This window comes from Aedes aegypti, chromosome 2 (assembly GCF_002204515.2).
Source record: "Aedes aegypti strain LVP_AGWG chromosome 2, AaegL5.0 Primary Assembly, whole genome shotgun sequence".
NCBI lineage: Eukaryota > Metazoa > Arthropoda > Insecta > Diptera > Culicidae > Aedes > Aedes aegypti.
In genome coordinates, this window is record NC_035108.1 from 416,809,387 (window position 1) to 417,059,050 (window position 249,664).

The 249,664-nt window shown below is 39.4% G+C and overlaps 1 protein-coding gene across 5 annotated transcripts; it reads right to left on the minus strand.

The window, feature by feature from the left end:
- Positions 1-67,916: 67,916 nt before the first annotated feature.
- On the minus strand, positions 67,917-238,151 carry LOC5572773 (tensin-3). 5 transcript variants are annotated; one of them, XM_021847404.1, is made up of 5 exons: positions 237,775-238,150; positions 155,979-156,006; positions 92,791-93,029; positions 79,211-79,750; positions 67,917-69,044 (listed from the first exon to the last, which is right to left on the minus strand). In XM_021847404.1, the coding sequence occupies exons 3-5, from the start codon at positions 92,881-92,883 to the stop codon at positions 68,853-68,855; spliced, it is 825 nt and encodes a 274-aa protein (XP_021703096.1). In that variant the 5' UTR covers positions 92,884-93,029; positions 155,979-156,006; positions 237,775-238,150; the 3' UTR covers positions 67,917-68,852. The 5 variants fall into 5 exon arrangements, with proteins under 5 accessions (XP_021703096.1, XP_021703098.1, XP_021703097.1 ...); XM_021847406.1 differs by lacking the exon at positions 155,979-156,006 and having other exon boundaries at positions 237,775-238,151; XM_021847405.1 differs by lacking the exons at positions 155,979-156,006; positions 237,775-238,150 and adding an exon at positions 100,904-101,169.
- Positions 238,152-249,664: the final 11,513 nt, after the last annotated feature.

A 249,664-nucleotide genomic window follows, 5' to 3' on the forward strand; every position in this document is an offset into this window, starting at 1 on the left:
TTCTGCACACAGTGTAGAGGGCTGGCCCAACTGCTGCTGGAAGGACGACATCCCGGTCAACCAGTCAGTGATTTTCGATAGCGATCGATATAGATTCGTTTTGAACCGTTAGTGATCGCCATCGTTGGTCTAAGATCTATAAAGAATTATGAAGACTAGTTGGTCGGGATATTCCTAACTCGCTCGTAACTTGGAACTCTTTCTTGGCGACTTCCAGCTTGTCCGGTGCTAGCCGACGGCACTTGCTGGCTGTTGGCGGCCCTCTTGTTTGAATGTGGTGTCATGGTTAATCGTCGTTTTTAAACTTGTCGGAAACGTGACGTCACGGAACTCATTGAGAAGACATGTTAGTAAGCTCAGAGTGATTATTGTATTTGCAACTGTTAATTTAGATAGTTAAGCTTAGGGTCGGTTATTGTATGTAACTTTATAGATAAGCAGAAGTAAAGCACGAACGCGAAGTAATGACCTTCCATCCCATCTTCAAGTGCTCCCCACAAGCACACACTGAAATGAATTTTATTGTAGAAACTACTGAATCCATGGTAAAATTAAGAACTGCACCAACGATTTTCAACCGACTACATTAATCTGTTAACTCTACCGAAACATAGTCAACATCACTACACAAGAAAATATATTCTGTTTATTTAACCACAGTTGTAGTATTTATGACCAGAAATATTCTAGATTTGACAAGTTTGGCATTATACTTTTGACCACACTGTGTTGTACGGTGGGTGTCACGGATCGAAATACAATGCTGTGTAGTCATAGTTCCTATGGACATAGTCACATTTACTGCACTGCTCAGTGATTTTCACCAGATTATAGTAAACATAACAGATTTTTGTAGTCGGTTGAAATTTGTTGGTGCAGTTCTTAAATCTACCATGGATTTGTTTGCGTGCAACACTTCATTCTGGCACTTTTGGACGTCCATGTTGTAACTTGTTCACACAAGAAATTTGCCTCGACCGAGTTGGCAGAACGCGCCCTTACCCATTTCTGAACCATAGGACAGAACCAATAACGAATAAGATTATTTCCGCAAATTCAAACAAAATTTTCGTTAGATTGACAGAAAGAAAAACAATGAAATTTTACGGTTCGTCAAGGCATGCTGAGGATATATTTCCAAGTTTCAGTTCAGTGCTGATAGTCAGCATCTGCCAAATATTTTATAGCATATTGTTTTTATGGCGAGCATGAAAAGCTGGATACTAAAAAAACGCACAGATGCGAGTGCTACTTATTTAGTGTTATCGTTTCCATAACAATTGTATTGGAGAAATGTATAGATGGAGAAAGGTCTTCAACGTCGTCTTCAACTTCGTTCGCTTTCAAGTATATATTAGAGTGTATTGCCTCTCTACAGTAATCAATCGTCACATTGATTAAAATATGTATAAAAAGTAAGTTATGTGAAGAAAAATCTAAAAAAATAAAACATTGTATTTGTAAAAAAAGTTTCACTTGAATGCAAAAACTTCCAAAATCGGTGGTTGCCAACGCCATGAAAATTCAGATTTTCCGATAAAATCAAATATGGCAGCCCAAAATTGTTATTTCTGTTAATGAAGCTCATATGTTTTTTCTTTACAAGAATATGTTATTGAAAAGTAGTTGTCTAAGAAATTTTTGAGTTATGACAGTTTCAGTGACCCAAGATTTGTCTGAAATGGAAGGATCCTACAAAACAGTTTCAATCATAACTACGGAGGAGTTCCTCAATTCAATCATCCGAATGCAGTTTCTTTACTTACTCGACAGGAACATTCGAACGAGCTTAAATTTGAACATTTTGAAAGACCAAGTGTAAATAGTGAGCCGGTCTCAGCGAGCAATATTACTCACATACAAAAATGGTTAATTAGCGAAGAAGGTTCTCGATTGATACTGTGGAAGTGCTCGTAAGAACACTAAGCTGAGAAGCAGGCTCAGTCGCAGTTAGATCGTAACGAACACAAAAAACGCGATTAAAGTGTGTTCTATGTTGATTTGCTCTCTAATGTAGCATAATGAATATCTTAGGAAATCGCAATTTTCCCAATCTCGAGCAAGATAACAGATTTCCTATTACAACTAAAACTTTCTCACGAGAAGAATCTTGCCAACATTTTAGTGACAAGAATGATACCACCTAACCAAACAAGCCCCACCTCATCTCAAGCCTTCATTTTAATTGAATTGTCCGTCAGTTATAACCCCGGTCGAACTCCCTTTCCCATTAAAATCAAAACAAACATTCCATCCATTGATACCTTACTCCCTTCCGCATTGCCATCGCCGTTATCACCATCGTCATAGATGTTTGTCGAAAAGAAAAATTACATCCAATGTGCAATGACCCATGGAAGCAATTGGACACCAAGGCAGCAACAGCAGAGACCAAGTAGGTAACCAGTTCACCTCCCAAAGTCAGAGCCAATGCCATGCACGGAAGCACCACATAACCGAGGCTAGGAATACACTCCCGTGCAAAAGTTTGCGGTCACACCATTAATAACATATAAAAGGATTGTGCCCATGTCTCTGTGATAACACGTCTAATTGAAACCTAAATTTAAATTCAATGCGTGAAACTAAGAAAATTGATTTGCTGAAAATATCAGCACAGTAAATTTGGCACGGCAGTGTATTCACTCGGGCAGTCCTAAGGAAACCGAGCGGTACTGTTTCACCTGCTGCCGAGAAAATTCAGGAGGGTGAACCCGAGCAAATGGGGCGAAGTGGCCTCTTCAGTTTAATTGAATGGCTTTTTCGTGTTCCGGATGAAATTCCTCCAGCTTCGGTAAGAGGTTTTGTCAACATGCTTTCCGTCAAGTTTTATTTGAGCTCTCCAGGATCTGGTCCGGACTTTGTTCCCAATATGATTAATGGAAACTGTGACTCGGTCTGTAAAAGAATGGAAATATTGACTCGGTAGGTACCTACTGCTATTGTCATTGGGTCTGCCTGCAATAAGTGAAATTGTCTTGCAATTTGGTATAAAATTTTCTGTTAGTTTTCGTCTACCGTAGTATGATTGACATCGATTCCATTTCCATCAAAATGATGAATGTATCGTCGACTACGATGGATGTTTTCTGAAGCGAGAGCTGAAGAGCTCTTGAAGCAATCTGGGGTGTGTATTGTTTGAAAGTATCTCTATGCTTTCTATAGCTCCATGTCATATGGTATTCATATTCGTTTCACATTGCTCATCGTGTAAAAGCAGTAGATGTCAAACTGTGCCCCAGTAGAATCGATAAAAACAAAATGAGACTGAAAATTGTAACGGTGAACCGGGGTAATATTAATGCACTGTGTTTACCATACGCAATGTTGAATACTTTTGACGTTGGATAACATCCTTCGGCAACATATGGGGGTACAATTACAAAAAACGAAATTTGAGCATGTCCATCGATCAAAACGTGGTCGATTTGCGATTCTGTCTGCTGAGGTGATCTCCAGGTGTACCGGTACGGGAGGCTGTGCTGGAAATAGGTGCTACGAATGGCCATGTTCTTGGAGGCGGCAAAATCTATCAGTCGTAGGCCGTTCTCGTTCGTCAGCCGGTGGGCGCTGAACTCTCCAATCGTCGGTCTGAACTCCTCCTCCTGGCCAACCTGAGCGTTCAAATCTCCTATGATGATCTTGACGTCGTGGCTTGGGCAGCGGTCGTATCAGTGCTTCCGGAGTGTGGGCTATGCACGTTGATTATGCTGAAATTAAAGAATCGGCCTTTTATTCTTAACTTGCACATTCGTTCATTGATCGGCTACCACCCGATCACGGGCCTTTGCATATCACCCATCACTATGAAAGCTGTTCCCAGCTCGCGTGTGTTGCCGCAACTCTGGTAGATGGTATGATTACCTCTAAACGTTCGCACCAGTGTTGCCACAAGTACAGATTTATCTGGAAAGGTACAGATTTTCGAATAGTTTTTGGTACAGATTCTGTACGGTACAGATTACAGATTTTCACCGAAAAGTACATGTATGTTGTGTGTGGTATAGATTTTGAGTACAGATTTTCAGAATCTCTGGTACAGATAAAAAAGATTTTTGAGCCTACAGTACAGATATTAATGTGGCAACACTGGTTCGTACCAATGCTTTCTTGTTTACCGCCGAGTATTGTTCGCAGCACTTTACGCTCAAAAACTCCAAACGCTTTCCGGTCGACCTCTTTTAACGTCCAGGATTCATGGCCGTGTAGAGCAACCGGAAGGATAAAAGTCTTATATAGCGCGAATTTTGTTTTCGTCTGCAGGCTACGGGACTTAAGCACGTTATAGGGTCGTCTATTTCACATGTCGTTGTTTCAGGAGGTAACTGAGGGGAAAGTGCTTCACTAGAAAATGTCTCAAAGCTAATATAATACACTAAAGTTTTTTTTTACACGATTCCCCGTGCCGTGCAAAAAAAAATCCGCGCAAAAAAAACCGTGCTAATTCCGGAATTTGTGTAAAAATAAACCGTGTTAATTCAGGAATCCGTGGAAAAAGTACCGTGTTAATTATGAAATATGTGTAAATAAGAGAAAAAGCCGTGTTAATTCCGATACCCGTGTAAATAGGTAAAAAAATATGTGATAATTCCGAATTCCGTGCAAAAAAGTACCGTGTAAATTCCGAAAGGCGTGTAAAAAAACCGTGCACAAAAAAACCGTGTAAAAAAAACTTTAGTGTACATTATACTTGCCAGGACGAACGCACTCCCGGCCACTGTGTCTGAACCCTTGCTGCACATCAGCTGGTCTATTGATTTGAGGCGAGAACGCAACGTCAGCTGAATCCAGTGTTTCCGGGGCCGGTGTGGAGTCAAATTTGGGGGCCCTTCTAAATAGGGGTAGGGAAAGTGTACCAGTTATGCCTACAGTGGTTCCCTATTTGGCCATTTGTGAATTTTCGAATACTTTCACATTTTGAATACATTTGAATGTTTTAACATCAAGAGATATATGATGTCTGAAAACTTAAACACACAAAATTTAAAAACAATTAAATTATCACGTATGGCGAAATAGAGAACCATTATGTCCATAACTGGTACACCTACCCTATGTGCCAATTGACTGTTCAATTAATCGAAATAATAATATACTCTTAATCAACATTAATATTTGGAATTGAAAATAACGTATTTCGTGTTCATCTATTGTTGAAATCGTTTTTAATTTTTGTTTAGTAGTCAAAATGTCAATTAATGGAGAGTTATACAACCACTTCATGGCTGATAGCGTTTAAGTGTTCAAAAGAGGAACTTTAGAGGTCTCATGCCAGAAAAATAAAACCAAGATGAGACTGAACAGGAACCACATTTCGATTAGGATTCCTCAATCAATCCGACCAAACAACTCTCAAAGCGTTTTTCTGAATGGTTGTGTGGTGTTTATTGATTTTCTCTAGAAATTTCATCAGAATTCAATTAAGATGTTTGACAAAAGTTTGCTTCAACTATTGATTCGAAGATTACAGACTTTACAGACTTCGCAAGGAATTCCTCCAGAATTTTCGTTCGAAGTACCTTGAAAAACTCAACTACTCAGAACTTTTTCCAATGATACACAATGATTTTTTTCCATAGATTCCTTGAAAAATTTCACAAATTAGTCCTCAATGTTTTGTTACATGATTTCCTTAGACTTTTTCCCAAGGAAATTTCTCAGATTTTTATTGGAGGGGAAACTAGATACATTTATAAACAAAATCATGAAGATATCACTGATGATATATATATAATATGATAAATTCCTACAAGAGAGAAGTCTTTCAAAGATCTCTGGATCTCTTCTGGACTTTGAAGAAAGTCTTGGATTCGGTCTTCAGAGTGGATTAGTCTTCAGAGAGACTAATAATGAAATAATTGGAAAATTACCCAACCAAAATATGCTAGACGAAAATCTCGAGTGGAACTGTGAGGAGCTACAGGAATAATTTCTGTAGAATTTTGTAGTTTTAAACACTACACAAATTTTCAAATTTAAGAATCCAAGTAGAATTTACTTCAAAAATAAGATAATATAGAAATCTTTTAAAGTAATCATTTTCTATGGAGAAGAGCAATCCTTAGTGGAAATTTATGAGAATCCTTGGAAGAATTAATGGAGCAACTCCTGAGATAATCAGTGTGGTAATTATTTAAATTAATAATCGTTATTTTCGTGGTAAAAATCTGGAGAAAAAATTACAAGTATTTCTAAAAGAATTTTCGTTATAATTCAGTTTTTGGACTACTAATGGATTTTCTGGAGCAAATTTTGAAGGAATTCCTCTAAGCATATCCTAAGAAATCATTTAAGATATTTCAAGACAAATTCCTGGGAGAATTGCTAGAGGAATCTTAATAAGAATTCTTGGGGTATCCATGGAGAAATATTTTATGTATACCTGAATACAGCTCCAAATGATTCTCTAGAAGAATTCCTGAAGATAAAAATCAACTGGGGTGGCCCATTTCGCATAAAGATGTTTCGCATAAGGACGCTTTTCGCATAAAGCAGTTTCATACAAGAACAGGTAGAATTTTAAGAAGGCATATACTGCCCATAAACGCATTTCAGTCCCTTGTTTGCTGTATTTCCTATTCACATGGGACAATTATGCGTTTATGGGCAGTATAATTCTGGTTATGTGAAATGTCCATTATGCCAAACGCCTGTATGCGAAACGTCATTATGCGAAATATCCCACACCCAAAATCAACGAACCAAAGGAAGGGGTAATATCTGGATCCTAAAGAATTTACATCAAGATTCATTAAATTACGAATATGGAACTATAAACTTCAGTTAGATAAGATGATTTGCGTAGAAAAGAGACTTTATACACCTTTCTTCACCTTTGTTCGCGTAATCGAAATATGCTTTGGTAGGTGCTGTTTCGACGGAAAACGAACTGTATCCGGATTTCGGAACTTGAACTGAACGCGACACTGAATTTGAGAAGTTAAACGACACTTTATTGGAAAGGACAAACTGGCACTGTATAACCGAATTCAATTTATTGGTTCTTCAAACGCGGTCGCAAGAGAACGATACAGGTCTACGCACACGGTCGATTGGGAGATAACTATCCGGGTGATGACTTACATTCTATCGCGTGTGCCTATATCTGATCTGTTCGGGTTGATGAGAGAACGACTGATACTGAGAGCGGGTTGAATCTAACTCTTTTTTGTGGAACGTATGTTATGTGGTTCGTTAGGGTGTCACAATTCAAATTGGTTCAAACATACCGCCCACCTTGGAATCTCACCGATTTCAACAAATCTGACCTTACATCTTAATCAAATTTCAACAAATCTAAGCCTAATCTTAATTCTTAACTGGTTTGCTCAATAATGAAATAATCTGATGACGATGCTGACTACTAGTTGCTTCTGTTCGCTAACTATACTGATGTTGAACGAAAATTCTGCTACGGATACTCGACGACTGCTGACGAATACTGACTTGATGACTACTGCTGCTTCCAAGTTCCAACTGATGAACGGTTGTACGAATTTGGCACTTGAGGGCTGGACATGACTGATCACCACGGTTGTGGTAGCTTCAGATGAAAGGAATCGCTGGACGGTTGTCCCACAGACGGATCGATGGTAGTTCCATGGCCAAATGCCATGGGCCAAATGATGATGGGAAAGCTATCCTGAAAGATGAGAGGGTGCTTTTTCATCTATATAACCCAAACATAAATAGACTTCCCTGGAGCGGAGGCCTCCTGGCCTCCGCGGGCGCCGAAGCACCAACGATGTCCCGGATCCATGATCGAGCGTCGATACGCTGACGATGTCCAGGTGATGAAGATAACGGATGATGGAATCCATGTTAATGGTAGATGAGGGATGGTGGAGTCCACGGCCACAGGCAATCGAACGGAATCTATCTGTAAGATGAGAGGGTGCTTTTTCACCTATATAACCCAAGCATAAAATGACTTGCCTGGAGCGGAGGCCTCCTGGCCTCCGCGGGTGCCAAAGCACCGACGATGTCCCGGTCGCACGACGAAAACATTGGTGGAGCTTCAGTAGGATGGACAATGACGATGAATTCTACGTTGACGAACTAATGCTGGCTGTCGACGACGGATCTGGAGGTGCCATGGATTCTCCTTCACCATGAACGCATCTTTTCAACGCCTCTTCCTACCTTGGCAAATGGAAATTTGCGACATAATCGGGAACATTTCATAATGACGGACAGGACGCCACCGTGGACTTCACACATGCAAAACGATACAGAAGTAGCTGATCACTCATGGACCAACTGATGACTGATGAACAAACTGAATGGTTAGACCTCAAGTGGTTTTCCGGAATACTGGTACTTGGAAAGCGTTGGCAGTGGTTCGAAATTGCAGTACAGAGTCGTCGAAAAGAGTGTAGATTAAATCTGCTCAGCAGAATCTGAATTGTCGCGTATCGGAAGGACACAGATCTTGGAAATTGCCCTTTGATATTCGCCATCTTGAGCTCTGACAGTAACAACGCGTATGTTACCATCTGACCCAGCGTGGATCTGAATGACACGACCAAGTTTCCATTTTAAAGGTGGAAGCTTGTCTTCTTTGAGTAGGACGAGAGTCCCAACAGAGATATTGTCCCTTTTACGGGTCCATTTAGTCCGGTTATGGAGATCGGACAGATACTGAGTGGACCATTTGGTCCAAATCTGCTGAACGTAGTCTTGCGCTTGTTGCCACATTGAAAGTCGATTTCGCTGGAGGTCTGCCAACGACGGCTCGGGAACGGCTGTTAATGGTCGCTGAACCAAGAAGTGACCTGGGGTTAACGCTTCGAAGTCTGCAGGATCGTTGCTAACTGGCGTAAGTGGTCGCGAGTTGAGAATCGCTTCGATTTGTAGCAAAACTGTGATCATCTCGTCGTACTGGAGCACTCGATCGCCGATGGTACGCTTGAAATGACCCTTGAAGGACTTCACTGCGGCCTCCCACAGGCCACCGAAGTTGGGAGATCTTGCCGGAATGAAGCGAAACTCTACGCCATCCTCGATCGTTTCTCGGACGACTGAATCCTGGAACGTTTGTTCGATGAACAGCTGTCGTAACTCATCCAGTTTACGCTTGGCTCCCACGAAATTTGTGGCGTTGTCGCACATGACGAGAACTGGTTTTCCTCTGCGAGCCACGAATCTTTTGAAGGCAGCAAGGAACGCTTCGCTAGTTAAATCGCTAGCCAGCTCAAAATGAACGGCCTTCGTGACAGGCAGACAAAAATGGCGACGAAATGTTTTGTGGCAGTAGCACGACGAACGGGATACTTTATCAGGAACGGTCCACAATAATCCACTCCTACTCTTAGGAATGGAGGTACAGGAGAAACTCGTTCCGAGGGAAGGTCGGCCATTAGTTGATCTAAGACCTTTGGCCGGCTTCGAAAGCATTGAACGCATTGGTGCATGACGGAATTGGACAGACTTCTGATGCGAGTAATCCAAAACCGCTCGCGTACGGTGGATACAAGCAACTGCAGTCCAGAATGGAAATGTTTGCAATGGTAGTAGTGTATGACCAATCTTGCCATCGGATGATGGTGGCTCAAAATCATCGGATGTTTCCGACTGACTGACACTGGCGCCTTTGCTAATCGACCACCTACACACATGATACCATTGATGAGAACTGGATTCAATGTACTTATCGAAGATGACGGGCTGACAGAATTATTTTTGTTCAAAGCAGCTACTTCAGCAGGGAAAGCTTCACGTTGCGCCGACGTTGTTCGACGGTCATTTATGTGCTGTGCGTTATGCACAAATCGGCGAATTCCAGCAACTAATCTGACCAAACTGAACAACGATGAACGGAGACTGAATATTTCACTGACTGATTGAGCTGTCGCTGGAAGCGCAACGACCTTTTTCTCCTCCAAGACTGCAGGATCGATTTCAACTTCTGGCGCTTTCGATGGCCAAAAGCTTGAATTTTGACTAAGCCACAACGGTCCCTCGAACCATAACTTTTCGTACTGCAGCTGTGCCGGTGTCATTCCTCGCGAGATAATATCGGCAGGATTTTCTTCTCCGGCTACGTGGTTCCAAGGACATCCTTTTGTGGCGTGCTGGATCTCCGATACACGATTTGCAACGAATATCTGCCACCGTGATGGCAGTGATGAAAGCCAGTACATAACGATCGTGGAATCGGTCCAGAAATAGGCTGTGTGCTGAATTGCAGTGCTGGCAACGAACTTTTCATAAAGATGACTGAGTAGCAATGCGCCAGACAATTCCAACCGGGGAGTGGTCTGAACCCTTTTCTTCCGCTTCAGATCTTCTAGTGGTGCGACTTTGGATTTGGCTGTGATGAGACGCACTTCCACTGAACCGCTGAAAGTGGTGCTGCGGAGGTAGAGGCACGCTCCATACGCTTTATTTGAAGCATCACAGAAGCCATGAACTTGAACGGAAGCTAGATCCGTACTGAACGCCACCCACCGAGGAATCGCAAACGACGAAAGGGCGGAAAGATTTCTCCTATATTCAATCCAGGAACTCTGGAACGCTTCGGGCAACGGTTCATCCCAGTCGCATTTTTGCTTCCACAGCTCTTGCACGAACATTTTTGCTACCACGACAACTGGTCCCACCAGGCCTAGAGGATCGAACAAACGAGCTGTGTCTGCAAGCACAATCCGCTTGGTGATGATCGCATCTGATTCCCATACAGGTGAACGGAAGAGAAAACAGTCTGAAGTGGTATCCCAGAGCAATCCCAGTGTCTTCACAGGAGTATTTGCTGAATCGAGCTCTAAGGCCGGCCGACTGTCGACGAGATTCGATGGTAACTGATCAAGAAGCTCACTGGAGTTGGAATTCCATTTTCGTAAATTGAACCCACCGGAAGAGGTAAGCTCGATCATTTCGTTCGTCAACTGAGTAGCGGCTTCAACGTTATCAGCTCCGGTTAGCATATCGTCGACATAAAAGTCTTCTTTCAATACCTTCGCTGCCTCGGGATACTTCTCGGACTCCAGCTCAGCCAGTCTTTGCAGACACTTGGTGGCCAAGTACGGTGCACAAGCTGTGCCGTACGTAACTGTTGACAACTGGTAGGTGCGAATGGGTTCGTTTGGAGAATTCCTCCATAGAATGCATTGGAGTCGTTGATCTGACGGATAAACCAGAATCATCCGATACATTTTTTCTACGTCTGCAACGATGGCTATTCGGTGGAGACGAAATCGCAGTTGAATCGCCAGGAGATCATCCTGCACGACTGGTCCAACCATCAGAGCATCGTTTAACGAGACTCCCGTTGAGGTTTTACAGGACGCGTCGAACACAACACGGAGTTTTGTGGTGGTACTGTCTGGCTTTAGTACTGCGTGGTGCGGAAGGTAGTAGATGGCAAAATCTGGATCATTGGAGTCAACTTGCTTCATATGTCCAAGCTGCTCATATTCGTGGATGAACTGGTGGTATTGAGCCTTCAACTCGGGGTGGGCTTCTAGTCGTCGTTCCAAGGCTAAGAAACGTTTAGTGGCAATTGTTTCACATTCTCCAAGCTGCTGCATGACGAATTCCTTTTTAGGCAACGACACTACGAATCCGCCATTGCTGTCCCGAGTTGTTGTCTCGTCGTAGATGGTTTCACAGGTTGATTCTTCTACCGACTGGATGCTGGATGATTTACAGGATTCTAGATCCCAGAAACGTGCTAACTGATCGTGAATATCTGATAGCGTACACGAAAACGAAACTGCTTGCGACGGACCCGCAGGTTGAGTTGGAACACGCCCTGAGACGATCCAACCGAAGACAGTGTTTTGAAGTGTTGGTCCCTCATCGCAGATTTTGCTTCGTCCATCGGTAAGAAAATCATAGAAATATTCGGCACCAATGATGATGTCGATCTGCCCAGGCTCGTAGAAGTGTGGATCGGCCAACGTCATGTTGAAAGGTGGTTTCCATTGACCGATGCTAACTCTTTGGACCGGCAGTATAGCGATTAACTCCGGTAGAACGTAGAACGACATGTCCTCGTCATAGGACGAAATATCGCTGAACCGGGGAAGGACACGAGCATTTACTCGTTTACGGGATACCGAATTCGAACCACCGATTCCTTGAACAGATAAGTTATCGGGGAAGCCACGAAACTTCAGCTTCTGACTGAAATTGGTGCTCATAAAGCAGAATTGCGAGCACGAATCTAGCAGGGCTCTGGCTAGTCGTGTCGCTCCGTACTGGTCTTTAATACAGACCACAGCGGTGGAGAGAAGGATATCTCCAATACGGTTACTGACTGATAGAGAAACTGAGTTCTGGCTTGTGCATGTCTGATTTGTGGTGGATAGTGGTTGAGTTTTGGGCGAGAGTGTGACAGGGAGAGCACTTGTGGAGGGTGTAATGGTCTGGTTTTGTGTAGGTTGGCTATTGTGTGATTGTGTCTGGTGTTGCTGCTGGTTTGGCGATGGAGGTTTCTTCTGCGGCGGGACGGAGGATTTGACAGGTGGGGTTGACTGTTGGTTGGATTCAATGTGCAACAGGGAATGGTGTTTTTGCTGGCAGTGATGGCAGCAGCCCTTGGTGCACGATTTCGTTTGATGCCCAGAGGAAAAACAGTTTAGGCATAATTTATTCCGTCGAGCCAAATCTATCCGTTCGGAAACCTTCATCTTCAGGAACTTAAAACAACGAAATGCAGTGTGAAAAGATTCTCCACAGAAAATGCACTTATTCCACGACTGAACTGCAGAGTTACTCACACTTACTTTAAGCCGTTTCTCCTGGACAGGAATTATTTTGCTCGGTGCAACTGACTGAAGTACAGAACAATGCTCACGAAGGAACTGGATGAGGTTCGCATACGTAGGAACTGCATTCGACTTATGGTGAGCCTCCCATTGTCTGAGGGTGGCTGAATCTAACCGTGAACAGATCATGTACACCAGTATGGTGCTCCAATTTGCCGTATTCTCTCCTATCTTATCCAGCATCAACAGATTCTTTTCGAAATCGCCGATGAGTTTGCTCAGCGACTCGTAGCTCTCCTTCTTCATCACTTCAACGGAAAATAGAGAATCCAAATGGGCCTTCACGATTAATTTCCTGTTCTCATACCTCCGCTCTAATGTTACCCAGGCCACGTCGTAGTTTGCTTCGGTCAACTCCACAGAGTTTATTTCTTGGAGAGCCTCTCCGGTTAATGACGATCGCAAATAAGTAAACTTGTCCATAGCTGACAACTGTGCGTTGTTGTGTATCAGACTACGGAACGTATCACGGAAGGTAACCCATTCTCTCAGGTGTCCACTGAAGGTTGGCAATCGGATTTCAGGTAGCTTGACTCTTGAAAGCGCTGGTGCAACTTGCTGCAAGGGTTGACCAACAGGAACTGCGGCAACGGAAGTCGGATTGGGTAGCAATCGAGTGAGCGCCGCCTTAATCTTATAGTAGGCGTTCTCGAACCTCAAAACGATTTTCACATTTTCGTCTTCCCGCTTCTGCATCATACTAGCAATGCGAGTCTTACGTTGCTCCTTGGACTCCTTCTTTTCGGGGTCTTCTTCGTCATCGGGGAACACATCATCAGTCAGCAACTCGATCTTCCGACGGACAGCATGGAATTCTTGAAAAATCTCCTCTAATCTCTGCAGTCGGATCGCCACTTGGTCAACTTGGTCAGGATTGTAATGATCGACGAAATACTGCATCCCTTCCAACGTCTTCCGAACGTTCCGGTCCTGCTTCTCTAACTCACGAAGATCGTTAGTCATGATCACTGATTACTGATGGTTCACCACTGCACTGAATAATGTAATGATTAAACACTCCACTGCCACTGATAATTTACCACTTCCACTGTGCACTGATTTTACTGAAACACCCACAATCGACTCGACGTCCCGCGCGACCTCGCGAAATAGCAGACAGACGACGATAATTCTTGACAGCAGCGAGCGAACAAACCAAAGCAGACAACAACCAACTGAAGAAAAATGCCATCAATTCCAAGACCAATCGTTCCACCCAGGGGATATTTGCATTAAATGCAGGGGCTCAATCCCAAAAGAATCAATGTCGCATATAATTTAATCAATTTTATTGCCACTCAATTACCACATAGTATTCGGTAGCATATCATGCAAGCCACCACAAACCCACACAGATCATGCAAATAATACTTCCCCGGTTAGCAGTCTGGATCTATTGTTGCCGTCCGCAGTAGGTATCTCGATCGCACAGCCAATGGAGAAAGATGAACGATGAACGTGCTCCAACAGCCCAACGCAATGCGGACCTTGTATAGGCAAAACTGGAACAATTGCCTATCTGCTGGATGACACTGTTGTATTCCAATCTGCAAACTGATGTCGTCGTCACACTGAAACTGGAACGCTTGGGTTCACTGCTCTTCGCATGCAGGTCACTGAACCTCGTTTTCACACACACTGGACCCTCTTCAGCAGGTCAAAGTTCAGTCCGTAGTGTCCATAGTTCAACCATCTATTGTTCACTGGTTTTCGGTCACTTTCACGCACTAAGTCCCCGAAATCCGGTTCGAAGGACCAAAAATGTTTCGACGGAAAACGAACTGTATCCGGATTTCGGAACTTGAACTGAACGCGACACTGAATTTGAGAAGTTAAACGACACTTTATTGGAAAGGACAAACTGGCACTGTATAACCGAATTCAATTTATTGGTTCTTCAAACGCGGTCGCAAGAGAACGATACAGGTCTACGCACACGGTCGATTGGGAGATAACTATCCGGGTGATGACTTACATTCTATCGCGTGTGCCTATATCTGATCTGTTCGGGTTGATGAGAGAACGACTGATACTGAGAGCGGGTTGAATCTAACTCTTTTTTGTGGAACGTATGTTATGTGGTTCGTTAGGGTGTCACAATTCAAATTGGTTCAAACAGGTGCTTTTCAAGAATATATAAAATATTTTGTACAAATATTATTTTGGATTTGGTTCAGGATATGGCTCATTATAAAATGTTTCCAGACCAGTTCAGGCACAAGTTATAGAGGGCCCCCTGATATTCGATGATTAACAGAACAATGTATTTTTGAATCCAAAACCACCATTTTCTGTTTAAAAGTGCTGTTCTATAGTGTTGAAATAAACGCTGCCTTTAGTGATAAAGGCAGATTATTTAGGGGCCCCTACATATTACCAATTCAGGGCCCCTCCAAACCTGATTTTCCTTACTCGGCTAAATTTTAATTTGTGAAATATTCAATTTCCAATGCTATGAAAAATTTTCACCATGATCTCGGGGCCCCTAAGAATCCGGGGCCTGGTGCGAACCGCACCCACCGCAACCCCCAAGCTACGCTACTGGCTGAATCCGTAGCATCCTCGAATTCTTCATCCTCGTTGCTACAAATATCGTCGTTATCAGTTTGTAGTATCAGTACCGTTAAGTCACCAGTCACCGAGTTGTGTTTGATCCTTCGACCTTGACGCTTGCTTCTGCGGCTGCGAGCAATGAGGGCAGGATCAAACATGTCGCGCATAGGTCGAGTAAAGTGAAAAAGTGCCGCGTTCGATTAGTTCTTTTTGATCTTTCGACGTTGACGCTTGCTCCTGGGAAAGCCCGAGCAGTCGTCAGTTGTTTTCCCTCTCGGGTCACGTGCCTATTCCCAGACAACCAAAATGTACTTATAACCAAATCACCTGGAGGCTCTATATGTGCAAAATTTCACTTATAAGATGTTGCGAAACGGCCTTCTACGTACAAATGTGGAGGCGATATGCGTGCATATATTATGTGATGAATAATAACATTCAATGCGAGTGTATAAATATTCTATCGAACTGACCTGCCATATTATGCGACTTAACTTATGATAACAAATGATGATTTGACAGCTGTTACGGATTAATTCGACTTACTTTGTACGTGTGTACGGGACGAAACAAAATGTACAAATGAACTCAGAGAAGAAGTGTTTTATGTGAGGAAACTCATCAATCTGACGAGTTTATCGTTTATCCACGGTGTTTAGCGAGTTTGATGTAATTAGTGTGAATAAACGAGTTGTAACGTGAACTTTCATGAGATTTCTGGTTGTCTGGGTTTTCTCTGAGTGCTTTTATACAGCCGAGCAAACGAGTGAAGCTGAAAGTGGATTGTTGCTGCTCAGTCAAGGATGACGGATCAATTGGTGAGACTATATCTAATCTATAAAATATGTATGACTGCACCTTTAATCGTTACAACGGTGAGACGTAAATATTCATTTTTCAAAACTCCTTTATTTTACCTTTATTTTTGTAATTAAAAAAAAATTTGAATGGCTCGACACTACAAGTGTAGACTTGCGAAAGGTTCACTTTATTCAACAAACTTTGAAAGGTTCGTCACCTCAAGTGTCAGCATAATTTTTCTCTACATAGATATTGTTCATATCAAATGAAAATATTATATTTACATATAAGCATTATATCTCACAAATCATTATTTATCATGATCTAATCGCTTATCAAAGTGAATCCTGTGACCCAACGATCCTCCCCATTAACAAACATCCCTCCCAGTGACCTTTGTGGAGATGCAGAGGCAAAAACGTTCTCCAAATAGCAACGGTTACACACTAACATTACTTCCCCCAATCCCACCTGACTGCAAGGACGTGGCCGGCGCCGTTATTGACGTCAAATAAGTGAACTCGTGCATTGGTCCGTAGATTACAGCGGGTATTCGCTGGTTGGATCACGACTGCCTTCCAGTTAGCGAATTCGACTCGTTAGTTGGAACGACTGACAGCTGGTGAAAATGCTGCAGACTCACTCATTGGGAGAGCAAAACGTCACGATTCGCACATATACATACACATTTGTTCCATATATGGAGACTTCAATGCGACGGTGCTCAGACGTCAAAGTCAGTTTGACATCTACTCTTGACATTCGAGTGCTTTTTAGTTGGAATATTTGCCAACCAGCGAACATCCATCCATCGAGTCATTCCATGTAGCAGACCCCCAACGAGCGAATCCCCACTGTAGTTGCCAGCTCGGGAATTTTCAGCACGTCAGAAACATTCACTCGTCCGTGTTTTGTTTCCATCGCAACCACTCCCTTAGCGGCCGCCTTCATGTTGCTATGGACCAATGCACGAGTTCACTATCTGACTTTTGAGTGGTGCCGTGTTATTTACGTGACCATGGCAACGAGTGAATTCGGCACCGCTCAAACGTCAAATTAGTGTACTCGTGCATAGGTCCATGGACCTATGCACGAGTTCACTATTTGACGTTTGAGCGGTGCCGTGTTATTTACGTGACCATGACAACGAGTGAATTCGGCACCGCTCAAATGTCACATTAGTGAATTCGTGCATCGGTCCATGGACCAATGCACGAGTTCACTAATTTGAAGTTTAAGCGGTGCCAAATTCATTCGTTGCCATGGCCACATAAATAACACGGCACCGCTTGAACGTCAAAATAATGAACTCGTGCATTGATCCATTGTTTGCCGTTCCTACGTCGTGGTCCATGGCAACCACGTTGGCAAATGGTTGATCGGAACGGGCCATGTGGCTAGTAGCACCGGAATCAAAATACCACTCGTTGGACTTCACGTCACCGATGCTTCACAGTCCAGACCGTAGTTGTAACTCTCCAGACTAAGGCAGATCGTGGCCAAGACTTGCAGTTTCACGACCATAGGAACGCCTTCACGGTTTCCGTCCTCGGCAGACCAGCTTCCTTCGCGGATCGGAACATCAGCATCGCAAACGCCCACGTGGAATAATTTTCCCTTCCTTTCAGTTTCTTGATGGCTGGCAGCGCCACGGAATTCCTGCTGACTCGAACGCTTCCCGCTTCAGTCGTGAAGGTTCCGCCGGTGGCCGCTCCACCCTCTTGCTGGCTGCAATTTCTTCTTCTGGGCATTTTCGGTAAAGAAATCTTGAAATTTTCAGGTTAGGGAAATTAATTTCTGACAGTCGCTTATATAGGGCACGGATTACTGTGATATGACCGACTACTGTGATTTACAATACTAGCAAATTTTTGGTTTATCTAATTAATGTCGCTCGCAATAATCACGATTTACACAAATTTCGTAGTTTGTCTAATTTTGCGTTGAGTTTATTTCTTTGTGTAAAAAAAAACCTTCAAGAATTGTTCCTAAGAACTCACGATGAATATCCCATTGTACACGGGTAAAAATGCGGCACTCTAAAACGGGAGAAAGAGTCATGATTTCGGGAGGAAGGTGTGTTTTCATGTTATGAAAATACACCATGACCAAAAGTCATGAAATCATGAAGCATTTTACCGTAACGCCGGCTGTACGTTACGTTTTCAATTTTTAGCGAAGAAAAATGTCAATTTAAATCCTCAAATCATGAAGCATGTATGCTGGAACCATGAATAAAATTCATGGAAACATAAGCACTATTCATGAATTTAGTCATCTGTCATTTATGATTCCTATTTTTGATGCGAAAAGTGGCAATTTCGGTCATGAAATCATGAAGCAGGATCTGATATCATGAACACAGTTCATGAAAACATGGGCACTTTTCATGTATTTAGATGCCTATCATTTATGATTTCGATTTTGGTGCTGAAAAGTGGAAAATTGAGTCATGAAATCATGACGCAGGATCCCTGAATCATGAACTCATTTCATGAAAACAGGCATTAAACGTCAATGAAGATCCCAGATTATAGTTGCCATTTGTAAACAAATAAAATGAAGATTAAAATAGTTACGGTTTTTGTGCCGGTAGTTTCGTAATAAACCGTGAAAACATTCCAAAAACGTCAACATAACGAGTGCCACATCTTCCGCAGCAACACATACATTCGTTGGTTAAGTTTGTACGCAAAATTTTGTTTCGAGGATCGAGTGATCCCTGGGCTCACAAAATGCTGGTGGATTACATGAGTAATGGAACACTTTTTAACGACGCGGATGCTGAAAGTGGAACTGGAACATTCGGCCACTGAAGGACTTTTGTGAGCTGCTCTGTTATGAGATGTGAGGAATGTATCACTTCCAAGCAGTTAAAATCGCCGACAAGCTTGTCAAGCAAAATCTTTGCTCGAAGTCAAACATTACCCGGTTCTGCATAGTCAGAAAGAAGTAAGTACATTTTGGAACAATGTGGGAACTCACGGCAATTTCGCCAAGAACGTCATCGATATGATGACATGGTTCCGAAGAACTTAAACTAGTTCAAAAACAAAACTTTTTTCATAATTTCACTAGAAAACATCACCGATCGCCATGAGACACGTTGACTAAGGTAAAGAAAATGACAGTTAGATGTAACGCCCTGAGCATAATAGTCACGATTTCATGACTTTAAGTCATGATATCATGAAATATAAAATTTTATGAATTCATGACTTTTTGTTCATGATTCCGGCAACGGATTTTTTTTCCGTGTAATTCTCGCAAAAAGGTTTCAGGTTTCAGGTATCGGTAATCGGGAAGGTTTCAGGCAGGTACGAAAATACTCAATCTACCCTCGCCTATATTGATACTTGCTAGGTGGAATATTCGTTGATTTTTATTTGTTTTTATTCTCACCTTGACAACACAATTCTCCTCCCTTATCATGGTTTTGCTGCATGACCATTTTGCTAGTTTCTCCTCCAAGCACTGTTCATTCACCTCTGGTTTGAACCACTATCTGAAAAATTCTCTCAAAATCATAAACAACTTATTCATTCCTTGTTGAGCTACCTTGCGAGACAGTCGATAGTTCTCGTGTGTCCGGGTTCACACCCGTTTTTCCCGAATATTTGGTTGTTCGAGGCTTAGTGCCAAGTGTGTGTATTGCAGTGAAGAGCTTTAGTTCGGCTTGGAAGCGGAACACTTTCGGCGAAGCCATTTTGTTGCCGTTAAATCGAGTTTTGCGCAAAATTGTTGAACGTTTTCGCATCGTCGAAAGCAGCCCGCACCCCGTCCCGTGTGCTACCTGTGTGCAGTGCAGTGTGATCATCGGCTATGGATCGATGCACAAGTTCACTATCTGAAGTTTGAGCGGTGCCTTGTTATTTATGTGACCATGGCAACGAGTGAATTCGGCACCGCACAAACGTCAAATAGTGAACTCCTGCATCGGTCCATAGTGTGTGTATGGACCAATGTACGAGTTCACTAATTCAACGTTTGAGCGGTGCCGAATTCACTCGTTGCCATGGTCACGTAAATAACACGGCACCGCTCAAACGTCATATAGTGAACTCGTGCATCGGTCCATAGCGTAAGAGCAGAGAGAGAGAGAGACCAATCACACATCCACAAGTACCAGCGAGCGGCCTGTTCTTTTCGGATCACGTGTACCGTCGATGACAGCCCGTACCTCGTCCCGTGTGCTACCTGAGTGCAACGCAGTGACCATCCTCTGTAGTGAGCGACAGCGGAGACGCGCCAGCAAACGGTCGTCCGCCATTTGCTACCCTTCCCAAGCGTAGACGCCCATCGGTTACAGCATCATCGACGTCGCCTGTGGTTAGAGTAAAAGATAAGTACCTTTCGTTGTTCTTCTCCTCTTCACGTCTCTTTTGATTAGTTTTTACTGCGTGTGAAAGTTTTCCCTCTTCCATTTCCCCTTGGTATGTGTGTTTTTTTCAGTTTGATTCAATTTCTATTTCTGTGACTAGTGTTAGTTTAAGTTATCCGTGCGCCCTTTGCGGTGTTAAGCTACCGCAATGGGTGTAGATGATGATGGCGGGGGAACGTCGTATCCCCTCACTGAGTCTTCGTATGTGTTGAACCAACAAAACACAAACTCCTCTATGCCCAATCCATGTGTGTCCCCTCAATCTGATGTGTCTCAAATGGACACCAATAATCTATCATCTCCGACGTCCCCCCGCCTCAAGGCCTACCCGCCCGATTCTGGTGGGCCTTTTGTTGTTTTCTTTCGATCCAAAGGCAAACGGTTGAACACTATTCAGATCAGTAAGGATCTGACTAAGCGATTTTCTCCGTTGTCGCCATTGACACAGTGGGTTCTGGTAAGCTGCGCGTCACCGTCAGTGACCGTAAACATGCCAATGAGATTGTGGCCTGTGACCTCTTTACTCGGGAGTATCAAACTTATCTGCCAAGCCATCGAGTTGAGATTGCGGGAGTGGTCACCGAAGGCAGTATGACATGCGAAGAATTGATGCAGGGATGTGGTCGCTTCAAAAACCCTTCTCTCCAATCTGTCCCCATACTGGAATGCAAGCAATTGCATTCCGTATCCCTGGTGGAAGAAAAGAAGATCTATTCACATTCAGACTCCTTCTGTGTGACCTTTTCCGGATCTGCTTTGCCGAATTTTCTTGTAATCGGCAAACTTCGTTTACCTGTGCGGCTGTACGTACCGAAGGTAATGAATTGCACCAATTGCAAGCAGCTGGGCCATACTGCCCAGTATTGCTGCAATAAACCTCGCTGTGCTTCTTGCGGGGCAGTCTTCAAAAAATTCCTTGCCAAGAGCTGCTGAGATTTAAAATCACCAGAGCAAGATTTGACTCGCGCGCATTGTTGGTTCAAATCCAGGCATGCAATGAATCATACCACGTGTATGGGAGGATTGAATCCCAGGATCAGGGTTGGGAAAAATCTTGAAATTCACTCTACAGTAGCCAAGCAAAGCCAATCACAGTCAGCGAAGCCTGTGAAACTCACGCCCATCGCTGCTGTAGGCAAAAAGCCTTGAAAATAGCAAAACACCCGTTGCTAAGGGCAACCCAGAATTACTGTAGAAAAATGTTCTATTTCCCGCTGCATTTCCCGCATTTGGAGCCTTCAATGACACTCATGATTTAGAAAATTCGTGCACCCAACATAGGCTACTTGATGAGATTTACGTTTTTGGAACTACTGTACTGGAGAGCCACGTGATTATCGCGAAAATTCAAGCCTACTACTATTACCATTCCCAGCACTGCCCAGGATTCAATCCTTGATCAATTGTTTGATGGTAAAATAAATCGAGTCAGCATTGATATTTCTGGCAACTCTGTCTGAAAATTTCTGACTGACAGGACGTTTGGGATGAGTCTATGGACCAATGCACGAGTTCAGTCGTTGACGTTTGAGCGGTGCCATGTTATTTACGTTACCATGGTAGCTAGTGAATACGGCACCGCTCAAATGACAAATTAGTGAACTCGTGCAAAGGTCCATTGTAAATTTATGACAGCCTTTGAAACTACTGTGTTGTAATGAGTTTCCATTAAGACGGGCTTCCATGCTTTCAATAATAGAATATTAATAATATGCTACCAGAATGTTAGAACTGACTTCCGCAAGAGCCTGCATGAATTTACCGAACATAGTGCTGTGACGGACAAATGTTTTACTTCATACACTTTACCAAGGCTGGTAATGACCGCCAGTAGGGCCAAACAGTAGGGTGGTTTGATACAACTCTAGGATAATCCTGACGTCCGATATAATTTTATTGCTGTCCTTACTATTGCGTTAAGGGACGAATGACCTTCGGGTTAAAGTCCCTCTCAAACAACAACAACAACATTACTATGGACCAATGCACGAGTTCACTATTTGACGTTTGAGCGGTGCCGTGTTATTTACGTGACCATGGAAACCAGTGAATTCGGCACCGCTCAAACGTCAAATAGTGAACACGTGCATAGGTCCATGGACCTTTGCACGAGTTCACTAATTTGACGTTTGAGCGGTGCCGAATTCACTCGTTGCCATGGTCCCGTAAATAACACGGCACCGCTCAAACGTCAAATAGTGAACTCGTGCATCGGTCCATTGCGCCTCCCGTTCCATAGGTTTGGTTCATCCGAATCCCCATGGATCAATGCACGAGTTCACGAATTTGACGTTTGAGCGGTGCCGAATTCACTTGTTGCCATGGTCACGTAAATAACACGGCACCGCTCAAACGTCAGATACTGAACTCGTACATCGGTCCATTGAAACGACGAATATTTATATTGGACACGAGGAACATTTAGTATTATTTCATTCAGGGAGCATGTTGTATTCTTGTATTCAATTGATCTCCTGTGAGCTTAATGACAGTGATTCAATCCTGAGATTGAATCCTGGCCAGGGATTGAATCCTGAGAAAATTGAGAGAATCTCTCACGTATCGCTCTCTGTAACTATCATAACATGCTGCACATTATGAGAGACTGTTTATCGTATACTGCTACAAGTTTGATCAGATTGGGGGGATAGTAGTGCATGATAAAACCCCTCTAAACATGCTCCAAGCCTGGGGGACACTGTTGTTATTGGAAGTTTGTGGATTGTTTATCGTGCCAGTAAAGAAAAACACCTATCCCCAACGGTAAACAAGCGAGAAAAATTGATTTTATCATCGCTCTCTCGTTGGGGCTCTCGCTCGCTGCTTCCATTTATCAGACTTACTTGTTACACCTTGCGATACAATGACGATCGTGGACCGCAACAGATGGGATGTTTTTCTTTGCTTGCTTTGATCGTGCTTCATTCTCAAATGAGAGCGAATTCTGCAACGCCTGATCCTGGCACAAATCCCGCACGCTGAGATTGAAAAATTCAGGATTCAAAACGATTCCGCTTATTGAGATGGATTCAAAGCATGCTTGTTCAAATCTTGGAGCAGAAGGATGATCTTAGAACTTCTAAGTTAGAAGACTGTTGCGGGGAGAGACATGTGGATGGTGCATGTAGTATACCGCCAAAATGCGTTTATTGCAACGAAAGTCCACCACATGCCCTCGAAAACTGCCCGACGTACGTACGCCGGCAGCAATATCAGCGACGATCTTTAGAGCAGCGCTCTCGGCGGAGTTTTGCCGAGATGTTGAAAAAGGTTGCTCCGTCTGCTGAATCACAAAATATCTACTCTTCTCTGTCTCTTGATGATCAGGGCTCCGACTCTGAGGTTGTTGAAGGAATTTCCTTCGTTTTCAAGGGTTCATCGAGGAAGCGTGTGAGACTCCAGAGACCCACAAAAAAGCCTCGGAATCTGCCTAGCAGTGATGACCCACCAGCCATGAAAAATACTAAGCCTGTCGCGAAAGTCTCAAAGCTTTCACCTCCTGGATTCAAACTCCAAGAGGAAAGAGACTTTCCGCCGCTACCGGGAAAATCTAAAATCCCAAATATCCCAAAATTTCAGACTGCTCAGCCAAAAGAAAGTTCGCATTCGAAGCCCCTAGGACAACCTCAAGGCGCTCCTATGTTTACGCTTTCTGGCATCGTGGATATCATCCTTAACTTCTTCAATGCTTCCGACCCAGTGAAGAACATTGTCAAAGGATTGCTTCCATGCGTGACTCCTCTTTTGAAGCAGCTGGCTTCTAGAATGCCCCTCCTTGCAACGATCATATATTTTGATGGATAAATTATCCACAGAGGTCGAAGATATGATTTCTGTTCTACACTGGAACTGTCGTAGTATTATGCCTAAATTAGATAGTTTTAAATTTTTAGTTAGTAATTTACAGTGTGATGTTTTTGCATTATCAGAAACATGGCTAACACCTGATGTGACCCTTCCTTTCCATGATTTTAATATTATTCGCCTGGATCGATCCGACTCATATGGAGGAGTGCTTTTGGGGATCAAAAAGCAACACTCGTTCTACAGAGTCGATCTGCCGCCGATGTCAGGCATTGAAGTCGTTGCATGTCAGGTGACTATCCGAGGCAAAAGCCTCAGTGTCGCCTCCATATATCTTCCTCCGAGATCTGCGATATCTCGCAGAGATCTCTCTCATATCTGCTCAGTTATGCCTGAACCACGATTGTTCATTGGGGATTTCAACTCCCACGGAACAGGCTGGGGGGAACTGTATGACGACCACAGATCAACGTTGATATATGACCTCTGCGACGACTTCAATATGACAATTCTCAACACTGGGGAAGTTACACGAGTGGCACCTCCAGCTCAAGATGGAAGTCCTAGGGATAGTCGTTTAGACCTCTCAAAATGTTCAAGCTCGTTATCGCTGGATTGTTCATGGAGGGTAATCCAGGATCCCCATGGTAGCGATCACTTGCCGATCATAGTTACAATTTCCAATGGAACACAACAGTCTCCATCCATCGATCTCGCCTACGACCTCACGAAACACATTGACTGGGGAAAGTACGCGGAAACGATCATTGATGGAGAACAAGCGGTAGAAGTACTTCCTCCGTTGGAAGAGTATCGATTTTTATCCGAGTTGATTCTCAACAGCGCTCTTCAAGCACAACGCCGTCCTGTGCCAGGTCCGTCGGTTCGTAAGAAGCCTCCAAATCCGTGGTGGGATGACGAGTGTAAGGAACTCTATCGCGAGAAATCCGCCGCGTTTAAATACTTTCGGAAACATGGTTCAATTGACAACTATGAGCGCTATTCTTCACTTGAACGCAAGTTTAAAAGCTTGGTCAAAGCGAAGAAAAGCGGTTATTGGCGTCATTTTGTGGAAGGATTATCACGTCAGACCTCGTTGAGAACGCTTTGGACCGTCGGAAGAAGAATGCGTAATACATCGTCGGTTTATGAAGATCGAGAGAGCTCTCCTCGGTGGATTATCGATTTCGCTAAGAAAGTTTGTCCGGATTCCGTTCCTGTTGACCGCGTGCGACGAGATATTCTGGTGGATAGGGACGCCATGGATAGACCATTTTTGATGGTTGAATTCTCATTTGCTCTCCTTCCATGTAACAATTCCGCTCCAGGAATGGATCGAATCAAGTTCAATTTGCTTAAGGGTCTACCTGACGTCGCAAAGAGGCGCCTATTGAACTTGTTCAATCACTTTCTGGAGTGTAACATTGTTCCGGATGACTGGAGGCAGGTGAGAGTAATAGCCATCCAAAAACCAGGGAAACCCGCGTCGAACTATAATTCGTACCGTCCAATTGCGATGTTGTCGTGTATTCGCAAGTTGTTAGAGAAGATGATTCTCTTTCGACTGGATAAATGGGTTGAATCGAATGGCATACTGTCAGATACGCAGTTTGGTTTTCGCAGAGCCAAAGGAACGAACGACTGTCTTGCGCTGCTTTCTTCAGAAATTCAACTTGCCTTTGCCCAAAAGGAACAGATGGTTTCAGTGTTTTAGGATATTAAGGGTGCTTTTGACTCAGTTTGTGTTGATGTTCTTTCAGACAAACTCCACGCAAGTGGCCTTTCATCAATTTTGAACAATTTTTTGTACAATTTGTTGTCCGAGAAGCATATGAGTTTTACTCATGGCAACTTGTCAGTTTCACGAATTAGCTACATGGGTCTACCACAGGGCTCATGTCTGAGTCCCCTTCTTTATAATTTTTATGTGAGAGACATTGATGACTGTCTCATGGAAAATTGCTCGTTAAGACAGCTTGCAGACGACTGTGTTGTTTCTATCACAGGACCAACAGCAGCCGAACTACAAGGACCCTAACAAGATACTCTGGACAATTTGTCTACTTGGGCCTTAAAGCTGGGTATCGAATTCTCTGCGGAGAAAACTGAGATGGTTGTCTTTTCGAAGAAACACAAACCTGCCAAGTTTCCGCTTACACTCATGGGTAAGACAATCATTCATAGCTTGTCTTCTAAATATCTCGGGGTCTGGTTCGACGCCAAATGCACCTGGGGGAAACATATTGTGTATCTGACACAGAAATGCCAAAAACGAATCAACTTCATGCGAACTATAACCGGAACATGGTGGGGAGCCCATCCGGAAGATCTGATCAAGCTGTACCAAACGACCATCTTGTCGGTCTTGGAGTACGGTAGCTTTTGTTTTCAATCCGCGGCGAAAACACATATGCTGAAGATACAGCGAATTCAGTACCGTTGTCTTCGCATCGCGCTAGGTTGCATGAACTCGACTCACACAATGAGTTTAGAGGTACTTGCAGGAGTACAGCCCCTGACAGATCGTTTCGCGGAGTTAACACTCAGGTTCCTCATCCGTTGTGAGGTTCTCAATCCATTGGTTATTGAAAACTACGAAAAGCTGCTTGAACATAACCCTCAAACTCGTTTCATGAGTGTGTACTACTGGTACAAGACGCTGGAGGTTAGCCCATCTTCGGTTGACACCAATCGTGATAACTTCCTAGACTTCGACTGTTCCTCTGTAGTATTTGATTTGTCCATGAAGCAAGATATCCATGGTATTCCAGATCACTTTCGTTCAAAGTTTATCCCTCCCATGTTTGCAAGTAAATTCGGGCATGTCAGCGAGAACCGGCAGTTCTTCACTGATGGGTCAAAAATGGATGATATCACTGGTTTCGGTGTTTACAACGTTTTTCATAGCGCCTTCTTCATGCTTCAAAAGCCATGTTCTGTATATGTTGCTGAGCTAGCAGCTATACATTACGCCTTAGAGTACATCAGTTCTCTCCCACCCGAGCACTTCTTCATTTTTTCCGACAGTCTAAGCTCTCTGGAGGCTGTTCGGTCAATGAAGCCGGTGAAGCACTCAGCGTACTTCCAGAATAAAATACGCCAAGCATTGAGTGCTTTGTCAAATCGCTCTTACACTATTACCCTAGCTTGGGTCCCTTCCCATTGCTCCATTCCGGGCAATGGGAAAGCGGATTCTTTGGCTAAGGTAGGCGCTAAAGAAGGCGATGTTTACGAGCGTCAAATCGCCTTCGAAGAATTTTTTGCATTGGCCCGTCGGGAGACCTTGATCAGCTGACAACAGAAATGGAGAGACGGAGAAATGGGTAGATGGCAGCATTCCATATTTCCACAGGTGTCGAAAAAGCCATGGTTTAAGGGGTTGGGCATGAGCCGTGATTTCATTCGTGTCATGTGTCGGCTTATGTCCAATCACTATTCGTTAAGCGCGCATACCCACCGTATTGGGCTCTCAGAAAGCAATCTCTGTGTTTGCGGCGTGGCTTACCAGGATATCGAACATGTTGTGTGCGGATGCAGTGAACATCGTGGCATCAGATCTGAACTGACTGAAACTCTCCGGATCCGAGGAAAACAGCAGAAACCTGTCTATCTGTTTTTGAAGCGTATCAATGTCCGAGTTTAATTGTCGTTCGTTCCCTGTCTTTCTTTTTCCCCTTCCTTCAAATTGTCCTCTTCTCGTCGTGTCTCCCATAAATCGTTTTTGTTTAGATTTGTTACAGATCTGGACATCCTGTCCCTTCAAGCTTCATTAGCAAAGTAGTCTAAGTAGCTTAAGATATCCCGAAAAATCCTTTCCTTTCCTGATGTACAAATGTATTCCCTAACCTTAAAACTTCCCCAAACTAACATAGTTTTCAAAATAAATACAAATTTCAAAATGTATATAATGTAAACAAAAAGAAAAGATTTCGGCTCTGTTATGCCATACGGCGCCCGAGCCTGCCAAATAAACGAGATAAGTTAAAAAAAATAAATAAACAACTTATTCCTCCATTTCTGTTCTTACATACAGGGGATAGGCAAAATGATTGAGATAGGCAAAATTTTGCCCAAATTCAAATGCTTATAACTTTATAAAAAAATGATGAAATTGGATGCATCTGGAAGCAGTCGACGGCAAATTTGGTCCAGTTTTAGGAACTTCCTTGGCCATGCATATTGGCCACTGGACACCGGAGATGTTCCGGATTTTCTGAGGTCATGTCCAAATGTCATTTTTTCTGTCGCTTGTATTTTTGTGTGGTGTAAAGTTAGATAGATGTTTGCAATTTTCCTAGAAACTAGAACTAATAGGAAGTTGAATGCCACCGGACGCATTAAGATTGGTTGGAAATCTTCAGAAATATGACCATTTCCGTAAAACTGGTTCCGGAAAGCATGGTCAGTCATGTTTGTATTTCCAATGATGTAAATATTATCCGGAGCTATATCCAAGCGGACACCAACCTTAAAAATGATGTTTCCTGCAGCGTATTCAAAACCATTAGATGCACAGACCACTCTATTTTTTTTTCCCCTCATCTGTAGAGCCTTTTAACCACTGCTTCCATTATTTAGGAATATTGTGGTATGACCCATATTTTATTTGGTGCTCATCAAATATCCTTTCACAATTGAGATGTGATAGACATTGGTTGATGTGTCACACTGTCCCAACTGGGCACAACTCGTTTTATAAAGTCTATTACCCTATTAGGACTACCTTGCCAAATTTCCAAGGGCTCTAATAACCCTTTTCCAAATGTTAACGTTCTTTGATTAAGCAATGCTCCGCAGTTGCAGAGTAAATGCTCAGCAGTTTCGTCTTCAGCTTGACAAAAACGACACTCAGAGGATTGTATTTTTCCTATATTTTTAAGATGATACCTACTTGGGCAGTGACCGGTCATCAGGCCAGTTATTACCCTAAGATTTCCTTTATTAAGATTCAGTATAGCCCGGGCTTTAGCTAGACTGGGTTTTATGAATCTTTTCGCTTGCTTGGATGTATCCGTGGCGTTCCAATTGGATTCTACCATGGACATTTCCTAATTTTTCAGTTTCATCCTGAGAGTGCACTCAGGAATACCACAGAACGGTTCAGGGCCGACAAAGCTCGAAGCTGCACCCTGTCTTGCTAGATTGTCGGCGATTTCATTCCCCTCAATTCCACAATGGCCGGGCACCCAGTACAATGTAACTTCGTTCCTACTGGCCAATTGCTTCAAAGAAAGAATGCATTCCCACACTAACTTTGATCTACATGTGAATGCCTTTAGAGCATTCAAAGCTGCTTGACTGTCTGAGAAAATACAGATCTTTGCAAACCTATAGTTTCTTTTGAGACAAACATTTGTACAGTCAATGATGGCTTGTATTTCAGCTTGGAACACAGTGGGACTGCGCCCCATAGCGATTACCTTGCTGATACCAGGGCCGAAAACTCCAGCTCCGGTATTGTCGCCCATCTTTGATCCGTCGGTATAAAACACAATAGAACCTGCACGTAAACTTGGCCCACCAGAATCCCAAGTATAGCGGCTTGGTTTAACCACTTTAAAGGGAACATCATAGTTGGTCTTCGTTGTCATCCAATCTTCTATTGTTTTGTTATCTGAATTCAAATTGAATTCCTTGATGATTTTCATGTGACCAATCAAATCACCATCTAGTATTTTATTATAACGAATAAACTGCAAGGCATTTTTTGCAGCTTGCAGTTTAATGAATTGATGCAAAGGCAGTATATTAAGAAGGGCATCCAAGGCAACCGATGGTGTACTTTTCATTGCCCCTGTCATTGATATACAAGCAAGTCTCTGCAACTTAGCCAGCTTCTTCTGAGCGGTTACCTCATTTGTCTTGGGCCACCATACCAGTGAAGCATAACTAATTTTTGGTCGGACTATTGCTGAATAAATCCAGTTTACCATATTAGGTCGCAGTCCCCAAGTTTTTCCTAGGGCTTTATTGCAGACCCATAGGGCATTAGTACCCTTACTTATGACCTTGCTCAGATGAGAGTTCCAGTTCAATTTCTTATCCAAAGTAACACCAAGGTGTTTAACTTCTTCCGAAAATTGAATTTGAACTCCATTCAAAGAAGGCTGTATAAGCTTTACCTTTTTCCTTCTGGTAAAAGGCACGATAGTAGTTTTTGAAGGGTTTACGTTTAACCCCTCTTTCCTACACCATTTGAGAGTAATGTTTAACGCAGTTTGCAACCGATCGGAAATCGTGTTATCAAACTTTCCACGAACTAAGATGGCCACATCGTCGGCATATCCTATTACCTCAAAACCTTGATCTATTAAATTTCTAAGGAGTTCGTCTACTACAAGAGACCACAGTAAGGGCGATAACACTCCTCCTTGAGGACATCCCTTCGTAGATCTTATAGATATTTGCGCACCTCCTAGATCAGCAGAAATTGTGCGACCCTTGAGCATGGTCATAACCCATTCGATAACACTTTTATCCAAGCCCCTTGCTTCCATGGCTGAACTCATAGAGCTATAGGATGCATTATCGAATGCTCCTTCAATATCGAGAAAAGCAACCACGGCTATTTCTTTGGCTTCAAGAGATTTCTCGATTTTATTTACCAGCGACTGCAGCGCCGTAATGGTAGATTTACCTGATTGATACGCAAATTGGTATTTACAAAGAGGCATTTCTATTAAACTTGTTGACTTGATGAAGTCATCAATTATTTTTTCCATTGTCTTTAAAAGAACAGAGGAAAGGCTTATAGGTCTAAAGGCTTTGGGAGTTGTTTTATCCTTTCTTCCAGCTTTTGGAATGAAGACAACTCGAACCTTTTGCCACGCTTTTGGAATATATGAAAGCGCAACACTTGCTTTGAATATTTCGGTTAAGAGCGGACAAAGCGTCTCTTTTCCTTGTTGCAGTAAGGCTGGGAAAATATCATCTTTCCCGGCAGATTTGAAAGGCTGAAAAGAACTCAATGCCCATTCGACCCTCGAAGGCGTGAAGATTTCACAAGCTTTCTGATAGGCATTTATCGACCATACATGTCTTGCCTCATCTGAGACCTGTTCTTCATCCGAATATGGGATCGATTCAGGGAAATGAGTTCTCATCATTACTTCCAGTGTTTCAGAAGAGTCAACAGTATAACTGCCGTCTTCTTTTTTAAGGCAACCTAGACCATTTGAATGGTCTTTTGAAAGGACTTTGTGCAGCCTTGCAGCTGCAGGAGCGTTGTTGATGGTTTCACATACCCGTCTCCAGTCCTTACGTTTGGCGTGCCTTAGTTCTCTGTTGTATTCTGTTAGGGCTTTTTTGTATTCAACCCAATCTAAAGTGATCTTTGCTCTATTGAACAACCGCCTGGATTTCTTCCTCAATCATGCCAGCTTGTCATTCCACCAAGGCACATCCCTGTTAGATGACCTTTGTTGAATAGGACAGCTAGCATGATAAGATGAGACCATTTGGTCAATGATCCCATCAGAGGCATTTTCCAGTTGTGAAACAGTCGTGAACTGTTCACCGTTATACGAATTCTTATTCGTTAAATGAAAACGATAGAGATCCCAATTGGTTTTCTTCGGGTTTCTATAGCTTTCTGTTATTTCCGATCCAGCTTTAAAATCGAACCGGATTTGTTTATGATCTGACAATGATTCTTCATCAGAAACATGCCAGTTCACAATCTTCTCCGATAACAAGTCGCTACAGATCGTGAGATCAAGAACCTCTTGTCGGATAGAGTTTACAAAAGTAGGAGAATCACCTCTATTACATATGTCTATGTTGTTAGACGACATGTAGTTTAAAAGATCTTCTCCTCTTTTATTAATATCGGTGCTGCTCCAAATTGTATGATGGGCATTTGCATCGCACCCTATTATAAATTGGGCATTAATTTTCTTACAGTAGTTGACAAAATGAACGACAGAGCATGGAGGCACATCTTCAACATCTCCAGGAAAGTAAGCAGAAGCAATACATACCTCCGTTTTCCCACGGATAGTTGGCACCTCTACTTTGATCGCAACAATGTCTCTACGGATAAATTCTGTGATTGGGACAAATTTTGTGTCCCTATTTACAAGAATAGCCGTCCGTGGTTTGGACTGAGTTTCGTCGTACAAAACTCTACAACTGCTCGAAGGGCAACCAAGTACCCTTCCATTATTTACCCAGGGCTCTTGAATTAGTCCCACATTGATATTTTCCTTGGTGAACCTTCTGCTGAGCACTGCTGATGCGCCCTTTGCATGATGAAGGTTCACCTGGATAATTTTGATTCGATTCATATTACATTAACATGCTCCCACTCGTATCAAGCCTCTGATTTGAGGCTAAATATGAGTAGCCGATTATTTCGGAGAAGTACAAGGTCAACTGCGCCATTGCTCCGGGTAGCACAGTAAGGGCATAATACTGTGGAGGGTGCCCTGGTACTCCACAGGCACCGTTCACGGTTAGGTTTCTTTTGACCCCCCTAACCATTCATTCCTAGGCACGGTATGCTTTTAGCCGCATGACACCATGAATTAGGGGCCACCTGTATGATGGACTTATACCACCGGAACAGGCAATCCGTAGTGTTATTTCTGGCCTTGTTGCAATCGGCTACCGACACTACACGGCTATCTAGGCTATTCGAATATAGAAGCTGATATTGAGGATCAACTTCCATTGAGGCCGAATAGCCGCCAGACCACTCTATAGAAGGTTCCAGGTGCCCTGGGGGAAGTGGTCAATTAGGAACATATCCGGAACCATATCAATATGGGCATCAAACTTCATTATTTTCAAAGGTTATGCTTTCCGAAGCATTTCCAGCATTACCGGCTGCCATAACCACTTTATAGTAGGTTCCAGGTGCCCCGGGGGATGTGGCCAATTCGGAACGTAAACGGTGGTGCTGGAAATGCTTCGGAAAGCATAACCTTTGAAAATCATGAAGTTTGATCCCCATATTGATATGGTTCCAGATATGTTCCTGATTGACCACTTCCCCCAGGGCACCTGGAACCTTCTATAGAGTGGTCTGTGCATCTAATGGTTCTGAATACGCTGCAGGAAACATCATTTTTAAGGTTGATGTCCACTTGGATATAGCTCCGGATAATATATTTACATGATTGGAAATACAAACATGACTGGCCATGCTTTCCGGAACCAGTTTTACGGAAATGGTCATATTTCTGAAGATTTTCAACCAATCTTAATGCGTCCGGTGGCATTCAACTTCCTATTAGTTCTAGTTTCTAGGAAAATTGCAAACATCTATCTAACTTTACACCGCACAAAAATACAAGCGACAGAAAAAATGACATTTGGACATGACCTCAGAAAATCCGGAACATCTCCGGTGTCCAGTGGCCAATATGCATGGCCAAGGAAGTTCCTAAAACTGGACCAAATTTTCCGTCGACTGCTTCCAGATGCATCCAATTTCATTCATTTTTCATAAAGTTATAAGCATTTGAATTTGGGCAAAATTTTGCCTATCTCAATCATTTTGCCTATCCCCTGTATATTCTAAAAGATGAGTGCTTCCTTAGGTCTGGGTTCATACTCACTTGTACTTTTTCTCATTGATGTTTTCGGAGTTCCTCTCGAAAGCTTTATATGGCGGTGCTTCTTGATGGACGAGTAGAGTTGCTATCGATATCTGCACAACAAAGTAAACACGGAGAAGCGGAAACGAAGCGAAACATCCGGCATCCATCGAAATGCGGCCACAACGACGAGATGTGCTGCCATGGGTGATATTTTCCATCTTTTCCGTGCCATCTCATACACAGGACTTCTTCGATATCCTGGTGGGCGACGGAGCGTACATTGCCACCGAGGAAATTGGATCTGACCGTGGTAGGGGAACATGGCTCAATACGCTTCTTTTTCTTGACATTACGTCTTCACTGCGACAGAGGCTGCTTCTCAGCTTGTGTTCAATAAGCACTTCCACACTCATTAACTGAGAGCTTTCTTTGTCAAAGTTGCCATTTTACGCAGTCGTATATCGTGAGGCAGGTGCAATTATACTCTATGCTCAGGGAAGTCAAGAAAATTTACATTACGAAAAGACCGAGCGGGATTCAAACCCAGACACTTTCAGTATGGCTTTGCTTTGTAGCCGCAGACTCTAACCACTCGGCTAAGGAGGGCCCCATAATCCAATTAGTACACCTAGCTTATAAGAAATTAATGGAATGATACTAATAAAGAAGTTTAAAAATAACAAACTCATGGAGCAGCTTGGCTATTGACACTTTGTGCTGCAACTATGCAACCCATTTGAATCACTCCCATTTTTAAACCCACTGTTCGACATTATTTAAAACCTTAGAAAGGCTCCAACTTGGGAATTGCTAGCTTGGAATTAATGTATACTTACGGTTAGCGCTGTGCATGGTCATAAAAATCTTACTGCGACACAGCGACGCAAATCCTTAGAGGTGCAATATGGTCCATTTCACCCTAAATCGAATTGCTAAGCTTAGTCTATCTCAGGAATGTATCGAGAAAGCTGTATCTGCGGAGTGTGAATTCAAGGATTTTCCTCCTACTGAGCGAAGAATGCATGCTGAAACGTATTCATTTGAAATCTCGACAAACAAGCTTCGCTTTCCGGTGAAGCCCAGGAGGGCCAGTGAATGCCAGCAATAACTTACTTCCAATATGGCAATATATTAAAAATGCCTGCATCGATTCACATTCAGGGAACTACTATCGATGCCGCCGAAGGTACTATGTATAGGCTGCTTATTGCTATTCGACTGTCTGTTTACGGAATGCTCTCACAAGTAAGATGATTGCTGAATGCCGACAGTTAGTGTGGACTTGTAAGCAATGCCGGTTATTTCCGATTGAACCAAAGCCCGGAGCCTTCGTACTGGAGCAGAAAACATAGACTGAGCAATACCGGTTTGAATAGAGAAGCAATCCGTTGACTGCAATGTAATGTACGGTGGAAATAGAATGGACAAGAGTGCAGATGTGCCGACGTGGGTGGGAGTATCGAATGACGATAAGATCTTGGAAAATTGCTTCACACAAAAGCCGATTGGTTTGACCCAACGACAAGGAAAAAGGAGAACAAGTGTATTTGTTGCGGAAAAAAGGATGATTAAAAAATGCCAATCAATTCAAAGATATGTAAATAAATTGAAATGAGCAGCTTTGCTTTGAAGTGTCAGTTTAACTTTGAGGATTAAGTTGTTCTCACACTAAACATTGATATAATTATTAATTTGATTGAATTGAACCGCTTCATATTGTTACTAGCGGAAAGGAATTTCAACTTCATAGTTCAAATTTCATGCTGGATACATATCATTTTCATCACGTGGTATAGCGGCATTCTTCTGCGTTATGGAAATAAGCCGGCCCTTAAGAAAAACCACCCTTCATTATATCGCATTGTGTATCTCAGCAGATTTCTTTTCGCCAAAACAAACTTTTCTTCGCAATAATAGCACTGCAACATGAAACCAAGGAATAATTAAAACTAACGAAACGAAAGTATTAATTACAGCTCCGGTAAGAACGAGAACCAAAACGCTGAAACAACATTAACCCAAAACGCAAAAGCAAGTTTCACCAACAAAGAATTTTGTTTACCAACTTTTCGTCAAGCACCAGAAATAAGAGTTGGTTAGTTGGTAGACTGAGCAGAACAAAGAAAATGAACATAACTTTTTCGCTGAGAGATTTGACTGAGTTTGGCTCTAAGGATTTCCTCAAACTGCTGCGGGAAGGTGAAATGAAATGGTAATTTGCCATTACGGTGAGGTACTGCGATAAGTGAAATAAAAAATTCTAAAAATTTACTGTAAGATAAATCGGTTTCTTGGTCAGAGCACTAACTGGTCACTGCATCACTACCAACTCAACTATCGCAAGGCAAATATTGAGCGTGTTGACTCATTTGTATGTGGTATGATATGTAACTACCCAGTTTTCACGCAACTGCGATTTCAAATACCATAGAATGGGGTAACTTTGTTAATGCGGGTAACTTTGATAGTGCGAGACCCACAACATACTAAACGCAATATCAAAGTTCCTGTTAATCAGTTAAGCAAAACGAATGCAAAAGTACAGAGTTATTATGACACTTCACGTCAAAGCTATTTTCGTTGGAATCATGTAAACTTGAGAATTTATATGCAAATATTAAAAATTTATAAGATTTTAGCATTTTTCAATCACTATTTGATGAAGCCATAATGAGTTCGTCACTTATCCTTGACAGCCTAGTTGTAGTAGAACATGAATTCGGTCTCAAATCTCTTAGCGAATACCATTTTTACAAACTGGGACCATTTTTGTTATCGAAGTCAGAAATTTCCATATAGCGTCAAATGCCTAGAGGTATGCAATGCCCTATAAATGTTCCGTAATTCGTTCTATTTTGTTTGATTTATACTCCATTATCAAAGTTACACCAAAACAGAAAACCGACTTTCGATTCTATGAAAAATTATACATCCATTCAGAATAAATCTTTTGGCAATCTATCAACTGCAATCGATAGTAAGGATACCAATACTTGTTTTTAAAATGTGAATTATAATTCTTTGAAACAACATGCATAAATATTCAAGTTTTCATCGAAAAAACTATCAAAAGTAACCCCGTTTTACGGTACTTGGTAAACAATAGTAAAGTTTAACTGATTTCAGAAGCCTAAATCTTCTAGGCCATTATCTTATTCACAATTCACAAGCAGCAGCTAGGGTGCGATATATTTTTCAAAAGTCCTCAAAACCAAAAATGCATGTGCTCTTCTGAATTCAAATCACATAAAAAGAGGAAGCCCAAAATTTGAGCCAAAAACATAAAGATTTAGAAATGGCTCAATCGTTTTGAAGGTGAATTTTCAAGTTATTAAAAATGACCCTCTAAGAAGTTTACACACCTTTGATATTTTTCAACCAATTTTGAAACTTTTAGCATAAATGTTCTTAAAATTAAATTTATGAAAACTGTGCAGAACATCAAATTTGAATAAAATCAAAATTGGTCTTAGTTAAAAGTTGTGTATTCAAATTTTTTCCTCGTTTCACTAAAAAAAAAACATCTTTATTTGACCATAACTTCATGAGTACTCAACCGATTCCAAATCTTTCAACATGCTATTGAAGATAATTTAGTTGTTTCCAAACTGTGTGCTCACTGCATTTCACTCAAAATTGAACAAAAACTGCACAAAAACAAAATTTTTTATCAGGAAATGGCTGTGTTTTCAAATTTTTGCAAGTTAAACGTTTTCTTTAAAGCTGAAACTGGTTTCTCTAATTTGTTTACTCTTTAGATAGTCCTTCGCAACAATTTCTAGATAATTTTGTAAGGAATTTTCCATCTGTTGGAATTTTTGCATCTGTTAAAAAATATATATAATGGATTCAACTCGAATTTAAAACAAGATGCTTTATAAACTTAAGTTATATAGAGAAAAAGCAACTTCCGACTAAAATACATAAATAATCAAAAAAACATTGATTTTTCATTAAAAAAAATCATGTTTATGAGTTTTGCTGTATTAGGGTCGGTGATCCAGTAGTAGTGTTTGTCGCAATAATAGTGGTAGTGCGGTTTTGAGGGTGTTGTAAGCCATTTTTATTTTTATATGTTTTTTTTCTGCCCTAATTAAAATAATAGCAATGTGTATGAACAAAATTTGGAAATTAGTAAGGAAAGAGCAGAAAACAAATGAAACCTTAACTTTTTTGCTCTTTTGCGTTCCTATAATAGTGAGTTTGAATGGGAAATCAATGTTAACCACTATTATAGGAACAGACGTTAGCAAACACCACTATTACTGGAACATGTTCTAGTAATGGAGGAAATGCTTTTTTTGAATATTCAATGATTTTATATTTTTCGTGAAAAAGTATAGAAAACCTTTCGAATGACGTATTCAGATACAAAAAAAAACTGGTTTCGTTATTTTTTGGCGATGTTTTATTCCTCAACCCGTTACTATTGCATCTATCACTGGTACAGAAGCCCTATTAAGTCAAAATCATTTTAAGTGGAATGTGTTGAGTACAAAGTTTGAAAAAAACTGAATTTACTTCAAAAGCATGTAGTAATATTTGGATTTGGTTGAGTTTGGGTACTAATAAAAAGGCACATAAGTTGAAAAATCATTCTATATGATATTAATATAATGATAAATGACTCCATTTTCAAACTACAGTCGACTCTCCACATCTCGATGTTCTACATGTCGATATATCTCCCTATGTCGATGATTGCTTCGGTCCCTTCATTCTGCATACGATTTCTCTCTCCATATCTCGATATCCTCCTTATCTCGATATCTCCATATCTCGATGTAATCTTGTTGATTCTTTGTTCCCAATTTTCTCTCTATATGTCGATATGAACATTATCAAAGGTTACTAGACCAGATTTAAGCAATTCAGAACAATTTGGAAACCCGAAATGAAGTTTGTTTGTTTATTATTTTCCTACTAACGGAGTGATTTTCAATCTAGTGTTCATTAAATGAATGTTCTTTGTCTCGATCTCTCCCTATCTCGATGGTCCCTTCGATATCGAGATGTGGAGAGGCGACTGTATTAACTATCTGGGCTCAAGTGCCGCATAACTTGACGGAACCAAATCACATGTTGATAAAATAGAATTCTGATTATGCCTGGTCAATCAGAGTAAAGAATGTTTAATGGAATATGAGGAATCTATTTCAAGACTTTTTTTCCATCTTTTGTTTGCAGAGGACCCGTTGTGTGCTGTGGTTATGGATTATTGGCTCTCTTCGTGCTCATGCGTTTTGAAGCACATGCACTGTAGAAGATGTCGTCATTTAACCGCTCTTTATTAATGGCACCCTAATTATAGTTCTTAGCATTTTGGTGTCTTCTAGAAAGTTGTTAAGCAAGCAAATGCGTTTCTTTTGATGTATTCAGCATTTTGATATATCCCCCTAAAAGTGAGATAGAAAGATATACTTTCTGATAATATAATTTTAAATGTGGTTATAGAAACTTTTATATAAAGTTCAAATGAATAACTTAGCAAAATACGGCATTGCGATAAGTTTCGAAACAAACAAACTATTGCAGTATATGTAGTATATTTGGGCTTATTCCACATTTTTGTAACATTTCCTTTCCTTTCCTTCACCAACAGATAATAGAATAGACTGGGAGAAGAGGATGAACTTTTCATTTGAATACTTGTCAATTTTCATACAAGATCTACTTTTTCCCAGCGATAAGTTCATTCTAAGTCAATCACTTCTCCTAGTCCAGTGATTTCCTACCTTTTCAGAGTTGTGACCCCCTTTGAGATTCTATAAACGTTCCACGATCCCTAGAAAGAAAAGACTTTCTGTTTTTAAATGAAATTTTGGTATCTCAAAATAAAAGATTTGCCTAAATAACACGTACTTGGTGGTTGGTGTTCAGTTTTGCTACGGGAGCAAATATCCCTATTAATCCCATTTTATTTGGATGCTTTTCTAAATCGAACGGATAAACTTAAAATTATAGCAAATTATCTAAAATGATGAGCACTTTTTCCGTTAAGAAAAAACATTTCGAAAATGTATGTGATATATGGAGAAAATTTTGAATAAATATGTTTCAGTCAAAAACCATGAATGCAAACATTAACCTTTCACTTGCCACGTAAAATTTTTGTAACGTGCGTTGTACTTTGTTTGTACCATTGGTTTTTAAAGTTTCGCATGAAATAGCTCGCGTTCTTGAATAAAAATAGAAAAACTATTCTCGACAAACTTGAGGAGGAGATCAAACGCAGAAATGCGATCATTCAATTTCAGAATTCCGTCACCAGAAAGCTTTAAAGAACACGAAAATTTTGTTTTGATATTTCGCAGGAGCACACCTGCAGATCAGAACCTATCAACGCACTAATATTGACTCTGGCCACTATGATGATAAGTTCGTACTTACATTACAGTACTGAAGTGTTTGGAACATTTTTCAAAATTTCTCCGTAGTAAATTCCATATGAACCTACATTGTCTTTGAGTCACCTTTAAATCACCATCTAGAAAGCTGAAAATTTCACAGCACACTATTTTTATAATAAGGATGATAAGGAAGATATGGGAGATTGGATTTTCGAATATTTTTAAAAATTGAATCGCCCTAATGCACCTACTAGTTTAAGCCTATACTTAATATAAAGATGTACAGTTACATTTCCATGGGTTGATATTTCATAACTCGATATCATCTCAATGAAACGGACGAACTGAATTTCATGTCTTCATGATGGCCTTTTAAAACAGTTTTCTGAAAGTTTTCGTTCCATCCCAGTAAACACAAATTCAAATGTGAAGGCAATATACGTGCATGCACCATAAGGCTACATGCAAGATGTACGTATATCGCCTCCACATTTGCACTCTTATATCACTCTTATATATGTGTTTACTGGGATGACTCGCTATAAGTCAATGTTCCCTTCAAAATTGGTTCATGGAGTTGTTGATTAGAGCTTTAGGATATTTGGTCAAATGTCGTTTAGCCGAATGACATTTGGTCGAAAGTACATTTGGTCGAGGGGACATTTGGTCGAAAATCTATAGAGCACGACAAATGATATTTGGTTGACCAAACGAGATTCAGTCGATAGTTTATTATAAATTATTGTTGAAAGATTATTTGATAAAACAGTCAATGTAATATAAACTTTATGACATTTGATCAGAAGTGTATCTCAATCATCAACTGTTGTTAGATAAAAAAAATAATTATGTTATTGTATTTTAAAACTTCAAACATCAATTTGTTATTGATTTGAAGTTATGCAAATATCTCAGATTTCAACGATTATTTTAGTGAACTTTGTTAAAGTAGTTTTTTTTTGCAAACTGACTGATATATTTAGCTCTAGTGAGTTAATTATTCTTTTAAAATATCATCGTTCTTTGAAAAACCTTATTTATGAACCAAACAAACACAACAATATTTTGAATTTATTATTCTGTCAAAATGTCATTGTTACTCGTAATTAACTGATCTTCATCAGATGGAAGTATTCCGAGAAAATAATAGTGATTTTTATTCATTCCGGGTTATAAAGCTTATGGCCAGGGGTAAGATTATGGACAGTGCAAATCAAACTCAAAATTATTGGAGAGCTAAGCTATTGAGAAAACCTTGATGTGAATACTATACATTGCGCTACTTATGGTAAATCGGTTTACTGTGACTTTTAGCTAAGTAACATCCCTTATGTAAATATAAGGCTTTACCGATATTGTTGATGATTGCAGCTGAATAAAACCCTTTCCGGTGGTAGCTTTGAAAGGTTAGGATGAGGGACTAGGAAATAGTAGGATGGAAAACAACCAAACACTTATTCTGCATATTGGGTGACGTAAGACGAGTTGACTGAGGTTACAAAAATTGCTTGCTACCATTTGATATCTGCTTGTCTAGACCAGCATAACATGGTTGAAAAAAAAACAACATTAAACGTCAAAACGAAATGGATAATAAATATGCTAGGTGAGTATTGCATTTACTGCTTTCAATTATTCAATTACTCAGAGTGTTAGTGACAAAATGCTACTTTCGACAATAATCCGACTGAACTTTGTGTTTATCCTACCTATATCCAATTTGACAAAATGTCAGTTCTACCAAATGTCATTTGCTTTTCGACTAAATGTCCATTCGACGAAATGTTCGTTTGACCAAACGTACTTTCGACGAAATATCACTCGACTAAATGTCATTCGACCAAATGTCATACATAGATCCAGATTGACGTTTGGTCAAATGTTATTTAGTCGAAAGTACATTTAATCGAAGGAACATTTGGTCGAATGGACATTTGGTCGGAAACCTTTAGAACATTTCGCCGGATGACATTTGGTCGAATGACGTTTGGTCGAAAGTTTATTCTTAATGGTTTAATGTAAGATCATTTTATAAAAAAATATATGTCTGAAATCTAACTTTTGGCTTAAACTGTAAAACATTAAATCAGTATTTTGTTTGAGTAAACAGGCACAAATTTTCCTAATGGCGGGGCACGTGCCTCTGAAAATATGCAAAAATCAGGATTTCGATGGTTTAAATGAACTTTTGAAAAGTAGTTTTTCACACATTCACTGTAATATTTATCTTAAATTTATTCATTATTCTTTACAAAAAATGTTATTCCTAGAATAGTTGCTCGACAAGTCTTTTAATCACTCAACGATGTGAATATAATGATTTGTTGAATTTAATATTCTTTTGAAATGTCATCGTTCTTTGTGATGAACTGGTGATCTGCATCTGATGGAACCATACGGAGAAAGTATTCCGAGAATTGGATCTTATGGACGTTGGCACAATTTTGGAATGCTGAAAATATACTTGATACGACAGAAAAAAATTGTCAAAGTGAATATTAAGTGTCAGCAACAGGATACATTTCTCTATTTATGGTTAGTTGGATTCATTTGTTAAGCAAATATATGGCTTTGTTGACGGTGTTGATGATGATGATAATGATGATGATGCCTCCACATGGTTACGATGAGAGCACTGGATAATAGGAAAACCACTAGTTGAACTCTAACACTTCATTTTAACAAAAAATAAAGATCACAAGTAAGTCGAGCACTTGACACTGAAGTAGTCTCTAAGTCGCGGACAAATAGGCCTATAATATAGGTCCAGATAAGCTACACATTAAAAATTAAAGATATTTGCTCGCCATACTAGTGATTTTTAGTGTTTGATTTTTTCTGTTGCAAAAGTGAAGTAAAGTGGTAGAGTTCAATTAATGGTTATCTTGAACATATTCTAATAATCCCTCCATACATATAAAATAGTTTAGTGACTGGAAAATAGTTTGATCTTAAACAACTTAGTCAGATGATGTAATTATTATGTATATAGGGTAAGGTAAGACGAGTTGACTGAGGTGACAAAACTTGGTTTGTCAATTTAAGATCAGCTCGTCTCGACTCGCAGAACAAGCTTCGAACGTTATATTAGCGACAAAGTGCTACTCTCGACAATAATTGGACTAAACTCTGTTTCCATGCTATATTGATTCGAGCAAATGTCCTAACGATGAAATGTCGGTTCGATAAATGTCATAAGCTTTTTTTTGCAATAACCCGTTTCCAACCCAATTTCCATTCGACGAAATGTCCGTTTGACCAAATGAACTTTCGACTAAACGTCATTCGACGAAATGTCACTCGACCATATGTCATAGATTCATCATTGTTAATCCTGATATGCTTTAGGACATTTTCTTCGAAAGATATTTGGTTGAATGGCGTTTGGTCGAATGACATTTGGTCGAAAGTACATTTAGTCGAAAGAATATTTGGTCGAATACCTTTAAAAGTTTTCGTCAATTGATATTTGTTCCAATGTTCCAATATAATAATGATACCCAATACTAAACACGAGTAATGAAAAAGTGAAAATCAATTCAAATATTTTTCGAACTCAGCGACTTTATTCCACTAATAATATCTAACGCTTTACAATCAACATGCTCAGGATAATAAAGCAATATACTGATCCTTGCTTATCCCGTTGGTCTTCTGCTGTTCAAACAGCCAGTCGATACCGACGCTCGGAGGAGACATGATTGGCTAAGGAATGTCCTGTTCCATTCTTGTGCCCGAAAGTCAATTAAATTCCAATACTTACTTCGATGTTATCCAGCTTTCTGTTAGAAGAATTTTGTGGTTGGAATTTTATGGATTTGTCAGCGCGTATGGGAGAGGAAAAGACCGCATTTATAGCAGAAAATAAAGCATTGGAAAGTAAACATGTCAAATAATGCTTTGGATATGAGAAGGAATTTTACGATTGGATTTCATTCGTTTCCTGTCAGTTTGGAGCAGATCATGGCTTAGCGATGACATAGACGCTTTTTGTTTAATTTACTCTTTAACGCAAGACCCACTTGGAATCAACATGAACTCAACCTTGCATCACCACAAAGACACTGTGGGATCACTAAGTGAGATTTCTCATCTAGATAAACCCCGGAAACATTTGTACCCTCAAACCAATTTTCCTTGCACCAAAGAGAGAGTGCTAGAAATAAAAAATGCACAAGCCTTGCAGCTAACTTCATCACTTCTGACATCCGGTTCCTTCTCGTTCTCCACAAGGGATGTGAATGGGGACAAGCAGAAAAATTTCTCGCCTCTTTCTTCCAAGCTGAAACCAAAGAACATTTTCCGACACTTTTCGCTCCCCGGGCTGCAGCAAGCGGGCGGTGGTGGCATCTGTTGACTACGAATACGACTATATACTTTGATGAAGTGGAAACCTCTGTCTATGACGACGATGACGCCGATGCTGCCGGGGGAAAATGTTGTCAACACTTTGCAGTTTGAAAGTGTATTTTCTTGCTCACTTTTTGACGTAGGACTACGTCTTTGTTTTCTATATTGGGGTGCACTTTAAAAGTACGGAAAATGAGACATGTAACGAAATTAGGGGAGATTTTGAACGTTAATAACTCAGTTGTTTATGAACCAATTATTACGATTTTAGTATCATTCGATCAGAAATGTATCTACGCATCGTTAGTAATATATCCGATAAGTGAATTTTGTTGTTAAACTATTGAAAATTTGATAAATGTTGACCCCTTTCTTATCCAACCAATCACGTTCGAGCACTTTTCGACGGTGTCGCTTCCCACTATAAAAGCAAATGGGTCCCTGCTTCTTCCCTCAGTCTTCTTTTTGCGGTCGGACTGTGAACACGGTCGGGCGAGTCATTCTCGCTTTGCTTTTGCACCCGCGTCACAGTCCAATTTGTGTCGTCGGAAGAGGAAGACGCAAGATTGATTTGCGGCGGTGATGACGATGGCTTGGGCGCTTCACCGAGCGGCAAACTACTGCCGCTCGGAGAAGCGTCCAAGCCATCGTCATCGCCGCTGCAAATTTATCCGCGCTCCCAGATTTCGACTCGTGATCGGTGGTCCAGAAGCAAGCCCGTTAGGAACCAGAAGCCAGAAGCCCCCAGAGTTGCTGATCCGAGGAGATGCTGCTAATCGAGCGTCGGACTGGTGAAATCGCTCAAGCTTTCAAGAGTGAGCATCGTTTCCTGATTTCGACTTGTGCCCGGGGATCCAATACCCGTTGCTGTTGTGCGCCATCCACGTCACGAACCATTCAGCTGGTTCGTCGTATAAGCAAATTCCCCGTTTGACCATGGCAATCAACTGATAACATCCCGTAGTGCTATTTATCTGTAACCGAATCGAGACTAAGAAAGCCATCGGCCCTTGTCAGGGCCATAATATTTGTGGAAAAGAGTTGAAGGAATAATATTTCCAACCTTATTACATCTTATATTCCTCAATCAATCTCGCAGCTTCGTACAAAATTTAATTTGTTATGAATAATTGATAGCACGTCAATTTGAGACTATTCGTGGACGCTGCTGCAGTGCCGTCGGGGTGAGTGCTCAAAATTTCATAACGATTGTAAACTAGAGTGGAATTTCCGACAGTGTCTTTGATTTGCCATATTTTATGAGAACACTTCGATTACGAAAATGATCACATGTAACAAAATTGCAACATGTTTAGAATGCTTTTGAAAAGAAATTCCCATTGAACAATTTTCATAATTTTGGCACCATGGATCAGAAATTTACCTTCATATTAAAGAAAACTATTGATTATCAATAGCGAACTATTGAATATTTAGTAATTGTCAATCCTTTCATTCATGTTCGACCAATTTCTCACGCATTATCATTTTTCGCAATTATCAAGTAATTCTAAGTCCAACTCATTATTGGCACATATGCATTTCCCAGATTGGTCGATTAGAAAGAGAAGAGCGCGAAGGGGAGGAGCATAATCTGCTAATCTAAGGGTATATAGCATGCTCCCTTCGTTGGATTCGGTTTCATTCCGTTTCGACTTCCGAGCTGGCAAGAGCTGCTACGATCCTGCGCAGCGACGTCCGCACCTGCTGATTGAAGCTAGCGATCCAGCGTCTGGTGATCGGTGGAAATCGCTCAAGATTTCAAGAGTGAGCATCGTTTCCAGATTTCGCCTTGTGCCCGGTGATCCACTACCCGTTGCTGTTGTGCGCCATCCACGGACCATGGAAATCAACTGATCAATCCCGCAGTGCTATTTATCTGTGACCGCATCGAGGCTAAGAAAGCCATCGGCCCTTGTCAGAGCCATCAAATTTGTGGAAAAGAGTTGAAAGAATAATATTTCCGACCTTGTTACATCTTATATTCCTCAATCAATCTCACAATTTCGTACAAAATTTAATTTGTCATGAATAATTGATGGCACGACAATTTGAGACTATTCGTGGACGCTGCTGCAGTGCCGTCGGGGTGAGTGCTCAACATTTCACAACGAATTTAAACTAGAGTGGCACATCCAACAGTGTCTTTGATTTGCCATATTTTATGGGAGCACTTCGATTATGAAAATTATCACATGTAACAAAATTGCGACATGTTTAGAATGGTTGTGAACAGAAATTTTGATAGAACAATTTTCATCATTTTGGCACGCATTAATCAGAAATTCACCTTCATACTTAAGAAAACTATTGATTATCAATAGCTAACTATAGAATATTTAGTAAATGTCAACCCTTTCAACAATTCATGTTCGATCAATTTCTCACGCATTATCATTTTCCGCAATTTTCAAGTAATTTTTAGCCCAACACATTATTGGCACATACCCATTTTCCAGATTGGTCGATTAGAAAGAGAAGAGCACGAAGGGGAGGAGCATAATCTGCTAATCTAAGGGTATATAGCATGCTTCCTTCGTTGGATTCGGTTTCATTCCGTTTCGACTTCCGAGCTGGCAAGAGCTGCTACGATCCTGCGCAGCGACGTCCGCACCTGCTGATTTGAAGCTAGCGATCCAGCGTCGGGTGATCGGTGAAAATCGCTCAAGATTTCGCCTTGTGCCCGGTGATCCACTACCCGTTGCTGTTGTGCGCCATCCACGGACCATGGAAATCAACTGATCAATCCCGCAGTGCTATTTATCTGTGACCGCATCGAGGCTAAGAAAGCCATCGGCCCTTGTCAGGGCCATCAAATTTGTGGAAAAGAGTTGAAAGAATAATATTTCCGACCTTGTTACATCTTATATTCCTCAATCAATCTCACAATTTCGTACAAAATTTAATTTGTCATGAATAATTGATGGCACGACAATTTGAGACTATTCGTGGACGCTGCTGCAGTGCCGTCGGGGTGAGTGCTCAACATTTCACAACGAATTTAAACTAGAGTGGCACATCCAACAGTGTCTTTGATTTGCCATATTTTATGGGAGCACTTCGATTATGAAAATTATCACATGTAACAAAATTGCGACATGTTTAGAATGGTTGTGAACAGAAATTTTGATAGAACAATTTTCATCATTTTGGCACGCATTAATCAGAAATTCACCTTCATACTTAAGAAAACTATTGATTATCAATAGCTAACTATAGAATATTTAGTAAATGTCAACCCTTTCAACAATTCATGTTTGATCAATTTCTCACGCATTATCATTTTCCGCAATTTTCAAGTAATTCTTAGCCCAACACATTATTGGCACATACCCATTTTCCGGATTGGTCGATTAGAAAGAGAAGAGCACGAAAGGGAGGAGCATAATCTGCTAATCTAAGGGTATATAGCATGCTTCCTTCGTTGGATTCGGTTTCATTCCGTTTAGACTTCCGAGCTGGCAAGAGCTGCTACGATCCTGCGCAGCGACGTCCGCACCTGCTGATTGAAGCTAGCGATCCAGCGTCTGGTGATCGGTGGAAATCGCTCAAGATTTCAAGAGTGAGCATCGTTTCCAGATTTCGCCTTGTGCCCGGTGATCCACTACCCGTTGCTGTTGTGCGCCATCCACGGACCATGGAAATCAACTGATCAATCCCGCAGTGCTATTTATCTGTGACCGCATCGAGGCTAAGAAAGCCATCGGCCCTTGTCAGGGCCATCAAATTTGTGGAAAAGAGTTGAAAGAATAATATTTCCGACCTTGTTACATCTTATATTCCTCAATCAATCTCACAATTTCGTACAAAATTTAATTTGTCATGAATAATTGATGGCACGACAATTTGAGACTATTCGTGGACGCTGCTGCAGTGCCGTCGGGGTGAGTGCTCAACATTTCACAATGAATTTAAACTAGAGTGGCACATCCAACAGTGTCTTTGATTTGCCATATTTTATGGGAGCACTTCGATTATGAAAATTATCACATGTAACAAAATTGCGACATGTTTAGAATGGTTTTGAACAGAAATTCTGATTGAACAATTTTCATAATTTTGGTACCCATGGATCAAAAATTTACCTTCATATTAAAGAAAACTATTGATTATCAATAGCTAACTATAGAATATTTAGTAAATGGCAAGCATTCCAACTATTCATGTTCGATCAATTTCTCATGATAATGCATGAATAACGTTTCCAGATTTCGACTTAAGCCCGGCGATCCACAGCCCGTTGCTGTTGTGCGCCATCCAAGCCACGAAACATCCAGCTGGTTCGTCGCATAAGCAAATAGCTTGCTCAAATTTATATATTTGCGTTGGGGATTCCCCGTTTGACAATCAACTGATAACATATTGCATTAATATTCATCTGTGACAGCATCGAAGCTAAGAAAGCCATCGGCCCTTTTCAGGCCACCAAAATGTGCGTAAAAGAGTTATAGTAAGATTTCCACTTTATTTATTTCTAACATCTTATATGCCAAGCAAAGAATATTACTTCTCTTAAGCTTACGAAGGGGGCCTTCCAAGAAGACATCATATATTAACAGAGGTATATTTTCTACTATATCGCGTTTTAAATTATTCTAAATGGAGAATCGTTCATCTTCATTGATAAACATGACGAACAATAGATCAAATTGCAATGTTAAACAGCACGCTCCAGAATACGAAATCATCTAGCAAGAGAGGGAGCTTACACTGCTTCTGATTGGTGCCTAATGCACAACCAATCGTCACCGGCGGGGAACCGCCTTTTCCCCTTACTGGTTTGTGATTGGTCGTTAAGTGATTGGTTCCAGTTATAAAAGCAGCTCACATAGCCTGCCGTGCCTCATTCTATCGTGATCAGCGCTCCGAACAATATTTGAAGAAAATGGCTCGAGCGAAATCGAAGAGCGGATTTGCTCCTTGCAACTGCAAGCAGCAAATTGCCGCTCTTTTGGTTTCGTTCATAAACGATAAGGAAACGCCACCGAAGCTTCAGTTGAAGAAGCATCCGCCGAAGAAGCTTCAGTTGAAGAAGCATCCGCCGAAGAAACATCCGCCGAAGAAGCATCGACAACCACCACTGCAACAACTTTTCAAGGACCGGAAAATCCAGATCAATCGTGGTGAACTATTGGTCACTTTCCGTGTTCCGCTCACTCCTGCTCGTGTATATTATATGAACCAGGTGATTGAACGATAAAACGGCTCTTTTCAGAGCCACCAAACAAAACGGCTCTTTTCAGAGCCACCAAACAAAACGGCTCTTTTCAGAGCCACCAATTAATATCAAGAGAGTTCTTAGGATAATTTTCATGTAAAAGCCCTTGGACCCACCAAACAAAACGGCTCTTTACAGAGCCACCAAATAAAACGGTTCTTTTCAGAGCCACCAATTAATATCAAGAGAGTTATTAGGATAATTGTTCATGTAAAAGCCCTTTGACCCACCAATCAAAACGGTTCTTTTCAGAGCCACCAATTAATATCAGAGTTATTTGTGTTATATTCCCTAATTTGTTTACCACATACTTGCTATAATCTCTTAATTCATCTCATAGCATCATACAATAATTGATTTATTACGAATAATTGACAATACGGCAATTTGAGGATGTTTCCGAGGACGCTGCTGCAGTGCCGTCGGGATGCAATAACAGCATAATGTTCATCTTGTACATCCCTTACCCAGACATCAGTTTCATACAGCCTATTTCCCAGATAAGAAAACGAAGAATTTGAAAGGAGGAGCATCACCTGCTATTCTAAGGGTATAAAGCATCCCTCCTTCGCTGAATTCGGTTTCATTCTGTTTTCGCTTTCGAGCTGGTAAGAGCTCCTCCAAACCGGCTCAGCTCCTCGCTACCAGAGGCAAGCTACGAGATGGCTGAAGAACATCGACCAAAGCCGCTTGTTGAAGCGCACATCGTCATCCGCACCGCAAATCTCATCGGGCGAGGAGGATTGCAACCAGTGCGCCGTCAAAGTGTGTCCGTGTTACGCAAATTCAACAATTCAATCGGCCCTTTTCAGAGCCAACAAATGTGTTTTAAAGAGTTGATTGTGTAATATTCCCAAATTTGTTCGAGATGGCTGAAGAAAATCGACCAAAGCCGCTTGTTGAAGCGCACATCGTCATCCGCACCGCAAATCTCATCGGGCGAGGAGGATTGCAACCAGTGCGCCGTCAAAGTGTGTCCGTGTTACGCAAATTCAACAATTCAATCGGCCCTGTTCAGAGCCAACAAATGTGTTTTAAAGAGTTGATTGTGTAATATTCCCAAATTTGTTCGAGATGGCTGAAGAAAATCGACCAAAGCCGCTTGTTGAAGCGCACATCGTCATCCGCACCGCAAATCTCATCGGGCGAGGAGGATTGCAACCAGTGCGCCGTCAAAGTGTGTCCGTGTTACGCAAATTCAACAATTCAATCGGCCCTTTTCAGAGCCAACAAATGTGTTTTAAAGAGTTGATTGTGTAATATTCCCAAATTTGTTCGAGATGGCTGAAGAAAATCGACCAAAGCCGCTTGTTGAAGCGCACATCGTCATCCGCACCGCAAATCTCATCGGGCGAGGAGGATTGCAACCAGTGCGCCGTCAAAGTGTGTCCGTGTTACGCAAATTCAACAATTCAATCGGCCCTGTTCAGAGCCAACAAATGTGTTTTAAAGAGTTGATTGTGTAATATTCCCAAATTTGTTCGAGATGGCTGAAGAAAATCGACCAAAGCCGCTTGTTGAAGCGCACATCGTCATCCGCACCGCAAATCTCATCGGGCGAGGAGGATTGCAACCAGTGCGCCGTCAAAGTGTGTCCGTGTTACGCAAATTCAACAATTCAATCGGCCCTTTTCAGAGCCAACAAATGTGTTTTAAAGAGTTGATTGTGTAATATTCCCAAATTTGTTCGAGATGGCTGAAGAAAATCGACCAAAGCCGCTTGTTGAAGCGCACATCGTCATCCGCACCGCAAATCTCATCGGGCGAGGAGGATTGCAACCAGTGCGCCGTCAAAGTGTGTCCGTGTTACGCAAATTCAACAATTCAATCGGCCCTTTTCAGAGCCAACAAATGTGTTTTAAAGAGTTGATTGTGTAATATTCCCTAATTTGTTCGAGATGGCTGAAGAAAATCGACCAAAGCCGCTTGTTGAAGCGCACATCGTCATCCGCACCGCAAATCTCATCGGGCGAGGAGGATTGCAACCAGTGCGCCGTCAAAGTGTGTCCGTGTTACGCAAATTCAACAATTCAATCGGCCCTGTTCAGAGCCAACAAATGTGTTTTAAAGAGTTGATTGTGTAATATTCCCTAATTTGTTCGATATGGCTGAAGAAAATCGACCAAAGCCGCTTGTTGAAGCGCACATCGTCATCCGCACCGCAAATCTCATCGGGGGAGGAGGATTGCAACCAGTGCGCCGTCAAAGTGTGTCCGTGTTACGCAAATTCAACAATTCAATCGGCCCTTTTCAGAGCCAACAAATGTGTTTTAAAGAGTTGATTGTGTAATATTCCCTAATTTGTTCGAGATGGCTGAAGAAAATCGACCAAAGCCGCTTGTTGAAGCGCACATCGTCATCAGCACCGCAAATCTCATCGGGCGAGAAGGACGCAACCAGTGCGCCGTCAAAATCAAACTCATCATCTGTGGTGCAGTCAAGAATCAAGCCTGTTAGGTACCATTACCACTATTATTAGGCAAATCAAGCGTCCGGCTAGTGAAATTGCTCAAGATTTCAAACTTGAGCTACATTTTAAGATTTCGACTTCAGCCGTGTGGTCCAATATCTGTTGCTGATGTGTGCCATCCACACGACGAAACATTCAGCTGGTTCGTCGTATAAGCAGAGAACTTGTTCATTGCATTGCATTGAGGATTTTTCGTTTAACCATGGCAATCAACTGATAACATGCTGTAGTGCCATTTATCTATGACAGCATTCGTGCTAACAAAGCCTTTGGCTCTTTTTAGGGCCACCACATGTGCGTAATATAGTAATATAGCGTAATATAGCGCGGAGTAATATTTCCGACTTAATTTATTACATTGCCAAGCAATGTATAATATTTCTCTCAAACCATAAGAACTACAAAGCGATGACTGGATCTACTACTGAATCACTACTGTTCTTTCCAATGCTACTGTATATTTCAGAGGAGGTTATTAATATAATTTCAAAATGATCATACATCCTGAAGTGAAATTTCACATTTTCATAGATAAATATGACGAATGATTAATATTTACGAAAGTTTCGAGCACTGAAAACAGTATGAAGTCAAAACGAGCAACACAATGACATCAAATTCAGTTACATAAACCATCGTGGTCCTACGTCACCAGTTCGTACAACCCCATAGGGATGTACCCTTATAGTTTTTCCTCCTTGGCACAGTGTACAGACATGCACCGGAAAAAAGGACTTGAAAGAGTACTTTGCCTTGCGTGCATCTGTCGTCGAATATGCTTGAGCCACCTGGCTCCCATCCATCTGGAGAACCCCCCGCCCTCCTTTCGCATTGCACCCGGAATGATTCTTTCGGGCAATTTTCCATCCCGCTCTTCTGACTCCTCGGTAGAGATGGAAAGTTTCGTTTACAACTTTGAGTAGTGTTTTAATGCTGTTTTTTGTTTCTGCGAGGACTGTTTTGTTTTTTATTTTTAAGAGCACCCATGGAGAAAGCGTTCATCTCTCGATGGATAAGTTATAAGCGAGTTCAGGGATCATATTTTTCTGGTTCACTCTCTGGTGCTTATCCAAGTTGTAAGTAGTTTCGTAGTTTCTTTTTTTTTTCTGATGCTGAATGAGAGAACACAAGTTTTCGAACACAATGTTATGCGCTGCCAAGCAAGAGAAATTTCGAAGCAGGATGCATTTCGATGATGAGGACGACAACGTTGAAATGCTCTACTTGAAAGTTGTACTGCTCCAAAGTTTTCGATGCTGTGCACTAAAGGAAACGGATCGTAATGAAAGGCTCGATTCAAAGTTTTGTAAATAGCTGATGATGACGGGTTACTTGAACGAACTGCGTTGACATACATTGAGTTCGGCAAGTTTTGGATTTTATTTTCAAATAGAGTCGACTCCCTATAACTCGATTTTCTATACCTCAATATTTTACAAAACTCGATGGATTTTAACTCTATGTCTCCATTTGTCAATGTAGTGAATAATATTAATTACTCTCCATAACTCAATATCTAATTCAATATATTTTTTATTGACAGACTATGTTTTGCAATGAACTTCGAAAAACAACGGACATTGGTGCCTTGATTAGGATTTGTGCCGCGGGAAATGATTATGGACACCATCTTGCCGCCATCGTTTGTGCGCCGCGTTGGAGTGAGAATATAATGACAAACATTGAGTTCCGTGAGTGACCTCGCTTTCTATCTACGATCATCGACTCTACGAAGAGGTCAGAAACCTTAACGATATTCGTTTTTCGGCTGTAATATTACGTTACTTACTTTACTTTTGCTGGCTCTACGTCCTTTAAGACATAACCTGCGCCACAATCAAACGACAACCAACTCGGTCCATGGCTGCTAACCTCCAATTTCTAGATCGCTCCACACTTCCAAGATCCTGCTCCACTTGGTCAAACCACCTAGCTCGTTGCGCTCCCCTTCGTCTTGTACCGGCCGGATTTGAGTTGAACACCATTTTTGCGGGATTTTTGTCCAGAAATTCTCACAACGTGTCCCGCCCATCGTACCCTTCCAGCTTTGGCGACTTTCTGGATACTGGGTTCACCGTAGAGTTGCGCAAGCTCGTGGTTCATTCTTCTCCTCCATACGCCGTTCTCACATACTCCGCAGAAGATCGTCCTAAGCACACGTCGTTCAAAAACTCCTAGCGCTTACAGGTCCTCTTGGAGCATTGTCCACGTCTCATGCCCGTAGAGGACTACCGGTCTTATCAGCGTCTTGTACATGGTACACTTAGTACGGAAGTGAAGTTTACCAGATCGCAAGGTCTTGTGGAGTCCGTAGTAAGCATGACTTCCGGCAATGATACGTCTTCGAATTTCTCTGCTGCAGTTGTTATCCGACGTTATAAATGATCCGAGGTAGACAAATTCGTCCACCATCTCGAATTCATCCCCGTCGATCGTCCCGCATCTGCCAATGCGAAGTCTATAGCGCTCGGTTCCTCCAGCCAGCAGATATTTCGTCTTCGACGTATTTACCTTCAATCCAACCCGATACGCTTCACGTTTCAGCCTGGTATACTGTTCAGAAACCACCTGGAACGTTCTTCCGACAATGTCCACGTCGTCAGCGAACCAGATGAACTGACTGGATTTATTGAAGATCGTGCCCCGCATGTTAAAGCCCGCTCGTTTCATAACACCTGTTAGCGCAATATTGAACAGGAGGCAGGAAAGACAATCGCCTTGTCGAAGTCCTTTTCGTGTTTCAAACGAGTCCGATAATGCACCCGATATCTTGACACAGCACAGTACGCTATCCATCGTTGCTTTGATCAGTCTAGTCAGTTTCTTGGGAAAACCATTCTTGTCCATAATCTTCCATAGCTTTTCGCGGTATCATAGGCCGCTTTGAAATCGATGAATAGTTGGTGCGTAGGGACTTGATATTCGCGACACTTTTGGAGGATCTGCCGCAACATAAAGACTGTCATCAATCACCCGTCCACAAAACCGGCTTGATAACTTCCCACAAATCTGTTTGCCAGTGACGATAAACGGCGGAAGATGATCTGCATTTTATAGGCTGCGTTAAGAATGGTGATCGCTCGATAGTTCTCACATTTTAAATTGTCACTCTTTTTGTATATTATTCCCTCCTTCTACTCCTCCGGTAGCTGTTCTGTATCCCGAATCCGGGCCCATTTTAATAAGTTCCGCTCCAATACCATCCTTTCCAGCTGCTTTGTTGTTCTTGAGCTGTTTAATAGCATCCTTAACTTTGCCTATTGTGGGAGTTAGCACGTCTCTCTCATCCGCCGTACTGATGAAGCCATTCCTCCTGCTGTCTTGATCTTCCTCATCTGCGCCGTTTAGGTGTTCATCGTAGTGCTGCTTCCACCTTTCAATCAAGTCATGTTCGTCCGTCAAGATACCTCCATCCTTATCCCGGCACATTTCGGCTCGTGGTACAAAGCGGGATGCATTGAGTTTCTTGTAGAACTTACGTGTTTCTTGAGAACGATACAGCCGCTCCATCTCTTCGCACTCCAACTCTTCCAGGCAGCGCTTTTTATCCCGGAATAGATGGGTTTGCTCTCCTTACTTCTGTTTGTATCGTTCCACGTTTTGACGGGTGCCTTGCTGTAGCATCATCGCCCGCGCTGCATTCTTCTCGTTCAAAACCGTCTGACACTCCTCGTCGAACCAAGGTGCAAGCGTACAATTGCCAAAGATATATTTGCAAGAATTTAAAGGGGATTTTGACGTTTTACGACACTTTCAAATCGCTGATCCATAGCAATGGTGATCTCAGTGTGATACACTACTTGCGAGCGTCACTAAAGGGAGACGCGTTCAAGGTTTTCGATGCTTCTCCTGGGCTGCTTTGACCAAACGTTATTCGAACGTACATCTGCAGAAGAAACACCACGCAAATGCACTTCTGCAATATCCAAAATTGAAGAAGATGCCCGCAAATAGGATTCATGACGTCATCGAATACAAATATTTTGGATCAATTGGATCAATTAAGGACGATTCTATTCAGAAGGATTGGAAAGAATAAGTGTAGAAGAAACCGGATTCCACTTTCCGGCACGTAATGGAGTTCCTGGAGAGTCAAACCCGGATTCTGGATGCTGTGGTGGTCGATCAACGTACTGATGTTCAACATATTCAACCTACAGCTCCTGGTACGTCCTTCAAGAAGTTCATTCCAAAGCTAACGGTGAATACAGCGTCGGATAGTTCGTCGATGAAGTGCGTATCCTGCAACGGGCCACACTATATCACCAACTGTCCGGCTTTTGCAAAGCTGGCTCTGGATAAGCGGTTCCAGATCGTCAATTCTAAGAAGCTGTGCAGTAACTGTATCCGCTGTGATCACTACAGTCGTGATTGCAAGTCATCGTACAGTTGCCGTACGTGCAACAAGAAGCACCACAGTCTACTCCATCCTGGCGTGTCAGCAACTGCCAGGCGCTCAGGACTCAGCACAATCGCAAGCGGGCGGTTCTGGTGTTTCAGCGGCTACGGAAGTTCCTCGGCAGGCAGTACAGAGTTCTGTCACTACCATCTACGCGGCAAAGGTCCTATTTTTCTATCTACAGTTCTCGTAACGGTGAAGAATCGCAACGTGCGATTACATACGGCGATTTTGCTTCTGGATAGCGGGTCACAGGCGAAGATCACTTCGGAAAAGCTGTGTCAGATTTCAATTATTGTTTCTTGGCCCTCGAAAAGGTGACAGAAGATCAGCCGGCAACACCAATCGATGCATAGAATCTACCCTCGAATATGGTGGGATGTAGTATATTTACGAGTTCCTGTTGTTGAATGACGGTCGATTTCAAATACAACGCATGGGTGATGGACTTCCACTCTTCGTCAATACCGTTTTCGGATGGATCGCTGTTGGTAAAGCAGATCAGGGCAAACTCAATCCAGTTCCTTGCTGCCACGTGACGGGTGACAGAGAAAATCGAGCGTTTTTGGAAGATCGAGAAATTACAAGATGTACCCCGTCAAACCCAGGAAGAGCAGGACTGCGAACAATATTTTCGAAATACATTTTTTCGTAACTCAACGGGGTAGTGCGTCTGCCGAAGCGAATGGGTTTCGAGCGGATGATCGGTGAATCGAAGGATATGGCATTGCAGAGTTGTACAATTGGAACGGCGGCTGGACAAGGACGGAAAGTTACGGAAGGAATACAATGAAGCAATGAGGGCATATTTGGACCTGAACCACATGGAGATTGAAGGACGATAAGCGTTTCGTTTGCTATTTGCCTAACCATCCGGTCATAATAGAGGCGAGTTCGGCGACAAGGATTTGGCCGGTATTCGATGGATCGGCCAAGATGACATCTAACCATGCCTTGAACGAGGCGCTGATGGTAGGATAGGTCCTACAAGATCCACTTTTCGATCTGGCTCTACGCTTTTGAAAATATTCCGTCGCTCTTGTTGGTGACTTCGAAAAATTGTACCTGAAGGTGAAGGTACACCCTGATGACACTCCTCTACACCGAAATCTATGGAAATTCCGGTCACGTTCGGCTTGGCTTCATCCTCGTTTCAGGCAACTTGGTGTTTGCATCAATTAGCAGAAGACGAAAGTGATCAGCATCTTTGAGCGAAAGCGGCGCTCACAAACGACTTCTACGTCGACGATTACATCGGTAGCGCGAATTACGAGGAAGAAGCTCTTGCATTATGGCAGGAATTTGAGCAGTTGATGCCTAAAGAAGGTTTCCGACTGCGCAAATGCAAAACGTGTATTGGAATGACTGGCTGTGGAAGATTTGGGAGCGCAGTCAACGCTGAACTTCGACCAGGAACAGGTGAAGATGCTTTGGATTCATTGGCAGCCAGTACCGGATTTGTTGGGCATCGACGTTTCGAATCTCACTGAAAACGGGCAGAGGACTAGGCGAAAGGTGTACTCCGTCATCGCTCAACTGTGGGATCCCAGCGGCATTACGGCTCCATTAATCTCTTAGGCCAAAATACGCATGCAGGTGTTATGGTTAGCTGTACAAGGTTGGGATCATCCATTGTGCAAGTAACTATCAGATCAGTAGACAAAGCTCTACGAACAACTACCGCAAACATCAAGGTGGAACGACGTGCTTTCACCAATCATCCCATGTTGGTCCAGCTCCACGTCTTTCCAGATGCTTCCGAGACTGCTTACGGGGCGTGTATCTAAGCCAGATCTATCGATCAATCTGGGCAAATCAAAGTCAAACTCTTGGCAACCAAATCTCGACCTGCCGCGTTGAAGAAGACGACTCTTGCGAAATTGGAACTATGCGATGCCCACATTGCTGCAAAATTCTACCGTGCAATTATCAAAGCGTTGAAATCGAAGAATACCGAGACCTGGTTTTGGTCAGATTCAACGGCTGTGCTGGCTGAAGCTGCCTCCATATGTCTGGCCTACATTCGTCGCTAATCGAGTTGCGCACATTCAGGAACACACAAAGGAACATCGATGGAATCATGCGAAGGGGACCGAAAATCACGCCGATCTTCCGTCAAGAGAAGTAATGCCGAAGGACCTCATCGATATGTGTAACATCAAACGCCCCTCGGCTCAAAAATTATCACAGGACATGGGAGAACAATAAGCTGTTGGGAGACAATGGAAAATGTCATACTGACTTTGGATGAATAGGAGTTAGATTAAAATTAAATCTTGAGTTCTTGATCAAGTTATAGTTATTCGCTGTATCTCAAATCTTATACTTACCACGCTATTCACAAGCTCAGAGGAATTGCGCAGCTTGTACGCAACCCGACGAAGTGTGCGACATGGTATCTTGCGACAAGTGCAAACTTTGGTACCACTTCTCTTGCGTGCAAGTCGATGCTACCGTCAAACATCGGAGATGGTACTGTGTGACGTGTAAACCCCTTTTTCGAATGAACCCGAACTGTTATGATGAACAACAACAATCAAAAGACAATTCAAATCCGATCGATGCAGTTAAAAATGAAGATAAAGAACCTCGAGTAAAAGCTACCAAAACAATAACCGGAAAGCAAACCGGAGCCACGGCCAAAGCTTCTAGTCAACGAGATTTGGCCCTCAGGCCAGGCACGAGAATCACCAGGTCTAAGGCGGGAAGTAAAGATACCAAGGTGTCGAAGAAGACTGCAGCTGATCGTAGCGTTAGTTCCAGCGTAAGAGCCCAGTTAGCACTAGAGCTGGAGGTTTTAGAGGAAAACCAACGAGTCGAAGAAGAGGAATTAGCAAATGACCGAGAAATAATGGTACAACAATTACAACAGGAGCAGGTAATGCGACAGGAGGAACTTGATATGGAAGCGCGCAAGCTTGCGGAGGAGAAGGCGTTTATTCAACGTAAACTTGAAGAGGAGAGAGAGTTTCGGAATCGGCAACTGGCGCTAAAACGACATTCCATAGAAGAGAAGGCCAAACTTATTCGACAGATGTCGGAGTGTAGCAGCAGGACAGTGAATCCGCATCCGAAGAAAAAGTGTCGGAATGGTTACTACGAGTTGATCAGCAGACAGAGGGAGTTCTACAATCATCCACGTCAGTGAACAAAACAGGTACCGTTCTACAACATAAATCTTACGATAACACTGCAAAAAAACAGTTAGGTGCGAAGCAAATAGTAGATAAGCAGTTAGGTTTCTCGCTTGCTGACATGTCCGAGTCAAATCCGGTACCATATTTCGATAGGTTGAATGTTGGCGAAAATAAGAAAAGCTATGCAAACATTTCTCCAGGCAATGCTATGCAAAACGTAACTAGGCATGTCCCGGGGTCTAAAGGGGGGATCAGAAATCAAACTAACGATCGATTAGAGTCAGCCTCTGTAATAATAAATCATCCACAAACACGGGGGGTATTTGGGCTCCAATCACGAGAGGGGTATACCGACCAAAATGTTAGACCGTCTGGACAAGAAGAGTTCAACAGCAGTGGTCAACGAGTTCCTGAGTTTGTTCATGGCAACGCGACAAGTGATGGGAAAAGATCTCCCATTGTTTTCCGGCAACCCAGAAGAGTGGCCGATCTGGATCAGTAATTTTCAACGGTCGACAGCAACGTGTGGCTTCTCTCTGGATGAAAATCTGATTCGCTTACAGCGTAGTTTGAGAGGCGCAGCTTTAGACGCAGTCCGCAGTCGATTGCTTTGCCCGTCAAGCGTTCCTCATGTTATTAAAATGTTGGAGATGCGTTATGGTCGTCCGGAGACATTGATCAGTGTTATGACGGAGCGCATTAAGCATTTACCTCCTCTGAGGATGAACGATCTGGACAGCATCATCGAGTTTGGATTAGCGGTAGATAACCTGGTAGAACATTTGAGAAATGCAGGGCAGCAAGCGCATTTATCAAATCCACCCCTTTTACACGATTTGGTCATCAAGTTACCTGTAGACTATCGTCTGAAATGGTCAGCATATAAGAGTTCAACGTACAACGCGGATCTAGGAGTTTTCGGTCGCTTCATGTCGAGCTTGTTGAATTAGCGTATGAGGTGGCGGACGAGTTTCCAACTCACCGGAACGATAAAGTGCAGAAGCCAAAAGCGAAAGAACGTATGTTTGTGCAGACTCACGCAGAGTACAACGATTCAAAATCGAAACCTGTACCCGCTGAAAAAGCAAGTAGGAAGCCTTGTCCTATTTGCAAATTGGATGGACACAAAACACCAGATTGCATCAGGTTCAAAGGGATGAGCATCGACAATCGATGGAAGGTGGTAGATCAGCAGGGATTATGCAGGACGTGCCTTAACCAACACGGGAAGTGGCCTTGCAGAACCTGGAAAGGATGTGGAATCAGTGAATGCACTTCGAGACATCACACTTTGTTGCACTCCTTCAATCCCACAGTACGTGCTGCTGTTTCCACGAGTCATTTAAGTGGATCGCTAGAGAACCGTGGCCCAATGTTTAGGATCTTACCAGTGACGTTGTTTGGTGAAAAGTGTCAAGTGAACATCTACGCTTTCGTCGACGAAGGATCCGAGATAACGCTTCTCGAAGATTCAATTGCGGAGCAGTTAGGACTATCGGGTCAGAATGAAGCTTTAAATCTACAATGGAGGACAGGAGATATAAAGCGTAACGAGTCGAATTCACGCCGAGTCAATGCAGAAGTTGCGGGCTTTGGGTTTTCTAAGAAATTCAAGTTGATCAATGCCCGCACAGTGAGCGGTTTATCGCTACCAGCTCAAACGATGAAATACCAGCCGTTGGCCAATATCTACCCTCATTTGCAAGGGTTACCTCTACAAGACTACGAGCAAGCTTCTCCAAAGCTCTTGATAGGTTTTGACAACCTGAAACTTACCGTTCCCCTGAAAATCCGCGAAGGAGGCTGGAAAGAACCAATCGCTGCAAAATGCCGCCTTGGGTGGAGCCTCTACGGAGGTGGTTCTTCGACATCGAAGGCGGTAGTATGTGGGTTTCACGTTGGAGGATGGACCAATTCAGAGCAGGAGCTAACTCAGTTAGTACGCGGCTATATCACGCTAGATAATGTAGTCGTGTCGCGCCCGTTCACACCGCTGGAATCGGACGACGAGAAACGAGCTAGAATGTTGCTGGAGTCTACTACTCAAAGAGTCGAAGGAGGCTTCGAAACGGGATTGCTGTGGAGAAGGAATAACATTAGATTTCCGGAGAGCTTCGGAATGGCATACAACCGTTTGCGTTCCCTGGAGAGAAAATTTGATAAAACACCAGGTCTTTTCGAAAGAGTTCGTCAGCAGATTCAGGAATACGAACTGAAGGGGTATGCGCATAAGGCAACCGTGGAAGAGTTGTCTGGTACCAGCCCTGGGCGGTATTGGTATTTACCCTTGGGGATTGTTATAAATCCGAAAAAGCCCAACAAATTAAGAATGATTTGGGACGCAGCTGCTACTGTTGATGGAATATCTCTAAATTCAGAATTGTTGAAAGGACCAGATTTTTTGGCAAGCCTTCCGACAGTTATTGGTAAATTTAGGCTATATCAATACGCTCTAGCCGGAGACATAAAAGAAATGTTTCATCGCTTTTCCATTCGTCCTGAAGACCGGCAGTATCTCAGGTTTCTATTCAGAGACCATCCCAGCCAAGAACCAGTGGTTTATGTTATGGATGTAGCCATTTTCGGAGAAACTTGTTCTCCCAGTTGTGCTCAGTACATAAAGAATCTGAATGCTGCAGAATTCGAGTCGGACTTTCCAAGAGCAGTGAACGCCATTATGTAGACGACTATTTGGACAGTTTGGAACACAAGAAGAAGCCATCAAGGTCGGTAGTGAAGTGAAACAGATTCATGCAGCCGGAGGTTTTGAAATCCGAAATTTTCTATCCAACGATCCGGTCATTGCGATGAAGGTCGGTAATAAGTCGCCAGCTGAAGAGAAAGGTATGTGCTGAGTCAGTATTAGGTATGCGGTGGATACCTAACAACGATGTCTTTACCTACACCGTGTCCTTGCGAGATAATTTGAAGCACGTTTTGAAGGAGTCACACATCCGGGAGAGTCTTGATGCAAGATATTTGGGCCGCAGGCATCGATTGGGATAATCAAATCAACGAAAGAATGAGGTGTCAGTGGAGAAGGTGGATCGAACTCGTTCCACAGTTGACCGATCTACAAGTGCCACGGTGCTATTTTCCGAATGCGATTGAGCAAACGTACTCCTCCTTACAAGTCCATGTATTTGTAGATGCCAGCAAATCTGCATATGCGTGTACTGTGTACTTCCGGGTTGAAACGGCAGAAGGTCCGTTAGTGAGTTTGGTAGCTGCCCGAGCGAAAGTAGCACCCCTAAAAATGTTGACTATTCCAAGATTAGAACTCCAAGCGGCTGTATTAGGCGCTCGGCTTCTCGACAGTGTAATCACAATGCACAATCTTCCAGTTCAAAAACGAGTACTCTGGTCAGATTCAAGCACTGTACTTGCATGGATACGGTCGGATCAACGTAGATATCACCAATATGATGAATTTCGAGTTGGAGAAATTTTAACAACGACTGACGTCAACGAATGGAGGAAAATTGATTCTGCCTTAAATGTAGCAGACGATGGCCTTTTATGGATGAATGGGGAGTAGTACAGAAACGCAATCGGCATGAGAATGCTGAATGCATTCAGCATGGCACCAAATACTAGAGTTTTCAATCCCGGGAACATTTCCCGGGAATTGAGATTTCCCGGGATTCCCGTTTCCCGGAAAATGATTTTCTGTTTCCCGGGATTCCCGTATTTTCCGGGATTTCTGTAGTTCCCACCAGTACCAGGACCGGTATAATGAGGAGACCATCAGTGAAACTGGCATTGCTTGATGTTTTGGATGAACGTAAACCAACTGTTAGGGAAGGTTTACGGGCGGGGGAGTGTAACATCAAACGCCCCTCGGCTCAAAAATTACCACAGGACATGGGAGAACAATAAGCTGTTGGGAGACAATGGAAAATGTCATACCGTAAAACGGGGTAACTTTGATAATGCGGGTAACTTTGATAGTGCGTAACCCACCACATACTAAATGAAATATCATAACTTCTGTTAATCAGTTAAGCAAAACGAATGCAAAACTAAAGAATATTAGTATGACACTTCATGTAAGAGCGGTTTTCATTTGAATCAAGAACATTTTAGGCTTTTTATACGAATTTAAAAAATTTACACAATTTTAGCATTTTCAAAACGCTTGCAAACAATCTGTTCTACGATCACTATTTGATGTAGTTTTGAATAGTTGGCCACTTATCTTTGATAGCCTAGTTATCATAGAACTTGAATACGGTCTCAAATCTCTTAGCGAAAAGCATATTCACAAACTGGGACCATTTTTGTAAACTGAGTCAGAAATTTACATATAACGTTAAACGCCTAGAGGTATGTAATGCCCTACAAATGTTCGTTATTCATTCAATTTTGTTCGAATCATACTCCATTATCAAAGTTACCCCAAAACAGAAAACCAACTTTCGATTATATGAAAAATTATATATCCATTCAAAATGAATCTATTGCCAATTTATCGACTGTAATCGATAGCTAGGATGCCAGTACTTGTTTTAAAAATATAAATTGTAAATCTTTGAAACAGCATGCAAAAATATTCAAGTTTTCTTCGAAAAAACTATCAAAGTTACCCCGTTTTACGGTACTGACTTTTGATGAATAGGAGTTAGATTATATACGAATTCGATCGTTAAAACCATAGCCTAAATCTTGAGTTCTTGATCAAGTTATAGTTATTCGCTGTATCTCAAATCTTATATTTACCACGCTATGTAAGTAAATTTGGAAGATTAAAATGAATTTATCTAATTATTTACCTAACTTCTCTAAACAGTATCAAGCAGTATAAATTGTATCGGCCTTAAATCTAAAGAACTACTACGATTGTAACTGAAAAATTTGTAAGTATTATGATTGTAAACTAAAAATCAAATGAATTGAAATCTATTAAAATTTTCAGCTATAGCTGATCTCAACAAACGAATCGTATTTCTTGTGGGACTGCTAAGAAAGTTCAGCTAAAATATGCAGAATTGGTTTCACGGTCCACACTGGTGATCGCTGCTTGACCAACACTGGAACAATGAGCAGCACTTAGCGTACGAGGCACCAGCAGTGGAACTCTTGGAGAAGAAGAAATGCGTTCTAGTAGCAACAGAATCAATTCAACTCCATCCACTTCTCAAACTACTGGAAACTCCTGCGGATTACAGCGTATTGCCTCAAGTTCATCCGAAATTGTAAGCATCGCGGATTGCCCCCAGCAACCCCGGATCTGACTGTCGCAGATTTACAAGAAGCCAAATACGCAAATGCCATTTGGCCGAATGCCGTTGGGCCGAAATTGAAAACAATAGTGAATAGTGAGTTAAAAGACCAGTTTATTCTTCAAGAAGGATACATCCAGTGCTGGGACTGGTAATAGTAGTAGGCTTGAATTTCACGAAAATCACGTGGCACTTCCCACTACAGTAGTTCAAAAACGTGAATCTCATCAAGTAGCCTATGTTGGGTGCATGGATGGGCCAATGCACGAGTTCATCATTTGACGTTTGAGCGGTGCCGTCAAATTGGTGAACTCGTGCATCGGTCCATTTTCAAAATCATCAATTTCGTTGAAGGCTCTAAATGCGGGAAATGCAGCGGGAAATAGAACATATTTTACAGTAATTTTGGGTTGCCCTTAGCAACGGGTGTTTTGCTATTTTCAAGGCTTTTTGCCTACAGCAGCGATAGGCGTGAGATTCACTGGCTTCGCTGATTGTGATTTGTTTTGTTTGACTACTGTATAGTGAATTTCAAGATATTTCCCAACCCTGGATAATTCATTATTGATTTACAAATAATTAGCTCTTTAGTATCAGTTCAAAAAACAGCCAATGCTGAAAGAAGAACATCATAAATGTAACCAATTATTTACTTCTCTGCTAGCGGTAATAGCAGCCGGCAAAAGTTTTCGAATCGCATTTGTAGTCAGTTTTTGCTAGTAACTGAAACGATTTACGTCCTTCTGCAGGATTATTTTGATTAAATTAAGTAAATTATTCCATAGTTCTAGTAGCCATACGTTTTGGCTTCTTCTTTTCAAAACGGGGAAACTGTGAGCTTCTTTGACTTGAGTGTTCGTCGAGTCGTTCAGATTTCTGCTATACGCAAGCAACGGTGTTTGTTGCAACATTAATCTTGGATAAGAATGACATCACACCTAAGTTAACCCTTGTGCTTAAAAACATGATTTAAATACGACTCTATATGAAAGTATTACAAGCCTAAATTCTATTTGAAAAAAACATTTCTCTTGAAAGGACAGCCTATGATCAAAAGAAGGAAAAATCTCTAATGTAAATTTAAGCAAGTGTAATGCAGATAATCGTTATATCAATATAACAAGAAAGAACTGACGATGACGTAAAAACTTAAATGCCCAAATAAGCTAAATTATTGCCAATAGTAATGACACCAGTATAACTAGCTTGTCTCTAGAAGAGGAAAAAAAATTGATGAAATCATTCAAAAACACTTTAAATTCTAGCACACTGTTGGTGACCCAGAGATGAACCAACCAGCTTTGGGATGTGATTTCACAAGGACAACCTAAATTAACGAATCGATTTATTCATTCTCTTCAAGCACTTGTATAGCGACCAACATGACGTCTCGCCACATCATAAAAATCAACAAATTAAAAGGCCACACTTATGAATCTTACAGATCAGCGTTGATGCAATTTGATTTTTTTTTGTTCGTAATTCGGCCAAACGGCATTTGTCCGAACTGCATTCGGTCAAATGGCCGGACACCGTCTCAAACACATGATTTAGTATCAACCAGTGAATCAACTGTCACCCAACACGCAGCAACAAAGACATTGTCACCTCCTATTCTTGTTGCAACAATTTTATTCCGCAACATGAGTTTATCACCACTTGAACCGAATATGACTAAGATCGATCACCACGCGCTCAGAGATTTGCTAGGCTTTGCATTGCAATTTTCGAGAACTTTCTTCGTGTTGGTGAACATTGACACATTATCAAACAGCATCCATAAAACAAATTTTGTTTTGTGTTTGAAATAACGGATTAATCGCCAGTTGAAAAGGTTGCTACAATATTGCTCTCTGTGATTGTCATGACAATTTTGCTTTTGATTGTGTCCTTATCCGCATCAGTTGCGACAAACGGTTGTGAGCGAGCTTGATTTTTTGTTTGTTTTTCGTCTATTTTGATGATAATTTGATTCACTGGTATCAACATTAGCAATTAGTAATTCGAACAAATTCGTAGGTGGTACTATCCTAGACTGTCGTATGGGGGGATCACCAGTACATCCAATACGAATGACAGAGATTTTGGATCGGCCCTCTGACTCTAACACAAGATTGACGCATCATACAACAGTTGAGAACTGGCCTGGCTCCGTCCTTGCGATAGCTGAGGAATGGGAAGGGATTATTAGTGGAACGGAAAGTTGAATGTTGTTAATGGGGTTATGCCATGGGCTACGCTCAGACTTTTATGTACGGACCGGGCTGGGATTGAATTCATGATCCCTTGTTTAGTGAGCAGAGTCGGTAGCCATCAGATCACCGACCTTGTCCTTTCCTGTCTTAAGCGCATGATTTGAACAGTTTTTGCATCTTCCGCTTGAGCCGACAAGAAGTGATACCAAAATGATAAGAAAAGTATAAGAATCAATTGTCTTTTTTATGATTGAATAAACCAAATATTTATTTTAGACAACATATATAGTGTTTTACAAACAAAAAGTTAAGAAGTGCCTATATCGATAGGAATTTTATGAAGTGTCATGCAGTAGTCGATAAGCCTTCCCGACGCACTTAATGCTCTGGAGAGCACGATCTGAGAACCACAGCGTCTTGAACAATGAAATTAAAATGTTCCCAAATCGTTTCTAGATTAGTGCATTTCTTTTGCTCTGCTTTCCAACATAAAAAGTCATCATCTCAACAAACAGCAATTCGATTCGAACCTTGTTTTCCAGAATGCAATCAAATTTCCATTAACTCCATATCAATTGCAATTCACATTTCGAATACACAAGTACCGATACTTACCATTTTCAATCGTTGTCGTAATTGCATCTTCTAGAAACTCCACCCATACCTTGTATATTTCAACAGTAAAAGCCCCGAGCTCCAAATGAAACATGGCAAGAGTCGCAACTGAGTTTAACTTCAAAAGTCATTTATTTCCGATTTCTAGTTTCGATAACACCACTAAGTGACCAGTGCAGGTACGAACCTTTTACAACTGTGTCCCCTTTAGGTAATGACTAGCCAATTTCCTGTGTAAAGTAATTTTCCTTTCAGACGTGTGTACATGTATATAACGCTATATCACAATATCAAACGGTTACAGATGTATGCTATAGTATTTTTCTTTCCTATCCACCCAGTATAAGGTATTGATTTTTGATTGTGAATTTGCGCTGTGCGGGGAATGATGACTTTCTGACAGCGATTCCTATCACCCTAGCAAGCTTTAGCCATCGGAAGTGGCACCCCGCGACAGCTACTTCATGTAAAATTAATGCAACACCCCCGCTGTGCGCGAGAACAACCACAGCGGGACGAGATTGAAAAATAGATGATCAAAACCTTTGAGAGGCAATTTATCTCATAGGTGTCTTTGAGACATTGTTCTGAAATAGCTCATTGAGTTCCAATCTCTTTTATATAAACAAATTCTTTGGCTGGTGTAATTTACCAGACAAAAATTGTATTTTCTATTTGTCTTATTATTATGTCATCTTGATTGGATAATGATGTTTCCAATTTTAAGATGATGTCCAGTATTGGGTGCTGTCCGTTACTAAAATGCCTCTTAGGGGTTTTGACCGTCTATTTCCGGATTCGTCCCACTGTGCGCCGTGTCTCGCAGTGTGGCGCTAGCACAAGAAGGGCTATTTACAAACTCATCAAAAAGTTTACCTGTCGTCTGGTAAAACATTCACTTTTAGCTGCTGCTTCCCATCGCTGTCATCACCATCAACATATCGCATCGCGACAACGGCGAAAGCAGCGTCAGTGAACCAAACTATCCTCCTCTCTCACTTCCCATTCAAGCTCAGCGGCATCTCTGATGGCAGGTGACAAACTATCATAGGTCCAGATCAGAGAACAGCTTGGAGAACTCGTGCAGGGTGCTGTAGCTGTCGTAGTCGTCGACGCGTTTGCATTTGATTGGGATGTTTTGGGGCCGGGGCAGCGACAGCGGAACCGGAAGCATTTCCGGCATCACCGAGTGGTGCGTTATCAGCGCTCGTAGCGACGAGAATTCCTTTGTAAAGCCCTGCAATGACGAACGAAAATGGTTTCACTATAGGTACCGTAAAACGGGGTAACTTTGATAATGCGGGTAACTTTGATAGTGCGAGACCCCCAACATAGTAAACGAAATATCGAAGTTTCTGTCAATCAGTTGAGGAAAACGAATGCAAAAGTAAAGAGTATTAGTATGACACTTCATGTCAAAGTTATTTTCGTTGAAATCAAGTGCATTTGAGGATTTTTATGCAAATATTAAAAATTTACAAGATTTTAGCATTTTTGCAACGCTCACAAACAATCTGTTCTACGACCACTATTTGATAAAGTCATAATGAGTTCGTCACTTACCCATGACAGCCTAGTTATAGTAGAACATGAATTCGGTCTCAAATCTCTTAGCGAAAACCATTTTTACAAACTGGGACCATTTTTGTAATCTAAGTCAGAAATTTCCATATAGCGTTAAACGTCTAGAGGTATGCAACGCCCTATAAATGTTCCGTGATTCATTCAATCTTGTTCGATTTATACTCCATTATCAAAGTTACCCCAAAACAGAAAACCGACTTTCGATTATATGAAAAATTATATATCCATTCAGAATAAATCTTTTGACAATCTATCAAGAGCAGTCGATAGCTAGGATGTCAGTACTTGTTTTAAAAATATAAAATATAATTCTTTGATACAGAATGCATAAATATTGAAGTTTTCTTCGAAAACACTATCAAAGTTACCCCGTTTTACGGTACCTACAACTTAAACCGAGAAGGTGTAGCGTGCTAAACAGAAATATGCGAAAATAATGACAGCCTGATTTATCGAGCGGGAAAATGTGAAACATTTTCCCTCTCATAGTCATGGCATAAGATGCAAGAAAAAGGACTTTTGAACCGACATGCATATTAGGGTGGATAAAAAGTCGATGTTCGAAAAGTCATGGTGCTCAACTAGAATAAAAGAAATGCGTATTTAAAGAATTTATGTAGAAAAAAAAACATTTTTTTTTCTCATCAATCATAACAGTCAACAACTAGTTTCTGAATATGAACTGGAATGAACAAAACTCTTATGTTTTGATGTTATTCTATTTGATAATATTACAATAGAAGATGAAATAACAAATTATAATACAGATTAAATCTCAGATTAAATAGCAACAAAGCAGTTTACAGAATGAGAACAGCAGTCATTATCGACATCTTAGCTTTGTATTAAGAAATTAGGCCATACTATTGTAATAAATCACAAACACTTGGATTCTTACAGATAATTTCAGTTTTCATAATAGATTGCGGGTTGCCCTAAAATAAACAAACTGTAAGTTGTTTTTGGAACAAAAGCTATGTTAATAAGGGAGTTTTTAAAATAACTGGGATAGCCAAAAATTTGGTCAATTTCGAACCGCTGTAACTTTGTCAAATATTGATCCATTTTTATACTTCAAGAATCACCAGACGGGTAAACGAATGTAATGTAGTTTTGAGGTGTATCCACAGAGATAGCCTATCACCACAGAATACCGGTGATAATCCGGATTTCCAGGAGCATGTCTTATGCAGTGAATCAAATTGTCATCAAAACAGATAAAAAACAAAGAACAAAGAAACCTCGCTCACATCCGTTTGTCCCAACTTTTACGAATAGGGATACAATCAAAAGCAAAATTGTCATAACAATCACAGGGAGCAATATTGTTGCAATCTTTTCAACTAGCAATTAATCAGTCATTTTAAAAACAAATCCAAATTTGTTTTATGGATGCTGCTCGATAATGTGAAGAAGGAGAAGGTTTGCAATGCGAAGTCCAGAAAATCGCTACGCACGTGGGGATCAATCATTATCATATTCTGTTTGAGTAGTGATAAACTGATGTTGCGGAATAAAATCGTTGCAACAAGAATATGAGATGACAATGTCTTTGTTGCTGCGTGTTGGGTGACAATTGATTCACTGGTCTTATGCAATAAATCTATGACGTGTTTTTAGCGAAGATATCATACAAAAAATTCTGAATACACTGCACATAGGGAAAAAAAACAATAAATTTTTAAGCGATTAGTGCGCTAAGTATTAAGATCAGTACAGAAACAACCAAGATATGGTCATTTCCTCAGCATCAGTGCCTGTAATGGATCCAGATTGGGATCAAAAATGTATCCACTCAAAATATATCGGGCAATATTATTTAACGATAGCTTATCATGAATTATCCTATTATCCTAATTGTAAATGATTCCTGGACAGATTTGGCATCTCATGGCGCCACCCGCCAAGTGCCCCGGGGAAACACCAGAAGAACATATCATGTAACGGCTGACTCTACAGTGAACCCTCCATGAGTCAATGTTCCATGACTCGATATCGACTCATGGAATCATACTAGAATCAAAATTCCCTGGTTACTATGATGGTCCCACGAAACAGCTCTCCGAGGGATTTCTGTTCCATGACTCGATATTTCCATGAGTCGATGGTCCCTTCAATATCGACTCATGGAGGTTTCACTGTATATGTATTGTCGTGAATAGAGCAACTGTAAACGCAGAGTGGATATTTGACTATTGTCCATTTTTGGGATCACCGGATGTCTCCGAGGGAACCTGAGATTGGATACGGAATATATATCGCGCAACAACTCATTTTTTAAAGTTTTAATTGTTTTAATGTAATTTTAGACTGAAATACCAAATTCAACTAGTGTCCATTTTTGAGAACCTCGGAAGTTCCCGGGAAGCCTGTCGTTGGGGTCAACTGTGTTCAAATACCAAAACATATTGTGCAACGACTCATTTTTTCATGTCTATTCATTAATAGAGTAACTATAGATTCAGAGTGGACATACGTTATCTTAACCTCATCATGTACTCGTTATTAGTTTTGATTTTTGTGCAGTTTGCCTTCCTTGTACATGGGGGTAATTTTTGGCCAATCGGCACCCTAAAGGAGCTGTAGAGCTGTAGAGAAAAGAGATAGAAATCTGAAATTTTCTGGCTTTTCCTAACTTCCTCCAGGAGTCACGCTACAAAAAAGTTACATTTCATGCATGACTTTGAAACGTTCTGACCGCAAACGCAATTTTGAAACCAATTTAGCTATATTGGAATCAGAAATTCCTTAAGAAAACCTCCAGAGATTCTCCAGGAATTCCTTTAAAGATTCCTCCCGGGATTGTAGCAGAAATTCCTTCAAGATAATCTTCACCGTAATACCTACGGTGATTTCTCCAAGAATTTCACTAAGCATTTCGCCAGAAATTCTCCATAGAATTCCTTCAGGAAGAACTTCTGATCGTTACTAGACTTTTTAGACCGGTTCCGATAGAAATTCAGGAATTCCGTCAGGTGTTTCTCTTGGGATTCCTCCTAAGATGATTTCAGGGATTTATGCAAGAAAATCTCTACAAAGATTCTTCAAGAGATTTTGCGAAGAGTTTCTCCAGCGATTCCTCCATCGGTTCCTCCAGCATAATCTCGGATTCCTCCAAGGATTACTCCAAGAACTGTTGAAGCAATTATGCAATAATAATTGCTCCAGAGATTCTTTCAGAGATTTCTTCAAAAAATTATTCAAAAGTTTTCTCCTGATATTCCTATCAAGCATCCTCCACAATTTTTTGCAAAGACTCCTCCAAAGATCAAAATCACTACAAAAATGTTTGGCTTTATACAGGAATTTCTCTAGGGAGCATAGATGACTGTACAATTCGTAGTTGCTACTCCGTGATTGACCAGAACAATCAAAGTTGCACAGGGAATTAACGAATGGAGCTTGGGATTAGCTTACCATTCTCAATGTGCACAAATCGAGAGCTCAAATTTTAAAAGTCAATAACGGCCACTTCCTTACGGTTATCGGGGAAGGAAAGGAATGTTAGTTAGACAACCATTGTTACTAGAGACCGGGATCACCTCTGCATCTCCACGGTCATCATGGAATGGATATTGGGTTAGTGGGATAAGGTATTGATCTGGGAGTCACCTATAATTGGTGATGCGATCCATGATATAATCACGCCTAATTGGAATCGCGAAATGATTCGGTTATCGCATTATGCGCCGACTATGTGTTCATCACTCGCCAACACTACTAACTATTACGATCCGCGGTGCTTTTTCATTTCAGTACGCGAACTACACGCGATATGTTTGATCCTGCCCTTATCACCCGCCCCCGCAGGAGCAAGCGTCGAGGTCGACGTAACAAACAAAAATCACAGGAATTTTCCCAGGGATATTAAAGAATTACTCCTATTATTTCTGTCGTGATTTCTGCAAAAAATACTCTAAGCTTACATGCAGAGATTTTCCCGAATAAAACTCTCGAGATTCCTCCAGGAATTATTTCGGAGATTTCTTTATGGATTCCTCCAGGGACTCCGCCAGGAATTCTACAAAAAAATATTTTAAGATTTTCGTTTCAGAATTTGCCCAAAGATATCTCTAAGAAAATCGCTACATGAATCAATCCAAAGATTTTTCCAAATAATCCTACAGGAATTCTTTGAAAAAATTTTTTCCAGAGATGTACAAATTCAACTAGATATTCCTTTATAAATTCCTCCTAGAATCCAGGAATTGCTCAAGGAATTCCTTCACTACAGAAGTTTTCAAAAACACCCTGGATAAATTCCTGTAGAAATAGCTGAAGAAACTTATTGAACCATCCCTGGAGAAACTTATACACATATTTTATGAAGAAATTCTTAGAGCTTCGTTCTTCACACTTGGTTTTCGTGACCCTCCAGCCAGTCAGCGCCTCGCTCTGTTTATTGTAAAAAAAGTGAGCTGATAAGACGTTTACGGCATCCTTGCCTAATCTATGGAAGATCCCTTGGAATATCCTCAGAAAAAAAATCTTGCAGTGGTCTCTGGATGAATACCCGAGGAAATTTCTGAAGAAATTCCTGAAGAGATCTTTGGAACAATTAATAGAACAACCCATATAGAGATTTTTCTGGAGTAATCCGTGGAGAAATTCGTGAAAAAACTGCTGGGTAAAACTCTGGATTTACCTGGAAGAATCCATTGAAGAGTCTCTGGAGAAATTCCTGTAGAAATCTCTGAAGGATTACCTGGGTAATTTGCTGAATTAATCGAAGAAAGGTTACCTGGGTTATTTGATGAAGGGATCTTTGAAGAATCTGCTAACAATTTCTGGAGGTATCTCAGGAGGAATCCCTGGAAAAATTCTTGGAGTAGTCCTTGAAAGTCCTTGATCACTGTGAAGATTACCCAAGTAACCACTCTCTCGCTAATTCGCCTTTTTGGTCTTACAGGGCTATTATACGGCTAATATAGGGCATGTTAGCTCTGCAATAGCACTATATTAGCACGGAGGGCGAATTAAAGTGCTACTTGGTTACTTGGGTATGCTGGAGGAATCCCTGGATAAATTCCTGCAGAGATGTTTCTGTAGAAATCCCTGAATAACCCTTGGCAGAATCTTTGGAAAAATTCTGAAGAAATCGCTGGAGAAATATCTGTAAGAATCCATGAAGAGATTTCCATATGGGAATCTAGGTAGAGATTTTCCTAATGCAATCCCTGGAAAAAAATCTTGAAGAAATCTCCGGAGGATTGTTTAGAAGGCCAGATCGGATCTCTGAAGAAATTTCTGAGGGAATTACTGAGAATTCCTTGGAGTAATTGACCTGGAGATTTTTAAATGAATTCCTGGAGGAATCTCCCAACAAAATTCATGAAGTAATATCTTGTCCCTGGAAAAATTCCTGGTGAAATCCCTGGAGAAATTTCTGATTAAATTCCTAGATCGATCCCTAGAGGAATCCATGGAGCTCTGAAGAGGACTACCTGGGGATATCCTTGCATGTAACCTTGGGGGATTTCATGGAGGAATTTCTGATGAAATATCTGGAATAATCCTTGAAGACATTTTTCTAGTGTTGCCATTGGAGAAAGACTTGAAGACATCTCTGCATGTGTAGCGGTCCTGCCGACCGATAGAAGCATTCCCCTCCCCGTATCGAATAATTCGAAAGATCAATGATCACCATTGATCTAAGAAAGAACCCTTTTATTTTTCGATGATGTTCCACGCAAGTTAGTGGATTTCATCAGATGTGGGTTTTCACTAGGTTAACCAGAAACAAGCGATGTAAGCAGAAGCCAAGATCCTTACTGATTGTTGCTCGTTAACGTGCTCCAATGCCGGAGAATGTTTTTGTTTTAATTTTTGTTTGTGTGTCACCCGACAGCGCTGACTGAACGCCCCAACAAGGTCTCGGTCACATGGCTGCACTAACTGAGCCAGAGCAACGCTCGTTTTGGCTTTTCTCTTTTCTCTCTTTATTTTCAGATTGGGAGATTGAGTTCCCCGCGGGAGCGCGATAAAACGCCCCGATCGCTGGCGGCGAGGGCGCAGTTCTGACGGTTCGTTACAGGAGGTGTCCGGGTGTGTACGACGCCCCAGTTCTGACGGTTCGTTACAGGAGGTGTCCGGGTGTGTACGACGCCCCAGTTCTGACGGTTCGTTACAGGAGGTGTCCGGGTGTGTACGACGCCCCCAGTTCTGACGGTTCGTTCCAGGAGGTGTGGCGTTCGGGTTAAACCTACTTTTTGTATTCGACATTTTCGTTCAAAGTTCAGTGGGCATTTTATGTCAAAAAATTGACGAGCAGGTAATTCCGGGTCGAGAGTGTTTGATAGTGATATAAGGTGGATAAAGTATATTTCGGCATATTGGTGGAACCACCCACATACGCGATCAGAATCGAGGGAAAAGTGAAAGTGTCTCCATCGATTCCTTAAGAACGATTCTAAGGGCGGAAAGCTAGTGAATTGTGACGACTTTTAGTGTGCCTAATAATGAATAAAATTGTGGAGAAGGAAAAAAAGATTGTTCAATAATCCGAAAACCAGTGTCGAGTGCCCCGGTACGCTACACATGAATACCTATAGAGTTTTTCCTGGATGTGTCCTTGAAATCTGAATTAATCTTTGGAGGAATCTCTGAAATAATATCAGGATAAAACGCTTGAAGAATTCCTGGAGGAACATCTGGAAAAATTCCTGTGTGAACCATTGGGAAAATTCATGGAGGAATACCAGTAGAAATTTTACTTGAGAAATCTACGAAGGATTCACTGGAGGCATTTTTGCGGAAACTCCTAACAAAATTTCTAAAGAATTTCTAGCAGAAATCCCTCCTAGCAAAATTTCAAAGAACCAAGTTTTTCATATAGTTCTGTAGAATAGAAAATTGAATACTTTTCATAGTTAGGGTAAGTGTTCCCTTAGTTGTGGGTGTTCCTATAGTTGCGGTAGTGCCGTTTTCACTGATTTTATTACTTAAGCCACAGAACCGACACTGCCAATCGACGTATTGGCTTGTTGACACACGAAATAGTTGAAAAGAGCGTTCAAATTGCTTCAAAATTCATTAGATACCACCAAAACTGCTAAACCTTTCCTCATGTGTACCAATAGTTGCGGTAAAGTGTTCCTATAATGGAGGATCCCATAAGAAAACAATGGATACCGCAACTATAGGAACACAAATTAAAAATATACCGCAACTAAAGGAACGGCGTACCAATAGTGGAGGTATTATTTTTCACTGACGTGCCGTGGATTACTGCGATGAAATAATTTACCTCATTGAGCCAATGGTCGTTACTTCCCGTTACAACATTAACATGTACATTAATTTTGCTTCTTGAATTAAGGCGGTTAAATGAAGTTCAATCGTGCTTAGTACTTCCACTATTGGTACATCTACCCTAACACAGTACAAATATTGGGCATTCAACACTCATAGAAGAAAACAAAAATTATTATAAATGAGCGGTTCCACAGAAAATGACGACTTTTTTCACAAATTTTATTTTTATATTTTTTGATTTGGATTAAATTTTGCACATGCTTTCTTTATGGCCAAAAATGCCTTTTTGCATCATCGCCTCGTCATTTTGACTCTAGCCTTACTTTTGAGAAGGGCCTAAGAAAAAAATCCTTAACAATTTTCAAAATATTTTAACTTAGAAACGGTTTATCCGATCAGTTTGGTGCCTTCCGCAAAGTTTTAGGTTATTGTTGGGACTATCTAGAAAAAAATATACACTGTAAAAAAAAATGTAATATTTTATATATCTATATAAATAAAAATGGAATGGTGTTTGTATATCACGAAATGGCTCACGAACGGGGCAACGGATTTGGGTTCCGACGTGTTTGTGTGTATAAAAGATTCAGGATGTTCACCGGGAAATAAGGAGAAACGGGACTGAACGGAACTGTCATTTTGTATGGGACAATTCATAGCAGTTTTCAACAGCCTACTTGATGGCAAGACGAAGTTTGCCGGGACCACTAGTCGAAAATAAAGCTTTAAAATCAATTTTCTCAAAAATCGTATTTTTGATTTTTTTTATTTTTTTTATATGTTAAAGTAGACAAAAAATGAAGTCTTTTGCACAGTGGGTCAAGATGGAGAAATCATGGACAAAAAAGTTATGATTTTTTGAAAATAGGTGAATTTTTGAAAATGGTCATAATAAACTTTTTAAATATTTTTAAACTCGATTTTATGAAAGAACGCAAAATTTACAATTAAAAAGGTATACGGAAAAATCAGGCTGACTTTTAATATTTTAAAGAAACAGTGATTTTAATACAAAATTATGATATAATTTTCAATTTTCGGTCATTATAATATAACTTAGAAACGGTTTGTCCGATCAGTTTGGAGTCTTCCGCAAAGTTTTAGGTTATTGTTGGGACTATCTGGAAAAAAAATATACACTGTAAAAAAAACGTTGTAATTTTTTATGCATCGAAAATAAAGCTTAAAAATCAATTTTCTCAAAAATCGTATTTTTGATTTTTTTATATTTTTATATGTTAAAGTTAACAAAAAATGAAGTCTTTTGCACAGTGGGTCAAGATGAAGAAATCATGGACAAAAAAGTTATGATTTTAAAAAAAAGGTTGATTTTTCAATATGGTCTAAATAAACTTTTTGAATGCTTTTCGACCCGATTTTATGAAAGTACGCAAAATTTTCAACAAAAAATTCACCTTTCAACAAATTCACCTTTTTTAAAAAAAATCATAACTTTTTTGTCCATGATTTCTCCATCTTGACCCACTGTGCAAAAGACTTCATATTTTGTCTACTTCAACATATAAAAAAATAAAAAAAATCAAAAATACGATTTTTGAGAAAATTGATTTTTAAGCTTTATTTTCGATATAATCAAAATTACAACATTTTTTTTACAGTGTATATTTTTTTTCCAGATAGTCCCAACAATAACCTAAAACTTTGCGGAAGACACCAAACTGATCGGACAAACCGTTTCTAAGTTACATTATAATGACCAAAAATTGAAAATTATATCATAATTTTGTATTAAAATCGCTGTATCTTTAAAATGGTAAAAGTTAGCCTGATTTTTCCGTGTACCTTGTTTGTTGTAAATTTTGCGTACTTTCATAAAATCGAGTTTAAAAATATTTAAAAAGTTTATTATGACCATTTTCATAAATTCACCTATTTTCAAAAACTCATAACTTTTTTGTCCATGATTTTTCCATCTTGACCCACTGTGCAAAAGACTTCATTTTTTGTCTACTTTAACACATAAAAAAAAATCAAAAATACGATTTTTGAGAAAATTGATTTTTAAGCTTTATTTTCGATGTATAAAAAATTACAACATTATTTTTACAGTGTATATTTTTTTCCAGATAGTCCCAACAATAACCTAAAACTTTGCGGAAGGCACCAAACTGATCGGACCAACCGTTTCTAAGTTATAATTTTTTGAAAATTATTAAGGGTTTTTTTCTTAGGCCCTTCTCAAAAGTAAGGCTAGAGTCAAAATGGCGAGCCGATGATGCAAAAAGGCATTTTTGGGCATAAAGAAAGCATGTGCAAAATTTCATCCAAATCAAAAAATACAAAGGTAAACCGACATTCGAATTCAAATGGAACCGCTCATATAAATCTTGACAAAACGTAAAAATATGCTAATTTTCCTCAAAAACGAAAATTTCTCATAAATTGATTTAGCGCAACGGCTAAAAGATATTTAAGACAGTTGAGTTGTTTCACAAAAGTGGTATACATGAAAATATCTTTCGTTCAATAGTTGAGATTCATGTCTTTTCGAACAATGATATCTTTTTTTTTCTAAGACACCCTAATGCACATAAAATTCCTCACCTTAATTTTATAGCCTCGTTCCGTCTTCAGGATTAAATAGTGCACCACCTTCGGTCCGGGAGAAGGAACCCTCAGCGAGAGCGCAAAACAGCCTTGCTTGGTGGTGCTTCGCCGTACCAGAAATGCACCGGGCGCCTGTTGTGTAAGCACTTCCAATGAAATTTCCCGCGGCAGCCCAGCCTGGAACCAGGAAGCGCTGTCCAAATCGTTGTCTTCGATGCTGTTCAGGCTGTCTGTTCGCTTGATGTTGGGAACGAACCGTTTCGGGCTCGAGTTGGCACTGTTAGTCTGGCGTATAAGAAGATTACGCCGAAATTCGTACTCCACGTCCGGCCTCAACGGTGGAGCTGGATGATGACCGATGAGTGAATGTTTGCACGAGTCGCCAAATTTGCTCGATACGATTTGATCCAGGCTGTAAATATCCTCGGCCAGGATGTCATTCAGCTTTTTCTGGGGCGACGTAGGTGACGATTTATGGCACATTAGCGGTAGGCTTTCCTCGTTCGAACGCAGAAATCCCATGGCGAAGCGTTTGATCTGATTGGCGAAACGGTGGACGAAATTGAGAAATATGTTAGAGATAATAAAATTTCATAACCGAAGAAATTCTAAGTCAATAAAATAGTATTATAATGAAAATAATATGTTTTTAAACAAAACAAGCTTCCACTTTAATGCTTCCGTTAAATAATGGATTCTGAAGCTGTTGTGATTTGTAGGATAGAATAAACATCCAAACACCGACATGAGTTGAATCCTGGTTCTTTTCGATCGTTATAATTAGCAAAAAAACACTAAGGCTACGACTGACGTTTGGCCAAAACCAGTGCTTCTACCCTATTGCTTACTTAACTATTATTCGTGACCAAATGCTTGATACTTATGCGCACTGTGCTCCGCCTACCCTTATGTTATTCACATTAACTAAATAACGTTCCTTAACATTGAAATTGATCAATTTCAACTCTCTCTTTCTAACGCTTTTTTTATGAACATTTTTAAATTTGTGTATGAGTCGTTACCTTTCTCCCCTTAAAGTGTTTCGTAATTTGCAGACTGTGCAATGTTGATTTTGATTAAAGAAGAAGCAAATCCCTAATGCTCGGACATCATCATAAAGTAGGTTTACAATCCTTCTTGCACTAAGTAAACATTTTGTGCCTATAAAAAAAGGTATACAAACTACCACAATATACTTTTTTCCTTCATTCCTCACTCACCAAAGTCGGTTTCTCCGCGAACTTAATGCAGTTGTTCATTTCCGTGGGTGAGTTATCCTCGTCCGAGCAAGAAGACGACGGCGGCGAAGTGAACAGCAACAGTGGATCTGCGGTATAATTTACATTTTCATCGCATTTGTTATACTTGCGGTGTTCCAGTAAATCGTAGCTACATTTCCGCGGATGATGCTTCTTGCCGGCTTGTTGCTGGTCTTGCCCTGTTTCACCTCCGCTCCCATCCACGCGGCCACAACCGCCACTCAAGGTATCGTTAAAATATTCAACTTCCTGCATCTCACTTCTCGTTGCTATTTTTATTGTACTCCACGATCCCTTTTGGAAATCCCTGGCACAACTTTTTTTCTGGGTTGAAATTCACTTACACTGTAGTTTTGCGCTACAAGGGTTATACAAGGTCTATTCCCAGCAGTGCAGTCGTTGGCTAGCTAGCGATTCACTGAGGTCGCATGATGTTCACTTCGATTTTCCTGTCGCTTTGGTTTTCCTATTTTTCAATTCACTTGTCCCGAGCACTTTCCCGGAGGACCATCTGTGGCGCGAAGGATTGGAGGGTTGTTAGGTCGCCTTTTTTTAAACTCGTTCACCCCCCGCTTAAATCCCGTTTCTCTTTTATCTTCATTAATTTATTACTCACTATCATGCGAGCAAACGAGCAACCGACCAACTGTAGTGTGTAGGTCCGGTCTCTTTTGTTTAAAATTTATTCGTTTCTGTTATGGCCGGCGGTGCACCCGCTGCATTTAGTGCACCAATAAAAAAAATGAAAATTTTCCATAGAAACTTGAAAACTGCTTCAGAATAAAAACAACCATTCGCCATTACAATTTGTGACATGTTTCATAAATAAATCAGATTGCTCCATGAACAACTTCAGTGGTATCGGTAAAATAACGAACTTTGTGACCTGAAGTGAAAGTATGGACCAAATTCTAAAGCATAGCATAGCATAGCATAGCATAGCATAGACTGACTGTACATGTCAATGGTTGCTACTCCGTGATTAATCGGAACTGGTAAGAATTGCACTACGATCCAAATGAATAAGGGATGGGAGTGTCCGATTATTCTCGAAGTACAATTTTAGCAGCTCTAATATTATTGATCAATAACGGCGCCGGCCAAGTCCTTACAGTCAGTTGGGATGAAGAAGGAATGTTAGGGTGTAATGATTGTTGCTTCTAGAAACCGAGAATACCTCTGCATCTCCACAATCACTACGGGAAGGGTATTTATTAGTGAAGGAGGAAAAGATCTGGGAGTCACCAATGGTCAGTGATGCGATCCATGGATAAGGAGGAAAAATACAATTTTAAGCTAGTTTTGCATTTTGTCTCGAGAAGTTTTAGGTAGAAGATTTAAAAAAATACGTCAGCATTCATAATGCCGAACCATTCAAAAAATGTTTTTAGTAATAGCGAAAAGAGAAAAATATATGTATATATTTTAAATAATATGAAACAGGAATGATGCCGACACTTGTAATGACGAACCATACATAGTTTGTTTGAAAATTACAGAAAAATAACGCTGTACATTTTTGTCTCGAGATGAAAAGTTTTTGATAGGAGTTTTAAAATATACGTCAACATCCATAGTGTCGAACCATTCAAAAGATGTTTTTAGTAATGTTAAAGAGAGAAAATATATGTTAATTGGAATCATATAAAACAGGCATAATGCCGACACTTGCAGTGACGAACCATACAAAGTTTGTTTGAACATTACATAAAATTGACGCTGTCATGAGAAAATGTGTCATTATAAGCATGAAACGAGCTCACCAGTTGGTAATCCATCCTCGTATTAACACGAATATCTTTTCGCAATCACACAACGCAAACCGTAGAACTTCTCAGCGTCCCGAAAACGAATCGTCTTGTTTGGGCTCTCTGATGCACTGCCCAGCAGACAAGCGAAACGAAACACAATTCCCGGCGTCGCGAAAACGAATCGTCTTGTTTGGGCTCTCCGAAGCACTGCCTGAAAGTATGGACCAAATTCTAAAGAACACAAAATGCAAAGTACAATTGGATACTGTGGGGTATGGGAAGCATTTCACTGTATTAAAAATGAATAATAAAATATTGTGATTTGTTTGCACTATTGTTTTGGTTTAACCCTCAAAGCCCCGGGACAGACCTTTTATATTGAATAATTTTCTTGCATGGGCGAAAGTCGGAACCTGGATCCGGAAGTACTTTCCTGGTTGGAGGATGGAACACATGTAAATTTGACCAATAATAATGCGCCGCGTTTATAATGGCGTTCAACATTAAATCATTTCAGAAACGAAATTGAAGACATCAACTCTCAATATTGTCAATTTTACCATATGGCCAAGACTGGGATATACATAGGGTCACTTCGGGTGAACCAGGAGACAACCATGGATCTACATCAACAGTAAGCTTACGACTGCTCAAACTTCATGAAATATCATCAGCGTCGTAAGAACATGCTTCTTGCCTATATGGACACTTCGGTCAGATATCACTTCCGGTGAATCTGGAGATAACCATAAATAACAGGTAAAACTAAACATGTGACTACTCAAATTTTATGAAATAACCACAGTGCTGCTGAAAGAACATGTTTTTTGCATCTACCAATACTTCAGTCAGATATCCGTATTTCGAGATTCGTTTCTACTGAAACAGGACACAAATATGAAAAAAATTCTACCGGTCTTGATTTGTTTTATTTTTTTTTTTGTTACATTCGACAAATATGGGTCCCTTTAATCAGAAAATGTAGTGAAAAGTCTTGAAACTCAAGTATTTGACAATTGATTTGCAGAGTAGACAGCAAAGTAAAGCTGAGATGATTTTGAGTAGCCACGATCATTATTTCATACTTTATTCATGTTTGTCTCCTCGATCATCGCAAATGACGTCAGTATCCGATCAATGTCTGGTTATCTTGCCGAATTGTTAATACAGGCAAGAAGCATGTTTTTACAGCAATGCTGAGGTTATTTTATAAAGTTTGAGCAGTCGCATGTCCAGTTTTGCATAGTAAAGATTTTATCGCGTAGGTAAAAATTTATGAGTTTTTGGGTAATACTAGTTAAGAATGTTATGTTTATGTGTGAAAAATGGAATCGCGAACTGTAAAGTTGTTTTCAAGATGCATTCAAAACAAGAAGAGCTACGCCAGCAAATCTTGAGCGCGGTGATCGATATTCCTGATCAGTCTCACAGATGGATCGGCAAAAAGCTTGAAATCCACCATTTCATCATGTCCCGCGTTGTGAAGATGTTCCAGGAGACGAAGACAATCGAGCGGCGCGCTGGAAGTTACCGAAATACCCAAAGAAGGCGCAGAAGATAAGGCAGTACTTTAAGAATAACCCGGACCTTTACACCCGAGACGTCGTCGAAGTGGTTCGTCCAGCAGGCCATGAAGCAGGCTGGGCTACGTGTTTTTAAGGTCAGGAAGGCGCCAAACCGGACTGACAAGCAAAACACGGTGGCCAAATTGCGTGCGCGGAAGCTGTACCGTGAGTGGCTGATCAAGCCAGGTTGTCTCGTCATGGACGACGAGACATATATCAAGGCGGACATCAAACAAATCCCCGGCCTCGAGTATTTTGTCGGTACGTCCCGCATGGAGGTTTCGGAAAAGTTCCGGAAGAGAAAGATGGACAAATTTGCGTAGAAGTTCCTGTTGTGGCAGGCGATCTGCGAGTGCGGACGGTTCAGCAAGCCGTTCGTTACAACCAGCACCATAAATGGGCAGATTTATCGAGAGGAATGCTTGCAGAAGCGCTTGCTGCCTTTCCCCCACTCTCATCGTGATCCCACTCTGTTCTGGCCGGATCTCGCTTCGTGCTTTTGCGCCAAGCCTGTTATGGATTGGTACGAAGCGAAGGGCGTTAATGTGGTCCCTAAGGAGGTGAACCCGCCAAACACACCAGAACTTCGTCCGATCGAAAAGTTTTGGGCGATAATTAAGAAGGAGATGAAGAAAAGCGGATAAACATTCAACACCGATAAAGCTTCGAAGAAAAACTGGGAGACATTGCGTAGGCAAGAAAGAAAGATATCATGAGCAGTGTTAAGGACAAGCATTCAGCTTGAGAATTCAATAAAAAAATTAAGCAAAAACATAGCCTATATACACTCCCGTGCATAAGTTTGGGTTCACCCTCTAAAAAGAACATACAAAAGTGTTCTGTCCATATCTCTGTGATTACACGTCCAATTGAAACTCTTTAAGCCGCATTCGAAAGGCAAAAAATTATTCTAACTTCGTATGCATTTTTCCAAAAATATTTTTTGAATTTTGTATACTAAATTTTTACTTAAATTTGTTACATTTTTCAAAAAAACACACTGAAAAATCATATCTAATTTCCTCAGCATTGGATCGACCAAAATTTTAAATCAAAGAAATCAAAGTGTCATTAGAATCGTAATCGTATATTCTTTGAAAAGACCTCACGAAATTTTGGCGGAAATATCTGGAAAGCATTCAAAATCAATGAAACAGTAAGTCAAGTCATCGTGCAAAAGTTTGGGTTCACCCCTCAGTATGATGCAAATCGTGCAAAAGTTTGGGTTCACCTGAGCCGCAGGCACATCATTTTTGTCAATATCTCTGCCATTTTTCAACCGATTGTAATAGTTTGAAGCTTTTTTGAGCGCAAATAATGGCGCGTACATGATTGGTTTGAGATTTCACAGATTTAAGTAAGTTCAGGTGTACCTAAACTTTTGCACGATACACCATACTGAGTGGTGAACCCAAATTTTTGCACGATGACTTGACTGACTGTTTCATTGATTTTGAATACTTTCCAAATTTTTTCGCCAAAATTTCGTGAGGTCCTTTCAAAGAATATAAGATTACGATTCTAATGACACTTTGATTTAAAATTTTGGTCGATCCAATGCTGAGGAAATCAGATATGATTTTTCAGTGTGTTTTTTGAAAAATGTCACAACTTTAAGTGAAAATTTAGTATACAAAGTTCAAAGAATATTTTTGGAAAAATACATACGAAGTGAGAATAACTCTTTGCGTTTCGAATGCGGCTTAGAGAGTTTCAATTGGTCTTGTTATCACAGAGATATGGACTGAACACTTTTGTATGTTTTTAAGGGGGTGAACCCAAACTTATGCACGGGAGTGTATATTTATTTAATTTAAATTGATAGTGTGTTAATTTTTTTCGAGTCCGGTCTTTTACAATTATTATTAAAATTTATCTAAATAACCTGGATCTAACATGTTAAAGGATCTAAGGATGATAAATTGTTACATTTTCATCCACTGTAATCGAATTCGAAGAAATTTTGGCACTTAAATTCTTTGGTCACCTTTGCTCTGGATCCATTAGTTTACACTGAATGTGTCTTTAGTTTCATATTTCATCTTCATCCTTCATCTTTAGTTTCATTGTAGACATCGTTTGCAAAAGATCCAGGTTCCTTACTTCCACTTGCTGAGTTGGTTGCTCCGCTTCCCTGGCCAGAAACTTCCTCTATAGAAAGCTTCATCCGCGCGTTCACACTCTGATGTGTAGTCAAGCCGCTTTCAGGTGATCCAAAGCTCCGCAAACGAAGCACTTATGCTGCAATCCCTCATAGAATACCCTTGCTCTTATGCTCTGGATATGGAGTTGCGCCGGAATCTCGGACACCATCTCCATTTGTACTGCTCGACTACCATCCAGATAGAGTAAGCCATCTGATTCGGACGAAGACTGAAAACGAACTAAACTCAAACCGATTAGGGGGAAGTTCAGCGCTCACCAGCTTACGAGCGAAAACGGCTTTGAACGCATTGATTTGCTCGCCTCCAAGAACATGGCCATAAGTAGTACCACTTCCAACATAGTCTCCCGTATCGCATCACCTGGAGATCTTTTCAACAGACTGAATGACAAATTGACCACATATTGATTGTTGGATGACACTTCTCAGATACAATCGACGTCAGAGCTTATCGCGGCGTAAACATCGATTTGAACCACAGCCTTGTGATGATCAAAGCGCGCCAAAGACCGTTCCGTTGTGAACAACAATCGGTACCGGCACCCGGCACTGTACAATCTGAAACGACTCAAGCTATCCGAAATCGCAACTAATTACGCACAAAGCTTTGAAACAGCATTGCCGGATGAGAGAGAACTCACGGAAGTCCCTCTTGAGGACTGCTGGTGTAGTGTCAAAGACGCCATAAACAACGCAGCAGAAGGTGCCATTGCACATTGGTCCACGGAACGAAATTAAGTGGAATAAATTAATAACTTGAAAAATATAAGAGATAGAGTTTTGGTGTCTTCTGAACATTTGTTTGTCTGGTCATGGCGCGTTATATGCAAAAGTGTCCTAAGCGCCAAATTTTATAGCTTTCGAAATTCGCTCTCAAACTTTTTTATTTCAAAAGATAGCGCAACACAATGTTCTAAAATATTGAAGATTATAGAAAATATGAAAACTTCGTAGAACATCATTGTTGAAAACACTAGCGAGGGGCACCGACTTTTTGGCAAGGCAATAAGAACAACAACTAAGTTCAATTAGCCTATGCTGTAAAGCTGTAATTTATTAATCAGCAAGTTATAATTTATACATTAGATATTAATAAATACTCACAACTTCGGTGTGTTTTCCCAAAGGAACAAATTGGTTCCTTTGCGCCCGTGCTGCATCTTGTTTTCACATTCTTTATTTTGATATGCATATTTTGACAGCACAGGTGCAGACATAAAACACATGAAGAATGACAGACACAAACATGACAGTGTACAGGGGTTCACAAAACATTTCTCACGTAACAATCATTTTTTTCTATATCTGATAGTTTTAGAGATATAGGTCACTTTAGAACTTTTTGGTCAAAAATCGGTTTTTCCTCAATACTAACGAAAATATCAATTTTTCAAGCCTACTATGTTCTGAAGAGTTTTAGATATGAGCAAAATACACATTTCCTCTGAAGACGTTATACCTCTAAAATTTTCATATGAAAAGATATAAGCGTTTTTGCAGTTTTTTCACCCACTTTTCCAAGCGTAACATTTCAAAATGGCGCAAGTGGAATCAAAAACTTTTCCCGTTACTTGAATAAGCATATCTTCAAGTGTATTTTAAGAAACTTCGGTGATAGTATATTTTGATTTTCTCTAATAAATGCGTTTTGAATTATTCCTCAATTTTACTTAGAAAACAGTTTTTCTGACGTCTGGTGATACTTATGCAATTACAGTAGAATATTTTATAATATATTCATAAAAAATGAATTATTTTAGGCGCAAACAAGAATATTGTAGATGTTTATCATACCATTTTTTATAAATATCGGTAATAATTTAACTTTACAGAAAAGTTCGGCCTTTTAATTACCTTGACTTTTCATTATAGAATTCTGTTTACACTAAGTTTCATGGTAACGCCACAAATGCGGTCCAAATTATGCATATTGCATATGTACGCTCCTTCAAAGTGTGATAGCATAAGGGTCATCCAAAAATGACGTCCATCAATTGGGGGGATGGAGGGGATCTATGAAAGTGTAACAGTGCATGCATAAGGTATTGAAAAAAGCGTGACAGCGGACGAAGGGGGGTACGGAAATCCCGAAAAACGATGGACGTCATATTTGAATTGTCCCATACCGTGTGTGTCATCTAATCCTTATGGCGTATTCGGTGCACTTATTCCTTGTAATGTAATGTAACAAGTACAGCGAATGAATCGGAATGATCTGATGCGGACGTGTAATTATGTCACATTTTTCTACATCCTGCAAATTGTGTGACCGTCCACCGTACGACGGGGAAGTACGCAATAATTTGTACAATCACGATCATTTATCAATAAATTACTGATTTGTAAGTATCGTGCCGCTGCCTATAAATTTCAAGTTCAGAAATATTCTACTTGAATCATCGTGATTTCAATCAACATCGTCAGTCTTAAACTTTTTTGGCTGAATGGTGTAAAATTGTATATACTAGAATATAAATTGCTATTTTGATCCTCTCCCACTTCTATAAATAAGAAAGTGGAACCATAAATAAAACTGCTTTTTTCATGTTGGATAAATACAGTTTATACACTAAACGTCATTATCCCGCACTTAAATTCGCAAACATGCACTTAAACCACACTTATGATGTCACGTTTTATAAATTATTTATTAATAAAGAAAATAAAATGCGAGTTTTAAAATTTTTATTTCACTTTTTAATCATATAAGCTCAAAAATATTCAAAATCTATCATTATTTGCTTGTATCAGTCATATTCGAAAGTTAATATTAAAATGATAATAAATCTTCGAGCTGTTTAGTTAAATAGATAAAAAACCGAATTTAGTAGTATTCCATTTAATTAGACTAGTCGAGTCTAGTACACGACACTGAAGACGGCAGTCGAGGTCGAAATACGCGTATCTGTCAAAGGATACACATTCTAGAGGAATTTAATACTACTTATTAAAAGCCAAACTTCGAATTTTCAAGTGCACAAGACAAGAGAATCTGACAACAGTTCACGTTGAAAATCAATCAAATTACTTCCTTGCTGGTGGTGACCAGCAATGGGATAAGTTTTCAACGTGGAGTGCTGTTTGGCTCTCAAGTCTTGTGCTCTTAAAAATTTGAGGTGTGACTTCGTTCTATAATCACCTTAAATGAGGGATTAGTAAAGGTTATATATAAACTTGAAAAGGAATCGAAAATAAGTAGTTTTTAATATTTTTGAGATTTTGATCAAAGTTTTATTTTTCAATGTTCTATTCATACGGAGGCCGAGTGCATATAATTGACATAATTAAGTATTGTCTAGTTCAAAAAACACTTATTAAAATTAAAAATTAAATTAAAAAAGAGGGAATGCAACTGCATTTGCATTGTCCAATCTAGTGAAAGCTTCAGCTTATATTGGCAGGACTTCTTTTAAATTTGTTTAAATTCGTCGAGTTTTCCTTCCATTGACGGTATTTTATAGCAAAGAACGAATATATCTGTAATTATTAACGATATGAATAAAAATACCAATACTAAACTACTTGTTCATCCCAAGAATGATTCAGTATTTATTTATGTATTAAAAATGTTCGACTGTAATTGAATAAGAATCTCAAGAAGTTGAAAAAAACAGTTTTCTAAGTAAAATTAAGGGATAGTTCAAAACACATTTATTAGAGCAAATCAAAATATACTATCACCAAATTTTCTTAAAATGCACTTTAAGATATGCTTATTCAAGTAACGGGAAAAGTTTTTGATTTCACTTGCGCCATTTTGAAATGTTACGCTTGGAAAAGTGGGTGAAAAAAACTACAAAAATGTTTATATCTTTTCATATGAAAATTTTAGAGATATGACGTCTTCAGAGAAAATGTGTATTTTGCTCATATCTAAAACTCTTCAGTACATAGTAGGCCTGACAAATTGATATTTTCGTTAGTATTAAGGAAAAACCCGATTTTTGACCAAAAAGTTCTAAAGTGACCTATATCTCTAAAACTATCAGATATAGAAAAAAATGATGTTCTACAAAGTTTTCATATTTTCTATAATCTTCAATATTGTAGAACATTTTGTCGCGCTATCTTTTGAAATAAAAAAGTTTGAGAGCGAATTTCGAATGCAATGAAATTTGGCGCTTAGGACACTTTTGCGTATAACGCGCCTTGACCAGACAAACAAATGTTCAGAAGACACCAAAACCCTATCTCTTATATTTTTCAAGTTATTAATTTATTCCACTTAATTTCGTTCCGTGGACCATTGTGCGGTTTTGGACGAGATGAATGTAGTGCGGGCGATGATAATACTACAAGGTACCCGTCAATATGTGGAATGATACAAACAGAAGTGAAGGCAGCAAACCCATTTATTCCAGGATAATAAGCGCCGCCTGGAAGAGTTTGAGTGCGGAGAGATGGAGCAACAGTGTCATTCTCAAGAAACGCGTAAGTTGTACAACTCAATGCATCCCGCAAAGGTTTTGTGCTAGAACAACGATGAAGGTATCTTGACGGACGAACGTGAGATAAATGAAAGGTGGAAGCAGCACTACGATGAACACCTGAATAGCACAGAGGCGGAAGACCAAGGCAACAAGAGGAATGACTAAATCGGTGCGGCGGATGAGGGAGAAATGCCAAACAAGTCAAATTAATGATGCTATCGAACAGTTCAAGAGCAACAAAACAGCTGGGAAGGATGGTAGTGGAGCGGACCTCATTAAATTGGACCCGGACAAGTTGACTACTTGTCTGCGCACCGATTGATATCCAGGATCTGGGATACATAACAGCTACTGGAGAAGGAGGGAGTAATATACTCAATATGCAAAGAGGGTGTCAAGTTAGAATGTGAGAACTATCGAGCGATAATCATTCCTAACGCAGTCTATAAAGTGCTTTCCCAGATCATTTTCCATTGTCTATCGCCGCTAGTATATTTGTGCGAAGTTATCAAACCAGTTTTGTGGACGGGCGATCGACAACGGACCAAATCTTTATGTTACGGCAGATCCTTCAAAAGTGTCGCAAATATCGCACCACCTATTCATCGATTTGAAAGCGGCGTATGATACCATCGACCGCGAAGAGCAATGGGAAATTATGGACGAGAATGGTTTTCCCGGGAAACTGACTAGACTTATCAAGGCAACGATTGCATTATCGAACCCGTTTGAAACACGCAAAGGTATTCGACATGGTGATGGTCTTTCCTGCCTCCTTTTCAATATTTCGCTAGAAGGTGTTATGAAACGGGCGGGCTTCAACATGCGGGGCACGATCTTCGACAAATCCAGCCAGTTCATCTGTTTCGCTGACGAAGTATGTCCACGGAATGACGGGAGAACGTTCCAGATGGTTGTTGAGCAGTATACCAGGCTGAAACGTGAAGCGGGTTGGATTGAAGTTAAATACATCGAAGACGAAATATCTACTAGCTGGAGGAACCGAGCGCAATCGAGCTCGCATGGACAGACGCGTGATTATCGACGAAGTTCTTTCTTTGCCAATGTTCCCATTTCGCATTCGAATATCGTGTGGCAGGTACGACGATACTCTATGCCCAGGGAAGTCAAGGAAATTTCCTTTACAAAAAGATCCTGGACCGACCGGGAATTGAACCCAGACACCTTCAGCATGGCGTTGTTCTGTAGCCGCGGACTCTAACCACTTGGCTAAGGAAGGCACGGTGGACGAATTTGTCTACCTCGGATCATTGGCAACGTAGGATAACATAAGATAACTGAAGCAGAGAAATTCGAAGACGTATCACTACTAGGTGCACCATGTTCAAGACGCTTATGAAACCGGTGGTCCTCTATGGGCATGAGACGTGGAAAATGCTCGAAAAGGACCTGCAAGTGCTAGGAGTTTTTGAACGACGTATGGAGGATAGCAAAGGACCACGAGCTTGCTCAATGCTCAACTCTACGCTACGGTGAACGCAGTATCCAAAAAGTCGCCAAAGCTGGAAGGGTACGATGGGCGGGACACGTTGTGAGTATTGTGAGGTGAACAACAATCCCGCAAAAAAGGTGATAACCTCTCTTGGGAGCAGTTTCCTCGGATTCGAATTAAAACCTCTCGGCAGCAGTGTTCATAGTGCACAGCTTCAAAGCTAAAATTTATTGGAAAAATTACAGATAATCATAACACATAATACATTTAAAATAACTTACATTCTAGTTTTACTTCAAATTTCCCTGAGGAACAAACTCGCCACCCATTCTTACTCCATTTGAATTCACAACTAATTCACTTCAATACAATTTTATATATACGACAAGGTCAGTATTGCCAGTTTCACCAAAAATCCATCTCAACCAGCTCAAATTCAGCCGGTACAAAACGAAAAGAAGCTCAACGAGCTAGGTGATTTGGCCAAGTGGAGCAGAATCTTGGAATTATGGGACGATCGAGGAACTATAGGCAAGCAGCCATGGATCAAGTTTGTTGGCGAAACATTGAGGTGCAGGTCATGTCTTGAAGGACGTAGTGCCATCAAAAGTAAGTATCAATTAGTTATCCCAAACATTTGACGTCATGCACCCGTCGGCATCTCGATCCGAAAGCGCAAAGTTTGTCAATAACAAGAGTCTTTCTATAGATAATGAAAAATAAAAAAAAATGAATCCATGATAATAAAACTTTAAATTTATGATGAATTTTCAAAATATTTAGAAGTATGATATTTTACCTAAAAAAACAAAAAAATCACCGATTCCGCTGATGTTATTTATGAAGCAATTTATTTATAGAACAAAATATAAATTTCAATAGAAAACAGCTGCATTTATCATGGAGCAGATTTCAGTTTTTAATGGAGCTTTTTCATTTTTAAAGTCTCAAAAACCTTTTTCCCAGCATGGCGGTACTGAGGTACAGCTGATGGTGATTCGCGTGTTTTCTCGCCTGATGGGGGTGGGAAGCTGCTTTTGTTACTCATTCGTCAGGATTAAATTTAGCACTGCTCGTCGTCGGCCTTCGGTTGGTATTCATGGCAGTCAGTCAGGATCAGATTCAATGATGATGATGACCGGCACAGGAGAGCAGGGGCACACAGCAGTTCAGCTCGCACCGGAATATGGGAATCTGCAAATTAAATAAATCACAGATAGGCGAATGAATAGCTGGACGACCGTAGTTGATGCAGTGGTCGAAACATTTCTATTGGAATGAGGAACAGAGAGGATTTTAAAGTCAAAAAATTTAATTTCAGTCTGACGTGATGACAGTGGCAGTGGCCATAGAGTGGCCATAAAGTGGCGTTAATTTTAGTTGATGGAACTTGTTTGCAATATTTCATTGTGATCTATAAACAAACTAAGTGACCAATGAGCCAGAAATGGAGTAGTGGCCTGTCCATGTTTGCGGTTTACACAATCATTGTTTCGTTTTCTATGCATTTCATATAGATTTAAGCTTAACAGATGATTTGGGGAAGATTTTTTGATTAATTTTGCATTTGTGTCTATTGAAAACTTATACAACACAGCACGTAGTTACTGCTATTGCAACCTATATCTAAAATGTTTTCGAATATATAATTGTTGTTACCAATTTCATTGAGTGTATTATAAGCCAAACAATGTTTAGCAATTGGGGCCCAGGCAGTCGTTGTGACAGCTATTTAGCGAGACAAAACTGAGGATATTTTCTCGACTTCCCAGCGCATAAAGTGTCTTCGTACCTACCTCACGATATACTCATGTAAAAATGGTAAATCAGCAAAGAAAGCTCTCAGTTGATAATTGTGGAAGTGCTCACAAAAACGACTTTTGCTCTTTTGAACGACAAAAGTTTCGTTTGAAATGATTCGCATATAAAGTAGCGTTTCTGGAATTTGAAGCTTTCTGTAATATGAATCAAAACAATATGCACTTTTGAAATAGACGTGCAAGAGTACCGGTTTCTCATCTGTTACAGAGCAAAAGCAATCGTGCACGCTGCCAACCAACACTTAGCTGCTACAATTCTCTTTCATTTACTTAAACAAATCCATGGTTATTTGTGTATATATTCTTGCTGGTTTAACATTCTCCGATTTGTGATGTTTTCCTTCGAATGATCCTTTGTTTGAAATTAAGATTCCACTCCCACTTGATGCTAAAAACAGTCTCCTAACTGAACCAGTCAAGTGAAACTTATTACATACATACGTCTAATGATCTCACCTCGACTCAGTGCTCCCTATTTGTCTCAATCCTAATCGCAATCAACGGAACTATTTGCTCCGTCTCGCCACATAACGCAGATAAACCAAGACGACCGCAACCAGGGAGACACACTATTTCCATCCAGTCTCAGTTTAATCAATTTTATTACTTACGAATGGGCGATGAATAAGAAAAAAAAGTTCTCCCTGATTCACGTCAATGGACGAATCCATTTCAGAGTGGTGTAGCATAACGAGCAGTTTAGCATTTCGTCTCGGAATAGATATCTACCTAACAGTCAAACTAGCTAACCACGAGAACGATTACGCTGGAACTTCGACATCATCGGGGACGGTCCAAAGGACGATGGATGTCAAGCAACCAACGCTCCGAGTCCTCCTACCAGATTTGCACATTCTACGAGCTGGGACGGCAAGTCAGGGAAATAAACATCAAGTAAGGCGCATACGAAAGTAGACGACAGTTATCCTCTCTGCTCTAACCATGGGCGTAGCCAGGGGAAAGGGACCTACCCCTCTTGGCTATTTGCTATGAAGGTTTTTGTTTGAATATTCATAGATTGTTCAAAGTATTCATATAAGCATAAGCATTGATGACCGTACAATTCGTAGATGCTACTCCGTGATTGGTCGGAATAATCTAAATTGTACAGGGAACCAACAGATGTAGCTTGGGAGTAGCCCCAACCTCAATGTACAATTTCGAGAACTCATAACTGAGGAATATTAGAGTGACATCCATTGTTACTAGAGACCGAGATCATCTCTGCACCTCCATGGTTGTCATGGGAAGGAGTTTTATTAGTGGGGAGGGGTCATAGCTGCATTATCGGGATTCACCTTGGTAAGTGATGCGATACATGCAACCTTAGTTCAAAAAGTCACTTATCAGTACTTCAAAGACAACGTGAACATACGATAAGTCGCCACTTTTAGCGTCGAACCATTCAAAGTTTTTTTTTATAATGATAAAAATAGGATAAAAGAAAATGTATGGGGTTTCTACTATTATGCAAAACATGTACAAGAGTGTATGTCGACACTTATAGTGACGAACTATTCATATTTCGTGAATCAATTCTTATAAGCAACATTCCTACCGTGGATACAAGTAACTGACACTGAAGAAGACTGCAAGTGGTACCTAGTCGAAATACGCGTATCTGTCAAAGATAAGCAATTAGGGCGGAATTTCAAGGTATAGGGTAGATGTACCAATAGTGGAGGTACTAAGCACGATTGAACTTCATTTAAACGCCTAAATTCAAGATGCGCAATTAATGTACATGTTAATGTTGTAACGCGAAGTAAAGACCATTGGCTTAATGAGAAAAATGATTTTATCGCAGTAATCCACGGCATGTCAGTGAAAAATAATACCTCCACTATTGATACACTGTTCCTTTAGTTGAGGTAAATTTTTAATTTGTGTTCCTATAGTTGCGGTATCCGTTGTTTTCTTATGGAATCCTCCACTATAGGAACACTTTACCGCAACTATTGGTACAAGTGAGAAAAGTTTCAGAAGTTTTAGTGGTATTTCATCATTTTTCAAGCAATTTTAATGATGTTTTCAACTATTCCGTGTGTTAACAAGCCAATACGTCGATTGGCAGTGTTGGTTCTGTGGTTAGTGGAATAAAATTAGTGAAAACGGCACTACCGCAACTATAGGAACACCCACAACTAAGAGAACACTTACCCTAAGGTACTCCAATCTACTTTTGTTTGTTTCTCTTTTGTTACTCTATTCCAGTGGTCACCAAAGTGCGGCCCGCCGAAGCATTTTGTGCGGCCCGCGGACGATTTTGAGAATGTTGAAAAATGCGGCCCGCGGAAGATTTTGGAAACATTATAACACTCATAATGGAGAAAATAAATAACATAATTATCATATCTGTATATATTGAAGAACTGCGTTGATGGAATAATAAGCTAGTTATATATGTATGTAACGATTAACCTTCCGGTCGTAGCGCATTTGACCACCACTAGAAGCACCGCACTGATGCTGTGTACGAAGAGCGTATTTGCTTCACCCATGTTGTACAAAATACATCAGCACGACTTCTGAACTGTGGATCATTAACAGTTGTGATGTGTGTGATGAATGATTTGAAGTTGCGTTATTGTAGTAGTGAAGCAAGTGCATGATTGCTTCCACATTCTATCAACTTTCATCATACACACCAATATACTCAAGTATTCATTCTTGTCTCGCGTTATTCACAAGCCATCGTCATTTCATTCAACTTCGTTGTTTCGCTTGGACGCGTATTTTCTGTGTTCCGTAGACTCGTGACTCGATCGAAAAATGGCTGCTAGCAGTGCCAGTGGTACGAAAAGAAAAATTTCTGATGAAAAGCGAGTGTTCCAAGATAAGTGGACGGAAATGTATTTTTTTACTTTGGTGAAAGATAAACCGATTTGTTTAGTTTGCAATGAAAGCATAGCAGTGATCAAGGAATTTAATATAAAGCGGCATTTTGATACAAAGCATGCATCCAAGTTCGAAAATCTTTCGGGTAACCTGCGTGCCGATAAGTTGAGAGAGCTGCAGAGGCAAATGATTCATCAGCACAGTGTGTTTAAAAAGCAAAACTCTGAAAGTGAATCTTTGGTGAAGGCAAGCTACGTTATATCTGAAAAAATAGCGCGGTCATCGAAATCATTTATGGAAGGAGAATTTATAAAGGAGTGCTTGGTATCGGTGGCTGAGATATTGTGTCCTAACCAAAAGAAAGTGTTTGAAAAAATCAGCCTCTCCGCTCCAACCGTAACGAGGCGAATCGAAGAAATTGGCGAAGAATTTGAAAGCCGTTTGAAAGAAAAGGCTGGGCAATTCGTTTTCTACTCGGTAGCACTTGATGAGAGCACTGATATAAGTGACACTGCTCAGCTGGCAAAATTTGTCCGTGGAATCGACGAGAAATTCAACATTACTGAGGAGTTGGCGGCGCTTTTCCCTATGAAAGGCACCACGAAAGGAGTTGAAGTTTTAATGCTTTGGATTCAACTCTTGATAGGTATGGGTTGAAGCTGATTAATCTTGCAGGTAAATCTTATTTAAAAATAGTTTATTACAATAATCATTTGGGTCGTTCTTAAAAATGCAGGAGCTGTAACGGATGGCGCTCCAGCCATGATGGGAAAAAATGAAGGTGCGGTGGCTTATTTACGAAAAAAGTCCAAACTGGTAGGAAACGGGGATTTCCTCCAATATCATTGCATCATACATCAAGAAAACTTATGTGCTAAAAATATCAGCTTGAAAAATGTTATGAGTGATGTTGTGAAAAGCGTAAATTTCATTCGGGCTCATGGACTTAATCACCGTGAGTTTCAAGAGTTTTTGGATGAATTTGGTGCCGAGTATCGTGATGTGCCGTATTTCACAGAAGTTCGCTGGCTGAGTAGAGGTAAAGTGCTCAAACGGGTTTTCGACTTGAAAGATGAAATCAAACGTTTTATGGAGATGAAAGGAAAACAGGTTGAGTTCTTCGATAACACAATCTGGATGTCGGATTTCACGTTTTTGACAGACATATCGATACATTTGAACGAATTGAATGTTAAACTTCAGGGTAAACAAATTTTCGTCCATGAATTGTTGCAGCACGTGAGAGCTTTCGAAACAAAATTGCGTTTATGGGAGATTCAATTGGGAAAACGTGATTTTTCGCACTTCAACTGTATGTCCAACTGCTCAATTACAGATACCAAAAAATACGTTGATATGATAGTGACACTCAGAGAAGAGTTTAAAAATCGCTTCAATGATATCAAGGCAAATGAGATAAGTTTGAAAATCATGTCTATGCCATGGGGAGTTGACGTAGAAACGGTTCCAAGTAGTTTACAGCTCGAATTAATAGAACTTCAAACAAACACTATCCTGGAAGATGTTTTTAAGAAAACGAATTTGCTCGAGTTTTATTCGAAATACATTACCGTTGATGAGTTTCCTGAACTACGGAAACATGCGTTGAAAATGTTGTCCCTTTTTGCTACTACATATTGTTGCGAACAGCTGTTTTCAAACATGAAAAATGTTAAGTCAAAAGCAAGAAACCGTTTGACAGACTAACATTTTGAGAATTTGCTAAGAATATCTTCCTCGAATCTAACTATTGACATTGACAAGCTTGCTAAGGAAAAACATGTACAAGAAAAGTAATGATACAAATGCAAAAAATGTGTAGTTACCTTTGTATATATAATTGTAACGAATCAAAGTGGACAATTTTGTAGCATTGAAAACTGTATGATAAAAACCTGTAATAAAATAATGAAATCTAAAAAAACTGTATTTATTCCAAATCTCCAAAAATGTGTTTGAAAAAAATGAACGTCTCGAAAAAATATTATGCGGCCCGCAAAGTCATTCTGAAAATATACTTTGGCCCCCAGGGGTCAAAGTGCTGAGGACCACTGCTCTATTCCAACCGTTGCACAGTGCGTTGAATGTATGGAGATGCGGGACAAAAATCAAAACTGGAAGATCAAACCATTTGAGCATTTTGGTAGGGAAGGGAAAGTTGTTTCTGGTCAAAAGAGCTACAATTTGCATAGATGACATTTAATATATGCATAATCACAAAACTGTCCCAAGCGCCAATTTAATGATTTTCCAAGAAAAACCTTGCAATTTGTACTTTGATTGCTTATTATTATGTAAGAAGTTATTTGCAAATATGTCTTTTCTCACTCGTAGCTGCAAAATTGATTTATACGCCTTTATGCAAAAAAAAAAAATCATTTGTTTTTCATTTTTTCGGTTTTTATATAAAATTTGAATACAATCTTGGAAACCACATTTAAAATATATTTTTATCACAAACAACACATTTGCATACTTGTGCTGGTCAAGGAGTATACCTAAAAATGGTAAAAAATCTCGAAGAGTTGCAGAGAGTTGCAGCTGTATCTTTCAGACCTCTTAGAGGACACTCTAAGAAACATGTCTGTGCGTCATTCAGGGTGGAACTCGGTGGAACTTTTTTTGAATCGATAATCAAAGTGACATGTTAGTATTTCATAAGTTTGATATCATAGCCAAATCAACGTGCCGATTTATCATATTCAAAGTAAAAATAGGTGTTCTTATCACACCAAATATACTTTACCAACCTTCAGTGATGTTCTCTTTTAGATTTTGATTGAATAAATTGGTTTCAACACTCTCCGTGCTAGTTGAAAGGACTGCTAAAAACATGCGACAAAATTTTATTTTTTTATTTTTTTGCTACTCCGACAATTGTCACTTTTGACGCTTGTTGTAGTAGTTTTAGTGCTTTGTATAGCTTATAAATATTTGTTTCAAACGGATGATATGTATAAACACTTGTGGATAGTTTGTCTCCAATTTTACTTGTGTTGTTGAAAACTATGAAAAACGGCCAACCATACCGAACCAAGAACCATATTTTTTCAATGTTTGTTCAGCCAGAGTGAACTGAGTGCTTCATATTTTTTAATAAAAACCAATTACATCGTTAATTTATGATGATTTACCAGTATATTTAATCTCGGTTTACTTATTGTTAATCGCATGTGAGCGACAAAAAATTAAAATTAGTCATCCGCTATAAACTACAGTGATACCTCCATGAGTCGATGTTACATGACTCGATATCGACTCATGGAACCATACTAAAAACAAAATTTCATGGTTACTATGATGGTCCCTAGAAGCAGCTTTCCAAAGGATTGCTGTTCCATTGCTCGATATTTCCATGAGTCGATGGTGCCTTCAATATCGACTCATGGAGGTTCCACTGTAGTACAGAAAAAGACTTTAAAGTAAAATATCTCGGAAAAAGATTTAGGCACTTGGTGCGGTTTAGCAGAACCCCGACCATTTGGAGTTCACCAAATAATTAGGCTTGTAAGTGAATGAATACCAAATTAAGTAGTGCACCATTTAATTCCACTAGAATTCGAGCATGGTGTGGAGCTTCTTGGGCTGATTGATCACTTTGACATGGGAGGGTTTGTCTCGGCCGAATTGTCTAAAAATCTGAAATACAAACCATTTCAATACGAAGCACATTGTGGCCAAACATGAACTCAGTAGCTTTAAAAAGCCTCACTGTCGGAGTGAATCAAAAGTGCTAATAATAGGATCCATATCCCTATGTATTCGAGCCTAATACACGACACTGAGGACCACCTAACAGTTGAGATCAAAATACGCGTACTGTCAAAAGATATGAACTCTAGGTGAATCAAATAGTATAGTACCAAGTTCGGCTTTCCTTTTCTTACACACCGTAATAAAAATTACATTTTTATGTGTTTTATGTGTTATAAAATTGTACAAAATACGTCGGCATATGGCTCGGACGGAGCCGAGAAATAATCCAAAACCAAATTCCAATATATGTTCAATAATTAGTTTAATAAATGTAGTGTCATCAATAAATGTAGTGTTAATGTGAAATAATGTGTGATGGACTTAATAAATTGTGAAGGTGTTAATTTGATGTGTTGAGTAGATAAAACCCCGAGAAACCCCATCAGGAATCGGTCAGCTGGCCGCCCAATAATCGCTGGACGTCCACTTCAGCCACCCAAGGAATTGCTTATTGTAGCCACCAAAAATACAGTCCACTAGGAAGGAAGGTAAGGACCAGCTCCCAAACATTGGTCCTTCGAGCCGGATTATCGGGAGGATCGCGTGAAGTCCAAACGCCATTACACATCACCCGAGGAAGGATAGTTGGCGCTACTAATTGCCCCAACAAGCCAACAAATCGCCATCGCTAAACTAAAACCCAAGTGCACTCACCGTTTGAAGATTCGGATCCATCGAGAAATCATTCGAAGTAGGATTCAAAATCCAATTGGAAACTGCTATCATCCAACAGCAGCACAACCAACATCACTCTGTGTGATATCACCACTCGCGAAACATCCAATTAGGCTAATTGCTTTGGCTCGTACAGGTACATAAATAAAGCAGTATATGTCCTGCCGTGGCTGGACCACTTTCGGTTACTACACCTCTCATCCACCTTCTCATCCACAATAAATCAAAAACACTACCGAACTACGAGTGATGATCAACTAAAATAAGCCATTTTATGTGACGTTTCGAATCATATGTTTTTTGTTTGTTTACCAGCTTTGAAACTTGCTGGCGGGCCCATTTATTTACGTTTCTTCTAGTGCCATATTTGGGAGGAGCTCATTCATTAATGGCGTGCAACGAGATTTTCAATCTTCCCCAGTAAAATTAAAATTAGCAGGCAGGGAAGAATTTATTTTATTTACTGGTAACATCAGACATGTAACCGCGTAGAAAAATAGCCAGAATGAGGCGAAAATGTCATCACCAACAAAAACGTTACCAGCGCCATTCACATATCACGCTAGTTTTTAAAACAATAACAATGAGCGGCCCGCCAGAAAACGTCAACCGACTGTCTCGTAAAATGGCTTATAGAAACCGAGGAATCAAAACAAACGAGACATTACTACAACTCATACCGAAACCGTGAACACACTGACCGACGAAAATCCACCAACACCACGAAGAGGATCGTATCACCACCAAGACACTACGCTAGTAATCAGGGCAAGCGTGATCCAAAAAACTAAAACACGAACGCGACTGAATACAATTTCATTTACTTGAATCTTGATACGATTCACCATAACATTGCAATGAAGTTTCATATTTTTACTGAGATTTGCACACGACTAATCGTAACCATTTGATGACCGATCGAGCAAGGAACGAATTTTATTGTTTGGAAGGCAACAACATAACACTTATCCGATATCGACGGCATTTACTTGCGTTATCAAACCGATACGCCACAATCAGCTAGAGAAACATTGCGGACCCTGAACCGACGGCAACCAAAACGAAACTACACTACTGAAATCAGTTGTTGGCTTCAATGAACTAGGAGTACTAGGACGTATCTTTTAACACGACGACCGACAGCAACTAGGGTACCGGTGCCATTAGTGGGCTACCTAAGCTTTAAAAAATCATAACAAAATTACGAAAAGCCTTAATAGAGATCTTTTGGCGTCAACAGAAAGATTTCAACCTCTACTATATGGGAAAAATATAAAAAGAGTGATAAAACTAGTTTTTTAACATAAAATCGCTTGAGCCACTATTGGTACACGTGTTCCAGTAGTTGCGCTAGTGCTCCAGTAGTAGACGTTCGGGAATGATACAAGGAATTTTAAACAAAATGGTAAATTTTTGCATAGGTTTAACATTTTTCCCTCGAAACAGCAACTTATATCTTTCGAATGAAGCATAAAGATCATCTCTGGGACTTTTCTTCATTTTTATATATCCATTTGAAAAACTGCTTCCATCCGTTGATCCACTACTGGAACAAGACGGCGACTATTGGTGCAAGGGAGCCATTTTTTTGCGTAAATTTAATTATTTATATGACTTTTTGATAGAATAAAAAGCTGGAATTTGGCAAATCAACTAAACTAGAGGCGATCTATCCACCAAAAAATAACACATGTCATTTTTATCGAAAAATGTACGTTTTATTCCATAGTCCAATCTACTGGTACATTACAACCATTGGTACCGGCACCCTACGAGGTCGATTGACAGAAATTAAATCTCGCGTAACTTTTCAAAACGGCCTATCTAACAATTCACACATTTCGAGTAAATCGAGCTTGAAGGTTGTGAAAATATATTTTGAGTTCTGTTTGATCTTTCGACCTTGACACTTGCTTTTGCCGGGGCGAGCGGCGAGGGCAGGATCAAACATGTCGCGCGTCGGTCTCGTAAGTGAAAAAGTGGCGTGATCGGTGAGTTCGGTTGAAGAAAGTGAAAAAGTGCCGCGATCGGTTAGTTCTGTTTGATACTTCGACCTTGACACTTGCTTTTCCCGGGGCGAGCGACGAGGGCGGGATCAAACATGTCGCGCGTCGGTCTCGTAAGTGAAAAAGTGGCGTGATCGGTGAGTTCGGTTGAAGAAAGTGAAAAAGTGCCGCGATCGGTTAGTTCTGTTTGATCTTTCGACCTTGACACTTGCTTTTGCCGGGGCGAGCGACGAGGGCAGGATCAAACATGTCGCGCGTTGGTCTAGTAAGTGAAAAAGTGGCGTGATCGGTGAGTTCGGTTGGAGTAACTGAAAAAGTGCCGCGATCGGTTAGTTCTGTTTGATCCTTCGACCTTGACGCTTGCTCCTGGGCAGTGCGTCAAGAAAGCCCGAACGGTTTTTTTTTTTTTTTATTCTTTTTGGGTCGCGCGCTTATTTTTTTTTCCTGAGTGCTTTTTTATAGCCGAGCAAACGAGTGAAGCCGAAAGTGGATTGTGGCTGCTCAGTCAAGGATAACGGATCAATTGGTGAGCTCGTTTCATGCTACTATTTCTAATCTATAAAATATGTATGACTGCACATTCAATCGTTACAAAAGTGGGATGTAAATATGATTTTTCAACAAACTATGGATGGTTCGTCACTGTAAGTGTCGACACAAACTCTGATTCATGATTTATTTATGTTTAACATTTTTTTTTTTTCAGAACACCTCTTATATACCTTTAATTTTGTAATTAAAAAAAACTTTGAATGGTTCGACACTACAAGTGTAGACTTGCGAAAGGTTCACTTTATTCAACAAACTTTGGATGGTTCGCCACTGTAAGTGTCGGCATAAGAATAAGAGTGTTCTATGATGTCCCAACCAATCGAGTTTTTTGTTTCTTTTCAAATGAGTAAAATATAATAACACATGCTTTCGTCCTGACAGCTGTAGGAATGTTACATTTAGGTATTTGTTCAACAAACTTTGAATGGTTCGTCACCTCAAGTGTCGGCATAATTTTCCTCTACATAGAAATTGTTCATATCAAATGAAAATATTATATTTACGTATAAGCATGTATATATCTCACAAATCATTGTTTATCATGGTCTAATCGCTTATCAAAGTGAATCCTATGACCCAACGATCCTCCCCATTAACAAACATCCCTCCCAGTAACCTTTGTGGAGATGCAGAGGCAAACACGGTCTCCAAAAAGCAAAGGTTACACTCTAACATTCCTTCCCCCAATCCCACCTGACTGCAAGGACGTGGCCGGCGCCGTTATTGACCCTGTATAAATAGAGGCACTGAATTATGCACACTGAAGAAGATTATGGCCAATCCCAGCCGAACTTCTAGTTGATTCTTTGTGCATTTTCACTGACTTCGGTCAATCACGGAATAGCAACCATTGATATGTGTAGTCAGTCTAAGCTAAGCTAAGCTAAGCTAAGCTTGAAGGTTGTGAAAATATATTTTGAAACTGTATCAAAATGAAACAATTTTTCCCCACTGTGTTGCTTGTAGAGGGAAGCAGTGTAATAGAGTTCAACGTATTAAATGAAATTTTGTCAATTTATTTGGAAATTACACTGAAATCTATAAAAACATCAGATAGGACGTTTTGACCAAAAATATTTACATAGGATAAATCACATAGGAAGTTCTGTTTCAACAATTGTTACATTGGACATTCATTTCTGTCATTTTTTTTTCAGTTATAGTAACATCGGATATTTTGATTTGAGCACACAATCATGTTTTATTTCATTTTGTATCCACGTGCGTTGAACTGCTTCAACATTCAAGTTGAACTGCTCATTTTGTTGCGGTGTGATAATCGCAGGCACCAGCTGTGCTTTGTTTTTATTCATTTGAAGAAGAGACGAATGACCTTCGGGTTAAAGTCTCTCACGAACAACAACAATTTGATTCATTCAATGCCACGCCATCACTTTTTCCTCCCGTCTGTGTCCTATGTAACAACAGAAGGAGGGGAAACGTTGAGCTGTATTTGGGACTTTTTGCTTTCTCACTGTTTCTCTCTCAATATTCCCCCCGTTTCAATGCTGGTTTCGCCCACACTTGATCGTGTGTGAGTTACCCACTGCACGACGGGTGGTGACGACTGCACGGAGAACTTTGAAAATACTATTTAGGGTGTTAATTATTGTAATGATTGAATTTTTTAATTTTATGCATTGTCCAGCATAGGAAAAATGCACCCTCACCATATGTTTTATACTTCGCAATGCATTTTTGAAAATTATTATTCGCTATGCTTTTTGACTATTATGAGCAACACCTGGGACTTGGCCATTTTTCTTTCACAGTTTCAGTTCTTGCCTCTCGCGTGGAAAACAAAATGGGGCTAGTAATTCGCGTTTTTTTGTTCAAATAATCGTTGGTGAGGATATATATAGATGATTCTACAGACACCAGGGTCTCACAAGTGAGTAAGAAAAACCGCAGCAAACTATAAGACTATGTAGGAAGAATTGAATTCATTTCAGCCACGCGGATGTGAGCCCCAAGTTGGAAAAAGCAGACGCTCCCGAGAATGCTAGTGGATCTCACCTTCTTCCTGAAAATTACCTCTGACTGGCAAAATTAACCAATTGGCGATTCCAGAGGACGGTTTACCAACGCTTTTTCAAACCGGGAAGTGATCCGGAAACTATTTAAGAGCCACCGGAATGTTGATTCTGACGAGGGTTCCGTTTCGATTACATAGGATACACTCATGCAGCTGCGGGTTCAATACATAGTGTCGAAGCAATGTATTGTCTTAATACCCGAAAAGCTGTAGTGTAGTATGTGATTAAACGAAATAAATGTTTTTATCAAATTGTTTGAATTACTTGATTTGAAATGTATATCCCTTCTTTAGTTTTGAATGTAAACAAAAATATCAGCAGCTAAATAATCTTGCCCCATTATGCATTATCATTCTTAAATATCGTTTATACTTTGAAGGAATAAAAGAAAGATATGCATCTCATGGGGTGAATGAACTGAATATGATTTTAGTATAAGTTTTAAGCATTTTAGTATTTAATTATTTCAGCGTGTGTGTTGCATTCGGCACCAGCCGTCGGCGCAAACAAGAAATAGCGGTGGGAAATGATGACGATGACGGCGCCGTCGATTGTGTTGCAGGAAACCAATGCCAAACAAATACATACAGCTTCTCCGCTCTTCGGTGAATGATTGCTCTGCAAATATATGTGCGCAAGTCGCGCATGCACGTAGCTCGTGTTGCTGCCGTGAAGCATATGTATATGCTTCATCGACCATGGGTCTGAATCGGATTGATACAATAAGATCATGATGCTGAATATCATTTCCCTACATGCACTCAATACGCTGATAATCGACATTTTGTTGTGGAGTGCTAATCGGAGACACCAGCTGTGCTTTGTTTTGATTCATTCAATCCCATGACTTCCCATCCGTCTATGTGTCCTATGTAACAACAGAAGGAGGGGAAACGTTGAGCTGTATGTAGGACATTTTGCTCTCTCACTGATTCTCCCTTATTTTTCCCCCCGTTTTTATGACGGTTTCGCCCACATGATCATGTGAGAGTTTCCCACTGCATGACGTGGTGGTGGTGATGGCTGTGTTGCAATCAGCACCAGCCGTCGGTTGAAACAAGAAATTGCGGTGGGGAATGATGACGATGACGACGCCGTCCATCTTGTTGTAGGAATTCGAGAAAGGAGCCCACGTCTAACAAATACATACAGCTTCTCCTCTCTTCGGTGATTGATCGCTCTGCAAATATGTGTGAGCAAGTCGCTCGTGTTGCTGCCGGTAAGCATATTTATATGCTTGATCGACCATGCATCTGAATCAGATTGATACAATGACACATGATGCTCAATCTTGTGCTCAATATCATTCCCCTATATGCACGCAATAATATGAAAAGAGATGTTGCAGCTGATCCAATCCAGCGAAACGGTAAAACATGGTTTGGCAAAAAGACCAAAATACAGTTTTGTGTAACTCATTCTCTTTTTATCACTTGAGCGTTTTCAACTTTGCGAGGCAGTGCGACTCTGAAAATATCGACTGAAATGATTGAGAAGCAGTTATTATGGCATTCTATGCATCTAAGTAGTGTCTCAGACACGCTTCTACAAATCATTCTACCTTTTAAACTCCATTCCAAAGCTTTATTCAGGAATGTCCAATGTAACATTAGAATCGTGTTTATTCATAAATGTTACATAGGACATGTGGTTGGTTCTCTGATCAAAGGTCCAATGTAACAATTGATTAAAAGCGATGCAGTTTTGAACATTGGTCATTTTGTTAAGCTTTGAATAGATTAATTTGTTGTTAATATATCAGAACGAGTGTTCTTGTATGCTGCTTAGTGGTGCAACGCAAATGATTTGCAATGATAATCTCGATTTGTTTACATTTGTTACTTAGGACGTTTTGAAAAGTTACGCGAGAAATAACTCGAAACGGCACATTATACCACGCGACGAACGATCGACCGGAGAGAACCATCAAAACAACACCGTTGGAGGAGACAAAATCGCACACTGTGTGCGATTGGGATTGATTGGGACGATTGGTGTCGGCGGGCTACTTGTTTTTACAGGTTAGTGCTTTATTATTACACCAATTGTATATGTCAAGCGTGTGCTAGAATAAGGGCGTAAGTCGCATGGTCGATTTCTCTTCATCGATCCTCTCTTCTACGAATAAAGGTGACAAGGTGCAAACTTTTAAGCAGTTTTTCATATCAGGATGCTAGACGGTGATACATTCTTGCATCGGGGGAAGAAAAATTGGCAATGAAGTTGCGTCTTGTCACCTTTATTCACAGAAGAGAGGATCGATGAAGAGAAATCGATCATGCGACTTACGCCCTTATTCTAGCACACGCTTGATGTCTGGCCGAAGCGGGTGAAATAGATAACTACATGCATGTGTATTTTTCGTCACTGTGGATGTGGTTGTACCAACATACTTTTCGTGGAGCATAATTGAGGGGCCAACAAATGCGATTATTCGATTATTGTGTCCACTATTGCGGAAATACAGTTTGTGAACCGCGATATACCGGCACACTGTTTCTTGGATAATTCGAGGCACAACGCCTGCCTTTCCAGGTTAGTTAGAACGGTATATGCCACAGAAACTACATAAATATTTTTCCTTTTCCGTGGTACTTTGGGGAATTTATCGACACTGCTTTGCAAAATAATTTGAACCGTTTTGGATCTGCTGGAAGGCATACCTGTAGAGAGGGTGGAATTTCCTGTTTTCTTCTCAGGTAAATATAAGAAATGCTCTGCAGTGTATGTCTAGTCGAGGCTCAGAATCAACGGAATACTATATCCAAATTATTTTACGTTTGATATACTCTGTGCAAGTACCGTTACAAAGATGCCATCGATGACGTCCACCGCCAAGAAACCTCCAACACGAAGGATCCTGAAGACAACACTACGGTCGCTCCTCAACATGTTCCAGGACATTTATGGATTTGTGGACAGGTTAAGTGAGGTGACTAGTGCCAGTCAGCTGACAGTTCGGCTGGAGAAGCTGAATGAACGGTGGGAAAGGGATGTGATCATGGACATCGAGACCCATGAAGAGTTCACCGAGGAGGATGAAATTTATTCGGAAACGCGATCGGAATTCAGTAGCAAGTACTTCGACATCAAGTCATTGTTGTTGGACAAGGTGCAGGAATTAGAGGAGCCATTTGGGATGAATCGAGCCGTTCGAAACTTGGATACAACGCAACAACCAACCAACGAGCACGTACGCCTACCGCAGATTAAGTTACAGACCTTCGACGGCAATATCGATGAGTGGCTGAGCTTCCGCGACCTATACACATCGCTCATTCATCTAAAGGCAGACTTGCCGGATGTGGAAAAATTCCATAGTCTAAAAGGATGTTTGTCAGGTGAGGAAAAGACACTGGTGGACCCGTTGGCAATTACGAAGGTCAACTACCAAATAGCTTGGGACATCCTAACGAAGCGATATAATGACAGCAAGCAGTTGAAGCGGCGGCAGGTCCAAGCGTTGTTTAGCCTTCCGAAGCTGGCTAAGGAGTCGGCTACCGATTTGCGATCCCTGTTGGAGGGATTTCAACGAACTGTGCAAACTTTGGATCAGCTAGTCCAACCCGGTGATTTCAAGGATCTGCTATTGTTGGATATCATTTGCTATCGTATGGATCCAAAAACAAGGAGGAGTTGGGAAGAATTCTCATCGATTCAAGAACAGGATTCGATTAAGGATCTTGTCGAATTTCTGCAGAGAAATGTCAGAGTTCTGGAGTCCCTTCACGTGAAATCATCCGATACCAAGTCAGAATCCCCTCAACCGGAAATAAGGCAGTCTATCATCCGATCGAGCTACAGTCCTATTCAGTCAACAAGCAGATGCTGTGTAGCGTGCTTCAAAGACCATCTTCTTCATCAGTGTCCAGTCTTCCAACGGATGTCCACGGCCGATCGTGACAAGGTAGTGCGAAATCATGGTCTCTGTCGAAACTGCTTTAATCGTGGGCATCGAGCGATTGAATGTCCGATACGTGTGTCGGAATTGCAAGGGAAAGCACCACACTTTGCTTTGCTTCCGACGATCCTTCACTAATGGTAATAACGATTCACCAACGTTAAGGACTCCTGCAGTGGTCAGTAGTATCCAATCGCCAGGGAGGCCGGAGATTCCCCATGGAACGCCTACCCTGGTATCATCCAACGTATCCGGTGGCAGAACATCGTCAGTGCTTCTTGCGACAGCCGTCGTAATGGTAGAAGGGGATAATGGAGTAAGGGTCCGGGCCAGAGCACTTCTAGATTCCGGATCAGAGTGTAACTTTATGGCTGATCGGCTGGCTCAACTGCTGAAACTTAAAAGACAACAATCAGATGTTTCAGTTAGCGGTATCGGACAAGCTAGCATACAAGTGAAGCGAAAGGTCTCAGCTACAATCAAATCACGATGTACAGGATTCTTGCGAAGAATGGACTTCCTGTTACTGCCGAATGTTACAGCAAATCTTCCGACAACTAATGTGGACCTTACTGGATGGGAGTTCCCGAATGGTGTACAACTGACGGATCCATCATTTTTCGAATCTAAGGCCATTGATATTGTGCTTGGAATCCAGCAGTTCTTCACCTTCTTCAAATCCGGACATGAAATTTCCCTAGGCGAAGGTCTACCCATTTTGACAGAATCAGTGTTCGGATGGGTAGTGACCGGATGTGTGGAAGGGCCACATATCAACCTGCAACATGTTACCTGCAATGTAGTGGTTGGTCCAGGGTGGAGATTAAATCTTCCCGGTAGGCACGACAGATTATCCAAGATTGAAATATCGAAATGGCACTCCATCAATTCGGAACCGTGTAATAAGGCAAGCCACAACCGATCATCTTACGGGGTACGGGTGAGAAAGGTGAAGCAGCATACAATTGTCGCACGAAAGGAGTGCCCGAAAGGAAGTAACGCAACCGAACGTCTAGATGAGAGATACCCAAAATGGCAAGCTAAGAGTATCATACCCAGTTATCCAGAAATGTAAGTGAAGATGGAAGACGCTCAGCCGATTCCCAATTCAACGACAAGACGCTGAAAGCTAGAATAGCATCCATGATATCCAAAGGGACAATTGCCAATCAATCAAACAACCGAGTTGGTCACGATGATGGCCAAATCCAAGTCGAGAAGGAGGAAACGCTTGTGGAAGCAGTCAATCCAAAGGGAATCAAAGAAAGAGTCAACCAGTCCACATGTGCACGAGAGGTTCTTTTCTTTTCTTTTCAGAAATCCCAGTCATTTCAGGGCGGGCGGGGATGTTCGAGTATCACAACGATTGCGATTCCCGTTGAAGAACCTCTGGTGTAGCATATCCAATCGTTGACTATTTTATGAAATGTTGCACCCGAAGACAACGAGAATGTACAACGAATGACTTCGTCACCCAACTATAAAATTGTAAAAAATACGTCGGCATATGGCTCGGACGGAGCCGAGAAATAATCCAAAACCAAATTCCAATATATGTTCAATAATTAGTTTAATAAATGTAGTGTCATCAATAAATGTAGTGTTAATGTGAAATAATGTGTAATGGACTTAATAAATTGTGAAGGTGTTAATTTGATGTGTTGAGTAGATAAAACCCCGAGGAACCCCATCAGGAATCGGTCAGCTGGCCGCCCAATAATCGCTGGACGTCCACTTCAGCCACCCAAGGAATTGCTTATTGTAGCCACCAAAAATACAGTCCACTCGGAAGGAAGGTAAGGACCAGCTCCCAAACAGTAGTGTATATTTTTTTCTTATAGTCCAAACGGTTCACTACAACTTCTTCAGAGAACATTTTTCTCTAAAATCAACAGTTTCAGAGTCACATTTTTTCAAAAAAGTTGCATGAAAAAAATTATAAGCTATTTTCAAAAGTTATTGCACATAAAGATTTGTGTAGGAAATGATTTTTTCTCAGAGATATCTCTGAAAGGACTTTTGATGAAATCCGTGTATGAATTCAATTAAAAATCTCCAGAGAAATTTTTCAGGCAACAGATGGATGGAACAATGCTAGTTGGAATTCATTGAAAATGAATGACAGAGTTTCATAAAACCCTTCCGAGTGCCGAAGGTTAGAGTCCGCGGCTACAAAACAAAGCCATGCTGAAAGTGTCTGTGTTTGATTCCCGGTCGGTCCAGGATCTTTTCGTAATGGAAATTTCCTTGACTTCCCTGGGCATAGAGTATCATCGTACTCGCCACACGATATACGAATGCGAAAATGGCAACTTTGGCAAAGAAAGCTCTCAGTTAATAACTGTGAAAGTGCTCATAAGAACACTAAGCTGAGTAGCAGGCTCTGTCCCAGCGAGGACGTAAATGCCAAGAAGAAGAAGAAGTTTCATAAAATACTACTAAGAGTAATGCATAAAAAATATCTGGAGGTTTTCTCAAGAAAAAAGTAACTGAGAATACCTTGAAAAAAAATCTTATGTTGATTCCTGAAATTTCATTGACAGTATCCCTGAATCAATCCTGAATTTCTAAGGAAATTATAGAGGAAGTGTTTGAAGGCATCTGTTGAGAAATTGGATGTATGTGAGTTCTAAGAAAAGTACAAAGTTGAATCTACGGAAAAATAAAAACATTGAAGTTGTCTACTGATGAATCTATGCAACAATTGTCAGTATGAAACTCAATAACTCATGCAGGCCCTGTGTCTTTAATGCAATCACATGGTATGTCTGAACCAAGAGATTAAAAATAAACGAATAGATTGCATTTCTTTCGTTAAAGATTAGTATTTAGTACATATTTTCATAATCATAAAAATATTTAAAAATCTTCTATAGGTGAAATTTTGTTTTATTTTTAATTGATAGCTAATTTTCATAATTTAATCTTTTCCCGTTTTGTGACCAATTTCTGTTAATAAAAAAAATAATGTATACAATTTCACCGATAGAATATTTTGAAACCTTTTGAAAAAATATATTTCAAATACTGATCTCTTAAGAGAAAACACAAACCGATGTACATTCCATATCTGCTGGTTCAGACATAGCGTGAATCAATTTGATCGGATACATTTTCATTGAAAAATTCTTGAAGAATGCAAATTTGGAAATACATAATGAAGAATTAACCGGAGGGGAAACTAGAAACAAGTGCGGAAAAAAATTGCAATACAAATTTCCGGGTAAAACTCTGTTGGATTACTTGCATGAATACTTGCGAAATGTTTGGACAAATTCTGAACTTGTTCATGAAAGGTTTTGTATCATGATCATTTTGCGTGTGATTCGTAAATGAATTTTTGAGGTCACTCGGCAACCCCATCCCCCCATGAAAATCTTTACTACTCCCATGGATCATACCCCAAAGCCAGTTCGCCACTCAATGATGGAGGGTATCATTTGCTATGATTCACCATTTGGTGGTAGCTCATGGCAATCCGGTCTTCGTACGCTTCCATACTTACAGACACAAAGCACAAGCGAAGGAAACTTCGAAATACGACAGACGGAAGAAAGTGAAAGTTTCCGGAAACACCGACAGTCACGGCTCGTCGAGCTGCGACCATTCGTGAAAAGCGCTGCTTTTCAAGAGCGGGTGATAAATTTAATGTGTGTTTCGATGAGTTTCGTAGGATTTGATTTCTATTGCTGAATGAAATAGGTTAAGTTTTTATCTAGTTTTGAGAAGAAGAGAGAACATCGCAAACAGCTGTAAATAATCGATAGCGACTTGATCCTAGGTAACTCATAGGTTCAATCGACAAAAAAGAGCACAAAATGGAGCGCGTCAATTACAGAAGTGTTAGTTTGTTGCATTCATCGTAAAAAATATGGTCCTGATTTTGTTTAACGGACTGAGACCACTCGAGGAGCCCTTCGTCGGTGAACACTAGGCTGGTATTAGTCAAAGTCTCCCTGTTTTGTCCATTTTGTCAAACACATTGAATAATTGTTACATTTTTTTTAAAAGCAATACTAAACAATTGAAAAATATGCCACACCCTATCCTTCCCTTCTATTGCTTGAAATCTTTAACAAAGGTGGACAATATCAATCGATTTTTGATGCTCATTCTTTCGCTTTATGTCTGTCCACTACTCCAACTGTCGTCTTTTCCACTTAAAGTTTCACGATAAAGACGACCATGGAGATATAGTTAGAATATAAATAAAAGAGCAAAGAACACCAAAATACCAAGTCTGACTTGCAGTGGAGGACTGCTCTTCTTGTCCTTCGCAGCATACCGCACGAGAATATTGGATAATGGGGGGGGATCAGTATTGATCCCTCAAACATATGAATCACAGTTGTTTGTAATTCGTGCACTTTATTCACTGTATGCAAAATATTCGATAACAAAGTCTGACTTAAAGGTCATATGAATTTCCTAATGCATTACTGGTAAATTGACGTAATTTTGCGCTAGACTGTTGATTAAAACAAGAACAGAAGTTGGGATATCCCTTTAAAATGATATTCTGTAACAATCAATCACCGAAGGAAAAACAAAAGATGAAAAAAAAATTTCGGAAGAACTTTGACCAATGAATTATCAATCACCTGTCGAAACTACCGGCTACGCTCATCTCAAGTATTGTTCAGATATGTCTGCTTGGAAAGTCCACCGTACTGTACTGACAAAAGAAAAACAGCAAACAGTCCAGTCTTCCCCATACTCTTACCAGAATGGAAGAAGTTCCTCCCTCAGAATGTTGGTTGGTCCACTTATACGCTAGACTGGTCGAATATTAAAGAAAATTATAACCTAAAGGATCTAATATTTGTTGTAATTATGTTAGTAGTTAACAGTTTCTAAAACTTCACCTTTTTAAGTTGTTTTATTATCTGGTAGATCACCAGTAAGCGTACTCAAAAGAATATTCTTTTTTAATTTGGAGATGGTGGTTTCAGTTTGCAGTATAGTGAAAATGTTGTATAATTGGACATTTTTTATAGCATGATAGTGTTATAGTTAAGTGGTATTGTACAACTTTCTGGTTCTGTGAACCAGCCTACTGATACACATTGATACCAACCAGAAGTGAATGGCTCTCTTCGATGGATGTCTAGCCGCATGATTGTTGGTATGTTTCTTGTCTTGATTTCTTTTTTTTCTGACTCACCACCGGATCGGACCAAGAGGAAAGCGAAGTTTTGTTGAAGATTTCTTTTGATACCCCGATTACTAGCTACTATCGGTATATAAAGACGCGCAGCTTCGAAGATGATAAATGAGCTTGGGGACTTGATTTGCTATGTCCTTACGATTTTTACCCCAGCTCCAACCATGGCCACATGCCATGACAGGACATCAAGATTAATTGCACGAGCTTCTGCCTTTAATCTACTAATGCACTTTGCGAAAAGCCAGAAGCCAGTGGAGTGCAGTGCAAAGCTAGCCAAGCGGAAAAGGCAACAAATCTTGGATGACGGTAATTCATCAGCATTCGAAGTGGATAAGGAGAGCCAAGGGGGCTGTCGATAGCTTAAAGATGGCATAAATATTTGATTCAGTTACATCAATCAAAACACATGATAATTGATTCGTATATGTGATAAGCGAACACCGTTGGTGCATGACGGTTCATTATATTAGCATGTCCGAAAAATATGGAAACTATTGAGAACCGAAGTTACAGGTCGAAAAGTGGACGGATGTGATGGATATGACCATGGTCATCATTTTAAAATAAATGGACATTTAAAATTCCGAAAAAAAAACCTCAGAGGTCAATCCTGGCATTAAAAAAAGAAAACTAGTATACCAAAAGTTTGTTTTTAACAAAATTTTCTTCTTTGTGTTATTTGGAACGGATTTGTGGCACAAATTAAGCAATGTAACAATATTCAAGGTGATAAATTAAGGTTTTGTTGGTGAAAATAAATTCCGGAACCACAATTCACAAGTTTGGGTTGGAATATAATTTTTTTATTACACCTTTTACCTGTAAATCAAAATTCGACCCTGTGACATGAAGTTTTTTCTATACGAATTTGATTGTTGAAGTCCAGCAAACATTTTTGGGCTGAAAAACAATTTTTTTATTAATTTTGATTAATTTGTTATTACGAATATCCTATTTTTCATACTATTTGCCAATAAATCAAAATGTAATGCGATGATTTGTTGTTTTGTCGCTTTAAATTTTAATGAAGAACTCTGGTGAACATGTTCGTCCAGAAAATAAAATTTTTGAGTGCATTCAAAATTTATGTTATTTCAAAATCTACAAAAAGCTCTTTTTAAACTTTTTGCCGGCAAATAAAAAATTAAAAAAAAAAACAATTTATTCGAGTTCTACGTTCGCCGACAAAATATCCGGAGAAAGTTTGAAGCTGTTTCTCTTTGATTTCTTGTCGAATAATGGAATTGTATTTGGCTTTTTGTCATGAATTGTGTTTAAGTTTGTAACTTGGTAATCAATATTTGAACTAGAATGAATTATACACCTTTGGAATCTGTATTTCCTGTTGAGGTCATGTAAATTTATAAATAAAACAAAGATTTGTAAGTTTTTTCACATCAATCAGCTTATAAAAGTCCATTGAAAGTTTCTGATTATAAATAGAAAGTTTGTATTATATTTTGATTTGTTTTACTAGAATTAGGAAAGAAGCATTTTCTTACTTATTGTTTTTAACCAAAATGAAATGCGCTGACTCGTCAAGTCGTTTATATCTATCCAAACATCTTATACAAACAGATTTAGGTCGAAAAAAAAAACATGTCATCGTTTTGAGCTTTCATTTAAGGTAAAAGGAGGTTAAATAGTTGGATGTTTCCTAGTTTTTCATGTAGAATAAATTTAAAGTGTTATCTGAAATTTAATTCTTGCTTAAACATATCCACTAGACTAGACAAAAGCTCTGAAGATTAAAAAATAAGACTTAACAAGAAGCTTTATTTCTGCACTGACGCATTGACAAGAGTTCTACAATCAATGCATTTTCGAATTTTGATTTACAGACAAACAGTTTAAAAAAAATAATTTTAGGTGGTTTTAGGTATAATAATTTTTTATTGTTTTCCAATATTTATATTTTTACTCAACCATTTCCTAGACTTCTAGAATGAAATTTATGTCGAAAAAATTGAATGCTATCGCTTCAAGTTTGTATTAACCAGCAAATAATTTAAAACAATGTGGGTTTCTTCTATTTCCAACAAAAAAAGTTTTGAGCAAATAAATGCCAAAAACATGTATGTAATCGCTTTGAATTATGATTTAAAGGGTAATAATTTATAATCAAAACTTAGGTTTCTTGTTGATTTCAATGCAAAAAAAAATTTGAGCGTTATCTAAAATTTCTTTTTCTGCTCCAATATAATCACTGCTCTTGTACAATTAAATATATTATTAAGAACTACATGTCATTGCTTTACAACTTGATTTATGGTCATACAGTTAAACAATTTTTTTTTCAATGTTTATTTTTGGGAAAATAAATTGTGAGTGTTTTTAAAATTAACTATTTTTCCCAAAGATAGTCACTGAATTTCTACAAGTAAGTAAATGCCAAAAATATGCCACTGCTATATGAGCAATTCTCGCTGAGACAAGCTCATTCGAAAGCTCCTGTCAAGTGAGTAAAGAAACTGCATTCGGTTGATAAAATTAATGGACCCCTCGGTAATTATAATCAAAACAGTTTTTGAGGACCCCTCGATTTCTTGCCTTACTAAAACTGCCATAACTCGAAAATTTCTTCAACAACCCCTATTCAATAACATGGTTTTAGAAAGAGAAAACATAGGAACTTTATTTGCAAAAATAAAAATATATTGAATTTGACCGCCATATTGGATTTTATCGGAAAAGCTGAATTTTCATGGTGTTTGCAACCACCGATTTTAAAATTTTGCATCACTGGAAAACTGAGCTAGTTTTACACAAAATATGAATAGTTAGAGGTGTAAGCTTTTTTAATCAAAAGTTATGTGCAAATTAAAATAGATTTAGCGGTCTAACGAGCTTGGATCTGGAGATGCCCTGAGAAACCAAGAAAATTTCCATTCTCGAAATTCTTGACCAAACCGGGATTCCAACGAACCACCCACAGTACGGCCTCGCTGAACAGCTCGTTTGCTGGGCCACTCATATTTACAAAAATGTAGAAATAGATCCGATCCATTAATTGCCTATAGGCATGATTCTTTCTAAAGCTGCCAGCATAGCAAAGTTGTATCCAATTCGCCAATCCTTATTTCTGATGATGACGCGGTAAACGACTAAGTAGATGTTATTTTCGATTCATTCTATTGGAGCAAATTAGCGAGAAATCTCATTAAAACTTGCTAAATATCAGCCTAGAAGCAACCGTTGTCGCAGTTTTCTTTCAATCATCCACGGAAACGACCCTTTTCCGAGCGAAAATCAATTCCAACCCAAACAAACGTTTTAATTATTGTCGAACCAATAATCAAGTCGATTCGGGAGCGCACGAACACAATCACTTTGCCTCACGTTCTATCTGTGGGGAGCACTAACAAGTGGAAGCTTTTTATCACCGTTGACTGCTCGCCTACAATGGCCGAATTTCGCTGTCTTCTGGTTGGCACCGAAGTAAGTACAAGTTGATCGATCGTTGTTGATTTTGGCTCCACCGTAAATTTTCGGTTTGCAACTGCACTCTCTCTGTCGTCAGTTGGAGCGTGATTGATGTTAGCTTTTCATCTTCATTCCACGCTCATTTGGCAAATGAGGTACCCACATTTGGCACGTACAAAGAACATGGGGATAAAATGGGACAAAGTTCAGTGCAGCCTCCCATGGGCGTAGCCAGAGGGGACAGAAGGGGGGGGCGTCCTCCCTCTAACCAACTGAAAAAATCAAAACCAGCCAGTTTGCTACGAATATTGTTTGTTTTTTTTTTCAAAGACGGTTAGTATTCATATTTATATCAAATAGCGCAATGATCAACTTATGGAGATGCATAAATATTTTTGGTCTGTAGAAGCAACAACCATTGCACAATAACATTCTTTCCCCATTCCAACTGACTTAAAGCCTTGACAGGCGCCGTTATTGATCATTAAAATGAGATCTGCTCAAATGTGCACTTCGAGCCCGTTTATCGGCTAACAAATTAAACCAAAAATCTTGGTCCAAGACGCGTTTCCGACTAACTTTGCTGTAACTGTGAGAAAAAAAAAGGAGAGAGGGTGTCCTTCATAGTTTAACATTTCATGCAAAAATAGTGGATGAAATTAGTGAATGAATTTTTGCCCACAACCTCCCCCCCTCTCCCTCTGAAGGAAATCCTGGCTACGCCCATGCAGCTTGCTGATGGACTGCAACAAACTGCAGCTCGCCTCACATCGGAAAAGTGAAAAAGAACGAGTTTCCTATTACTACGGACATCAAACAAACTCGCTGTGTACGGAAACACAATAGCCGCTTGGTAAACTCGGACCCCAAGCTCTGCACCCGATTTTCTCTCTGTCGCCATAACCGATCAGATGATGACCATGATGCACACTACTCTTCCAGAATATTTTCCAGTCTTTGAACCTTTGCTCGAGGCGATGTAGATGTTACGATATCGAACATGATGCCGGCTACAATGAAACTTGAGCATCCCGAACATATTGTAATGCCCCGAGGAGTGATTCTGCGGGATGGACCAGAGAATCTTTCCCTCTTTGCAAGAGGAGGTGAAGCTTCAATGAATTTTTCATTGTATTTTTGATGAGAACATGAAATTCAATATTTTATATCAAAGTTTTTTACGTCCTGCTGTTGTTGTGAATGTGCCGCTAAGCACCCGTCTTTCGATACATCGACATCGGGCTGTTCGTCGAACCGAGCGGTAAGCTTTTATCGATAGTTCACTACAGCCACCAGAGTGGGTAGAGGTAACGAATGTGCACTCCGGTCATGTTTACCTATTCCGTGTTGGAGGAAGTGGGGCAAAATGTAGTCAACGTGCAAGTAGTCAACGGTTTGTTGAACTTGGGTGTCATCAACTCATGAGCAATCAATTTAAATTTTGACTCTTGTTTTTTTCAATTCAAGTTTTCTTACAATTTCTGGAACAAAAACAAATATGATTTCAGAATAACGAATAAACAAAGCAATGAATTCCACTCAAGTCCGCAGATTTCAGCTTTAGAGCAATGTAATATAAATCCAAAATCCAAGACCACGCGGACCCCTTTCATAACCCATATCCATCCATCTCATGTTACTACACACGCGGAAACAGCGAGTGCGATTTATTTATTGTTGAAACTGTTTGCCTATCGTACCTACATCGCTTCCACAACAACTGTATTGTGGAAGAGTAAAGATGTGGGAAGGCTATCAACGTGTCGTTCTCACTCAAGTGACGACATGACTACTACAGAGAGGCAGTAACACTCTAATATAAATTGACGCTTATATTGAACTGTTCGGTAAGCTCGGTAGCTTAGTTGGTAATGCGCTCGTCTAACATACAAGAGTCCTGGATTCAAATCCCAACCAATAATTTCACCCATAATTTGTCCATCTTTACCACGCGTAATGAGTTAATTAATTTAAAAGAAATGACGTTTCTCTGGAATGCGCACTTTTTTCCAATGGTGAAATGATTAATGTTGATAATTGCATCGAAATGAGCTTTAGACAAAATTTCCGAACATCAAATCAAAGCAGTCTCAAGCCCCAGCTCTTTGATTCAAGCGAGGAAGCAAAGAGTGCCGCTTATCACGATCAGGTTCACCTTAACAAAAGTGATCTAAATAATATAAAAGCTTCAGAAAAAGGCAAGACTTATGTTTGATGTCCGTGTGACATGGGAACATTTCCAAAAACTTGGAGGGAATTATCAAAACTCCAGTTAGTGCCGTTTGTGCCCAAAGTATTGTCATGGATGCTAAATGTATGATTTGCGGTGGTTGTTTCCACGCTAAGGACGTCGGATCATTTAGGGTCATATCAGGCAAATTAATGGCAACCTTTTTCATGGCCAGAGTTCCCAGGCAGCATCTCCAGCTATTCTCATTTTTCAGATAGCGATCGCTTGCTTAATACCCGAGCAAAGTTGGGTAACAAAAAGATAACAAGTTGTGTTATCCGATAACAAGCATTTGATAACAAAGTTTGTTTTAATTTTGGTTGAATAAGCAGGCAACATAACAAACGTGATAACAAAAGTTTATACTAAAGATGTCATATAAATATCTCATTTTGTTATCATTTGAAACACATTGATAACAATTTTTGTTATCAAGCCAATTTCCCTCATTGATAACTCATTTTGTTACCAAATAGTTATGAAGATCGAATTATGATAGCAAACATTTGACGTCATTTGCCCGTCGATCTGATAGCTCAAAATTCGTTGATAACAAGAGTCTTCGTATTGATAACAAAAAATAACAAAATGAAATCATAATGTACATCTTGTTATCACTATGTTATGCGGTTGTTATTCGACTTTGACCCATCAGGTAAATTATAATCAAAGGTCATCTCTATTTCGTCTCTTCATCAACGGAAAACCCGTATTATTATCAACAAAAAATCATCAGAAAATGTACCTACTTCTAAAAGCGTGCCACCCTCTGATTTGAATCAAATGATTGAGGCAAAGTTCAAAACCACCCCTATGGCTGAATTAGTCCAATTTTGTATAAAATTCATCAATGAACAACTACCGAAAAGCTAAACATTACATATAATTTGCAATTGGATTAGATGGACAAATTGATGTGAAGATTTGCGAAAAAGTTACACGTCTTCTCAGTGAGAATCGAACTCACGACTCCCCGATCTCTAGTTGGGGCGCGTTACCACTACGCCATGAGAGGACTCATGAACGCAGAAGTTAACCTGAATTCGATTTCAGCTCAATAATCACGTGGTCCTTTTTCGCAAAGTGCACCTCCTTCGTAAGAATTAGATGCCCATCCAAACACAACGCTTTCTATATATATCCAATGCCTAGCCCGAGAGCGCATTGTTTTTTAGGTATAGGAATAGCACACATCATCGATGAAATTGTCATTGGATTACGATTCTCTAATGAATCTGAACGTGTTTTTTATGTTTTGAATTAAAATGCTCATTCTTTGAATGGTAATAGTAATAGTAGCTTGTTGGCGCTGTTGGTCAGTAGGACTGTATTTCGTGGGTCGAATTTCGGATAAAAATAATTCGCTCGACACTTTTCAATTACTATTTATTTTGTTCACTTCACTTATTACAATCTCAAATATATTCGCGCAACAATTAAAACAAGACTAATTCGGCGGTTGAAACGTTCGCGTATTTATATTAACGCGAACGTGTTCTAGAATTTTATTGTCTTAACGCGTCATGTATTCCAGACGCGTGTGGAACATTCGCGGCGCGTCTGCACTCATCGTTTCGCTGCTGTATAGTGAGTGCCAGGATGATGATGACAATGACGGCGGAAATCTCTCACGAGCACTAACTGGAGGAAGTCAAGTCAGTTGGTGTAACTCGTACTCTCAATGGCGTAGTCAGGCTGCATTTGGTGAGTGTTTCGCTACATTAACATTAGTTTTGTAAACGGTTCGTCGTTTGCGCTTTTTCCGCACTTTCCATACGAAACTTATTCCCCCGGTTGACACGAACTTTAAACATTTCTCTGTGGTCGTGATTCGTTGTTTTATGTGCTTTCTCCTCGATAGATAGGGCCATTTGAATACACATCAAGAGAGCATACTAATTCGACTGCTTTAACATATACTCATGTCATACGTCCTAACATCTGGTCGAGCGATGTTCGTGGTGTATCTTTCTGTGTGCTCCAGGGCGAAAACCTGTCGTTTTCCTCGATCCATGTTGATGGTTGGGTGAGTAATTGGTAGTACATGGTGGCGAATAATTTCTGACTTGGTGATTGGTCTTCAAAACATCGGTGAAACGAAATTTGTTGAGCGGAGAACTGGCGCCGATTGTCTCCGGGCTAGCGTCGGGTACAAGAAATGAATAGAGCAAAATTGAGGATCGGAGTACAGCGCCTTGGGAAGGAAGGCTACGTTGATGTAGGTTGTCACATTTTCTTCGTATTTCTCGGCGGGTTCTCCACTCTTCGTTTTGCTGTTCACAAATCTGCACCGGCAGCGTTTTTAGATTTGCTTCCTCCTAGATATTACGCAAGTGTTCTGGTGTCGTCTATTTATGCGACTAGCGAATGCTGAGCCTTGTTGACAATGGATTTCTCTCGGAATACTCCGGCTATAACCCATTCTAGTGAGGTCTCGCGAACATCGGAAAAAATCGTTGTCAAATTTGATGTAACCAGAACGTAGCAGCTGCAAAAAAGCTCTGCACTGAGAAGCATATCTATCTTCTCCGGGTTGTAGAACTCTGGATCAGCGAGTTGAACACCAAAGGAAATGACCCAGGGTGATACGTCGATTTTCGTTGCTGGAACAGCTCCTGTCACGTTTGGTGTTACAAGGCACGGCATCTGGACTTCATTGTGGGACACACGAGATTGGAACTTCATTGTCACCTTGTCATATGCAGCGGTCCTCACATCGTTAATTCCTCTGATCGGGGTATTTACTCGTCGTTCCGTATTTCAAAGGCGGCTCACAAAATCAGCTGTAACGTAGTTCACTTGTGAACCAATGTCTAGAAACACGCAAACGACATCAGTTGGTGTGACTCACACTTCCAGTAGCGTAGTCAAGCGGGGTCACGCTGGGGTCTGGATTCGGTGAGTATTACGCTACGTACGGATTAGGTTTGTAAATGGTTCGTCCTTTGCGCTTTTTCCGCACGTTTCATACGGAACAGAGCTTTACTGTGTTAAAAGGTAATAATCGACTTGATGGGAGTTGGAAAGTTGCAATCATGATTCATAGGTGTATAAAACATCAACTTTTTTCGTCATTTGAAACCAAAGTATTTGAAACTTTAGGTGCTTCTGTTAAAACGCAGTTTAGTAAATATACTTTCATAGCTGCCTATTTGCACTGGGCAGCATATTAATTTGCTTCAAAATGACTTGCGGAAATTGACTTGCAATAAGTCAAAATTGTCGAGCCTAGTACACGACACTGCAGACGGCCTACAAAATTGAGGATCGGAGTTGAGGTCGAAATACGCGTATCTGTCAAAGGATACAAACTCTAGTGGAATTAAATGGTATAGTACTGAATTCGGTTTTTTCGTCTACTCAAAATTGTTTGTCCTAGGTGACTTTAATGCCAAACATCGCTCGTAGAATAATTCGTAAAGTAATTCCAACGGCAGAATTTTATTTGACGAGTGCTCTTCAGGATATTTCTCAATTCAATACTCTGATAGCCCTACTTGTTTTTATTCTTCTAGAAACCCTTCTACGATTGATTTGGTCTTAACCGACTCTAGCCACCTTTGTAGCCAACTGGCTACTCATGCTGATTTTGTTTTTGATCATGTCCCTGTTACATTTAAAATATCCCATGAAACGATTCTCAATCCTATCTACTGGTGTTCCTCAAGGCAGCATTTTGGAACCAATATTATACAATATTTTCACATCGGATTTACCAGAGTTACCTAAGGGATGGCAAAAATCTTTGTTTGCAGATGACACAGGCCTCTCTGCCAAAGGACAAAGCCTGCGTGTAATCTGTAGTAGATTGCAAGAAATTTAGGATATTTTTTCTTCATACTTGTAAAAATGGAAGATTTCTCCTAATGCTTCCAAAACTCAACTAATGATATACCGTTTGCACCATCGCATAAATAAGGCGCTCGTTGCACCTGTGCATACAATGCCTTGGTTTTCTTTGCATGCACGTAAGCTATAACTCATACCACAGTAGGCTGCGAGTAAAAGAAACCGATTTCTCTAGTTTGACAGTTCCACCATGACGAAGTGGCAGCGGATTCGTGATTTATCCCACGCGCAAATGTCGCAAAAAGACATTTCAATCGCCGTGGGAGTGTCCCGGTGGACCGTGAAGAGGGTTTTAGACCGAGAAAAGAAAGGACAACTATCCGCAAAGGTGGCTACAGGTCGTCCGAGGTCAGCTCGGGTCCCTAGGATTGTCGCTGCCATCAAACGGAAGACTCGGGCAAATCCAGTGCGTTCAATGCGGAAAATGGCGAAGGAACACGGTATCAGTGATTTTTCGGTACGGAAGATCGTGAAGGACGATTGCGGGGCGAAGTCAAGAGCACGAAAAAAAACTCACATGATTACCAACCGCATCCGGGAGCTACGAGTCGAGCGATGTAAGAAGATCATGAACTACCTCAAGCGAAAAAAACGGTAATCCTTGTAGTGAATGAGCCGTATAATTGATTGAAAATGGTTTAACGTGCATTCGAACAGTTAAAGCTGAAGAGAATTTTGTGAGAGTGTGGTCATCATTCAAATAGCGTGACAGGACTTGAATGATGATGATGAATGGCTATAGTCGTATGAGTGGTCTGGACGAAAGCTCCGAACAGGTAGAAGAATGGAAGAGAATGATCAGATAGGGCGAGAAACAAAAAAGCGGTTACGGATTCGTGTGTGAGTTTTCGGTCATGGAGAAGGAGAAAAAGATCTTCAGTCTTGAAAATAGTTTTGTGACAAGCAGTTTGGTTGGCGCGCGATATTAATTAGAAAAAAATTGTGAACAGTGTTTATAAATCGGCTTGAACACTACAATCCTGTTCACCGACGAGAGCATGTTTACCGTCGATCCCGTATCAAATTCCAGTACCGACCGCTATATTAGTTCTCTCCCGGTAAAAGACGTGCCCGACGAATATAAAAACGTATTTCTGACCAAGCATCCTGCCAGTGTTATGATGTTTGGATTGGTACTTCTGATGGCAAAAAATGGACCCGGTGTTCATTCCAGAAGGCGACAAGGTGAACACGGAGGTTTACATCGGGATTTTAAGTAAGCATGTCCTTCCGTGGATCAAAGAACAATACGGCCCGAATCCAAATGTTGTGTTTCAACAAGATGGGGCTCCGTGCCACACCTCAAACCGCACTCAGAAGTGATTGCAAGAACATCTGCCGTTCTGGGCAAAGGATATGTGGCCGCCATCCAGCCCCGATCTTAATCCGCTGGATTATTCAATATGGCGCGTCATGAAGGCCAAGGCCTGTTCTAAACGCCACCCAAGTACAGCAAGCCTCCGATAAACATTGACCCGTACATGGAGAGAAATGGACCCCCGCTACATTATTAGGACCTGCCGTGCGTTCCGAAAGCGGGTGGAGGCCGTAATTGCAACAAACGGAAACTCGATCGATGACTAACATAGTTTAAGACTCAAAAAAAACATCCCCCTTTAAATAAATAAAAAACATAAAAACTGAAATTTTTCAGATTTTTTTTTTTAATTTTGACGCAGCGCAATGGTGCAAACATTTTCACGCATACGGTACCCACATAAACAAAAAGCACTTTATTTGAAACCTTGAAGAATTATCATATAACAACAAATTGAAATGAAGGTTAATATTCACTCAACCTTCGTTTTCAGAAAACTGCATTTTACACCATTTCCCCCCACCTAGTCAGTCGGTTCATTGCAGAGGAATTAGTTTAGGGAGGGTTGTGTCTCGCTTGAAAGCCCAGCATCGTACTATAACGATGTTTATGGATAAAAGTGTTGACGACGAACGCCAGTTTTGCCGAGGGGGCCCATGCGATGTGACTCTGGTAGCCTCCACACTCAATGAATTCGTGTGATGCTCGTGTGAACTCCCGTGGAGAGATGGAAAATGTTGGGGAAATCACGGATCTACGTGAAATTATGTCGTCCTTCGGACGCCGGCGAATGGTTGAATGGTTTGGAACGCGTCAAACGCCTGGGTGCTCGTGTATTGGATTCGATGGGGCCTGAATGGACTGGAACGAATTCAATTTGGTGGAAGGTTTTCAACTTGTTGACCCCGTTAGCATTGACTTCCGGAAAGTTAACCTCGATTTCGGTTTCAACTGAGTTTGGTCCAGTGAATCATAGAAATGGCAATGCTATGTGGTGCGGAATGAAGTGCTCATATGAAATTTCCAACGTTTGCGGAAACATCCATCAGTTTTGCCTTTGTACATATATTCAATCAAGGAAATACAAAGAAGAAGGTGCATATTTCGTTGATAAACAGAGAAAAGTTTGTTCATTTATAGATGAGTGCTTTTGTATAAGGAAAAATAAACGGCAATAGTGGAAGTTTCCCGCAGTACTGAACATTGTCGAAAAACTAAGAAAACCTAATTCATCTAGGTTGCTGTATCAGAAAACATCCTTGAAACATGCATGGTTTTTTTCTAGAAATGTTTCGAATCCGATAAAAATTCTACATACCGACATAAATTGCTCAAAAAACGGATTTGAATATGCACAAAATAAAAAGAAATACACAAGCAAGATTAACAACAACCATGTTTTGATAATACGAATACATATGACACAATATTTAAAATAATTGTAGAAAAAGCATAATTTCTGTCTTGTATGTCTTGTCCCTCATTTTACTACAACTAGATTTGATGCAGGACATCATAGTTATTCCTAAATCAATTTTTCAAATATTTATTTTTTTTATTTCTGGCGATCACTATACATGTAATATAGAATTTTGCAACCAGTGTCCAGTACTGGAAGTTCTCTCCCTACACTAAACAGATAAAATCTAAGCAAACAATACATTTTCATCATTGCAAAACTTTATCTGCATTCACGTTACTTCGTAAGCAGCAGTCCACTCAGCAAAAAGCCGACATATATCACTGCTATTTTTCTCAAAACAATAGCAGCAAATATTAGTGCGAGAGAAAACTCCCATCTCTGGCTACTTCAGATATTGCAGAAAGGAAAATAAATCTCCCATTCAGTATTTATGATAAATTAAACTACTCCCATCTCAATGGGAAAAATCCAGACTCAACACCACCTCCGCCAACCGGTTAGACTTTCGACCGGCTCCCAACACAAAAGCTGCTGGGTGGTTTCCATGTTTTGTGGCGTTTGGGTGGATAGAAAGCGAGAGAAATTGAGATTGTCAGGACGAAGGTACCAACCACACCAGTACCAGCATACCAGTTGGTGCGGAAGCAGTCAAAGTAAAACCGACTAGCATGAACCCACCGGAGCTACGAATCTCAGATGTTGGAGGACTTCTCAGCCGCAAAACCGATCCCAATTGAATGGAGGTGGTGGAAGAGGTATAGTGAAGCTATAGTTGGTCCCAGGACGTCGCGTACTGATGCAGAGGTATGAAATAGGGTGAAACTTATAAGTGTACTACTTAGTTACCGAAGGATTATAAATTTTCTCAAAGAATTTCATTGGAAACCAAAACATCACAATCGTTTTAAGCTGGCCTAGGAAAATTATCTATGGAATCTTTTAGTATAACATCAGAATGTGAGGCATATTCTTCATAGTTCCACTAACACCCAGCTATTTAGCAAGACAAGCTGAGGTTCTTTGGTTCGAGTCCTACCAGTTGAGAATATTTTCGGGTTGAAAATTTTCTCGACTTTCTAAAAAAAATGACTAATTGCGAGTCACTATCCGCAAGTCAGTTTGAAGCAAATAACTTGCTGCCCAGAGCATTGAAAAGGCAAATAGGCCGCTCTGAAAGTATATTAACCAAGCTGTGTTTGAAAAAAAAAACAAACAAAGTTTCAAAAACTTCGGTTTCAAATGATAAAAAAAATTGTTGAATGATGATCAGGTATCAGAAGGCCGGCTCCAAAGGGATGTTCCCCACCAGTTGGTAGATTTGTGCCATCGCCATATTTGAGCCTATTTCATCATCTGCCCGATGGGAGAGGAAAGGGAAGGAAAAGATGGGGGGAAATAGGAATGGGGTCCCTTGAAAAGGGAAGATCGCATAAGCGAAATGAGAGCATGTAGCTCCATACCTCAATGGGTTCGAAGAGCGCCCTAAAAAGGACACTGCAAAACGCATGAGCGTAAAGAGAGCCTATAGCTCATTACCACAGCGGGTTAAGAATAACAGAATGTCCTGAAGATTCAGGCTTCTGAATTCAGTTTCACTTAATGAGCGTTTACCAAGTAGTTGAAATCGCATTTGCGCAAAAACAGGACAGTTACATATCAGGTAATACGAAGATCAATCATCGGAGTCACAACTATCACACACAAATGAGTCAGCACGCTGAATATTTGCCATGTGATAGTTAAGTCGACAGTGGGCTGTCAAAGCTCTGACCAAGAGATTGCAATTCTGCCTTGACAGATTTTTTAAATACTTCGCCAACCTTGGAGATGGCTCAGAAATGTAGAATTTAGTTTGACGACACGACTCCAAACTATTCCGATACTGCTTGTGCTTAGTTGCAGCCCAAGAATTTATCTGAAGCTTCACCCAGCACTTCGAAATTGGAATAGCTGGCTCAGGGCCAATGAAGTCATGCGATGCTCCATCGCGAGCTAGCTCATCAGCCAATTTATTTCCAGCGATACAAGAATGGCCAGGTACCAATACAAGGTTTACAGAGTTGTATGAATTCAGTTCCTCAATTTGAGTTCGACATGCGATAATAAGCTTCGACCTTCAGTTGGCCGAAGCAAGAGCTTTTATAGCAGCCTGACTATCTGGACAGAAGAATATGACTTTATCCATTAAGCCTGAAAAACGGTGCAGTTTCTACCAAGTGAGTAAAACTGATTCAGCCTTAGCTCACGAGAATATACACCAGCACCAGTTCTACCTTCAAAAAGGGAGCCATCAGTGTAACATACTATATTGTTTGACATACTTCTTTCCAAATAGCCAGACGTCTACTCTTCCCGTGAAGGGAATTGTGTTGTAAATGTCCTGTAAGGAAAGTGACAAGCAATTGTTAGATCACTTGGAGCCAGGACAATTTTGTCCCAATTCACCAAAAGTGGAAACAACGAAGTGTATGTAGATCTACGATTTAATGGATTTTTCTGCAGTAGATCCCATACCCATAAACGGTGAGAACAAGAAAGTGCTTCTTGTTTAAGATGTAGTGTAGTGGCGCAACGTCGAAAATGGCCTCAAGCGCTGCTGTGGGAGTTGTAGAGAACGCACCAGACATCGCCATCAAGCACATCCTTTGGAGATGGCCCAATTTTGATTGGATTGGTCTCACTTCGCCCTTTTGCCACCACAAAAGACATCCATATGCCAATATTGGTCGAACAACTGTTGTGTTAATCCATTAGGGTGTGAGGCCTCAAGTTTTATCTAAGGTTCGCTGGCATAGACCAAATTCTATGCAAGCTTTCTTGACTCTGAAATCAATGTGAGGTGTCCAAGAAAATTTGGAATCTAGAACGACTCAGACATACTTTAGCTGACCAGTTACATTAATCTCAGTGCCAAAAAGACGTAAGGGTTAAATTCCATCGCGGTTTCGTCTTTCCGTAAAAAGAACAATAGATGTTTTATTCGGGTTAACCGAAATGCCATATTGGCAGCACTCTGCATCAGGTCGAATAGGGTACTTATGCACATACCAACTATCAAAACTAGATAGTCGTCGACAAATCCAAAAGCTGGAAAACCGTAATTATTGAGCTGCCTCAATAGCGTAGCTGCTACGAGATTCCACAAAAGTGGTGACAAGACTCCCCCTTGGCGGCATCCGCAAACACTCAATTTTCGAATCGCTGCTTGACGCAATGTCGAGAAGAGATGTCGGTTTTTGAGTATTTGATGAGTCCAATTGGTAATCATTGTAGGTAGCCCATGGTTTCGTGCAGCTTCCAATATGGCATCGAAAGACACGTTATCAAAGGCACCCACAATATCCAAGAAAACACCCAAGCAGGATTGCTTCTGAGCGAATGCTTTCTCGATATCGTATACAACATTGTATAAAAGAGTCACAGTAGACTTTTCAGATTGGTAAGCATGTTGATTAACATGAAGAAGCATGTTTGCCAAATAAACATCACGGATGTGATGATCGATAATGCGTTCGAGACATTTCAGAAGAAAAGAAGTCAGACTGATTGGTCTAAAACTCTTCGCATCTTCATACGACGCACGTCCTTCTTTCGGATAAACTTTACAGTAATATCACGTCAGGATCTGGGAATATACCCAATAGCAAAACTGCTTACAATTAGCTTTTTTAAAACATGTTTGATAAACTCAAATCCCTTTTGGAGCAAAACAGGATAAATCCCATCCTCTCCTGGAGATTTGAAAGCAGCAAAACTATTGAGTGTCCATTGAATCGATTTAATAGTTACGATACTGCGAGCCGAGACTCGTAACTACATGAAAAGACATTTGGTTCATCCGTAGATGCTATGTCCACACATCCGGGGAAGTGTGTATTGAATAAACATTCTAGAACTTCTTCATCAGAAGAAGTTAAGTCACCATTAGGTAAGCGAATTTCGTTCACTTGGAAATCCTTAGATTTTGCAATGGATTTCGTTCAGCCGACTGACTTCACTCAAACCGGAAACATTTGTACAAAGGTTTCAGCAGAACGAAGCCTTCTTGTAAGCCTTGCGAGCCGACTTGAACGACTCTGATCCAGCTGAACGGCGTTTGTTCCAACTTCTTCTACATTGTTTCCTGAGTCTACTTAGTCAGATCGGGATTCCACCATGGGGTTTCTCTTGTAGTCTTCACAGGCCGCAGAGGACATGCTTCTACAAAAACTTCCATAATGTAGGATGTTGTAGTATCAACGGCATCATACAAATCACTTGGATTTTCAATGGACGGAGAATATCCATGAAATTTGGTCACTACCAATTCAGTGTAGAGTTCCCGGTTTGTTGACCGGAGATTACTAAAACGCAAAGTTTGCACTTTTGTTACATTTGAATGTTCAAAGAAGATGATCAGATAATGATTCCTCATCTGATACATGCCAATTCGTCAACTCGTGACTGGTTCTATTCGAGCAGAGCGTTATGTCTAACACTTCTTCTCTATTGAAGAATCGCCCATGAAGGTTGGGCGATTGCCTATGTTAAGTAATCCAAGATATGTACTACTTAAGTATTCCATCAGACTGGAGCCTTTCAAATTGATAGCTGAGCTGCCCCAGATGATGTGATGTGCATTGGCATCACTGCCCAAAATCAGCGGAAGGCCTTTTGTTACGCAGTGTACGACAACTCGTTTGAAATCATCCGTTGAGGATGGTTCATCATGTGGTGAATATACCGAACATTAGACGTATTTCCGGTTGAGGTCACCAACAGAAACATCGATTGTGACAGCACATACATCTCTGGTAGTTAACTCAGAAATGAGTGTAGCAACGACTACACTGCGTGCGCGGGACATGGAGCGTGAGTTTGCCATTTCAGGTTTGCTGAAAGTAGCAAATACTGGGTCCACAAGGTTACCTAGATAGAAGTTCCCTCTACGAAAGTAGCGCCACTTGGGCTGTACCATTTAGCATGAGTCTTCAAAAATTGATGGTTGCTGTTCTTTTATGCTGAAGACTGATCTGTGCTAACCTAACCGTAGCCACTACCCAAACTAGGCAAGATTAAGCTTTCTGCAATCTCAGCACGAAAAAGACCAGCAGCGAAAAAAACAGATCGGTAGCTATTGAAAGTCACCAAAAATGAAAAAGCACAGAATACACTGTGTAAAACGCATAATTCGAAACCACATAGGTGATAATTTAAATTAAATAGCAACATATTCATAATCCCACCCTTATTTAGCCTCATTTGGAAACTGAAGAAGAGCAGCCGATTATCACGGAGAAACACAAGGTCACCTGCGCCATTGCTCCGGGTAGCACAGGAAGGATACAATACTGCAGATGACGCCCTGGTACTCCACAGGCTCCGTTGGAGGTTAGATTTTATTTACCCCCCACTAACCATTCATTCCTAGGCACGGTACGCATTACACCATAAATTAGGGGTCACCTGTGAGGTGGACTTATACTACCGGAACAGGCAATCCGTAGTGTTAATTCTTAGCCAACTGAAACAACCGCTACCGACACTACGCGGCTTTCTAGGCTGCTCGGGAAAAGGAGGTTAATATTGATGATTGACTCCTGACGTGCCCAAGCAGCCGGAAAAGGCTGTGTTTCAAAACAAACACCCAAAGTTTCAAAAACTTGGGATTCAATGACAAAAAAAGTTGTTGAATGATGATAGCAACTCCTTCACATGCTTCATCCAGTCGATCATTATGGGTTCGATCAGCAATCTTACTAGGGATCCAACCGACCACATTTGTGAAGCCGGATAGTTGAACCATTGTTTGGTTTGACAAAGTTTGTTTCAATTTAAGAAAAAAACATCATTTATCAGACCTAGGCCACCCTACTGCAATTGAAAGAATCGTGCATTCACTCCAGTTTCAGTGGTAAGCGGAACAGATGCAGGAGGGAAAAAACTTTATCCATTCTTGAGTGGAATATGGTTTGCGCGAGCGATTGAAATGCAGACTGCGGCGGAAATGAGTAGATACCTCCCCCTTCCACCCCTTAAACCCAACTTTTTTTTCGCACTGAGGCACAGAATGCAATTGCAAAACTGCATTCACCCATCGGCAGTACTTTCCGCAGCTGTTTGTGATTTGGTCTCGTAATGGATATCGTTTTTGTTTCTTGTTTTGCATTCTTTGCCTCTGCGATTTTCAGCCATTTCTCCACTTGTACCCACACTATCCGATAACAAAGCGGATGAAAAGTCGACGAATAGTTTTTTTTTGTTTCCGTCATAAAGCGATCCCGTCGTCATCGTTGTTGCTGTTGTCGTCGTCGTCGTTGGGGAGCAGTAAAAAGTACCACTATACTATTATCAAAGGCTCATTTTCCGGAACGGTCCCGCGGGCAAACCGGCGGAAAAGCACACCAATGCAATCCATAAGCGAGAGTTTGAATGGTGCCTACGTGTGGCTGGTATTTTTGTGTGCAACCAAATGCATCTATTGTTCTCCCGGCAACAGTAACATGGTTTTGTTACTGTGGCATAGTGCAAACAATAGACATCAACAGGCGAGGTTTTGAAATTCTTATGCGGTTTAATTGTGTTTTTAATGGAAGCATTGTTCGAATGGGTGGGTTTTGATTAGAATTTGTTTCTATTCGGGGAAACGCGCAACAATTTCACCAAAATAGAGTTACAGTCCATGGAAAAACCATTTAAAAGCTTTTGGTACGATACCATTCAATTCCAACTAGGATCTGTGTACCAATAGTTGCATAGCACAGAACAAACATTCGTATAAAATCATGGTATTAATTTTAAAAATGAATATAAAGCCAGTGGTATTAATTTTGCGTCATCTGATAGCTTTTTATCTTGGTTTTGTGGAAAAAATATGCAAACTAGGAAGTCATATTTTTGTATTTTATATCGCTTGTGCCACTATAGGAACATATGAGCCTATAGTAGCACTATTTCTACTTTCTGTTCCTATAGCAGCACTAGTTTCACGACGTAGGCAAAACACAAATCAGAACCGTATTTTTTTTAACTTATATTTTCCTATAAAGAATGTATCAAAAGCTATCGATGGATGTAAACAAGTTCTTAATTCTTCCTCTATTTTGTTTAAATAGAAATAGTTTCTTTTGACAGTGCTACTATAGGAACAATAGGTCTACTATGGATGCAAAGGAGCTAAATTTTTGAGCGAAACTATTCATCATTTTCCGAACAAAATCGAGCTGTAAACTCAAAAATATTCCAGTCCAAATTGTATCATCCTGTATGAACCGATTAATGTGTATTTTAATACTCAAAGTACTACAGACGCAAAACATATGGAATCCGTTTAAATTATAATCAAATCGTCCAACAAAGCTGGACAGAAACTCGCAATGAATATATACGCGAAAGCATGTCCAAAGCCGTCACAACGCATGGCAACAGATTACAACGAATAACTTTGCCATCAAAATGGACTACGAAATGAAATTCAAATTCCTCCACAAATCACATAAAGGACAAAAGTTCGCCAACGGCGACCAATGAATGGGACAAGCTCTCGTGAGTGTGAGGTAAATGCCAACCCAAGAAAGACAAAAAAAGAGTGAACGAGAACTTTTCCCATTTATGACACTCTTCCTTTCAGCTGGAAACGAAATCATACATTTTCCGCTCCATTGTGTCGCCAGCCAGCGTCGTTGTCGTTTCACATTGGTTCTGATTTTGAAAATCGTGACAAAAATTACGCACTCTCAATAAATTACTATTCTGAAACCTAGAAAAAAAAAACATTTTTTTTTATTTCATTAAATAAAATTGTTGTTGATCACAGATATTGAGGGTCTCATTACTTTCAAAATAATTAAGTTAAGCTAAACTTATACAAGAGGAATCTCTGTTTATCGATTAATTATGATTGTAAGAGCACAAATAAAAATAAATATCTTTAAGGGAACGCTGATCTAAATAAAAATAAGTTATGAATCTAATTAAAATATTTCAAAACTCAAAAATCGATATCGAAACGATGTTGAAAAATATGCAATCAGTGCGGAAATAATACGTACGATACTCAAACATTCTGGACCCGGGATCGAATCCCATCCCCCGACATAGTCACTTATGACGTAAACAGTTATAGTGACGACTTCCTTCGGAAGGGAAGTAAAGCCGTTGGTCCCGAGATGAACTAGCCCAGGGCTAAAAATCTCGTTAATAAAGTCAAACCAACCAACCATCAAACATTCTTTTTGCTTCTCTTGGCTTAAAACTAGTTTGGAAAATGGGGTTTGCCATCTTTTAGAATAACTGGACCTCTTTGCGTCTCCATGGTACAGAGGGAAGTTAACCAACCAGAAGGAAAACTTCCCGTTTTCGATCCCCCTGACAACACTCCGGGAGCAAACCCTTCAGAAATGCCAACATACTTCTTTCAGGGAAGCTTTGGACGGGGGACGACATGAAGTTACGTTTAGCAAGCAGGCAGACGACAATGATGATGATGATGATGCATGCAAATGATGGTGATCCATTATTAACTGTCGTCGCCAGGCGAAACTTGCCTAGCGCCCTTCTGCTAGGAACAAGGCTGCTTCCGATGCGGTGGTGGGAAGGGAAAACTTCCAGCGGCGAGTGTGTAATATTACCATTTATCCAGGTGCTCATTTGAGGTGGCTCGTTTCTCGTTTCCAAGAAACAACCTTACAGCATCTGTACCCAGGTGCTTGCGACTTGCATCCCTCGCGGTCCGGTATTACAGGGATCGTGGGAAGCCACCCGACTGCACCGCAGATATAATATTTCCAAATGGTTTGTGGGCAATGAAGCTCCAGTCCAGTCGTCGTCAGCGAAGATGGGGTGATGACGATGGCTTAGTTCTGCTGCCACCCCGAAGAAGGATACCAGGTAAAATATGTGTCGAATGCAGGAAGGATCTCTTCTCTGCACTTCTGACTGCTGACAAGGCGTGTTTTCTCTGTTTAGTGGGTAGGTAAGGAATTTAATTTAGCAAAATTAATATGGGTCCAGATTAATTGAAACCAGAGAGTGTTTGTAAAACCTTCAGAGGTTGGCATCACTATTGTAACATACTTGTGGCTATCGTGGAAAATGCAAGTAATTTCTAAGTATATCTCAGCTTTTATAAATATTGTAAAAGTCTAAATCGAGAGTAGTGTTTGATCCTTCGACCTGGTAGCTTGCTCCTACAGGGGCGAACGACGAGGGCAGGATCAAACATGTCGCGCGTCGTTCGCGTACCACGGTGGAATAGTATCGCGGATCGCGTTAGTAGTGTTTAATCCTTTGATCTTGTCGCTTATTCCTGTGGGGCGAGCGACGAACACTTGTTCGACGTTCAATGCTTTTATCATGTAATATCGCGAATCCGGTTAGGCGCATTCATTTCAAATTACATATTTATCGTTTACCAAAACGAATCCTTTACACAAACCTTTCTCATATCTAAACTCCCAGTGTCTACTTGTGGAAGTGCAGAGAACTCCTCGGCTTCCATAAAGCAAGTAACACGTCAACATTTCCCTCCCATCCCCAAATTGACCTGCATTCGGACGCAGCCGACGCCGATATTGTTTGTTATAATAATGAGAGCCAGTATTTACACATTGAGGATGCTACTGATCCCGAGTAGTGTATGTTGGTTCCCTGTGTAAGTACAGCTGTTCTTTCAAAAACGGAGTAGCATCTGCGGGCGGTCAATCATGCTCATCATGCTCATGCTCATATTGCAAAAGTCTAAATCAATCAATGTCTATTTTGAAATATTTTATTTCGACGGAATCGAATAAAATATCAATATTTCTAATCTAATTTGTCAATTTTTGTTATTGCTGTAAATTGAAGGTCTTTAAATTTGTTTGTGGAATAGAAGCAAAAATATCCAAAATTTGGTTAATAACTTACGAATTGTGTCTTAATTGATATATTCAGCAAGATTGAGAAATAGTTTTAAGAAAATCAGTATTCGTTCTTAGAGCGGGTATAGACTAAGTGTCGGAAACATACAATATGAAATGCACCAAAGCCGTTTTCCCATACAAGATGGTCAACTTCAGGGAGCTATATATCCGCTATTTCTCAGGGAATAAATGTACTGAAGAAACCAAGATGATTCTACACTTAGTTTCTGTGCTACATAAATTTTTATCTTGATGAAGAAACATGTCGCAAGTCGGTCGAGTGAAGTGAAAAAGTGCCGCTATCGGTTTGTTTTGTTTGATCTTTCGTCCTTGACGCTTGCTTCTGCGGGAGAGGGCGATGAGAGCAGGATCAAACATGTCGCGCGTCGGTCGAGTACAGTGGTCACACTATTATGGGTCACCTTGTCACGATTATTAGTCACTTTGTTTCACATTCAATGTAAATGGAAATGACCCATATTAGTGGGTGACCCATAATAGTGTAATGTAATGTGAAAAAGTGCCGTGTTCGATTAGTTCTTTTTGTCCTTCGAGCTTGACGCTTGCTCCTGGGCAGTGCGTCAAGAAAGCCCGAGCAGTCGTCATTTTATTTTTACTCTCGGGTCGCGCGCCCTTTTTTTTCTGAGTGCTTTAATATAGCCGAGCAAACGAGCGAAGCTGGAAGTGGATTATGGTTGCTCAATCAAGGATGAAGGATCAATTGGTGAGCTCGTTTCATATGATTTTTCAAAAAACTATGAATGGTTCGTCACTGTGAGTGTCGACATAAACTCGGATTCATGAATTATTTACATTTTTTTTTTAAACACGCCTTTCTTTTAACCTTTATTTTTGTAATTAAAAACTTTGAATGGTTCAACACTACAAGTGTAGACTTGCGAAAGATTCACTTTATTCAACAAACTTTAGATGGTTCACCACTGTAAGTGTCGGCATAATTTTCCTCTACATAGAAATTGTTCATATCAAATGAAAATATTTTATATCTCATAAATAATTATTTATCATGGTCTAATCGTTTATACAAGTGAATCCTGTGACCCAACGATCCTCCCCATTAACAAACATCTCTCCCAGTAACCTTTGTGGAGATGCAGAGGCAAACACGGTCTCCATATAGCAAAGGTTACACACTAAAATTCCTTCCCCCAATCCCACCTGACTGCAAGGACGTGGCCGGTGCCGTTATTGACCTTGTATAAATAGAGGCACTGAATTATGCACAATGAAGAAGATTATGGCCAATCCCAGCCGAACTTCTAGTTGATTCTATGTACATTTTCAGACAGCTCTTCGTCGCCTCTTTGCAGCTCTTTGCTCAAAAGGCCAAATTATGCTCTTATGTTGACAAAGATCATTCCAAAAGCAATGATGAGGTGTTTGCAGAGTAAGCCGTCCCTTATTTTTGGAAAATGTTAATTTTTTTTAAGTTCGTCGTAAAGTGCTCGTTTTGGTAAGAAAAAAATTAAGTATAAATTTAAAGTCCGTACGTCTACGCTCAGTGGTTCCCACACTCTAAAAAATAATTAGATTTACGTGTGACGTAACTCAGATGTAACTTAAATTTTTTACAACCTAATTCTAAATATGACTGAAATTTATTTTTCTTTTGATGAATTATAAAATCTCAAGGCCTAATGACCTGATTCTACATTATCATGGAAAATAAACGTCATGTTTCCAAATACAGGGATACCAAGCTTAGAAACACTTTTACAGGACTAAGTTTTGTGTTCATCTATACGTAAAATTACATGATCATCAGTTTTAATGAAAGCGTCATGCCAGTGAACCATCAAGCTAGTTGTGGAATATGCTCGATACAAATCGTCGTGAGTGATTTGTTTTACGAAACATTATTTTTCTAAAGTGCAACGACTGGAACAAAAACATATGTGGAGAACGAAGAAATTCAATTAATTAAGTATATTTATAGTGTGATGCGATCGGTAATGGTGGAAGATACGAAAAGCTGGGAGCGAATTGGGTGGTGATTGGGGGACCACTTAGCGTTCACGTACGGACTTCATATTTTTACCTGATTTTTTCTCACTTATAACTTATAATATTTCACATTTTCGAAGAAATGAGGGACGGCCTTTTGCAGAACTTCGCAGCCAGGGATGCCATTTTTGTTTTTCAAAAATCTGGAAGATTTTGATTTTTTTTCTAGAAAAGTCTGGATTTCGCATGTCGTACATGGATAACCTTAAAATCCATTACAAAACCTTACAAATTCATTACAAAGTTTATCTGGATCTACCAGATTTTTTGTAAAATGTGATCTCAAAAATCTGGAGTATTCCAGACAAACTTGGAAAGTTGGCAACGCTGTTTGCAGCTAACAAGAGCTGTCAAATGGGAGATGTGCATTTGGCTGGAAACAACATTTCTCTCCACTTCTCAGCCACGAATTATTAAATGAAAATCGAATGCTTACTCATTATTGATGTGATCGTACGAGTTTGCTTCATCTATCAGATCAAGAAGATTATAATAAAGCCTACACATACTTATTAAGGAGGTTCTCTAGAGATACTTCGTAGAATAAATCCAAATATTTGTCAGATATTTTTCCAAGGATTTTTTTTCAAAAATTTTTCTATGAATTTCTCTGGGAATAAAAAATTATCGAAATGTTTCTAAAGGAAACTCCCAACAGATAAAATATCTTTAGAAATAATAAATTAACACCTTCAGGAGGATTCTACTCCGTTACCCTGCATTACAATACCCCGAATGCCGTCACCTTGAATTCCATATTCCCAAATGACCCATAACCCTTGCTTAAGATAATCCAAAACGATTTATATAGATAAACAATATCGTCAGGGAATATCAATAGATGACTTCATAATTTGTGCTACAATTTCTCAGTCCAATAATTTTATGTGATTTGTTCATACTTCCAAAATGAGTTATTTCAGGAGGTCATTCATTTTTTAATTTATACATTTTATCATTTCTTTCATTTATTATTTGTATAGAGGAATCTAAACAAGTTTCCCCAATTCATTGAATTTTGTAAAATCGTAACGAGATATTTTGCTTAACCCGTATAGGCCTGAGTGAAATCAAAAATACTGATACCATCACCACTCAGTGAATTCTAAACGGATTCAAATGATATTTTGTCAGTTCACTGGCCCACATATCTAGTTTCTGGAAGTGGCCAGAGCAACTCGGAAATATTCCTGTGGTCGGAGTTATTCCGGTGAGTCACTGGATCAAGTCGGGTAAAAAAGGCCTATTTTTTGGGACATGCCAAGTTACCTTTATTTATTTGCAATGACAATCATTTTAGTTTGCATTAATCATTAAGATCTGATATTCAACATATTAAATGAAGAGTTTTGCACCGTTTAAAATATACCGGATGTGGCCATTCGGACGTAATGCCTGGTAGATTTGTTGGATACTAAACCATTTTAACTCTCTAAAAGCAGAAATCTAACATAATTGTGTACTAAACTTCTTTCCCATAAGCTTGGCACAGTTGTTCAGATACAAATTGGCCACTTTATCATAAGTTTGAGGCGTTCCAGGACCCGAATTTGTAGGATTAATCAAATTCAGAACCAATGGTTATCCAATTAAATCGTTTCTCAAAAGCTACACAGCTAAATATATGTTGTAAATTTCAGTTTATTTTCATGCACATATTTGGAGCATCAAAATAAACAGAAATGTCAACGCAAAATCGTTTATTTTTCAATCGAATGCACTTTAAATTTACACGATCATTCAAGCGTCTTTAGTTGAAAATTAAACGTGATGCTGTAACAATACATGAATTTGATTTACTTTTACTGCACTCTTATATTTACGCTACCTTGAAATTTAAATATTTTTATCTGTGTATACACTAGGGTGCGGCATATTTTCAAATATGTTTTCTCAAAACCATGAATTCGTGTGCTCTACTGGATTCAAATCACATTAAAAAAGAAACCTCAAAATCTGAGCCGAAAATATTAACATTTAGAGGTGGCGCACCTTCAGTGAAGTGAACATAGCTTTGTTATTTTTTAACCGATTTTAAAACTTTTAGCATCAATACCTTCAAAATTAAATTTAGGAAAACTTTCTTGAATACCAAATTTGTCTAAAATCAAAACATTCTTCTTCTTCTTTCTGGCGTTACGCCCCAACTGGGACAAAGCCTGCTTCTCAGCTTAGTGTTCTTATGAGCACTTCCACAGTTATTAACTGAGAGCTTTCTATGCCAATTAACCATTTTTGCATGTGTATATCGTGTGGTAGGTACGATGATACTTTATGCCCTGGGAAGTCGAGAAAATTTCCAACCCGAAAAGATCCTCGACCGGTGGGATTCGAACCCACGACCCTCACAGCTTGGTCTTGCTGAATAGCTGCGCGTTTACCGCTATCCAGTAAGACCAAGCTGAGGGTCGTGGGTGCAAATCCCACCGGTCGAGGATCTTTTCGGGTTGGAAATTTTCTCGACTTCCCAGGGCATAGAGTAGTATCTTCGTACCTGCCACACGATATACGCATGCAAAAATGGTCATTGGCACAGTAAGCTCTCAGTTAATAACTGTGGAAGTGCTCATAAAAACACTAAGCTGAGAAGCAGGCTTTTTCCCAGTGGGGACGTAATGCCTGAAAGAAGAAGAATGTTTACTCCACTGAAGGTCATTTTTTATAACTTGAAAATTCACCTTCAAGACGCTTGCGCTTGGCTCCGATTTTGAGGTTTCTCTTTTTGTGTGATTTGAATTCAGTAGAGCACACGAATTTTTGGTTTTGAGAACTTTTGAAAAATAAGCCGCACCCTACTATAGACAGATGCAATTTTCTAAAAATTCCGACATGCAGTGGTCACATTATAGCCGATTCCGGAAATTATCTGTGACTTGAAATTTGCTTACTTTCAGAGGCACAAACGCACAGTACCCTTCTCACCCGATCTGACCCAGTGATCCAGAAGCATTCATCCCGCATCAATGTTGGATCCACGCACAAAGATGTAGAAGTTGCAATTTGAGACAACTTTGTCTAGGGCTCAATTTTTTATCTCTCATACTTTCATCATAACTTTTTTCGAAGAATTCTACCATTGTTTATGTTTTCTATAAAGATGTTTGCCACGCAAAAACCCGTGTTTTTTGCTGAACATGTCGGGACTCTTTTTTCAAGGGGTAGTTGAAGCACACATACCTGCTGCCTACGCAAAATAGTGTCTGCGTCTGACCTTTACAAATTATAAAAGTATTATATCGTTTCTTAAACCGGTGACCAAAATTTTCATATATGAGTTAAATTTTTTACATTTTCCATTTATTTTACAAAATTGTAAGAGATTTAGAAACACGTGTTCTTACAGAGCATCACAACTCTCTATCTTTTAAAGCAATTTAGCTGTTGGTCGATATGTGTTTCATAAGGCATATCAATCAACTTATTAAATTTAGATTAACTCGACTTTTTCAACATGCTTATAGTCTACACAGAAAATTTTTCGTCGTCTTAAATAGCAAAATACAATACTTTTCTAATCCTTAAAAAATAACTCTTAGGCATCGAAAGTATTGTAAAATTTGTTGATAAGTATTGTTTAACACATGAAGTTTTGATTCTGCGCCAGTATTGAATAAATATATTACCATACAAGCTGATAAACTTGTATACAAGTTGGTTGAAATTTTCAAAATTTGCATTTACAATTGCCAATATCCTAAAAAACTAGATCTTTTATGATATTTTTGAAAATTGAAATGGATTCAGCAACCCTAAATTAAGTAAATAGTGGTATTTTGGAGCTTGAGGCAAAAAAGTGTTCCTCAGTGTAACCAGTTTTGCTGTGAAGAGCGGTGATATGTTCTTTTGTTCTGTGGAATATCAGATGTGTTAGAAAGTTTACTTACATCATCACTTGTCTAGGATTTGGTTTAAAACATTGCCACTCTTTTATCTTCAATAATGTATAAATTTAAACATCCATCATCAATTTCGAAATAAAAAAACGCATTTTTTTTTGTTCAAAATCAAGTTTGCCACGAAAATGTGTTCACTGTAATTTTATCGGATAAATTTTAATATTGAACAGCAAAACTACTTTGAAAGTATCGATGACGACGATGACCAGAAGCTTTGCTCTATTATAGGCATAGTTTAGGCTAAAGCCTAAAAAAACATGACTGAGACCACAACCAATGCAGCCTGCTTAAGCGTAATTTTTCTCTCACGATAATTTCGCTCAACTTTTGTCTTTATAACCAAAGAAAGGTAACTTCCTTAGCCTTGTGGTAACGTAAGTGACTCTAAAACAAAGCCGGTCCAGGATTTATTCGTAATATAAATTTCTGTGACTTCATTGGGTATGAAGTATAATAATACCTGCAACACTATCTACGAATGTGAAAATTGCATCTTTGCATCAAGCTCTCAGCTAATAACAGTTGAAGTACTCTTAGAACACTAAGCTAAAATATTGCTTCTGTCCCAGTAGGGACGACATAATACTTAGAAGAAGGCGACCCGAGCAGAAAAAATAACTACTGAATACCAAATTGAGGTATTCCATACCAGATAATTTCCAATACTTACAACCTGAATGAGGTATATACCTCAAATAATACCTTCTGCATATTCTACAAAAACTAAGCTGATAATTAGATCAAGTATTGTAATACCTAAATAAAACATGATGGATTTCCATATAAAAGTGAAATTTTTCAATAGTAGTTCAATACCTCCAGCAGTCCTCAATAGCTATCGAATACCAAAATGAAGTATTTTTCATTGTTTTAAACATTTTTTTTTTCAAATACCATTATAATACCAAAACGAGGTATTGATAACCGAACAATTCGTAATTGTGGTATGATACCAAAATATGGTATGCATAAGTTATTGCGAGTTATTCTTTCCTCCTCGGGGAACTAATAAAATCTAGCATATTATAAGGACCAATCCAGTGCAAGAACTACGAGCACGACTCGCTCTTGTTCCAGGAGATTTAACTCGTGTAACTTGTTGAAACGGTATCACATACAAAAGCCCAAAATGAGTTGGAAGCATCTAGCCGCCACCGCCAGATAAAATCGCGCGGAAAAACAAACTTTGACTTATGACTCTCGGAGTTCCTCTCTAGTACTCCGCCGAGTTCTCGGATTGGCCAGACACTTCGCGGAATGGGTAGGTGAAAGTGCATGCCGTAGTAAAGTTTTACTTCCTTGCCAGAATAATTTCACTTGAACTGTAGAGGTACCGTTTTGATTCTTGTTACGGACACTTGAGGCCCCTGTGACATATACCTCTTCAAAAGCTCATAAAACTAATCATTTTTGTATGATTTGTTCATGTTATTGACCTTTGAAAACACTTAACTTAAGAGGTGAACCAGCGTTCGGCTGAAAGCTTCTTAAATAAAGACAAAAAAACACTTAACTTTCGAACAGTGAGTAAAAATTTCGATTCCACAACATGAATAATTTAATTTTACATAATTAGTAATGTAAAGTCCCACACTTTTGTGATCTTTTATCCGTTCGCTTTCTTACTTTTGTCCTATTGACTGTTTAACGGTAAACTTGCGACGATCGACGCGCCACCATATTTCATATAACGGAGGGTATGAGAACTAACTTGGAGGTGATGATTTGGAGGTTATTTGGCAATTTGGAGGTTAAAATCCCCTCCAAACACTAGCGATTTTGCGGTGGGATGTTTACGTTTGATGACGAATATTCTGGACACTTTAATTAATATTCCGGACTGCTCATGAAAATCTATCTTAGAAGGAAAAGTTAAATCATCTATTATCATCACCAAACCACTAAAGATACGTCTAAGGCAGTTCAGATTTATCAATGTTTATAGATATCTGTGGTGGGACCTTCCTTAGACGAGTGGTTAGAGTCCGCGGCTACATAGCAAAGCCATGCTGAAGGTGTCTGGGTTCGATTCCTGGTCGGTCCAGGATCTTTTCGTATTGGAAATTTCCTTGACTTCCCTGGGCATAGACTATCATCGTATCTGCCACACGATATACGTATGCGAAAATGGCAACTTTGGCACTGAAAGTTCTCATTTAAAAACTGTGGAAGTGCTCATAAGAACATTAAGCTGAGAAGCAGGCTCTTTCCCAGTGAAGACGTAATGCTAAGAAGAAGAAGAAGAAGAAGAAGAAGAAGATCTGTGGAAAAGGCCTTTTAAAACAATCTTAAAAAGTGGGAACTTGGGCAAAAATTGAAACATTTTGAGTAAAATGTTTCTCATACAAAAAAGAGTATCCGGAATTTAAAGTTGTCCGATATTTGAATCAGAGCGGTACTACGGGGAAGGGATAGAATCGCTGTTCAACTACCGTGGTTGGGCGTGAAAGTGCAGCCAACCGAATCCGACGCGCCCGCTATAGTTCGCGGGTGGAATATTTTATTATCCTATACGGTAAGCTTGTTCTACAGGAAAGGGATGGGTCGTGAGTTGATGCTAAGCGAGAAAGGATATGGCGGGAGCGCCCAACTCTTGATACATATTACTCTGATTACTTTGCACTTTTTAGCGATGTTCCGGGTTCTACATCTAGGGGGAGTTCGTTGGTTAGTCTGATGTGCCAAGCATGATAATCAAATATATTAATTAATTTGTTTACGCCAACATGCTAATGATCGCTAAAAGCTGAATAATGGGTATGCAAAAACCGGAAACGGTTAATTGGATGGTTGAGCGAGGATAATTTAGCAAAAAAGAGATCTCAGTTTATTCTTATAGAGGCATACATACAGTAACGAAACCAAATATTTTCTTCAAAACACTCACAAATCCTACTGAAATTAAGTACCGTAGAAGGAACAGAATAGTTCTAGCAAGATATAAGAATGTGAGTGCTCAAACGAAATCGATAGAAAGTATTGTAGATACCAGTTACTTTATAACAATGAAATCAAACGATAAATACCAAATCCAAACCATACTCCCTCGAACCACCGGTAAATATTATGGCTTGTCCTCCAGCCCTAGTAAACCTCCTGAAAGGAAATTGTAGACGGAGTCAAGATAAAGGAAGTCGATAAGAAGAGAAAGTCATAAAATCTCAACCCCAAGTATAACACAGAACTCTGAGCTTCTTGCGAATCCTATGACAACCTTCATTGGCTCCGGCTCTCTCCAGCCCACCGGACGAAAAACTACGTGAGAAACTTAAACCGGACACTGGTTAACAACTCCATGAGACTGGGTGGAAAGATGGTGGGTGGTGGGTTTGGGGGATCGTGAGGCATAGTGTTACACACAGGAAGACAAAAGTGAGAAAGCCGAGAAATAAATGGTCTAGAACAGAACTGCAGCCCTTTTTCCGCTTGCTCGAAGGATGTGTTCTGGTTTCGGTTCCACAAACATCGGCATTATTTTTAGATATAACCCGGCACCGGAGCATGTGAGTTGGGGCGATATGGTGCGATCACAGTATGACCGCGTTTGCACTTATTTTTATGTGGCTGCTAAATTCACAAACATTTAAGGAAGTGAAAAACTCTGTGTTTTATCAGCCAATAGAATGATTAAACAAGAGCATCAGTTTAAACATTATCAGCAATACAAAAATAAAAAAAACAGGTCACTCTTCCTTACTCAATATCGAGATGGAGAACCATAGTGAAGGTTGGTATTAATGGCTAATTTGATGGTCCCTTGGGTCGCAGTTGCACAGGTTTTGTGTTCTGTAACTCGATACCTACCAAACTCGATGGTCCTTTCATAGGGTTATGGACAAAAGGTCGAAAGGACAAAAGGTCGAAAATGATTTACTTGGTGGGAAATTTTTCCTTTGAAAAAAAGATTTTCGACCTTTTGTCCCTTCTTTTTTGTTCTTCGACCTTTTGTCTTTCGACCTTTTGTCATAGATTCGCATGGCATATTGTATCGTAAACATCAGTAATTACAATTTAAAAGTAACATTCAAGGATAACATATTTTCCTTTTTACTCAGCTTATTTCTTATCGATTCACAAGTAAAAATATATTTTCAATAATATAGTCAACTCTCCTTAACTCAATATGAAAAGGAATCTATGACAAAAGGTCGAAAGAGCCTGCTACTCAGCTTAGTGTTCAATGAGCAATTCCACAGTTATTAACTGAAAGCTTTTTTCCCAAACTAGCCATTTTCGCATTCGTATATCGTGTGACAGGTACGATGATACACTATGCCAAGGGAAGTCATGGAAATTTCCGTCACGAAAAGATCCTGAACCAACCGAGAATCGAACCCAGACACCTTCAGCATGGCTTTGCTTTGTAGCCGTGAACTCTAAGCACTCGGTTTAAAACAGGCCCTATTATATGAATGTCTGTTCAGGATAAACTAGTGATGATTATCCTTTTCCTAGGGCATGATGACATTTTCCCCATTTCAGTGTGCACTCGCAACGAGATTGTACTGGCCCCGGAACTGTCCAGCACCGGACAGCAGACAGGGCGGACCAAATTGAAAATATATAGCCCATTAAGGCAAGTGCACATCACACGGCTGGTGGCTGCCTTGTGATGGCTTACTTCTACTTTTGCAAGCAGCTGGACTACAACTGTACTTGTTCAGGCCATGGAGGATGCACTTTTAAGGGACCGAAAAGGGTCACTGCTGAGCAGTGGACAAATGAGGCCATCATGGCACACATGGGACGTAAGCGATTTGGTGACAGTTCGAGATGTATTGTGTGGATTTGCTCGCCTTAGTGCCGGTTGAAGTTTGATCCAGTGAAAAGATGGGAACATTTGTAACAATTTGGTGGAAAATATGCTGCAAGGGATGTTAAATCTTTGGATTCAGATAAATATTCCTAATCTTTTTCTTGGCATTACATTTTCACAAGGATCAGCTTAGTGATCAATGAGCATTTCCATAGTTATTAAGTGAGTTGTCATTTTCGCATTCTTATATCGTGTGACAGTTACGATGATACTCTATGCCCAAGGATGTCAAGGAAATTTCCATTACGAAAAGATCCTGGGACCGACCTTGAATCGAACCCAGACACCTTCAGTATGGCTTTGCTTTGTAGCCGCGCACTAAAACCACTCGACTAAGGAAGGCCCTTTGGACGTACTTGCAGAATGCTAAGTATCATACATCTTTCAATAAATTAATCAATTCATTACGCGTGGTAAAGATGGATAAATTATGGGTGAAATTATGAAAAAACCAACGTGCTCGGCTGGGATTCGAACCCAGGACTTTTGTATGCTAGGCGAGCGCTTCACCAACCAAGTTAATTGGTGACTCAATAACTCAGTTGGTTACAAGTTTAGACTTCAAATCCGCACAGACCACGCAGACCCGAGCAGCTTAATATAAGCGTCAATTTATATTAGAGTGTTACTGCCTCTCTGTAGTAGTCATATTGTCACTTGAGTGAGAACGACACCCGCCACCCGATAGCCTTCCAGCATCTTTACTCTTCCACAATAAATCGCACTCGCTCTGCGCGCGTGTGTGGGAAACATGAGATGGATGGATGTGGGTTATGAAAGGGGTCTGCGTGGTCTGTGGGGATTTGAAGTCTAAACTTGCAACCAACTGAGTTATTGAGTCACCAAGTGGCTCGGTAGCTTAGTTGGTAATGCGCTCGTCTAGCATACAAGAGTCCTGGGTTCGAATCCCAGCCGAGCACGTGGATTCTTGTCATCCTTTCACCCATAATTTATCCATCTTTACTATGCGTAGTGAGCGGACCACACGGAACCACGCGGATTGGATTACCGAACAACTTTCAATACTTTTTCTTTTAGACTGACCAACAACTTGCGATGATACATGTGCAATTTAAAATGCACGTCTTTTTATAATCTTCTATGAATGTTTTCTATATGTTCTCCTGCTTGATGAACCATTTAGAAACAATATTGAAATTTAAATTTCTCGATCCAATTGAAAATCTGACACTTCACACAATCCACGTTATCAAAATCCGGTGAAACGATGTCCTACCTAGATATAACCAGAGAGGTTGAAAACATTTTAAATATTAAGAACCCTTCAGATTTACAAGCTACCAATAAAGGAACTGCTACGGTGCTACGGATTAAGCACCAGTTCCCATTAGAGCAAATTAAATTCCAAACCATATTCCGTTGGCATCTTCACAATCTTCCTGTCCTCCTAGGATATCCAATGGAGCAACGTCATCGACGGAAGTTTTTTCTTTCCATCTCCTATCCTAAAACGTTTTTCCTCTGCTAATACCCTATTGGCGTTTCGTAATTAGCTTCTAGCGTTTTCAATTAAAGCACAATGATGCCACTTTTTCCCGCTCTTGGGGGATCTTTCTTAAGTACAACGTAAGGGCCAGTCGATGTCTCTAATAACTTCAGTCGTCTTATTTCCCTGATTGAATTCCGCTATTTTATCCCACAGCAACTGACAGGAGACGTCCGAAGAATGGAACTTACTCGCCGGCAACCGTCGTCTTCTACTGTCGTTCGTTTTTTTTTTTCAATCCATGTTCCACCGTGGGGCGGTGTGGTGGAAAAACTGTAATCCGAGTTACTATCTCCTACCCTTTGAATGTGGCAGGACTAGGACACGCTGAAATTAATTTACTCATCCCATGACTTTTCCACTATGATTCTACTTGATTCGACCAATTACAATCGTTCTAAGCAATGGACACTGTTTTTTTTCATATGATCAAAATAAAAAAAAGAATATGTAAAATTATGAGAATCTTTGACGATGAAACTAAATTTTACATCCTCATTTAGAAACTTCCAGAGAGTAGCTTATCTTTCCTGGTTGATATTTTTAGCAAATGTTTTCAGTTCGCATATTTTCCTGACAAATAGAAAAATGAAAAGGTTGTATCATGCTTTCCTCCATCAGTAAACTTTCTGAAAAAGTTATTTTGAACAGAATGCTAGTCCACAGCAATCATTTTTTTCACTGAACAGTTCGGCTTACGACACAGACATTCGACTACTAATCAAATTATACGTGTAAATATTTTAGTTGATTCCAACAAATCTGAAGGCTATTCACCTGAGCTACTACTCAAAAAAATATTAAATAATCTATATTCTTTGAGTAAAGTAACTCACAGAATGATGTATGAGTCGGTTTCACTGTGCAATGTCGGTTTCTTTTCCCACCGTTCGCGACTCAGAGCTAATGATACTCAACTGGAACTCGCTCTGAATGTTCAGATCCAGCAAGACTTGCTCTAGCAGGAGCTTTCAATAAAGTCTGCTGTAAGAGGTCTGGCTGGATGCACCGATGGGTGATGAGGACTCGTTCCCTTTCCCGCAACTAACGGGCTGGCAGCAAATGAGCAGAAAATGGGGGAAAATGTGCCCATAAAAAATGCAAGATAAAATTGAGTGAGACGAGTTTAATCCTGCCATAATAGAAAAAACGACTGCTTTGCTAGATGCATTTGGCAAAATGCACAGTGAAATGGAGGGAAAACTTGTAGTGGATTTCAATTAAAAATGAAATCAAGCTTTGCGCTGTTCACTTCTTTTACAATTTGTAAACATTGCTCGTCTGCTTCTGCCTATATCGGACTAAACGCTACTGGTTAAGAAGACCATCGAGAAAAACGATGCTGGGAGGAAAAGAGTCAGTTACGAACAACTGTGATGGATGCTTCCCATTTTAGTCTTTCACGCTATAACAGTAAGAGCTTTTAAAATGGCTTATGAGTTATGGCTTTATGATTTCCTTTTAGGGCCATGGAGTGAGGTACTGAATGTATGTGTTTCTCCCAATGTTGGGTGAAATTTGATGGAAACATGCCAAAGCTAAAAGCCTCAAATAGGTTTCAAACCACAGGAGGATTGATAATTTGGGAAACAGCAACCTGTCATATCGTCATTGCATTTTATAAGGGTTGGTGGATATTTCTGTTTAAGGTGATTATAGAACGAAGCCACAACTCAAATTTTCAAGAGCACAAGACTTGAGAACCAAACAGCGCTTCGCGTTGAAAATCTATCCCATTGGTCATAACCAGGAAGCAAGCAATTTGATTGGTTTTCAACGCGAACTGTTGTCAGATTTTCTCGTCTTGTGCACTTGAAAATTCAAAGTTTGGCTTCGTTTTATAATCACCTTAATCTCTAGCTGTTTTGATTAGCATAGGATAGGGATGATTTTCAAATAAGCCATTTGTTTGGAATTTACAACTCCACCATCCGAAAGTCCTTTGAATTTTACAGTTTCTAAACTTTTTAGGAAAAACTGTTGCCACGATTTTCTGCACAAGAATACATTTTTACAACTTTTTGTTCGTCACCCATCAAAATGACCCAGCAAGACACTATTTACCAACGTTATTGCCATAAACATCATCATTACCATCATGGCGATATCTACTAAACGCAATGCAGCATGTTCGCTTGCTCCCAAAGTATTAAATGCTACTGCCCTGGTACAGGAAGTTGGGGGTGATAGTCTGATAGTAATCTTTGGTGAAAAACTTTTCCTCCCAGGCGTGCATGTTCATACACATGCAATCTTCAATACAATGAACAAGGTGTGAGCTAGCTAGAACATTTTCCTGAAACACTTCCAAACGACATTTTCTTTACATTTCCTTCCCGTTTGCTCCGACCAACCAACCGGCTGAACAAGTCTCAGGCTGCTGCTTGGTAATTCTGTAAACGAAACGCACCGTTATTGCTACCTTTCGCTAACTTCACGTACAACCTATTTTTCCTACTAGTCGATGTGTTTACGATACATGCATGCTTCGAATCTGTTCCGAAAACGTGAATGCCAAGCACCTGGCACTGGTTTTGTTCTAGCACAAGATTTTCCCGAAAACACTATGGAAGCTTTCCCTTGAATTGATTCAATGTATCAAAGCAAAATCGAAATAACCAGAACCTGATCAGTAATCAGTGCAAGCACGGTATTTCGACAACCGGGCTAGAAACAACTTTTCCCTTCTGATTCCGTGCTCTGATTCAGATTTCCTTGCGAAAAAGCCAAAACTTTCCACCTGCTTCCAACGACCGTTATTCTGTAAGAGACACTACACTGTTTCCTGGACCTCCTACTCCTACTACGGACTGGAGAACTGCCGTAAGTTGCAGCCGCCTTCCGTTAGCAAAGAAGGATGAGCGGATGGACGCTCCGTTGTGTATGAACTGCAAGAAACTCGAAAACAGAAGCCGGAACCAACTGGCATTCGCTTTACTAAGGGACGAGAACTTAAAAATGTGACCATAGGCCATATTAAAAAAATCTATATTCAAGTAAATCACATGATAAAATGAATCATCTGAAAAAAGAAGCATAATGAAATACATACGCATTTGTTCTCCCCTTGTGATGGTGATGAAAATAAAAATTTCCTTGAATTGATTAATTAAAGTAACTACACTAATTAACTCAGAACATTTATAATGAACAAAGACAGGTGTTATATGTAAAAAAAGTTTTATATTCGAAAAACTTACATTATATATGAGACTAAAATTTTTCAAAGAGGACTCACTGTGCGCCTCCGATGCAGAACAGTTGTAAATCATAAAAAACTTTCTCCAGTAGAACCAAGTTTAGGAGCACGCCTCTTCGGAAGCAAGACGATTTTGGCCTCAGAAGAAGCAAATCCTGACGATAGCTTTTGTTGGAACGGGTTGATTCATAAGGGCGGAACATGATATAGATATTAAAAATCATTACATTGTGAATACTGTTTTGAAGTTTGGCAAGACGCTTACCTCCGATTGAGTTTTACGAGCTGGAAAGTCGAACGGAGAAAAACAATACAGTTTTAGACACAATTGACGATATCTTTTGATTAGTTGTAAACCCATAAATGATGAATGAGGTTTAAACTGGTTTTAAGGCTGAAATAAATTAAAATTGTAATCCTTAATAGTCAGAAACGAAACTTCTCCCAGTCCGCATGTATGACATCTGAAGCTGATTTTTGAAGGCAATCGATTTATACATAGCTCCAAATATGTCCATGAAAAGGAGCTTTCTTTAGCTGACTGGTTAGAGTCCACGGCTACAAAGCAAAGCCATGCTGAAGGTGCCTGGGTTCGATTCCCGATCGGTCCAGGATCTTTTCGTAATGGAAATTTCCTTGACTTCCCTGAACATAGAGTATCATCGTACCTGCCACACGGAAATGGCAACTCTTGCAAAGAAGACTCTCAGTTAATAACTGTGGAAGTGTGCTCATAAGAACACTATGCTGAGCAACAGGCTCTGTCCCAGTGAGGACGTTAATGCCAAGAAGAAGAAGAAGAAGAAGAAGAAGACGAAGAAGAATAAGAAGAAGAAGTATGAGATAAATGGTATTGAGGTATTTAATTTATTTCGACGGATGAGGAAGGATGCAAACTACAGTTTTTCTTGATTGAGTTCTGTTTGATCTTTCGACCTTGACACTTGCTCCTACGGGGGCGAGCGACGAGGGCAGGATCAAACATGTCGCGCGTCGGTCTAGTAAGTGAAAAAGTGGCGTGATCGGTTAGTTCGGTTAGAATAAGTGAAAAGTGCCGCGATCGGTTAGTTCTGTTTGATCTTTCTACCTTGACGCTTGCTCCTACGGGGGCGAGCGACGAAAGCAGGATCAAACATGTCGCGCGTCGGTCTAGTAAGTGAAAAAGTGGCGTGATCGGTTAGTTCTTTTTGATCCTTTGACCTTGACGCTTGCTGCTGGGCAGTGCGTCAAGAAAGCCAAGTTTTTTTTCCTTTTCGGGTCGCGCGCCTTTTTTTTCTGTGTGCTTTTATATAGCCGAGCAAACGAGTAAGGCTGAGAGTGGATTGTGGCTGCACAGTGAAGGATAAAGGATCAATTGGTGAGCTCGTTTCATGCTACTATTTCTAATCTATAAAATAGGTATGACTGCACATTTAATCGTTACAATTGTGGGACGTTAATAAGAATTTTCAACAAACTATGAATTGTTCGTCACTGTGAGTGTCGACACAAACTCTGATTCATGAATTATTTTTGTTTCACATTTTTTTTATTTTCAGAACACCCCTTTTTACCATTATTTTTGTAATTAAAAAAAAAAAAAACTTTGAATGGTTCGACACTACAAGTGTAGACTTGCGAAAAGTTCACTTTATTCAACAAACTTTGGATGGTTCGCCACTGTAAGTGTCGACATAAGAATAAGAGTGTTCTATGATGTTTCAACCAATCAAGTTTTTTGTTTCTTTTCAAATAAGTAAAATATAATAACACATGCTTTCGTCCTGACAGCTGTAGGAATGTTACATTTAGGTATTTGTTCAACAAACTTTGAAAGGTTCGTCACCTCAAGTGTCGGCATAATTTTCCACTACATAGAAATTGTTCATATCAAATGAAAATATTATATTTACAAAAAAGGATGTATATATCTCACAAATCATTATTTATCATGGTCTAATCGCTTATCAAAGCGAATCCTGTGACCCAACGATCCTTCCCATTAACAAACATCCCTCCCAGTAACCTTTGTGGAGATGCAGAGGCAAACACGGTCTCCAAATAGCAAAGGTTACACACTAACATTCCTTCCCACAATCCCACCTGACTGCAAGGTCGTGGCTGGCGCCGTTATTGACCCTGTATAAATAGAGGCACTGAATTATGCACATTGAAGAAGATTATGGCCAATTCCAGCCAAACTTCTAGTTGATTCTTTGTGCATTTTCACTGACTTCGGTCAATCACGGAATAGCAACCATTGATATGTGTAGTCAGTCTAAGCTAAGCTAAGCTATTTCGACGGATGAGGAAGGATGCAAACTACAGTTTTTCTTGAGTCCTCCATTACACCTCATTGCACAATAATTGAACCACTCAACCCGATCAAAATCATTTAAGCATCAACAATTTATTGTTTCGTACAACGTACATTATAAAACTTGATAAACTCAACTGCAAACTCCGTAAAGCCACCTGCGACAACCACCGATAAACAAGTAAATCAAGGTTTTAAAATTCAATTAGATTTTCCCCTTCGCTCAAGCAGTCGCTACTGGGCGCTGCCAGAAATCCTAGAATACGTACACGTGTTCCGTTCACGTGAACTGACAAACCCATATAATACAGGAAGAGTGTTCAGATGTAGATGAGATTCTTGGGATGCTCGGCACGTGCAGGGTGGAAATCGAGAACACACTTTTTATTCACTAACAAGCGCAAAAATTACGACTGGGGCTATTTTTGAAGCACCAAAAGCCATCAGCAATTCATTTTCTATGCAAACAAGCTCTCAATTGATTGTCAATGCTTGGCGAAGAAAGATGATGGCAACATGTTTTTATTGAATTATACCTGCCAAAGTTAAAAAGATTGCGCGTGAAAAGTTGTACGAAGCGGCACCTAGCGACAACAAAGCTGCCGTGAATCACAAGGCAGTCCCATGTGCATTTTCGTCGAAGCTGAGTTAATAGCCGTTTTCAACATATCCCCAAAAAAAATATTCCAAAAAATAATAAAATTGTTAAACTTGTTCAAACACCTGAAAACTTTTTTATATTCTGGTATTCTGAATTCCAAAAAATAACAAACCGTAATTTAATCATTTTTTGTATTTTTTTTTTCGAAAATGTATCGAAATGCAAAGCATATTGTGAAAGTTTCATTTCATGTTCTACCATTCTGAGATTTGTTGAGTATTTGTATGGAATTTTGTTAACTTATCGATCCTTTTTATAAGTGCATGCTTTTTATAGATGGGACTGACTTGCGATTCATGGCAGAAAACGACAACGACATCATCATCTCAACAGGAAATACAATACCAGGAAGACAAAGTTTTACGCCTGCAAATGCATAATATTTTCCCGATTTGTGCTGCAATAAAATGGGGAGCAGCTAGCGGGCAGCATAATAGCACCGAGGAGTACTGTGGGCGATGAAAATCGATCTCACAAACAAGCCCTCTTGGCTGACAAATAGAAATATTTGCTGCTGTAGCGAATTTGTTTCTTGCGAGCTAGGGGTGGGTTCGAAATCATTGGCACGTGGGGGAAGCCGGGAATTCAGAGAAGAAAACTTTCAGTGGTGTATTTTTTCTATGGCTGCTGGTTGCCAGAGTTTCCACCATCCGGAGGGGGAAATATCTTTCTGTGGGGGTGGTGATTGGAATGGGGAAAAAGATGATTGCAATGGATCGTTATTTTCGAATCAATTGTTTGAATTTTTTTTTGAAGAAAGGGATCATTGAAGTGGAATTTTAATTTCTGCAAGAAATCGAATTGAAGAGAGACTTCTCATAATTGGCTGTAAAGTTCGTCAGGACATAACAAGAATGAGTATACTCACCGATTTATGTTGATTGTTGTATGGAGCACTGAGACATGGAAGAGAAATAAGAATATTATTATCATTGCGATAGGAAATTGAAATTACATTGAGATTTTGAGTTGATAAATAAATTCATAACGAAACATTCAAACATTCGGTATGTTCCAATTACGCCTTGAAGTTTTTCCCATATAAACTTTGAGTGGAGCCATCCCCTGAATCAAATGAAATTGAATTTTCAGAGATAAAAAATAGGATCCAGAATTACCATATAGAGTGGCGCAAGGTTTTGATTATCTGATTACAAGGATTTTTGATAATTTAACCGCTTTAATTATGGGAGAGAATCATTCGAAAATGTAAACAAAACGACAGTAACCTTCTATGGCAAAAACCCTTGAAGGTCTATAGATGCGTTCTAAGTCAGGAATGTATTTTGATAGTTGGAATCGATTCTATGACATTTCCCGGAATGCCGTTTCCCAGAAATCATTCCCCGGAATGACCCATTTCCCGGAAACCCATTTCCCGGAATGCCACTTCCCGGAATGTACTAAAAATAAACTTTCTCGGAACCCGAAAATTCGTAGCGATTAACGAGCAGCTATTCAGCAAGACCGTAGCTAAGTATAGCAGGTTCCAATCCCGCCGATCGAGGGTTTTTAGGATTGGAAAATTTTTCTTCTTTTGAAGGCATAGAATTTCTTTGTCAATTGGCGAAGAATATTCTCAGTTAATAACTGTGGGAGTGCTAATATGAACATAGAGTCGAGAAGCAGTTGAAACGTCATGCCAGAAAGAAAAAATAAATATGATACCAATTGAAACACTATCACATCATAAAGTTCAAGCTAGTGTCTCATTCCAATGGTACGGAAGGAATCACAAGCCTTATAAAATTAACAAGAAGACAGTTGGTCCAATGTGTCAACATTGTGCGTGACATAATTTGTAAATCCAGGATTGCAAAAAGTCATGGAATTCACGCCACAATAGCTAAGCAGAGCAAATCGCAGTCAGCGAAGCCAGTGAAATTCGGTCTATTGGTGCTGTAGAAAAAATGCCTAGAATGTAGCAAAACACCCGTTGCTAAAGGCAACCCAAAACTAATGTACAAAAATACAAATATTTAAATTTCAATGTAGTGTAAACAAAAGAATATAGTAAAAGTAAACCAAATTCATCTATTGTTACAGCATCACGTTGAATTTTTAATTAAAGATGCTTGAATGTTACATAATCGTTTAAATTTAAAGTGCATTCGATTGAAAGCCAAGTGATTTGTCGTTAACCTATCAGTTTATTTTGGTGCTCCAAATATGTGCATGAAAATAAACTGAAATTTACAACATATTTTTGGCTGTATAGAAAAATTTTATATTTTCCGGATCATTACTCGCATTTACAGCCTTCGATGACACTAATTATTTAGAAAATATCATGCACCCAAAATAAGCTACTTGATGAAATTCACGTTTTCAAACTACTGCAGTGAGAAGAGCTACGTGAGTTTCGCAACATTCAAGCTAGTAGGCTATTACCATTCTCAGCCCTGATATAATACAATTACTCAATAGAATAACCTTAGTTTGAAAGAAGGGAAAATTTATTATGTGTAATATTAGCAGCCTTCTTGCCAAAAATGTTTCTGTCGGTATGATTCGGAAGAGCGGCAAATTTTCAAAAGAAGGGTGATTTTCTATGAAAATGGCAGTAGATTTAAATGAAATTCATGTTGATGGATTTCTTTATCAGTTTGAACATTATTAATTGTTCAAATAGCATAATGCGAAAGAACAGCCTTTGTATGAAAGAAGGGCAATTATCCAATGAAAATATAGACAGTGGTGACAACAATAATTTTACCAGAAAAACACGCAAATGGACCGGGCAAAAACATTCTCACAGGCTGCACAAAAATAATATAGAAGCTTAAAATGTATTGAGCTCATTTAGTTTTGAAATCTACAGTTGGAAACCTTTCGAAGGGAAATGAAATCTAGAAAATTGGTCTACATGATATATAAGTAGACTTAACTAGCTTGAAGTCAAATTTTTTGAAAAAAATATCCTAACTGTTAAAAATTTCGATCCATTAAAAAAAACTGTAAATATGGTGGATAGCATCATGATTATATATTATTTCAAATTAATTCAAAATTACTTTTGCAAATATTTTTTTACGGCTTTCGCAGAAATATGTTAAATAAATATGCTACTAAATTAGCCGGTAAAACATTTCAAATCATAATATCAAATATAAGGACAAAAGCTAAAATCACGTTGCATGTTGTGAATTTTTAAATTAATAAATAGTTTTATTCAACTTAAAAAGGAGGGTGAAATTAGGCATTGATATATCTTTCAAATATTAACGCCATGACATTGGGCATAGGGGTTTTCGATGCATTTCGTTTCTGGTATGAACGTCGAAAAACTAATCTATGATAATCTGGTGGGTCTTTACAAAGTTTTTTACGAGATTGCCACATTTTTTTCATGATTCTAATATAACTCTGCTTAAAAAAAATGGTATAGAACCGGAAATCACTTATTTTGTTTATCATTGAGTAGCTTTCCAGGAAATGGGTTATTCCGGGAAATGGTTTTCCGGGAAATGGGTCATTCCGGGAAATGCCTTTCTGGGAAATGGGGTATCCGGCCAATGACCATTTTTGCATGTGTATATCGTGTGGCAGGTACGAAGATACTCTATGCCCTGGGAACTGAGAGCTTACTATGCCAATGACCATTTTTGCATGTGTATATCGTGTGGTAGGTACGAAGATACTCTATGCCCTGGGAAGTCGAGAAAATTTCCAACCCGAAAAGATCCTCGACCGGTGGGATTCGAACCCACAACCCTCAGCTTGGTCTTGCTGAATAGCTGCGCATTTACCGCTACAGCTATCTGGGCCCCGACATCCGGGAAATGGTATAGAACCGTTGGTATCTAAATAATTTATAGCTTTATCTACGGTATATTTCTGACATATGTTCGAATTTGTCCAGTTTATCAATTTATTCAGTTTTTCAGTTTGTTCAGCTTGATAGTTTGTTCAGATTGTCAGGTCTGTCAGTTTGTATGCTTGTTTGTAAGTATACCCAGTTTTCAGTGCGTACAGTTTTGAAGGGGACACGGGAGACCGTGTTATTTTTCATATCTTTTGTCTCACTCTAACAATTGTCGTCAAAACTTTGTGGAAGCAAATCTAGAGTTTTAGTGTACCGATGAAGCTGAAAATGTGTTGGGTTGTGCACTACATATATAGAATCAAAGTGATACATTTTTCGCATCGATATATGGAGTGGTTCTTGGGATTTGCTTCTTAAAATGGATAGGGTGATTATGATGACGTCTCGTGCGGCCTTAAGTTTGTCAGTTTTAGTAGCGTAGCAGTGGGTGCGGTCCGCACTGGGCTCCGGGTTCTTAGGGCTCCTCAAATAGTTGTGAAAATTTCTCGTACCATTAGAAATTGAGTTTCCTACAAATTGAAATTCATAGTGGTAAGAAAAATCAGGTTTGTAGGGGCCCTGAATATGTAATGAGTAGGGGTCCCTATGTCATCTAATATATTGATATAGCACTATGGGCGATCAGGTGGCCAATAATCGAAAAAAATGACTTGTTCTGATAGGTTCTTCTGGTACATCAATACATAGTAGACACTCATATCAAGATATTTTTGGAATACTACAGCACGATCCTTTGAAGTTTCATTGATACAGTATGCCAAAGTTGGAGTTTTTAAGAAAAACAATGAATTCAGTACAAATACAAGGTATACGTTGGATGAAATATACTGAAGAATGGTAATATTTCATGCATATCTTTATACACTGTTCGAAAGCTTACTAAAGAAGCTATTTTACAAAAATAAAACAAAATAAAAATTTGTACTTTAGTTCACAAACTACGCTCCGCGAAAATTGCATCATTCTGCATGTGTGCCAACGATCAAATGTTCGCAAACCGAAGTCGTAACTTTTGGAAGATTTTTGTGATTTTACTCCATGATTTGACTCTTGGTATGCAATTCTTGACCCTAAAGTTTATTTGGCATGGTTTGGACGAAAATTAGTGCCGTGAATGTGTTCCGATTAACGTTAATCGCAACATGTTACAACATCCGACAAACGGTTTGTCCTACGACAAACAGTGCATCAGATGCTCCATGTATCTGTGATCAGCGCGCGTAATGAGGTGTTGAAATCATGCTTTTGCAAGAACAACGGCCCTCTTACAAATACTGTGTTGTTAGTCGCTAGCCACGATTTTTTTCCATCCTTGGTTGGGACTACACTGAAAAAAAACATATTCGATTTTTTACCGAAACTTTATACATCCCATACTTTTTGTCCCAAGTTGTCCCAGGCTAAAATTCATTTCCAAGGTTATTCAAATATGTACACTAAAGGATCGTGAAGAATTTAGCTGCACATATTTGCGCTTTTTTAAGTTAGGGCTGATTGATTTTTTTCAATATTTTTGTCTTTTTATCTCTAATATCAGCTTAAGATAATTGAATATCGCTAAATGATTCATATCATCATTATTATGTAAGTTTTATTATTTATAATGGTTGATTTAATGTCATTAGTAAAAACGCATTTTTTTCGTCATAAGCCCTCTTCAAAAGCTGGTCTCGAAAACTTGTTCATTGAAAACAAAATATCAAATTTGTATCATAAAACTCATAAATATGACATGAGATGGCAACAATATTTTTGGCCGCCATTCTATATGGAAACCGCCCATAGTGTATAGGTAGCGTTTATTTAAGGTGAAGATGAAGGGGCCCAGATAGCCGTAGCGGTAAACGCGCAGCTATTCATCAAGACCAAGCTGAGGGTCGTGGGTTCGAATCCCACCGGTCGAGGATCTTTTCGGGTTGGAAATTTTCTCGACTTTCCAGGGCATAGAGTATCTTCGTACCTGCCACACGATATACGCATGCAAAATGGTCATTGGCATAGTAAGCTCTCAGTTAATAACTGTGAAAGTGCTCATAAGAACACTAAGCTGAGAAGCAGGCTCTGTCGCAGTAGGGACGTAACGCCAGAAAGAAGAAGAAGAAGATGAATCAAAGCCAAGCCTCAAATATACAAGAGCACAAATCTTGAGATGCAATGAACGCATTGTGTCATTTTGCACCACCCTAGACAACAGGTCAACATGCCCAGTGGGTTTATGAACAGAAGGTCGAAAGACAAAACGTCGAAAGGACAAAAGGTCGAAAAGTGTTGTTAGTGTTACTTTGTTTGTTATAACGATGGAGATATATGTATACAAATGTACACTACCCGTCATAAATACGGACTCACTCAAATAAGTATTGCAACACACAGCTGAATATTGAATCACCCTGAAAAGTTTAGCATCACCTCAAAACAGGTAATTTCACATTGCTATATCTCGAGATCCTTACGACTTACAAAGAAGCGATCTTCAGCAAAGTTGTTCAGGGGATCAAGGACATCCTGGAAGCGAACAGTTTAGTTCGCGATTTTGCCGCTAGGTGGCGCTAGTGAGCATGTAAAATTGAGCATTTTGAATTAGTTCTAGCTTGTGATCCATAAGAGATAGAAAGTTCGGGTCTTCGGCAAAGTTGCTCAGGGGTTCAAGGACATCCGGAAAAGGAACAGTTTAGTTCGCGATTTTGCCACTAGGTCGCACTAGTGAGCATTTGAAATTGAGCATTTTGAACTAGTTTTAGCTTGTGATCCATAAGAGATAGAAAGTTAGGGTCTTCGGCAAAGTTGTTCAGGGGTTCAAGGACATCCGGAAAGGGAACAGCTTAGTTCGCGATTTTGCCGCTAGGTCGCACTAGTGAGCATTTAAAATTGAGCATTTTGAACTAGTTTTAGCTTGTGATCCATAAGAGATAGAAAGTTCGGGTCTTCGGCAAAGTTGCTCAGGGGTTCAAGGACATCCGGAAAGCAAACAGTTTAGTTCGCGATTTTGCCGCTAGGTGGCGCAAGTGAGCATGTAAAATTGAGCATTTCAAACTAGGCACTTTCAGACCTGCAGCACTTGAATATAAAGCGAATCAAACCTGAATCACTTGAATATGGAGCGAATCCGACATGAATCACTTGGATATTAAGCGAATCAAACATAAATCACTGGAAATAAATCCTAAATCTCTTGAATATGAAATCAATCAGATCTGAATCACTTGTACATAAAGTGAATCAAACTTGAAACATTTGAAAATGAAATGAATCACTTGAAATCATTTGAACATCAATGAATCAAACCTAAACCAGTCGAATATGAGTGAATCAGATAAGAATCACTAGGATATGGAACAAACTGAATCACTTGAAAATGAAATGAATCAATTCTGAATAACTTAATAATAAAGTGAATCTGACATGAAACACTTGCGGGTATGGAGAGAACTAAACTTGAATCTATTGAATATGAAATGAATCAATCCTGAGTCACTTGAACATGGAGTGAATTTGACATGATTTTTGTTTACTCCATATTCAAGTCAAACCTGAATTTCTTGAATATACAGTCGACTCTCCACAACTTGATATTCTATAACTCGATATACTCTATAACTCGATCGATTTTTCGGTCCCTTCAAATTCCCATATATCGTGCTCTCCATAAGTCGATATTTCTATAACTCGATATCTCCATTAGTCTCTCAAGTGACAGGAAAATTTCCCTCCATAACTCGATATCCATTTTAAAATCCTTCTTATACTGGGAAACTTGGACTTATTCTTGTCTGGAAGTGAATAAATACTTGCAAGTTGTAATAAATGTTTGAAAACAATAAAATAAAAAAAAATATTACGTAAGGAAAAAAATGGGATATTTGTTTGTAAAATAATATCAACAAAATATTATTGCTTTCTTAGAGAAGTAATCATACAGTGGGATTCCGTTTTTGGCAACAAAGTTGAAATTTTCAGTTGCCAAAAACGGAACCGTGCCAAAATCGGAACCCATATTTCAAATTTTATTTTTCAACTATTAATTTTGAAAACATCATTACTATGTTAATACATCATTTTTATGGAATCATAGGGCGTTGAGACTTTGAAAAGGTTCACTTCGAAGCATTTTTCTGAAGGGTTATACTATGCTATGAATGTATAGCCCCGTCATGCTAAATTTGGCAAACGTTTTTCTAGTGGCGTTTATACGCCTCAACGTCTTCAATTATTTTTTTGAAGCTTTATGTATAATTTTTGTATAAGAGGGCCTTGTAAAACCAATAATCGCATAAGTGACTTTTATTGAAGAACTGGACATTTTATTAAAACTATGAAAGAACACGAAAAAATATTTTTGTTTTCTTTTAAAGAAGTATTTACGAAACAAAAGCGCTGGGTATTGCAAAACGACATGAGCTTTTTTTTCCTAATTTAATGAACATTTAAAATAACGCTTGCTCCTGCGGGGGCAGGCGATGAGGGCAGGATCGAACATGTCACGCGTCGGTCTAGTGAAAGTGAAAAAGTGGCGTGATTCTTTAGTTGTGTTTGATCCTTCGACCTTGACGCTTGCTCCTGCGGGGGCCGGCGATGAGAGCAGGATCAGTGCCGCGTTCGATTAGTTCTTTTTGATCTTTCGACGTTGACGCTTGCTCCTGGGCAGTGCGTCAAGAAAGCCCGAGCAGTCGTCAGTTGTTTTCCCTCTCGGGTCGCGCGCCTATTTTCTATGAGTTCTTTTATATAGCCGAACAAACGAGTGAAGCTGAATGTGGATTGTTGCTGCTCAAGGATGACGGATCAATTGGTGAGCTCGTTTCATGCTACTATTTCTAATCTATAAAATATGTATGACTGCACCTTTAACCGTTACAACGGTGAGACGTAAACATGATTTTTCAACAAACTATGAGAGGTTCGTCACTGTGAGTGTCGACATAAGCTCTGATTCATAAATTATTTACTTCTATTTTTTTTTTCAAAACATCTTTTTCTTTTTACCTTTATTTTTGTAATTAAAAAAACTTTGAATGGTTCGACACTACTAGTGTAGACTTGCGAAAGGTTCACTTTATTCAACAAACTTTGAAAGGTTCGTCACCTCAAGTGTCGGAATAATTTTTCTCTACATAGATATTCTTCATATCAAATGAAAATATTATATTTACATATAAGTATGTTTATATCTCACCAATAATTATGGTCTAATCGCTTATCAAAGTGAATCCTGTGACCCAACGATCCTCCCCATTAACAAACATCCCTCCCAGTATCCTTTGTGGAGATGCAGAGGCAAACACGGTCTCCAAATAGCAAAGGTTACACACTAACATTCCTTCCCCCAATCCCACCTGACTGCAAGGACGTGGCCGGCGCCGTTATTGACCATGTATAAATAGAGGCACTGAATTATGCACACTGAAGAAGATTATGGCCAAACCCAGCCGATCTTCTAGTTTATTCTTTGTGCATTTTCACTGACCTCGGTCAATCACGGAATAGCAACCATCGATATATGTAATCAGTCTAAGCTAAGCTAAGCTAAGCTAATTAAATGAACATTTAAAATCAGTTTAACTTTTGGACTTAAGCGAAAAATTTTGAAAAATTCGGTAAGTTTAGTATTGCTCATTCAGTATACTGCCCATAACTGCATAACAGTCACATTCGACATTTTTGACAAATTGGAGTTAATACCGGGGAGAGTCATCAAATGATAAATACTTTCGATCCACTTACTAAAATCTGTGAGTTTGTTCTGGAAAATTCGAAAAAAATACCAAGTTGTTTTGTCACACTGGCAAATGTAACCGCATAACAGTCACATTGAGATTATACATGAGCCTCATATTACGCGTTGCAAGAAAAATTTTGATTCCTGGAAAATCACGAACGATCCATCTGAAAATTTTCCACCAAATTCATCGTAGTGACCCCTGATTTTCCATTATTTATTTGCTGCCACTTAGGACTTTGAGCAGTTCCTGTCACATGCAAAGAAATGAATGCTACAAATACATCTGAAAAGAAATTTGGAATACAAACCGTTCAATCCAATCCAAAAAGATGATTTTAGTAACTGGATCGACAGTGACTCAACAATCAATTTAAACAAAACAGAATATTTATGTGTGCTGCTTGCTTTCCATACCCTTTCCATTAAAGACACTGTTCAGAACATATTTCCGATGCATTCACAAATAGATTAACGTTGTAAGGTAGGGGGTCAGTATCCTCGAGGATGGTTTCAATGGCCCTGAAATCAGTACTGAAATTGCAATCAGTAGTTTGCAAGGAAAATCTGCCGTGATTCACCCATCATTATGTTTACTTGCTGAGAAAAAACTGCACTGCTTACTGAGGTTCATTTGCTCTATGCGGAGATTGCTCGCTGCGCGTTATTTCCGCGAAGGAATCCAAATTTTTAAATTTCCCCGCAATAATGTAGTAGCAACGAAATTTCTATCAGAATTATTTTCTGTCTATTCACCCAATATGCGGTATGAGTTGTACAAGATTTCAGCCTCAAATAAGCTCTTTTGAATTCTTAATGATTTTTTGAAATTTTAGTTTCCTCCCATACTGCAGTGAAATATAAACTTGGTATCCCATTTACTCAATGCCTACTTTTGTCGAATGTTACAAATATGCAGTTATGGGCAGTATATGTTTCTGATAAAGTAAAGCATTTTATAATGAATGGTTGACTGCATCAAAAGGGCAAACATAAACATGCGATAACGCATAAATGTGACTTGTTATTTTGTAGAATTCAATTTTTACTTGAAATAATTTTTAATTAAGCTTTATGTATGTTTTCCACCTACCTTATAAAATCCACTGAAATTTACAGGATCCTGTTATGAAACCTCAAGAACCTTAAAGGAATCTTCAGGTTCTCATAAGAAATCTACAGAAAAAAACGCTTGAGCTCTGAAGCATCTTGCCAAGCATTCGTAGGATCTTGCATAGAGTTCTCAGGATCTTGCTAAGGCTTTTGCTGCTTGAAATTCCGCTGCGATGTTGCTGAAAATTCTCAAGTCTCCAATGAAAAAATTAAAAGTTTATTATTATTAGGCACTAGCACTAGCACACCTCAAATTCCTCTGGGAACCTTTTCAAAATCTCCAAACTTTCGCTGGAAATAATAAAAAATGCTACTAGAAATTCACATTATCCCGCTTAAAATTTACAGGACGCCTTAGAATTTATTAGGAATCACCAGATTTTGGACATAATTCCCCATAACCAATTATACACTCTAAGGATCCCTCAAGAAGCCCTCAGTGTCCACTTGGAATCTGTAGATATCCTCATGAATTCGTTAAAATTTCTGAAAAGTCCCATAAGAACCAAGAATCATTTAAGGATTCTTCAGGATACAGTTAGGAAACTCATAGACTCAGCTCGTAAGGAACATTTTGATGATGTTGAGGCCCGTACCGTTGATTAACAATCTTGTACAGAATTCTGGATCGTCTCTTAACAAATCTAACGCCTTACAGAGTCTATAGAAGAGGGAACGTAGCTTTAAATAGTTGACGCAGAAAGACCAATATCACAGACAGAAAGTTAAAACATTCTCAGTCGTATTTATCGCACGCTTCAATGACATTATCGAAAATAAATTGTAGTTTGGACTATCCGCATTTGTCATGTTATTTAATGAAATTTATTTAAAAGTATGATACACGATATTTTGCTGTACATATTTATATCTACTATTGCGGTGTGTTTTTACATGCGCAATGTATGCAAATCCATAATAATAAAGACAGTGAGCTAACAAGATGAGACAAAATTTATGATTGTTACTCTGTGTGAGTCATAGATTTTTTGTAGCTCTTATGTCGGTGCTGGTGCAAATCTGAAGAACAGTGTTTTTTATTGTATCACTTACTGGCAGACTCAAGTGGGCTGGTCACTCAATTAGAATGCCCAAAAAAAGAGTTTGTTCTTTAGTTGAGATACTGGTGGAGATTATTGGCCTCATGAAACGTTGCCAATGCATGACCAATGACCATTCTGAAGTAAATGAGCGCGTACGCGAGTCCTTAGTAGTTGGTGAGATTTGGGGAAATATCGACGAAAATGGAGCTCTGAAATGTAATTAGTGTGAAGTTAACATGCTATTTAAATGACTAAAGCAACAGACACGATAATATTTACACAAATTTACAAATTTTGATGGTATTGAAAAATGTTGCCAAAAACGGATCCATTTTGTTGCCAAAATCGGGGGGTGCCAAAATCGGAGCATGCCAAAAACGGAGCATGCTAAAAACGGAACCCCACTGTATATGTATTGGAAATACTGAAATTTGTTTCTTCGATTTTGGGATTTTTTGCGTTGGTATATTCTACAACTCGATAATTCTATAAGTCGATGGTCCCTTGAATATCGAGTTATGGAGAGTCGACTGTAGAGTGAATCAAACCCGAAAGACATGAATATAAAGAGAATAAGACATCAATGTCTTGCATATGAAGTCAATCAAACTTGAACCATGAACAGATTCTGACTTGAATAATTTGAATATGATGAATATGAGTCCTGACTGAGTCACTCGCACATGGGGTAAGTCATACCAGAATCACTAGCATATGAATCAGATATGATACACTTGAATATATATTTGATCAGACTTGAATCACTTTAATTTAATATGATTCCATCCCTAATCACTTCAACTTCCAAATGTCAAAGAATTTCTGAACAGCATTCTGGAAATTCTATCTTATCAAATTCATAATGTTCAGGTACAGTCATCCCTCCAGAATAAACTGTTTCCTGGATGCCCTTGACTTTCCGAACAATTTTGCCGAAGATTCAAACTTCCTATCTCATCTGGCTCGAAGAATAGAATTTGTTTCATATATTTAAATTAATATGCGTACTAGTGCAACCTAGCGGCAAAATTAGGAATCAAAAAATTTGATATTTGGAATTCCTTTACTTTATTTCTGTTCTTTACTTACCGAAGACTCGAACTTTCTATCTCTTATGGATCGCAAGCTAAAACTAGATCAAAATGCTCAGTTTTACATGCTCACTAGCGCCACCTAGCGGCAAAATCTCGAACCAAACTATCTGTCTTCCGGATGTCCTTGACTTTCTGAACAACTTTGCCGAAGACTCGAACTTTCTATCTCATGTGGATCACAAGCTAGAACTAGTTTGAAATGCTCAATTTTACATGCTCACTAGCACCACCTAGCGGTGAAATCTACAATCTAACTGTTTGTCTTCCGGATGTACTTGGCCTTCTTAACAACTTCGCCGAAGTCTCGAACTTTCTATCTCTTATGGATCACAAGCTAGAACTAGTTCAAAATGCTCAATTTTACATGCTCACTAGCGCCACCTAGCGGCAAAATCGCGAACTAAACTGATCCCTTTCCGGATGTCCTTGAACCCCTGAGCAACTTTGCCGAAGACCCGAACATTCTATCTCTTAAGAATCACAAGCTAGAACTAGTTCAAAATGCTCAATTTTACATGTTCACTAGCGCCACCTAGCGGCAAAATCGCGAACTAAACTGTTTGCTTTCCGGATGTCCTTGATCCCCTGAACAACTTTGCTGAAGATCACTTCTTTGCAAGTCGTAAGGATCTCGAGATATAGCAATGTGAAATTACATGTTTTGAGGTGATGCTAAACTTTTCGGGGGTGATTCATTATTCAGCTGAGTGTTGCAATACTTATTTCAGTGAGTCCGTATTTATGACGGGTAGTGTATACTCTAGGATAGGAGAATCATATCCTTGGGATCACTAAACTAGCTGACAATATAATAACCCCAGTCTCATTCTCAGTTGACACATCACAAAAGTCACAATTATCCTGTGTCACAACGTATCCATTAGAGTTGACAGTTTACAATATCCAACACCAACAACAGTAGCATTGTGGATTGTCCCTACCATATTTTCGAATAGAAAATCAAGCAATCCTACGTTAAGCAAATAACTCTTACACTGCAACATCAACCATTCGGACGTTTCAAACCGGCAAAATCCATCTATTCATCAACGACACCCCCGCTTCTAACTCTACCATCGCAAACACACGCTCCATTTGAGATATTCCACCGCACCACAAACAATTATTCACGCAACATTAAATCAACCACAGAAGCAAACACTCCCCTCACCGAAGAAGATAATCACTCTGAAATGAGGACCGACAGGACATTACCGGCTGACTGATTTTACATCGTCCTTCCTATGTACTGCTGGCACTGGTTATCCTGACAGCACAATAAGCCTCTATTTCAGCTTCACTCGCCCTGCTTGGATATGCAACGACTACGTAATACGTTGCAAGGTAGATTGGTGATGAACAATGATTTATCTCTACCTTTTCCGACAGCTTATGCTTCTCTTACACGAAAGCTTCACTCGACTCCGCTCAAGGCGCGCGCTCTGAAGACAGGACACCTTGTTGTAACCGAAATGAAAAGTGTCAGTCACTCAGTCAATCAGTCAGCAATCCTACACATGGTGCGCTTCCAGGGAATTCTGTACACATCCAAACCATATCGCTCTTCTTCGGGAGGCTGACATAGCGAATCCTTAACGGCGGAAACCCTTGGAATCATCTATTTACGAAACAATTAGTGCTGTCAGTATCAATTTATCTCGAACATGAAAACTTAATTCCGCTAAGACGTCTTCGGCGACGTCACAGGAACCGGAAAGCAATGTAAGTGACTTTGGGAAATTATATCTGAGGCCTGGGAGTGCAACACACTAGGCCATAGCTTAAAGTTAGCATACACAGGAACGAAACCGAAAAGATAAACATGGGGCTCTGCTCTGAAGGAGGCAGGCAGGGATCACTTTCAGTCGTGGTAAGATGCTGGTTGTCGGATAGGATGCTTCCCGGAGAGAACAAGATGTGGAAAACGCGTTGCCAACACGGAAATGAAAGAAACCCATTTCCCGTTGTTGACGACGACAAGGGCGACGCCGGCACATGGGAGGGTGAGGGGAGGTGGTTTCTATTCCGCTTTACATGCTGGAGCGAAGGGACGGACGGTGGAAAATGTTGACGTAAGATTTCTCTGCTGTAGCGAAATGAGCAACCTTCTATATTTTTTCTGTTATTCACGCAGCTTTCGATGCCACTCAGATTTTAGGGTGAACTCACTGCACTGATGCCATCAGAATATAGGGTGAACTGACGTATCGTGATTCTCTTCAAATGTATTGCAATTGACACTTACCAAAGGCCTTCGTTAGCCGAGTGGTTAGAGTCCCCGGTTACAAAGCAAAGCCATGCTGAAGGTGTCTGGGTTCGATTCCAGGTCGGTCCATGATCCTTTCGTAAAAATAAATTTCCTTGACTTCCCTGGGCATAGAGTATCATCGAACTTGCCACACGATAATACGTATGCGAAAATAGCAACTTTGGTAAAGAAAGCTCTCAGTTAATAACTATAGAAGTGTGCATAAGAAACCACCACTAGGAAATAGCTTGAAATTTGTGCAGTAAAAAACTCACACCATTTTGATCACACTCTTTGAAGCTATCGCAAATGTCCCATATAGAAAGAAATGTCAAAATTTTGGTTTTGATATATTTTGAAAAGTATGAATTTGACAGAATAATTTTGTTCTACATACCGTTCTTGGACTTACTTATTGTAAAGGAACAATCATCACTCATATTTGAAATTTATAGAAAACCGACTAACACTCAACGTATTATTCCAAATACATCAAAACACTCACACCAACACAAACACTCACACCAACACGGATGCTGACAATCATCCTCAGTGAAAGTTGTAGAAGAAAGGAACTTAACTACATTTTTGAAACAGGAAAATTAAACGGTTACACAAGACAAACATTACAACAACTCATTGACAAAAGAGCTCGAGAACAATACAGAGGTTCATTTACTACCCTGACACAAGAACAACCAACACTCAAACGTATAGCCGTCAACTACAGCGATGAAACAAAAAAGCTACGCCCAATCCTACGAAGGTTTGGTTTTGAGTTAGTTTTCACCAGTAGAAGCAACCAACTCCAAACTCTCCTAGGTTCAACAAATTGTCAGTTTATATAAATCAGGCGTTTACCAAATTACATGCGACCACTATAACAAAATTTACATAGGACAAACAAAACGCACTCTCAATACACGTTTTAAAGAACACGTAGCACACGTAGAGCGACGCTAAAAATAAAATCGCTCTCTGTTGTTCGTAGGCACGCTTAGGAGAGTCGAATTGGGCATCTCAGAGAGCTGAAGGAGATGGAGGGTTGTGAAGGAGAATATGGGGTCGTGATGGCTTTGCTTTATAGCCACGAACTCTAACCCCTCGGCTAAAAAGCCTCGAATAAAAAATGTGTTCTTGCCAAAAATTTACAGCAAATCTCTGCTAATAATCTCAAATAGAATTAACAAGACATCTGGAATAGATCAGCCAAGAAAATTTCAATAAATTCAGTAACTTACAAGAAAGATACCAGACATGAAGCCTACTGATGGTGGCACCAGGAGTCTGTCAATTAGTAATTTTCAAAACAGTTCAACTCAATCTTTTTTACGACGGTTGTGTTTCATATAGAGCCGGTAGAAGGATTGAGCGAAAAATTCTATAATAACTATTTTATTGTTAAGATAGTCCTTCGTCTTTAAAAGCTTCAATACTTTGTATATATTTCTTATATCTGTTTCCTAGAGACTAGGATATTACCATGCTTAAAACCAAACACCTTTTTACTGAATCTAGTTTTCAAATACCCAAACCATCAGCAGCCCCATAATACTCTGCCTTTTAGTGTTGAATGGAGATAAGCGAATTTCAAGCATAGATGCATATTACCCATTTTGCATGCAGCAGTAGAGGGATATTATCTGAGCGGGAACACCGGAGAACAATGACGCAAATGAACGATTATGTTTACAAAACTCCGGGCTGGAGTAGCTGGGATCCATTCCGCACACGGTGCAGCTCTTAATAGTACCGTAAACCGGGGGCAAATTGATCAGTAGTTTAGAACACTGTTCCTTCCTTTCCTCCTCTGGCGTTATGTCCCTACTGGGACATAGCCTGCCGTTAGATGAGAACACCGTCATACTATCTCAAATAATCCAAATCTTTTCAAATTCTTTTCAACAAAATCAGAAATTCTCCGAACACTGTCAGCATACTTAACCCTTAAAAGGGGTGGACGGCTTAAATGGGGTGGCACTACATTGCCGGCCATGTATTCGAATTGGCCACCAGTATCAAAATCCTAGTGGATGCATATGAAGGTGCAACTAATTCCTTTCACAATACCGTTAAAATTTTGAGAATTGGTCTATTGAGCCAAAAGATATTATCAAAAACGTGAAACAAAGCCGTCCACGCCTTTTAAGGGTTAATTGATTTTTGATAAAACAACATTCAACAATTGATAAAATAACCTCAAACATGAAAAATTTAAATTTAAACCTTGAGACATAATAGATCAGTGCACAGTGGTCTAGGAATCAGTTCTGAGCGGAAAGATGCATTTTGAGCTTTAGAATAAAACATTAGACGAAAACGGTCTTCTACAAAGTTGTTTGTATTAGTTAAGCCCTTTGTTTCGTGTTATTTAATATTAGGGTGGACCACATTTTCAAGGAAATTGTGTAACTAACTTTCTTATTTGTAGAAATTATATTTTATAATATAATTAAGCAAAGTTGTAGACCATTCAATTTCATGCAATATTGCAAAAAAAAATTATGTCTTAAATTCACCGATATAGAACGTTTTTTCTACGGTGACATAGGGTGTTCCGAACAAAACTGGTTTTCTGGCTCTAGCGGTTTCAATTCAAATATCTCATCAAAGTAGTCTATGAAACACTTTTACAGCTTTGAAAAATGCGTAATTTGGTGGGTGAAGAAACTCGTTATCTCCTTCCGTTTGGAAGTTATTGTTGTTTTTCTCACAAAAGCATGCTTACTTAGATTGTGAATATCTCTTATTGGGGCAAACATAAAAAATATCTTTGACGGCATTAAAAAGACAAATTAAAATTGTACATCATATCAAAAAAAAAAGATGTGTTAATAATAAATCTTCGAGCTGTATAGTAGAATACCTATAAGTAGATGAAAAACTCGAATTTAGTACTATACCATTTAATTCCACTAGAGTTTGTATCCTTTGACAGATACGCGTATTTCGACCTCAACTGTAAGGCCGTCTTCAGTGTCGACTTTCGAGTCTAGTACACGACACTGAAGACGGCCTTACAGTTGAGGTCGAAATACGCGTATCTGTCAAAGGATACAAACTCTGGTGGAATTAAATGGTATAGTACTAAATTCGGTTTTTACATTTACTTACAGATGTGTTATTTTTGTAACTCTTATAAAATGCCTTGAAAAACAAATATATTATATCACAAAAACTTTAAAAACTTTTGAATTGAATTGGATATCAACTGTAGCGGTCCTGCCGACCGAAAGAAGCATTCCCCTCCCCGTATCGAATAATTCGAAAGATCAATGATCACCATTGATCTAAGAAAGAACCCTTTTATTTTTTCGATGATGTTCCACGCAAGTTGGTGGATTTCATCAGATGTGGGTTTTCACTAGGTTAACTAGAAACAAGCGATGTAAGCAGAAGACAAGAACCTTACTGCTTGTTGCTCGTTAACGTGCTCCAATGCCGGAGAATGTTTTTGTTTTAATTTTTGTTTGTGTGTCACCCGACAGCGCTGACTGAACGCCCCAACAAGGTCTCGGTCACATGGCTGTACTAACTGAGCCAGAGCAACGCTCGTTTTGGCTTTTCTCTTTTCTCTCTTTATTTTCAGATTGGGAGATTGAGTTCCCCGCGGGAGCGCGATAAAACGCCCCGAACGCTGGCGGTGAGGGCGCTGTTCTGACGGTCTGTTCCAGGCGTTCGTTTTCGACATTTTCGTTCAAAGTTCAGTGGGCATTTTCTGCCAAGTTGACGAGCGGGCCAATTCGGGTCGAGAGTGTTTGATAGTGATATAAGGTGGATAAAGTATAGGTGGATAAAGTATATTTCGGGAAATTGGTGGAACCACCCACATACGCGATCAGAATCGAGGGAAAAGTGAAAGTGTCTCCATCGATTCCTTAAGAACGATTCTAAGGGCGGGAAGCTAGTGAATTGTGACGACTTTTTAATAATAAATAAAATTGTGAGAAGAAAAAGATTGATCAATATTCCGAAGAAAAACCAGTGACCAAGCCGGGGGGGCCGCTACACAACAATCTTTTTGCATGCAAAATTGCGTTTTGTTAAGTTCTAAAAGTCGTTCATAGACTTTAGACAGGGCTAGAAATGATTTTGAAGATTTTTATCGTATGTATTTTTTTATTATTTTGCATTTTGAGCATGAAAATGAAATTTTAGACAAAAAATGGTCTTCTACAAAATTGTTGATAAAAATGTAATCTTTCATGCTGTGTTATTTAAAACTAAGGTGGTCCACAATATTACATAAATAACATAATCAACTTTTTTATTTGCAAAAAACATGCTATATACTCTTAGGCAAAATTCAAATTTTGATCAAATTAGAAAAAAAAAATCTGTAGCTCAAAATTTGACCAATCTAGAGCATTTTACCCCAATCATCGTAGGGTAGTCCAACAAAAATAAGTTTTTCCACTCTAGTTTTTTAAATAATAACTTCTCGTCAAAGTCATCTATGAACGACTTTTAAAACTTAACAAAACGCAAATTTTCATGCAAAAAGATTGTTGATATCTATTTTAATTCAAAAGTTTTTAAAGTTTTTGTGATTAAAAATATTGGTTTTTCAAGGCATTTTATTAGAGTTACAAAAAAACACAAATGTAATTGCTTGATGTTATATACAATTTTAATTTGTCTTTTAAATGCCGTCACAGAATTTTTTTATGTTTGCCCCAGTCAGAGATATCCACAATCAAAGTAGGCATGTTTTTGTAATAAAAACAACCATAACTCTCAAACGCAAGGAGATAGCGAGTTTTTTCACTCACCAAATTATGCATTTTTCAAAGCTCTAAAAGTGTTTCATAGACTACTTTGATGAGATATTTGAATTGAAAACGCTAGAGCCAGAAAACCAGTTTTGTTCGAACCACCCAATGTCACCTTAGAAAAAACGCACTAAATCGGTGAATTAAAGAGATACAAAAAAACTTTTTTTTGGCAAAGTTGCTTGAAATTGAATGGTCTACAACTTTGCTGAAGCAATAATAATTATAAAAATAATTTCTACAAATAGGAAAGTAAGTTATACAATTTCTATGCAAACGTGGTCCACCCTAATATTCAATAACACAAAACAAAGGGTTTAACTAATACAAACAACTTTGTAAAAGACCGTTTCCGTCTAATGTTTCATTCAAAAGCTCAAAATGCATGTTTCCGCTTAAAATTGCTCTCTGGACCATAGTGCAGTGTATAACAAACATTGTTAAACATGAAAAACACCTTTTCCGCAAAATTTAGGACCCCCTAATCAGAAAAAGCTAGTTGAAAAACGTGAATCTGTCAAAAAATAAGCACATTAAGGTACATTACTCAAATCTACTTTTTAATTCTCTTTATAAAGATCACGCTAAGCCTGCTCAACGCAGCGCATATGTTAATACTACCCAGAATGAGGCAAACAATGCAGGACTCTCTGGCTGAGTGAAAATTCTGTGTAAGTCGCACTCATGCTATGTGTATCCGATGTGTTGGCCATTGGCTGTGCGCGGATCGGTGGAAATGGAACTGTCAGACATCTCCCGCGCGGCAGCAAACAGTTGGCCGTTGGTAAGATGGGGAGTTCTTAGGGATTTTTCCAGCGAAAAGCCGGAAGATGGTCGCAAATGAGAAAGTTTTTCCCCCATTTGCTTCCGCTTCGGCTATTCGAATGAAAAAATCTCTGAAAAACTCTAAAATCGGAATGTTTTTTCAATGTTTTCAGAAGCAAAACAAACATGGAAGCGAATTCGGCATTCCAAGTGTTCCTCCTTTGTGCGCATTTCACTCATTCGGTTTGTTTACCACCGTTTGCACAAAACTGTGTACAGCCCCCTTTGCACAGAATCTGTGCTGCATGAAGAGAGGCCGATTTTGTGTACTCGGCACTCATTTCTGAGCGGATGAAGTTTAGCGTGATTATAAGTCTATATACTCACAAATGTGCATGTCGGTTACACCTTCAAGAACTTTGAATAATTTTATACAAACTAACGTTTTTGGAAAACAAAAAAGTTTGTTTTTCATTATCATTTTCATCAAACATCAAATAACTAGGAAATATTGAATTTCTGTGTTACAAACGAAATGTTTAGCATCCTTGAGAAGAATTGCAATTCGGTTCCTAACTGGTAGAATTCGGTGCTGGATCATTAGGCCGAACGAGCAGTGATGGAAAGTGGCGAGCAATACAAAACAAAACAAACAAACAAAACGCTCGAGAGCATCAGAGTCGCATCTGTCGTGCTCGCGAGTAGCTGTTCAGAATCAATTGCGCTTTTGAGAATAAAAAACCTGTCTATTTGATGGATATACAATTGATTTGTATGGCAAAAGCATTATAAATAACACCTTATTTACTCACAAACTCACGAGTTAAGGCTCGCGAACTTTTTGCTTTTTATTTTGGTATGTTTTTCCCAGCAGGAAAATTTGCCCCAGTGATCAATTTGACCCCGAAATACGGTACCTAGTCGAGGACGAGAATAAGCTTATGTTTGTTCTTCGGAAAAGGTTCGGTTGAGAGGAGACGTGCTTCATCCCTACAGCATGATTGTCTGGTTGCCCATAAGCATCGTTATGAGACGGGTTTTCGTTGATAGGAGCATCCCCCCAAATATGTGTGTACGGAATGAATAGCTGTAGCGATACAAAACGGGATGGCGGCGGTGACTGGAGATTATAATTGTGGCTTAGTGCAAGCTTATTGTGTGATTTTACTGAGTGCAAGGGATCTTCCTATCTGCCACCGGTGACAGTGATGATAAATTCCAGTTGTCATGGGTTGCACGCGATGGACGGGTTTTGTTTCGGCAACCTGCATGGCAGTTGCTGAATGGCTTCGATAAACAATGGTACTTTGTTTGGCCAAATTAGATGTTTCCGGTTCAGATGGTGAAGGTTCTACTAGTTGCACGCGTCAATATTTGAGATGGAAGGATCACTATTGTTTTTGGTAATAATATATACGTGGCACTCAATGTTGACTCCATAGACCAGGTGTGAAAAATATTTGCCTTACGTTTCCACAACGCTTGGAGGGAAAGCTTTTTACCCCTAAAAGACCATTGTTCCACTCATTTGCAACGAACATCCATTAACCATTTCAGGACGACTTTTGAAACATAGATTACGCAGGGATTTGAGTTTGTCTCTGTTAATGTTTTTGCTACATAGATAACAATCAAAGACATGGCTTTGCCAAAGAGAGTGTGCCCCTATCTTTCGTTCTTGATTTTATACTGCCGAAAATACATAGAATCTAGGTCAACATGACCCATCCGTCCTGAAAGGGTTAAGCCCACGCGTTGATGCGTACCAACGAGCTGAAGCACACGAGTGCATAATCCGTCAAATTACAGCCTTGCGTGATGTGCATGCAGAGATGAGATCCCAGCGTTAAATGAGGCATTCGACTCCACTTCACATGGGCGTTTAAGTTTAATCCACTTACACAGACGTTGCATAACTGTAATTATAATTATCATCTGCTTTCACACATTGCTTCGGCTTCCCATGGCGGTCTACTATCAGTCCCACGCTCACCGTATGCCTCTGGGGGAGAATTTCTGCTTGAAGCGGTTCTTCACTCCTCATAAGCACTCTCAAGGGGCACTCATAAATCCTTCTTCTACTACAACGCGCCGTACGTTTCTCCGCCTCAAAGTGTGATAGCATTCATCTCTTTCAGAAAAGGGACCGCACTGCTCAGAAAGGCAGCAGATGATATTCAATTAAAGTCAAGTTGAAAGTCTCCCGACTCCGCCAGCACCCTGCTTCAAGCTCCTCTCACCATCTGAGTGTATGGAAAGTGAAGTGATTCACCCCTCCCGTTTCGATCTGGTACCAGTTGACATATGATGAAGTAGATAATGAAAACCGCCAATTCAATTTCCACACAACAATGGTAAAACGTACATCATAAAGCATTTAGCTAAATTGAAAGAAGATTGCCACATTTTTCCGAAGCCACTGCTCCACCACTTCCACTACGGAGTCGTCCCATATTTATGAAGCACAACGCCACCCACATCAGCTCGTACTTGCAGGGTTTAGGTTTAATTAAAGCTGGCAGGCCACATCTAGCCTGGCGAAGTGAAAACGGCAAGACTAGCCACCGAACAAAAGTTGGATATTGCTTCCAGACTCTTCATTTCCAGACTGATGGGCTTCGTTTTGTCTATAAACGATAGAACAGTAGAGGATGGAAATGAGTTTCAATGCGTTCGGTCGAAGTTGGAAATAATAGGGTGCTGCTTACTGGGTGAATAAGCTTCGGAACTGGGACCGAGAGCATTTCACTGCCTTCGGAAATAATTAATTATTGAAAGCTGTGACTTGAATGGACACACGAAAGGCTATAGCCAAGGATTCCGTTCAACTGTTTGTGGCATTGAACAATAGGTTTGGAAAACTGGAACGTTAGGTAGATGAGTCTATGAGCGATATGTTTCCATGAAATTTACTGGCAGCAGATAAGTAACGTCTGTGGCTATTGAGCTTTTACATCCTTGAAATAACCGGTTACCGAGAAATTAACGCTAGATTATTCATGAACTGCTATGAATATTGGTCTCAGATCAACAAGCATCTGAAGGCCAATATTCAGAGCAGTTCTTGGATAATCAGAAAGTAAAGATTAATGCAAGGTAGAAAACATAACTCCTTTAAAAGATTACTGGTAATGCTTGTTGTACTCAATGTAGTTCGTGGATAAGCAGTCTAGCTATTGAATCTTCTCCACTGTGAACCTTATTCAAAAATTTAAGAATCGAGAATAATGGTTTCGCATGTAACCAAGTACTCAAGGAAGATTACTTTAGACATTCTTTAAGCTTGAAGCATGATAAAACATATTTTGTTGAGTCTGATTAAGCGTAAAACTATTTCATTAACTTAACTGGTTACGCTTGCAGATCTAAAGGCCTATATTCAAAAGAGTTCTTGGATAATTTAAGGTAAATGTTGAAATCAAATCTTTATAGATTCCAGATGCTTATTCCTATGTGAGTTTGATTTGTAATGTTATAGCTTCCGATGAACATTGACTACCTTTATAAACTAAACATTACATATACTTCGCAATTAGATTAAATAGACAAATTGATGTGAAATTTGCGAAAAAGTTACACTCCTTCTCGGTAGGAATTGAACTCACGAATCCCTGAGTTCTATTCTCATCGAGAATACGTGTAACTTTTTTTGCGAATTTCACATCAATTTGTCCTTTTAATCAAATCGCGAAGTATACGTAATGTTGAATTTTACGGTAGTTGTTCAAACTTCCACAGGTAAACGATAAACCATAATTAAAAACTACATTTACAAATCGGATGGCCTATACTCCAAAAATTTCGTGGTCTACCACATAAAAAAGGAGATATTCAAGATCAAGATTTTCCCTTTTTTAGCTCAAGTGTAAATGTTCCGAGAAATTCATAAGTATGTGTTGAACAAAAGCTACGTATATGTAAATGCGTACAAATTCCATTTACGAAATATTACGTAAATAGAGGATTCAATGCTCTCAGATCTCGTTGAAGTCTACTGATAGCCGAATATATAGATAACAAAACATCGCACCGCAACATCGTCAACTTCTTCCTATGGAGCTCCCACTTGCTAACAACGAAGTGCTTCGTTGAAGTCCAATCAGAAAGATCGTTTTTTCGCATCGTTCTTTTTTCATTCGGTTTTGTCTTCTCGCGTTCTGCTGCTGCTGTTCCGGGTTGCCATATAAACTGGTTTATCTGTATTTTACAGGTTTTTTCGAATATTTTGTGATCAAGAATCTGTATATACATTAGAGTGGTTCAAAAAATCGTTTTTGCTCCACACCGCTCATTCGATTCTAGATCAAATTCTGAATGTCCTCCCAAAATTTGAGCACATTTGGATGAAAACTGAGACTGCACAAGCCCTTTAAAGTTTATATGGGAATTACTATGGGAAAAGCAACCAGTTCATTCGATCGGTCAATGTGTTTCCCCTCATGCTCTTGGGGATTAGAACTATGTTGATACTGTGAGATAGAATAATCAGCTACAACTTTGCCGAAGACCGTTTTTAAATCGGATGCCCCAGTAATTAGTTATTGATTTTTGAATGAGTTGTAAAACTTTGGCTTTAATTATTGGGCTGTTTTGCAGGCATCACTGGATATATGCAGTAAAACATAGTAGCCATGATTTGTGCGTGCTATCTTTCGCGCCAGGTGCAGCAATGTTGCCTGTTCAGAAGTTAAATGAGCACTGCTGAAGAATTTGTGACTGGATATAAATCAATAACTAATTACTGAGGCGTCCGATTTGAAAACGGTCTTCGACAAAGTTGTAGCTGATGAATGTATCTCACAGTATCAACGTTTTTCTAATCCCCAAAAGCACATGGGCAAACACTATGAGCGATTGAATGAATTGGTTGCTTTTTTCATAGTAATTCCCATATAAACTTTGAAGGGCTTGTGCAGTCTCAGTTTTCATCCAAATGAGCTCAAATTTTGGGAGGATATTCAGAATTTGATCTAGAATCGAATGAGCGCTGTGGAGCAAAAACGATTTTTTGAACCACTCTAATATTCATATTACAGATTTTCTTGGAAATAATATACATTTACATATTCTGCATACCGATTTGCCAAAATTGTACAGGTTGATACAGATTTTTGAGCAAATGAAAATATATATTTTTGAAAATCTGAAAATTCAGACATAGATGTAACAGTTCTGCATTGTAGTTACCAAAATCCAAGGTATCATTGATCAGGTTGTGGATATTTCCTAAAATTTTCTTTTGAAAATGCAAAGTTTGCAAGTTTTTATTTTTCAAACAAGTACTGGCACCCATCTCTTGTGATTGTATAATATATTTTGTTTTCTGACAGATTTAAACTGGTTTCAAAAAATGTTTCAGGCTAGTTTTTTTTATAGAATCGATATGGGGCAACGTTGATCACCTAAACAAACAATATTCGGTATGATTGAAAATATCGTTACTTAGTAGAATCAAGGCCCTGATCTTAAACTGCGGATTATGCCTAACGGTAGAGAATCAAATAAAGGAAATTTATAGTAATTCGTTAATTGAGCGTAATTGAATATACTTATACAAGTTTTGACAATGGAATCGTTATCAACGATGCAATTTTAGTAACAACTGTTGAGAAACAGAAACAGCACAATCGAAGCAACCAGCTAAAATTAAAATTCATGCCATGCAATCGAAGCAATATGTTATTGTATAGGTAGAATCTGAGACGAGACCCGCGAAGACGGTCTTCTTTTTCTGTGATTGCTGAGTTTTTTTCTTATTCCACTTTGTGTTTATACCAATTATGCGCAAGCCGTTCAATCCCTCACATGAACCTATTAGCAAAAAATGATTGAGTTTGCATAACATCGAATCATAAATATCCGTTTGAGTGAAATTTCATGCCAGCAAACGTAGCAGACATTAGAAATAATTAATCTTCTGCTTAGATTTATCAGCAACTTTGGAAAAAACTGCTCCGCTGACTGAGGTTTTTGATAACAGTTAACTTTGAACACAATTCTTTTCACTTTTTCAGCCATAAAAACGGTGGGCTGCATTTGACGTTTCGTGAGAGGGGAATCTGGGCTGCATATGACGTTGATATTTTTCCTCTTCGCGAGTCTCTCTCAGGGTAGAATTAATAAATTTCCTGTCCATTTTTACTACCCGGAGAAACAAGTTATTTCAATTAAAAGATCAGCTAACAGATTATGAACCTTTGGCACCATGTCGTTTTTGTTTCAAGAAGTTTCCGGAAGCTTGTCGATTGGAGCAACTTCTGCGATAAGAAGAGTCTGCAGAATTCCATGAAGCTCAACAATTCAAATTGCGAATCCTAGAAGCTCCGCACTGAAGTGCTTCTCATTCGGGAAAATCTGTGGACCTACGTCAATAACGACCCCCCGGCAGCAGATGGAGAGCAAGCGGAAGAGGCTGCGTCAGCCTTGGCGAAATGGGGAGATCGAAAAAGCACGTGGAACGATTTGGCTACTGCTGGAAGAAAACCAGTTCGGCGTTTAAGCGTGGGTGGCGTTGGGCGAGCATCACCAAAAGGCAACGCTGTCCACTAGGGTTTCGTTACTGCAACGGATGTGCGAGACCCAGTCCACGGTAGGTGAGAACATGGACGACTATCTCACGAAAATTGAGGACCTGTACTCGAAACTGTGCAGCGCAGGAAAGGACATGGGAGAAAATACCAAGGTGGTCTTCATTCTGCGAGGATTGCCAAAATCATTCAACGCGTTGACTACTGCCCAACAGACGCGTGCCGATGATGCTATCACGTTGAACCTCACCCGAGAGAAGCTGCTGGACGAGGTAAGCAAGCAAAACCGTAATTCCGCTGGGTATCGGCGATGAAAATTGCCGGTCGGAATGCAAGCAACCTGGCTACAAGCAACGTGACTGCAAGCTACAGAAAGACTCACGCGTACCGAAGAAGCAAAATGCGAGAGTTGCCCGTGACGGAAGTATGTATGCACTGACCAGTGACCATTGGACCATCGATTCTGGTGTGAGTTCGCATATGACGTCGAATAAAGGATCGACGACGACGAATGGAACTAGCATCAGGTGATGTGGAGTTGGCGACGGCCGCGTGGTAGCTGTAGCTGGTACTGGAACCGGCGTGATCGAATGTGTAGACGGTTCTGGGAGAACTGTCAGCTGGAGTTCTTGTAAATAAGAGTGACGTTATGTTCCAATTTTGACTGGTCTCCTGCTCAATTGGAACGCGGATTTGTATGGAAATGACAGTTCGCCGCTGTTTCAATTTTGACATTGCTCCACTTTTATCTAAATGCTGTCAACAAGTCTTATCAGTGCTTGCTATGACCACCTGAAGAGCAAAAGTACCTATGATTTAACGGTGAAAATGCAAGATCATGGTCAACGACAATAAGGTCGCCATTCCAACGAAGCGAAATGGCCTATATCTACTCAACAAACCGGGGCAAGCTTTAAGCGTCGAAGGTGACTACATCTCACAAGCGAGATTGCCAACACACGTGGCATCGTCGGTTTAGAAGTTGGTCGATGGTATGGCGGTGGCCTACTGCGGGATACGTGAAGGTTGTGAATGCTAAGTACCGTTTTGATTCATATTACGGACAGCTTCAAATTCCGGACACTCTCGTTTGTATGGGAAACATTTCACACGAAATGTTTCAATTTTCGCCGTCCAAAAGTTCTCATTTTCGAGGCTGGTTTTATTAGGTTCTTTCCATAAATATCATTGCAAATTTATAATGCCCAACTACCTTAGACGTCTCTTAAGTGGTTGAACGATTTCAATTGATAATTTGACTGTTCCATTAATGATTATCATGAGCTGTCCGTAATTCGAATCAAAGCGTCTGGAATATGAGGCAAAAATGAGGGAGCGTCCGGAATAAGAATCATGAAAAGGCCACACGTTTTGATTTATTTAAAATTATTCAAGTTGCGGACGCGTATTCTTTACCCACCATCTGAAAGTTAAAGGCTTCCGACGCTCGATAACGCTAAAAAATCATACAGAATGATTTAGTTTGTATGGTCCAAACTGGGTTATACTTCACTGAGGCCTTAAGTGTCCGTAATATGAATCAAAACGGTACGTGAGACCACTGAAAAGAAGACTAACATGCCATTAGACATCATCCACTTGGACGTGTATGGACCCCTGGAAACACCCTCGGTGAGTGGATATCGTTATTTTGTAACTTTCTTAGATGACAGCCACTGCGTCCAGGGACGAAAAAAATCATGCTCACTATACTCAATTCACTGAATTTATGCCACCATCAAAGTAACCACACCACCACCAATATGATTGTACCAATGAAGATGGCACTAAAGTAGATTGGCAAAACAAACAACGATGCCCGTATGTCGTTGGTGTTTTTGATTATCAGAAGCAGAAGAGTGTCAGTTTTAGCAAATTGATTATCAATGAGGTTCAAATTTATAAAACAATATGCTGCTATACGGGTAATGAAGGATCCGATGCACGGAATGGATTATATTGACGCGTCTTTAGTGTGCCTCGTGCAAAAATAACAACTTCCCGAAGCGGAATGTAAAAAAGTCAAGCTGGTTAGAATGAATATCATTTTTTGTTTTTGATTATCAAAAAGCGGTTGAGTAGCAGCACGTTAAAAGGAAACTGACAATCTTGCGCAAGCGCTTTGCCAATCTTTGTTGTGTTGTCAAGGTGAGGATAAAAACAAATCAAAATCAACGAAGATTCTACCCACACTGAAAATATATATTGTTTTTTATTACGAAATCGTTCGTTTGAACTACGAAATTATTCGTTGTTTTCTGCAACGAAACAGTTTCGTAAAATGTATGCAACCAGCTTCGTAATATGATTCAAGCTCGAAATCAAAACAAACAATGATTGTTATAATGTACTAAATATTTCGTAATCGAAATTCGTTTGTTTCGTATTCAGAACGAACATTTATACGCGCTTCTTCTTACCTCCCTCGGCTGCGGTCGTGCCATGTTGTATTTTACGAAATGTGTCTACGAAACCTTTCGTTGCAGAAAACAACGAATGATTTCGTAGATTAAACGATCAGTTTCGTAATACTAAGCAATTCGTAATACGAACAACACGATAACGCACATATACGAATTGTATATCGTAATCTTACGATTATTTCGTAAAGTCACTGAATCGCAAAATTCTGTCAAGTACAAATAATTCGTACAATGAATGAAAATAGTGTTACATGTACGAAATCTTGTTTTACGAAATGGATTTTGGATAAAATACGAAGAGATGTTTTCAGTGCAGCAAGTATCAATGTGGGCGAGGGTAGCTTGAGTATTTTCGTCCCTGACTGCGTCTACTGTACACACTTAAATTATTTTACAGGAATCCGTGAATTTCATCGTAATCTCAACAGCTGAATAGTTCGGTAAAATAAATTAACGGAGTACGGTATATTTTTACAGTTTTCGGTAAAATTTCACCGGAATCCGTTGAATTTCGACGGAATTACGGTGTTCTATTTTACCGAACAGTTCAACTGTGGAGATTACGGTGGAATTCACGGATTACGGTAAAATAATTTAAGTGTGTACGATTTAATTTTTGAAAAAAAATTCCGAGGTCGTCGATCGCCTCGAGGAGAACTGCACCTATGTCCACACGCAATTTGGGAAATTTCCCAAGCGCATTAAGTCTGCCAGGGGAGCGGAGTATTCAAGTGAAGCGCTGATGAAGTTCAACCGCAAGCACGGAATCCATTCCGAGTTCATCGCTGGATATTTGCCACAGAAATATGTATTTTGGGCCGAAATATATAGATTTTGGGCCGAAACTAGCAGTACGGCTGTGTATTTGCAGAATCATCTTCCTCGTGCGATGGAAACGACACCGTATGAACCCTGGTGGGGACGCAAACCGAACGTGTCGCATCTGAAGATTTTTGGATGCAAAGCGTCCATGTGCCACAGAAAAACGAAGCAAACTCCAGGGCAGAGGCATACCGGTTCATCGATATGGGCACTAACAAGTCTAATGGTCAGGTTCGTTGAGGAAGAGTTGGTCCAACCAGGTACCGACGTTGCATACCTGATGGGAAGTCATACGAAGACATCCTACACCCGTTGCCACTCATGGCAACAATGCATCAAGAGTCCGTAGAAGCAACAACAAGTAATCCTGAAGATGAAGACGGTGAAGACGGAATGTGACCGATAAAGATTTTGGTTCCTGCAGCGAATCCGTTCAGGCAGACCTGAATGAAACCATCGTACGGAGATCCGAGCGGTCTCATAAAAGTGTCGCCCACGGTGGTACCGTGAAATGAGCAACATGGCCCTTGTTGCTGAACCAACCCCATACCACATGCGGGGAATGATCCAGAAAGCGAATCATGGATAGCAGCCATGGAGGAGGAAACAAGCGAGTGATTATCCTCTTATACGTAGACGACATGCTCATCGTTTGTGGAATTCAGGATGAATATGCTCCTTGGTGATGGCGGCAGTATCTTGGCATACAAGTAGAGCGTTCAAGCGATGGAAGATTTTCGCTAAATCAACAGTGCTACATCCAACGACTTGCGTCGCGATTCGGGCTTGACATAACGAAGCCATCACTCATTTCAATTGACCCCGGCTATCTGCAAGCAAAGGAGGAGGATACCAATAAGCTACCAAACCACATTTCGTTATCTTGCTTAGTTGGTGGTTTGCTCTGTATTACACAAGGCCAGATGTAGCAATCAGTGTGTCGTTGCTTGAACGGAAGGTGAGCGCTTCGGATGCCGTCGATTGCTAGCTAACGGTACCTGCTAGCAACGAAGCGTTTCTGGTTGGACTTGGATGGAAACACTGTTGATCTGAAAGCTTTCGTGAATGTCGCTTGGGCTGGAGACCATCGTGACCGAAAATCCAAAAGCGGCTTCATCATCATCTTTAGCGATGGTGCGATTAGTTGGGCAGCGACAAAGCAAACTTGTGTTGCATTGTCGTCGACAGAAGCCGAGTTTATTGCTGCAGCTGAAGTAGGACAGGAACTGCTTTGGATCCGGGAATTGATGGACGCCGTGCGTGAACCCGTGAAGAAAATTTTGCTCTATGAGGACAATCAAAGAGCGATCCGACAACTAGAATCGAAGCGGCTGGAACGACAATTCAAACACGTGGACACCAAGTTCCAGTTCACAAAGCTAGGTCCTTGACAAGGTGTGCTGACCGAAGTGTGCTGTCCGTCAGAGAATTTTATCGTATCAAAACAATCTGTAATTGTATAGCATTATTAAATTTCCACTCAAATGTTACTACTCGTAGAAACAATTTGTTTCAATTATAAGCTCTGCTAACAACAACTGCATTTTTCTTACATATATTATCTGCAAAACCCTTGTGAGATATGAATCTTTGGTGAAGCGACACGTATTTCATCCGACGACAAAGAAAGCCGCATCGACCTATCTTTGGGTTTAAGTTCACTATCATTCGATTGCATGTGGAAGGTTATCGATGATCCCCATGGTAGTGATCACTTGCCCATATTAACCTCTATCAGAAATAATCTTGAAAGGTCAGAACAGTCGATTCAGGTTCCTTTTGACCTCACTAGGAATATCGATTGGCAAAAATTAGCATCAGCGGTAACTTTCGGTATCGAATCATTCAACACTCTCCCACCGTTGGATGAGTATCGATTCCTAACAGAATTGATTTATAAAAGTGCATTAGAATCCCAAAAACAACGAGTTCCAAGTGCATCCTTCAAAAGAAGACCAGCCACACCTGGTTGGGATGATGAATGCACTCAATTGTATCGAGAAAAATCTAAAGCCTTTAAAGCTTTTCGTAGATGTGGTACCTCAGAACTTTATTTAGAGTACTCGAAGCTCGAAAGAAAGCTGAAGAATCTAATCAAAGCGAAGAAGCGTAGTTATTGGCGGCGTTTCGTTGATGGCCTCTCGCGAGAAACTTCAATGTCGACGCTTTGGAGAGTGGCTCGCAACATGCGAAACCGCTCATCTTCAAATGAGAGTGACGAATACTCCAACCGATGGATATTCAACTTCGCAAAAAAGGTCTGTCCTGACTCAGTTCCAGCTCATCCGCCTTTTTGGGAAACTCCAAGAGACGATTCTTTGGACAGACCATTCACTATGCTGGAATTTTCTATGGCTCTTCTTTCATCAAACAACTCCTCTCCGGGACGCGATATGATTAAGTTCAATCTTCTTAAAAATCTCCCCGATATCGCTAAAAGACGGTTGCTTGACCTGTTCAACAACATTGTTCCACCTGAATGGAGAAAGGTCAAAGTAATAGCTATTCAAAAGCCTGGGAAACCAGCGTCTGATCATAATTCGTACCGCCCGATCGCTATGTTATCATGTTTAAGGAAATTGTTAGAAAAAATGATCCTATCCCGACTCGATCACTGGGTCGAATCAAACAACATGCTTTCCAGTGCACAATTTGGCTTTCGCAAGGGCAAAGGAACAAACGATTGTCTAGCGTTGCTTTCATCAGATATTCAACTAGCCTTTGCGGACAAGGAGCAATTTCCTTCGGTTTTCTTGGATATTAGGGGCGCTTTTGATTCAGTTTCCATAGAAATATTGTCTGAAAATTTGCACAATAGTGGACTACCTGGAATAATGAATAATTTCTTGTACAATCTGTTGTCAGAAAAACACATGAGCTTCACTCTCGGTCAACTGACAACTTCCAGAATTAGCTACATGGGCCTTCCTCAAGGCTCATGTCTGAGTCCCTTGCTTTATAATTTTTATGTTAAAGATATTGACAACTGTTTGGAAGAACCATGCACGCTAAGACAACTTGCAGATGATGCTGTGGTTTCTATCAAGGGCCCACGAGCGAAAATCTTGCAAAGACCATTGCAAAATTCCCTAGATAATCTATCCACTTGGGCTAGAAATTTAGGGATCGAGTTTGCTCCTCAAAAAACTCAACTGGTCGTATTTTCAAGGAAGCGGAACCCTGCCCAACTAAAGCTTAAGCTTTTGGGAACAGACATCGACCAGGTCTGGTTTGATTCAAAAGGCACTTGGCGAACTCATATTAGGTAGTTAACGGAGAAATGCCAACAAAGGATCAATTTTCTACGAACAATTACCGGAACATGGTGGGGTGCTCACCCGGAAGACCTCATAAAACTCTATAAAACAACCATTCTCCCTGTTCTAGAGTATGGCTTTTTCTGTTTTCTCTCAGCAGCAAACTGCCACTTGATTAAATTGAAACGAATTCAATATCGTTGTTTGCGTATCGCCTTAGGGTGTATGCACTCGACACATAATGCGAGCCTAGAGGTTCTGGCAGGGGTTTTACCGCTACAGAACCGATTCTGGGAGCTCTCGCTAAGAATACTTATTAAGTGTGGAGTGAGCAACACACTCGTCATCGAAAACTTCGAAGATTTGCTCAAACTGAACACTCAGTCAAAATTCATGAGAGTTTATCTCTACTACATGTCATCTGACATTAGCCTTCCATGTTATAACCCTCCACGTGTACGCTTCTCCAATGACAGTTCCTCTGTTGAATATGATCTGTCCATGAAACAAGCTATTCATGGAATTCCAGATCAACTTCGATGTATAACTATTCCACGTATTTTCAACGCAAAGTTCCAGAATGTTGATTCCTACAGGAGATATTTCACTGACGGGTCCCGTATAAATGGATCCACTGGCTTCGGTGTCTTCAATGAAAATTCTTCCGCCTTCCGAAAACTTCAGGAACCTTGCACGGTTTATGTTGCTGAGCTGGCAGCAATCAACTTCGCTTTGGGGATGATCTCAAACATGCCCGCAGACCACTTTTTCATCTTCTCGGATAGTCTCAGTTCAATCGAGGCACTCCGATCGATGAAACCTGTAAAGCATGCATCTTACTTTCTTACAAAAATAAGAAAGCAGATGTGTGCACTGGTCGAAAGATCATATAAGATTACCTTTGTATGGGTCCCCTCACATTGCTCAATTTATGGCAATGAAAAGGCGGACTCTCTCGCAAAGGTGGGCGCTGAGGAAGGTGAGATTTATGATAGACGAATTTCACAAGATGATTTTTTTTCATTTAGTACGTCAAAGTTCTCTTCACGGTTGGCAAAGCGATTGGCTAAATAACCAACTGGGACGGTGGTTACATTCCATAATTCCTTGAGTTTCCTTGCGAGTCTGGTGGAAAGGTTTGGACGTAAGTCGAGATTTCATTCGCGTAATGTCAAGACTTATGTCCAACCATTACTCGCTAGATGCACATCTACACAGGATTAACCTCGCGCTGAGCAATATTTGTAATAGGTGTGGTTCCGGTTATGATGACATCGATCACGTCGTTTGGCAGTGCCCGGATATGGACGCCTCCAGAGTGCAACTTTTGGATACCCTTGCGGCCCGAAGTAGACAACCCTATGTTCCAGTTAGAGATGTGTTGGGCGCCCGCGATCTTATTTATATGGTCGCAATTTACGATTTTCTTCGCTCGTCTTGTATAAAAGTTTAATTCTCTTGTGTTCTCTTCTCCAGTTTTTTTTTTGTGTTTTGTCCCCTTTGTGTTGGATTGAGGATCCTGGCCATCCGGCAGGCGAATACCGGCAAGAAATCATTACCAACGCCAAGAAACAAAAATCAAGATGCCACGTTATACCTCCCGGATGAGCTGCTGAGAACCCTGATCCCAATCCCTACCATGTCCTTCCTTTAAAAATTGTGACCACTAACCTCGAGCTGCCACGAGTACCCTGGCTCCATCCCATATTAATGTTGAAAAAGTCAATTAATTGTATGTAATAAAAATACAAAAAATGAATTTCGGCTCCGTAAAGCGTTGAACGCATTTGAGCCTCAAATAAACGAACTAGATAAAAAAAAAAAAACGATACAAACTTTAGAGTAATTAAATAGTCTGACAGTGGGCGATATTCACTTATCGTCCAGGACATCATGGCTACGAAGATCGCTGTGTATTGATATACACACAGTCGACTCTCCACAACTCGATGTTCTATAATTCGATATATTCTATAACTCGATGGATTTTGCGGTCCCTTCAAATTCCCATACATCATGCTCTCCATAAGTCGATGTTGCTATAACTCGATGTCTCCACTAGTCGATGCCACGTGGGAGGAAAATTTCCCTCTATAACTCGATATCCAATCTTTTGTAATGTTATCCATTATCATGGAAATCATTGTTTCGAAAAGTTGAAAATTGTAAGCATGAAGAAAACATATTATTCGCAACAACTTTACTTCTTAATAATTCGTTTTATTTTAGGCTTAAATTGCACGCGTTTTGGGTGCTTCTCGATGGTATAAACCAGTGCTTCCCAAACTTTTTCAACTTTCGCCCCCTTGAGGCCAACATTTATCTGGAATCGCCCCCCTGATATGTGATTTCAATATTTTATGTAATGAAGTGCTGTACGTCAAAAAATGTATTTGACTCGCATATCGATATCCACAGAATCACGATACAATATTTATTATGTACATTTAAAAATGTTTTCATAAATATCGATATCCCAAAATTATTAGGAATGATTTACTAGATTGCAATTCATAATACCAATTTTAACAATATTTTACATGCATTACAGGCTATTGAATCAGTTTTTGCTACAAGTTCAGCCCAGTTTTATTTGAATGAAATATATGCATAAGCGCCAACTTATGACGTAGTTGGGGAATGATTCGTTAATGGTGATTACATACTGATTTAACTTTTATTTATAAAATTACTGCAATAATTTTCAGAAATTGTGAATAATGAATGTTTGACGTTTCTTGGAACAATTTTTCTTTCATTCATTGTTCCATGAGAAATGATAAGAAAGAGTGCAACCGAATCTTCTTTTTTCTGTAAAAAAGCTGGATGCCTATAAAAGAAATATTAGCTTCCCAACCTCACAGTTCCCACATAAAAAAATCCCTACATAAAATATTGGGTGTTTGCAAAAAAATCTAAAAAATCTCAGATACATGTTTTTACATCCAAAATTTGTTGTGTACGAAATGTTATCTGTGGCTAATCATCCGACCTTGTGAAAATTTCAGATACCGACCATTCTTAAAACTTACATGATATTAAAAAATCTGAATGCATGTGTTTGACAATTATTAAGTGTAGTCTATCATAATATTAAAATAACCCTGATTGGAGATATACCGATCCAAGGTAAAATATTCCTGGAATTAGTTAAGTTTGGAATTGATTAACCTCCTGATGTGTGTCCTAAAAAAAATATGAGTTATTATTTTCAAATGCTCCCGTGTTACCCTTTTCGCCCCCTTTCTGAATTTTCCGCCCCCCAAATTCTATTTTACAAATTTTCGCCCCCTTTAGCCTGAAAATCGCCCCCAGGGGGCCGAATTCGCCCACTTTGGGAATCACTGGTCTAAACAATCGAGTTCTGGTCTTCGCGTAGCCAGAGTTATAATTTTTAGCAAACAGCATGCTAATGAACAACTTTGAAGAACTTGTTTTTTTTTTAATTATGAATCGTGGTTTACGGCTAACCAGCCGAGTGGAAGTTTAACAACTACCGAAAAGCTAAACATTACATATAATTTTCAACTGGATTAGATGGACAAATTGATGTGAAGATTTGCGTAAAAGTTACACGTCTTCTCAATGAGAATCGAACTCACGACTCCCTGATCTCTAGTTAAGGCGCGTTACCCCTACGCCATGAGAGGACTCATGAACGCAGTGTAGTGTGCTATTTCCATACCTAAAAAATAATGTGCTCTCGGGCTAGGCATTGGATATATATATATAGAAAGCGTTTTGACAAATGTTGTCAAAAATAGAAAGAACTGCATCTACCCAATGGGGATACTTTGGCCCAATGAGCCAAATTTGATTAAATGCAACTTTTCTTTTATTTGGGTTGAAAGAACTCAATTTTTCGTTGAATAAACCCAAAATTTTGAGCGTATTTTTCTTATCGAATTAAAGGCAATCTAGTGAAGACCTTGAAAATTTACGTGTACATTGAAGATGAAAAACTACTACTAAGCTACATCTGTTGGTGCCTTGTGCAACTTTGATTATCCTGCTCAATTACGGTGTAGCAGTTAAGAACTGTACGATCATCAATATTGCTCATGCTCCCACTAACACATGATGAACTCCAGGGAAGGACGTTTTAGATATTCAGGTGCATTTTTTTTTTCTAAATCACAGTACAACAAATTCTGAAACTGTTGAAAACAGATCTTGATTAACTTCCTTCTACAATAATAAAGTGGAAATTAAACCAAATGTCATGTACTCCAAACAACCTTAGTCGCCGAAAAGTCCATATCAACCAACATTTCTGCCAACTAATCCACTGCTTATGATTCATCACAAGTCAGAATCTTTTTGCGCCAATTTCACATCCCCTCTTTCACTCCCATTGAAACTTCTTATTAAATTATCAGCGGGGGGAAACGGAAGCCCAAGCAGGAAACTAGCACTAAGTGATGTAATCGAAAAGAAAATGAATTAAATTGTATCGAAGGAAATTCCATAACAACGATAACGGCGACGGCAACGATGGTGACTTATGCAGCAACTAGGGAGCAAAAGAATGGTGAAGCTGAAAATCTTTTCTTCCTTCTTCCTTGACGTCAAACAACGCCTATTCCCGACCCGACCCGACGAGCAGTCCTGCATCTAATGACTTGTGAAGATAAATGAATATTTTCTGGTCTCGCGCAGCCGGAACAAAACTGCTGGCAACGAACGTACAGTATTGGACAATACATTGGCAACTTTTTTGGTTTTATATACAAAATGGAGAGGTAAGGGGCCCAGATAGCCGTAGTGGTAAACGCGCAGCTATTCAGCAAGACCAAGCTGAGGGTCGTGGGATCGAATCCCACCAGTCGAGGATCTTTTCGGGTTGGAAATTATCTCGACTCCCCAGGGCATAGAGTATCTTGGTACCTGCCACACGATATACGCATGCAAAAATGGTCATTGGCATAGTAAGCTCTCAGTTAATAACTGTGGAAGTGCTCATAAGAACACTAAGCTGAGTAGCAGGCTCTGACCCAGTGGGGACGTAACGCCAGAAAGAAGAAGAATACAAAATGGAGAAATTGGAAGGGTAGATCTATATTATTTAAAGACCGACTTGGATTAAATTTTCGCATATAATATAACTATAATTTTTCTATTAATGAAGGTCGTCTTCTATTAAGTTTCTCTGGCGTACGTCTCAACTGGACCAGAGCCTGCTTGTAAGGCTGGTACATACGAAGATAAACTAAGCACTGGGAAATAGGAAAAATTTCTTTAACGAACAGATCCTCGATCGGTAAAATTCGAACCAACAACCCTCAGCTTGGTCTTGCTAAATACCGTTTACCGCTATGGCTATCGATCCCCTTGATGAGTCCAGAACAAAACATATATTTAAAATACAAGATGTGTTTTAAATGCTGTAAAAAATTCATTCTAATCTGTCCATAAATAACTCAAATCTAGCATTCCAAAGTTGATAATTTCGTATGTGAAAAATAAAAAAAAAAAGTTGCAAACTTATTGTCCAACACTGTATAATCCGACTGCAGACGGAGCCCCACTATGGTAACCAAACCATCCAGAAGGGGGATTTTTCAATTGAACCCTATCAACGGCAGGCAGCACCAGGAGTCTATCGCACAGACAGCAGCGAATACGTCCAGGATAAAAGATATCGTTTTTTGCAGTGTGAATGGTTGTTTCTTTGGCAATCGCCGATGTGTATATCTCTGGGATGAACGTAAATACATGTCTACCAGTCATGACCAAGTGATAATTCTGTTTCACTGGGGGAAGTAAACTGCTGTATGATGCTATAAATATCGTTATGAATATAAATTTATGAATAATAAACAATGGCACAATGGAGCTTGAATGGAAATTCTCCCTAGAAGACAACGCACATTTGGGTTGGTTAAAAATGTCGCGTTCACTTACTGATAACTGAGTTTACTGTTTTACTTTTCTCCCGGAAATGATTGATTGATTGACAGTTTTTCGGAAAAGCGACAGCGATACCGCGTAAAGTGATACTCGTCGTTGATGCTTCAGGGTAGGTTGAGCATATATTTTCCCATACATGATTGATGTTGTGCACTTGGCCCCACAGTTATGAATAGGAGAACCAATTTGAATCGTACCTATTCCACTTGACTGTAACCAAAAAAGGCAAAATAGATATGAAGTGCTTATGTGATACGAAGAGTTATGCAAAGTTGCAGTAAGCGTCTAGTGAAATTCTGGATGTTATGATGAAGGAACCTAATTGACAACAATGCCTTATAAAATTAAATAATAACAACACCTAATGATTCTGTGAATTCACAGCTTCCTTCCAAAAAAGGGCTTAAAACTGTCACTAAAAGTGGCGGAATAGAAGAAATACGTTTCTCCGGAAAGTGCGCTTTCTACCAAAGATGAAATAGTTAATGTTGATAATTGCATCGCAATGAGCAATTAGTTCAATGCTTTAGACACATTTTCCGAACATCAAATCAAAACAGCACCTAGCCCAGGCTCTTTGAAGTAAGTGGGGAAACAAAGAGCGCCGCCCATCGTGGTCAATTGTTCCGAATTTGAAGGATTTAGGCAGGAGATTTCGAACTCCATTAGGGGAATCCAGTTTTTCTTCCAAATCACAAAGTAAAAAAGTGTGGCATTTTACCAGAAACTCTTAAAGAACTTCATCTAAACAGGAGAAGAATTACATTTTTATTTATGACGACAAAACTGAACGTTTGTTGAAAGGATAGTAAAGATGACGAGCAGATTAATTTTCTAACAAGTAATAACATACATATAGCAGTAGACTGATGCAAATTTTAAAATTTTCGCTCCCCTATGCTTAATCGGTGCCAATAACGATGAAAATGATCCTCCCAAAATTTGAAGCGATTCGGAAAAAAATTGGTTATGCGCACGCTACTTAAAGTTTATATGGAAATTACTATGGGAAAGGCAAACCTTTTGTGTTCAGTCCTCTAACTGCTTGTCATAATAATCTATGGAAAAGTGAACACACTCGTCTCATGTAAAACTTCTAATTTTGTTTCCATTTGCAAGCTGCGGATCCAAAGCTGGTTACGTAGTCCGTAAAAAGCCCTATTCGAAGCCGCAACTAGCGTTGGGCGATTTTGAATCGATGTTCCGAAAATCGATATTTTCATTTCGATTAATCGATTTTTTTAATCAATGTTTGGGACATCTGAAATCGGGTGAATCGATTTTCTCCATTCGATTCATTTGGTTAAGCTTGATGAATATTTTTTAACCTGCTGATGAAAAAGAAATCAAATTTTGAACTAGCCGTGAAGTAGCAAATCTATATTTTGAAAATCAAAACTGATTTATTTTAAGGATGTTTAAAGCGAATGCAAATGCTTTTAGTCTTATCTCAAACTTCATATTTTTTTCGAAAACATCGATTCAAAGGATTCGATTAAATCGGTGAATCGATTCGGCAGTTCAAATGTGAATCGATTCAGGAACACCGATTTTATAGACAAATTTGCCCAACGCTAGCCGCAACACATCTTTTCACTTCGCGGGAAACGTCGTTGTCACATGTCACAAGTGTTCCAAGGTAAACAAATTCTTCAACAACTTCGAACACATCCCCATAAAACACTACCTCAGCACCTATACCACCAAGCCTTACTCTACCTCTACCTACAACCATGTATTTCGTTTTGGTAGAATGGATCATTGAAGGTAGTTTTTGCAAGTGCTCACCGTATCAAAACAAAGGCGCCACTGTATATGTGATTTAACATTGTGACAGCATTGCTGTTCTGTCAAACACACAAGACTACGGTGGCGCTATCTATGCTTTTCATAGCGGTCGTTATGGTTATTTTAATGATCCATTAATGGTCAGGCCTATCCTCGCTGTCTCCCTCTTCAGAGGCACGAAGGCCTCTTCCAATACCTGCGATCGATTCCAATTAGGTCTAAATCGTCCGCAAACCCAAGGAGCATGTGCGACCTCGTGACAACAGTGCCATTTCTCTGCACGCCAGATCTCCTAATAGCACCCTCGAGTGCAATGTTGAACAGTAAATTCGAAAGTACGTCTTCCTGCTTCAACCCGTCTAACGTCACGAACGAGCTTGACACCTCGTCTGGGATCCGAACACTTGATTTCGAACCATCCGGCGTAACACGTATCAGCCTAATTAGTTTCGCCGGAAAACCATGTTCAGGCATTATCTGCCACAGTTCTTTTCTTTTCACTGAGTCGTACGCATCCTTGAAATCAATAAGCAGATGGTGAGTCCGCAAGTTATACTCCCGGAATTTATCTAGCATCATTCGCAAGCTAAACATCTGGTCCGTTGTCGAACGACTCTCATGAAACCAGCTTGGTATTCGCCGACGCAATCTCAGTCTGTTAAACAGGATGCGCGACAGAATTTTGTTCGCCGAATTCAGCAGGGTATAATTCCTCTGTAATTGGCACACTCCAGTCTGTGCCCTTTCTTGTATATTGGGCGTATGATGCCATCCAACCAGCCGGTGGGCAATTCTTCGTCCTCCCATACCTTCAGAAGTACTCGGTGAATCGAGTTTCTGATGAAATTCGTAGAAAAAATCATGAAAAAACACATATAGGAATACTTGTCGTTATGTCATGAGGAATAAAGTATTAAATATTAGAAAAATACCTGCTCCGATACTATGAAAAATCATCATTAGCTCCCGGCTCCTATTAGTTTTCTCCTTGTTTTCTGTTTAGTTTTGTGGTAACGACTAGCATGAAAATGAACTAAAAGGTGTCAGTGACAAAAACCTAGTTTTGAGAGAACCTAATTTAAAGTTTTTTCAGCAATTTTTCATTCTACACAAATTGTATGGGAGTCAGTAAAACATGCCAGTCTTCTGAGAATCAGGTTTTTCTTCAGTTGAGGGGAAAAATCACCTGAAAGTATCGTTAGAACGCTTCAAAACAGTAGAATTCCTTTAACTCAACTCATAATGGACCAAAATGTCACTCATATCCCTTTGCGTTTCAACCCCTCAAATATAGTAACTTTCAATTTCCATTCCAGGGTTAACATTTTGCTTAGCTTCACTGTGCACAAAAGATTTGCCAACATTTGTCCTATTCATGATGGTCGACTGGATACAACATGTCTTGGTATTGCTATCATCATTCATAGACGTATAAACCATCAACTTTTTTTCGTCAGACGAAACCAAAGTTTTTGTAACTTTGGGTGTTTTTGTTGACTTGGTAAATATATTTTCATAGCTGTCTATTTGTCTTTTTAATGTACTGGACAGCAAATTAATTCGCTTAAAACTGACTTGCGTCATTTTTTGCTCTTTTTGACTTATTTGAATCCTCTGAGCAGAATCTCAATTAAGATAATCAAAAAGGAGATTGGAGTACCTTGTACCTTTTAATTCCACCTTAATTGCTTATCTTTGAAAGATACGAGTATTTCGATTACCACTAATAGCCTTCTGCAGTGCCAGTTACAGGGAGTTTTATGACCGATAAAACGACAGTGGCTGACAAGTGAAAGTAGCACTTGCAGCAGTTGTTGAACAATGAAAATGGGAATCTAGCGAGGAACAGGGAGAACGTTGATGAAGACGATGAGGTTGAGATCGCGATCGAGCTTCTCAAGCACGGTAGTGAGCAGTTTTACCAATTGATTCATCGAGTACCATATTACGGACACTTAAGGCCTCAGTGAAGTATAGCACAGCATAGAGCATTCAAAATAAATCATTCTGTATGATTCCTCAGCGTTATCGAGCGCCCGAAGCCCTTAACTTTCAAATCGTGGGTAACGAATACGCTTCCGCAACTTGAATAATTTTAAATAAATCGAAATGTATAGTCTTTTGATGATTCTTATTCCGGACGAGTCCTCACTTTTGCCTCATATTCCGGACACTTTGATTCGAATTCCGGACATCTAATGAAAATCATTGATAGAAAAATCAAATTATCAAACGAAATTGTTGAACCACTAAAGAGACGTCTAAGGCAGATGTGCATTATAAATTTGCATAGATATTTATCAAAATAGCTTATTAAAACGAGCCTCGAAATTGTGAACTTTCGAACGGCAAAAATTGAAACATTTCATGTGAAATGTTTCCCATACAAAGTAGAGTGTCCGGAATTAAAAGCTGTCCGTAATATGAATCAAAACGGTACTTCTGAAGGTATGGGAGGACGAAGAACTGCATACCTGTTGTTGGAGTGTCTCATACACTAAATCTACATATACAGCCATTCTATGAAAATGCGATCTAGTGGGTCACCGAATTCCGTGAAAATTTGCTATTTTGTTCCTAACACGAAATAAGGATACACGTGTTTTTGGATTTTTTTTATTAGGGTGACCATTTTCGAAATTGGATGACCAAAAAATTCGCGATTTTGTAAAATTTTTATTTTTTTTAGATTATAACTTGTTAACCGCTTGACCGTTTTTCAATCTTTTTTTATGGAATGAAAGCTTAAGATTTCAACTTTTCAAAAAAAAATATATTGAACCCTGAAAAAAAATGTTTGTTACATGAAAAAAATATAAAAATCTAGTGTTTTAGGATTTTTTTTTATAGTTCTTCACGTATTTTTTTCCAGAGTTTTATATTTTTTCTGGAAAGTTGAAATATTAAGCTTTCATTCCATAGAAAGAGATTGGAAATCGGTTGAGCTGTTCAAACGTTATGATTTTTTCAAATTAAAAATTTAATGCGCTGAGACCTGCAGTGTGTGCCGAAAAAATGACTGATATTTTATTTTCAAAATAAATATATTTTAAAAAACTAAAAAAACATACATCGCTGAAAATTTGACAGTAAACAAAAAAATTTTCTGAACTTTCAAAAAAATGAGAACAGAAATAGCCCCTTTTTTACCGAGAGCTTCAAAACACGAAAATAAGGAAATTTTAATATTTTTTTCCATGTAAAAAACAATTTTTGTGAAATTTTATATTTTTTTGATGAGTCAAAATCTTTAGCTTTCATGTTGACCAAGAAAGTTGAAAATCGGTCGAGCGGATCAAGAGTTATTATTTTTTTTTTATTAAAATTTTTGCAAATTCGCGTTTTTTTTTTGTCATCCTGCTTCGGAAATGGTCACCCTAATAAAAAAAAAATCTTAAAACACGTGTATCCTTATTTCGGATAAGGAACAAAATAGCAAACTTTCTCGTAACTCAGTGACCCACTAGATCAGTTTTTCATGGAATGGCTGTATAAGAATAGGCACTGATTGAAGTGCGTACGGAATACTATCGCGTATTCCGTTTAACAGACTGAGAGGAGTCCTTTGTCAGTGACTACCTTGCGAATAATCTAAGATAAATTTCGGGAGTATAAATAGCAGAAGGTCCACTGAATTCGAGGCAGCGTTAGATGACGATCAAGCTATTAACCTACCGTCCATAGGAGCGGAAAGAAGCTTATAAGACTTGAACCGCTTTAGACGTCCTTTTTTGGCGAATCCAGCCTTTTCGAGAGGAACATTCAACAACCAACTAGATGTTTTAGTTGACGGGGCCCAGATAGCCGTAGCGGTAAACGCACAGCTATTCAGCAAGACCAAGCTGAGGGTCGTGGGTTCGAATCCCACCGGTCGAGGATCTTTTCGGGTTGGAAATTTTCTCGACTTCCCAGGGCATAGAGTATCTTCGTACCTGCCACACGATATACGCATGCAAAAATGGTCATTGGCATAGTAAGCTCTCAGTTAATAACTGTGGAAGTGCTCATAAGAACACTAAGCTGAGAAGCAGGCTCTGTCCCAGTGGGGACGTAACACCAGGAAGAAGAAGAAGATGTTTATTTTGAAAATAATTTAAGATAAATCTTGGAAGTATAATTTGCAAATTCTGTACAATCTGTTATTTGGCATCAATTTAGTGTACAATTCAGTGAAAATAAATTAGCTGTGGTAGAAAATTGCTGAACATGGGTTTCTGCCCAAACTAATAAGGCTGATATGTGCAGCGCAAAAGAGTTCAAATGAAGTGTTCGGATGTGACAATCACGTTTTCTGTAGAGAAAAAACATGTTGCAACTGTATAGTGTATTTTATGAACTGTACTACCAGCTTAGGTCCCGCTTCTTGCGAAAGGGAAGAAATTTCGTCCCATCTAATAGAAAATAGACATCGTAGCGCTGCAGGAAGTGTGCTGGACAGGTTCGATGGTGCGAAAGTTAAGAGGTAATCATACCATATACCAGAGCTGCGGCAACACACGTAAGCTGAGAACATCTTTTACAGTAACGGGTGATATGCAAAGGTGGTGACTGATCAACAAGAGAATGTGCAAGTTGAGGCCGGTTCTTCAACTTCAGCATCATAAACGTGCACAGCCCTCACTCCGGAAGCACTGATGATGACAAGGACACATTATACGTGCAGCTCGAAAGCGAGTTCGAACACTGCCCAAGCCACGACTTCACGATCATCATAGAAGATTTTAAAGTTCAGCGTCACCGGCTTTTTTTTTAATTTCTTTATTAGTATCATTTCAAACATTACATTCATTTCTTATATCTAGGTGTTCTGTGTTATTGACAACACTATCATCCTAATTTGGTAAAACAAATTTAAGATTTTATTAACATTTTGTTAGCAACATATAACATTTCATTTGCCGTAGCAGTTCAGATTTTTTACAGGTGAGTTGATTTCACCTGCTTATAAGAGAAAAAAAAACGCTTTGAATATACTTAACCTAACTTAACCTAAACATATAACGCATTAATCGTGGCATTAGAAGATTGTAACGATTTTTGCCTGAAATTATTTATTATTTTATTTGACATTTGTTCCAATGTTTCAACATTGGATATTCTATGTAACTCATTGGTACTATACCAGGGAGGAAGCCTCAGAATCATTTTCAAAATTTTATTTTGAATTCTCTGCAGAGCTTTCTTTCTGGTATTACAACAGCTAGTCCATATTGGTACAGCATACAACATGGCTGGCCTGAAAATTTGTTTGAATATCAAAAGCTTGTTCTTAAGACAAAGTTTTGATTTTCTATTAATAAGGGGATAGAGACATTTTACATATTTATTACATTTGGCTTGAATGCCCTCAATGTGATTTTTGAAAGTTAAATTCTTATCAAGCATGAGCCCTAGATACTTAACTTCATCAGACCAATTTATTGGAATCCCTCTCATCGTGACAACATGTATTCTTGAAGGTTTCAAATAAAGAGCTTTTGGTTTATGTGGGAATATTATTAGTTGAGTTTTGGAAGCATTAGGAGAAATCTTCCATTTTTGCAAGTATGAAGAAAAAATATCCAAACTTTTTTGCAATCGACTACAGATGACACGCAGGCTTCGTTCTTTGGCGGAGAGGCCTGTGTCATCCGCAAACAAAGATTTTTGACATCCCTGAGGTAACTCAGGTAAGTCAGATGTGAAAATATTGTATAATATTGGTCCCGAAATGCTGCCTTGAGGAACACCAGCTCTTACATGAAGTCTTTCAGATCTGGAGTTCTGATAATTAACCTGAAGTGTAGGATTTGACAGATAACTTTGAATTATTCTAACAATGTATGTTGGAAAATTAAAGTTTTTTAATTTTACAATCAAACCTTCATGCCAAACACTGTCGAATGCTTTTTCTATGTCTAGAAGAGCAAGACCAGTAGAATAGCCTTCAGATTTGTTGGAACGGATCAAATTTGTTACACGTAAAAGTTGATGAGTGGTCGAATGTCCATGACGGAATCCGAACTGTTCATTGGCAAAAATTGAATTTTCGTTGATGTGGGCCATCATTCTGTTCAAAATAACCTTTTCAAAAAGTTTAATGATGGAGGAAAGCAAACTGATTGGACGATAGCTAGAAGCTTCTGCAGGATTTTTGTCTGGTTTTAAAATTGGAACAACCTTAGCATTTTTCCATTTGTCAGGAAAATATGCTAATTAAAAACATTTGTTAAATATATCAACTAGAAATGATAAGCTACTTTCTGGAAGTTTCTTGATGAGGATGTAAAAAATTCCATCATCGCCAGGAGCTTTCATATTTTTTATTTTTTTAATAATAGTTCTCACTTCTTCCAAATCAGTCTCCCAGGCATTTTCGAAAACGTTCTCTTGATTGAGAATATTTTCGAACTCCTGAGTAACTTCATTTTCAATTGGACTAGTAAGTCCTAAATTAAAATTGTGCGCACTTTCAAACTGCATAGCAAGTTTTTGAGCTTTTTCGCAATTAGTTGGAGCTACTAGTTTCGGCGCTGCAGTCTTGGGTAATCAAAACGACTGTTTTAAATTTTTTCCGACGTTTCGACTCTAATCCGAGTCTTCTTCAGGGGAGAAGACTCAGATTAGAGTCGAAACGTCGGCAAAAATCTAAAACAGTCGTTTTGATTACCCAAGACTGCAGCGCCGAAACTAGTAGCTCCAATTCTCCCACATCAGTCGAAATCTCCTTGCTTAAGTTCGCAATTAGTTAGTAATAATTTGTTTTCCTCTTTCAATGCCGGTTTAGGCTTCTGAGGTTTTTTCAAGATTTTAGATAATTTCCAAAAGGGCTTAGAGCCAGGGTCCAATTGAGAAATTTTATTTTCAAAATTTTTGTTTCTTAATTGAGCAAAACGTTTTTTGATTTTTTTCTGCAAATCCTGCCATATAATTTTCATAGCAGGATCGCGAGTGCGTTGAAATTGCCTTCTCCTCCTTCTCCTTGCCTCTCCTTTTAAGACGGATCAAGAGTTTAAGATCATCGTCTATAATCACGGATTCAAATTTTACTTCACATTTTGGAATTGCAATGCTTCTGGTTTCAACAATGGAATTTGTTGAAGTTTCAAGAGCATTGTCAATATCAAGTTTAGTTTCTGAAGAAATGTTAACATCAAGATTAGAGTCAACATACGTTTTATATATATTCCAGTCGGCTCGTAAATAATTGAAAGTGGAGCTGATAGGATTTAGAATCGCTTCTTGGGATATTTGAAATGTAACAGGGACATGATCAGAATCAAAATCAGCATGAGTAACTAATTGGCTACAAAGATGACTAGATTCGGTTAAGACTAAGTCAATCGTAGATAGATTTCTAGAAGAGGGAAAACATGTAGGGCTATCAGGGTATTGAATTGAGAAATATCCTGAAGAGCACTCATCAAAAAAAATTCTGCCGTTGGAATTACTTTGAGAATTATTCCATGACCTATGTTTGGCATTAAAGTCACCAATGACAAAAATTTTTGACTTATTGCGAGTCAATTTTCTCAAGTCAGTTTGGAGCAAATTAACTTGCTGTCCAGAGCATTGAAAAGGCAAATAGGCAGCTATGAAAGTATATTTACCAAACTGTGTTTCAACAGAAACACCTAAAGTTTCAAAAACTTTAGTTTCAAATGATGAAAACAGTTTATGTTTTATACGCCTATGAATGATGATTGCAACTCCCCCACATGCCCCATCAAGTCGATCGTTACGATAAACAAAAAAGTTAGGATCTCTTTTGAGTTTAGATCCAGGTTTTAAATACGTTTCGGTAATAACTGCTATATGCACGTTATTACCCGTAAGAAAATTAAACAGCTCGTCCTCTTTACCATTCAGAGAACGAGCATTCCAATTTAAAATATTTAAATTATTATTTAGATCCATTAGAAAAACGTAATCCAATAACAATTTGATTTGTAAATTTTACACCTACTTGGACTGCTTGGACACCACTATGAGGCTTTGAACATTGCATCAATCATTAGATTCAATTGTTCAGTTAGAAAATTAAAATCAGAGGCAGACATGTCATGTGATTTTCCATTAGAATTTCCGGTAGAAGAAGCGGAATTACCTGTGGCGGTAGGGTTTTTTTCCATTTGATTTGAAACAAGTAGAATGGGTACCCATGGATCGAACAGGGGAGGAGTTCAAATTTCCTGCTACGATATCGGCAAAGGATTTACCGTGGGTAGATACATTCGAAATTGAAAGATTCGAACGGCTACCCGACGGATTAAAATTAGTTTGTGAATGAGCATGATTATGATTTTCCTGATGGGTATGATTCATGATCAAGCGATCGTTAACTGAAAAATGAGCATTGTTCGATACTCTACCAGGCAAATTGCGGAAACGACCGTTATTGTAACGGATATTATCGTACATCTGCCTGGCACGAGCCTCAATGACTCTTTTGCGTGAAGGGCATTCCCAAAGAATCTATGACATTTGGTCGAAAGACATTTAGTCGAATGACATTTTGTCGAATGACGTTTGGTCGAAAGTACATTTGGTCGAACGGACATTTCGTCGAATGGACATTTCGTCGAAAATGTTTATTAGGAACAGAAATCATATGATATTTGATCGAACCGACATTTCGTGGAAAGGATAGTGGTCGAATCTAAGTAGTATGAAAACAAAAGTTTTACGTTTAGTCTGACTATCGTCGAGAGTAGCATTTTGTCGCTAATACAAGACTGATTGAATAATTGAAAGATACTCAGCCATTATACCAACAATCTATGCGCGACTACTAATGTTTTGTTATACAATTTGATGGACGCTCTCCCAACATATAGATCAACCTCTTGCGTTTTTGACGTTTCATGCTGCTTTTTCGTTCAGGCATGTTCTGATGTTCTGTGAATCGATATAAGCGTTCTTAAATGAAAGCAACTTTTGTCGCCTCAGTCAACTCGTTTTCCCTTTTCCGATACATAGAATCAGCACAAATTTCATTTTTAATGAGTCAAAGCTTCTACTGCAAACTGCAATTCACCAGAGGTCATTAACACTGTCGGCAAAGCCATATATTTGCTTGATGAATGTTATTCAGCTGAAGGCACAACAAACCAATTGGCCAAAAGTAGAGTTACCGACACCTAACATTCACTTCGCCATAAAGGTTTTCTTTGAAGCAAATTATTCCTGCTTTTTTAATTCTGATTTCCGCATTCAAAAATCTTACCCATGTCCGTAAGCTGTTAGACCTGAAATTCAAAGAAATAACCCAAGCACATTCTCTGAATGCTTCCAACAGTTGAAGATCAGCAGTTCATTACGAAGAACGATGAAATTTCAGAAAAATAATTAATTATAAAAATAAAAAAAAATAACTTGTTGAGCAGTTTTTTAAAGAATGATGATATTTTCAAAGAATAATAAATTCACTAGAGCTAAATATTTCAGTCAATGTACGAAAAACTACTTCTTAGAAGGTCATTTGAACGTAGATTTTGGCATTACTTCAAATTAGATACTTGGAAAAACTTAGAAAATAATATGCAATTATATCAAACGATCTTTCAATAAACCATTTGAAAATTAACTTTCAACCAAATCTCCGTTCAACTAAACGAAATTCTAATAAAATAAATATTCCAATGCAATTCGACCAAATGTCCATTCGACCAAATGTCCTTTCGACCAAATGTACTTTCGACCAAACGTCATTCGACCAAATGTCATTCGACGAAATGTCCTAAAGCCTTCCCAAAAGTTAGCTTTATGAGGGCCCTTGCAATTGGTGCATTCAAACTTTCTGGTATCTTCTTTCACAGGACAGACGTCCTTAGCGTGAGAAGAACCTCCGCAAATCATGCATTTAGCATCCAAGCGACAATTTTTTGTACCATGACCCCACTTTTGGCACCGACGGCACTGAGTGGGGTTCTAGTAATTTCCTCCAGGTTTCTGGAAATGTTCCCATGTCACACGGACACCGAACATAAGTTTTGCTTTTTCTAAAGCTTTAATATTATTTAGTTCTTTTTTGTTAAAGTGAACTAAATAATATTCTTGAGAAAGCCCTTTCCGAACAATGCCAGATTGGGTTCTCTTTTTCATAATGATTACTTGGACTGGGGAAAATCCAAGTAAATCATTTATTTCAGTTTTGATCTCCTCAGGTGACTTATAGTCACTTGAGAGACCTTTCAAGACAACTTTGAACAAACGTTCAGTTTTGTCGTCATAAGTAAAAAATTTGTGCTTCTTCTCTTCAAGATGTCTGAGAAGAAGTTCACGATCTTTAAGAGTTTCCGGCAAAACGCGACAGTCTCCTTTCTTTGCGATTTGGAAGGAAACCTTGATTCCCCTAATGGAGTTCAAGATCTCCTGCCTAAATCCCCCAAATTCGGAACAACTGACCACGATAGGCGGCACTCTTTGCTTCCTCACTTGAATCAAAGAGCCTGGGCTAGAGGCTGCTTCGATTTGGTGTTCGGAAAATTTGTCTAGAGCATCGAACTGATTGCTCATTTCGATACAATTATCAACATTATTCATTTCACCCTTGGAAGAAAGTTCGCATTCCCGGGAAGTGTCCTTTCTTCCATTCTTGCCACGTGTAGTGACAGTTTTAAAACCCACTTTTTTGGAAGGAAGTAGTGAATTCAGAGATTCACCCTTCCTTTTGTTAGTTGTTGATACCATGTTTAGTTAATAAACGAAAGAAGACGTAACCTTCGAGAGGTTTTTTCCCAAGACGGTGTCCAAGAAGGATTACCACCGCTAGCTTTCGCCAACGGGTCCAATAAAAAATCGAAGGCACGGGTCCAAACAAGGATCGTAAAGGGATCAATAGTAGAAAAAGTAGTACTGAAAAGTACCGTTTTTAATTTTAGCACTGAAAAGTGCTGTTTATTGCTTTAGGTAGTTTTTAAGAAAACTTCCAAGAGCAGAGAGAATTCGGGTACGCACAGCACGAAGGTACGATGCGCACTGACAGCGTCACCGGCTGACGAACAAGAACGTCCTACGACTGAAAGATTTTGCCACATCCAAGAATATGGCCATTCACAATACCTACTTTCAGCACAGCCTCCCGTATCGGTACACCTGGAGATCACCACAGCAGACGGAATCAAAACTAGACCACGTTTTGATCGATGGACGGCACTTCTCCGATATAACTGACGTCAGAACCTATCGTGGCGTTAACATTGACTCTGATCACTATCTAGTGATGGTGAAACTGCGCCCAAAACTATCCGTCATCAACAATGTACGGTATCGACGCCCGCCTCGGTATAACCTAGTGCGACTGGCTCAACCGAACGTCGCCGCCGCATACGCGCAGCATCTCGAGGTAGCGTTGCCGGAACAGGACGAGCTTGATGAAGCCCCTCTTGAGCACTGCTAGAGTACAATAAAAGTAATACGATATTGAAGGAAACGAAAGCAGCCAACCCGTCTATTCCAGGATAAAAAGTGACGCTTGGAAGTTTTCCGGGAAAATAGGCGACCCTGAATTTTTTTCAATTTTTCAAGCTTTGTATGTGCAAAATTTCACTTATAAGATGTCACGAAAATGCCTTCTACGTACATAAGTGGAGGCGATAAACGTGCATATATTATGTGATGAAAAATAGAATATAATGCGAGTGTGTAAATTTTCTACCGAACTAACCAGTGATATTATGGAGATTTTTTTTATTTCCGTACGGGTTTGGGTCGAAAGGTCTCAGATTTTCATGAAACTTTTTCCACTGGCAGGGCTCATCAATATATGAATGAAATATATTGATGAGCCCTGCCAGTGGAAAAAGTTTCATGAAAATCTGAGACCTTTCGACCCAAACCCGTACGGAAATAAAAAAAATCTCCATAATATCACTGGTTAGTTCGGTAGAAAATTTACACACTCGCATTATATTCTATTTTTCATCACATAATATATGCACGTTTATCGCCTCCACTTATGTACGTAGAAGGCATTTTCGTGACATCTTATAAGTGAAATTTTGCACATACAAAGCCTCCAGGTGATTTCGTTATACGTACATTTTGGTTGTCTGGGAAGCGACCAAAGTCGGCTTGGTGGTGAATGCGTCAAAAACCAAAGTACATGCTGATAGGCGGAACCGAGCGCGACAGAGCCCGCCTAGGAAGCAGTGTTACGATAGACAGGGATACTTCTGAGGTGATTGATGAGTTCGTCTACCTCGGTTGATAACAACGTTAGTCGTGAAATACGGAGACGTATCATCAGAGGAAGTCGCGCCAACTATCGGTTCCAGAAAAGCCGCGATCGCACCAAATGTACCATGTACAAAACGCTAATAAGACCGGTGGTCCTCTATGGACATGAAACATGGACCATGATGGAAGAGGACCACTTGGTGTGTTCGAACGAAGGGTGCTTAGGACCATCTTTGGCGGTGTGCAGGAGAACGGAGTGTGGCGGCGGAGAATGAATTACGAGCTCGCTAGGCTCTACGGTGAACCATGTATGCAAAAGGTGGCGAAATCCAGAAGGGTACGTTGAGCAGGGCATGTTGCAAGACTACAACCCTGTAAAGTTGGTGTTCGCGTCAAATCCAGTTGGTACAAGGCGGGATCACAGCGAGCGAAGTAGCTTGATCAGGTGCAACAAGATCTGAAGAGCGTGGGCCAAAATCGAAGTTGGAGGGACACAGTCATGAACCGAGTAAATTAGCCTAACATCGTTAACGAGGTTTTATCAAACTAATTGACAAACTAACCAAGTAAATAAATAATACATGTTTAATTCTTGTGGCTCTCTACGTGAACGTTAATCGGTGAGAGACTAGAAAAAGATGTGAGATTCAAGCGCATGAATCACGAGTTACTTATATCAAGTTTATAAAGAAGCGAATATTATTGATCATATGAAATGTGGCCGATTTTTCAATTATTGAAGAAAAACTGACAAAGAATTCACGCAATCAAAACAGGTATTGTGAATTGCTATCGGGGTATCCAAGAAAACCAAATTTCATTGTGATTTTTCAATTCGACAACGAAATATCAGATAAAAAGATACAGTAAGCCGTCTATAAATAAATTGACAGTCATTAGCATGTAATATAATCTTGGAAAACTGAATTACCCCGCCAAAAAAAATGCCCTTAACACATATTTCTCCCATTCATCATACCACTTTCTTATTCCTTTCAAAAGTAGAGCATCGCGAAAACCAGAAAACAGATAAAAAAAAAACTTCCCTCGAATTCAATTTTCGTAATCCCAATATAATTAATATCAATTTCATTACGAAAATATCCCAAATCATTATGCTTTGTCTGGCGATTTTCTTCTTGGTTGATTCATTGTTGACGCTTCGGTGAGCCGGGGGAAGCTTGGCTTCTCTTCCCGGTTGGTTCCCGATCCTTGGTACCATTTGCTTCCCGTTCTTCCACAGAAATACTTTAGTGTAATGGCAACATAATGGCCACCGTTGGTTCGTTCCCGCAGTCTGCTGGGTTGGGCAAAACGCAAAAAAAATCATGGAACAGAAATCCTCCTAGGACACGGAGAAATATAACATCATCATCATCATCATGATCATTATGCCGCTCATCGTCATAATAACAATCATCTTTATTTGGAAGGCTTCACGGAGCTTGCATAAAAAAAAAGAATTATGATTGTGCATATAAATTGTGATGTATTTATAGTGTTTCCTGTAGGGGTTGAGCTCAAACAAGAGCGCCGGACAGCCTCTGACTGGCGAGCGCTAACATTTTTACAACACTTTTTAAAACGATAGGTGACGTCAGCAATGTTTGTCTGAGTCACAATCGAGCTTGCCACCACAGAAAAACAGACGTAATAATGACCAAATTTCCATCGGCTACTTATTTAACGATCGTTTTAAGTTCACTATGTTCGTGCAAAAGCTGACCAGATGTGTTACGTTTGCCTGTGTTTCCACCTTCAGTATATTTGCATATGTATTTTACATGGAAAGTTTGTAACAATGTATTTTCATGAAAAGTTTAACCACATGTAATGTTTTATTCACATTACCGTATGAAAAGCGGATTGAACTGATTTCCCGGAATTAATATGATTTTAAAATTTCAGCTCATATCAAAGTAATTAATTTTATTCGGAAACACCCCTCGCCCCTCATTCATGCCCGTGCTTACAATGCCAGTCGTGTCCCATTATGATTTTATTAAATTTTTCGCCAATTTACGAGCCACTTTCCTGGGACAACAGCAATTTGAGAGCCTTCCAACAGCTTCTGAAAATGTGCCCAGCAAAAAAAAAAGAGTTATACATATTCACTTTAGCAACCATTTTTCCGGACAGGATAGGGCCACTGTCAGTCTCTTGTTTCTGAATTTTGAGAGATCCCGCTCCCCAATGGCCACCGACCGAGGAAAGTATTTATTGCTGAAACGTGATTTTATGGACGGTCATGTTTCGTGTTTGTTATTGCACACACATACAAAATCAGGAGCCAGAAATTCGTCCGGGCGTTCAGGATTACGCCTAGAGAAGGAAGGGATGCACTGCAGTATCTGGTTGGCTTGCAGTCAGTGTCCAGCCCCAGCAGGCACCGATGGCACGGAAGAACAAACTTTACCTCTTCGAGGAAAGCAACTTGGCGAAAAAGGGGTCATTAAGCTGTATGGCTTATGCCATAATTAAATGCATCCTCTCCTCTAGTGTTTCAGGGGAGTAATTATGATAAATTAATGGGTGGCAGAAAGCGGTCACTGGTGCTGGGCGGAGGATTTGCTGTGATTTATATTGGTAGGGACGAGATTTTGGCTAAATTTTTCATTGCGACCTTTGACAACGAAATTGAGATGTAGAGTAAGGAAGCGTCCGTTAATTACGTCATGCGAAATTGGTAATTTTCAATCCCATTAAACCACTAAATCAACCATTTTGTATGTCAATATCAAAAATGTCTTCTTTCTGGCATTACATTTCTACTGTGACAGAGCCTGCTTTTTAGTTTAGTGTTCTTATATGCAATTCGGCAGTTATTAACTGAGAGCTTCCCGAACAATGGATTACAACAAAATTTTAACACTTTGTGTTGATGGAGGAAATTATAACATAATTAAAACAAAATCAGTGTTGAAGGCTGTTTTTAATTTGTTTCAATTTCAAACATAATTATAACAAAATTAGATACAAAAAATTAGTAGCAATTGAGTGTAATAAATTTTGTTATAATTCAGTTATGAAAAATAACAAAATTAATTATATTTTTGTTTGATTTTAACCTTCCTTAATCCCTAATAAAAAGTTACATATTGTAACTTAAAATTCAAACAGCTTAGAATTGAAAGCAAATTGTGACGAAAATTCGAACACCTCGAAAAATTAGTGTATTGACCAAATTTAGTTCTGTTGGGCTTAAATGAAAGGGACACATGTCTAGTTTCAGAAGCCCTCCCGAAGATCTAGATTTGATCACTGTGACCACCAAGAACCTGCCACATCAGGAAAAAGTCCCTTAAGAGACCCTTACTTTGACAACCAGTAGTTTCGTTACTAAACAAGTAATCTGAACCGTCCCCATATTGTTGATTAGGTATTCACATGGACTGTGAATAGAGATTTTCAAATCACTTAGTTATTCATACACGGTTCCGGAAACCCGGAACATCCAAAAAGTAAGCTTCCATCGCAGTTTTGCAAATGTAATTCACATCGGTACTATTCGGTTGATGGATATTATGGCACAATATTTCTCTGTAATAAGGAACCAATTTTCGGCGCAAATCCCCTGAAAAATTCGGTTCAGTATGGTCCACGCGGCACCGGTTCCTGGAGTTCCGCAAGGTGGCCAATCTGGAGAACTTGATGAAATGACTCGGATTTATGCCCCAAAACCAAATATATTGTGTCCTATTAATTACGATTTCATATGCAGCCATTCCATGAAAAACCGATCTAGTGAGTCACCGAATTCCATGAAAATATGCTATTTTGTTCCTTATTCAAAATAAGGATACACGTGTTTTTGGATTTCGCGATTTTGCTTAATTTTTATTTTAAAAAAATTATAACTTTTGAACCGTTCGACCGATTTTCAATCTTTTTGGACGAAATGAAAGCTAAAAATTTTGAATTTTCAGAAAAAATATGACACTTCACAAAAAATATTTGTTTTACGTGAAAAAAAAATCAATAATTTACGTTTTTTCGTGTTTTGAAGGCTTCGGGATCAAAGGGGCTATTGCTGTTCTCATTTTTTCTTGAAAGTTCAAACAATTTTACATTTACTGTCCAATTTTCAGCGATGTATATTTTTTAGTTTTTGAGATATATTTTTTTGAAAATAAAAAATCAGTCATTTTTCATTGGCACACACTGAAGGTCTCAGCGCATTAGATTTTTTTTATTTTTTAAATAATCATAACTTTTGAATAGTTCAACCGATTTCCAATCTTTTTTTATAGAATAAAAGCTTAAGATTTCACGAAAAAAAAAATATTTTCACGTAAAAAAATAATTTTTGTAATGTTTTATATTTTCCCTGAAAAGTTAAAATCTTTAGCTTTTATTTCGCCCAAAAAGATTGAAAATTGGTCGAACGGTTCAAAAGTTATAGTTTTTTATAATAAAAATTAAGCAAAATCGCGATTTTTCTGGTCACCCTATTTCGGAAATGGTCACCCAAATCAAAACTGACCTTTAGCACATAAACTGAGTTTTAGCACATAAAGTAGACATGTGACAGCTCAATCTTCCTGGTTTTGAATCCCTGTGACTATGCTAGTTCAATTATAGATATATGACCACTCTGTTTCTTCTAGACCACCGAAATAACCCAAGAATTGCTACATGAGATACCCGTGTTGTGGGGCATTTCAGTTTGTGCACCAAACTAACCAGGCAACGGCTGACTTTTCATGATTTTGAATCTCTGTCACTCTTCTAGCTCAATTATACATTAATGCGTACTTTGGCTCTTCGGGACCACCGAAATAACCCCGGAATGGCCACCGGAGATACCCATATCGAGAGACATTGCAGTTTTTGTACCAAAACTCGGCATGCGACGGCGCAAAAGTCATGATTTTGAATACCGGTGATTCTTCTAGTTAAATTATACAGGGTGTCTACTCGTTTACATAAATGAAATTCCCTGATATTTCCAGGTTTTTTCCAGGTTTAAGAAATACTCCAATATCAGATATACAAAAAGTAATTGACAAAATAATTTGATTCAAAAGCGTTTCAAGCTTCCAAATTTTTTAATGTATGTTGAAGCTATTTCAAGGTGCAACAATATCGAAGCTTAAGTTTTTGTCAACTGAATTGTATTTTATACAAATTGTAGTTGATAAGAGGACTCATTTTTGTATCGTTCTGATCATCATTGTGAACTGAACGGAGCTTCAAAGTGCTTCAGTATGCTTAACCCTTAAAGTTTATTGATTACAGCGTACTTATGTAAAAACAGATAATGCATTATACATTTTTGGCCCGCGTTTAGTGAAGAAATCTCAAATGGTTTCCATGGGCAGTTTGGACAGCTAAATGGGCGAAAAAAACTTACAGATGTTTGTGACAATATTTCTCAATTAAATTTACATGACTTAAAACATGTTTTTCGACTATTTTTTCAATTATTTTCTCAAGGAATTTCACAAGAAATTATTTCATGTATTTGCCCAAAGATCCTGATGTTACTCCTAATATTTACTCAGGCTAGGAAAGATGGATGGATTTCTTTATTTGTGAGATTTGCAGCACGACGCTAGCTCACCTCTTAAATGTCTCTAGGAATTCAAGTAGTGATTATTTCCCATGGAATCCTATCGAGAATTTTCCTAAGGAATTCGTCAAGGAATTTTGTTTTGGATATCTCAAAAACCAACCTGATTTTTGCCAAATATAACCGCAGAAATAACCTCAGAGATCGTCTGGAATGTCTTAACGGATTCTTTCAGATGAATTTCAAGAAAGCCCTAAGTCCTCCAAGATTTTATCCAGTGATTCTTCCATCGATTTTCCTTGGACATCCTCTAAGATTTCCGTTTAGAGCTTCTTCAAAAAATCCACCAGAAGTTTTTCTAAAGATGCCTCTAGAAAATTCTTAGAAAATGTCCTTCATAATTTCTTTAAGATTTAAATTCCATTTTTTTCTAAGGATAACTCCAGGAATTACTCAGGTTTCTTTAGGAATTCCTACAGTAAATCATTAAGATTTCACAAGTAAGGAAAGTGAAACACACAAAAAATTTCAAAATTTTAAGACATTAGAGTAATCATGTATGGCAAAATAGGGAACCACTATGTCCATAACTGGTACACTTACCCTAAGTCTTTAAAGATTCGTCCAAGTATTCTTCCAGGAATTTTTCTAGGCATTTATGTATGGAAATGTGAATGAAATTTTTCAGAAATTTGAGAAAATGTTCAATTCGTGAGGTATTTCTAAAGCAAATTTTGAAGTCATCCTTGATGAAACTTGTGTAAGTTTCTAAGTCACCCGATTACTAGAAGAACTCATAGACCCTTAAGGAATTTTTAGAAGATTTTCTTGTTAAATTGTAGGGATAATTTAAAAAAAGCAAACTTAACTTTTTTAAAAAATAAAGTCTAGAAGATTTTCTTGATGAAACACAGGGTCGAGTTTGAGGAATTCTTTGAAAAACTCTTAATAGATTTTCTCGAATAACCCCTCGAGGAAATTTTGGAGAAATTCTTTGGGGTACCGTGGATGAAATAACGTAGAAATTCTTGTCGGGTTTTTGGAAAAAAAATAACCTCTGAACAATTTCATGAACATGAGCATAGATGACCGTACAATTCGTAGTTGCTACTCCGTGATTGACCAGAACAATCGAAGTTGCACAGGGAATTTATGAATGGGGCTTGGGATAAGCTTACCATTCTTCAATGTGCACAAATCGAGAGCTCAAATTTTAAAAGTCAATAACAGCGCCGGCCACGTCCTTACGGTCATCGGGGAAGGGAAGGAATGTTAGTTAGACAACCGTTGTTACTAGACACCGAGTATACCTCTGCATCTCCACAGTTGTCATGGAAAGGATATTGGGTTAGTGGGATAAGGTAAAGATCTGGGAGTCGCCAATGGTTGGTGATGCGATCCATGATATAATCACGCCTAATCGGATTCGCGATATAATTCGATAAACGCATTGTACCTCGAACAAGTGTTCATCACCCGCCCACGCAAAAGCAAGCGACTCGATCAATAGATCAAACACTACTAACGATCCGCGGCGCTTTTCCATTTCACTGCTCGACCGACGCGCGACATGTTTGATCCTCATACGAGCATTACTCTAGAATTTTCTCCAAGGGCTCCTCAAATAATTTTCTCAGGAATACTTTCTACTTGAATACCTATAGATTACTACTTGAACACCACCAGCATTTTCTGCGACAATTCCGTAAAGAATTCTATTACAATTCCTACATGAGCTGCTATAATGTTACAATGCTACAATTCTTCCTTGAGTATATATAGTATTGAGTAATGTAATCTCTAAAAAAAATCCCCGAGATATTTTGCTAGGAATTCATTTAGGTGTTTTTTCTGGCAGTTCCTTCAGTTGTACATTCATCAATACATGTCAGAATTTCTACGGAAATTACATGAAGATTTTTTTCCAAAGATTCCTCAATTACTTTTCCTATGAATGTTTCAAGAGATTCATCCACGAATTCGTACATTGGGGATTTTTTTCAGTGAAGACTCCACGTATTCAATAAGGGATTAATTGAAAAATAACATCAACAAATTCTCTATGAGTAAATCTTCAAGGATTCCTCAGGGAAAATGTTCAAGTATTCGTTCAGGAGTTCTACCAGAGATTCTTCAAATAAAATGTTTAGAGATACCATGGAGGAATGTCACCAGGGCTTTTGGAGGTTTCCAGTTTGAATTCTTTGAGCAGTTCCTATGATTCCTCCAAAACATTTCTAAGGTTCCAGCAGGATTTTTTTCACATATTTCTTCATGAAATTTACGTATATTCCTCATGAACTTTATGTATATTTCCATGAATTTTTCTTCTGGAATTTCTTGAAAGTTTCCTGTTTTTGGTATTTCATCAAGTTTCCCTGCTAATTTTTTTAATCGTAGCCGTGCGGTTAGTGTCACCGAGGCATTTAGCCGCATCGTGCTGAGGAGTGTGGGTTTGATTCCCACCTCAGGCCGAAAACTTTTCGAGATGAATGTTTTCCGACTGTGCCACTGGGCGTTGCATGCTAGTCCGTTGTCTAGTGTGGTGCTTCCTTCAAAGGGCAAACAGCCCACTGGAAGCATTAACGAGTAGTGTCTTAAAAAAAAAAATATTCAAGAATTTCTTCAAAAATTTCTCAACCGACTCCTCTTAGATATTGTTTATAAATTCTTTGTGAAATGTGATACAATTTTTTTTTATATACAATATATTCTACAGGAATTGCTCCGAGAAACTCTTCATATATTCATCCAGGAAACCCTCCTAAGATTGCTCATCAAAATCCACTAGGTATTCGAACTGGAAAATTTCCCAAGAAAAACCTTCCGAGATTGTTCCAAACGTTTTTATTAATTTTTTTAATTTCACCGCAAATCCCCTTTAACATTCTGTCCATAAATTATTTCAGGAATTATTTTAGTTAATAAGCTGTCAAAATTTTTATACCAAATATTGTAAGGATTTCTGTCAAGAGTTCTTCAAAATTTTAATGAGGTTCATGGTGCCATTTCTGCAAAACTCACTCACCATCCAAGTATAAGTAAAAATTGTCAACTAACATCGAAATGAATTTGAAAGGTTTATGAATTGCTGCAGACATTTTTTTCCTGGTGCCAAAAAAAAACTCGCCTAGGTATCTTTTCTGCAACTGTTTCAAAATTTCCAAAGATATTTCTAAGAAATTTATCCAGCAATCAGGTATCTTTTCTGCAACTGTTTCAAAATTTCCAAAGATATTTCTAAGAAATTTATTCAGCAATCATGGCAGTGATTTCTTCTGAAATTTCTTCAGATGATTCTTCAATAATCTCTTCAGAAAGTTCTTGTGTTATTCATCCAAAGTTTTGTCCTGGGATACTTCAATACATTTCTTAAGAGATCACTCCAGATTTTTTTAAGAGATCGCTCAATGCTTTCTTGCAGACATGCTTCTAAAACGTTTTTCTTCAATTCCACCAAAAATTCTTCCCAGTGTCATTCCATTTTTCAAGAACAACTACAGAAATTCTACCACCATTCTCAACAAGACCTCTTCTCTGCAGCGGTTTTTTTCGGTGAATCTAGAAATAATTTTTAAGACATGTTTACAAGGACACAAGTTGCAAGAGCAAATCAACCGAATGATTTCGAAAGCATTCAATTACTGAAAGCTTAGTAACTTTGGACCTTCAAACAAAATGGAATTTGTAACATTTTAATCAGATTTTTTGAATTCCAATGGCAGATGATGGTAGACCAAAAAAGTGAAAAGCTATGGTGGATATTGACCTTTTCACCGCCTCATAATGCCATACTTACAGCAACATAAATCTAACTTTTCCCCACTTCAACAATTTATCAAACACCAATGGCTCAACTACGAGTGCGTGATGGGCGTTGAGTTGAATTCGTTTCGAGCATTAGGACCTGCTTTATGACTTCCCCTTCTGACGGTCGATTCCGGTTATCCGTCTTCATATCGGACTGTGTGCGAGCTTTTTACGACTATAATCATCCGGTTATGCCGTCGTGGGCCGAAAAGTTTTCCCATCGCTGCAGATGAACGTTCGGCGAAAAGCTCGAAAAAAGTTGAAAAATATCAACCGGATTGGTGGTGGTGTGTCATAAAATTCCATAATCGCTCATTTTTATTGTCAACTGGATGATTCTTCTGAGCGTCGAAATGAACAAAGTAGAAATTCAAACTGGACAAAGAAATCTCATGATGTTACTTATGAGATTTTTTTGTCCAGCATATTGGCGACAGGTCAACCTCGATGATAATGTTGTGCCGAATATAATTGGAACATTTGATTTATAGAATCTTTCATAACCAAACAGACTACGAACATGAATGACGACAACAGATTATAAAACTTTGAAAGAAACATCGCTGTCGAGTCTCGCTTAATAATGAAATTTTAAAAGAGTGTTAAATGCATCTTCACCAACTCAACTAGTCCTACCTCAGTCTCTACTTGCAACCATGTATTCCATTTGGGTATAGTTCTCTTATATGTAACTCGGGAGCACTCTAAAAGTGTATTTATATATCCATGGAGTTTTTTTCTATCGGAAAAATTTGGAAATTTACATGGGATAAAAACTAATAAAATCCTTAACACGTTAAGGATTTTCACGTCTTTCTCATACACCAATACGTTCAATCATCCTTGCATTACCTATAGCCATACATATCTTCGACAAAAGCCTACGTCTTCGTTATTATTTCAATATCTTCGAGGCAAAGCAATCAATCATTATCACTCGAGTGCTGTCTCAAATTCTTCGAACCTCAAATAGATTCTATTTACATTCTAGCTTACGGCTTCCATCACGCTCCTCCTTTTACAGTCCTCACAATCAAATTTTCCTGTAGGCAAATGCTCAACGACGACATTATCATTTTCGTCCTCTCCCACAGCTTTATCATAAAACCAGCCGGCTCGATAAAATATATCGCGCTCACCGCATTGACAAATAATAATCCCTTCTTTATGAAGACGAAAATCAACCCGAAAGGAGGCTTCACGGTCGGTTGTAACATCATCTTTCTATGGCATGCTTCCCGTTTTTCCTCGCTCAACCCACCTTCCCTCGGAAGCCTGAGAAATACTCGTATCGAAAATCAAAAAGCGTAACTTACTCAGGTAACAACCCACGTCGAATGAATGCGATTCCTTTCAATCGCTATACTAAAAATAGTAAAATCTACCATCTTACTCGTCCCATCCCGAATAAAAATTCTACATACAAAAATTCGTCGCTCGCTCCGGCAAAAGCAAGCGTCAAGGTCGAAAGATCAAACAGAACTTTTTTATTGTAAAAATGCGATTTACAATTAATTCAATGGAACATAACAATAGAATAGATTGTACATTGATTATGATAAATACATTTCGGTCTATACTTTTTCGAAAGTATAGTTTAGTTACAATAAAACCTATTGTACTTGAATAACATCTTTTATCAGGGATTCTTACCCCGCCAGAGAGCCGCTATTCTATGGAAGCTAAAACTAGATGGATATTCGCTTGGATAGGCTCGCCTATAAAATCGTTTGAGCTTCCGTGAAAAACCGAGAATTTGAGCACTCAAGCAGCGCACATAGAAACCACTGACAAGAAGCAGCATACAGCAGAAGGTATAACATCGTGGTACAGCAGGAATCTACATCATCATCAAAGCTTCGAAAGCGTCTTATCCCCGAGAAATCCTTCCTATTATACAGGGGATAGGCAAAATGATTGAGATAGGCAAAATTTTGCCCAAATTCAAATGCTTATAACTTTATGAAAAATGGATGAAATTGGATGCATCTGGAAGCAGTCGACGGCAAATTTGGTCCAGTTTTAGGAACTTCCTTGGCCATGCATATTGGCCACTGGACACCGGAGATGTTCCGGATTTTCTGAGGTCATGTCCAAATGTCATTTTTTCTGTCGCTTCTATTTTTGTGCGGTGTAAAGTTCGATAGATGTTTGCAATTTTCCTAGAAACTAGAACTAATAGGAAGTTGAATGCCACCGGACGCATTAAGATTGGTTGGAAATCTTCAGAAATATGACCATTTCCGTGAAACTGGTTCTTGAAAGCATGATCAGTCATGTTTGTATTTCCAATCATGTTAATATTATACGGAGCTATATCCAAGCGGACACTAACCTTAAAAATGATGATTCCTGCAGCATATTCAGAACCATTAGATGCACAGACTAGACTATAGAAGGTTCCAAGTACCCTGGGGGAAGTGGTCAATTAGGAACATATCCGGAACCATATCAATATGGGCATCAAACTTCATGATTTTTAAAGTTTATGCTTTCCGAAGCATTTCCAGCATCACCGGCTGCCATAACCACTTTATAGTAGGTTCCAGGTGCCCCGGGGAATGTGGCCGATTCGGAACATGTCCGTTCATCTGTTTAGAATCACATTCTACCATAAACAGTAAGATCCATGGGACTTGGAAAATGGCGATCATTTTCAGAACCACATGATGTAATAACCACTCTATAGTAGATTCCAGGGGCTCCTAGAGATGTGGCCAATTCGAAACATGACCTCATCCCCCAGGGCCCATGGAACCTACTATACAGTGGTCGTATAAATAACCTTCAAAAATCTTGATGTTTATACCCATATTGATGTGTTTTCGGGCATGTTTTGAATTGGCCACATCCCCCGGGGCACCTGGAACCTACTATAAAGTGGTCATGGCAGCAGGTGATGCTGGAAATGCTTCGGAAAGCATAACCTTTGAAAATCATGAAGTTTGATGCCCATATTGATATGGTTCCGGATATGTTCCTAATTGACCACTTCCCCCGGGGTACCTGGAACCTTCTATAGAGTGGTCTGTGCATCTAATGGTTCTGAATACGCTGCAGGAAACATCATTTTTAAGGTTGCTGTCCGCTTAGATATAGCTCCGGATAATATTTACATGATTTGAAATACAAACATGACTGACCATGCTTTCCGGAACCAGTTTTACGGAAATGGTCATATTTCTGAAGATTTCCAACCAATCTTAATGCGTCCAGTGGCATTCAACTTCCTATTAGTTCTAGTTTCTAGGAAAATTACAAACATCTATCTAACTTTACACCGCACAAAAATACAAGCGACAGAAAAAATGACATTTGGACATGACCTCAGAAAATCCGGAGCATCTCCGGTGTCCAGTGGCAAATATGCATGGCCAAGGAAGTTCCTAAAACTGGACCAAATTTGCCGTCGACTGCTTCCAGATGCATCCAATTTCATCCATTTTTCATAAAGTTATAAGCATTTGAATTTGGGCAAAATTTTGCCTATCTCAATCATTTTGCCTATCCCCTGTACATACTCCTCGTGTGTACAATACCCATAATTCTCCTTGATGGTTGGAGCTTGTGGACATCTATTAAGTTTAAAGCGATTCATTCAAGAATTACGTTGTTCCGTTCTGATGTGAGCATCCACATTCAACAATCCCAAAATCACCACACTACCGCCGAATTCCAAAGCCTTCAAATGAGACTCCCTTAATTACACGACCGTTTGAAGTCTAATGAAACAGCGCCAATTTGGCAGGGTATGAGAGAACATTGGCATTTTACGGTAGGAATCTACTGTTTCAATTAGCATAATGTGACTGCGACAGTTTTTGGCTAACGAGCGACCAACAATGACGATGACTATCGGTGAGCTGATGCACAACCGAGATAGAGGCAATTGCAGTCTGCCCGAACTGAACAATGTATTGCACGATACTTTTTGGAGCTGGGACGATGCTTCGTGTGCAAGCGACTTGTGTCCATCCGGATTCTAATTTGGGGAATTCGTTCCCTATCACCTGTTGTTGAATACATGGAGGGAACTAAAACTGGACAACTGCCAGACTCATCTCTCCCAAACTACTGTGTCGTTTCAACAATTCGAACGGTTTGCTCTCTTATTCAACTCTAGCTCTTAGGTAGACACTGAAAAAGTTTTCGATTCACGTTTATAGGAAGCACACTGACTGTGGATTGAAATAGTTTTTGGATTTCGTGAATTTCATTTTCAAAATGCATTGCTCAAAACAATACATGTATATTTAAAAACAGATAATGAAACATCCTTTCATTTTTTTCTTATGCAAATGAAAAACTGGTCAATTTGTGCAGCATGTGGTCTTTTCGTTGCATGCTCCTGTGGGTGAGCGAAGGAATCAAGATCAATCGAGATTACCAAACTGGTGAGCTCGTTTCATGCTTATGATAACAAATTTATATCGTAGCAATGTTACTTTTGTAAAATTTTCAAACAAACTATGGATGGTTCGTCACTATAGATGACAATGTAAAACTCTCATTCTTATTTCATATAATTTTAATATACACAAACTTTCTTCCTTCGTCATTATCGTAAAAAAAATATGAATAGTTTGACATTATAAATGTCGAAATAATTTTTTAATCTTTCACCAATATCTAAAAATATCTTCACACCACGAACCAAAAATGTAAAACTAGTTTTAAACAATAGTCGTATTTATTCTCCTTATCCATGGATGAATCTATGACGAAAGGTAGAAAGACAAAAGGTCGACAGACAAAAAGTCGAAAGGACAAAAGGTCGAAACACAAAAGGTCGAAAGAACAAAAGGTCGAAGAACAAAAGAAGAAGGGACAAAAGCTCGAAAACTTTTTTTCAAAGAAGGAAAAATTTCCCACCATATAAATCGTTTTCGACCGTTTGTCCTTTCGACCTTTTGTCCATAAACCATCCATGGGATCGCATCAGAGAGTAGCAATCATTAACATGTACAGTAAGTCTATGGTATGCTTTGCTATGCTACAAGTGCAAAACTGGTCAATTGACAAAGAAAGCTTTCAGTGACTCAGAATAACTCAGACGGTTACAAGTTTCGAATTCGAACCCCAACTGTTCACGCAGACCCTTTTCAAAAACACGCGAGCAGAGCGGGTTCGAATTATTTAGTTGCATTTATTAGTTTCATATTATATTTTATAACAACGCGTAATGAGTTGATTAATTTAAAAACCATGCGGATTGGATTACCATATCGTGATGCATCAATACCAGGACACTTAACACAACCAAGATGCTCAAACTTAGATTTAGTAAAGTTTTGTAAGAATATTCTTGTAGTATTATTATTCAACATATTTTTAAACTTCAGATCTTTATGAAAGTGATGACATTTTTGATAATATTTGTGATTTTTATGAGTTTTTTTAATTTCTTTATTAAAATCATTCCAAACATTACATTCATTATTTATTATATCTAGGTGTTCTGTGTCATTGGACAATTCTATCATCCTAATTTGTTAACGCAAATCTAAGACTTTATTAACATTATGTTAACAACATATTACATTTCATTTGCCGTAGCAGTTCAGATTTTTTACATGTTAGTTGATTTCACCTGCTTAAAAGAGAAAAAAAAATTAATATACTTAAGCTAACTTAACCTAAACATATAACGCATAAATCGTGACAATAGAAGATTGTAACGATTTTTGCCTGAAATTATTAATTATTTTATTTGACATTTGTTCCAATGTTTCAACATTGGATATTCTATGTTAATCATTGGTACTATACCGGGGAGGAAGCCTCAGAATCATTTTCAAAATTTTATTTTGAATTCTCTGCAGAGCTTTCTTCCTGGTATTACAACAGCTAGTCCATATTGGTACAGCATACAACATGGCTGGCCTGAAAATTTGTTTGAATATCAAAAGCTTGTTCTTAAGACAAAGTTTTGATTTTCTATTAATAAGCGGATAGAGACATTTTACATATTTGTTACATTTGGCTTGAATGCCTTCAATGTGATTTTTGAAAGTTAAATTCTTATCTAGCATGAGCCCTAGATACTTAACTTCATCTGACCAATTTATTGGAACCCCTCTAATCGTGACAACATGTCTACTTGAAGGTTTCAAATAAAGAGCTTTTGGTTTATGTGGGAATACTATAAGTTGAGTTTTGGAAGCATTAGGAGAAATCTTCCATTTATGCAAGTATGAAAAAAAATATCCAAACTTGTTTGCAATCGACTACAGATGACACTAAGGCTTCGTCCTTTGGCGGCCTGTGTCATCCGCAAACAAAGATTTTTGACATTCCTGAGGTAAATGAGGTTAGTCAGATGTGAAAATATTGAATAATTTGATCCCAAAATGCTGCCTTGAGGAACACCAGCTCTTACAGCTAATCTTTCAGACCTGGAGTTCTGATAATTAACCTGAAGTGTACGATTTGACAGATAACTTTGAATAATTATAACAATGTGTGTTGGAAAATTAAAGTTTTTTAATTAGACAATCAAACCTTCATGCCAAACACTGTCGAAAGCTTATTCTATGTCTAGAAGAGCAAGACCAGTAGAATAGCCTTCAGATTTGTTGGAACGGATCAAATTTGTTACACTAAAAGTTGATGAGTGGTCGAATGTCCATGGCGGAATCCGAACTGTTCATTGGCAAAAATCGAATTTTCGTTTTTTTTTTTTTTTTTAATTTCTTTATTAGTATCATTTCAAACATTACATTCATTTCTTATATCTAGGTGTTCTGTGTTATTAGACAACACTATCATCCTAATTTGGTAAAACAAATTTAAGATTTAATTAACATTTTGTTAACAACATAATACATTTCATTTGCCGTAGCAGTTCAGTTTTTTTTTTTTTTTTTTTTTACAGGTGAGTTGATTTCACCTGCTTATAAGAGAAAAAAAATTTTTTTTTTAATATACTTAACCTAACTTAACCTAAACATATAACGCATTAATCGTGGCAATAGAAGATTGTAACGATTTTTGCCTGAAATTATCAATGATTATATTTGACATTTGTTCCAATGTTTCAACATTGGATATTCTATGTAACTCATTGGTACTATACCAGGGAGGAAGCCTCAGAATCATTTTCAAAATTTTATTTTGAATTCTCTGCAGAGCTTTCTTCCTGGTATTACAACAGCTAGTCCATATTGGTACAGCATACAACATGGCTGGCCTGAAAATTTGTTTGAATATCAAAAGCTTGTTCTTAAGACACAGTTTTGATTTTCTATTAATAAGGGGATAGAGACATTTTACATATTTATTACATTTGGCTTGAATGCCCTCAATGTGATTTTTGAAAGTTAAATTCTTATCTAGCATGAGCCCTAGATACTTAACTTCATCTGACCAATTTATTGAAACCCCTCTCATCGTGATTCCTCGAATTTTCGTTGATGTGGACCATCATTCTGTTCAAAATGACTGTCCTTTTCAAAAAGTTTACTGATGGAGAAAAGCAAACTGATTGGACGATAGCTAGAAGCTTCTGCAGGATTTTTGTCTGGTTTTAAAATTGGTACAACCTTAGTATTTTTCTAATTGTCAGGAAAATATGCCAGCTGAAAACATGTGTTAGATATATCAACTAAGAATGATCAGCTACTTTCTGGAAATTTCTTGATGAGGATTGAGCCTGGACGACTCGCCTACGCGAAGGGCAAGCCCAAAAGTTAGATTTATGAGGGCCCCCACAATTCGAGCATACGAATGTTGTGGTATCATCCTTCACTGGACAGACGTCCTTAGCATGAGATGTATCTCCACAAATCATGCATTTAGCATCCAAGCGACAATTGTTTGTACCGTGACCCCACTTTTGGCACCGACGGCAATCAGTGGGGTTCTGGAAATTTCCTCCAGGTTTTTAGAAATGTTCCCATGTCTCACGGACATCGAACATTAGTCTTGCTTTTTCTAAAGCTTTAATGAATGACAAGAAAGATCCTAATAATTTCTTGTTATAAAAAACCTAATAATATTCTGAAAGCCCTTTCCGAACAATGCCAGATTGGGTTCTCTTTTTCATAATGATTACTTGGACTGGGGAAAATCCAAGTAAATCATTTATTCCATTTTTGATCTTTTCAGGTGACTTATAGTCACTTGAGAGACCTTTCAAGACGACTTTGAACAAATGTTCAGTTTTGTTGTCAGAAGTAAAAAATTTGTGCTTCTTCTCTTCAAGAAGTTTGAGAAGAAGTTCGCGATATTTAAAAGTTTCCGGCAAAAGGCGACAGTCTCCTTTCTTTGCGATTTGGAAGGAGACCTTGATTCCCCTAATGGAGTTCAAGATCTCCTGCTTAATCACGCAAATTCAACAACTGACCACGATATGCGGCACTCTGTGTTTTCTCACTTGAATCAAAGAGCCTGGGCTAAAGACTGCTTCGATTTGGTGTTCGGAAAATTTGTCCAGCGCATCGAACTGATTGCTCATTTCGATGCAATTATGAACATTATTCATTTCGCCCTTGGAAGAAAGTTCGCATTCCGGAGAAACGCCCTTTCTTCCATTCTTGCCACATTTAGTGACAGTTTTAAACCCCACTTTTTTTAAGGAAGTTGTGAATTCAGAGATTCATTCCTATAGTTAGTAGTTGCAACCATGTTTAGTTAATAAACGAAAGTAGAAGTGAACTTCTAAGAAGTTTTTTTTAAAGAAGGATTGGGGTAAAAGCACCAGTTTTGGCCAGCCTAAGAGTAAATGTCAATAAAAATTATTTATTGCTACAAATATGTCAAATGCAAGCTTTCAATCCATATTATGTGTGTAAAATATCAAAACTGAGCTAAAACCAGTTTTTCGCTTTGAAAATCCCGTTGGTCAATATAGGCCAACGGAACCAGTTTCGGCCAGAGATTTAACTTCGGTTCCCAAATTGGCCAATCGCATTGATTTCTCAAGAGAGTGGCCAAATAAGGAGTGCCCTGGCTAAATTAGGTGTATGGGAGTTAAAATTATAAGGAAAATGAATTGTTTTTCTTATGTTTTGAATCAATTTGGACGAGTAAATGAATGTAGCTCTATCATGTGAATGTGATCTACTGAACACAAAAGGTTTCATGCTGATTGGCTATGTAAAACGGTGTATAATTCACTATGGCTACAACTGGCGTATGGCCAAAACCGGTGCTCTTACCCTACCACCTCTAGCTTTCGCTAACGGGTCCAACGAAAAAACGAAGGCACGGGTCCAAACAAGGATCGTAAAGCGATTAATAGTTGAAATAATAGTACTGACAAGTACCGTTTTAGTAGCACTGAAAAATACCGTTTTATTTCAGCACTTTTTTTATTTTTTTTTAATGTTTTTTTGCTTTAGGTAGTTTAAAAAAAACTTCCAAGAGCATAGAGAAAGCGTGTGCGCACAGCACGAAGGTACGATGCGCACTGATTGATATGTACTATAAGTCTATGCTATGCTTTGCTATGCTACATGTGTAAACCTGGTCAATTAACAAAGAAAGCTTTCAGCTAATGCTTTCAGTGACCCAATAACCGAGAAGGTTACATGTTTCGAATTAAAATCCAAACTGCTCACGTACTCTTACACGCTCTTGTAGTTTCATTTATTAATTTCATATTCTATTCAATAACAACACGTAATGAATTAACTAATTTAAAAGCCATGCGGATTGGATTACCATACAGCTCAATATAGAAATTTTCTAACAGATATTCCAAAGTTGAACCTCAATGAGTGCTCTATATATTTAGGTAAAGTTGATTAAAAACTCGCATTTTATTTTATAATCAAACGAGTTTAATTAAACTGTAAACGTATAAATAATCTGATTAGCTACGACATATGAAATGCTGTTCATAAAATGGTGTGATGAAAGAAATTTATTAAATAAATATTCCATCAAGATTTCAATGCATTTATCAATGCAATAATAAAAGCAAAATAATGATACGAATTTTCAGTGTATCATTTCCGAAATTTCAACATCTGCACAGTACAACCTGCCATACCCGGCAGTGGTAGTAATTATTATCTGTGTGACATCTATTAAAATTTTAATTCATCATCATATGTGGCATTCAAAGGCTGACTGCTCGCATCCTAAACGTAGGTATGTCCCAATATACGTACGTATGTTCTGAACCGGAGTTGCCTCACAGTAGTGTTGTGCAAGGAGATCTGCCGAGTCAAACTTCTCCTCCTCCAGTTACACCGGAGGACAGAGAAACGGAAACTGCATTCCTAAAAATGTTCGAATCTCTGCGACCGTACATGCAACTAAGTGTAAGTACACGGCTGCAGCTGGTGCATCACCCAAACTAAAGCACAGTCAAAACTAAACTGGGTGGCTTTTTGGGGGGCCTGGCACATATGCAGTCATTACGGAAATTTATTCATATGATGGAAGAGCTTTCTCCAAAATGAATGAATGTAATATGAATGAATGGATTCGGTCTTGTCAGCAGCACACAGGCAGCGACCCAAACTACAAGATATACCTAGGTAGATAGGAAGGTCGAAGGCATAGTCCCTGTCTGTGGATCTGGGCACAAGTTGGTTGGTTTTGTTCGAAGTTTAAATGATGACGATGATTACGATGACGGAGCGTTGAACGTTAAGAAATATTCTTTAAAATTTCATGTGCTAATATGGTTAAAATAAAAGGTATATGTAATATTATTCATTTTGATATTCTTCAGAAATCTGTATAACGAGGAATCACTGTGCATGTGTCCATGATTTATCTGAGTTTATTCACCTAAATTAAATTACCTGTAAATCAAACAAATGGACGACTCCGAATAAACAATGCTCACTCTCTTGCTGTAGCTCCCTACAGGTTGTCCAATCGAATACTTGCGAGTGATCGGTCAATACAGCAACCGGGCACATGGGGAACACGAACTGCATCGTAGGCAATCAGTTTGTGGGAAAACAATTTTTTCCCCGCACATGTGCCCGAGCTTTCCTCTCGAGAGACCCAATCTGCGGTAGCGAATGAAACCGGACATGATTGATTCCCGGGCTCGTTCATTCACTTGGTCGGTATGGGCGGTGGAATGGCAGGAGCCAATTTTTCATGATAACCCAATCAATTGGCGACGGTGCGACAGAATGGGGATTTCACAGAAAAAAATCTCACAATTTAGCAAACAGTTCCCCTTATGCAGTGCCAACTGGTCTACCGATGCTGGGCAAAACAATTCGAAACTCTCCATCCGCTTCTATTTGTACCGCACCAGGTGAACCCGAATAAAATTTCAAAATAATTTAATTATCAAACTCGTTCAAACCATACAACCTACGGTATACAATATAATCCATAATTTATTTATTGTTGAATGTTTCAGCAAAATTAAAACATTTATTGTTTTCACTGACCATTTACGATTGTTTTCATTGTATAAATACATTCTATTATATTTCTACATTAATGCGGGGCAAAGATTCGTACCTAACATTCCGCAGAAGATATCAATTGAATTAAGAGTATGTCAGCTCCAGCTTATAGGGCGAGTTATACCTCAACATATGACATTGAGGACGTAGTACTAGATTGTTAAGTTTCATTTGCATTTCAGGATATATAGTATTTAGTGCGACAACTCAAATACGAACTTTTGCCAAATAGTGGGATCAAAAGATCGCATTGTACTAAATGCTGTTTTTCATTTATTTATAGGTATTCCACAAAACATCTCGAAGATTAATTTTCATCGAGTTATTGAGAGTTGGCTGTTAGTTGAAAAAATGCATATTGTTCTATGATAAACCTATTGGAAGATATTGCTATAATAAATTTATTGTATTTTAAACATAATTTTTATCAGGGAAGGTCCGATAGCAGGAAGCCAATTTACGGTGCAGTAGGAAAAGATTCCGGCAAACTTTTCCCAGATCGACGAACGACGATGGGAAACGCATGCAAACAACACACAACCAATATGGTTCGATTCGATTGCCTCTCCCAACGACTGAAGCCAGAAACGCAGCTCGAAAGCCGACCGATGGAGAGATGGTACTTTAAAAAGTAATTTCCAGTATATCAGTTCCATTTCATTAGAGCAAGTAAATTTATTGTTGCCATATCGACCGGAACTCGCTGGTCTGACCTGGACTGGGCGGTGTAGTTCAGTTAGTTAGGTTGCTCACCGGTTGCCAGGTCCACCAGACGACCGGCAAATGTGTGGTGTGTTTTCGCGGGATGTTATCGTATCATTTGCATCCTATCGATTGAACAACTTCGGTTGTGTATTCTGGTACTGGTAAATTGAGGCGCCTAGACAATGCAGGTATGAAACGAACAGATATTTACGGCAACGAATTATTAAATGATAATGATTTGTTGAGCGAGCTGACCTAGCACACCAATTTGTTACAGGGTACAATTTGACAATACATTTTTAGATGGTCATAATTGTGGATTTATTTTGAAATGTAAGCATGAGCATGAGCAATCACTTATGCTCAGTGCTGTAATGTTAGTACAAAATTAACATAGTAAAAACTCATTCTTTATTCCTTAATTAAAAAAAGAAGTTGCTAAAGATGCAAATTATTTTTAGGCTAATTTTATTTTACTTTTTTTTACAAGTGCGGGGTATAATCCCCTATAAAGCTAGTAGCAAAAAAAAATCATGAATATCCCTTCTCCCATCCGTCAAATTTAACTGTTCTCTTCAGCAAGAAATTAAGATGTGAACAACTAGTTCCCACTATGAGGTGATAAATGTGTACCTTCATGGATCCCTGGTGAATATTTCTGAAGACTCCTAAAGTAATCCACAGGGAGCCGGATCCTATTCTATTCTATCCTATTCACTTTTGATTCACTTCGGCAGTGGGGTTTTTTTAAAGTTACTGAGCTCATATTTGGCCAAAATATGCGTCACATTGAAGTTCGACCGAGAGAAACCTCCCATGCCAAAGTGAATCAGCGAAACGAAACAAAAATAAATTTCTTCACCGGCGCCATGAAAAAAAAAAACGATCCGGCTTGCCTGGGCTTTCCGACGCATTCTTTTTTAGAAACTCCACCAATTCCGCAATTCCACAGAAACTGGTCTTAGCATCTCTTAAAGTTTAATTTGATAGAATTCCGTCCAGAATTTCATCTAGAGATTTGGACATATTTTTTTACAAGAATTCTTGGAAAATTCATCCAGGTACTCCTCCAAGGATTTTTCTTGGTACTTTTACTAATATCCCTTGCAGGAACTTATGGAATCCAAGAAGCAATATGTTGAGTATTTTTTTTAAAGAGAATTTAGAAAGTAGATTGAGTATTGGACCTTTTAACTCCGCCCTAATTTTTTGACAGATACTTTGACTACCACTTGTAACCTTTTTCAGTGATAGTCAACACTGAAGTATGCACCAGATGAAGCTCTGATTTTTTTCGATTTTGTACTCCATGCATCTTTAGAAGGATTCCTATATGTATATTTGAAGAAGTCCTGATAAAAGGAATACTCGAAAAAATATTCAATTGAAAATTCTTATCAAATCGTGGAAAATCTTTGTCAGAATCCTTCGATAATCTAAGCAGTTTCTAAAACTAAACAATTCATGAATCGAGTGTTTTATATCCGTTGATTCTGTCACATGCTCCTGTGGGGCGAGCGTCGGAATCCGGATCAATCGTATCCGGTTCGCGTTGTGCGGCAAAAAATCGAAAAGTGAAATATCGTATTTTATCCGTTGATTTTTTGCAAATTAGGATCGTTTCTGGTTCGCGTTGTGCGGTTACGTAAAAAGTGTCGGTCATATATGCTCACGTATTAATTCCATTTATATCTTTATCGTTTACCAAGATAAATCCCTTAAACAACACTTTCCCATATCTAAACTCCCATTTTTTTTATTGTGGAAGTGCAGAGGACTACTCGGCTTCCATAAAGCAAGTGACACGTCATTTTCATCTCATCCAAAAATTGACCTGCATCCGGATACGTCAGGCGCCGTTATCGTTTCTCCTAAGAACATTAGTACTTTGAGTGGAGCAAAAGTACGAGTCGGGCAACTCAAAACAAACGTTATAAATGTCATGGTGGTTCAATAGCTATTCAAGTAAGAGATTTTCACTCCAAATATTATAGAAATCGATTGAGATTTGTTAAACTTATGGCTATTTGATATTTTCGTCATTTTTGGTCGAACTTTCAATGCATGAAACACAATAAAAATATTATTTTTTTTGTTTTTTTTTACGCGAGGGCGTGTTTGAGTCTATTGTAAGGATTCTTTGAGGTGCATAATTTTTTGCATAAAAGCTTGGTACCCATTTTGAGCCCATAGTGAGACAAAAGTTCAATCCATATGTGTGTGTTTTTTTTTTGAAAACATAAGTTTATGGCTGGAATAAAGTATACCAGTCATTCAAGTATCGATATTTTGTATTTCAGACAGCAAACTTTTGTCTCCGTACTTGTCTAAGTAATTTTAAAACTTATATAACTAAAAATGGGTAAATATTTCGACCGAAGTTTGTCCGTCAAAATGTTTTCCAATATGTTGAAGGTTCACTGTATGGTATTTATTCCCATCAACTAATTTTTTTTCTCGAAATATTCATTATTTCACTAAGATCGAACTTTTACCCCAGCTTATTACTCTACACATTGAGGATGCCACTGATCCTGAGTATAGTCTGTTCATTCCCTGTGTAAGCATAGCTATTCTTGCGACACCGGAGTATCAACTGCTCGCGGCCAATCATTACTCACTTATTTAGTTAACATCTAAACAGATAACACTGAATCAACAATTTTACGTTACAATACTCGGTTCGTAGCCGCATCTCTCCATCCTCGGTTCTGCCCCACGCTCGCCAAATCGATGCGCACTTGATCCGCCCACCTAGCTCGCTGCGCTCCACGCCTTCTTGTACCAACCGGATCCGACACGAACACCATCTTTGCAGGGTTGCTGTCCGGCATTCTTGCAGCATGCCCTGCCCATCGTATCCTTCCAGCTTTGGCCACCTTCTGGATACAGGGTTCACCGTAGAGTAGGGCGAGCTCGTGGTTCATCCTTCGCCGCCACACACCGTTTTCCTGCACACCGCCAAAGACCGTCCTAAGCACCCGACGTTCGAAGACTCCAAGTGCTTGCAAGACCTCCTCGAGCATCGTCCACGTTTTATGCCCGTAGAGAACTACCGGCCTTATGAGCGTTTTGTACATGGTACATTTCTCGAGTTCAGTATCATAGGGGCGTAACTGCAATGATCGATTTCTCTTAATCGATTTTCTCTTTAGCAAATTACTCGGCTGGGCAACTGCTTATCACTGCTTTTTTTCGTTTCAGTAGAAAGAACTCATCGTGCTTCAGCATGTTAAATCGAAAAATGTCACCAATATCGATTGACTTTCGTGTAGTAGTCCAAAGAGAAAATCGACGAAGAGACATCGATCACTGCAGATACGCCTGTATGATACTAAACGCAAGATTTGGTGCGGGTGTGATTCTTTTTTGACCGCAGGCCATAGCAGGCCCGACTTCCACTGATGATGTGTCTCCGTATTTCACGGCTAACGTTATTGTCAGCCGTCAGCAAGGATCTAAGGTAGACGAACTCCAATGTGCTCTATAATAATAGATCACATTGGACGAACTCGTGGACCACCTTGAACGTATCCCCGTTTATCGTAACGCTGCTACCTAGGCGAGCCCTGTCGCTCTCGGCCCCACCAGCTAGCATGTAGAGATGGTCGGGTCTCGGGTTTTCAAACCCGAAACCCGACCCGAAAACGAACCCGGGTTCGGGTTCGGGTTTGAAAATTTGAAATTTTTCGGGTTCGGGTTCGGGTCGGGTTTGAAGGCTACAAAATTATCGGGTACGGGTCGGGTTCGGGCTTACAAAAAGTCAGGTTTGAGTCGGGTTTAGGTCGGGTTTGGTGAGAATTGTGAACAGAGTCACAACCTAAAAGCTTCCCTATGCATCAGAAACGATGAATTTACCATCTTTTCAAACTCGGGTTTTATTCGGGTTTTTCTTACAAAATTTTTTCGGGTTTCGGGTCGGGTTCGGATTTACACAGCGAAAAATTTTCGGGTTCGGGTCGGGTCCGGGTTTGCTTTTCAATTATTGTCTCGGGTTCGGGTCGGGTCCGGGTTTGAAGAAATAAAACAAGTCGGGTACGGGTCGGGTTCGGGTTTGCAAAATGTGAAACCCGACCATCTCTACTAGCATGTACTTTATCTTGATCGCATTCACCACCAGTCCAAGTTTTGCTGCCTCGCGTTTCAGGCGGGTGTACAGGTCTACCACCTTTTCAAATGTTCGGCCGACAATGTCCATATCATCCGCGAAGCAAACAAATTGACTGGATCTCGTAAAAATCGTTAAGCCCGGCTCTCCGCATAACACCTTCTAGCGTAATATGGAACAACAGGCACGAAAATCCATCACCTTGTTGTAGACCCAGCGGGATCCAAACAAACTGGAGTGTTGGCCTGAAACCTTCACACAATTTTGCACACCTTCCATCGCCACTCTTATCAGTCTCATGAGCTTTCCGGGACAGCTGTTCTCGTCCAATCGGCGGTCAATCATACTCATCTAGAGGGTCTTGTTTCCCGGACTCAAAAAAATCCCGGGATTCGGGATTTTATTTTTAAAAATCCCGGGATTTCCCGGGATCCCGGGACAAAAATTAAATGCTTCCAAAACAACTATTGAGCTGCTGGAGCGGGTACTGAAGCAATGTTTAGTTTTATAGAGCAGTTACATAATAACCGAACCTGTTTTTGAAGATTAAGTTGAATTAAAATAGGCAAAAACAATGTACTCTGAGATTTAATTCATTAATATTTCACCTACGTGCAGTTGAAGTCAATAGGCATTTATTATTAATTTTAACGAAATTCAAACGTGATGCATAAGGTACAGGTAAAGGTGATACCAATCACTCTCAAATTTAACCAAAATTATTTACATTCCTGTGTCATATGGAATCTTCATGCATTTTAAGTATAAGCATGACATCCACAGGCATGTTAGTCCTAGAAAAGTGTACATTGGGCAAACTTAAACGGTTACGGTAAGATAAAATGGCAGCGATAAAATTTTAATATGATGAAAAATTCGACCACCAAAGCATTTTTTGACAAACGGAACAAACTGTAGAAAATTCTACTATAGTTTATTGAAAATTACGTAACTAACATACCAGAAAAAAAGTATAAGCATAAGAGGCCTTGAACCTCAACAAAAACGATTATTGTGTAAGCTAATTAAAATTCTTGCATCAACAGTTACCAGAATAACATGCAGCTTGTTTTGTAATATTATAAGAAAAAATACAACAGTTTTTTCTAGTTTAACATGCAATTTCGGGAAATCCCGGGATTTTCGAAAACATCCCGGGATTCGGGATTTTTTAGATCCCGGGATATCCCGGGATTTTTATCCCGGGATTCCCGAGACAAGACCCTCTATACTCATCCTTATTATACAATTCATGAATCAGTTTCTTTCATTTGGAAAAAGTTCTGACAAAATTACAAAGATGCATAACAAAAAATACTCTAAGGTCTTGCTGACGACTCGTTGGAGAAATTCAGTTACCTCGAGGAACGAATAAAAATTTAAGGATCGAAAGAAAATCATCTAAAAGAAAAACAGCTATATTCCTGAGGTATATATAATGTTTTCAAATTCTTTGACGTATTGTTCGAAAAGCTTCCGGATAAATTCATTTGAAGTAACGTGGCAGATTATTGACATGAAGCTTTTGAGTTCATTAATACATTGATGGTAGATTTCTATCAAAATACATAGCAGACTTTCGTAAACTCCAAAAATTCTCCAAGAAATCAATTATAACGCATATTATACTATGTTTGACCATCATATTATACTATGTTTGACCATCAAACTAAAAACTTTTGAGGGAATATATAGCAATCCATGCAAGACTACTGGTACAAAATTTATTCGATTGTGAATGTTCAATACCGTGATGCATCAATACACGGACGCTTAAGTTTGAATAATTTTTCATCAATTTTGAATAATTTTTCATCGAGTTAAATTGAAGTATATTTATATATTATATCTTACTAATAATGATATATTTTACGTTGAAAAAATAAAATTAGAGTAGGTAAGTTACTAGTACAATGAGATAAGTCTTGTCCTTAAATCCGGACATCAGAGGCAAGCTTGTATCCAAATCCGGACACTTCCGAATCAAAATCCGGACAGCTACATTTCAACGCGAAAAATTCGTGCAAAGGTTTTGAACACATAGCTTTAACCGATAAATGCCACATATATAACAATTTAAAACCGCAACTTACATAATTCAATAAGAAATAAACATATTTTGGTTTTGGTTAGTTCAACCGATTTGGTGCTGTGGGTTGGAGCTGGTTCATTGATTATGTGAATAAATTGCTTTTAAGCTAACAAAAGGCTTTCTATTCACTAATAACACTTCTAACAATAATGTTGTACTGGTATTATATTGAAATACAAGCTCGAACAAGTAAAATACGTGGATTTAAAATGATGTCCGGATTTAAAACCACTTGCCTGTGCTCCCGGACAGCTTTCGTTCACTATTTTAAATGTTAATATACACTATATTTTAAGACCGCTTGGTATCCAAATCCTTGAATAACCGTTACTTCTCACTTTTATGTTGAAACATTATTAAAAGAATATAATTTCAGCACTATTTTGTTGGCTAAATGTTGTGATACGTTCGTCACTGCTTTTAAAATTTATCTAGCACTGACAATGAATTGACGTCTAACTGGGGGTACAATTTTGTTTTCATTTCTATTAATAGCAATGGTAGTTACCATAGATTACAATTGAAAGGGAAATGATCAACGTTGTTAACAGTGTAAATTAAGTGTAAAACCATACATATTAAAATTCAATTTAACTTTTAATTGAAGAATATTATCAGAGTGTCCAAATATTGATACTGTGGATTTTGATTCACCAGGTTATGTAGCATCGAGGTATCTTCACCCGACAGAAAGTCCAAGTCTCAACACATTTTTTAAGTAGATGAAACCCCGAATTTAGTACTATACCATTTAATTCCACTAGAGTTTGTATCCATTGACAGATACGCGTATTTCGACCTCAACTGTGAGGCCGTCTTCAGTGTCGTGTAGTGGAATTATGATACATTTTTTGTCATTGTCTTTTCCAGTAGGTACGAAATTAATGGTAAATGGGTATTTGACTGCATCAACTACCAGTTCGGATGGCTTAAACGAAGATTGACATGGTTCTGATAGAGTATTTGGGATTATCTGTTATGTTCGTGCATGAAATGTAAAAATGTGTAAGTTCAGAGAAATGTCACGATTTATAAACAAATTTCGATGTCTCTACACAAAAAGAGGTGCATAAGGGGTTTGGGATGGTAAATGACCAAAAGTTAACAAGCGACACCTAACACTTTCAGCATGGTCTATTATTGTCGCCGGTCAACCTAGCGCTCATACTAGAAAAACATAGATTGCGATTGAGATAGGGCGACTTACGTATTTTGAGGCGATTTGATTGCTTCGTTATTCGGGGATTTGTCGACCAAATCTTCTAGAATTTAGCAGATGCGCTTATATGCTAAAAGTATTGGTACAAATTTCGAAGCAAATTGGAACGAATTTTGAAAAATGTTTTAGGAAACCACACAAATCGAAGAGAACAAAGCTGCCGAAAATACAAAATACTTGATGATGTCACTATTTGTTCTTCAACCATATTGTTCTGATCCCCATCTTTCTCCTACACCAATTAAACTATGCAAATGAACGACTATGTTAGCATGAAATCTATGTAAATAGACGGGAAGCGTATTATTATACTTTAGCATCAGAAAATATTAAATCCTCCACTTAATTATTCTTTGCAGCACACACAAACTTACCTGAGTAAACGTAACCAATGACCAGAATAAACACTGTCAGAATCCATCAAACACAATTACACTCACTTAGGAACACCTCCCCATCGACTAATCCATCACTAGTAGGTAACTGTCGAACCAGAGCAACCAACTCATAAGCCTCCCTCTGTTATCCAACAACAATTATGCTTTTTCCGGCACTTCTTCCCAGTTCCTGAAATTGCTGCCCTCTGTACTGATTTTCACATCAAACACCCAAAACGGCAGTAAACTTGTTTCCCACGCTTTTCACCAGAGTGATTGTATCCACTTCAACTTTCTTCTGCGCCGTGGAAAGCGTCCGATCCGTACTGTACCACGCTCGCCAACCAACTAACGAAACTAATTTCCAGCGGTTGAAATTTAATCTTTCACCAGGGAAAATCCTGGCCGCAGCAGCATGGCATTTTCCAACCCAACCGAGGCAGCGATTCAGCGCGAGAGTTAGGAATGAAAATTCGAGTGCCAGGACGAAATGGATCTCTTCTTTCGAAGCACGGCACGTGCGGAGCGCTCTCTGTTGATGTAATGCCACCGAGCAGATGTTCAAGCTAGCCGGCAAATGCACGCAATACCTACCGGTCCATCGGTATGAAGAGAAGATAGGGCGGGGTGGTTTTGTTTACGTTTGAGATAAGCGTGGCCGTTCAAGCTAGAGATGGGCAAAACAGTTCTTTTCGTTGAACCGTTCTTAGCTGAGCAGTTCTTCGAAAAGAACTAGTTCATTTGAACCGTTCTTCCGTTCGATTAATTTTTGCTTTTTTTTTTTTGTATATTCAAACTGTTTTGTTTCAGATATAACGTTTTAAAATAATAATAGTTTTATTTGTTTTATATTTGCTTTTTATTAAGAATTCAACCAGTATTGTTATAATTTTCATACATCTTGTTCAAAGATTTTGATGGATGAACACAATTTTTGAAACGTTCTTTGCTTTCAACCTGCTTCTTTTTTCGTTGCAAATTTGTCCCGTCTTGGAGAAAACTCGTTCACACGGAACGGAAGTACCAGGAATACACAGCCGCTTCTGCATAATGCTGAAAAGGTTTGGGTAAATGCATTTACGCTCCATCCACCAAATCAACGGATCGTTGGTTCTGGGTAAGATGGGCTCTGCAATGTATTTGTCCAGCTCGATACTACAGACAGCATCAGGATCTTGTTTGAATTGTATCTTGCTGACAGAATCATCAAACTCTTCCCAAAGTGACGATTTCGATGTGCGCTCCGAAACATCAGCTTCCCCGGAACATTCCTCGCCGATTGACTTAACTTCCTGTAGATCACGAATCTGGCTTAATAGTGCATCATACGCTGATTTGTAATCATCTTCATTATCGAATCCTTGCTTTTTAAAACGAGGATCAAGTATCACTGCTTGAGAAATCAACTCGTTTTTAGATCTCATTTCAAACCGTTTGATCAAGCCGTCCTTAAGGTTCTTTACAAGTTTAACTACCTCCGATGGAAGGATGTCATCTGCTACAAACTTTTGGACCCGTCGCTTCATAATCTGAGTTAGAACTAGAGTTTTCGAAATTGAAACATTTTGTTCAGAAGATATTTCCACAGTGACCTCATTGAAAATTCTCAGAACCTCAACCGAAGCCTCGATAACTTTCCAGTCGTCAGCGTTCAAAGCCAACTTATTATTTAGAAGTGCAAGAGTTGAAATTATAGAATTTTTATTCTTTAAAGCGCGATCTAGCATATCATACGTGGAGTTCCAACGCGTTGGAACATCTTGCTTTAATTTTAATGCAGCTTCATCCAACTTACGTTGCATATCATGCAACTTTTCGAGAGCATATGAACTTTTTTTGAAGTATTGTACAATACTTTTCACTTTGTCTACTATGCTTTGAATAGAGCTCGCAATTGCACCCTGAACCAGCAGATTAAGTGTGTGAGCAAAGCAAGACAAGTGGTTCATTTTCAAAATCGAAGCTGCGGATTTCATGTTCGCCGCATTATCCGTGACTATAGCTACAACTTTTGATTCTAAACCGAACGACTTCAAAACCCGCGTGATCCAAGTTGCAATATTCTCACCTGTGTGCCTGTCTTTAAATTCAGAGCATTCCAGAAGACATGACTTCAATTTCACACATTTGTCAAAAAAGTGTGCTGTGACAGCGTAATATCCTTCGTTATTGCTACTGGTCCATCCATCGCAAGTGATGCTCACTGCTAGTGTGGTGTCCAAATCGGCTTTAACTTTGGCAAGAACATCTTCGTACACTGTAGGCATTAAACTGTACGTCAATGTTTTCCGGCTCGGGAGAGTGTATGACGGACAAAGCAAATTCACGAACTTCTTGAATTCCGTACCTTCAACCAGAGATAACGGATGGTATTCCTTACAAATCGTCTTAAGCAACTGCACATCGATCGAACGTTGCTTCTGTACCGAAAGAGGTTTGATGATCTCTACGAAGTTGGTCATTGATTTCTGGGCAAATGGCTGCTTCACTTCCGTGGCATTCGAATCACCAAAAGGCCTTGCACACTCTTCCGTGTTCATTGTGGATGTTTGCTGAATGATATTCGCGATTGGCTTTTGCGACGACGAAGGAACCGTTTCGGATGCAGTGTTGGAGGTGTCATTTTTGTCCCCTATCTCCACAGGAACCATCGGATGCTTGGTTTTCAAATGTCTTTTTAGGTTCGCGCTTGATCCCGAGGCCATAGCTATTAATACATGGCAATAGCGGCATTTCCCTTTTCCGTTCTCGAGCTTGCTGAAATGATACCATATACCACTGGTAACTCTGCCACGGCCAGCCATAATTCTGGTGAAAATAAGCCACATTTTAATCTGAAGCAAATCATCGCTCAAAATAGGTTTTTTCCACCTACCTGTCGAGGGCCCACTCTCAAAGATTGGGAAATTCAGCAGGATCAGTGAAATACGCAGATTATTTATGAAAATAACAGGTTTTTCAATGGGAACTTGTACCAGAAAACTTTATTGAATCACGGTCGAAGGATGTCAAAAGTCGAAATGGGAGAAAAGTAAACAGAGAGGTGCACTCTTCAATACAGAAATCTCTCTGAGAGCGAGTGAGAGGCAGAATAGAGGTTGCAAACAGTTGTTTGTAGTAGTGCATCGTTTTCAAAACAAAATTATTTCGCTTTGACATTATAATCACCAAACAAACATGACAACCTACGTTGTAGTGTGTGTGCTGATCGTATGGCTATTAGCTCTATTTCGATCTATTTATGTATCGTTCTTCGCTGTACTCTTTGTGAGAGCAAGCGAAGAACGGTTTCGAAAACTTGTTGACGAATGTGAGTGAAACGAAGTTTATTCTACTAGCATTCATCCTTCTAGAACCCGTTCATACGCACCAAATTATCTGAGAACGGTTCCTTAAACCATTCAGCTCGTTTGTTTTTGGGAGAGCGGAGAACTACCGTTCCTTCAAAAAGAACGATAGTTCACTCATTCTCTTGGAAGAACTAGTTCTTTTGAACAGTTCGCGAACGGATTGCCCATCTCTAGTTCAAGCCACCGGTTGATATGTGATGCGGAGTGCGCCGGTCTCGTGAGAGTGAGTTCCGTTTCATTCATGGTTCCCATGTTGTTATTGCTTCTCAACTTCATCGTACATTTCGATATACTGAAATAGCATCGAGCCATAACCCTATAGGGTTTTGTTTCACCAGGTTAACCGTACATAGCGCTGAATGGTCAGCTATTCAGCAAAACCATACTGAGGGTCGTGGGTTCGAATTCCGCCGGTCGAGAATAGGCTTGAAATTTCCCTGGCCATAGAGTGCTTACCACATGATATAAGGGTTTTAAGATGACAAGCTTCGTCGATGACATCACCCTAGAGCCTAGAGATCTATGGTGAATCGATGGAGGAAGTAGAGTTGACCGCAGCGCACTCTACCTCGATAGTTGAGGAATGGACGAGGTCTAGAAAATTGGGACTAGCCACTAGCCCATCACCCTTAGGGCAACTTCACCAAAAATGGAGCTGTCAAAATTAAATAGACCAGTAAAAATAGACCAAACCGCACGCACAAGCACCGGTTGAAGTATTTTGTTTTCGATCCATTTCGAATGTAATCAACAATGACAAACAAATAGTGAATTGAACAGCAGAATTCTAAAGCAGAATTGATTACCCTGAAGAATCCCGAAGGAACTTCGGAAGAGTACACGAATCAAGCCCGAAACCGGTCATTGAAAAAAGGTAATTTATATGTCCTTTTAACTTTTGTAAGAACTATAAGTGTTGTGTCCTGTCTCGCGTCGCGTCGTGTGATTGTGATATAGTTCTTACGTTGCACAAAACCCAAAATAATGAGTCAGCTGTTTATATTACGGTGAAATTCACCGATTTCCGGTAAAATGAGCTAAGTTTGTAAAGGTATATCCCCCAACATTTACTCAGGGGATTTCTCCAGGAATTCCTCAGGGGATTTCTTTCAGACATTCATTCTGGAATTAGCTGCATCAATTTCTACGGGGACTCGCTGCAGGAATCCCTTCGGGCTTGTATGTCCTTCAGAAATTTCTCCGTGGATTTCGTCCAGTAATTCCTCTTAGGATTTTCTTCAGAAATTTCTCTGGAGATTTGTACCAGGATTCATTTCTGGGGGTTTTGTCCAGGAATTCCTCCGAGGATTTTCTCCAGATATTCCTCCGGAGATTTTTTTCAAGAGCTGATCTCTAGAGATTTCGACCAGAAATTCATTAAGAAATTCCTCTGAGGATTTTTCTCAGAAATTCTTTCGGGGATTTTTCTGGAAAATTTTTCCGGAGATTTCATCCAGGAATTTCTCTTTGGATTTAAACCAGGAATTTATTCGTGAATTTTCTCCTGGGATTTTTTCCTCGAATTTCTCCAGGGATTCCAAGAATTCCTCTGGCGATTTCCCCAGGAACTCCTCCGGGAGTTATCTCCAGGAATTTCTCAGGGGATTTTCAATAACTATTTCTCTGTGGATTTCCACCAGAAATTGCTCCGGATATTTCCTCAAGAAACACATCCGAGAAATTCCTCCTGGGATTCCCTTCAGGAATTCTTCTGGGGATTTCGTCCAGAAATTCTGCCAGGGATTTCGTCCAGGAATACCTACGGCGATTTTCTCCAGATATTTCTCCGGAGATTTTTTTATAGAATTCCTCCGGGGATTTCCCCCAAAAATTCCTACGGGGATGCACTCCAGGAATTTCTCCGAGAATTTCGAGGATTCCTCCGGGGGTATTCCTCAAGACCTCCTTGTAGATTTTTTTTTTTCAGGAATTCATCAAGGGTTTTCTAATAGCGATTCCTCCAGAAATTATTCCGAGCTTTCCTCCAGGAATTGATCCGGGAATTTTCTCCAGAAACTCCTCTGGCGATTTGCTCCAGGAATTCCTCCGAGGATTTACAATAACAATTCCTCTGGAGCTTTCGTCCAGGATTTTCTTCAAAAATTCTTTCGGGGATTTTTTCCAGAGATTTCCTTCAGGAATTTCTCTTGGGATTTAAACCATGAATTTCCCTTGGGATTTAAACCAGAAATTTCTCCGGGGATTTTCTCCAGGAATTTCAAGGATTACTCCGGCGATATCCCCAGGAGCTCCTCCGAGAATTTCTCAGGGGATTTCCAATAGCAAATCCTCAGGGGATTTCCAATAGCAATTCCTAAGGAAATTTCCAATATCAATTCTTCCGGAGATTTCGCCTAGGATTTTCTCTGGGGATTTCGTCCAGAAATGCATTAAGAAATTCTTCTGAGGATTTTCTTCAAAAATGTCTTTCGAGGATTTTATTTAGAGATTGTTTTCCTCCAGAAACTTCTTCTTGGATATTTATCTATTTGGTTTTACATCAATTACCTTGATGAAACCTCTCCAACAATATTTCGCCAATTCACTCGGTTCATCGCCGCTTCTCTCCATCCTCGACTGCGACCCATGCTCTCCCGGTCCTGGTGCCCCTAGTCAATCCACTTAGCTCGCTGCGCACCACGCCTTCTTATTCCGACCGGATTCGTAGCGAACACCACTTCTACAGGGTTATTCTCCGGCATTCTTGCAATATGCCCTGCCCAGCGTATCGTTCCAGCTTTGGCTACCTTAACTATACTGGATTCGCCGTATAGTTGAGCGAGCTCGTGGTTCATCCTTCGCCCCCACAGGCCGTTCTCCTGCACGCCGTCGCAGATCGTCCATAGCACTCGGCGTTCGAAAACCCCAAGAGCTTGCAAGTCCTCCTCGAGCATAGTCCACGTCTCATGCCCGTAGGGGACTACAGGTCTTATGAGCGTTTTGTACATCGTGCATCTGGTCTTAGCCGCGACTTTCGCTGATGATGTGCCTTCGTATTTCCCGACTAACATTGTTGTCAGCCGCCAACAAGGATCCAAGGTAGACGAACTCGTCCACCACCTCGAAGGAAGGCGGGGCCTATCGTGACACTGCTTGCTACTTAGGTAGGCTCTGTCGCGCTCAGTTCCGCCAACCAGCATGTACTTTGCTCTCGTCGCATTCACTATTAGCCCGACTCTTGTTGCTTCGCGTTTGAGGTGGGTAAACAAATCTGCCACCGTTTCAAATTTTCTCCCAATAATATCTATGTCGTCCGCGAAGCTAACAAATAATCCGGATCTCTGTTAGGTCCGGCTCTCCGCATGACAACTTCAAGCGCATTATTTTACAACAGGCACGAAAGTCCGTCGCCCTGTCGTAGTCCCCGCCGAGACTCGAACGAACTGGAGTGTTCCCCCGAGATCTTCACGCAGTTTTGCACACCGTCCATCGTTGCTCTAATCAATCTTGTGAGCTTCCCGGGAAAGCTGTTCTCGTCCACGATCTTTCATTCTCCTTGGATATCCTCCAGGATTTCTTCTGGGAATTTCGTCCAAGAATTCTCCAGAAACTCCTCCGGGGATTTTCTCCAGAAACTCTTCAGGAGATCTCCAAAAGCAATTCCTCCGGGGATTTGCTCCAGAACTGCTCGATAGGTAAGCGGTTTGAAATTTCAGTAGGTAGATTTAGTTTCACTCTTAGCGAAACTCTTCATTTATCGACTTTGCTGTAGGAGAATAAACTGCTAAAAAGCGCTTGAAACAAACAGAAACTTAAGGTCAAACAGCAATAATGTAAGAAAAATTTTAATGGCACAAATCTCGCGAAAGATGCATCAATCGATAGTGCAATTTCTATTTTATCTTTGTGCATTACCAGGAAGTTTAAAACAAGAATCAACTTCGTACGGCAGATAAGTATAGGGGTACAAACCGACCATTGTGACAGCCATCTTCGGATTCCGACAAGCTTCACCTCAAACCTTCTACCGGAACTCCTTCAGGATTTTTTTCGGTATTCCTTCAGGGACCCTTTCAGAAATTATCTCTTCTACCAGTAATTAACTCAATTAAAATCGAAATTCAGTTGGTTGCACGAAATTTCCCATGTTCTAAGAATTTCACTATGAATCACACCAGGGTATTTTTTCTTCTTTTAGTAATTCATCCATGTGTTGTTCAGCGCCGCAAGAATGTCTGCCCTAATTTTCATCTACAAATTTCTACTAGAATAACTCCGGAAATTAATTATGAGTCCTTCCAAGAATTTTCCCAGATAATACCCCCTCTACCCACAATTTCGTTTGGAAATTGTTTAGGAATCTAAAAAAATCATTAAATCCCAACTGAAATATTCTCCGCTTTTTAGCTTGAATTCATAAAATATATCAGTAAATATTTCTCCTATAATAAATCCAGGTGTAAAAACACCTCACTTGTAAATCCTCGTAAAAATGTTAAATTTTTTGAAGAAAACCGGTAAAAAAGTCCTATTACAAATTACAATTTCACTAAAGACAAATGCCGGAATTATTCATTACAACAATTTATGGAGAAATTCTTGGTGGTACCTCTGGGAAATCCGTTTAACAATCGTAATCAAATATCTCGGAGAACGATCATCAAAAATCCCGAGAAACGATTTAAAAATCTTCAATAAATGTATAGAACAATTGGTCGGTGTTCAAACCAGTGCTATAAACATTCGACACTTTGCGCGACGTTCATTTCGTTGCCATGGTCGGCAGTCACAGCACAAGCTATGTACGTCGACAAACACAATGAAAACTTAATCGATTGGTCACTCGCTGGTGGTGACCAATCGATTACATTTTCAGCCCAAACGGGTGTTTGGTTCTCCAGATCCGTGCTCTTGAAAATTTGAAGTTTGGCTTGGATTCATCTTCACCTTAAGGGAAGCGCTGCCGAATATCAGCAAAGACGTGTCGACTACCGTGATTGCTTACAACACTGGTTCAAACAGTCCGGACTAGATGATATATTGGCGTCATTAACCCTTCTACCGGCAGCTAAAAACATATTAAAATGGCGATAACATTTTTGTTTCTCGATATTTTTGCACCATTTTTCCACCAAACCTCAAAAAACTCTTCTAGTTTAAGAATCCGTGTCGATATTGATCATTTGTGATCTTGTTTTGAAGATATTCCGATATTCCTTGGGGGACCGACATTCTCCATATAAAATGTCTTTGGCGGCCATTTTGTTTTTGGTCAATTTATCAAAAAAATAAAATGTGTACTATACAATACCACGTAATAAGGAGCTACTCTGAAAAAATCATACAAATCGGTTCAGTATTCTTGAAGAAATCAGAAAATTACTATATGAGGTTTTTATGAGTTTTCAAGACCTTAATTTGTCCAGTGTGGTACCAGAAACATAAATGCTCATTACTCAAAGACGGCTGCACCAAAATGCTTCATTATTTCACAACATACTCGCATTAATGTATCATTCCGAGGAGTGAATATCCGAATACGATAAAAATTCTGTAGCCTTAGATATTTACGTGGGTTACAGCTACGCGTCGATCCCCCAAGGATTTTTGGAATATCTGCGGTTCCAGATGACCAATTATCTATATCGACACATATTCTGAAACTACAAGAGTTTTTTGAGAGCTTGTAGAAAAATTATGCAAAAATATCAAAAAAACAAAAAAGTTATCGCGATATGAGCGATTTAGTGGTAAAAAATAAAGCTGCCGGTAGAGGGGTTAAGAAACGTTAAGGACTTAATCAATTCTAATTTTTAAGATGCTATTTTGATGACACAAATTTGTCTTAAAATGGATAATTTCCATTATTACAAAACATAATGCAAATATTTTGATGTTTCGTATGCCTGGGGTACGAGAGAAACTTTAACCCCACTCGAATTTGCACCACTTTACTCAGCGTAAAACATATCAGTGTTGAATTGTTTATTTACAATGTTAATGTAAATTTGTGTTTAAAAAAAACTCATAGAATTAGTCATCACATAGTTCGAATCTCACGCGATTTAGAATCAATATTGATAAACGCCCCAGCATAGTAAGAAGCCCCTCCTCCAAAATCGTCAGAGATGGAGTTTTCTTCAATTCAATTTTCTGAAGCTGCTTGAAACACTCGACGAGCAAAGGAGAAACACTGCGCTTGAATACCGGATGGCGTGTTGACGATAAGTGGGTGCTTCAGTTTTTCCGGTTTTCGAGGAAAAACAAAATCGTAATTGGTAGGTAGCTAGTTGACATCGTCCCGAGTTATTTTCCATAGCCTTTTGCATGGGACGGGTCCGGGTTAAGTGTTGTCTTTGATGATTTTTCTTGGATAAAACATGGGATAAGTGTCCTCTCGAGGAATTAATAAATTGGACCAAGCAATAGAGAATACACCGTACTACTCAAATCTAAGAATGGATTGAATGTAACAATGAAAAACTGCCTTCATAGAGAAAAGTGAGGCAAGAATTCTAATGGGGTAGAAGTTATTTTCAGATTTCTAGCTCAATATAAAATAAATGTTATGAATGTGATTGCTGTTCATACAAGTGATAGACTTTCACTCCAAAATAGAAAATAGTAGTATTTCATCGACGCTGCAAACACCAATACCTAGAATCATAACATTATGTTGGTGATTTCGAAAGAAGACATTTGATAGTGACGCACTGGAAAACCTTAAATCCCACTCAATACCAAAACGCATTAATTAGAAAAAAATCTAAATTTATGAAGTAGGTATTGAATGTCATCTCAGAATGAAAAATATCAACAGAAAAACAAAATAAGCACATTACATTTGTTCTGGGGTACACGCAATAAAATCAATAAATCCTTCGGTTTACTGAAAGCTTCAATATATTAGCTCGGTTCGGTCTGGCAGTCTACCTATACTATCGTATTACAGACGTAGGCGTCGACCGTAATAATTATATTAAATTATTGCCGGTAAACAAATTAAATATACCATCATAAAAATAAAATTTTTAATGTACCTAAAAGGTACCCAGTTCAATAAAAGTGAAATCTGTATTGTATTTGAACTATTTGACGGTAAAAAAGTTTATTTTTTGCTTCAATTGTCCTTTGAGTTTTTCTCAGCTTCAAATTGGCAATTGGATTGTCATTTGGCATAATGGTCGTTTGGCATAATAGCCGTTTGGCATAATGGTCATTTGGCATAATGGCCGTTTGGCATAATGATCGACTTAGGATAAATATCGGCATTTTTTAAGCTTTTATCGAGATCAACACCACCGAGCCCATAGCAAAAAAAATGATAGGTTCTAAACAAGCGTGGTGTTCGTTCAGAGATTTTCCAAGCTAAGAATTTTAAATATTGTTGTGACATTACAGAGCATTTCTAAATAAAACTCGTGACGGGTCTCTACATCTCAGAACATAGAGCATCTTTGAGTTTGTTGCGATATACATATATGAAAACAGTAAATTGGCAAAGAAAGTTCGCAGTTATTCATAAAGGGAACGCTCATAGAATATTTCGCTGCAGATCAAGTTCTGTCCCAGTTTGGACGTAACGATCGATAAAAATAACTAGATAAAAGAATGGATTTTTTTTGCAATATATCAAAAGCTCTAATCCAAAGATCTATCAATGCGACTTAATGCAAAAATAGCCTATTTACGAGAGCCGATTATTTTTCATTAAAAATGTTTAAAGCTCTAACGCAAAAAGTCATAGCTCAAATGAACAACACATCTTAAAAAAAAATATTTGTGGTGAAACTTTTTAACGGTTCAATAGAAATTCTTATTTTGGAAGTGTACATCAAAAACACTGTCTATTATCGAGAGAAGGGAAAATTTGTGATTGAAATAATAATTTTTCCAGCATATCTCGGAGGGAAATCACGCGTTTGCCCAAAAAAGTATATGTTGAATATTGGCTTGTTCTAAAGTAATTACCATTCGAACAACACATCTGGCAAGAATTGATTAAACAGCAAAATATAAAAATGGTTAACATTTAGCATTACTAAATAATAAAATTTAATACAGTATGAATAGAAAGAACAGCCTATTTTTGAAAGAAGGCAAAATTTATAATTAAACCAATAGAAGAATAGACGCCAAAAATCATTGCGGCATAATAAAACGAAAAGACATAAAAAAAGTGCGTTCAGAATCATCGAAGTGATTGTGCTACTATTCCCCGACTGTCATTTCCCCGAATGACTGGTTTCCCCGAAAAGTGGTGACGAGAAAGAACGATAAACAGTCAAAAGAAGGAAGTATTCTGTCATTCTCGGCTATACACATTTTGGCAAAAATGCTGAGGACGGTAAAACTCGAAAGAACCGCCAATAAAATAAAGAAGGGTGCATATTAGATGGCCAGTTCGTTCACCACCCTGAAATGTATAAAGTTACGACGATTATGAGTGCTAAAAACTTTTCGGGGAAGTGGGCTAAACGGGATATTCGGGGAACTGGCATTCAGAAAAAAGTAGCACAACCCATTGAAGTAACTGCGGTAATTGATTTTTCTTCTCGCTGATAATTTGAGCTGATCAATGTTATTGATTGCCGCCC

Excerpts from the sequence above, each read along its gene's own strand:
- LOC5572773 (XM_001660540.2), bottom strand. The coding sequence starts at position 80,727 with ATGCAGGAAGTTGAATATTTTAACGATACCTTGAGTGGCGGTTGTGGC. Across the intron at positions 79,751-80,433 it reads TCGCGGAGAAACCGACTTTG|ATCAAACGCTTCGCCATGGG; the intron begins GTGAGTGAGGAA and ends TTCGCCAATCAG. Across the intron at positions 69,045-79,210 it reads AACGAGGCTATAAAATTAAG|GGCTTTACAAAGGAATTCTC; the intron begins GTGAGGAATTTT and ends TCGTCATTGCAG.